Source organism: Somniosus microcephalus, chromosome 27 (genome assembly GCF_052327205.1).
Source record: "Somniosus microcephalus isolate GS21.2 chromosome 27, FLI_Smic_1.0, whole genome shotgun sequence".
Classification (NCBI taxonomy): Eukaryota; Metazoa; Chordata; class Chondrichthyes; order Squaliformes; family Somniosidae; genus Somniosus; species Somniosus microcephalus.
This window is the reverse complement of record NC_141013.1, coordinates 1,639,281-1,884,410: the sequence shown is the minus strand read 5'-3', so window position 1 is coordinate 1,884,410 and position 245,130 is coordinate 1,639,281. Positions and strand designations below refer to the sequence as shown.

The 245,130-nt window shown below is 46.6% G+C and overlaps 1 protein-coding gene across 2 annotated transcripts; it reads right to left on the bottom strand.

Annotated features, from left to right (window-relative positions):
* Positions 1 to 37,929: 37,929 nt before the first annotated feature.
* Positions 37,930 to 242,628, bottom strand: pde8a (phosphodiesterase 8A). 2 transcript variants are annotated; one of them, XM_085968311.1, is made up of 22 exons: positions 242,191 to 242,628; positions 146,850 to 146,906; positions 137,314 to 137,504; positions 130,893 to 130,952; positions 126,942 to 126,999; positions 115,502 to 115,590; positions 114,969 to 115,047; positions 95,591 to 95,731; positions 94,287 to 94,375; positions 89,750 to 89,798; positions 89,606 to 89,654; positions 79,397 to 79,471; positions 76,987 to 77,057; positions 76,485 to 76,649; positions 75,006 to 75,051; positions 68,347 to 68,482; positions 60,912 to 61,110; positions 60,111 to 60,328; positions 55,062 to 55,200; positions 42,553 to 42,720; positions 39,992 to 40,121; positions 37,930 to 38,815 (listed from the first exon to the last, which is right to left on the bottom strand). In XM_085968311.1, exons 1-22 carry the CDS (start codon positions 242,434 to 242,436, stop codon positions 38,706 to 38,708), a joined length of 2,565 nt encoding a protein of 854 aa, XP_085824437.1. In that variant the 5' UTR covers positions 242,437 to 242,628; the 3' UTR covers positions 37,930 to 38,705. The 2 variants fall into 2 exon arrangements, with proteins under 2 accessions (XP_085824437.1, XP_085824438.1); XM_085968312.1 differs by lacking the exons at positions 114,969 to 115,047; positions 115,502 to 115,590.
* Positions 242,629 to 245,130: the final 2,502 nt, after the last annotated feature.

The following is a 245,130-nucleotide window of genomic DNA, read 5'->3' as shown; positions in this document are numbered from 1 at the left end:
CGAGGGTGGTCAGTCCCGAGGGTGGTCAGTCCCGAGGGTGGTCAGTGCCGAGGGTGGTCAGTGCCGAGGGTGGTCAGTGCCGAGGATGGTCAGCGCCGAGGGTGGTCAGTCCAGAGGGTGGTCAGCCCAGAGGGTGGACAGTCCCGAGGATGGTCAGTCCCGAGGATGGTCAGTCCCGAGGGTGGCCAGTGCCGAGGGTGGTCAGTGCCGAGGGTGGACAGTCCCGAGGATGGTCAGCGCCGAGGGTGGTCAGTGCCGAGGGTGGACAGTCCCGAGGGTGGTCAGCGCCGAGGGCGAGGGTGGACAGTCCCGAGGATGGTCAGTCCCGAGAGTGGTCAGTCCCGAGGGTGGTCAGTCCCGAGGGTGGACAGACCCGAGGGTGGTCAGTGCCGAGGGTGGACAGTCCCGAGGATGGTCAGTCCCGAGGATGGTCAGTCCCGAGAGTGGTCAGCGCCGAGGGTGGTCAGTCCCGAGGGTGGTCAGTCCCGAGGGTGGTCAGTGCCGAGGGTGGTCAGTGCCGAGGGTGGTCAGTGCCGAGGGTGGTCAGTCCCGAGGGTGGTCAGTGCCGAGGGTGGACAGTCCCGAGGATGGTCAGCGCCAAGGGTGGTCAGCGTCGAGGGTGGACAGTCCCGAGGATGGTCAGTCCCGAGAGTGTTCAGTGCCGAGGGTGGTCAGTCCCGAGGATGGTCAGTCTTGAGGATGGTCAGTCTTGATGATCAGTGCCGAGGGTGGTCAGTGCCGAGGGTGGTCAGTCTTGAGGATGGTCAGTCCCGAGGGTGGTCAGTCCCGAGGGTGGTCAGTCCCGAGGGTGGTCAGTCCCGAGGGTGGTCAGTCTTGAGGGTGGTCAGTCTTGAGGGTGGTCAGTCTTGAGGGTGGTCAGTCTTGAGGGTGGTCAGTGCCGAGGGTGGTCAGTGCCGAGGGTGGTCAGTCTTGAGGGTGGTCAGTCTTGAGGGTGGTCAGTCTTGAGGGTGGTCAGTCTTGAGGGTGGTCAGTGCCGAGGGTGGTCAGTGCCGAGGGTGGTCAGTGCCGAGGGTGGTCAGTGCCGAGGATGGTCAGTGCCGAGGATGGTCAGTCTTCAGGATGGTCAGTCTTCAGGATGGTCAGTGCCGAGGGTGGTCAGTGCCGAGGGTGGTCAGTCCCGAGGGTGGTCAGTCCCGAGGGTGGTCAGTCCCGAGGGTGGTCAGTGCCGAGGGTGGTCAGTGCCGAGGGTGGTCAGTCTTGAGGGTGGTCAGTCTTGAGGGTGGTCAGTCTTGAGGGTGGTCAGTCTTGAGGGTGGTCAGCGCCGAGGGTGGTCAGCCCCGAGGGTGGTCAGCCCCGAGGGTGGTCAGCCCCGAGGGTGGTCAGTCTTGAGGGTGGTCAGCGCCGAAGATGGTCAGCGCCGAAGATGGTCAGCCCCGAGGCTGGTCAGCGCCGAGGCTGGTCAGCCCCGAGTGTGGTCAGTCCCCAGGATGGTCAGTCCCCAGGATGGTCAGTCCCCAGGATGGTCAGTCCCCAGGGTGGTCAGTGCCGAGGGTGTTCAGTGCCGAGGTCAGTGCCGAGGGTGTTCAGTGCCGAGGGTGTTCAGTGCCGAGGGTGTTCAGTGCCGAGGATGGTCAGTCCCCAGGATGGTCAGGTGTTCAGCGCCGAGGGTGTTCAGCGCCGAGGGTGTTCAGCCCCGAGGGTGGTCAGCCCCGAGGGTGGTCAGCGCCGAGGGTGGTCAGCGCCGAGGGTGGTCTGTCCCGGGGATGGTCAGCGCCGAGGGTGGTCAGCCCCGAGGGTGGTCAGCGCCGAGGGTGGTCAGCGCCGAGGGTGGTCAGCGCCGAGGGTGGTCTGTCCCGGGGATGGTCAGCGCCGAGGGTGGTCAGCGCCGAGGGTGGTCACTCCCGAGGGTGGTCAGTGCCGAGGATGTTCAGTGGTGAGGGTGATCAGTCCCGAGGATGGTCAGTCCCGAGAGTGGTCAGCGCCGAGGGTGGTCAGCGCCGAGGGTGGTCAGTGCCGAGGGTGGTCAGTGCCGAGGGTGGTCAGTCCCGAGGGTGGTCAGTGCCGAGGGTGGACAGTCCCGAGGATGGTCAGCGCCGAGGGTGGTCAGCGTCGAGGGTGGACAGTCCCGAGGATGGTCAGTCCCGAGAGTGGTCAGTGCCGAGGGTGGTCAGTCCCGAGGATGGTCAGTCTTGAGGATGGTCAGTCTTGATGATCAGTGCCGAGGGTGGTCAGTGCCGAGGGTGGTCAGTCTTGAGGATGGTCAGTCCCGAGGGTGGTCAGTCCCGAGGGTGGTCAGTCCCGAGGGTGGTCAGTCCCGAGGGTGGTCAGTCTTGAGGGTGGTCAGTCTTGAGGGTGGTCAGTCTTGAGGGTGGTCAGTGCCGAGGGTGGTCAGTGCCGAGGGTGGTCAGTGCCGAGGGTGGTCAGTCTTGAGGGTGGTCAGTCTTGAGGGTGGTCAGTCTTGAGGGTGGTCAGTCTTGAGGGTGGTCAGTCTTGAGGGTGGTCAGTGCCGAGGGTGGTCAGTGCCGAGGGTGGTCAGTGCCGAGGATGGTCAGTCTTCAGGATGGTCAGTCTTCAGGATGGTCAGTCTTCAGGGTGGTCAGTGCCGAGGGTGGTCAGTGCCGAGGGTGGTCAGTCCCGAGGGTGGTCAGTCCCGAGGGTGGTCAGTCCCGAGGGTGGTCAGTCCCGAGGGTGGTCAGTCTTGAGGATGGTCAGTCCCGAGGGTGGTCAGTCCCGAGGGTGGTCAGTCCCGAGGGTGGTCAGTCTTGAGGGTGGTCAGTCTTGAGGGTGGTCAGTCTTGAGGGTGGTCAGTGCCGAGTGTGGTCAGCGCCGAGGGTGGTCAGCCCCGAGGGTGGTCAGCCCCGAGGGTGGTCAGTCTTGAGGGTGGTCAGCGCCGAAGATGGTCAGCGCCGAAGATGGTCAGCCCCGAGGCTGGTCAGCGCCGAGGCTGGTCAGCCCCGAGGGTGGTCAGTCCCCAGGATGGTCTGTCCCCAGGATGGTCAGTCCCCAGGATGGTCAGTCCCCAGGGTGGTCAGTGCCGAGGGTGTTCAGTGCCGAGGTCAGTGCCGAGGGTGTTCAGTGCCGAGGGTGTTCAGTGCCGAGGGTGTTCAGTGCCGAGGGTGTTCAGTGCCGAGGATGGTCAGTCCCCAGGATGGTCAGGTGTTCAGCGCCGAGGGTGTTCAGCGCCGAGGGTGTTCAGCCCCGAGGGTGGTCAGCCCCGAGGGTGGTCAGCGCCGAGGGTGGTCAGCGCCGAGGGTGGTCAGCGCCGAGGGTGGTCAGCGCCGAGGGTGGTCTGTCCCGGGGATGGTCAGCGCCGAGGGTGGTCAGCCCCGAGGGTGGTCAGCCCCGAGGGTGGTCAGCGCCGAGGGTGGTCAGCGCCGAGGGTGGTCTGTCCCGGGGATGGTCAGCGCCGAGGGTGGTCAGCGCCGAGGGTGGTCAGCGCCGAGGGTGGTCAGTCCCGAGGGTGGTCAGTGCCGAGGATGTTCAGTGGTGAGGGTGATCAGTCCCGAGGATGGTCAGTGACGAGGATGGTCAGTCCCAAGGGTGAACATAAGAACATAAGAAATAGGAGCAGGAGTAGGCCAATCGGCCCCTCGAGCCTGCTCCGCCATTCAATAAGATCATGGCTGATCTGATCCTAACCTCAAATCTTCTATCACTCTGCATCCACCCGAACCCATGTGATCTCCCGGGAGAGGCGAAAAACCAGATAAAGACCCAATGGCCAATTTGGGAGAAAAAAATCTGGGAAATTCCTCTCCGACCCATCTAGGCGATCGAAATTCTTCCAGGAGATCACTCTGTCCCTATATTTTCTACAGTACTTACCTTCTGTAAAGGCGATCTCCACCCCAGCCAGGAACGGGAATAAAACCATCTCCTGAAATCCAACACAGAATTAGAACACAGTAGGAGCAGAACCAGGCTACACGGCCCCTGGGCCTACTCCACTACCCACAGGGCCATGACCATTCCGAACCTAGACTCGTGTCCAATTTCCTGCCCGCTCCCTGTAACCCTTAATTCCCTTCTAGGAAACTATCTATTTCTGTTTTAAATTTATTTAATGATGTAGCTTCCACAGCTTTCTGGGGCAGCAAATTCCACAAACCTACCACCCTCTGAGTGAAGAAGTTTCTCCTCATCTCAGTTTTGAAAGAGCAGCCCCTTATTCTAAGATTATGCCCCCTAGTTCTAGTTTCACCCTTCATTGGGAACATCCTCACCGCATCCACCCAATCAAGCCCCTTCACAATCTTATATGTTTCAATAAGATCGCCTCTCATTCTTCTGAACTCCAATGAGTAGAGTCCCAATCTACTCAACCTCTCCACATATGACCACCCCCTCATCCCCGGGATTAACCGAGTGAACCTTCTTTGTACTGACTCGAGAGCAAGTATGTCTTTTCTTAAGTATGGACAACAAAACTGTATGCAGTATTCCAGGTGCGGTCTCACCAATACCTTGTACAACTGCAGCAATACCTCCCTGTTTTTATATTCCATCCCCCTAGCAATAAAAGCCAACATTCCATTGGCCTTCTTGATCACTTGCTGCACCTGCATACTAACTTTTTGAGTTTCGTGCACCAGGACCCCCAGATCCCTTTGTACTACAGTACTTTCCAGTTTCTTGCCATTAAGATAATAACTTGCTCTACGATTTTTCCTGCCAAAGTGCATAACCTCACACTTTCCAGTATTGTATTCCATCTGCCAAATCTCTGCCCACTTACTTAGCCTGTCTATGTCTCTTTGCAGGTTTTTTATGTCCTCCTCACTCACTACTTTCCGTCCCATCTTTGTATCATCTGCAAACTTTGATATGTTACACTCGGTCCCCTCCTCCAAATCGTTAATATCGATTGTAAAGAGTTGGGGACCCAGCACTGACCCCTGCGGAACACCACTAGTTGCTGGTTGCCAATCTGAGAACGAACCATTTATCCCAACTCTCTGCTTTCTGTTAGAGAGCCAATCCTCCACCCACGCCAGAATATTACCCCCAATCCCGTGATTTTTTATCTTGAGCAATAAGCTTTTGTGTGGCACCTTGTCAAATGCCTTTTGGAAGTCTAAATACACTACGTCCACTGGTTCCCCTATATCCACCCTGTATGTTACTTCCTCAAAAAACTCAAGCAAATTTGTCAAACATGACTTCCCCTTCATGAAACCATGCTGAGTTTGTCCTATTAAATTATGTTTATCCAAATGTCCCGTTACTGTCTCCTTAATAATGGACTCTAATATTTTACCAACCACAGATGTTAGGCTAACAGGTCTATAGTTTCCAGCCTTCTGCCTACTACCCTTTTTAAATAAGGGTGTTACATTAGCAGTTTTCCAATCTGCCGGGACCTTTGCTGAGTCCAGTGAGTTTTGGAGAATTATTACCAATGCATCCACAATCCCTACCGCTACTTCCCTCAAGACCCTAGGATGCAAGCCATCAGGTCCAGGGGATTTATCCGCCTTGAGTCCCATTATTTTACCAAGTACCACTTCCTTAGTGATTTTAATCGTATTTAGTTCCGCCCCCCCTACAGCCCCCTGTTTGTCTAGTGTTGGGATATTCTTAGTGTCCTCTACTGTAAAGACTGATACAAAATAATTGTTCAGTGTTTTTGCCATCTCCATGTTTCCCACCATTAATTTCCCGGCCTCATCCTCTAAGGGACCAACATTTACTTTAGCCACCCTTTTTCTTTTTATATAACTATAGAAACTTTTACTGTCTGTTTTTATATTTTTTGCTAATTTACTTTCATAATCTATCTTCCCTTTCTTAATCAATCTTTTTGTTATTTTTTGCTGTCTTTTAAAGACTTCCCAATCTTCCATCCTCCCACTAGATTTGGCTACCTTATATGCCCTTGTTTTTAGTCGGATACTATCGTTAATTACTTTACTTAGCCACGGATGGCTATCTTTTCTTTTACACCCTTTTTTCCTCAGTGGAATATATTTTTTTTGGAAGTTGTAAAATAACTCCTTAAATGTACACCACTGATCATGTACCGTCTTACCCTTTAATCTATTTTCCCAGTCCACTCTAATCAATTCCGCTCTCATACCTTCATAGTCTCCTTTATTCAAGCTCAGCACGCTTGTTTGAGATCCAACCTTCTCACCCTCTAATTGAATATGGAACTCAACCATGTTATGGTCACTCATTCCAAGGGGATCCTTTACTAGGACATTTTTAATTAATCCTGTCTCATTACACAGGACCAAATCTAAGGTTGCTTGCCCCCTGGTCGGTTCAGTTACATACTGCTCAAGAAACCCATCCCTAATACACTCAATGAACTCATCCTCAAGGCTGCTCTGCCCAATTTGATTTGTGCAGTTAATATGATAATTAAAATCCCCCATAATTATAGCTGTTCCCTTATTACAAGCCTCAACTATTTCCTGATTAATACTCCGTCCAACAGAGTTGCAACTGTTCGGAGGCCTATAGACTACACCCACTAGTGTTTTTTTCCCCTTATTATTCCTTATCTCCACCCAAACTGTTTCACTATCCTGCTCCTTTGACCCAATATCATTTCTCTATTATAGTGATTCCTTCCTTTATTAACATAGCCACCCCACCTCCTCTCCCTTCCTGCCTGTCCTTCCTGATTGTTAAATAACCTGGTATGCTTAATTCCCAGTCATGGTCAGCCTGCAGCCATGTTTCTGTAATGGCCACAAGATCATACCCATATGTCGTTATTTGTGCTGTTAACTCATTCATTTTGTTACGAATGCTACGTGCATTCAGATAAAGAACTTTCAAATATGTTTTGTAACACTTAGTTCCTGTTGTTTCCCTTTTTAGTACTTTACTTTTTACTCCATACCTTCTGTCCCTTCCTGACACATTCTGTTTTTTAATTCCCCCACTGCTACCTAAGTCTATGACCTTCTCTGTTGTCATTTCTATTATTTGCTCTCTAGAAACCTCCCCCCCACTAATTAGTTTAAAGCCCTCTCTACAGCCCTAGTTATATGATTCGCCAGGACTCTAGTCCCAGCACTGGCCAAGTGGAGTCCATCCCAACGGAACAGCTCCCTCCTGTCCCAGTATTGGTGGTCAGTGCCGAGGATGTTCAGTGGTGAGGGTGATCAGTCCCGAGGATGGTCAGTGCCGAGGATGGTCAGTGGTGAGGGTGATCAGTCCCGAGGATGGTCAGTGCCGAGGGTGATCAGTCCCGAGGGTGGTCAGTGCTGAGGATGGTCAGCGCCGAGGGTGGTCAGCGCCGAGGGTGGTCAGCGCCGAGGGTGGTCAGCGCCGAGGGTGGTCAGCGCCGAGGGTGGTCAGCGCCGAGGGTGGTCAGCCCCGAGGGTGGTCAGCCCCGAGGGTGGTCAGCGCCGAGGGTGGTCAGACCCGAGGGTGGTCAGACCCGAGGGTGGTCAGTGCTGAGGATGGTCAGTGCTGAGGGTGGTCAGTGCTGAGGGTGGTCAGTGCCGAGGGTGGTCAGTGCCGAGGGTGGTCAGTGCCGAGGGTGGTCAGTGCCGAGGGTGATCAGTCCCGAGGGTGGTCAGTGCTGAGGATGGTCAGACCCAAGGATGAGACATGGTCCATTCTGGACACCACAGAATAAATTTTCATCTTCACCTCCTGGGTTGTAATTAGGCGGAATGGATATTCCGACCATTGTAGAACCTGCCTGACAGGCCCCGGGGCTCCAGGCCCCAGCCTGGGAATCCAGTTCTTTTTAGGTTTATATTTCTTACTAGCTGGTTTGCCCTGTTTGAATTTTGTGGGCCCAGAGGTTTGGAAAGGGATTTTCCTGAAACTGCTGCCTCAGTGGTGGAAATTTCCTAAATCAGAAGACTGAGATGTGTTAGTATCAGCAGCATGAGCTATCTAGGAATCATTGGGAGCCCAATTTTCTACATGATCCCGAGGATCCAGGGTACTGAGTATACAACCAGAGCCAAACGCTTGGATACCCCTGTTCTGGGAGTGTGTTAAATGCTTTAACATGGTATTCAGACAGCTTGGTTTGATCATCACTCCTGCAGTTTACAACGTTAACTGAGATCTCAACAGCGTATTACTGCCTTGTAATGTTTCAGACTCAGACTGGAAACGTCAGTATACTCTACACACCTATCTATATGGGCACTGCGACATGAGGGCGCTGCCACACAGGCAAGCTGTGACACAGAACTACTAAATCGCTCCCCTTCCCATGCAAGCGCAGGAGATGCAACACCTACCGTTTCATTTCCTCCCTTCCCGTCCAGGGCATCAAACACTCCTTCCAGGTGAAACAGCGATTTATTTGTACTTCTTGCAATTTAGTGTACTGTATTCATGGCTCACGATGTGGTCTCTTCTACATCAGGGAAACTAAATTCAGATTGGGTGATCGCTTTGCGGAACACCTCCGTTCAGTCTGCAAACGTGGCCCTGAGCTTCCGGTCGCTTGTCATTTTAATTCTTCGCCTCACTCCCACTCTGACCTCGGCCTCTTACACTGTTCCAATGAAGCTCAACGGACGCTCGAGGAACAGCATCTCATCTTTCGATTTGGTACTTTACAGCCTTCTGGACTCAACATTGAGTTCAACAATTTCAGATAATAACCACTGCTCCCAGTTTCTCGGACAGCAGTGCTGGTAATGATTCCGCCTATCTCACCTCCTCCAGACCCATCTTTTGTTTCTTTACTTGTCCCATTACCACCCCCTTTTGCCTTGCACCATCATCCCTTCTGTCATTTAATCTCTCCTGCCTTCCACCCTATCACAGACCTTCCCTTTGTTATTTCCTCCCCTCCCCCCTTTTCCTGCCTCTGTACTTGCTTAAAACCTGTTAGATCTCTAACATTTTCCAGTTATGATGAAAGGGCATCGACCTGAGACATTAACTCATTTTCTCTCTCCACAGATGCTGCCTGACCGGCTGAGTATTTCCACCATTTTGTTTATATTTCAGATTTCCAGTGTCCACAGCATTTTGCCATTTGTACTAAACCCCTCCTCTGTGTACTCAGGGCTCAGATTGCAGAGTTTATTTGTTCTTCTGTTTTCTTCCTCAGGAAGATGGATAATCTTTCAAAATATTGACATGATGAAGCAGTGTCTCGAACCCTCCAGTTCATATCACGATTAAAAAGTGCGGAGTTGTGGGTCTCTGGTCTCATGCTGGTGGTCCTCCTTCACCATCTCGCCCAAGGGCAATTTTTGCCATGGAGGGAGTGCAGCGAAGATTCACCAGGCTGATACCTGGGATGGCAGGAATGATGTATGAGGAGAGATTGGGACGATTGGGCTTGTACTCGCTGGAGTTTAGAAGAATGAGAGGGGATCTCATTGAAACTTATAAAATTCTGACAGGATTGGACAGACTAGATGCAGGAAGGATGTTCCCGATGGTCGGGGAGTCCAGAACCAGGGGTCACAGTCTAAGGATAAGGGGTAGGCCATTTAGGACAGAAATGAGGAGGAATTTCTTCACCCAGAGAGTGGTGAACCTGTGGAATTCTCTACCACAGAAGGCAGTAGAAGCCAATTCAGTAAATATATTCAAGAAGGAGTTGGATATATTTCTTAAGGCTAAAGGGATCCAGGGGTATGGGGAGAAAGCAGGGACCGGGTACTGAAATTGGATGATCAGCCATGATCGCATTGAATGGCGGAGCAGGCTCGAAGGGCCGAATGGCCTACTCCTGCTCCTATCTTCTATGTTTCTATGTAATTCTTTATGTATGAGTGTCAGCAGAGGAATAGACCGTGTGGAGAGGGGGATCCACAGCCAAATTTGATTCTTCCTCCAGCCATTGTCACACTCAGGATGGAAGTGCAGTCGTTACTGATCAAGACCAGGAAGCTGGCGAAATTCTCCCCTCCCTGACCCAGGACTGCAAACTGCAACTGCAAGACCTGTCTGACTGTAAAAGCTGACTCCGCACTGACCAGGCCTTGAACCTGGAGCCCAGTAACATCACTGAGCTTCCAACCTCCGCACCTCCATCTATTTCAGAAAAAATCAGAGAGTAAGCTGACACATTGGTCCCTCGCACATCCTCTTTCTATTTCACACTCAGTTCAAGTTTTTAAGTTCACTTTGTGCCACCAAATTTCATACAAAGGTTTAATATGTAATTCTATTAAGACTTAAAAAAAAAAAAAATCTCAACGTAATTGATACCAATTTTATAAAATCTGTTTGAAGAAACTCTTGCTGTTGGTCAGAGAATCATCTCAAATGCAACAGCTGGACCATGGAGAGAACTCATCCTGTATTTGTGTTGTGAGTTTGATTGGAGGGATATAGTGAAATTTACTCAATGGCACTCTGTTGCGAGCTGGCAGTTGTCCAGTGTCACTCAGCCTGTTACCCCAACAAAGTCCAACTCATAACCCCTCCCACATCGTCCTGCAAGAGGTGGAAAGACTCTACTCCCAAAACATTAAACACCCAGGCCCCCAACGCCTCAAATTTAAAATTCTTGTCCTTGTATTTCAATCCCATCACCTCGCCCCTCCATATCTCTGTATCCAGCTATACTATCTATCCCCCTCTGCACTCTTCATTCCTCTTCCCTTTGCCACATCATTGGCGGCCGTGCCTTCAGCCAGCTCGACCCCACGATCTGGAATTCCCTCCCTAAACTTCTCATTTTCTCCACCCTTCTCTTCTCCAGGCCTTCCTTATAACCCACCTCTTTGACTCAAGTGTGTGATCTCCTCCTTTGGTTCAGTGTCCATGCTTGTCTGATTATGTCTCTGTAAAGCACTTTAGGATTGAAGACGTTATATCAATGCAAATTGTTGCTGTTGCGGACTCTCACTATCCAATCACCCAAACGAGCAGGGCAAGATACCAGGGGGCTGCTAGAACCAGTGCCACTGAACCCCAGTGAGAGTCAGCACCTTCAGGGGAGGAGGGGACCCGTACCCCAGTGAGAGTCAGCACCTTCAGGAGAGGAGGGGACCCGTACCCCAGTGAGAGTCAGCACTTTCAGGAGAGGAGGGGACCCGTACCCCAGTGAGAGTCAGCACCTTCAGGAGAGGAGGGGACCTGAACCCCAGTGAGAGTCAGCACCTTCAGGAGAGGAGGGGACCCGTACCCCAGTGAGAGTCAGCACCTTCAGGAGAGGAGGGGACCCGTACCCCAGTGAGAGTCAGCACCTTCAGGAGAGGAGGGGGCCCGTACCCCAGTGAGAGTCAGCACCTTCAGGAGAGGAGGGGACCCGTACCCCAGTGAGAGTCAGCACCTTCAGGAGAGGAGGGGACCCGTACCCCAGTGAGAGTCAGCACTTTCAGGAGAGGAGGGGACCCGTACCCCAGTGAGAGTCAGCACCTTCAGGAGAGGAGGGGACCCGTACCCCAGTGAGAGTCAGCACCTTCAGGAGAGGAGGGGACCCGTACCCCAGTGAGAGTCAGCACCTTCAGGAGAGGAGGGGACCCGCACCCCAGTGAGAGTCAGCACTTTCAGGAGAGGAGGGGACCCGTACCCCAGTGAGAGTCAGCACCTTCAGGAGAGGAGGGGACCCGTACCCCAGTGACAGTCAGCACTTTCAGGAGAGGAGGGGACCCGTACCCCAGTGACAGTCAGCACTTTCAGGAGAGGAGGGGACCCGTACCCCAGTGAGAGTCAGCACCTTCAGGAGAGGAGGGGACCCGTACCCCAGTGAGAGTCAGCACCTTCAGGAGAGGAGGGGACCCGTACCCCAGTGAGAGTCAGCACCTTCAGGAGAGGAGGGGACCCGTACCCCAGTGAGAGTCAGCACCTTCAGGAGAGGAGGGGACCCGTACCCCAGTGAGAGTCAGCACCTTCAGGAGAGGAGGGGACCCGTACCCCAGTGAGAGTCAGCACTTTCAGGAGAGGAGGGGACCCGTACCCCAGTGAGAGGCAGCACCTTCAGGAGAGGAGGGGACCCGTACCCCAGTGAGAGGCAGCACCTTCAGGAGAGGAGGGGACCCGTACCCCAGTGAGAGTCAGCACCTTCAGGAGAGGGGGGGACCCGTACCCCAGTGAGAGGCAGCACCTTCAGGCGAGGAGGGGACCCGTACCCCAGTGAGAGTCAGCACCTTCAGGAGAGGAGGGGACCCGTACCCCAGTGACAGTCAGCACCTTCAGGAGAGGAGGGGACCCGTACCCCAGTGAGAGTCAGCACCTTCAGGAGAGGAGGGGACCTGAACCCCAGTGAGAGTCAGCACCTTCAGGAGAGGAGGGGACCCGTACCCCAGTGAGAGTCAGCACCTTCAGGAGAGGAGGGGACCTGAACCCCAGTGAGAGTCAGCACCTTCAGGAGAGGAGGGGACCTGAACCCCAGTGAGAGTCAGCACCTTCAGGAGAGGAGGGGACCCGTACCCCAGTGAGAGTCAGCACCTTCAGGAGAGGAGGGGACCTGAACCCCAGTGAGAGTCAGCACCTTCAGGAGAGGAGGGGACCTGAACCCCAGTGACAGTCAGCACTTTCAGGAGAGGAGGGGACCTGTACCCCAGTGAGAGTCAGCACTTTCAGGAGAGGAGGGGACCCGTACCCCAGTGAGAGTCAGCACTTTCAGGAGAGGAGGGGACCCGTACCCCAGTGAGAGTCAGCACCTTCAGGAGAGGAGGGGACCCGTACCCCAGTGAGAGTCAGCACCTTCAGGAGAGGAGGGGACCCGTACCCCAGTGAGAGTCAGCACCTTCAGGAGAGGAGGGGACCCGTACCCCAGTGAGAGTCAGCACCTTCAGGAGAGGAGGGGACCTGAACCCCAGTGAGAGTTAGCACCTTCAGGAAACAAAATGTCCTTGCTCTCCACATTAAGGTAAACACCTCAGCAATAAGAAATTAATTTAACCAAGCAAAGCACTGAAGCCAGTCACAGGCCCCTACAGACACTGGCCTGCTCAGCTCTGGCTGGACACTGTGTTCCTGGAATGCTACAACTGCTGGCATAAAGCTGATGCTATTACACAGAGAGGAACCCTAAATCAGGAGGCAATGCAACAGTCCCAGTGGAACTCGGCATCCTTGGAAGAATATTTCGGCAATGCTTTGTTTATATATAGAGGCAAAACCGAGATGTCATCAGAAGGTCAGATGGCGTGCTAATGAGTAATCACTGTCCCGACCCAGGAGGGACTCAAGCCGTCCTATGGATGACACCTGGGCACATATCAGACGGGTGTGCAGGCATTTTGTTTTTCTCTGTGATTACTGGTGAAGGTGTTGCAGAGAAATGCATTTGAGCACTCAGGTTGCTGGTGTTCCTAAGTTCTCAGATAGCTTAAAATTCTTCATAATTGATACTAACATCAGAGAGACAATAAGGACTGAGGGGTTGGGAACTAAATTAAATGGTGCAGAGAGAAAGGAAACTATAAAAATATGAAGGCTTGGGACAAGGCCACAGAGCCCTTCAGGCTCCTTTCAAAGTTAATGTATGACTCCACCACAACCAAAACCCTCTTCCTATGTCTCATGCAAATCATAGAATCATACTAACAGGAGGAGGCCTTTTAGCCCCTCGAGCCTTTTCTGTCATTCAGTTAGATCATGGCTGATCTGTACCTTAACTCCATTTACCCACCTTCGTTCCTTAATATCCTTGCCTAACAAAATCTATTAATCTCCTTTCAAAATTTTCAGTTGACTCCCAGCCTAACAGCTTTTTTGCGGAAGAGAGTTCCAGAAAAGGTGCTTCCTGACATCACCCCTGAACGGCCTGGCTCTAATTTTAAGGTTCTGCCCTCTTGTTCTGGACTTCCCCCACCAGAGGAAATAGTTTCTCTCTCTCTACCCTATCGAAGCCTTTAATCATCTTCAACACTCATCAAATGGACCATTCTCAGGTGGGGTTGGAACTCAGCCACGCGAGATAAAATAACCCTGCTGGTGGTGAATCATTTTTAAAAGTTACAAGGTAAATGTCTGCTTCCTCTCTCTGACCTCCTGCACTAAACGCTCATTGAGTGCTGCCCTTGCAGGCAACCTTGTGTGGGACCTTATTTGACTGGAGTTGCAAAGTGATATGATCCAGCTGGAGCATTGGCAGATAAAGCTGGCTCATTGCACTCCTTGTATCTGGGCAGTACAATTTATCATGTCCTACAGCATCCATATTATCTGTCTCCTTGTCAGATGGAAGGAAGAATGGTTTATGGTTGTATTGCTGCAAAGCCTCTCAATCTGCTTATAAATCTGATAAGCAGGCTGCAAAGGAGTTTAAAGAACATCTGAGGCGTGCTCTAGATCCAGTAGAAGCAGCAGACAGGATCATTTGGGGAGACACCAACAGCCATTAATCACAAGATGATCAATATATTAGATCTAGGATCCTTAACTCAGATTCCATTTCATTCCAATGGTGCTGACAGCTACAAGATCTAGAATTCTGAAACAAGGAACACACTCAGACTCATACTCAATTTCCTGAAATCCAGCAGGTGTTCAAAAAGTCAAGGTGGAGAATAAAATTAGGACACAAGAACAGGAGTAGGACATTCAGCCCCTCAAGCCTGCTCCACTATTCACTTAGATCATGGCTAATCGGTACCTGAACTCCATTTACCCACCTTCGCTCCATATCCCTTAATACACTTACCCAACAAAAATCAGCACAGGAAGGATTGTTCTCTCACAGGACCTCTTTATAAAAAGAAGACTTCACCCGTGTAGCACCTTATCGCATCTAAAGAACTTCACATAGAATGAATACTTTGATGTGCAGTGACTTTTATATAGACAGACACAAAAGCCAATGAGTGCACAGCGTATTTTTCAATCAGCGATGAGATAATGACCAGCTAATTGGTTTTTGGTGCTGTTTGTCGCGGAACGAAGATCGTCCAGGATGACTCTCTGGTCTCCAAATGGTGCCATAGAATCTTTTAACATCCATCTGAACTTGAAAACAGAGCTTTGGCTAATATCTCTGTGAAAGGATGGCCATATATGGAGTCAGGCCACAGATCAGCCATGATCTCATTGAATGGCGGAACAGGCTCGAGGGGCTGAATGGCCTACACCTGCTCCTATGTTCCAACAATATAGCACTCTGCCAGTGCCCCACACAAACATTAGCCTCGATTAGCTGTTCACAACCTTCACAGAGGCAAGGGTGCTACCAATAGGCAGGCTGACAGTAGAACAGGATACAGGTTTTGTCCCCTTATTACTTCTTCTCCTCCTTCTTCTTAGGCAGTCCCTCGGAACCGAGGATGACTTGCTTCCACATTAAAAATGAGTTTGCAGGTGACTGATGAGTCCAATGCGGGACCTACAGTCTCTGTCACAGGTGGGGCAGACAGTGGTTGAAGGGGCAGGTGGGTGGGGTGCTTGGGTTGATGTGAGCTCCTTCTGCTGCCTGCGCTTGGCTTCCGCTTGCTCCCGGCGAAGAGACTCGAGGTGTTCAGCGTCTTCCCAGATGCTTCTCCTCCACTTTGTGCGGTCTTAGGCCAGGAATTCTCAGGTGTCGGTGGGGATGTTACACTTTTTCAAGGAGGCTTTGAGGGTGTCCTTGAAGCGTTTCCTCTGCCCACCTGGGGCTCTCTTGCTGTGCCGGAGCTCCGAGTAGAGCGCTTGTTTTGGGAGTCTCGTATCGGGCATGCGGACAATGTGACCCGTCCATCGGAGCTGATCGAGCGTGGTCAAAGCTTCGATGCTGGGGATGTTGGCCTGAGCAAGAACACTGACGTTGGTGCGCCTATCCTGCCAATGGATTTGCAGGATCTTGCAGAGGCAGCGTTGGTGGTACCTCTCAATTCAATTCAATTTTTATTTGTGATATATGCAGCAGACGTGTGTACTGCACAATGAAATGTTGATTTTTACGAGTCCTCCCAACATTGGAATAAATATGGCATAACAATGATAAAAATACGAATAGAAATACAGTAATAATAAATAAAACAACAGTAATAAATAATAAATTATTCGTTCATGAGTCTTATGGCCTGGGGGTAGAAGCTGTTTTGAAACCTGCTGGTACGAGACCGTATGCTTCGGTATCTCTTACTGGACGGGAGCAGGGCGAAGAGGTTGTGGCTGGGGTGGCTCGCGTCTTTAATGATTCTCAGGGCCTTCCCCCGGCACCTCTCGGGGTAGATATCTTGGACAGCAGGTAGTTTAATTCCTATAGTGTGTTGTGCAGCTTTCACCATCATCTGTAGAGCCTTGTGGTCTGTGGCAGTGCAGTTGCCATACCAGGTAGTGATGCAGCCGGACAGGATACTCTCGATGGTGCACCGGTAGAAGTTGGTGAAAATCTGGGGGGCCATTCCAAATTTCTTCAGTCTCCTGAGGAAGAACAGGCGTTGGCATGCCTTCTTGGTTACGACGTCGATGTGATGGGACCACGTTAAGTCCTCCGTAATGAATACACCCAGGAATTTGAAGCTGCTGACCCTCTCCACCTCAGCCCCTTCGATGTAGATTGGGGTGTGTCCCTCCCCCTGCCGCTTCCTGTAGTCCACGATCATCTCCTTTGTTTTGCTGATGTTGAGGGAGAGGTTGTTGTACTTGCACCATTCTCCTAGGGCTCTTACCTCCTCCCTGTAGCCTGTCTTGTCGCCATCTGTGATCAGGCCTACAACGGTAGTGTCATCAGCAAACTTGATGATGGAGTTGGAGTTGTGCGTGGCCACGCAATCGTGAGTAAACAGGGAGTACAGAAGGGGGCTGATCACACAACCCTGGGGAGCTCCCGTGTTCAGGATCAGTGTGGAGGAGGTGTTACTGCCTATTTTCACCACCTGGGGTCTGCCCGTCAGGAAGTCCAGGATCCAGTTGCATAGGGAGGTGTTAAGTACTAGCTCACTGAGCTTGTTGACAAGCCTGGAGAGGATAATGGTATTGAATGCTGAACTATAATCAATGAACAACATTCTCACATAGGTGTTCCTCTTATCCAAGTGTGATAAGGCAGTGTGCAGTACAGTGGCGATGGCATCATCCCTAGATCTGTTTGGGCGGTAGGCAAATTGGAGTGGGTCCAGTGTGTCAGGTAGTAAGGAGTTGATGTGGGTTTTGACCAGCCTCTCAAAGCACTTCATGATGACAGAAGTGAGTGCTATGGGGCGGTAGTCGTTTAAACAGGTTACTTTTGTTTTTTTGGGGACTGGAATAACCAACGTCATCTTGAAGCGGGTGGGGACTACAGACTGGTACAGTGAACGGTTGAATATATCCGTAAACACGGCTGCCAGCTGGTCAGCGCATGCTCTAAGGACACGCCCAGGGATTCCATCTGGACCGGGTGCTTTGTGGGTGTTCACTCTCTTAAAAGTCTTGCTCACGTCAGCCACGGAGATTGAGAAGACCCGGTCGTCCTGAGCCGCGGGCGCCCTTGTAACAGGCCAGTTGTTGTTGGCCTCAAACCGGGCGTAAAAAGTGTTAAGCTCGTCCGGGAGAGAGGCATTGCTGGGCATGACACAGCTGGGTTTCCCTTTGTAGTCTGTAATAGATTGTAGTCCACTCCACATCCTTCGCGAATCTGAGCTATGATAGTGTGACTCCACTTTGTCCGTGTATTGTCTTTTTGCATTTTTGATGGTTTTTCTGAGGTCGTACCTTGATTTCTTGTACTCATCCATGACCCCAGAGTTGAATGCGATGGACCGTGCTTTTAGCATAGCATGGATATCGCCATTTACCCATGGTTTCTGGTTGGGAAATGTTCGTACAACAATCCTCGGAACAACGTCGTCTATGCACTTGTTTATGAAACTAATGACTGAATCTGTATATGTGTTGATGTCATTGTCCGAGGCATTCCGGAACATATCCCAGTCAATGGAATCAAAACAGTCTTGTAACATAGCGTCTGATTGATCCGACCAGCGTTGTAGAGATCTCATCACAGGCTTTTCCTGTTTCAATTTCTGCCTATAGGTGGGTAGCAGCAGGATGGAGTCATGATCTGATTTGCCGAAGGGAGGGCGGGGGAGGGCCTTGTATCCATCCCGGAACGGAGTGTAAACGTAATCTAGTGTGTTCTTGGCTCGCGTTGGGCAGGTGATATGCTGATGGTACTTAGGCAGTACTTTCTTCAGATTGGCTTTGTTGAAGTCGCCAGCCACGATGAATGCAGCCTCTGGATGGGAAGTTTCAAGCCTGCTAATGGTCCCATACAGCTCGTTTAGTGCCCTATTTGCGTTGGCCTGTGGTGGAATATACGCCGCTGTAATGATCACGGATGAGAACTCTCTCGGGAGGTAGAAGGGTCGGCATTTGATCATCAGGTGTTCGAGGTCGGGTGAACAAGAAGATGTAAGTAGTTCCACGTCGGAACACCAAGAATTGTTGATCATGAAGCATACTCCACCCCCTCTATTCTTCCCCAAGTCCTTTGTTCGGTCTAGCCGGTGAATGTTGAATCCCTCTGGTTGAATGGCTGAAGCCGGTATCGATGGATCAAGCCAGTGCTTTGAGGTGCCTGCTGTACATGGTCCATGTCTCTGAGGCATACAGCAGGGCGGGTATCACTGCTGCTCTGTAGACCATGAGCTTAGTGCCGGGTTTGAGGTCCTGGTCTTCAAACACTCTCTTCCTCAGGCGACCGAAGGCTGCACTGGCACACTGAAGGCGTTAATTATTAAATACGTTAATGACAGCTCATCATGTGGTATCTGTATTGCACCAATTTGGGGGTTGTCAATTGTCCCTTGCATGCTTACTGATCATGCCAGAACAACCATTTAAATTGTTCCCAAGTTCTAACGGTGCATGTGGATAACCCGACATGGCCTCTGGTTGCACAAAGCTTTTTTAAAAATATGTTGTTTCAAATAAATACAAGATAGCTCTAGATGCAGGACACTCTGAGGGGGGAAGGTGAACAGCCAGAGGTCATTGTCCATATCGGTACCAATGACATAGGCTGAAAGAGGGATGAGGTCCTGCAGGCAGAGTTTAGGGAGCTAGGAGAGAGATTAAAAAGCTGGACCTCAAAGGTAGTAATCTTCGGATTACTCCCGGTGCCACGTGCTAGTGAGTACAGGAATAGGAGAATAGAACAGATGAATGCATGGCTGGAGAGATGGTGCAGGAGGGAGGGCTTTAGATTCCTGAGGCATTGGGACCTTTTCTGGGGAAGGTGGGACCTGTACAAGCCGGACGGGTTACACCTCAACAGAGCCGGGACCAATATTCTCGCGGGAAGGTTTGTTAGTGCTGTTGGGGAGGGTTTAAACTAGCTTTGCAGGGGGATGGGCACCAGCATATAGGAGTAGAAAAGAGGAATAAGCTGCATAAAACAGTGAGTACGTTGGATAGTACTAGAGAAGATAGTACTAGAGGCAGTAATAGTACCATATTAGATAGGAGCAGACTAAGAAAGACTACGAAAAATTAAAAAATGGCTTTAGAATGCATGTACATAAACTCACAAAGTGTGGTGAATAAGGTTGGTAAGCTAAAAGCACAATTAGCCGTGTGGCAATATGATGTTGTGGCAATAACGTAAACGTGGCTTAAAAACGGTGAGGACTGGGCACTTAATATTCAAGGGTACAAGGTGTTCAGAAAAGATAGGGAAGGAAAAAAGGGAGGTGGGGTGGCAGTGCTGATTAAGGAAGACATTGTAGTGTTGGAAAGGGAGGATGTTCTTGAGGGGACAAGGACAGAATCCATTTGGTTAGAGTTGAGGAGCAAAAAGGGTATGATCACACTATTGGGGGTATTCTATAGGCCTCCAAATAGTGAGAGGGAGGTAGAGGAGCAAACCTGCAGGGAAATTGCAAAGATATGCAAGAACTATAGAGCGGTGATATTGGGGGATGTTAATTACCCAAATATCGATTGTGATAATGCTAGGGTAAAGGGAAAGGAGGGGGAGGAATTTCTAAAATGTGTTCAGGAGAATTTCCTTGACCAATATGTTCTTGGCCCAACTAGGAAGGAGGCATTGCTGGATCTGGTGCTGGGGAATGTGGTGGGCCAGGTCGACCAAGTGTCTGTGGCAGAACACTCGGGTACGAGTGACCATCGTATCATAAGATTTAGATGAGCAATGGAGAGGAGCAAGGAACAATCTAGAGTGGAACTTCTAAACTGGAATAAGCCTAACTTCAATGGGATGTGAAAGGATCTAGCCAGGGTAAAATGGAACCAAAGACTGACAGGAAAAACTGTAACAGAACAATGGGTGATCTTTAAGTAGGAGATGTTACAAGTACAGGCTAGGTACATTCCAACAAGAGGGAAGGGTAAGGGAACCAAAGCAAAGGCTCCTTGGATGACGAGGGAGATAGAGAAGATGATGAAACAAAAAAAGAGGGTGTATGATGCATGTCAGGTGAATTCTTCAAGGGAGAACCAGACCAAATACAATAAGTTGAGAGGGGAAGTGAAGATGAAAATAAGATTGGCAAAGAGAGAATATGAGAGCAGAATGGCGGTTAACATAAAAGGGAACCCAAAAATCTTCTACCAGCATGTAAACAGTAAGTGGGTAATAAGAGGTGTAGTGGGGCCTATTAGAGACAAAGAAGGTGATATATGCTTAGAAGCGCAGGGCAAGGCTAGAATACTCAATGAGTACTTTGTATCGGTGTTTACTAAGGAGGTGGATGCTGACAAAATATCGGTAGAAGTGGAAAAGGTAGAAGCAATGGAAGGGGTGAAAATTGATAGACAGGATGTACTAGAAAGACTGGGTATGCTTAGAGTGGATAAGTCGCCTGGTCCAGATGGCTTGCATCCCAGGTTGCTAAAGGAATTGGGGGAGGAGATAGCGGAAGGGTTTGCCATAATTTTCCAAACTTCCCTAGATGCGGGGGAGGTGCCCGAGGATTGGAAAGTGACAAATGTGACACCATTGTTCAAGAAAGGGTGTAAGGACAATCCTAGTAACTACAGGCCGGTCAGTTTAACATCAGTGCTGGGTAAAGTTTTAGAAACAATAATCAAGGAAAAAATTAAGGGGCACTTGGAGAGGTTTAAGCTAATTAAGGAGAGCCAACACGGATTTGTAAAAGGCAGATCATGTTTGACTAATCTAATTGAATTTTTTGATGAATTAACAGGGAGGATTGATGAAGGGAATGCAATGGATGTTGTCTACATGGATTTTCGGAAGGCATTTGACAAAGTACCACATAGAAGGCTGGTTAACAAAATTGAGGCTCACGGAATAGGTGGGTCAGTGGCAGCTTGGATAAGGAATTGGCTTAAGGACAGAAAACAGCGAGTTGTGGTAAATGGCTGTTTTTCAGACTGGAGGATGGTAGACAGTGGTGTTCCCCAAAGGTCAGTGCTGGGGCCACTGCGTTTTTTGATATATATAAATGACCTGGATATTGGAAGACAGTAGAATTTCTAAATTTGCCGATGACACCAAACTTGGGGGTGTGGCAAACAGGATGATTCCAATCGACTGCAACAGGACATAGAAAGGCTAGCAGAATGGGTGGCAGATGGAATTTAATACAGAGAAGTGTGAGGTGATGCATTTTGGCAGAAGGAACAGGGAGAGGCAATATACACTTAATGGCACAGTTTTAAAGAGTGTGCAGGGACAGAGGGACCTGGGAGTTAATGTGCATAGGTCCCTGAAGGTGGCAGGACATATTGAGAGAGTGGTTAACAAAGCATATGGGATCTTGGGCTTCATAAATAGAGGTATTGAGTACAAAAGTAGAGAAGTTATGCTGAACCTTTATAAAGCGCTGGTTAGGTCACAACTGGAGTATTGCGTCCAGTTCTGGTCACCACACTTTAGGAAGGATGTGAAGGCCCTTGAGAGGGTGCACAGGAGATTTGCCAGAATGGTTCCGAGGATGGGGGATCTTAGCTACAAGGCCAGGTTGGAGAAGCTGGATTTGTTTTCATTAGAGCAAAGGAGGTTGAGGGGTGATTTGATAGAGGTGTACAAGATTATGACGGGTTTGGATAGGCTAGACGGGAAAGGCTGTTCCCACTAGTTGATGGTACAAGGACTAGGGGACACAGATTTAAGGTTTTGGGCAAGAGATACAGGGGGGATGTGAAGAAAAACTTTTTTATGCAGCGAGTGGTGATAACCTGGAATTCGCTGCCGACGGAAGTGGTGGAAACGGAGACACTCAATGTTTTCAAGGTGAGACTGGATAGGTACTTGAGGGAAATAAACTTGCAGGGCTACGGGGATAGAGCGGGGGAATGGGACTGACAGGATTGGTCTACAGAGAGCTGGCACGGACTCGATGGGCCGAATGGCCTCCTTCTGCACCGTTATGACTCGATGTATACACAAAGAGCAATGTAATGTTACTTCAGCTGTGCAAGCTCACAGGTTTACTATGGGACAGTTTACATCTCCGCATCCTACAATGGTGAAGAGAGAGAAATGCAAGTAAAAAGGAAAAGACTGACAGGATTGCCTCCTCCCATCACATCATCTGGTGGAGGTACTGGGCCTTTGCTGTGTTATTAGTTATGTTGTCAACTTTCCAGCCTTGTTAAAGGATTACAATCAACAAACCACAGCAATATGGAGCTGTATAACCCGAGGATTGCTCTCAAAACCACTGCCACATTCAGCCACATTCCAGATTGGCCCAATTTCATTCATCCATTATTGGTGAAATAGTTCTGGGCATGTGATACATCTCATGGTTGGTTACATACTATTAAGTGACCTCATTAGACTCAGTACATGATGAGCTGGGGAAGAGGGAGGAAAGAAAGAGTAGTTTACATGTTTTAATCTACTCTCCAAAATTGTTGCGACAATCAGATCAAAATGTCATTGATGAAAAGAGAAAGATTTGTTATCATTTGAAGAAATCCTAGCTCGATTTGGTCGATATCTGCTCCAGAATCTGTCCCCTGGCTATAAACTTGCCTCCTGAGCTTTGAAACAGGCACCAATTGTTAGATAAATAAATGCTGTAAACCACACATTTGATACCCTTGAGTGAACAATAATAGCCTCATTAAACTAAAAATCAGCTGCTACTGAATGGATGTACTGTACTTACCACACCTCATGGGGACTTTACCTCTGAAGGTAAATATGAGAAGTCTCTTCACTGAGCACAGGTTGCAGGACCTCTTTAACCTGAATTAAGCCAGTAAATAACTCCCTTATATTTCAAAGGATTTACTGCTTAGCTGCAGCGTGTACTGACAGGGCCTTGACACTACACACCCAAACCTAAACCTAGGGCAGAATTACTTTCCCCTTGATGAATGAACTTGTGCTCATCTGTGCTGTGACAATAGAGGAACATAGCTGATGGGTGACGGTGGTTTTGAGAGCAATCCTAGGGTTATACATATTGTTGTTTGAAATCCTGTAACAAGGCTTGAAAGTTGACAACATAACTATTAACACAGCAAAGGCCCAGTACTTTCACCAGATGTGCTCCATTAGCCCGGCACTTCTCTTGAGTGCCGGACTCTTTTGCCAGTACTTCGATCCTTGGTGGCCCAGCTGGGCCCCGGGTCGCGCTGTGCTAGGCCACTTCCCTTTAATAAGTTAACATGCAGCTGCAGCAAGTAATTAGGAAAGCAAATGGAATGTTGGCTTTTATTTCAAGGGGGCTAGAGTATAAAAGTAGGGAAGTCTTGCTACAACTGTATAGGGCGTTGGTGAGACCACATCTAGAGTACGGCGTACAGTTTTGTTCCCCTTATTTAAGTAGAGATACACTTGCATTGGAGGCAGTTCAGAGAAGGTCCACTAGGTTGATTCCTGGGATGGAAGGGTTGTCTTATGAGGAAAGGTTGAGCAGGTTGGGCCTATACTCATTGGAGTTTAGAAGAATGAGAGGTGATCTTATTGAATCATATAAGATACTGAAGGGGTTGGACAGGGTAGATGCTGAAAGGATGTTTCCCCTTGTTAGGGAATCTAGAACTCGGGGGCATAGTCTCAGGATAATGGGTCGCCCATTTAAGATGGAGATGAGGAGGAATTTCTTCTCTCAGAGGGTCGTGACTCTTTGGAATTCTTTATCCCAGAGAGCTGTGGAAGCTGAGTCATTGAATATATTTAAGGCTGAGATAGACAGATTTTTGAGCAACAGGGAGTGAAGGGTTATGGGGAACAGGCAGGAAAGTGGAGTTGAGGCCAAAATCGGATCAGCTATGATCTCATTAAATGGCGGCGCAGGCTTGAGGGGCAGAATGGCTACCCACTGAGCCATGGCTGACACCTAATTTGAACCAATCAGGTGCAAATGTGATACACTTGGTGTGTGTGACACTCTCAAGGGTGATAGAAGCACTAGATTTAAATGCCAAAAACGTGGATATTGTAGATGGACAGAGTTTAATTTAAAAGCAAAATACTGCAGATGCTGGAAATCTGAAATAAAAACAGAAAATGCTGGAAATACTCAGCAGGTCAGGCAGCATCTGTGGAGAGAGAAACAGAGTTAATGTTTCAGATCAATGACCCTTTGTCAGAACTGGAAAAAGCTGGAGGTCGGTTTTTAAGCAAGTGCAGGGGCAGGGAAAGAGGGGAGGGGAGGAAAGAACAAAAGGGAAAGTCTGTGATAGGATGGAAGGTAGGAGAGATTCAGAGACATTAACAGATGGTGCAAGGCAAAAGGAGATGGTAATGGGACAAGTTAAGAAACAAAAGATGGCTCCAGATGAAGTGTAAAATAAATAAATAAATAAATAAAATGAATGGGGTAAAAAAAGGAATGGGGCAGAGGTTATGGTCTGAAATTGTTGAACTCTGTGTTGAGTCCAGAAGGCTGTAAAGTGCCTAATCGAAAGATGAGGTGCTGTTCCTCGAGCTTACGCTGAGCTTCATTGGAACAGTGTAAGAGGCCGAGGACGGTGAGGTCTGAGTGGGAGTGGAGCGGAGAATTAAAGTGACAGGCGACCGGAAGCTCGGGGTCACCCTTACGGACTGAATGGAGGTGTTCCTGACGTATGAGGAGAGATTGGGTTGATTAGGCTTATATTCGCTAGAATTTAGAAGAATGAGAGGGGATCTCATTGAAACTTATAAAATTCTAACAGGACTAGACAGACTAGATGCAGGAAGGATGTTCCTGATGGCGGGGGAGTCCAGACCAGGGGGTCACAGTCTAAGGATAAGGGGTAAGCCATTTAGGACTGAAACATAGAAACATAGAAGATAGGAGCAGGAGTAGGCCATTCGGCCCTTCGAGCCTGCTCCGCCATTCAATGAGATCATGGCTGATCATCCAAACTCAGTACCCTGTCCCTGCCTTCTCCCCATATCCCTTGATCCCTTTAGCCTTAAGAAATATATCCAACTCTTTTTTGAATATATTTAATGAACTGGCCTCCACCGCCCTCTGTGGTAGAGAATTCCACAGGTTCACCACTCTCTGGGTGAAGAAATTCCTCCTCATTTCAGTCCTAAATGGCTTACCCCTTATCCTTAGCCTATGACCCCTGGTTCTGGACTCCCCGGCCATCGGGAACATCCTTCCTGCATCTAGTCTGTCCAGGCCTGACAGAATTTTATAAGTTTCGATGAGATCCCCTCTCAATCTTCTAAACTCCAGTGAGTATAAGCCCAATCGACACAATCTCTCCTCATACGTCATTCCTGCCATCCCAGGTATCAGCCTGGTGAATCTTCGCTGAACTCCTTCCATGTCAAGAACGTCCTTCCTCAGGTAAGGCGACCAAAACTGCACACAATACTCAAGGTGCGGTCTCACCAAGGCCCTGTACAACTGTAGCAAGACATCCTTGTTCCTGTACTCGAACCCTCTTGCTACGAAGGCCAACATACCATTTGCCTTCTTAACCGCCTGCTGCACCTGCATGCTTACCTTCAGCGACTGGTGCACAAGGACACCCAGGTCTCTTTGCACTTCCCCTTCTCCCAATCTATTGCCATTCAAATAATAATCTGCCTTCCTGTTTTTGCCACCAAAGTGGATAACCTCACATTTATCCACATTATAGTGCATTTGCCATGTTTCTGCCCAATCACCCAATCTGTCCAAATCGTACTGGAGTTTCACGACATCCTCCTCACAGCTTACCCTCCCACCCAGCTTTGTGTCGTCTGCAAATTTGGAGATATTACATCCAATTCCCTCGTCCAGATCATTAATATATATTGTGAACAGCTGGGGTCCTAGGACCGATCCTTGCGGTACCCCACTAGTCACTGCCTGCCACTCGGAAAACGACCCGTTTATTCCAACTCTTTGCTTTCTGTCCGCCAACCAGTTCTCTATCCAAGTCAATACCTTGCCCCCAATCCCAAGTGCCTTAATTTTGCACGCTAATCTATTATGTGGGACCTTATCGAAAGCCTTCTGAAAGTCCAAATACACCACATCCACTGGTTCTCCCTTATCTATTTTACCAGTTACATCCTCAAATAATTCCAGTAGATTAGTCAAGCATGATTTACCTTTTGTAAATCCATGTTGACTTTGTCCGATCCTGTCACTGCTTACCAAATGCTCTGCTATTACATCTTTTATAATAGATTCTAGCATTTTCCCCACTACCGATGTCAGGCTTACCGGTCTATAATTCCCCGCTTTTTCTCGACCACCTTTTTTGAATAGTGAGGTAACATTAGCTACCCTCCAATCCATGGGTACTGTTCCAGAGTCTATCAAGTTCTGGAAGATGACCAGCAATGCATCTACTATTTCTCGGGCCACTTCCTTAAGTACCCTGGGATGTAGATTATCAGGCCCTGGGGATTTATCGGCCTTTAGTCCCATCAATTTTCCTAACACCATTTCCCTACAAATACTGATTTCTTTCAGTTCCACCCTTGCATCAGGCCCTATGTTCCCCGGCATCTCTGGGAGGTTATTTGTGTCCTCCTTTGTGAAGACAGGAGGAATTTCTTCACCCAGAGAGTGGTGAACCTGTGGAATTCTCTACCACAGAAGGCAGTGGAGGCCAATTCATTAAATATATTCAAGAAGGAGTTAGATATATTTCTTAAGGCTAAAGGGATCAAGGGATATGGGGAGAAAGCAGGGACAGGGTACTGAATTTGGATGATCAGCCATGATCTCATTGAATGGCGGAATAGGCTCGAGGGGCCGAATGGCCTACTCTTGCTCCTATCTTCTATGTTTCTATGTTCAGCAAAGCGGTCACCCAATCTGCGTTTGGTCTCCCCAATGTAGAGGAGACCGCATCGTTAGCAGCGAATACAGTGTACTAAATTGCAAGAAGTACAAGTAAATCGCTGTTTCATCTGGACGGAGTGTTTGGGGCCCTGGACAGTGGGACGGGTGGAGGTAAAAGGACATGTGTAGCATCTCCTGCGCTTGCACGGGAAGGTGCCGGGCGAAGGAGAAGGGGTGTGGGGGGTGATAGAGGAGTGGACCAGGGTGTCGCGGAGGGAGCGGTCTCTTCGGAATGCTGAAAGGGGAGGTGATAGGAAGATGTGTTTGGTGGTGGGATCACGCTGGAGATGGCGGAAATGGTGGAGGATGATCCATTGAATGTGGAGGCTGGTAGGGTGAAAGGTAAGGACAAGGGGAACCCTATCATGCTTCCGGGAGGGAGGGGAAGAGGTGAGAGCAGAAGTGCGGGAAATAGAACAGACATGGTCCAGGGCTGTGTCAACCACAGTAGAGTGGAATCCTCAGTTGAGGAAAAAGGGAGACATGTCGGAAGCACTGGTATGGAAGGTGGCATCGTCAGAACAGATGCGGCGGAGACGGAGAAACTGGGAGAATGGAATAGAATCCTTACAGGAAGCGGGGTGGGAGGAAGTGTAGTCCAGGTAGCTGTGGGAGTCAGTGGGCTTGTAGTGAATGTTTGTCAATAGCCTATCCCCAGAGATGGAGGCAGAGAAGTTGAGGAAGGGAAGGGAAGAGTCGGAGATGGACCATGTGAAGGTGAGGGAAGGGTGGAAATTGGAAGCAAAGTGAATGAAATTTTCTAGTTTATTTTAAACAGGACTTGGGTCACAGTTAGAAAAATAGCAGAGCTCAAACAAGGGAGACAATGAAAAGCTCCCCTTGGTGGATATGTAGAACCTATCCTCATCAGAAGTTCAGAGATCACTACTCCTATAAATAGGAAGGTGCTGGATGAATTAACAGTTAGAGCAAGATTGAGGATGCGGACAAGTTTTTAAACTGATGACCAAAGAGATTTGTGAGGCACTGACACTCATTACAAGAGAGTCAAATGGACACCGAGGAGGTACCAGTAGATTGGAGACGTACCAGTAGATTGGAGACAGGTTAATGTGTGGCTTTATTCAAAAACGGGGACAAAACAGACAATGACAGACTCATTAGACGTACTTCAATCCTGTGTAAAGTAATGGAGTCGATTATCGGAAGTAAACTTGAGGATTATCCATACAATAACAACTTAAGTACACGGCAGTCAACACAGTTTTAAGCAGGGAAATCCACTGACCAACTCTCCTTGATTTCTATGAAGTGACCCAAGTTGACTCGTAATCCTATGATGTTGTGTATCTAGATTCCAAAAGACAATTGATAGTTCCACAAGAAAGGCTACTAATTATGCTCAAAGCTGTGGGGATTCAGGGCAAACTAGTAAATTCAAACTAGCGAAAGGCAACTTTAGGACTAATATCAGGATGTTCTTTACACAGAGTACAATCAACACATGGAATGGACTCAGAGCAGAGTGGTGCAGGTACAATCCATGGATACAGCAGAAGGAGAGGAGGGGGAGAAAGTGTAGGGTGCAGACCTGTTAAGAATGGGAATGTCGGAAAGCTGGTACAAATGGTTAGGGTTGAATAATCTGGATTTTAATTTGAGTGAAATGCAATATTTTACAAAAGGTTATTTTCTTAGAATGGTTAGCTTTAATTATTCACTTCGCTCATCTTAACTTGAGCCTGCTGTAGACAGTTTACTATCTCAAGGCAGCACTGAACTCATGTCAGCAGCCTCCTTATGTTTGTCAGGGAACAGCAATGATTTACATGCACACAGCTGTGAGGAGGATGCAAGGAGGCTGCAAAAGGATTTAGACAGGTTAAGTGATTGGGCAAGAACGTGGTTGATGGAATATGATGTGGAGAAATGTGAAGTCCACTTTGGTAGGAAAAATAGCAAAGCAGAATATTTTTTAAATGAAGACTGAGAAATGTTGGTATTCAGAGGGACTTGGGTGTCCTTGTACATGGACAGAAAGTTAACATGCAGGTACAGAAGACAATTAGGAAAGCAAGTGGTATGTTAGCCTTTATTTCAAAGTGATTGGAGTATAAGGGCTGTGGATGCTGAGTCTTTGAGTGTATTCAAGGTTAAGATGGATAGATTTTTGGACTCTAGGGGAATCAAGGGGATCGGGCGGGAAAGTGGAGTTGAGGTTGAAGATCAGCCATGATCTTATTGAATGGCGGAGCAGGCTCGAAGGGCCGTATGGCCTACACCTGCTCCTAATTCTTATGTTCTTATAAGAGTAAAGAAGTCATGCTGCAATTATATAGGGCATTGGTGAGACCACACCTGGAGGTACTGTGTACAGTTTTGGTGTCCTTACCTGGGGAAGGATATACTTGCCTTAGAGGGAGTGCAATGTAGGTTTACTAGACTCCAGGGTTGAGCGGATTGTCCTATGAGGAGAGATTGAGTAGACTAGGCCTATATTCCCTATAGTTTAGAAGAATGAGAGGTGATCTCATTGAAACATATAAAATTCTTAAGGGGCTTGACAGGGTAGATGCTGGGAGGATTTTTCCCATGGCTGGGGAGTTTAGAACTAGGGTCACAGTTTCAGAATAAGGGAATGGCTATTTAGGACTGAGACAAGGAGAAATTTCTTTAAAGGGTTGTGAATCTTTGCAATTCTCTACCCCAGACAGCTGTGGATGCTCAGTCGTTGAGTATATTCAAGACAGAGATCGATAGATTTTTGGATACTAAGGGAATCAAAGAAGGTAGAGTTGAGGTAGAAGATCATCCATGATCTTACTGAATGGCGGAGCAGACTCGAAGGGCCGTATGGCCTACTCCTGCTCCAATTTCTTATGTTAAGAGAGGAGAATAGTGGGGCGAGGGAAGGGGAGAAAGAGGAACAAGGGGGAAAGTACAGGTGAAGTGTTAAAAGTGATCAACTAGTAAGGTTATTACAGTATATCCATAAAGCTATTCAGGTTTTAGCCACAATACAGTCATTATGTGTTTTCAGTGTCAGTCTCTGGCTGAAAGCCTGGAACTGGTCAGCCTAGGGAGTGGGTTCCCCAGACTCTGGCAGCAGTCAAGGGATTAACTCAGTTCACAATGCGAATTATACACAGTCTGTTGGAAGTCTTTTGCATTCCAGGATTTATTTGCTTAGAGTTCCAGTGAATAATCAGCTTGTTAACAAGTGGTTTATAGAATGAGATTGATTACTCTTCAATGGAAACTGGCAGAACACTTACCTTTCCAAGTTGAATTTGTACGTGCAATACTCCCATTGGTCCACCTAAGGAAACAAAATGGATGAGTGAAAAAATAAAGAATTCTCTCTAAAGAGACAGAGACACACAGATATTGAGACAGAAAGAGAGAGAGAGAGAGAAACAGAGAGAAAGAACATGCAAACAAACCTAGTCAAGAAGCAGTACAACATTAATAGGAGATAAACATTTAACTTTTTGAAAAACAGTTTCAACCTCCTTTAATCAGATAACCTATAGTTTGATTTTAGGATTAATTGATAATACAGGTTACTGATCACGGCATTCAAAAAGTGATTTGTTTTTCAGAAGCACTGTGAGATGAGAGGCATCCAGCAGGTTTAATTCACACCTCAGATTTGTCTATGAACTGCTGCTAATCAGCCAGGTTAGGGAGAGCAAAGCTGGTGCTGCAGATAGGTAGTGGGGCCACATGAAAGCATGAAGCTGGTAAAATATGGAGCTAGATTTCAGCAGTCAGCTCCAGGTACAAACCACCGAGAGAGATATTGATGGAAACATTGCTAATGTTAGTCCTTACCCAATTAAATAGTCAATGGGGCAGTGAGATAACTACTGTATAACCTGCCTCCTCTTCTAAGGGTGGTTTATGCTTCACAAACATCAGGACTACATTTCTGGAAGGGAATACATAACTTGGCACTCAGTCTGTGAGGTTTTTGATCACGCGAGCTTCGAGTCACATGATCTTCACCCCATTTATAATAATGCTTTGTGGAATGTGTGTTATTTAGAAGTTGCATATCTGAAAGTTACTAACAGAACTGTGGGGTTGTAGAAACCTTCAGCCCCACTCACAATATACAGAGTCTAAAGACAACGATTCAATATCTTCAGATTTACAAAATGCGATAGTAGAAAAAAACTGACCACATTCTCTTGGAAGAGAAAAAATTCTAAATCGGCCGTGAAAGGGTTGATCCAAGTGCTGAATACATAGAGTCATAACAGCACAGGAGGCCATTCAGCCCATCGAGTCCGTGCCGACACTCTGTAGAGCAATCCAGTCAGTCCCATTCCCCCGTTCTATCCCCGTAGCCCTGCAAGTTTATTTCCCTCAAGTGCCTATCCAGTCTCCCCTGAAAACATTGAGTGTCTCCGCTTCCACCACTTCCGTTGGCAGCGAAATCCATGTCCTCACCACTCGCTGCGTAAAAAAGTTTTTCCTCACATCCCCCCCTGTATCTCTTGCCCAAAACCTTAAATCTGTGTCCCCTAGTCCTTGTACCATCAACTAGTGGAAACAGCCTAACCCCGTCTAGCCTATCATAGAAACATAGAAAAATAGGAGCAGGAGTAAACCATTCGGCCCTTCGAGCCTGCTCCGCTATTCAATATGATCATGGCTGATCCTCTATCTCAATACCATATTCCCGCTCTCTCCCCATACCCCTTGATGCTTTTTGTGTCTAGAAATCTATCTATCTCCTTCTTAAATATATTCTGTGACTTGGCCTCCACAGCCTTCTGTGGTAGAGAATTCCACAGGTTCACCACCCTCTGAGTGAAGAAATTTCTCCTCATCTCAGTCCTAAATGTCCTACCCTGTATCCTGAGACTGTGACCCCTCATTCTAGACGCCCCCCAGCCATGGGAAACATCCTCCCTGCATCCAGTCTGTCTAGCCCTGTCAGAATTTTATACGTTTCAATGAGATCCCCTCTCGTTCTTCTAAACTCTAGTGAATACAGGCCTAGTCGACCCAATCTCTCCTCATACGACAGTCCTGCCATCCCAGGAATCAGTCTGGTGAACCTTCGCTGCACTCCCTCTATGGCAAGTATATCCTTTCTTAGGTAAGGAGACCAAAACTGCACACAATACTCCAGGTGTGGTCTCACCAAGGCCCTGTATAACTGTAGTAAGACATCTTTGCTCCTGTACTCAAATCCTCTTGCAATGAAGGCCAACATACCATTTGCCTTCCTAACTGCTTGCTGCACCTGCATGTTTGCTTTCAGTGACTGGTGTACAAGGACATCCAGGTCCCTTTGTACAGCAACATTCCCCAATCTATCACCATTTAAATAATACTCTGCCTTTCTGTTCTTCCTACCGAAGTGGATAACTTCACATTTATCCAACGTTCTACTGCATCTGCCATGTATTTGCCCACTCACTCAACTTGTTTAAATCGCCTTGAGTCCTCTTTGCATCCTCCTCAGAACTCACAATCCCACCTAGTTTCGTGTCATCAGCAAACTTGGAAATATTGCATTTGGTTCCCTCATCCAAATCATTGATCTATATTGTGAATAGCTGGGGCCCAAGCACTGATCCCTGCGGTACCCCACTAGTCACCGCCTGCCACCCCGAAAAAGACCCATTTATTCCTACTCTCTGTTTCTTGTCTGTTAACCAATTTTCAATCCATGCCAGTATATTACACCCAATCCCAAGCAAACCTCTTATGTGGGACTTTATCAAAGACCTTCTGAAAATCCAAATACACCACATCCACTGGTTCTCCCTCATCTATTCTACCAATTACATCCTCAAAAAACTCTAATAGGTTTGTCAAACACGATTTCCCTTTCATAAATCCATGTTGACTTTGTCTAATCCCATTGATATTTTCTAAGTGTCCTGTTATCACATCCTTTATAATAGACTCCAGCATTTTCTCTACTACTGATGTTAGGCTAACCGGTCTGTAGTTCCCTGTTTTCTCGCTCCCTCCTTTTTTAAATAGTGGGGTTACATTTGCCACCCTCCAATCTGCAGGAACTGTTCCATAATCTGTAAAATTTTGGAAGATGACAACCAATGCATCCACTATTTCCACAGCTACCTCTTTTAGTACTCTGGAATGCAGACTATCAGGCCTTGGGGATTAATCCAAACACGTCATAATCTTGTACACCTCAATCAAATCACCCCTCAACCTCCTTTGCTCTAATGAAAACAAATCCAGCTTCTCCAACCTGTCCTTGTAGCTAAGATCCCCCATCCCCGGAACCATTCTGGTAAATCTCCTCTGCACCCTCTCAAGGGTCTTCACATCCTTCCTAAAGTGTGGTGACCAGAACTGGACACAATACTCCAGTTGTGGCCTAACCAGCACTTTATAAAGGTTCAGCATAACTTCTCTACTTTTGTACATAATACCTCTATTTATGAAGCCCAAGATCCTACATACTTTGTTAACCACTCTCTCAATATGTCCTGCCACCTTCAGGGACCTATGCACATTAACTCCCAGGTCCCTCTGTCCCTGCACACTCTTTAAAACTGTGCCATTAAGTGTATATTGCCTCTACTTGTTCCTTCTGCCAAAATGCATCACCTCACACTTCTCTGTATTAAATTCCGTCAGCCACTTGTCTGCCCATTCTGCTAGCCTATGTCCTGTTGCAGTCGATTGGAATCATCATCACTGTTTGCCACACCCTCAAGTTTGGTGTCATCGGCAAATTTAGAAATTCTATTCTGTATTCCAATATCCAGGTCATTTATATGTATCAAAAAAAGCAGTGGCCCCAGCACTGACCCTTGGGGAACACCACTGTCTACCATCCTCCAGTCTGAAAAACAGCCATTTACCACAACTCGCTGTTTTCTGTCCTTAAGCCAATTCCTTATCCAAGCTGCCACTGACCCACCTATTCCAAGCCCCTCAATTTTGTTAACCAGTCTTCTATGTGGTACTTTTCAAACGCCTTCTGAAAATCCATGTAGACAACATCCATTGCATTCCCTTCATCAATCCTCTGTTACTTCATCAAAAATTCAATTAGTCAAACATGATCTGCCTTTTACAAATCCGTGTTGGCTCTCCTTACTTAGCTTAAACCTCTCCAAGTGCCCGTTAATTTTTTCCTTGATTATTGCTTCTAAAACTGTACCTACCACTGATGTTAAACTGACTGGCCTGTAGTTACTAGGATTGTCCTTATACCTTTATGTGAATAATGGTATCACATTTGCTACTTTCCAATCCTCAGGCACCTCCCCCGCATCTAGGGAAAATTGGAAAACATGGCCAATTCACTACAGCAGCTTTAAGTTCATTGAAAGGTAAAATATAAAAGCCAAGAATATTAGAAACCTAAGGTTATATAACAACACAGGCTCAGGCCAAAACTGTAGGAAGCATAATCAAGATCTTAAGCTGGTGTGAGGTGTCTAACGTGACAAGAACCCTTCATGAAGTGACACCAAGTGAGGCTTTTCTAAAGCCAAATGGCATCTGATGGAGCTGAGTGATCACTGAAGATCAAAATCATCAGGATATTGAAGAGTTAATGATTTTTATGATATCAACTATTCTCTTCTCAGCATTATATTCCTTTAAAACGGGATGTTTTCTAGACATCAAACTTAGTGCAGGGAACACGAAACTCCGAACTGACTCTTTTGAAAAAGAGTCAAACTCTCAAACTAGGGAAGAGAATTATGCCATTGCCAGCATCCAAAGACAACATTGGCCTGCTGGGTAGACCTAGAAGCAGATACTTCACTCCTACAACATCCGAAAAACCGACTTTCATTGCCTGGTATGTGTTTATCCTAGGAAAACAAGAGGTCAATAAAATAATCAGGAGTGGAATCCTTGCTCATGTGTCCTGAAGGGCTTGGACTAAAACTTTGGAGAAGAGTAAAATGCCTATATCCCCGAGGTCTCCTCAGGAATGGGACACTGTAGAAATTAACCCCCTTGAATTGGCATCCATGGATCCAACATTAGAAAGTCCCGGGAGTCCACAAGAATGGAGGCAGAATGACCAGCAATGGGCAAGCTTTTGCCTCATAACAGCAATTTGCTTTTTACAGCACTCCTCATGGGCAGAAAGATTTCCCAGAGGACGTTACAAGGACAAAAGGATATGGTGGAAGAAGGGAATGGAGATGATAGGATGGAAAACTGAAGGCAGGAAAACTGAAGGCAGGTTCAAAGAGGAGGGGTTGAGGAGGTTTTTGAAGAGGGATGGCAGAGCAGAGAGAATTGGAGAGATTTCCAGTGGGCAGAGCGTAACAATTGAATGAGCAGCCCGCCAATGGTAGAGCTGAGGGAATGAGGGATGAGGAAAAGTCTGGTATTAGAGGAGTGGAGGGAGGTATGTAAGGAAATAAATCACTGAGGTAGGATGGGATGAGACCATGGAGAGATCTGAAAACAAGGATGAGAATTGTTAAAAGACAATAAAGACTCTTTGCTTCATCGCCCATCAATCCTTCAGTTCGATAAGATTCCACAGATTCTAGAAACCTTTCAGCATGTCAATCGAAGGCCATGACTGTTGTGTAAATCTATAGTGTGTGTCAAAAGGCTCTTTGGTAACTAGGGGCATCATAACTGAGCTTAGTCACATCACCACCAGTCGTGCACTTTCCAGTTGGGAGCAGGGGATCAATGGATAGGGATCAGGTATGGGAGCTCTGGCTAACTTTTCCTGTTTACTAGTTCGGAGAAACGGAAGCCAATTGTTGCCCCCCCAGTTACTGGCACAGTTGAGATAACCCAACACAAACCTAGGATCCTCAGCATACCCACTGAGTCAATGGGGAGCACAGAGTGATCGTTGATGATCATCAGTTGCCAGAAAGACCAAAACGGAGGGTTCAGAAAGCAAAGCTTGAAATGGCCTGTGGCAACAAGCAGGGTGGGGAGGGGGGTGGTGAAAGCAATCCCAACGTCAATAACAACTGAATCAAGGAGGTACCAAGATTAGGAGTGATGGATACAATGTAAAAAGCAACAACCAATTTACAGAATAAAACACACATGTACAACAATGAGCTCCCACTCCCAGCAGCGAGAAGTGTTTTGACAGCAACTTTTGTACAAGGCAGGAGATCAAGTGGCTGACAAAGTCACATGATGAGCAAGAGCTTGTGGAATTATCAGAACCCTCTCATCAGATTAACCATGATCGCATTGAATGCCAGAACAGGCTCGAGGGGCTGAATGGCCTACTCCTGTTCCTAGGCTCCTATCTAAGTAACACAAGTGCAACTGGCATTAATGCTCATCTTGCATTTGTAGCGTATAATTTCCCATAATGGATCAGCATGTGCCCCCTACTGGGAAACCAAGGGTAGACTGATCAGTTAGGTCCATCTCAGCTCTCCAATACAGGTACTGCTATTTGGCCGCACCCTGAGAATATTGAAATGAAGTAGGAAAAGCCCAGATCCCGTGTGGCAACAAAACAACATCTCAATTTTGTTTCTGGTATCTCTTACAAATGTGAAAGTAGTGGTGGCACTCAATTTATTTACTGGAGGGAAAAACACTGCAACCAGTGCACTTTAATGTGTGATGGTTTTCATTCATTGTCTGAAACTGCTCACCTGTACCCACCAGTACTTCTCACTTGTATTCTACCGTTTCATGCTGCACCTCGGACCTGTATGACAGAATGCGTAATTGCGCTGCTAGATTTTCAAATGTTGATGTGAAAATGTTGCCTTCCCACAATTACACTTTTACTGAAATTCTAGTGACATCAGTGGAAAGGACAGCTGAGAGCCAATCAGCAAGCAGAAACACCCACAGGTAAGATCAGCAGGGTGAGTGATTTCTTATGATGCCAGCCATGGCTCAGCTGGTAGCACTTTCACCTCATTCACAAGGTTGCCTTTTAAATTCTCGCTCCAGAGACTTGAGCTCATAATCCAGGCTAACAGTCCAATGCAATACTGAGGGAGTGCTGCACTGTCGGAGGTGCCGACTTTTGGATGAGACGTTGAACCAAGGTCCCATCTGCCCTCTCAGGTGGACATAAAAGATCCCATGGCACTATTCAAAGAGCAGGGGAGTTCTCCCTGGTGTCCTGGGGCCAATATTTATCATTCAACCAACATAACAAAATCAGATGATCTGATCATTATCACATTGCTGTTTGTGGGAGCTTGCTGTGTGCAAATTGGCTGCTGTGTTTCCTACATTACAACAGTGACTACACTTAAAGTACTTCATTGGCTGTCCTGCATTCATGAAAGGCACTATATAAATGCAAGCTCTTTCTTTCTACTGCGAGTCTGCTCAGACTTGTGTGAAATTCTGGTACTCCGCAGCAAACTGTACACCTGGGAAGTGTAGAAATTTACACAATTTGTCGAGGGATGTTAGCTCCTAAATCACACGACCTAAAAATGAGATACAAGAAAAGCACATTACTGGTTATCAGATTTTACTGACTGGCCAAAGAATGGGGGAAGGAAAAAATGGGATGAACTGGTTTAAACAGCAACAAGGAACTAATGGATGGCAAGACATCCATAATGGTATGAATAATAAATAAATCTTTGTTATCTACAGAGTGAAAAATAATCAGATATTCTTTCCATTTGTAGACTGGAATGTATTATATAAATAGTGTATAAAATAAGGCAGAATCGGGAAACATTCCCAACAGGGAACGATACAGCTTCAAAATCGGTGGGAAAAAAGCCCGAGGAACTCTAGGCTATAACTCCTGCTGGTTTGAGTCTGGCAGGTTACAGGTCATCTTAGAAAAGTTTAGAGGGCAAAGGGTAACTTAGTGTTAGTGCTTGAAAAGATTTCAATTTCAGGATATCCTGTAGGTACCACTGCCTCCCAGTAACACAAACCCCCATTAACAGACAGCTAACCAGATATATCTATCCATATAGTGCAATAGAAAGGTTCATTCTAGAATATTCTGTATTTGCATTATGAAAAATAAAAAGGTCTGTACATCAACGTATCTGAATCATGTCAATTTATGTTATTATCTGAAAGTTGGCTTTGGCTTTTTTTAGTATTTATATAAATTTATAGAAAATATTAAACATCTAACAAAATAAATAAACAGATCATCTAAATCATAATAGTTAATGATCATGTTTGAAAAGCTTTTTTTTTAAACATTTGCTCCTAGATTCATATATATATATATATATATATATATTATATATATATTTATTTTCTTCCAACTATAAACCAGGATCAGTAGTGCTCAGGGAGGAGGAGGGAGTGTTTCTTCCTACAGATCTGAAAAATAAACAGGATACATTTCACTACACGCTGAGGTTTTCTTCATGACGTCTTGCATTTCTTGGTGGCACAGATTTGTTTTGTGGGTCTCTCTGTGCAGGTGATCAGACAACCTCTGACCCAAACTGTTCCGTGATAAAGGGCCGAGGCAAACACACAGATACCCAGTACATTCCCAACACTGGAAGGAAGCAGATACTTGTTGGACTGAATTTTTAAAAATGTGTAGCAGATTTCTGCAGCAGCTGGTTGTGAGGTTCACACATAAACCGTTCTTTTTCGTCAGTCTTGCTGGGCAACTTTACACTGGAGCAGGATTACACAGCGTCAATCCAGTGTAAAAACATTCCAAAAACACACAGCCAAGTAGGAGCAAGACGTCCCATTTGGCTTTGCCTCATTACGGAGAAATCCAACAGAAAGTAGTGCAAAACTTGTACAAATGGCGATGAGTCTGATAATGTATGTGGGCGGCTCATGGCCTGGTCACTGCTTAGGAGGAGGACGGAGAGAGCGCAGCTTCTGTTCATCCAGACTCTTCCAATATTTGAAGTTAGTCGCCAAGTGCTGGATCAAATTGGGGAGGTCAGCGAATGCTATAATCAGAAATAAAAAAAAGTAAAGACTCAAATCGAAGAATCAACTATCAAGAAAGACTGAACAGGCTGGGGCTGTTTTTTGAGAAAGAGAGAAGTCTGAGGGGTGATCCGACAAAGGTCTTTAATCAGAAGGGGTTCAATAGGGTAGATGTAGAGAGGCGGCTCCCATTTGTGGGGGAGTCCTAAACTAGGGGCCATAAATATAAGATAGTCACTAATAAATCCAATAGAAATTCAGGAGAAACTTTACACAGAGTGGTGAGAATGTGGAACTCGTTACCACAAGGAGTAGTTGAGGCGAATAGCATAGATGCATTCAAGGGGAAGCTAGATAAACACATGAGGGAGGAAAGAATAGAGGGATGTGCTGATAGAGCTAGATGAAGTAAATAAAGTGGGAGGAGGCTCGTGTGGAGCATAGACACCGGCATAGACTGGTTGGGCCAAATGGCCTGTTTCTGTGTTGTATAATCCTATGTAATGCAGCGAGCACTTTAACAACAGACAGAGGGAAAGAACAGTTGTGTGCAGGAGGTGACAGAGAGCGATTGCTGCCTTGAAACTGTGCACCAATGGAAACAGGGTGCAAATGGGTTTAAGTAAAGGTATGACTTCTGCCTCAGTACCGATTCCTGAACATACAGTGGACACCAGGTAAACAGTACTACTACTACAACCCTTGCCACGTTTGTTTGATTCAGCTGTACACCCGATGGGTAAATGCATCACCTGGTGTGGTACAGAGCCGTAAAGACCAGAGGTTTAATCTGTGGCCTGTGTGGAGTTAGCCGATCTGGCGCTCCCTCTAAGTGGAGCTGCAGGAGGCCCATGGACACCTTACAATGGGATCCCTGCAACAATCAGCACTTTCAGAAGAGGAACGAGAGGAATGAGAGACTGTTCCGTGATAAAGGGCTGAGGCAAACACACAGATACCCAGTACATTCCCAATACTAGAAGGAAGCAGAGACTGCAAAATAGGGGGAGTGAAATAAAATGGCAAAACAAGTTTGTGAAGGACTAAAAATATTGTAAAGAAGTAATGATCAATAAAGGAATGTCAGAGTGGTTTATTGTAATTTTAATGACAATGTCACATCGTTTGAACTATAGACCATATTTACAGTTTTTGATGGGAGGGGAAGGTCTGTTAGGGGAAAATGAAAGACTTACCATCCCAGGCATCAAACATATCTGTTATAAAGTAATCAGTGAAGGAGATTTGAGACTTCGGGATGCTGCAGGTGTTTCTATCAAACACAGGCATTACCACAGGTAACCCTTGTCGTTTCTCCTCATCAGTCTGTGAAAGAGACAAAGATTTAAAGACCAGACAACAGAATGAAAGAGCTCAACTAATCTCGATAACATCTTATATGTCAAATAATACAATATTATACAGGAACATGGCAGCCATCGAGTTCACAGCTCAGCCCACTTTGGTAGAATGTGGTTTCTCTGTCCCCAGTTTTCTACAGTGGAGCAGAGCTGAGGGCAGCTGTTTCGCTGAAGGGAGGGATAAAGTAAAAATGTGACATGCCAGGGTCAGAGCAGTCACCTGGGTTGACTATCCGAAACTATATTTAATGAATTGGCCTCAACTGCCTTCTGTGGTAGGGAATTCCACAGGTTCACCACTCTCTGGGTGAAGAAATTCCTCCTCATCTCAGTCCTAAATGGCTTACCCCTTATCCTTAGCCTGTGACCCCTGGTTCTGGACTCTCCTGGCATCGGGAACATCCTTCCTGCATCTAGTCTGTCTAGTCCTGTTAGAATTTTATAAGTTTCAATGAGATCTCCTCATTCTTCTAAACTCTAGCGAATATAAGCCCAATCGATCCAATCTCTCCTCGTACGTCATTCCTGCCATCCCAGGTATCAGTCTGGTGAATCTTTGCTGCACTCCCTCCATGGCAAGAACATCCTTCCTCAGATAAGGCGACCAAAACTGCACACAATACTCAGGGTGTGGTCTCACCAAGGCCCTGTACAACTGCAGCAAGACATCCTTGCTCCGGTACTCGAATCCTCTCGCTATGAAGGCCAACATACCATTTGCCTTCTTAACCGCCTGCTGCACCTGCATGCTTACCTTCAGCGACTGGTGCACAAGGACACCCAGGTCTCGTTGTACTTCCCCTTTTCCCAATCAGATAATAATCTGCCTTCCTGTTTTTGCCACCAAAGTGGATAACCTCGCATTTATCCACATTATACTGCATCTGCCATACATCTGCCCAATCGCCCAACCTGTCCAAATCATACTGGATTTTCTCTGCATCCTCCTCACAGCACACTCGCAAACCCAGCTTTGTGTCGTCTGCAAACTTGGAGATATTACATCTAGCTCCCTCGTCTAGATCATTAATATATATTGTGAATAGCTGGGGTCCTAGCACCGATCCTTGCGGTACCCCACTAGTCACTGCCTGCCACTCGGAAAAAGACCCGTTTATTCCAACTCTTTGCTTCCTGTCTGCCAACCAGTTCTCTATCCAAGTCAGTACCTTACCCCCAATCCCATGTGCTTTAACTTTGCACGCTAATCTCTTATGCGGGACCTTATCGAAAGCCTTCTGAAAGTCCAAATACATCACATCCACTGGTTCTCCCTTATCTATTCTGTCACATCTTCAAAAAATTCCAGTAGATTAGTCAAGCATGATTTACCTTTTGTAAATCGATGTTGACTTTGTCCGATCCTGTCACTGTTTTCCAAGTGCTCTGCTATTACATCTTTTATAATGGACTCTAGCATTTTCCCCACTACCGATGTCAGGCTTGCCGGTCTATAATTCCCCGTTTTCTCTCTACCACCTTTTTTAAATAGTGGGGTTACATTAGCTACCCTCCAATTCATAGGAACTGTTCCAGAGTCTATAGAATTTTGGAAGATGACCAGCAATGCATCTACTATTTCTAGGGCCACTTCCTTAAGTACCCTAGGATGTAGATTATCAGGCCCTGGGGATTTATCGGCCTTCAATCCCTAACACCATTTCCCTACAAATACTGATTTCATTCAGAGGAATTTCTCCAATAAGAGGAATTCCCTCCCCAAACAGAAAAACCCCAAAAGGCACTCTTTCAAAGGCACTGACGAGTTACTAACAGCCACAGATACTGGGAATAGGTTAACAGCTGATTGAAGAAATGTGCGAATCTGTGTGGGGAGTATCGTGATTTGTGTTGCTGCAATCAGACCTGAAATAAGATTCGAAGAGGCTGAGCAACTGGGCGGTCCTGTGATTTGGATAGTTTTGTTTACAGTGATACTCTTACAGTTTCAGATTTCTTTTAAAAGAACTGAGCGAAAAAGCATAGAGAGTAAACAATCTTTCGACTTGTATCTGTATATCGCCTTTAATTCAAGATTTCCCAAGGTATTTCAGGAAGTAAAAACATTTGCCAAGCAGTATGGGAACTAGGTGGTGACTGCAGGCAGGGTCAGATTATTGGGCTTTGAGGGGTGGGTTTGAAGGGCAAGAGGGAGGGGCTAAGAGAGTGTCCAGGAGTGGTGGGTGAGATATTTGAAGTCACTGCCAGTGAAGCTGGAAGGGGAGGGGTGGCCAGGCAGGGAGAGGAGATACAAAAGGAACCAGAGTCGTACTTTTTGTACTTAAGTTTGTATTTTGCAACAACTGCGGTTGCTATTCCCATTTTACTATATTTTAATATAAATCGACGTTTGTAAGGACCAGAGGAGAAAGTAAATAAAAAATTCAGCCTCTTACCTGAGCAAAGTACTCCTCTGAAATACGCCCAGCCCACTCAATACAGAGGTCCAGGGGTCGGCAGGGATTGGAGATATCCGCACATTTTATTAACATACGCTTGATCAGAATTCGGTTTTCAGGAGAGGTGAGGATGGTATTGGATGCATCTTCATCGCTGCTACCATTCTGCAATGAAAACAATGAGGGAGCGCTGCACAGTACTAAGCAAAACAGACACCACTCAAAGCACAAGAACTGGGCAGTTTGGAGATATACTATAGCTGAGCTTTGTATTCTAACATCTCCTTATTCACTGGTTACTGAAATAGTTTCTGAAACTGAGGGAAAGATACAAATCTGAATTCTTAGTGTTAATGCCAATCGAACAATTTGTTTCCTTGCATAAAATCCAAATTTACGCACTGCAGCCTCAATGCCCACCTCCCCGACAATGAGCGTAGAAGATTGCTGCACTGGGATCCTGCTCAGCACCTCTCCCCTCTTTGATGGAGATACCGTGCAATTTGGGAGGGAGGGATGCGAGTTTCTCAGCCTAAAAACAGGTTCTCTCTGGAAAGATAGAATCCGGCTGTCTAAATGGTTTCTGAAACTTGGGAGTTAGCTTCTGTATCTTTGGCTCTGCATGAAATATACTAGAATGAAGCCAGAACTGCTGATTAATAACAGACATACGCACTGGGAAAATAATCACTGAACACCCCATGTGGTAGAAGAAATTAATAAAGCAACATGACCTAATTAGGATAGTTTCAACAAAGGCAGCCCTTGACAGACACCACAGGTGGCCATCCGCATGCATTATGGAACTTTTGTTCATTGTTCAGTGAAGTGCCCTATTTTCTCAAGGGTGAGACGGCATTTCAAAGGGTTTTGTGGGTGTAAGAATCAGACACTTTGAATATATCAGTTATTTACGGCATTGACCTGGCTGTATCAAATACTAAGGCAAGACTTGACTCTATGGGTAGGAACACCTACATAATTCTGGGAAAGACCAACAGGTACAGATAAGATTAGGTGACTACTTTCCTTTCTGAGAACAGTTCATCTATTGTAAATCGTTTAAATAAGTAATAGACAAAGAAAATAAATTTAGCCTCTTCATGAGCTGGTTCAAAGCCCCTGTTATTTGAACATAAGAACATAAGAAATAACAGCAGGAGTCGGCCATATGGCCCCTCAAGCCTGCTCTGCCATTCAATGAGATCATGGCTGATCTTATACCTCAAATCCACCTTCCTGCACTAACCCCATAGCCACTGATTCACTTAATATCCAAAAATCTATCGATCTCTGTCTTGAATATACTCAACGACTGAGCCTCCACAGCCCTCTGGGGTGGAGAATTCCAAAGAGTCACCACCCTCTGAGTGGAGAAATTTCTCCTCATCTCAGTCCTAAATGGCCGACCCCTTATTCTGAGACTGTGACCCCTGGTTCTAGACTCCCCAGCCAGAGGAAACATCCTCCCTGCATCTACCCTGTCAAGTTCTGTAATAATTTTGTATGTTTCAATGAGATCACCTCTCATTCTTCTAAACTTTGGAGAATATAGGCCTAGTCCACTCAATCTCTCCTCATAGGACAATCCCTCCACCCCAGGAATCAGTCTGGTGAACCTTTGTTGCACTCCCTCTATGGCAAGTATATCCTTCCTTAGGTAAGGAGACCAAAACTGTACACAATACTCCAGGTGTGGTCTCACCAGGGCCCTATATAATTACAGTAAGACGTCTTTACTCTTATACTCAAATACTCTTGGAATAAAGGCCAACATACCATTTGCTTTCCTAATTGCTTGCTGTACCTGCATGTTAACTTTCAGTGATTCATGTACAAGGACACCCAGGTCCCTCTGAACTCCAGCATTTCCCAATCTCTCACCATTTAAAATATACTCTGATTTTCTATTTTTCCTACCAAAGTAGATAACTTCACATTTCTCCACATTATATTCCATTTGCCATGTTCTTGTCTACTCACTTAGCCTGTCTATATCCCCTTGAAGCTTCTTTGCATCCTCCTCACAACTTACATTCCCACCCAGCTTTGTATCATCAGCAAACTTGGATATATTACATTTGGTCCCCTCATCCAAATCATTGATGTAGATTGTGAATAGCTGAGGCCCAAGCACTGATCCTTGCGGTACCCCACTAGTTGCAGCCTGCCAACCTGAAAATGACCCGTTTATTCCTACTCTCTGTTTTCTGTCCTTCAACCAATCCTCAATCCATGCTAGTATATTACCCCCAATTCCACGAGCCCTAATTTTGTTTAATAACCTCTTGTGCGGCTCCTTATCAAATGCCTTCTGAAAATCCAAATACACCACACCCACTGGTTCCCCCTTATCTATTCTGCTAGTTACAACCTCAAAAAGCTCTAATAGATTCGTCAAACACGATTTCCCTTTCATAAATCCGTGTTGACTCTGCCCAATCCTATTATTATTTTCTAAGTGCCCTGTTACCACATCCTTAATACAGGAAACTTTGTGATATCCGGCACTGACGGGACCGAGCTGTTGCCGTCCCATCAAAACTGTCGGACAAACCAGCGGTAATGTTAAAACATACGGAGCTTTTGAGCTCCGTATCTAGCAACAAACCCTGTGCTTCTAAACAGTCGTCCGTAGCTTGCAAGCGTCTCTGTAGCTAAGCAACAGCTTTAGCTAGACCTTGCAGAGCCTGACTGGTGAAAAAAAGGCAACAAAAAGAAAAAAAACTTACTGAACCGACTCCTGAATTTTGCCGGTGGATCGAGCATTCCGGACAGTTAACCTCCGGATAAACCAAAGTTTCCTGTAATAGATTTGAGCATTTTCCCTACTACTGATGTCAGGCTAACTGGTCTGTAGTTCCCCATTTTCTCTCTCCCTCCTTTCTTAAATAGTGGGGTTACACTTGCTACCTTCCAATCTGCAGAAACTGTTCTAGAATCTATGGAATTTTGGAAGATGACAACCAATGCATCCACTATCTCTATAGCCACCTCTTTCAAAACCCTAGGATGTAATCCATCAGGTCCAGGGGATTTATTGGCTTTCAGTCCCATTAATTTCTCCAGTACTTTTTTTTACTAATACTAATTTCTAACAGTTCCTCATTCTCGCTAGACCCTTGGTTCTCCACTATTTCCGGGAGATTTTTTGCGTCTTCTTCCGTGAAGACAGACGTTATAAGCCTCTTCCTTTGATCTAATACTATCTTTAACTTCTCTTGTTAGCCACGGTTGGACCACTTTTCCTGTGGGGTTTTTGTGCCTTAAAGGAATGTATATTTATTGTAAATTATGTATTAATTCTTTAAATGCTAGCCATTGCTTCTCGGCCGTCATACCTTTTAATGTAGTTTCCCAATCTACCTTAGCCAACTCTGCCCCTCATACCTACGTATTTTGCTTTGTTTAGATTTAAGACCCTAGTTTCAGATTTAACTAAATCACTTTCAAACTTAATATAATATTCTATCATATTAAAGGCCCCTTTACTACAATGCTATTAATTAACACTTTCTCATTGCATAATACTAGATCTAAAATAGCCTGTTCCCTAGTTGGTTCCTCAACATACTGATCTGGAAAACTACCTTGAATACATTCCATGAATTAGTCCTCCACACTATTACTGCAAATATGGTTTGCCCAGTCTATGTAGATTAAAGTACCCCATGATTACTGAACGGACTTGAACAACTGGCTGTTAGTCATTCAGAACTGCTCCATTTCTGTGGACAAACTGGTTTAGCAGCTTAATTTCCCCCCGCTACAAGATATGTCCGATACTGATCGTCTGAAGCGACGGGAGCATGTAGTGGAAATCGTAAAATCAAATTCGATAAACAAGCTGGTCTATTGTTTTCCAAAGGCACGCTATCCCAGGTTGCTCTAGGCAGACGGTCTCACTGCTGTTTTTAGTGTCCCTCGCCTCTGTGTCAGAAGGTTGTGGGTTCAAGTCCTGCTCCAGAGACTAGAGCACAAAATCTAGGCTGACACTCCAGTGCAGTACTGAAGGTGTGCTGCACTGTCAGCAATGCTGTCTTTCAGATGAGACGTTAAACAGAAGCCCCATCTCTCCTCTCATGTGGACATAAAAGATCCCATGGCACTATTTCGAAGAAGAGCAGGGGAGTTCTTTCCAATATGTCCCGGCCAATATTTATTCCTCAATCAACATCACAAACAGATTATCTGGTCATTATCACATTGCTGTTTGTAGGAGCTTGCTGTGCGCAAATTAGCTGCCGCGTGTCCTACATAAGGCTTAGAGGGTGCGGAATTCTTAAAGTGCATCCAGGAGAGCTTTTTGAGCCAGCATGTAGAAAGTCCTACAAGAGAGGGGGCGGTACTGGACCTAATTCTAGGGAATGTAGCCAGGCAAGTGGTAGAAGTGTCAGTAGGAGAGCATTTTGGTGACAGTGACCATAATTCGGTGAGATTTAAGGTAGTCATGGAAAAGGACAAAGATGGACCTTAAATAATGGTTCTAAATTGGGGGAAGGCCGATTTTAATATGATAAGGCAAGATCTGGCCAAAGTGGACTGGGATCAGCTACTTGTAGGAAAATCCACATCGGAGCAGTGGGAGTCATTCAGAAAGGAAATAGAGAGAGTCATGGTAGCAAAAACAGGAAGGCAGATTATTATCTGAATGGCAATAGATTGGGAGAAGGGGAAGTGCAACGAGACCTGGGTGTCCTTGTGCACCAGTCGCTGAAGGTAAGCATGCAGGTGCAGCAGGCGGTTAAGAAGGTATGTTGGTCTTCGTAGCGAGAGGGTTTGAGTGCAGGAACAAGGATGTCTTGCTGCAGTTGTACAGGGCCTTGGTGAGACACATCTTGAGTATTGTGTGCAGTTTTGGTCGCCTTATCTGAGGAAGGATGTTCTTGCCATGGAAGGAGTTCAGCGAAGATTCACCAGGCTGATACCTGGGATGGCAGGAATGACGTATGAGGAAAGATTGGATCGATTGGGCTTGTACTCGCTGGAGTTTAGAAGAATGAGAGGGGATCTCATTGAAACTTATAAAATTCTGACAGGACTAGACAGACTAGATGCAGGAAGAATGTTCCCGATGGTCGGGGAGTCCAGAACCAGGGGTCACAGTCTAAGGATAAGGGGTAGGCCATTTAGGACAGAAATGAGGAGGAATTTCTTCACCCAGAGAGTGGTGAACCTGTGGAATTCTCTACCACAGAAGGCAGTAGAGGCCAATTCATTAAATATATTCAAGAAGGAGTTGGATATATTTCTCAAGGCTAAAGGGATCAAGGGGTATGGGGAGAAGGCAGGGACAGGGTACTGATTTTGGATGATCAGCCATGATCGCATTGAATGGCGGAGCAGGCTCGAGGGGCCGAATGGCCTACTCCTGCTCCTGTCTTCTATGTTTCTATGTAACATGTTCCCGTAAAGGTCAAGGGTGGGACCAACAAGCCCAGGGAAATCTGGATGTCAAGGGATATACAAGAATGGATTAGAAAAAAAAGTGAGGCTTTTGGCAGATACAAAAGACTAAAGCAGTGGAAGCCCTAGAGGAGTATAGAAAGTGCAGGGGGATACTTACAAAAGAAATTAGGAGAGCGAAGAGGGGGCATGAAAAAACACTGGCGGGCAAAATAAAGGAAAATCCCAAGGTGTTTTATAAGTATATTAAGGGCAAGAGGATAACCAGGGAAAGAGTAGGGCCCATTAGGGACCAAAGTGGGAATCTGTGTGTAGAGCCAGAAGATGTGGGTGAGGTTTTAAATGAATATTTTGCATCTGTGTTCACTATGGAGAAGGACGATGTGGGCATAGAAATCAGGCAGGGGGATTGTGATATACTTGAACAAATTAGTATTGAGAGGGAGGAGGTACTAGCGGTTTTAGCAGGCTTAAAAGTGGATAAATCCCCAGGCCCAGACGAGATGTATCCCAGGCTGCTGTGTGAGGCAAGAGAAGAGTTTGCAGGGGCTCTGACACAAATTTTCAGATCCTCTCTGGCCACAGGGAAGGTGTCAGAGGACTGGAGGACAGCTAACGTAGTACCATTATTCAAGAAGGGTAGTAGGGATAAACCAGGGAATTATAGGCCAGTGAGCCTAACATCAGTGGTAGGGAAATTATTGGAAAAAATTCTGAGGGACAGAATTAGTCTCCACTTGGAGAGGCAAGGCTTAATCAAGGATAGTCAGCATGGCTTTGTCAGGAGAGATCATGTCTCACCAATTTGATTGAATTTTTCGAGGGGGTGACTAGGTGCATGGATGTGTAAGAATTCGCAATAATTTACAGTTCTGAAGATTCATTTTTTTGATTAAAGAATCCCTGGGCGTTGTGCTTTTAAATTTCCAGGGATAAAAATGGCTGTCGCACCACATGGCCGAAGACAAAGGGGCTTGGAATGCAGCTTTGTGTGTCTGGAAGTAAGGTTCAATGAAGACAAAGGACAATGCTTTGTTTACAAAGCAATCGAATGCTATTAGCATTTGTTTGTATATCGAGTGGATACATCTAAACTGCAGAAGAGGCTTTTGTATCTTGAATGGGATCCGTTTAAGAATTGAACGGGTCTAAATCACCTAGCATGCTGGCCAATAGAGCAGTTGTATTTCCCTTTTGTTTTAGCCCAGGGAGCTCCGGAAGACACATTAATCCAGTCCAACCACTCTGAGTTAGCCAATCACAGCTTTCTCTTGTGTATTGGACCCTTTGGGCGGGGAATTTTGCACACAGCCCTGGCAAGGCAGAATGGCAGGGGCCTCACCAGGTATAAAGATAGCTGCTGAGAAGCTAGCTCTCTCTCTTACTTTGCTGGACCACAGGTGAGCAGGGTGTTCTGACTCCTCAACAAGGCAACCTAGCAGGAGTTTGGGGTGGTGATTTGAGGGTAATTGCTAAGATTGTTTAAATAACATTGTAGTCATTTTATTCCTCGTTTTCGCCGTCTGCAACCCCCCTGTTATATAGTTTTAATGTAATTACTGTGTTCGTGTGGGATAGTTTGATATTTTGATTATAGTTTCTTTTAGTTAATAAAACTTGATTTTTTTCTCTCATCCAAACCACGTGTCTGTTTTAATATCAATAATTATAAGCCCTGCAGTCAGAACTGGAAGGTGGGGTAGCGATTCGAAACCGCTGTTTTAAAATTGGTTTTATTGGAATTGGTCTGAGTGCAGGCAAAGGCTGCAAGACCAGGAAAATTACTTTAAACCAGTTTAAAGAAGCCCCAGCCCTACAGATGAGGGTAGTGCAGTTGATGTAGTCTACATGGACTTCAGTAAGGCTTTTGACAAAGTCCCACATGGGAGACTGATCAAGAAGGTAAGAGCCCATGGGATCCAGGGCAATTTGGCACATTGGATCCAAAATTGGCTTAGTGGCAGGAAGCAGAGGGTGATGGTCGAAGGTTGTTTTTGTGACTGGAAGCCTGTGTCCAGTGGTGTACCGCAGGGATCGGTGCTGGGTCCTTTGCTGTTTGTAGTGTACATTAATGATTTAGATATGAATGTAGGAGGTATGATCAGTAAGTTCGCAGATGACACGAAAATTGGTGGAGTGGTAAGTAGTGAGGAGGGAAGCCTCAGGCTACAGGACGATAGACAGGTTGGTCAGATGGGCAGAACAGTGGCAAATGGAATTTAACCCTGAAAAGTGTGAGGTGATGCATTTTGGGAGGACTAACAAGGCAAAGGAATACACAATGAATGGTAGGACCCTAGGAAGGACAGAGGATCAGAGGGACCTTGGTGTGCATGTACATAGATCCCTGAAGGCAACAGGACAGGTAGATAAGGTGGTTAAAAAGGCATATGGGATACTTGCCTTCATTAGCTGAGGCATAGAATATAATAGCAGGGAGGTTATGATGGAGCTGTACAAAACGCTAGTTAGGCCACAGCTTGAATACTGTGTGCAGTTCTGGTCGCCACACCATAGGAAGCATGTGATTGCATTGGAGAGGGTGCAGAGGAGATTCACCAGGATGTTACCTGGGCTGGAGCGCTTCAGCTATGAAGAGAGACTGGACAGGCTGGGGTTGTTTTCCTTAGAGCAGAGAAGGCTGAGGGGGGACCTGAGTGAGGTGTACAAAATTATGAGGGGCATAGATAGGGTAGATAGAAAGGAACTTTTCCCCTTAGTAGAGGGGTCAATAACCAGGGGGCATAGTTTCAAGGTAAAGGGCAGGAGGTTTAGAGGGGATTTGAGGAAAAACTTTATCACCCAGAGGGTGGTTGAAATCGGGAACTCACTGCCTGAAAGAGTGGTAGAGGCAGGAACCCTCACAACATTCAAGAAGCATTTAGATCAGCACTTGAAACGCCATAGCATACAAGGCTACGGACCAAGTGCTGGAAAATGGGATTAGAATAGGTAGGGCTTGATGGCCGGCGCAGACACAATAGGCCGAAGGGCCTCTTTCTGTGCTGTATAACTCTATGGGGGAGAAATTGGGTATAGCCCCGTTTGGGGCGCTAGTTCTGGCGAAGCGCAAAGCCTAGCGCCAGTTGCGATTTAGCGCCATCTGGCGCGATATTGGGTTGTAGCACCCCTAAAGGTGATTGCGGCGCTAAATGCTACAAGGCGCTAACCCGGCGGCGCAACCCAATTTCGCGGCAGCGGGGCGCAGCGAGGGTGCTGTCAATAATCACTTTCCCTGAGACACAGTGGCGCCGGCCAGCTCTTAAAGGGGCAGGTCAATTGGCATCACCAGACACACTCACTGCCTTGTAGGCCTTCAAAGCGGTGGGAGCCTACCTGTGGCGCACCAGCCTAGCAAGACATGGAAAGGGTGAGGCAGAGGGCGGAACGACTCACTGATGGGGCATTGGATGCTTTGGTTGGCGCAGTGGAATCAAGGCCAAGGAAGATGGTCGGAATGTGATTTATGTTTTGGACAGTCTCCCGGGTGTGAGGGTCAGTTATGTGTCAGTGTATTAGTTTTGCTTTCTGTTGTCATAGCTTTCTCATGTTTGAAGGAACCACATTTTGTTTAATGAAACACTTTCTTCATTTACAATGGCCATGCCTGCTATTTACATGCATCTTGCCCTTCACAGGCTTGGGGGTATCAGACCGGTTCCATTCCTGTTCTTGGAATGGCAGCAAGCATTCCGTGAGAGGGGCCTAGAAGCTACTTCTGATCAGCCTCTGACGCGCAGCCTGAGAAGAGCTGCTCGCGTAGAAGTTCAGGCCAGCAGGCATCTTCTCAGCCACCAACAGAGATGTCCTGCACCTTATCTGAGGCTGCAGATCTGGCTGAAGCAGCTGGCACAGCTCAGTCACCACCTCCTTTCTAAATGGCAGCCTTCTGACACACTGCTCCTCTGGCATGTTCATGTAGGAAAACTGCTGTCGGAAAACCCTGCCAGCGTATGGTCTGCTGTGGCGACGTCTGTTGGCCCTCCTCCGTCTGGCCATGCCCGCCCCCCTCTCCCAGCATCTCAGTGCCCTTTCCAGATGATTCAGCAGCAGGACGTTCCCCTCCAATGCAGCCTCCATAATAAGTGCCCACAGGAAGGTTCCCCATTGTCAAGGCTCACCAACAGCAAGGTGATGGTCAGAAGGCTGAAGATCGTCTGCCTGCGCTGGCTCAGTGGTCAAATGGCTCTCAGTGTGCAGCTCAGCAACTCTTTGTAGCTCTCGAGGAAGTTGTGCTCCAAAAATGGCTGCCGCTTTTAAACCACACCAGTCCCCTTTAAATAACGCTCCTCCAGCCCGAGAGCGACTTGGTAAGGTCCAGGTAAGCTGTCACTATTAGCGCCAGGCGCTACGGAGGGGGGTGCCACTGAATTTCCGGTCCAGGGCACCCAAAAGGCGTTGCACACTCAAATGACGTCATAATCAGCCTGCGCCCATGAGCGGGCGCTAAGATTTAGCGCCGGCGCTAAATGCATGCTCAATATGGGGCTCGGCGTCTTGCGCCCGCCCGGAAATTGGCTAGCGCCCCATTTCTCAGCCTCTTTAGGCGTTAATCGGTGGCGCTAACAACCGAATTTCTCCCCCTATGACACTATTACAACAGTGACTACACTTTTAAAAAAAAGTACTTCATTGGCTGTAAAGCGCTTTGGGACGCCTGGTGGTCGTGAAAGGTGCTATATAAATGCAAGTCTTTCTTTCTTTCTATAGGAGTTGCCTTTCATGTTGGGCCTGAGAAAGTATCTGGAAAAGTTCGATGCATAGCAAAGGATGTCCCCAACGTCTTTGGATGATGTCCTCTACGAAGAAGTGAATGTAGCCAGTCATTCAAAGCATGTGGGCGTCACTGGCCAGGCCAGCATTTAGTGCCCATCTCCAGTTGCCCTGAGAAGGTGGTGGCGGGCCTTCTTCTTAAACCGCTGCAGTCTGTGTGGTGAAGGTGTTATTCTTTGTCACGGTTTGATACAACTGAGAGGGGCGCTAGGCTACTTTAGAGGGCAGTTAAGAGTCAACCATATAGGCTAGACCAGGTAAGGATGGCAGGTTTCCTTCCCCAAAGGTTTTTACAATAATCCGACAACTAGTTACATGGTCCCCAATGTTGGCCGAGTCAGTTAAAATGTCTAACATTGTAATTTAGAAATTTAAAAATCTAGCCTTTTGGTAAATATTTAACATAATAAATTGCCTTTGATCACTGACATTGGGATTATGTGAAGTCCCCAAGCAGTGGATTCCTCACTGCGGTGTGAAAGCTGCAGGCTGCCTGTAACATTCTGCAGAGGGCGAAATCTTTTATGGGACCCCCTCTCACAGCGTTTAACCATCACTGGTCCAGTCTCAGCCACAAACTCTCAGCACAGCCAGAATCCGTACGATTGCAAAGTTTTTCCACTTGTGGAAATTCAGCCGCTGCATTTGTGTGACCCTGAGCTGTTGCCATTTTTGTTTAGACAAAGAAACCTATCCATGAAGCTCGGGGAGGGAGGTGGAGACGAGAGGGGAGAAACTAAAGACTAAAAAATTGAATTCTTATCACAGAATCACAGAAACCCCACAGTGCAGATAGAGGCCATTTCGGCCCATCGAGCCTGCACCGACACATATCCCACCCGATCCCCGTAACCCCTACACCAACACATATCCCACCCTATCCCCGTAACCCCACGTATTTAATCCCCCTAACACTAAGGGTCAATTTATCATAGCCAATCAACCTAACCCGCACATCTTTGGACTGTGGGAGGAAACCGGAGCACCCGGAGGAAACCCACGCAAACACGGGGAGAATGTGCAAACTCCACACAGACAGTCACCCGAGGCCGGATTCGAACCCGGGTCCCTGGCGCTGTGAGGCAACAGTGCTAACCACTATGCCACCGTGCTTATATTTTAGAAAGTTTACAGCCAGTCCATTGACATCTGGCCACCAGCTCCAGACAAACCTGACCCGGACCCCAACCCGGAGTGCAGCCGTTTAAAGCCCAACCGTGACGGGGTTAATCGTGTAGATTCTGCATCACCACACAGTGTTAACACAACCCAGAATCTGCTCAGGAAAACTGATGAATCACGACTGCCTAACTAGAGATGACTCTCTCCAGTGGCAGAGACATGGGGAACGTGCTCAGAAAATATCCTGTTCCCAAGTTAACGCAGATTTTTAGTTTTCCTATGCATTATTTCACAAAGCCCAACGGATGCATGGCTGATTAGCATGGGATGGTACAATCATTCATAACCGTCTAGGTATAAATTGTTAATTTGTTTTTCTCCAGGGGCAGAGTAGTTTGTTGTAAAATCCTCATTTGACAATTTGCTGCAGAAACAATTAACCTTTATTTATTTCCACATTCATTTCCATGCATCTCAACAACTCACAAAGGCACACAACTGCAGTCCTTGCTAACAGTCCCCCTACCAGAACTGACTGTCACAGTTCCAAACATTGAAAGTGTTGCAATTACACTGGGTTGTGAAGGCAAGTTTTCAGAGAGCGAGCGGGAGGGCAGGGGCTCCGAGGATTTCCCACATAAACAAATTGTTACTTTTCTCACTTCAATGTTACACAGGCAACTTGAGGGAAGGGAAGTCCAAGTAGGATCAGCATAACCCTCAGCTGCTGCTGACACCTTCCAGCTGCTGTTAGAAGCAACACCTGTTAGATACCTGGGAGCAGGTCATCTGCCTGCCACCTAATGTATACGGCTTCCTCTACCCGTTACCTCCACCTATGTCACGCACGTGCGTACGCATGCACACTACGCTCATCAGCCATTAAGCACTCAGAGGGGTTTAAACATTCCAGTAATTCAGTAAATTGAGAATTACTCAGCTGCAACTCATGACTGGAGCTCTGACCTGTAGTCCTGAAATCAAACAAAACAATCTTGATTTTTAGTTTTCCTATGCATTAACCCTTTAGATTCCAATAATTTAAGAAATGGCCTTTAGAGAGTGGAACACCACAGTATACAAAACATTGCTGCCATTTAATCCGCTCTGCGTCATTGTGACCCCATGATTTAATCGGGGGTTGAGCATCTAGCGCTGTCCTTGTGAGCAGTTCTGGATGTTGCAGAATGTCTCATCATACTTACCCCAGAGCTGTTCTCCTCCAGTCCAGCCAAAGGCTTGTTGATGCTGTTTACAAATTTGTTGACGTGTTCAAAGTGCTTTGTCATCTCTGTTGCCAGGACCATGTCGATAATAGCTTGTCGGAGTGTCCGGTACTCATTCCTGCCCAAAACAACATTCATTCTCAATTCAACAACAAACGTGCATTTATACAGCACTTTTAACATAGGAAAACGTCCCAAGATACTTCACAGGAGCCAAATCAGACACCGAGCCACATAAAGAGATATTGCGACAGGTGACCAAAAGGTAGGTTTTAAGCAGCATCTTGAAAGGAGAGGTGGAGAGGTTTAGAAAGGGAATTCCAGAGCTTAGGGCCTAGATGGCTGACGGCACAGCCGTCAATGATGGGGCGAAGTGAGTGGGGGATGCTCAAGAGGCCAGAATTGGAGGAACTCAGAGATCTCGGAGGGTTGTAGAGCTGGAGGAGATTATAGAGATAGGGAGGGACGAGGCCATGAACACATGGATGAGAATTTTAATATTGAGAGGTTGCTGGACTGAGAGCCAATGTAGGTCAGCGAACACAGGGCCGATGGGTGAGCAGGACTTGGTGCGAGTTAGGATAAGGGCAGCAGAGTTTTGGATAAGCTGAAGTTTACAGAGGGTGCAAGGTGGGAGGCTGGCCCGGAGAGCATTGGAATAGTCGAATCTGCAGCAACATCCAAAAGAAAAACTACAACAGATTCTAACTTGATCTTACCAATTAAAAAAAATACAGCACTGGTGAGTTCTACCCAATGCCCAAAAGCACATGGAAAAACCAAATCTAATTGCCATGAGAAGACAGAGCACGAGATTAACATAGAAACATAGAAGATAGGAACAGGAGTAGGCCATTCGGCCCCTCGAGCCTGCTCCGACATTCAATGCGATCATGGCTGATCATCCAAATTCAGTACCCTGTTCCTGCTTTCTCCCCATATCCCTTGATCCTTTTAACCTTAAGAAATATATCCAACTCCATCTTGAATATATTTAATGAATTGGCCTAAACTGCCTCCTGTGGTAGAGAATTACACAGGTTCACCACTCTCTGGGTGAAGAAATTCCTCCTCATCTCTGTCCTAAATGGCTTACCCCTTATCCTTAGACTGTGACCCCTGGTTCTGGACTCCCCGACCATCGGGAACATCCTTCCTGCATCTAGTCTGTCCAGTCCTGTCAGAATTTTATAAGTTTCAATGAGATCCCCTCTCATTCTTCTAAACTCCAGTGAGTACATGCCCAATCGACACAATCTCTCCTCATACGTCATTCCTGCCATCCCAGGTATCAGCCTGGTGAATCTTCGCTGAACTCCTTCCATGGCAAGAATGTCCTTCCTCAGATAAGGCGACCAAAACTGCACACAATACTCAAGATGTGGTCTCACCAAGGCCCTGTACAGCTGCAGCAAGACATCCTTGTTCCTGTACTCAAACCCTCTCACTACGAGGGCCAACATACCTTTTGCCTTCTTAACCACCTGCTGCACCTGCATGCTTACCTTCAGCGACTGGTGCACAAGGACACCCAGGTCTCATTGCACTTCCCCTTCTCCCAAGCTATTGCCGTTCAGATAATAATCTGCCTTCCTGTTTTTGACACCAAAGTGGATAACCTCACATTTATCCACGTTATATTGCATCTGCCATGTTTCTGCCCAATCACCCAACATGTCCAAATCATCCTGGAGTTTCTCGACATCCTCCTCACAGCACACATGCCCACCCAGCTTTGTGTCGTCTGCAAATTTGGAGATATTACATCTAGTTCTCTTGTCCAGATCATTTATATATATTGTGAATAGCTGGGGTCCAAGGACCAATCCCTGCGGTACCCCACTAATCACTGCCTGCCATTCGGAAAAAGACCCGTTTATTCCAACTCTTTGCTTTCTGTCCGCCAACCAGTTCTCTATCCAAGTCAATACCTTGCCCCCAATCCCATGTGCCTTAACTTTACACGCTAATCTCTTATGCGGGACCTTATCGAAGGCCTTCTGAAAGTCCAGATACACCACATCCACTGGTTCTCCCTTATCTGTTTTACCAGTTACATCCTCAAAAATTCCAGTAGATTAGTCAAGCACGATTTACCTTTTGTGAATCCATGTTGACTTTGTCCTATCCTGTCACTGTTTTCCAAGTGCTCTGCTATTACATCTTTTATAATGGACGCTAGCATTTTCCCCACTACCGATGTCAGGCTTACCGGTCTGTAATTCCCCGTTTTCTCTCCACCACCTTTTTTGAATAGTGGGATAACATTAGCTACCCTCCAATCCATGGGTACTGTTCCAGATTCCATCGAATGTTGGAAGATGATCAGCAATGCATCTACTATTTCTAGGGCCACTTCCTTAAGTACCCTAGGATGTAGATTATCAGGCCCTGGGGATTTATCGGCCTTCAATCCCATCAATTTCCCTAACACCATTTCCCTACAAATACTGATTTCGTTCAGTTCCACCCTTTCATCAGACCCTATGTTCCCCGGCAGCTCTGGGATGTTATTTGTGTCCTCCTTTGTGAAGACACAACCAAAATATGTATTTAGTTGGTCTGCCATTTCTTTGTTCCCCATTATAAATTCCCCTGATTCTGACTGCAAGGGACCTACACTTGACTTCACCAATCTTTTTCTCTTCACATATCTATAAAAGCTTTTACAGTCAGTTTTTATGTTCCCTGCAAGCTTACTCTCATATTCTATTTTCCCCTTCTTAATTAATCCCTTTGTCCTCCTTTGTTGAATCCTAAACTGCTCCCAATCCTCAGGATTATTGCTTTTTCTGGCCAATTTATATGTTCTCTCCTTGGATCTTATGCTATCCCTAATTTCCCTTGTTAGCCACGGTTGAGTCACCTTTTTTGTTTTATTTTTATGCCAAACTGGGATTAACAAATTCTGTAGTTCATCCATGCGGTCTTTGAATGTTTGCCATTGCCTATCCACCGTCAACCCTTTGAGTGACATTCCCCAATCAATCCTACCCAACTCACGCCTCAGACCATCGTAGTTTCCTTTATTTAAATTTAGGACCCTAGTCTCTGAGTCAACTACTTCATTCTCCATCTTAATGAAGAATTCGAGCATATTATGATCGCTCCAACCCAAGGGGCCTCGTACAACAAGATTGCTAAGTAATCCTTTCTCGTTACATAATACCCAGTCTAAGATGGCCTGATCTCTGGTTGGTTCCTCGACATATTGGTCCAGAAAACCATCCTGTAAACACTCCAGGAATTCCTCCTCCACAGTATTGTTACTAATTTGGTTAGCCCAATCTATATGTAGATTAAAGTCACCCATGATGACTGCTGTGCCCTTATTGCACGCTTCTTTAATTTCCCTTTTAATGCCATCCCCAACCTCCGCCTTACTGTTTGGAGGTCTATATACCACTCCCACTAACGTTTTCTGCCCCTTGGCATTTCTCAATTCTACAATTAAACGACTTTATTAGATCCATTATTTCAACTGATCGAGGAGGAGGCGGCAGAGGGGACTGGGTTAAAATGTGGAACTGACAGTGTAGGAGCTTGTTCCCCTATCAGGGCGTTCCAACTATTGCTCTTGCCAGATACGCTGCAAGTATTCATTAAACAGCCCTTATACTCTCCATGGCCAAGTTGCTTCTACAAATTAAAGTAATCCATTTCACAATGCAATTCTCCTGTACCCAGTTGTCAGTTATACATAGACCATTATCTCATCCAGCATTGTGGAGTCAGGTATACCATAGGTCGCATGCAGCGCGAAATCCCAACTGTAATGGCCATATCTTCGCACTACCCTATAAGGTGCACCCCTATTTCATTAGGCTAACAGTTCTATCTCCCATACAAGTCAGCCCCGTGACTTTTGAGTGAGATTGTGAAATTCAAACTGAATTATGAGCTTTGTGTTATAGACCCTTAACTAAAAACATCTCTCTTGCTCTTTACAGAATCCTTTCCGTTGCCAAAGCTTCTCTGTTTTCCCTCGTTACTCAGGCAGGATTCGTTCAGCCAGACTGCTAATGAAGCAAATTCTCATGACTAGCATGCTGTTGGCAGTTGGAATTAGCAGCATTACAATCACATGCTTCCTACACAAGACCCACTGAGCACATAAGTATTTTACTCTTCTCCAAGTATTCTATGCTAATATTTTTGCCATTTCCTCCTCTTGTCAAACTATTAAAAAAAAACCTGTACTTCCACACCCCCTGATTTTTTAAAATCAGTTGTCATAGGTCAGTGAAATGGACATGATAATATTTATCCCTCAACCAACATCACAAGAAAATGATCTGGTGATATCTCATTGCTGCTTTTGGGACCTTGCTGTGCACAATATGGCTGCCACGATTTCCCTACATTACAACAGTGACCACACTTCAAAAGTCCTTCATTGGCTGTAAAGTGCTTTGGGATGTCCTGGGGTTGTGAAAGGAGCTATAGAAATGTAAGTCTTTCTTTTCTTTCTATTGATCTTTCTCTGAGTGAGGGGTGGGAACTTTCTTTACGTTTCCCTATGTTACCAAGACAGACAAACAGCTCAAACACAAGTGATCTGGATATGAGGATGATGCTAGTGTTGGGCTACACCAGACCTGAGCATCAGGTACAGACTCAGCCGGTCAAAGAAAGAGCTTAACACTGGCCATGCACCATTGGTTCTCTAAATAGTTCTAAAAAAATGTATCAATTTATTAAAGATATGATTTTTAAAATACTTGGCAGCAGCCTAACTTGCAAATAATCAGTTAATCCACCTGGTGCTCGTGTTGGTCACATGATCAAGAATCAACAGTGCACTAAATCCAAGCAAACAGTGATCGTGGGTCAAAAAATGATTAATTATATTCTCCCTCTGCTCTCGGTTAGTTCCCCCTAACTTCTCTCATGGTCCTTCCTCCATTTAACCTGCAGCGTAAATGTTGAGAGCAATTTTCATCCCAAGGAGTTTTTCTACTAAAGACAGCAGAGCGAATCCAGCAGTGTAAGAACAGGACCCTTATCGAGTGGTTCTAGACCACTTACCTATCCATGTTCTTGAAGATGTTACACTTGTCGTCTCGTGTGGTCAGCTGGAATGCTAGTGCTGCATGGTGGCTCTCCAGCACGGCTGTGTCATTATAAAGGAGCGCCAGCTCGCTGCCCGCGTTGCACAAGAAAGAGTTTGTCCTGCCAGGGTGATCGACGTCATGTACTGTGGCTGCGATGAGAGCTGCCACCTCATCGGTCCGGTCCAAGCTTTGCTGCACAACAATGAATAGAAACAGCGTTAAAAAAAATCTGAAGATGCTCATAGCCGAACAGTGGATGCGGAATTTACCATAAAGCAGCAGATTTATTTCACAAAGTAGGTTTGAGACAGGGTGGGGGGAGGGCAGTTAAAGCACGGCCCTTGCATCAGTCTAAGCTGGATTGCAGTGCCACTGGTGAAACAGGGGGCGCAGCCGGGGACACGATCGGCAGATGGGGAGGGCGGGAAATCATTATCTGTATATTAAAGAACCCCTGCACTATTTTTGTCAAAAGCTAACAAATTTATTTTATACAGAATACCTCTGCAGTCAGTTTCTATTGTGGAATTCCCCAACACCATTATGGGAGCACCATCACCACAGGGACTGCAGCAGTTCAATGGGAAGGCCCAACATCAGCTGCTCAACTAGGAATGGACAATAAATGTCAGCCTTGCAAGCAACACCCAGATCCCGAGAACAAATTTAAAAAAAAATCAACATCTCTTCTGTAAGCTGAGGTGGAATACTGGGAGTAGAAGATCCTTTTAAAGGAAAGGGGATTCTCTTCTTTTTAGGAAGTGCCTCAACTCACCTTAACTCTTTCCTTACAAAGGAAATAAGCAGTTGCATGCAGCACATCTGCAGAGTGCGTGGAGTTGTGATAGGAATTTGAGGAGTGGTAATTTGCTTCAATAACTTGTAACCAGGACCGGAGCATCGATTCAGAACAGTTTAAAAATTCACAGACTCCAAAGCGTGAAAATGTTTTCAGCCCAAGGTAGACCAGAGGCCTAGAGCAAAAGATGACAGAGGTTTAGAGAATGTCTGGTGAAAGGTTTTATTTTGTTATGGACTAAGTGCTGGGCATGTCCTTCTGTATCATTTTTCAGATGAAGCCCTCTTCCTGTTCCTCCCCCCAAACACAAGCCACATTCATTATTTTAAATTGCTACAGAACAATATGGGTTAACCTTGCGGCATGAAGTCTTAGCATTTCTGCCAACCTTAGGGGAAAGACGAAGGGGTAAAAATTAGGTAGCGCCCCCCGCTACCTTCGCCGGGCACTAATTTTAGTGCCCCCGCATCGTTTTCCCAGGTAGCGCCGAGAGGGAGGAGGGGCGCTACTGGAAACGTCCTGCATCCCTCTTGGGGGGCTGCGAGCCAATATCGCAGTGCTACGTACCGCAGTACTGCAGGCCTTCCTCCCCTTATTAAAGGGGAGGAGCCTGGCGCAGTGCGTCCCAGCACCCAGCTGGGCCACCAGGGATTGGGAGTGCCGGCAAACGAGCCTGGCACTCAAGAGGAGTGCCGGGCTCACGGAGAACAGCCGGCACCCCGCGGGGGGACTTCATGGGGGCCGGTGACAACAACGGGGGTAGGTACTGGCAGGTGGCCAGCAACAAAAATGGCTGCCCGCCACCTCCCCTTTAGCTAGAACCGCCCCAGCCGCAGGTAGGCTCCCTGACCCGGGCGGATATAGCGTCCGGTGGTAAGTCGGGGGCGCCACCCAATGTTACAGCAGGGGCGCTGCACACGGCAATGATGTTAGCGCCGCCGCTAACCTCCCGCTGAATTTCACGGGAGGCGTTAGTGGCGCTGCGCCCAGGCGCTAGTTCATTTGCGCCCCGTTAGTGCCCTCTTAGGGCGCTAACGGGAGACGCAAATCAACCGAATTTAGCCCCGAGTCAATAATTTTAGTACAATTTTTTTTTAAAGTAAAGAAACATTTTAAAAGGCCTCAGCACTTATCGTGCTTCTGCTCCTGATAATGGGTATGGACCTTCACTGTGGCATTCCTTGTTGGTGCTCTGAATGCAGCTAGGGTAGGGTCGGTGGGGTTAACGGATCAAGACGTGGGATGGATTCCACTAATTTTCCCTCCTTCAGGTGATACATCTTGCTCTGTAAATCTCTGGCCAGCAACTCACCAGATGGGCGTTGGCCCCAAGCTAGAGGCCTATTGCTCAGTGATGCAGATCAGCTCACTAACCTGGTCGGTCAAACAACCAACACCGTACAACGTCATGCATTAATCAGCATCTCAAAAAACAAACAAGTGTTGTATTCAAAACTTCTTACAATAAATATGGTGTTTAAATATTACTGGCACTGTTCCTGCTACAGTGAGCCGCAGGCAGATATTTATCACATCCAACCAGCAAGCTTGTTGAAGTTGCAAGCTTTAAAGAGCCTCACAAGGGTAGATACTGACTACCTTGCATGTTTCGCCATATTCAACTTGTATGTCATAGAAACATAGAAGATAGGAGCAGGAGTAGGCCATTCGGCTCTTCGAGCCTGCTCCGTGTAATGAAATCTGTTTGTCTTGCCTGTATTCGTTTTGCACTCATGTATATTACCCTCCCCCACACGGTGTATAGTTTCACTTCCTCTTTCCTGACTAACCTGGAAGGTTCCAGGTCTTGGCTCTTGGCTCCGCCCCTGACTTCTCTTACTTAAAGATCCCAGGATCTGAATGACTCATTCCTGTGAGCCAGTCGGTGTGTTGAGATGTTAGCTCTGATCTTAGTGATTAAAAGCCAACTTGTTAAAGTCTATAACTTCTAGTTTTGTGGTTATTGAAGGCACATCACTCCGCCATTCAACGAGATCATGGCTGATCATCCAAATTCAGTACCCTGTCCCTGCCTTCTCCCCATATCCCTTGATCCCTTTAGCCTTAAGAAATATATCCAACTCCTCCTTGAATATATTTAATGAACTGGCCTCCACCGCCCTCTGTGGCAGAGAATTCCACAGGTTCACCACTCTCTGGGTGAAGAAATTCCTCCTCATTTCAGTCCTAAATGGCTTACCCCTTATCCTTAGACTATGACCCCTGGTTCTGGACTCCCCGGCCATCGGAAACATCCTTCCTGCATCTAGTCTGTCCAGGCCTGACAGAATTTTTATAGGTTTCGATGAGATCCCCTCTCAATCTTCTAAACTCCAGTGATTATAAGCCCAATCAACACAATCTCTCCTCATACGTCATTCCTGCCATCCCAGGTATCAGCCTGGTGAATCTTCGCTGCACTCCTTCCATGACAAGAACATCCTTCCTCAGATAAGGCGACCAAAACTGCACACAATACTCAAGGTGCGGTCTCACCAAGGCCCTGTACAACTGCAGCAAGACATCCTTGTTCCTGTACTCGAACCCTCTTGCTACGAAGACCAACATACCATTTGCCTTCTTAACCACCTGCTGCACCTGCATGCTTACCTTCAGCGACTGGTGCACAAGAACACCCAGGTCTCTTTGCACTTCCCCTTCTCCCAATCTATTGCCATTCAAATAATAATCTGCCTTCCTGTTTTTGCCACCAAAGTGGATAACCTCACATTTATCCACATTATAGTGCATTTGCCATGTTTCTGCCCAATCACCCAATCTGTCCAAATCGTACTGGAGTTTCACGACATCCTCCTCACAGCATACCCTCCCACCCAGCTTTGTGTCGTCTGCAAATTTGGAGATATTACATCCAATTCCCTTGTCCAGATCATTAATGTATTTTGTGAACAGCTGGGGTCCTAGGACCGATCCTTGCGGTACCCCACTAGTCACTGCCTGCCACTCGGAAAACGACCCGTTTATTCCAACTCTCTGCTTTCTATCCGCCAACCAGTTCTCTATCCAAGTCAATACCTTGCCCCCAATCCCATGTGCCTTAATTTTGCACGCTAATCTCTTATGCGGGACCTTATCGAAAGCCTTCTGAAAGTCCAAATATACCACATCCACTAGTTCTCCCTTATCTATTTTACCAGTTACATCCTCAAAAAATTCCAGTAGATTAGTCAAGCACGATTTACCTTTTGTAAATCCATGTTGACTTTGTCCTATCCTGTCGCTGCATTCCAAGTGCTCTGCTATTACATCTTTTATAATGGACTCTAGCATTTTCCCCACTACTGATGTCAGGCTTATCGGTCTATAATTCCCCACTTTTTCTCTACCACCTTTTTTGAATAGTGGGGTAACATTAGCTACCCTCCAATCCATGGGTACTGTTCCAGAGTCTATCGAGTTCTGGAAGATGATCAGCAATGCATCTACTATTTCTAGGGCCACTTCCTTAAGTACCCTAGGATGTAGATTATCAGGCCCTGGGGATTTATCGGCCTTCAGTCCCATCAATTTTCCTAACACCATTTCCCTACAAATACTGATTTCTTTCAGTTCCACCCTTTCATCAGACCCTATGTTCCCTGGCATCTCTGGGATGTTATTTGTGTCCTCCTTTGTGAAGACAGAACCAAAATATATATTTAGTTGGTCTGCCATTTCTTTGTTCCCCATTATAAATTTCCCTGATTCTGACTGCAAGGGACCTACGCTTGACTTCACCAATCTTTTTCTCTTCACATATCTATAAAAGCTTTTACAGTCAGTTTTTATGTTCCCTGAAAGCTTACTCTCATATTCTATTTTCCCCTTCTTAATTAATCCCTTTGTTGAATCTTAAACTGCTCCCAATCCTCAGGATTATTGCTTTTTCTGGCCAATTTATATGTTCTCTCCTTGGATCTTATGCTATCCCTAATTTCCCTTGTTAGCCACGGTTGAGTCACCTTTTTTGTTTTATTTTTATGCCAAACTGGGATGAACAAATTCTGTAGTTCATCCATTCGGTCTTTGAATGTTTGCCATTGCCTATCCACCGTCAACCCTTTGAGTGACATTCCCCAATCAATCCTACCCAACTCGCTCCTCAGACCATCGTAGTTTCCTTTATTTAAATTTAGAACCCTAGTCTCTGAGTCAACTACTTCATTCTCCATCTTAATGAAGAATTCGATCATATTATGATCGCTCCGACCCAAGGGGCCTCGTACAATAAGATTGCTAATTAATCCTTTCTCGTTACATAATACCCAGTCTAAGATGGCCTGATCTCTGGTTGGTTCCTCGACATGTTGGTCCAGGAAACCATCCCGTAAACACTCCAGGAATTCCTCCTCCACAGTATTGTTACTAATTTGGTTAGCCCAATCTATATGTAGATTAAAGTCACCCATGATGACTGCTGTGCCCTTATTGCACGCTTCTTTAATTTCCCTTTTAATGCCATCCCCAACCTCCGCCTTACTGTTTGGAGGTCTATATACCACACCCACTAACATTTTCTGCCCCTTAGTATTTCTCAATTCTACCCATACAGATTCCACATCATCAGAGCTAATATCCTTCCTTACAATTGTGTTAATCCCTTCTTTAACCAGTAATGCTACCCCACCTCCCTTTCCTTTTTACCTATCTTTCCTGAATATCGAATACCACTGGATGTTGAGTTCCCAGCCTTGTCCATCCTTGAGCCACATTTCTGTAATCCCAACCAAATCATATTCGTTTACCTCTATTTGCGCAGCCAATTCATCCACCTTATTATGAATGCTCCTCGCATTAAGACACAAAGCCTTCAGGCTTGTTTTTTTTATCACTCTTAGACCTATTAGAATTATTATTTACTGTGGCCACGTTTGATTTAAACCGGTGATTTCTCTGACTGCCACTTTTGTTTTTCTCCTTCCTATCTTTTGCTTTTATCCTTGTTTCCCTTTCCTCTGTCTCCCTGCTCAGGTTCCCAACCCCCTGCCATTTTAGTTTAAACCCTCCCCCAGAGCACTAGCAAACACTCCCCCTAGGACATCGGTTCCAGCCCTGCCCAGGTGCAAACCGTCCGGTTTGAACTGGTCCCACCTTCCCCAGAACCAGTTCCAATGTCCCAGGAACTTGAATCCCTCCCCCTTGCACCATTCCTCTAGCCACGTATTCATCTGAAATATCCTTCTATTTCTACTCTGACTAGCACGTGGCACTGGTAGCAATCCTGAGATTACTACCTTTGAGGTCCTATTTTTTAATTTACCTCCTAACTCCCTATATTCCGCTTTTAGGACCTCATCCCGCTTTTTACCTATATCGTTGGTGCCTATATGCACCACGACAACTGGCTGTTCACCCTCCCCTTCCAAGATGTTCTGCAGCCGCTCTGAGACATCCTTGACTCTTGCACCAGGGAGGCAACACACCATCCTGGAGTCTCGTTTGCAGCCGCAGAAACGCCTACCTATTCCCCTTACAATAGAATCCCCTATTACTATAGCTCTACCCCTCTTTTTTTCCTCCTGTGCTGTACAGCAGAGCCACCCCTGGTGCCAGGAAGTTGGCTGCTGCTGCTTTCCTCTGATAAGCCATCCCCCCCAGCAGCACTCAAAGTGGTGTATCTATTTGAGAGGGGGATGTCCACAGGGGACCGCTGCACTACTGTCGTTAATAAATAGTACCCAGGTTACAAGGCAGTAATACACTCATAAAAAGTTCCAACTCAGGCTAGAGTTTGCTCCAGGTTCAAGGTGCAGTGGGCATTTCTGCCTCAAGTTAGCATCTGATATCAGTGGACACCAACAGCTTCTGTGGCCTGCTGCTGATGAAGGAGGTGATGCAAGTGCTAAGTTTGAGTGAAAATAACCGCTGGTTATTGGGGAAAAATGTTCTGCACAGAACCATTTCACAAATGCATATGTATGGAAAGAGCTGGTCCCACATTACAGGAGCTGTATAAAGTTTGAGGTGCTTGGAAATAAGACAGACGTTACCCTGAAAGACACAAGAACTTGTATTTATGTAAAACGTCCCAAGGCACTTTGCAGAAACGTAACAAAACTAACTTCGACACCGAGCTTCACAAGGAGATATTAGGAGCGGTGACCAACTTGGTCAAAGAGGTAGGTTTTAAGGTGGAGAGAGAGATGGAGAGGTTTAGGGAGGGAATACCAAAGCTTGGGGCCCAGGCAGCTGAAAGCACGGCTGCCAATGGTGGAGCAATGAAAATTAGGGATGTGCAAGAGGCCAGAATTGGAGGAGCGCAGATATCTTGTAGGGTTGTAGAGCTGGAGGAGGTTACAGAGATAGGGAAAGGTGTGGATTGATGGATTAGAAATCGGACTGAAATAACAACATTCGAGCTGCTGTACATAGTTTTAAGATGTTCTTTGCATGTTTTAATTTGCACTATGGGTAGGTAGAGGTTTATAATCACCATTCTCACTGATGATGAGTTTTGAAAACAAGGATGAGAATTTTGAACTCAAGGTGTTGCTAGACCACGAGCCAATGTAGATCAGGGAGCACAGCGGTGATGGGTGAATGGGACAATGGGACTTGGTGTGAGATAGAATACGGGCTGAAGTTTACAGAGGGTGCAAGGTGGGAGGCCAGCTGGGATAGCATTGGAATAGTCGAGACTACAGATAACAAGGTAGAGGCGGAGCCAGGCGATAAGGCTGAGGCGGGGGAGGGCGGAAAGAGACGGGCGATGAAGCTGTGGTGGGGGTGGAGGGGGGGGGCAGGAAACGGGCGATGAAGCTGTGGTGGGGGTGGGGGGGGGCAGGAAACGGGCGATGAAGCTGTGGCGGGGGTGGGGGGCAGACTGAGATGTTAAAAACATTGGAGTCAGGGACGGTTCCACTGGTGTGCAGCAACATGACATGTGAAAGTATTTAGTAGGAATCCTGTCACAAGATGACGAGGTCATAGAGATAAACTCCTGTAAGAGTTTTCTTCTCCCAATGAAACAACAGGAACATCTGTGCAATCATCTGCCTCCCCAAGCCATGAAATACCTTCCTGTCCAAGTGCTTGTTTCCCAATGGTAGAAATTGAACCGATTTTGACTGAGATGCATTTTATTAAAACAGTTTCTGACAGATGTGTTTTATTACTGCGATCTGGCAAGTAGCTGATCTCCAGGATAATATCACTCATCCCTATTCCTACATATATACTTCCCAGTATATAAGTCTTGCAATATGACATTTACTCCTTAACCAATCACAATGGAACACTTTTTTCAAATCTTTCCAAAAATTAGCTGAACTGTGACATTCCAATTCTTCAAAGAGCCTCACCCTGTGCAGTTGTAGATGTCAGGTAATTTTGAGCATGTGTTTGACATCCACTTGTCATCTATCCCTTGTCCCCTCCAAACCTGCTTATTGTTCCCATACTTTAAATGTACCTTTTGTGTGTTGCAGCCTCCAATTCAAATATATCAAAGTCCCAGGAATCCTCATTTTCCATTGTTTGAGTTATTCTTGTTGGGATATCATGGAGCGAGACAGGAATATGCAAATGAGTGTGAATAGGGTGGGCATCTGAGAGGAAAAACCCACAAAGAAAATCAGTAATCAAAGGAACATTGTAATAAAGCCCACAGAGATCAGTAACCAAATGAATAGTTATATATCCAGGTTTGCAGATAACACTAAATTAGGAGAGACAGTAAGTTGTGTAGATGGGAGCAGGAAGTTACAAAGCGACATTGACAGACTAAGTGAGTGGGCAAAACTGTGGCAGATGGGAATTTAATGTGGGGAAGTGTGAGGTCATCCATTTTGGATCTGAGAAAGAGAATTCAGAATATTTTATTGATGATGAATAATGTGACTCCATTATTTAGGGATAGGAGCCATAAACTAGGAAATTATAGGCCTATTAGTCTAACGTCCGTTGTGGGGCAGTTACTAGTATCTGCTATTAGGGACAGAGTAACTGAGCAGCTGGACAAATATATGCTGATCAGAGAGAGCCAGCATGAATTTGTAAAGGGTAAGTAATGTCTAACAAACCGAGTTGAATTTTTTGAAGAGGTAACAAACGTGGTAGATAAGGGAGTGTCTATGGATGTTATTTATATGGACTTCCAGAAGGTATTCGACAAGGTTCCACATAAGAGACCGTTAACAAAAATGAGAGTGCTGGAATTGGTGGCAACCTATTGGCTTGGATAGGGAATTGATTAGGAGGTAGGATACAGAGGGTAGGGATAATGGGTATCTACTCAAATTGACAGGATGTGACTAGTGGATCTATACTGGAGCCTCTGCTTTTCACTCTATTTATAAATGACTTGGATGAAGGAATGGAGAGCTGTATATCTAAGTTTGCTGATGACACTTAAGTTAGGTGGCACAGTAAATAATGTAGATGGGAGTAGATAGTTACAAAGGGACATTGACAGATTAAGTGAGTGGGCAAAAATGTAGTAAAGTGTCAGGTTATCCACTTTGGACCTAAGCAAGATAGATCAGAGTATTTCCTAAATAGCGAGAAGCTTGGAACTGTGGATGAGGAGCAGAGATTTAAGGGTCCAAGTGCAGAAATCACTAAAAGCTAGTGGACAGGTACAAAAAAATAATTAAAGGCTAATGGAATTACATATTACACAGTATAGACGGCACAGAAACAGGCCATTCAGCCCAACCAGTCCATGCCGGTGTTTATGCTCCACACGAGCCTCCTCCCGTTTTGCCTCATCTAAATCTATCAGCATAACCCTCTATTCCCTTTTCCCTCGTATGCTTGTCTAGCCTCCCCTTAAATGCATCTATACTATTCACTTCAACCATTCTCTGTGGTAGCGAGTTCCACATTCTCACCACTCTCTGGGTAAAGAAGTTTCTTCTGAATTCCCTATTGGATTTCTTGGTGACTATCTTATATTGATGGCCTCTAGTTATGCTCTTCCCCACAAGTGGAAACATTCTCTCTGTATCCACTCTATCAAAATTTTCATAATTTTAAAGACCTCTATTAGGTCACCCCTCAGCCTTTTTTCAAGAGAAAAGAGACCCAGCCTGTTCATCCTTTCCTGATATGTATACCTTCGCATTTCTGCACCCTCTCCAGTGCCTCTATTTCCTTTTTATAATATGGCAACCAGAACTGTACGCAGTACTCTAAGTATGGCCTAACTAAGGTTCGATACAGGTTTAGCATAACTTCCCTACTTTCCAATTCTATACCTCTAGAAATAAACCCTAGTGCTTGGTTTGCTTTTTTTTTTTATGGCATTGCTAACCTGTGTCGCAACTTTTAGTGATTTGTGTATTTGTACTCCGAGATCTCTTTGTTCCTCTACACCACCTAGACCCGCACCCTCCAAGTGATAAGTGACCTCCCTATTCTTCCTACCAAAATGTAATACCTCACATTTATCTGTGTTGAACTTCATTTGCCAATTATATGCCCATTCTGCAAGTTTATTAATGTCCTCCTGTAATTTGTTGCAGTCCTCCTTGGTATTGACTATCCCCCCCAATTTGGTGTCATCCGCAAATTTAGAAATTGTGTTTTTGATTCCAAAGTCTAAATCGTTGATGTAAATTGTGAACAACAGTGGTCCCAGCACTGATCCTTGTGGAACACCACTACCCACCTTCTGCCACTGTGAATAGCTACCCTTTACTCCCACTCTCTGCTTTCTGTCCTGAAGCCAGCTAGCAATTCATTCTGCTGCTTGTCTCGACTCTGCATTCTCTGACCTTGTTCATCAGTCTATTGTGGGATACCTTATCGAAGGCCTTTAGAAAAATCCAGATAAATTACATCTACTGCATTACCATTGTCTACTCTCTCTGTTACCTCTTGAAAAAATTCAATAAGGTTGGTCAAGCAAAATTTCCATTTTGAAATTCATGCTGACTATTATTATATTTTTGGTTTCTAGATCTTCTTCTATTTTCTCCTTTAGTAGGGATTCCATTATTTTTCCTACCACCAATGTTAAGCTGACTGGTCTATAGTTGTAAGGAATGACCCAGACTCTGCCTCGCCTTGCCACCAGAGGGCTCCATGAACTCTCTTAATTGTGTCCTTCTTTATTCATTATTGTATTCACCTGTGCATTGTTAGATGCCTACTATTTAAGTGGTGTTCACTTTATGTTCTTTGCTCAGTCTTGAGTTGCACTGCCTGGAGATACCGCTTGCTGGTCTGCTTGCCTGTATTCTGTACTGTTGTTATTTTGTTTATGTCAAGTAAAGTCTACCTTTATTTTGCAACCTTACCTCTGCCTCAGTTTGCCTTACTGCAGTTGGGTCCACCGAGTTCCGGTCCTTACAATAGTTCCCTGGAAATGTTCTATCCCCCTTCTTAAATATTGGTATTATGTTAGCTATCTGCCAGTCCTCTGGCACTACGCCTTTTTCTAATGAACTATTAAATATGCGTAGTAATGCCTCTGCTATCTCTTCCCTAGATTCTTTTTAAATGCGTGGATGCAATCCATTCGGACCAGGGGTTTTATCCTCTTTGAGTTTCATTAGTTTATTTAATATATCCCTTTTTAAATTTTAATAATACTTATCTCATTACTAATCTCATCATCCAATGTCATGTCCACCTGTTCTATCTCCCTGGTAAATACAGAAGTGAAATAATTATTTAATATTTCTGCCATCTCTCTATCATTACCTGTGGTATTATCCTGTCTATCCCTTAATGGCCCTATTCCCATCCCAACCTTCCTTTTTTTATTGAAGTGCTTGTAAAATATGTTGCTATTTTGTTTTATGTTCCTTGATAATTTAATTTCATAGTTCCTCTTTGCCTCCCTAATTGTTTTTTTGACTTCTCTCCTAATCTTTTCAGATTCTCCCTTATCATGCACTCCCCTGCTGTCTATGTACTTAATGTATGCCTCTTTCCTTACCCTCAGTTGTTCCCTTATGGTTTTATTCATTCATGGAGTCTCATTATTGTTTAGTTTGTTCTTTCCTTTCAGCGTAATTTATTTTTCCTGGACTCTGTTGAACACCGTTTTAAATGTTTCCCATTGCTGTTCTACATCATTGTTTACCAATATTATTGCCCATTTTATTTTCCCAAGTTCTATTCTTAGCCCCTGAAAATCAGCTTTTCTCCAATCTATTAACCTGGTTTTGTCATACTTACGTCCTTCTCAATTATCATCTTAAAGCATATTATGTTATGGTCACTATTGCCTAGATGTTCCCCATCTTTTACTTTTACTTGCTCTGGTTCATTCCCCATTACTAGATCTAATAGCGAATCCTCCCTTGTTGGGCTTTTTACATATTGGGTTGGAAAGGAGTCCTGTACACATTGTAGGAACTCCATTCCCTTATCCCCTTTACCTACCTCTTCTGTCCAATTAATATCCGGGTAGTTGAAATCCCCCATGATTATTATTCTATGTTTTTTACTCATTTCCCTAATTTGTCTGCAGATTTCTTCCTCCACCTCCCTTCTACTATTAGGTGGTCTCTAGACTATGCCTATTCGTGTGATTGATCTTTTATTATCTTTTATCTCTATCCATATGGATTCTATTTTTGTCTTGCTGATATCTGCGTCACCTTTTTCTACTGCCATTATGTTATCCCTAATAAGTACAGCTACTCAACCTCCCCTTTGTCCCTCACTATCTTTTCTAAATATGTTATACCCTGCAATGTTTAATTCCCAGTCCTGATTTTTCTGTAGCCGTGTCTCAGTAATCCCTACTATGTCTGGTTCCTCGCAATGCATGATTGCCTCCAGCTCCCTTGTTTTATTACGGACAATGTGTGCTACATGTTGGTCTTTATCTCAAGAGGGCTTAAATACAAAGGGGTGGAAGCTATCTTACAGTAGTACATAGCTCTGGTTAGACCCCATCTGGAGTACTGCATTCAGTTCTGGGCACCTTAGGAAGGATATATTGGGCTTGGGTGCAGCGCAGATTCACCAGAATGATACAGAGGCTTAAAGGGTTAAATTATGATGACAGGTTACAGAGACAAGTCTTGTCTTCCTTTGAATATAGAGGATTAAGGCATGATCTAATAGGGGTGTTTAAGATGCTCAAAGGAGTTTGTACGGTAGATAGACAGAAACTATTTCCTCTGGTGAGAGAGTCCAGAACAAGAGGGCATAAGGTGGGTGAAATCTGGAACACTCGCCCCTAAAATGCCGTTGAGGCTTGATCAATTGAAAATTTCAAAACTGAGATTGATATTTTGTTAGGCAAGGGTTTTAGGATTATGGAACCAAGGCGGGTAGATGGAGGTAAATATACAGATCAGCCATGATCTAATTGAATGGCGGAACCAGCTCAAGGGGCTGAATCGCCTACTCCTGTTCCTATGTTAGCGACTAGAAGCTGTGGAGGAGCAAAGGGATTTAGGTGTCCAGGTAACAAATCATTAAAAGCTAATGGACAGGTATAAAAAATAATCAGAAGGGCTAATTGAATGTTGCCCTTTATCTCAAGGGGCCTGGAATACGAAACTGAGGAAGTGATGCATCAGTTGTACAAAGCATTGGTCACATCTGGAGTACTATGTTCAGTTTTTGGCCTCAGGAAGAATATATTGGTACATTGAGGGGTCGTAGTGTAGATTCACTGGAATGATACCGGGGCTTAAAGGGTTAAAATACGAAGACAGGTTGCATAAAGTTGTTTGTATTCCCTTGAGTTTAGAAGATTGATAGATGATCTAATCGAGGTGTTTAAGGGATTCGATAGGGTAGATGCAGAGAATCCATTTCCTTTGGCAGGAGAATTCAGAACAATGGACATAGGCCTAGAAATTCAGTATAGCCACGTTTGGGGCGCTACAGTCGGGCGGCCGCTAAAGTTTGCGCCCGGCGCAAGTTCGCGCCACCTTCGCCGATATTCAGTCGCATCGCCCCAAGAGGTTGCTGCTGCGCTAAAACAGGCGATTCACGACTATCATTAGGCGCTAAGCCGGCGGCCCGGGGCGATACCCCCGAGGGCGGGCGCAGCGCAGGTGTGGCGAGTTGCTGATTGACGGCAGACACTCTGGCGCCGGTGAGCTCTTAAAGGGGGAGGGTGGATTTGTTTGCCTGCCACACCCTGCACACTGCAGCCCTGAAGCAAGGCCTGACCACTGCTGCTTCATCTGTACAACGCCCAGGACTATGGAGAAGGCCAACGTTTGCACCCATTGCAGCCCCCATTATATGTTTCCAATCAATGCTATGGCTCTGAAGTTAAAGACAAGTGCAAAGCTGTGGCCTGAAGCCACAAGTACCTGTGCGAGTGTTGAGCCAAACCAGAAAGCTCTCTACCTTTGTCTCTCTGCAAAGATCCGTCTCTCACAAAGAAGGAGTGTTGCAAAAAGGCTGCCTTTTCTACTGCAGGAGGAGTGCCCTTTAATTTGCGCCCCCCGCGCCCCGCATCGACTGAGAACCGTTCCCCTCTACCAGTCGCTAGGGGCGCCAGGCGCACAATAGGGCGGCGCCACTGAATTTCCGGTTTGGGGCGAACAAAGGGCGTTGCACGATGAAATGACATCAGGATCTGCGCGCGCAGCTGAGCGCGCGCAAATGCTTTGCGCCGCCGCTAAATCTTTACTGAAGTTGGGGAGAGGCGCAGATCGTGCTGCGCCCGGCCGCTAGCCACCTAGCGCCCAACATCTCCTCCTCCTAAGGCGCTAGCGGCTGGCGCAAACAACTGAATTTCTAGGCCATAATCTTAAAATTAGAGCTAGGCCATTTAGGAGTGCGTACTTTTTCCACACAAAGGGTATTGGAAATCTTGAACTTTCTCCCAAAAGGCTGTGGATGCTGGGTCAATTGAAATTTTGAAGGCTGAGATTGATAAATTAGGTAAGGATATCAAGGGATTGGGAGCAAAGGTGGGTAAATGGAGTTAAGATACAGATCAGCCATGATCTCAGTGAATGGCAGAACAGGCTGGAGGGGCTGAATGGCCTCCTCCTGTCCCTATGTTCCTACATTGCAACAAACCCATACAAATTAGTAATTGAAGGGTCATGGCAATAAACCCTACTTATGAGAAACTGTGCTCCCAAAAATCAGATATGAAATCCCTAAGGTCAACCATAGCTGGAAACAAGACCAACTTACTTTTGGTGAAGATATATTCATTTCCAGACAGTCTCCGCAAGCCATCCTGCAGGCAGCAACAGAGGAGAGTTAGTGATTACGCTGTTACTAATAACTTGTTACAAGAGCCTCCGATAAAACTCCATTCCTGTTGAGATTGTTTTCTGCGTTAGACACATACCAGTCAGTGGGTCAGTTTGGGAGCCCAAATAACGGGATCATGAGCGGCAGATTCAGTAGTCCATTCCTGAGCATGTTAGTCACAGCAGTAGCTGCTTATTCAGCAGAGTAGGGGTTATACAATATGCAAAGGTGAAATATGTCACATCTTCCCCACCCATTCAGTAATGTCTCGGGTAGCCCTGAGTGAGGACTGCCCTTTTAACAGAGACCGCAACATCTGGGAACTTAAGGCCACTAAAGACCTGTCTAGAACACTTTCATCTCAAGTTATTCTTCTCAAAAGAATGGTTGATACAAATCAGTACATCCTCAGCACTCTGAAGGAAATGCTCTGGTGTTAGATTTTGGGTTTGACACACTGCTGTGTGATCATCAAATCTAAATAGAAACTGATTAATGAGAGCTGCCATCTGCCCCAGGGACTCTGCGCTTTAGCACCTGGTCGGTCAGAGATTGTAAACTTATGTGCTGAGGTAGTATCTATGGCGTTTCATCTCGTCCCCCTTTTTCCCCACCCCACCTTTGTTGAAGCACGGCTGCTTGCTGGGATATGGCCCTTGGCACCTCCAGCCCTCCGATACCTTACTGAAGTAACTTTTCACGTTTCAGCCTGGACAATGAGTGTCGGCAGACTATTCAACTGCAGAGGGCCAATGCTCTTCTCATCTGTTGTCTAGACATGTGCAGCAGGGGTCACCAGACAGCAGGCAGGATCAAGAAGCCTGGCCGCTTTTCTCTCTTTCCCTCCCACGACATACAACTCCTGCTTATGTCTAGCAGTGCAGTTAGTGCACCGCATTTAGAGGGCAATTCATGCTCCAGAAATAGAGCTGAGGGTCCACAAAAACAAAGGGATTGACAGCACACCTTAGCAGTAGTGACCTCACACTTGGGGGACACTCATTGCTGAGCAGCTTGCAGGGACGCTTTCTGGGAAATGGCAGAAGATGGCGGTCTGGGAGTCTGCACTGCACTGGAAGCCTGATCGGCAGTCGGGCCAAGTTTAAAAAAACTACTAAACACTGAACCCAGACTCGGTTAAAGCAAAATGGAAACTGAAAGATTGTGGATTTGGGAATTGATGTTTGAGTGAAGAGGAGAGGAAATCAAACGGGGTACAGGTAACAGAAAGGTTTGAATGGCTTCTTCTGATTCCCACATCTCCTACCAAGGTGCCTCTCCCGTGCATTACACACTTTTACACACGCATATTCCTCATGTGCGTAAACTCAGTCTAACAAAAGCACTGAAAAGTTACTAACATTCCACAGGGCTTTGTTAAATGCTTCTGAAGGATGTAGTTCAAGCTGAACTTACTGACATCAGCCCGTCGACCAGGTCGCTGGTGTGTGGGTCATCATCCTTGCTTCCGAGCTGTGGAGAATACAGCTCCGTGGTTCGGAGAATTTCCAGCACACGATCCAAAGCTTCGGCCACTGGCTCCGAGCTGCTCTCTTGTGCAATATTTATGATATTTATTACCTTCAAAATAAGGTTTAACAAAAGGAACCGATTAACAACATACAATAAGTGCTTCACGTTTGAGCTATTTACAATCAGCACCCCAGAAACAATTTGTGCCTCATTAGACTTGAGTGGGACTTGAACCCATGTCTTTCCGACTCATGAGGCGAGAGGACTACCACTGAGCCAAGGCTGGCACCGTAGTGTACATATTAAGGTATTCGCTATCACTGCTTTGCAGTTAGTTCATAAAATGCCATAAAAAAATTGTAAAATTTAATATAATGAAAGTACTTTAAAAAATACACTAGATTACATTGCTTTATTTCAGGATTGATTTCCAATTCAGTTCTACCTTGGTAATAGGAGCTTCAATGGTCATGGAATGTATCCTAGCAATAGAGGATCTCCTAGGCTGGGAGCTACCTGTGGATTGAACAAAATATGATAGACATATTAATAAAGATACTAAAGAGGCCAGAACTTGTGGAGATTGAATCTTTCACAATCTTTCTGCACCCCTTGTATCACTGGTTTTGACCTGTACTCTCTGGTTATGTATCTAAACAAAGCGTGTTGACTACCTATACAGCAGCTGAACAGGATTTAAAGATCTCAGAACATTCGTAAAGCAACATTACCAATAAATTGGGCATTACATGTAACACATTAATTACAGAGGAGTTTCCCTGCTGTCTGCCACAGGGAAAGTCATCGCAGGACTCCTCCTCAATCGCCTTCTCCCAGTGGCCGAAGAGCTCCTCCCAGAGTCACAATGCGGATTCCGCCCACTAAGGGGCACAATGGACATGATCTTCACCACACGTCAATTACAAGAGAAGTGCAGGGAACAGCACCAACCGCTGTACATGGCCTTCTTTGATCTCACAAAGGCCTTCGACACTGTTAACCGTGAGGGATTATGGAGTGTCCCCTCCTCAAAGTCGGCTGCCCTCAAAAGTTTGTCACCATCCTCCGCCTGCTTCACGACGACATGCAAGCCATGATCCTGACCAACGGATCCACCACAGACCCAATTCACGTATGGACCGGGGTCAAGCAAGGCTGTGTCATCGCACCAACACTCTTCTCGATCTTCCTTGCTGCAATGCTCCATCTCACCCTCAGTAAGCTCCCCGCTGGAGTGGAGCTAATTTACAGAACAAACGGGAAACTGTTCAAGCTCCGTCGCCTCCAGTTCAGATCCAAGGTCGTCCCATCCTCTGTCGTCGAATTACAGTATGCAGACGACACTTGCGTCTGTGCTCACTCGGAGGCCGAACTCCAAACCATCGTCAACACCTTCACCGAAGCGTACGAGAGCATAGGCCTTACACTAAACATCTGTAAGACAAAGATCCTCTACCAACCTGTCCCTGCCACACAGTACTGCCCCCCAATTATCAAAATCTACAACAAGGCCTTGGACAACGTGGACCACTTTCCATACTTTGGGAGCCTACTGTCAACAAGGGCAGACGTCGATGACAAAGTCCAACACCGCCTTCAGTGTGCCAGTGCAGCCTTCGGTCGCCTGAGGAAGAGAGTGTTTGAAGACCAGGACCTCAAACCCGGCACTAAGCTCATGGTCTATAGTGCAGCAGTGATACCCGCCCTGCTGTATGCCTCAGAGACATGGACCATGTACAGCAGGCACCTCAAAGCACTGGAGAGGTACCACCAACTCTGCCTCCGCAAGATCCTGCAAATCCATTGACAGGATAGGCGCACCAATGTCAGTGTTCTCGCTCAGGCCAACATCCCCAGCATCGAAGCTTTGACCACGCTCGATCAGCTCCGATGGACGGGTCACATCGTCTGCATGCCCGATACGAGACTCCCAAAACAAGCGCCCTATTCGTAGCTCCGGAACGGCAAGAGAGCCCCAGGTGGGCAGAGGAAACGCTTCAAGGACACCCTCAAAGCCTCCTTGAAAAAGTGTAACGTCCCCACCGACACCTGGGAATCCCTGGCCCAAGACCGCACAAAGTGGAGGAGAAGCATCCGGGAAGGTGCCGAACACCTCGAGTCTCTTCGCCGGGAGAAAGCAGAAGCCAAGCGCAGGCAGCGCAAGGAGCGCACGTCAATCCAAGCACCCCACCCACCCGCCCCTTCGACCACCGTCTGCCCCACCTGTGACAGAGACTGTAGGTCCCGCATTGGACTCATCAGTCACCTGAGAACTCATTTTTAGTGTGGAGGCAAGTCATCCTCGGTTCCGAGGGACTGCCTAAGAAGAAGAAGAAGAAGAAGCCATGTAACACATTAATCACACTAATTAGCCAGCCAGGTCACAGGTAGACTGCAATGCTATTCTATTCCAGCTCTTGAGGGGCCTCCCTGCAGTGCAACCCCATCAAGAACACTTGCTGGTTTGACACTGCTAATGTCAGTCAATAACCAGCCACTAGGAAGTGGCAAAGCATGGCTTAGGATGCCTTGCCCCCTGCTTGTCCTTCCTTCCATGTTATAATTTGATATACACAGAACTAGAAAATACTTAGCTCAAAGTATTGAAATGCACCAAAAAGCATAAAATTTGATGCTAAAATACAACTGGAGTCACAATGAATCCAGAATGTTAGGTTAACTATTACTTTTAGTAAGGCCTTAAAAAAGCATTTATGCCCTTTTTAACCAAGTGTCATACTTCAACTCCTAGAACATACTGTAGTTTTAACTGATGCTTTCCAAGGTCACTGTTTCACACTGCGAGAGATAAATCAACAGCAGAGGTTATTGTGACCTTGTAGCATTTAACATACCATCACTCCCCCGTGATGTGTTGGATCGGACATCGGAACTTTTCCTCCTGTCTTTGTGTTTGCAAGTATGGATGTCTGTAAAGGAAGCAATGAACCATTAAACCAAATAGGATAAAGGCTTCTCTCTCCTTCCCCTCTCAACACTCTCACCCTCTTCCTGACAACAGGATGCTGCAGTCTAGCCCACATATCTCCATGGATACCATCAACACGAATCCTTGACCTATCAGCCATTCTTCCCTCCCATCCACATGGCTCTAACAAAAGATTGAAAACCTATCTCCAGGGAAAGGATCAGAGTGGAGACCGGGGTTCAGACTGGGCACTGGAGCTCAGTGTTGGAGGCTTCAGTTGATATCAATAGGCAGGATTGTTAACTTTACATTAAGGAGGAATGGTGGCTGTGAAACCCATCCTAACAGTCCATTGGAGCTCCTCCATCGTGGCCAATGTGTTGCTTGCTCACTTACATTAGTGAACAAACTTGAAGGGTTTTGATAGAGTAAATAAGGAGAAACTTTCCAGTGGCAGAAGGGTTGGTAACCAGAGGACACAGATTTAAAGTAATTGCCAAAAGAACCAGGGGGAAGATATGGGGAATTTCTATTAAGCAGCGAGTTGGTGTAATCTGGAACGCACTACCTGAAAGGTTGGTGCTAAGGGAAATAGGTACTTACTATCCAGGCCCCTCATAATTTTATAAGAACATAAGAACATAAGAAATAGGAGCAGGAGTAGGCCAATCGGCCCCTCGAGCCTGCTCCGCCATTCAATAAGATCATGGCTGATCTGATCCTAACCGCCAATCCACTATCACAGAACCATCTCCTGAATCTAACAGAATTAGACACACGAAATAGGAGCAGGATCAGGCTACATGGTCCCTGGGCCCGCTCCGCTACCCACAGGGCCATGTCCGATCCGAACCTAGACTTATGTCCAAATTCCTGCCCGCTCCCCGTAACCCTTAGTTCCCTTTACTTCTAGGAAACTGTCTATTTCTGTTTTAAATTTATGTAATGATGTAGCTTCTACAGCTTTTTGGGGCAGCATATTCCATGGGCCTACCACCCTCTGAGTGAAGTAGTTCCTCCTCATCTCAGTTTTGAAAGAGCAGCCCCTTATTCTAAGACTATGCCCCCTAGTTCTAGTTTCACCCATCATCGGGAACATCCTCCCCGCATCCACCCGATCCAACCCCTTCACAATCTTATATGTTTCAATAAGATCGCCTCTCATTCTTCTGAACTCCAATGAGTAGAGTCCCAATCTACTCAACCTCTCCTCATATGTCCATCCCCTCATCCCCGGGATTAACCGAGTGAACCTTCTTTGTACTGACTCGAGAGCAAGTATGTCCTTTCTTAAGTATGGACACCAAAACTGTACGCAGTATTCCAGGTGCGGTCTCACCAATACCTTGTACAACTGAAGCAATACCTCCCTATTTTTATATTCCATCCCCCTAGCAATGAAAGCCAACATTCCATTGGCCTTCTTAATCACTTGCTGCACCTGCATACTAACCTTTTGAGTTTCGTGCACCAGGACCCCCAGATCCCTTTGTACTTCAGTACTTTCCAGTTTCTTGCCATTAAGATAATAACTTGCTCTACGCTTTTTCCTGCCAAAGTGCATAACCTCACACTTTCCAGTATTGTATTCCATCTGCCAAATCTCTGCCCACTTACTTAGCCTGTCTATGTCCCCTTGCAGGTTTTTTTTATGTCCTCCTCACTCACTACTTTCCCTCCCATCTTAGTATCATCTGCAAACTTTGATATGTTACACTCGGTCCCCTCCTCCAAATCGTTAATATAGATTGTAAAGAGTTGGGGACCCAGCACTGACCCCTGCGGAACACCACTAGTTACTGATTGCCAGTCTGAGAATGAACCATTTATCCCAACTCTCTGCCTTCTGTTAGATAGCCAATCCTCTATCCATGCCAGAATATTACCCCCAATCCCGTGATTTTTTATCTTAAGCAATAATCTTTTGTGTGGCACCTTGTCAAATGCCTTTTGGAAGTCTAAATACACTACGTCCACTGGTTCCCCTTTATCCACCCTATATGTTACTTCCTCAAAGAACTCCAGCAAATTTGTCAAACATGACTTCCCCTTCATAAAACCATGCTGACTTTGTCCTATTAAATTATGATTATCCAAATGTCCTGTTACTGTCTCCTTAATAATGGACTCCAAAATTTTACCTACCACAGATGTTAGGCTAACCGGTCTATAGTTTCCAGCCTTCTGTCTACTGCCCTTTTTAAATAAGGGTGTTACATTAGCAGTTTTCCAGTCTGCCGGGACCTTTGCCGAGTCCAGGGAGTTTTGGAAAATTATTACCAATGCATCCACAATCCCTACCGCCACTTCCCTCAAGACCCTAGGATGTAAGCCATCAGGTCCAGGCGATTTATCCGCCTTGAGTCCCATTATTTTACCGAGTACCACTTCCTTAGTGATTTTGATCATGTTTAGCTCCTCCCCCCCTTTAGCCCCCTGTTTGTCCAGTGTTGGGATGTTCTTAGTGTCTTCTACTGTAAAGACTGATATAAAATATTCATTCAGTGTTTTTGCCATCTCCATATTTCCCACCATTAATTTCCCGGTCTCATCCTCTAAGGGACCAACATTTACTTTAGCCACCCTTTTTCTTTTTATATAACTATAAAAACTCTTACTATCTGTTTTTATATTTTTTGCTAATTTACTTTCATAATCTATCTTCCCTTTCTTAATCAATCTTTTTGTTATTTTTTGCTGTCTTTTAAAGTTTTCCCAATCCTCGATCCTCCCACTAGATTTGGCTACCTTATATGCCCTTGTTTATAGTTGAATACTATCCTTAATTTCTTTACTTAGCCACGGATGGCTGTCTTTTCTTTTACACCCTTTTCTTCTCAGTGGAATATATATTTTTTGGAAGTTGTAAAATAACTCCTTAAATGTACATCACTGATCATGTATCGTCTTACCCTTTAATCTATTTTCCCAATCCACTCTACTCAATTCCGCTCTCATACCTCCATAGTCTCCTTTATTCAAGCTTAGCACGCTTTTTGAGATCCAACCTTCTCACCCTCTAATTGAATATGGAATTCAACCATGTTATGGTCACTCATTCCAAGGGGATCCTTTACTAGGACATTTTTAATTAATCCTGTCTCGTTACACAGGACCAGATCTAAGGTTGCTTGCCCCCTGGTCGGTTCAGTTACATACTGCTCAAGAAACCCATCCCTAATACACTCAATGAACTCATCCTCAAGGCAGCCCTGCCCAATTTGATTTGTCCAATTAATATGATCGTTAAAATCCTCCATAATTATAGATGTTCCCTTATTACAAGCCTCAACTATTTCCTGATTGATACTCCGTCCAACAGAGTTGCAACTGTTCGCAGGCCTATAGACTACGCCCACTAGTGTTTTTTCCCCTTATTATTCCTTACCTCCACCCAAACTGTTTCATTATCCTGATCTTTTGACCCAATATCATTTCTCTGTATTACAGTGATTCCTTCCTTTATTAACATAGCCACCCCACCTCCCCTTCCTTCCGGCCTGTCCTTCCTGATCGTTAAATAACCTGGTATGTTTAATTCCCAGGCATTGTCACCCTGCAGCCATGTTTCTGTAATGGCCACAAGATCATACCCATATGTAGTTATTTGTGCCATTAACTCGTCTATTTTGTTACGAATGCTACGTGCATTCAGATAGAGAACTTTCAAATATGTTTTGTGACACTTAGTTCCTGCTTTTGCCCTTTTTATTACTTTACCTTTTACTCCATACCTTCTGCCCCTTCCTGACACGCTCTGGTTTTTAATTTCCCCACTGCTACCTAAGTCTATGACCTTCTCTATTGTCATTTTTATTATTTGCTCTCTAGGAACACCTCAATTAAGTCTCATCTCAGCCTCCTCTATTCCAAAGAAAACAACCCCAGCCTATCCAAACATTCTTCATAGCTAAAATTTTCCAGTCCTGGCACCATCCTTGTAAATCTCCTCTCTACCCTCTCTAGTGCAATCACATCTTTCTTGTAATGTGGTAACCAGAACTGTATGCAGTACTCCAGCTGTGGCCTAACTAGTGTGAAAATAGTTCAAGCATAACCTCCCTGCTCTTATATTCTATGCCTTGGCTAATAAGAAAATAAGAAATAAGAGCAGGAGTAGGCCATACTGCCCCTTAAGCCTGCTCCGCCATTCAAAAAGATCATGGCTGATCATCGACCTCAACTCCACTTTCCCGCCCGATCTCCATATCCCTTGATTCCCCTAGAGTCCAAAAATCTATCTATCTCAGCCTTGAATATACTCAAAAGATTCAGCATGCACAGCCCTCTGGGGCAGAGAATTCCAAAGATTCACAACCCTCTGAGTGAAGAAATTCCTCCTCATCTCAGTCTTAAATGGCCCACCCCTTATCCTGAGACTATGCCCCCTAGTTCTAGACACTCCAAACAGGGGAAACAACCTCTCAGCATCTACCATGTCATCCCCTTCAGAATCTTGCATGTTTCAATGAGGTCACCTCTCATTCTTCTAAACTCGAGAGTATAGGCCCATTCTACACAATCTCTCATCATAGGACAGCCCGCTCATCCCAGGAATCAATCTAGTGAACCTTCGTTGCACCGTCTCCAAGGCAAGTATATCCTTCCTTAGATAAGGAGACCAAAACTGTGCACAGTACTCCAGGTGTGGTCTCACCAAGGCCCTGTACAATTGTAACAAGACTTCCTTACTCTTATACTCCAACCCCCTTGCAATAAAGGCCAACATGCCATTTGCCTTCCTTATTGTTTGCTGTACCTGCATGCTAGCTTTCTGTGTTTCTTGCACGAGGACACCCAAATCTCTCTGAACACCAACATTTGAAAGTTTCTCACCATTTAAAAAATATTCTGTTTTTCTATTCTTCCTACCAAAGTGAATAACTTCACATCTCCCTACATTATACTCCATCTGCCACCTTACTGCCCACTCACTCAGTCTATCTATATCCCTTTGCAGGCTCTGTGTTCTCCTCACAGCTTACTGTCCCACCTAGCTTTGTATCATCAGCAAACTTGGATACATTACACTCGGTCCCTTCATCTAGGTCATTAATATAGATTGTAAATAGCTGAGGCCCCAACACTGATCCTTGTGGCACCCCACTAGTTACAGCCTGCCAACCTGAAAAAGATCCGTTTATCCCTACTCTCTGTTTTCTGTCCGTTACCCAATCCTCTATCCATGCTACTCTATTACCCCCAACCCCATGAACCCTAATCTTGTGCAATAACCTTTTATGTGGCACCTTATCGAATGCCTTTTGGAAATCCAAATATACTACATCCACACGTTCCACATTATCTACCCTGCTAGTTACATCCTCAAAAAATTCTAATAAATTTGTCAAACACGATTTCCCTTTCATAAAACCATGTTGACTCTGCCTAATCATGTTATGATTTTCTAAGTGACTTGATACCACATCCTTAACAATGGGTTCCAGCATTTTCCCGACGACTGATGTCAGGCTAACTGGCCTGTAGTTCCCTGTTTTTCTCTCCCCCTTTTCTTGAATAGTGGTGTTACATTTGCGACCTTCCAATCCGCTGGGACCATTCCAGAATCTAGGGAATTTTGGAAGATCAAAACCAATGCATCCACTATCTCTTCAGCCACCTCCTTTAGAACCCTAGGATGTAGGCCGTCGGGTCCAGGGGATTCATCAGCTTTTAGTCCCATTAATTTCTCTATTACTTTTTCTCTACTTATATTAATTACGTTAAGTTCCTCACCCTCATTAGACCCTTGGTTCCCCACCATTTTTGGTATGCTTTTTGTGTCTTCTACTGTGAAGACAGATACAAAATATTTGTTTAACGTTTCTGCCATTTCCTTATTCCCCATAATAATTTCTCCTGTCTCAGCCTCTAAGGGACCAACATTTACGTTTGCTACTCGTTTCCTTTTTACATACTTGTAGAAACTCTTACAATCTGCTTTTATATTTCTTGCTAGTTTTCTCTCATTCTATTTTTTCCCTTTTTTGCACTTTTTTGGTCACCTTTTGCTGGTTTCTGAAACTCTCCTAATCCTCAGGCTTACTAATATTCTTTGCAACATTATAAGCTTCTTCTTTAAATCTATTGCTAACCTTAACTTCTTTAGTTAGCCACGGTTGGATTATTTTTCCCAAGGAGTTTTTGTTTCTCAATGGAATGTATTTTTGTTGAGAATTATGAAATATTTCTTTAAATGCTAGCCACTGCTGATATACCACCATACCTTTTAATCTATTTTCCAATCTAAGTTAGCCAACTCGCCCCTCATACCTATGTAATTGGCTTTATTTAAGTTTAAGACTCTAGTTTCGGACTTAGGCAAGTCACTCTCAAAATTAATGTGAAATTCTATCGTATTATGATCACTCTGCCCCAAAGGATCCTTTACTATGAGATTGCTAATTAACCCTGTCTCATTACACAATACAAGATCTAAAATAGCCTGTTCCCTGGTTGGTTCCATGATATATTGTTCTAGAAAACTGTCCCGAATGCATTCCATGAACTCATCCTCCAGGCTACCTTTGCCAATTTGATTTGTCCAGTCTATATGAAGATTAAAGTCCCTCAAGATTATTGCATTACCTTTGTTGCAATAATAATAAAGGAAAGTATCCAGTATGCCTTCTTAACCACCTTATCTACCTGTCCTGCTACCTTCAGGGATTTGTGGACATGCACTCCAAGGTCTTCTGTTCCTCTACAATTCTCAGTATCCTACCATTTATTGTGTATTCCCCTGCCTTGTTAGCCCTCCCCAAATGCATTACCTCACACTTCTCCAGATTGAATTCCATCTGCCACTTTTCTGTCCACCCACTTGACCAGTCCATTGATATCTTCCTGCAGTCTACAGCTTTCTTCCTCACTATCAACCACTTGGCCATTTTTTGTATCATTGGCAAACTTCTTAATCATGCATTGAAGTTATGGGGAAAGAGCAGGGGAATGGGACTAATTGGACGCTCTTTGAAAGAGCTGGCACAGGCACAATGGGCGAAATGACCTCCTTCTGTGCTGTACCATTCGATATTTCTATGAACAACACATTCGATTTCAGAAATAATGCATTATGTTGCCATGCATTATGTTGCCATTTAGTTAAAAAAAAACCTCAAATACCTAGTTTAGGATCTGAAATGAACATTCAATTTGCCTGCATCAGGGGATCTTTTTAAGAAACCTTTCATTGATATTAAACTGTACAGATTCCAATCAGTCTAGACCCCACTCAGGCCTTGGTTGGAGAGATGCACAATAAACCAGTGCTCAGATCTCAACATCTGAGACAGTTACAGCTACGTTCAACCAGTCCCTGTGGAGGAGGAATTCCTGGAGTGTTTACGGGATGGTTTCCTGGACCAATATGTCGAGGAACCAACCAGAGATCAGGCCATCTTAGACTGGGTATTATGTAACGAGAAAGGATTAATTAGCAATCTTGTTGTACGAGGCCCCTTGGGTCGGAGCGATCATAATATGATCGAATTCTTCATTAAGATGGAGAATGAAGTAGTTGACTCAGAAACTAGGGTCCTCAATTTAAATAAAGGAAACTACGATGGTCTGAGGAGCGAGTTGGGTAGGATTGATTGGGGAATGGCACTCAAAGGGTTGACGGTGGATAGGCAATGGCAAACATTCAAAGACCGAATGGATGAACTACAGAAGTTGTTCATCCCAGTTGGCATAAAAATAAAACAAAAAAGGTGACTCAACCGTGGCTAACAAGGGAAATTAGGGATAGCATAAGATCCAAGGAGAGCACATACAAATTGGCCAGAAAAAGCAATAATCCTGAGGATTGGGAGCAGCTTAGGATTCAACAAAGGAGGACAAAGGGATTAATTAAGAAAGGGAAAATAGAATATGAGAGTAAGCTTTCATGGAACATAAAAACTGACTGTAAAAGCTTTTATAGATATGTAAAGAGAAAAAGATTGGTGAAGTCAAGCGTAAGTCCCTTGCAGTCAGAATCGGGGGAATTTATAATGGGGAGCAAAGAAATGGCAGACCAACTAAATACATATTTTGGTTCTGTCTTCACAAAGGAGGACACAAATAACCTCCCAGAAATACCGCGGAACATAGGGTCTGATGAAAGGGTGGAACTGAAAGAAATCAGTATTTGTAGGGAAATGGTGTTAGGAAAATTGATGGGACTGGAGGCCGATAAATCCCCAGGGCCTGATAATCTACATCCCAGGGTACTTAAGGAAGTGGCCCTGGAAATAGTAGATGCATTGCTGGTCATCTTCCAGAACTCGATAGACTCTGGAACAGTACCCATGGATTGGAGGGTAGCTAATGTTACCCCACTATTCAAAAAAGGTGGCAGAGAAAAAGCGGGGAATTATAGACCGGTAAGCCTGACATCGGTAGTGGGGAAAATGCTAGAGTCCATTATAAAAGATGTAATAGCAGAGCACTTGGAAAGCAGTGACAGGATCGGACAAAGTCAACATGGATTTACAAAAGGTAAATCATGCTTGACTAATCTACTGGAATTTTTTGAGGATGTAACTGGTAAAATAGATAAGGGAGAACCAGTGGATGTGGTGTATTTAGACTTTCAGAAGGCTTTCGATAAGGTCCCGCATAAGAGGTTAGCGTGCAAAATTAAGGCACATGGGATTGGGGGCAAGGTATTGACTTGGATAGAGAACTGGTTGGCGGACAGAAAGCAAAGGGTTGGATAAAACGGGTCGTTTTCCGAGTGGCAGGCAGTGACTAGTGGGGTACTGCAAGGATCGGTCCTAGGACCCCAGCTGTTCACAATATATATTAATGATCTGGACGAGGGAATTGGATGTAATATCTCCAAATTTGCAGATGACACAAAGCTGGGTGGGAGGGTATGCTGTGAGGAGGATGTCATGAAACTCCAGTACGATTTGGACAGGTTGGGTGATTGGGCAGAAACATGGCAAATGCACTATAATGTGGATAAATGTGAGGTTATCCACTTTGGTGGCAAAAACAGGAAGGCAGATTATTATTTGAATGGCAATAGATTGGGAGAAGGGGAAGTGCAAAGAGACCTGGGTGTTCTTGTGCACCAGTCGCTGAAGGTAAGCATGCAGGTGCAACAGGCGGTTAAGAAGGCAAATGGTATGTTGGCCTTCGTAGCAAGAGGGTTCGAGTACAAGAACAAGGATGTCTTGCTGCAGTTGTACAGGGCCTTGGTGAGACCGCACCTTGAGTATTGTGTGCAGTTTTGGTCACCTTACCTGAGGAAGGACGTTCTTGCCATGGAGGGAGTGCAGCGAAGATTCACCAGGCTGATACCTGGGATGGCAGGAATGACGTACGAGGAGAGATTGTGTCAATTGGGCTTATACTCACTGGAGTTTAGAAGATTGAGAGGGGATCTCATCGAAACCTATAAAATTCTGTCAGGTCTGGACAGACTAGATGCAGAAAGGATGTTTCTGATGGCCGGGGAGTCCAGAACCAGGGGTCATAGTCTAATGATAAGGGGTAAGCCATTTAGGACTGAAATGAGGAGGAATATCTTCACCCGGAGAGTGGTGAACCTGTGGAATTCTCTGCCACAGAGGGCGGTGGAGGCCAGTTCATTAAATATATTCAAGAAAGAGTTGGATATATTTCTTGAGGCTAAAGGGATCAAGGAATATGGGGAGAAGGCAGGGACAGGGTACTGAATTTGGATGATCAGCCATGATCTCAATGAATGGCGGAGCAGGCTCGAAGGGCCGAATGGCCTACTCCTGCTCCTATCTTCTATGTTTCTATGTTTCTATGTCCCGTAACACATGCTTTCTTTTCTCATCCCTGCCCCACCAAACAGCAGATTTCCCATGACCTACATTGTGCGGTTTTGGTAGCAGCTGGCGAGATCTACAAAAGGCAAAAAGAAACCCTGCACATGCTCAGTAATAAAGACACTGACTGATCTGGGACCCAGGGCTAGAGAGCTCCCTTTAAAGAAACTGTTTCCTTCGCCATATGACCTTAGACTAATTGAAAGTGACCCTCGCCCGAGATTCCAATCGAGAGTGACCCTCGCACCAGTTACATATTATTCACTTATTTTCGGAAACACACAGCTGCCACTCAGTTTGCTGCTCGGAGGGGAAACGCATAAGAAACACATCAAATAATACAGTACCTGTTTGAGACTCTGCCTGAACCCGATCACATAACTGAGATTTATCAGCCTGTAGAAACACAAGAGGATTGTATGAAAAAAAATTGCTCTAGATAAGACTGAAAAGGAGAGAAAAGGAAGTAAGCACAGATCTCACACACTTACCTTGTTTTCATTACATGGCCTCTTAATAGACACATAGTGTCTGATTTTCCTATTGAAAAAAGAAGCTTTAATTAGAATATTTATAAATTCCTGCAGCACAGATCTCTAATGATAACACAGGCCCAGAATTTGTGATGGATAATAATGGCAAACTGTCAGTGTTCGCCGTCAATACTTCTCTGAAGCTGATCGCAATTTCAGGATAGGAACATAAGAAACAGGAGCAGGAGTCGGCCATTTGGCCCTTCGAGCCTGCTCCGCCATTCAATAAGATCATGGCTGATCTTCTACCTCAACTCCACCTTCCTACATTATTCCCATAGCCTTTAATTCCCTTAATATTCAAAAATCTATCGATCTCTGTCTTGAATATACTCAACCACTGAGCCCCCACAGCCCTCTGCGGTGGAGAATTCCAAAGATTCACCACCCTCTGAGTGAAGAAATTTCTCCTCATCTCAATTCTAAATGGCCAACCCCTTATTCTGAGACTGTGATCACTGGTTCTAGCCTCCCCAGCCAGGGGAAACATCCTCCCTGCAGCTACCCTGTCAAGCCTTTAAGAATTTTGTATGTTTCATTGCGATCACCTCTCATTCTTCTAAACTCTAGAGAATATAGGCCTAGTCTACTTAATCTCTCCTCATAGGACAATCCCCCCCATCCCAGGGACCAGTCTGGTGAACCTTTGTTGCACTCCCTGTATGGCAAGTATATCCTTCCTTAGGTAAGGAGACCAAAACTGTACACAATACTCCAGGTGTGGTCTCACCAGGGCCCTATATAATTACAGTAAGATGTCTTTGCTCTTATACTCAAATCCTCTTGTAATAAAGGCCAACATACCATTTACTTTCCTAATTGCTTGCTGTACCTGCATGTTAACTTTCAGTGATTCATGTACAAAGACACCCAGGTCTCTCTGAACACCAACATTTCCCAATGTCTCACCATTTAAAAAAAAAATTCTGCTTTTCTATTATCATCAGCAAACTTAGATATATTATGTTTGGTCCCCTCATCCAAATCATTGATGTAGATTGTGAATAGCTGAGGCCCAAGCACTGATCCTTGTGGTACCCCACTAGTTACAGCCTGCCAACCCAAAAATGACCCGTTTATTCCTACTCTGTTTTCTGTTCATTAACCAATCCTCAATCCATGCTAGTATATTACCCCCAATCTCATGAGCCCTAATTTTGTTTAATAACCTCTTGTGTGGCACCTTATTGAATGCCTTCTGAAAATCCAAATACACCACATCCATTGGTTCCCCCTTATCTATTCTGCTTGTTACAACCTCAAAAAACTCTAACAGATTTGTCAAACACGATTTCCCTTTCATAAATCCATGTTGATGTAGTGCATGTGCATCTAAACGCAGAAATCCTGGTGTCATTTCATGCTCTGACACAGGCTGCGCTGTGGACCTGCCACCCCCATAGCCAGCTATCAGTGAAACTGACAAAAACTTGGGCTTTTACGTGTTAATATCACTGTTAAATACCACATTAAATGTAAAGCCTTGTTGGAATAGGTATAACTGGGGCTTTAACTGCGTATTGCCTGCTAAACAAATGCTCTGGCCCATAAAAACTAATTTTTATATTTGTGGAGTGTCAAATTTCTATATTATGATAAAAACTACAAAACATTTTAAAGTTTGTTCATGAAATTTCAGCTTCTACCTTATCCCCATGTGAAAGTCCAGATCTTTATTTTGCTGTTTGTAACATTTTTTAAAAGTCTGGATAAAAGCAGCTCCTCATTTCCTGGTTTGCTGTTTGTGAGAATTCTTCAATGTGATTGGCTGCTTAGACAGCTTGTTGATATCACTTCAGCTCTTCGCTGGAAATCCACATGACAGAGCGCTGCAATCAGTTACACGTCGCTAAAGGCAAACTTCTCGTCACAGAGATTGCGAGATCTCTGTGGGCAGCTTTCTTCGGGGCCAGCGGCGAGTGCCTTTGCTTCGCCGCTGACCGCAAATTATGGGCCATAGAATTTAAAACCTGGGAGAACGGAGCAGATAAACTGAATAAAGCAAAAAGAGACAGCATGCAGTTACAGTCCTTCGGAAAATTTTGTCTCTGCAATTAACCAACATTAAACTCACCTGAATCAGAAGATCCTTTTTAGGAAACCATTAAAAAAAATTAAACTGCACAAATTACATCTGGTCCAGACCCAACTCTGACCTTGATTAGAGGCCTGTGCAACAAACAGGTTCAGGTCCCCACCCCACCACCAAGCCCCTCATTCTTCAATAAAACATCATGTGCCCCGTTCATTGTCTGTCCTAATTAGCTGGCGTGGGCCAACATTCAAATCCTGATTTGCCTTTAACTTTGTTCTGAACAAATATCAGTTTTACACTTTTTGCACAAAAATGAAGCAAAGAGCTGGTCAATGAAAATGGAGTTATGGGGGGAAAATTTCAGCTGATTTGCACCTCCCATTAGCGCCCTGAGAGGGCGCAAAGCAACTAGCGCCTGGGCACGGCGCCGCTAACGCCTCCCGCGAAATTCAGCGGGAGGTTAGCGGCGGCGGTAACTGTTAGCACCTCCGGCAATGACATCATCGCTGTGCGCAGCGCCCCGGCTGCGATCTTCAGTAGCGCCCCTGACTTACCACCGAACGCTATGTCCAACAGGGTCAAGGGGGCCTACCTGCGGCCGGGGCAGCGCAAATTAAAGGGGAGGTGCCAGGCGGCCATTTTTGTTGCTGGCTGCCTGCCACCTGCCCCTGTTCAGCTGTGCAGCACCCCCACAAGGTGCTGGCTGCGCTCCGTGAGCCCGGCTCTTCTCTCGAGTGCCGGGCTCTTTTGCCGGCACTCCGATCCCTGGTGGCCCAGCTGGGCCCCGGGTCGCGCTGCGCTAGGCCCCTCCCCTTTAATAAGGGGAGGAAGGCCTGCAGTACCGCGGCGCAACGTTCCGCAGAGCGTGGCGCTCCTGCACGTAGTGCCGCAATATTCACTTGCAGCGCCCCAAGAGGGAGGTGGGATGCGACACAATTTTGCCCCCATGAATCCTTAAAGGGGAGCAAAAATAGGAATTTTTGTTCATTACTTTTGCTTCCAATCAGCTGATGTACATAAACATACATGGTGTTCCTTCCCCACTACACCCCAAGTCTTGTAAAATAGACAGCGACCTAGAAATTCACTTTGGGGCGGCCAGCTCGCTCGCGCCCAAAAGTTAGCGCTGGGTGGGGAGCCATTAGCGATCGTCAGATATTCAGTGTTTGCGCCCCAATTCGGAACCGGGCGCTATACCAGGGTGTGCCCGCCTCCGCTTGGGGCGCTGACACTGAATTTCAGCGCTCTTGGCGCCGCTGCGCCAGCCGCTGCAGAGCGGCAGGCTGCGGTACTGCAGGCCTCCTCCTTCTCTTAAGGGGGAGCTGCCTGCAACGGGGAGATCGCCGCTGGAGAGTGCCGGCAAATGAGCCCGGCACCACGGAGAAGTGCCGGGTTCGCGGAAAGCAGCCGGCAATGCCGCGGGGGGGGGGGTGGTGGAGGAGGCCGGGGAAGGAGGTGCGGGCAGGCGGCCGCCGAAGAAGCGGCCGGCCGCACCTTCCCCTTTAAAGCGCCCCACTAAGGCTACAGCACGGCCCCGTTTTCTGGTCGCTGTTTGCGGCCGCTTCGGAGGAGGCGGCCGCTACTAAATATGGGGATCGGGCCGGTTTTGGGGCGGAACTGGGGCACTGCGCACACCGATGACGTCATCGGTGCCGGCGCAGCGCTAACGGCTACCGCCGCCAATACCGCTGCGCTGAATATCAGCGCAAACTCATTTTTGGCGCAGAAGCCCTCTTTAGGCGGTAACTGGCCGCAAAGCTGGCAGCGCCTTAATGAATTTCTAGGCCAGCGACTCCAGACAAAAGTACAAGCAAGAAGCGTAGATGAAATTTCTTCTCGTAACTTTTGGTAATCTAGGTTTGGATTTCCATCTCCTGATCCACCAAGTCTGCAGGTACCTTAACCATGTGCACCATTCAGTTCAGGTAAGAATTCATTCTCAACCCTTGACTGAGCATGCCAGGATGGAGTTGGTGGTGGCGAGGTATAGCTCTCCAAGTCGGAGCAGGGGACAAGGAACCAAATACAAGACATTGGCCTGCGTTATTTCCCTCCATCCAGCTCGACATTCACCAAGCAGCATTGGCAGAGACTTGGCAAACTCCCTCCAATAAATCGTGTTATGCTTCCAGCTTTTTGGGGGGCGGGAAGGGGAGAGAAGCAAGCGGGCCAAAGAGGTTAGAAACTTGAATAAGGGGAACACTGTAAAACAATGACCAAAAGTATAGACTAGGAAAGGGGACAGAAAGTGATTCACTCTGCAGTAAATTGTTTAGAAGCTTGGAGTGCAGGAAATAAGGGAGTATAATTAATCAGTTAAAAGAAAAATCACAAGAATTAGCTTGTATATAATATGGAACAGAAACACAGGATGCAGAGGTTAATGTTACAGCTCGTGTGCAAGGCTTAGATTTCAGTAATCTGCTCTTTTGGACCAGATAGCGAAGACACTACACTCACCCTCCCTGCCCTACGACAGGAGTTATCTTCACATTTTGCTGTACGCTGTCGCCATTTCTTTTTCTGCCGTAGTACATACCTTGCCACTCCTGAAAAACCATGAGCACAAATAGTTTAAAATAAGAATTCATCAAATTGAAATATAATTGTGTTCTGCCAGCAGAGAGATCAGGGCAGCTCATTTTTCTCCCACTGGTGTGTGAGAAATTCCTCAGATTAGGTAACTGGATTCCCTTGGTCAATCCTGCATTTGAGCAATAATTATTCATGATCCAGATCTAGGTATCTTCAGTTTGCCATATAACAATAACAACAACTTGTATTTATACCTTTAACGTAGTAAAATGTCCCAAGGTGCTTCACAGGAGCGTTATAAAACAAAATTTGACACTGAGCCACATAAGGAGATGTATAGGGCAGATAATCAAAAGTGTGGTCAAAGGGGTAGGTTTTAAGAAAGAAAGACTTGCATTTATATAGTGCCTTTCACAACCACCGGATGTCTCAAAGCACTTTACAGCCAATGAAGTACTTTTTGAAGTGGAGTCACTGTTGTAATGTGGGAGGAACGTCTTAAAGGAGCAGAGAGAGGTAGAGAGGCGGAGAGGTTTAGGGAGGGAATTCCAGAGCTTAGGGCCTAAGCAGCTGAAGGCACGGCCGCCAATGGTGGAGCGACTGAAATCGGGAATGTGCAAGAGGCCAGAATTAGAGGAGCGCAGATATCTCGGAGGGTTGTGGGGCTTAAGGAGATTACAGAGATGGGGAGGGGCGAGGCCATGGAGGAATTTGAAAACAAGGATGAGAATTTTAAAATCAAGGCGTTGCTTAACCGGGAGCCAATGTAGGTCAGTGAGCACAGGGGCAATGGGTGAATGAGACTTGGTGCGAATTAGGACATGGGCAGCCGAGTTTTGGATGACCCCAAGTTTATGGAAGGTAAAACGCGGGAGGCCGTTCAGGGGTGCATTGGAATAGTCAAGTTTAGAGATAACAAAGGCATGGATGAGGGTTTCAGCAGCAGATGAGCTGAGGCAAATCAGAGATGGGCGATGTTCCAGAGGTGGAAATAGGCAGTCTTAGTGACGGCGCGGACATGTGGTCGGAATAATGATGATTGAGTATTCACCAAAAGTGACCACCAGTCACAGCGAGTCCTTTATTATGACAGATTGTTTAAGTTAAACACTCTTCACAAGAGTGAAATAGAGAGGGGGGGTAAGAGAGAGAGGAGGAGGGAGGGAATGAGCGAGACAACGACAACCACCTCCCCCCGCCCCCCCGGGGTCACATCGCCAACCGCTCACCTTTCCTTTTTTAATACAGGAGTTGATCGTGTCTAGAAGATCAGCTTTATTTTTATCGCTCTTGGGCACTTCAATTAGCTCCTTCCCTACCAATTCCTCTCGCCGATAGCCCATCATCCCTTCAAATGTAGGATTCACGTACTGCATAACACAAGCAAAATTTGTTATAATTTAAGGCCTGATGTGTATGTTCCAAACAGAAGACTGTTATTAAATATTTACAGTTCAGCGATTATTAGTTAGGGTCTCTGTTGCCCAGATAAACTTTCTTCAGGGACATGATTGGAAGTTTAAGGTTCTTTAGTGGTGGTTCAGATTCTACATGGATGATAACTTCAAGACTTAGTGAGAACTGTGCTAGGAAGTGAACAAAATGGCACTCAACAGCCCTAGTCAGCTGAGGGAACAAACCTCTACACTGTTCCTGACTAATTATAGGAACGAGTACAATCTATGCAGAGACACATCCAGTCCTCATTAACCAACATGGCAAAACTGTCTTCTACCGGTAGGGTTAGATCTTTGAAGAGAAGTTTCGCCACTGTTTTGCATTACCACTGAAACTTTAGTTGGAGGCATTGGCCTTAGCATCTGGTTACATTTGCAAAGCTGTTCTACATGTGGTGTTAAGCCCAATTGATGCAAGATAGACTTCTCCATCCTTGTCGCTAGTATATCGCCAGGAAGCAGGAACCATATTACAGCATTATAAATGTATCCTCATTCTCCCAGATAGGAGAAAGTCTCACTCAAAACACAGATGAGCAGGTTCCTTCCATCAGCAACAGTACCAACCTACAGAACACCAACATTTTACTGGGGAGCGAGGGGAATGATTTAAGCGGCAGCATGGCTCAGTTGGTAGTACTCCTGCGTCTTAAGTCACAAGGTCATGAGTCCCTCATCTCACCGGCACAGAAAGCAGAATGGCCGCGATCTGTCAAAAATTGCAGCATTCAGCTTTCTGTTCTGGGGAGATCTCTAAATCATCCTGAGAGGAAGGAATTAACCTGGAGTACAGATTGTCAGTGTTTGACAGCTTCAAACAGCTGTCAAACACTGATATTTCATCTATCAAATGGTCTTGACAGATGAATTATCAATCTGTGATGTCACCTGTTGCCGGGTGGCCCTTAATTGGCCTGCTTGTCAATCAAGTCAAAATCGCGTGGGTTGGCTAGAACTCGATGGAGGCGTGACTACAACCCCGAAAGTTGTAGTCCCGCCTCCTGCCCGCCTCCTCAATGAAAATCCAGCCCATTGTCTTTTGGGTGAGTCGTTAAGCCAAGGCCCCATCCGCCTGTTGAAAGTGGAGCAGGAAGTTCTCCTAGTGTCCTGACCAACATTCATCCCTCAACCAACATCAAAACAGATTGACTGGCCATTTATTTCATTGCTTTTGTGGGACCTCGCTTACATAACAGTGACTGCACTTCAAATGTCATTTGTTGGCTGTGCTTATTGTAGACACAGGTGTTGAACTGTTGGGCTAAAAAATACCTGATGCTGCCCAGCTAATGCTTTTACTTGGCAATAGGATTTCTTCAGAAAAACACGATTTGATAGTTCTCTGCAACTACACTTCAATCCTGTAGAAAGTATATACAGACCCTTAATTTTAATATTTCTTGAAATGCTTTGCCAGGCAAAAAGGTTTTACAAAGTTAAATAAAATTGGTAAATGTAACAAGCAGTCTTTCACCGATAAGGCAGGAAACATGGCTGTGACTGCAGGGGGTAGTGACAGTCAACAGAGATAAACACCCCTCCCCCCCCCGCCCCCGAGTATTGTAGACATGGGGCTTGATTTTCATTGGGCCATTGAGGCGGGATTGGAGGCGTGTGGGGGTTTAAAATCGCGAAATCGGGGGGCACGAACCCATCTCGCTCCCAACCCGCCTCCATGCCAGTTTCAAAGGAGGCAGATACCCGACCTGTGCTGGGAAGGGGATTAGTGCCAATTAACTGCCTGTTAACAGGTAGTTAACAGGCAGTTTTTAGCCTAATCCCTATTTTTATCCCTGAAGTGTGGGATTCCCGACGGCTTCAAACCACGCCAAGTTAGCGAGGCAGACCGTCAGGCTGAAGGGCTTGGAGGGATCGAGATGTCCGGTGTTCAGGTGAGTGATGTGTGCATGAGTGCAGAGGTAAGTGTGTTTGGTGTGTGTAAAGTGTTTAAAGAAGTTTTACTTACCTTTACAGCCTTCCTTCCTTCAGGTCTCGGGTGTCCCTCATCTCACCGGCACAGAAAGCAGAATGGCCGCGAGCTGTCAAAAGTTGCAGTATTCAGCTTTCTGTTCTGGAGAGATCTCTAAATCAGCCTGAGTGGAAGGAATTAACTTAGTGTACAGATTGTCCGTGTTTGACAGCTTCAAAGTTGTAGTCCCGCCTCCTACACGCCTCCAGTATCAAAATCCAGCCCATGGTGTCTCTGGTGACCTTTCTGAGGTGAGAAGTCAAACCTTTGAAGTTTTGAAATGCAGAATACGACGTAACTCATGAACCGAACCAAGTGGTTTTCTGCCACCTTTGTAAACTTCAGGAGTGAATGAACAATATGGGGCTGTGGTAAGGACAATCTGAATAATAGCCACACAGGATGTGTGATTGTAAATGTTTGACAGCACAAAACAGCTCAGACCAACATTAAAGGAACATTTCACTATCTCTGAATGAATGATTTAATGCAAAAGACAAGGAAAGCTGTATAAAACACGGTGGCTAAAGAAAATCAGCACTGCAGTCCGAAGGTGGTGGCTTGGCCAGTCATCTCGCCTAGGAGGATCGAGCTGCAGTCGGGGGAAGGAGGGGCCTGGCCAGTTTTTTCGCTCACAAGGACCTACAATCAACGCTGGACGGATCATCGGCGGGTGGGTGTCTGTATGATTTCTTGTAATATTATTGGTGAACTGCTCGAATAGTGGTTGGGCTTTTGAATCTGTCTTAGGAACAATAAAAGGTTAAAGACAGAACCGTGTGTCTGGTGTAATTTCTCATAAGTCTCAAGTCCGAACTCTCTAACCTGTTGGACGGGGCGAGGGGTAATTCCACACGTCTTACAATCCTGAGGCAACGTTCACCTTCACGAACTACATGCTCGCCGCCCATTTCTTACTCCCACGAGCTCAGCGACTCTTCCTACACATGACTAACGCTTCACATCGAGCACTCACACAACAGCCCCGACTCCCTGCAGCTTCCTTCTTCTGTTTTTTATTAGCTAAGCAGGCAGAGAGCTGTCTGCAATCCACAGCTTACTGGTGATACATAACCTAATAGGATACAGCCGTAGCAACAGGCCTCAGTACAGGCTGCTGTGAAGCCATTGGAATACTTGGGAATTTTAAAACTTGAAAAATGTAAACATTGCTTAAAATGTGTCTACATTTAAGGTTTAATTCACAGTTGAAAGGATTTCATTCACTGACATTCTCCTAATTCAGAATCAATAAATTCCACAAGACAGAACACCAAGTTAATTTTCCTCTGAAATAAAACATTTTTGAACCATAACTTTTAGGCCCCTGTATATTAAAAATCTAATATCTGCACACGTCAATTTTTCCCATGACAAATTCCTATGTCTGCATTCACAGTAGAAATTGTCACATTGTATTTAAACCCTCCCCCTCCCACCACAGCAGCATCACCACTGGTGGAAAGCTGTAATTACAGTCTGACCAGTTTACATAGGTAATTTCCATTGTAAATGTGGACATAGGAACTTATGATGGAAATATAAAAGTAAAGACAGAATGTATGGCTTTATGTTGGGGACTAAATTATGTTTTTTTAAATTAGTTCCTGGGATGTGGGTGTTGCTGGCAAGGCCAGCATTTATTGCCCATCCCTAACTGCCCTTGAGAAGGTGGTGGTGAGCCGTCTTCTTGAACCGTTGCAGTGCGTGTGGTGAAGGTGCGCCCACAGTGCTGTTAGGGAGGGAGTTCCAGGTATTTGACCCAGCGATGATAAAGGAATGGCGATGTCATAAATCGCAACTTCTACAAGAAGTACTACTGAACGGCCAGCTGAGGGCGCCGCCCGAGGAGTATACTCGGGCGTGGGCCCACCTTGGCCAGAGACAGTCTGGAAACAGGAAGCTAGTGACTACTAACTAGACCTCCATGCTTTGTTACAAGTCGATTAAAGCCTTGCTTTATGTACAACCAAGTGCGTAGTGAGTCTTTATTATGTCAGGCGACATATTTCCAAGTCAGGATGGTGTGTGACTTGGAGGGAAACTTGGAGGTGATGGTGTTCCCATGCGCCCGCTGCCCTTGTCCTTCTAGGTGGTAGAGGTCGCAGGTTTGGGAGGTGCTGTCGAAGAAGCCTTGGTGAGTTGCTGCAGTGCACCTTGTAGATGGTACACACTGCAGCCACGGTGGGCCAGTGGTGGAGGGAGTGAATGTTTAAGGTGGTGGATTACATAGGATATACAGCACAGAAACAGGCCATTCGGCCCAACCAGTCTATGCCGGTGTTTATACTCCACACGAGCCTCCTCTTGTCTTTCCTCATCTAACCATATCAGCATAACCCTCTATTCCATTCTCCCTCATATGCTTATCTAACCACCCCTTAAATGCATCTATACTATTCGCTTCAACCACTCCCTGTGGTAGCGAGTTCCACATTCTCACCACTCTCTGGGTAAAGAAATTTCTTCTGAATTCCCTATTTGATTTTTTGGTGACTATCATATATTGATGGCCTCTAGTTTTGCTCTTCCCCACAAGTGGAAATACTCTCTCTGTATCTACTCTATCAAAACCTTTCATGATTTTGAAGACCTCTATTAGATCACCTCTCAGCCTTCTCTTTTCAAGAGAAAAAAGAGACCCAGCCTGTTCATCCTTTCCTGATAGGTGTACCCTTGCATTTCTGGTATCATCCTTGTAAATCTTCTCTGCACCCTCTCCAGTGCCTCTATATCCTTTTTATAAACAGGAAGGCAGATTATTATTTGAATGGCAATAGATTGGGAGAAGGGGAAGTGCAAAGAGACCTGGGTGTTCTTGTGCACCAGTCGCTGAAGGTAAGCATGCAGGTGCAGCAGGCGGTTAAGAAGGCAAATGGTATGTTGGCCTTCGTAGCAAGAGGGTTCGAGTACAAGAACAAGGATGTCTTGCTGCAGTTGTACAGGGCCTTGGTGAGACCGCACCTTGAGTATTGTGTGCAGTTTTGGTCACCTTACCTGAGGAAGGACGTTCTTGCCATGGAGGGAGTGCAGCGAAGATTCACCAGGCTGATACCTGGGATGGCAGGAATGACGTACGAGGAGAGATTGTGTCAATTGGGCTTATACTCACTGGAGTTTAGAAGATTGAGAGGGGATCTCATTGAAACCTATAAAATTCTGTCAGGTCTGGACAGACTAGATGCAGAAAGGATGTTTCTGATGGCCGGGGAGTCCAGAACCAGGAGTCATAGTCTAAGGATAAGGGGTAAGCCATTTAGGACTGAAATGAGGAGGAATTTCTTCACCCAGAGAGTGGTGAACCTGTGGAATTCTCTGCCACAGAGGGCGGTGGAAGCCAGTTCATTAAATATATTCAAGAAAGAGTTGGATATATTTCTTGAGGCTAAAGGGATCAAGGGATATGGGAAGAAGGCAGGGACAGGGTACTGAATTTGAATGATCAGCCATGATCTCATTGAATGGCGGAGCAGGCTCGAAGGGCCGAATGGTCTACTCCTGCTCCTATCTTCTATGTTTCTATGTTTCTATAATATGGCAACCAGAATTGCACACAGTACTCCAAGCGTGGTCTAGCCAAGGTTCGATACAAGTTTAGCATAACTTCACTACTTTTCAATTCTATCCCTCTAGCAATAAACCCTAGTGCTTGGTTTGCTTTTTTATGGCCCTGTTAACCTGTGTCGATACTTTAAGTGATTTGTGTATTTGTACTCCTGGATCCCTTTGTTCCTCTATTTAGATTCTTATTTTCCAAGTAATATGTGACCTCCCTATTTTTCTTACCAAAATATAATACCTAATTTTATCTGTGTTGAATTTCATTTGCCAATTATATGCCCATTCTGCAAGTTTATTAATGTCTTCTTGTAATTTGTTGCAGTCCTCCTCAGTATTGACTATCCCCCTCAATTTGGTGTCATCCGCAAATTTAGAAATTGTGTTTTTGATTCCAAGGTCTAAATCGTTAATATAAATTGCAAACAACATTGGTCCCAGCACTGATCCTTGTGGAACACCACTTTCCACCTTCTGCCATTCTGAATAGCTACCCTTTACCCCTACACTCTGCTTTCTGTCTTGAAGCCAGCTAGCTATCCATTCTGCTACTTGTCCCCTGACTCAGCATTCTCTGACCTTATTCATTAGTCTATTATGTGGTACCTTATCGAAGGCCTTTTGAAAATCTAGATAAACTACATCTACTACATTACCATTGTCTACTCTCTCTGTTACCTCTTCAAAAAATTCAATTAGGTTGGTCAAGCAAGACTTTCCCTTTTGAAATCTATGCTGACTATTTATTATATTTTTCATTTCTAGATGTTCTTCTATTTTCTCCTTTAGTAGGGATTCCATTATTTTTCCCACCACCGATGTTAAGCTGACTGGCCTATAGTTCCCTGGACATGTTCTATCTCCCTTCTTAAATATAGGTATTACGTTAGCTATCCGCCAGTCCTCTGGCACTACACCATTTTTTAACGAACTATTAAATATGTGTACTAATGCCTCTGCTATTTCTTCCCTAGATTCTTTTAAAATGCACGGATGTAATCCGTCCGGACCAGGGGTTTTATCCTCTTTGAGTTTCATTAGTTTATTTAGTATATCTCATTTTATCTTAAATGCAGTTAACTCATTACTAAACTCATCATCTGATGTCATCTCCACCTGTTCTATCTCCCTGGTAAATAATGAAGCAAAGTAATTATTTAATATAAAAATATTATTTAATATCTCTGCCATCTCTCTATTGCTGTCTATGGTATTATCCTCTCCATCCCTTAGTGGCCCTATTCCCATCCTGACCTTCCTTTTTTTATTTATGTGCCTGTAAAATATTTTACTATTTTGTTTTATGTTCCTTGATAATTTAATTTCATAGTTCCTCTCCCCTCCTGTCCATGTACTTAATGTATGCCTCGTTCCTTACCCTCAATTTTCCCCTTATGGCTTTATTCATCCACGGTGTCTCAGTAGTATTTAGCTTGTTCTTGTTTATTAGTGGAATATATTTTTACTGGATTCTGTTGAACACCGTTTTAAAAGTTTCCCATTGCTATTCTACATCATTGTTTGCCAATACTATTGTCCATTTTATTTTCCCAAGTTCTATTCTCAACTCCTCAAAATCAGCTTTTCTCCAATCTATTACGCTGGTTTTCGTCATACCCATGTCCTTCTCAATTATTATCTTAAAGCGTATTATATTATGGTCACTATTGCCCAGATGTTCCCCAACTTTTACTTCTCTTATCTGCTCTGGTTCATTCCCCATTACTAGATCCAATAGCGAATCCTCCCTTGTTGGGCTTTTTACATATTGGATTAGAAAGGAGTCCTGTACTCCATTCCCTTATCACCTTTACCTACCTCTTCTGTCCAATTAATATCTGGGTAGTTGAAATCCCCCATGATTATTATTCTATTTTTTTTACTCATTTCCCTAATTTGTCTGCATATTTCTTCCTCCACCTGCGACACTTTTTTTTACTGCCATTATGTTATCCCAAATAAGTACAGCTACTCCAGCTCCCCTTTTTCCCTCTCTATCTTTTCTAAATATATTATACCTTGCAATGTTTCATTCCCAGTCCTGATTTTTCTATAACCATGTCTCAGTAATCCCTACTATGACTGGTTCCTTGCAACGCATGATTGACTCCAGCTCCCCTTTTTTTATTACAGGCACTGTGTGCATTGGTGTACAGACAGATTAACTCATTTTTAATTGCAATTCCTCTCACTTTATTTTTAACCATCTTTTAAAACTCCTGTTCTATAACTATTTATTCCCTGGTCATCAATATCCTCCCTATGCTCTCCTTTCCTGTTTTGTTTATCCTTAGGCTGGTTTCATTTCTTGCAGATCACTCTCCCCGTCTTACTAGTTTAAAGCCTTTGCCACCTCCCTATTTACCCTTCCCGCTAGGACACAGGTCCCATCCCGGTGCAAGTGGAGCCCGTCCCATCGGTACAGCTCCTTCCAGTGCCAGTACTGGGACAGGAGGGGGTGCCAATCAAGCAGGCTGCTTTGTCCTGGATGGTATCCAACTTCTTGAGTATTGTTGAAGCTGTACTTATCCAGGCAAGTGAGAATATTCCATCACACTCCTGACATGTGCCTTGTAGATGGTGGAAAGGCTTTGGGGAGTCAGGTGGCGAGTCACTCACCACAGAATACCCAGCCTCTGACCTGCTCTTGTAGCCATAGTATTTATGTGGCTGGTCCAGTTGAGTTTCTGGTCAATGGTGACCCCCAGGATGTTGATTGTAGGGGATTCGCTGATGGTTATGCCGTTGAATGTCAAGGGGCGGTAGTTAGACTCTCGCTTGTTGAAGACAGTCATTGCCTGGCACTTGTGTGGCGTGAATGTTACTTGCCACTTATATTAAAAATATAATAGGGGAGGGGAGCCGGGAAGGTGGGGGTGTGAGGAACAGCAAACCCGTGCGTGCATGTGCGCTAAGCCTATGTAGCAGAACCTGGTCTCGAATTGTCCTGGGTTTCCTTGTCATTGGACCAAGACCTTGCTCTGTCAAGTTCGTGTGGTAGCTGGCCAACAGCTACCCCACATTAAAAGAATTCATGCACAGGCATCTTCCACCCCTTTAAAATGAAATTTGGGACCTGGAACGTCAGGATCCTCATAGATAACCCCAACCCCAGTGTCAGCTGTGGCTCAGTTGGTAGCACACTTGCCTCGGAGTCAGAAGATTGTGGGTTCAAGTTCCACTTCAGGGACTTGAGCACATAAAGCTAGGCTGACACTCCAGTACAGTGCTGGGGGAGTGCTGCACTGTCGGAGGTGCCGTCTTTCAGATGAGACGTTAAATCGAGGCCCCGTCTGCTCTCTGAGGTGGACGTAGAAGATCCCATGGCACTATTTTGAAGAAGAGCAGGGGAGTTATCCCCGGTGTCCTGGCTAATATTTATCCCTCAATCAACATAACAAAAAATACCAGATTATCTGGTCATTATCACATTGCTGTTTGTGGGAGCTTGCTGTGCGCAAATTGGCTGCTGCATTTCCCATATTACAACAGTGACTCCACTTCAAAAGTCTTCATTGGCTGTAAAGCGCTTTGAGACGTCCAGTGGTCGTGAAAGGTGCTATAGAAATGCAAGTCTTTCTTTTTTTAATTGCGACAGACCTGAACGTCGCACCGCTATCATAGCCCGGGAACTCAGACGCTTCGACATCGACATCGCCGGCCTGAGCGAGGCACGGCGGGCAGGGGAAGGCCAGTTCAAGGAACAAGGTCCTGTCATAACCAACACCTTGTTTCGTCAAAGAGATAAGTACAAGGCCTCAATGGCAACACCCTCGCTCCAGCCATGGGCATCTGTTGAGCTAAGTCATCACCCAAGCGAGGGACTGCAAGGATTTCCGCATCACCCGCGCCATGACAGGAGCTGACGACTGCTGGACTGACCACCGCCTAATCCATTCCGTTATCTCCATCAACCTAGCCTCAAAATGGCGGCGGAAACAGAAACACTGCCACAGAAAAATCAACGCTGAAGAACTCAAAGACCCTGCAATGAAAGCCCTATTCAGTCAACGTCTCATAGCTAACCTGAGGACTCCCAATGAACCGGAGCCGCAGAGTGTCCATAGTGCCTGGTCTGCCCTTAAGTCCACCATAATTAGCACCTGCGAAGAGATTCTTGGTTACTCTACCAGAAAACATCAAGACTGGTTTGATGAGAAAGACCAGGAGATCCAGGAGTTAATAAATCGTAAATGCAAGGCTTTCTTGAATTGGAAACATCATCACAACTCGAGGGAAAGAAGACAGATTTACAGACAACTGAAGGCCGAGGTCCAACAAAAAACTCGTGACCTAAAGAACAGTTGGTGGGTGGAAAGAGCGCAGGAGATCCAGCAACTAGAAGACAACCATGATGTGCGTGGATTCTTTAAGCGCAGTCAAGACCATCTATGGCCCAAGCACCCAAGGGCCTATCCCGTTGAGAGCCAAGAATGGTGAGGTGCTCATCAAGGACAGAAAGGCAGTCAGTGCCCGCTGGAAGGAGCACTTCGATGATCTCCTCAACCAAGACTCCGTCTTCAATGTAAGTGTCCTTGACTCCATCCCACAGCATGCTATCCGCCACTATCTCGACACAATCCCAGCCCGACGTGGTTGAAAAGGCCATCCGACAGCTGAAAAACAAGGCTTCCGGAGTAGATGAAATCCCTGCCGAAGTATTAAAGCATGGCGGAGAAGTACTCTTGGCAAGAATCCATGACCTTATCTCCCTTATCTGGAAGGAGGAGAGCAGGCCAGGGGATTTCAGAGATGCCATATTCATGACCATCTTCAAGAAAGGAGACAAGTCCGATTGCGGTAATTATAGAGGAGTCTCCCTGTTGTCTGCCACAGGGAAAGTAATTGCAAGAATCCTCCTCAATCAGCTCCTCCCAGAGTCACAATGCAGATTCCACCTACTAAGAGGCACAATGGACTTATTTTCACTGTGCGACAAATCCAAGAAAATGTATGGAGCAGCATCAACCTCTGTATATGGCCTTTTTTGACCTCACAAAGGCCTTCGACTCTGTCAACTGAGAGGGATTATGGAGTGTCCTACTCAAATTTGGCTGTACTCAAAAGTTCGTTACCATCCTCCATCTGCTCCACGATGACATGCAAGCCGCGATCCTTACTAACGGATCCATCACAGACCCAATACAAGTAAAGACTGGGGTCAAGCAAGGCTGTGTCACTGCACCAACGCTCTTCTCAATCTTTCTCGCTGCAATACTTCATCTCACTTCTAACAAACATCCCGCCGAAGTGGAGCTAATCTACAGGATGAACGGGAAATTGTTCAATCTCCGTCGCCTTCAGTCCAGAACAAAGATTGTCCCAACCTCTGTTACTGAATTACAGTTTGCAGATGATGCTTGTGTTTGTGCACACTCAGAGGTCGAACTCCAAACTATTGTTTAATCCTTCACTGAAGTGTACGAGAGACTGGGCCTTACATGAAACATTCGAAAGACAAAGGTTCTTTACTAACCTGCCCCCGCCGCACAACACTGCCCTCCGACTATCAAGATCCATGACGAGACCTCGGACAGCGTGGACAACCTTCCATACCTTGGGAGCCTTCCATCAGCGAGGGCAGACATCGATGACGAAATCCAATACTGCCTTCGGAGTGCCAGTGCAGCTTTCGGCCGCCTGAGGAAAAGAGTGTTTGAAGACCAAGACCTCAAACCCGGCACCAAGCTCATGGTCTACAGAGCAGCAGTGATATTTGCCCTCCTGTATACTTCAGAGACAAGGACAACGTACAGTAGGCACCTCAAAGCACTGGAGAAGTATGACCAATCCATTGGCAGGATAGGTGTACCAATGTCAGTGTTGTCGCTCAGGCCAACATCCCTGGCATTGAGGCATTGATTACGCCATATCGTCCGCATGCCTGATACAAGACTCCCGAAACAAGCACTCTACTCCGAGCTCTGTCGCGGCAAGCGATTTCCAGGAGGGCAGAGAAAAGCCTCCTTGAAAAAATGTAACATCCTCATCGACTCTTGGGAATCCCTGGCCCAAGACCGCTCAAATTGGAGGCGAAGCATTCGAGAAGGCGGCGAACACTAAGAGTTTCTTCGTTGGGAGCATGTGGAGGCCAAGTACAAACAGCGGAAGGAGCGTATGACAAATCAAGCACTCCACCCACTCGTCGCTTCAACCACTACCTGCCCCACCTGTGGCAGAGTTTGTAGATCCCACATAGGACTCATTAGTCACGTTAGAACCCACAATATTGGAGTGGAAGCAAGTCATCCTCGTTTCCGGGGGACTGCCTAAGAAGACTTGTCAACCGTGCCTGAATGTCGTCAAGGTCTTGCTGCACGCGGGCATGGACTACTTCATTATCTGAGGAGTTGCGAATGGAACTGAACACTGTGCAGTCATCAGCAAACATCCCCACTTCTGACCTTATGATGGAGGGAAGGTCATTGGTGAAGCAGCTGAAGATGGTTGGGCCTAGAACACTGCCATAAGGAACTCCTGTAGCGATGTCCTGGGGCTGAGATGATTGACCTCCAACAATCACAACCATCTTCCTTTGTGTTAGGTAGGACTCCAGCCAGTGGAGAGTTTTCCTCCCGATTAAGAACATAAGAAATAGGAGCAGGAGTAGGCCATTCGGCCCTTCGAGCCTGCTCCGCTATTCAATGAGATCATGGCTGATCTTCTGCTTCAACTCCATTCACCGGCCCTATCGCCATATCCCTTGACGCCTTTACTAGTCAGAAATCTATTGACTTCTGTTTTGAATATACCCAATGACTGAGCCTCCACAGCCTTCTGGGGTAGAGAATTCCAAAGATTCACCACCCTCTGTGAAGAAATTTCTTCTCATCTCAGTCCTGAATGGCCTACCCTTTATCCTAAGGCTGTGGCCCCTGGTACTAGACTCCCCAGCCAAGGGAAACATTCTCCCAGTATCCATCCCATCACGCCCTGTAATAATTTTGTATGCTTCAATGAGATCCCCTCTCATATTTCTGAATTCAAGAGAATACAGGCCTAGTTTACTCAATCTCTTCTCATACGACAGTCCCGCCATCCCAGGAACTAAAATGGGCAGGGGGTTGGGAATCTGTGCAGGGAGACAGAGGAAAGGGAAGCAAGGATAGAAGCAAAAGACAGGAAGGAGAAAAGCAAAAGTGGAAGGCAGAGAAATCAAGGGTGTAAATCAAACAGGGCCACAGTAAATAATAATTCTAAAAGGACTAAGAGTGTTAAAAAAACAAGCCTGAAGGCTTTGAGTCTTAATGCGAGGAGCATTCGCAATAAGGTGGATGAATCAGCTGTGCAAATAGATGTAAACGGATATGATATAATTGGGATTACGGAGACATGGCTCCAGGGTGACCAAGGCTTAGAATTCAACATCCAGGGGTATTCAATATTCAGGAAGGACAGGCAAAAAGGAAAAGGAGGTGGGGTAGCATTGCTGGTTAAAGAGATTAACACAATAGTAAGGAAGGATATTAGCTCTAATGATGTGGAATCTGTATGGGTAGAGCTGAGAAATACCAAGGGGCAGAAAACGTTAGTGGGAGTTGTATACAGATCCCCAAACAGTAATGCTGAGGTTGGGGATGGCATTAAATGGGAAATTAGAGACGCGTGCAATAAGGGCACAGCAGTTAGCATGGGTGACTTTAATCTACATATAGATTGGGCTAACCAAATTAGTAACAATACCGTGGAGGAGGAATTCCTAGAGTGTATACGGGATGGTTTCCTGGACCAATATGTCGAGGAACCAACTACAGATCAGGCCATCTTAGACTGGGTATTATGTCATGAGAAAGGATTCATTAGCAATCTTGTTCTGCAAGGCCCCTTGGGGAAGAGTGATCATAACATGATAGAATTCTTCATTAAGATGGAGAGTGAAGTAGTTGACTCAGAGACTAGGGTCCTGAATTTAAGTAAAGGAAACTACGATGGTATGAGGCGCGAGTTGGCTAGGATGGATTGGGGAATGTTACTTAAAGGGTTGATGGTGGATAGGCAATGGCAAACATTTAAAGATCGCATGGATGAACTACAGAATTTGTTCATCCCTGTCTGGCATAAAAATAAAACAAAAAAGGTGACTCAACCGTGGCTAACGAGGGAAATTAGGGATTTCGTAAGATCCAAGGAGAGGGCATATGAATTGGCCAGAAAAAGCAGCAAACCTGAGGATTGGGAGCAGTTTAGGATTCAGCAAAGGAGGACAAAGGGATTAATTAAGACGGGGGAAATAGAGTATGAGAGTAAGTTTGCAGGGAACATAAAAACTGACTGTAAAAGCTTCTATAGATATGTGAAGAGAAAAAGATTGGTGAAGTCAAGCGTAGGTCCCTTGCAGTCAGAATCAGGGGAATTTATAATGGGGAACAAAGAAATGGCAGACCAATTAAATACATACTTTGGTTCTGTCTTCACAAAGGAGGACACAAATAACCTCCCAGAGATGTCGGGGAACATAGGGTCTAATGAGAGGGAGAAACTGAATGAAATCAGTATTTATTGGGAAATGGTGTTAGGGAAATTGATGGGATCGAAGGCCGATAAATCTCCAGGGCCTGATAATCTACATCCTAGGGTACTTAAGGAAGTGGCCCTAGAAATAGTAGATGCATTGCTGGTCATCTTCCAAAATTCTATAGACTCTGGAACAGTTCCCATGGATTGGAGGATAGCTAATGTAACCCCACTATTTAAAAAAGGTGGTAGAGAGAAAATGGAGAATTATAGACCGGTAAGCCTGACATCGGTAGTGGGGAAAATGCTAGAGTCCATTATAAAAGATGTAATAGCAGAGCACTTGGAAAACAGTGACAGGATCAGACAAAGTCAACATGGATTTACAAAAGGTAAATCGTGCTTGACTAATCTACTGGAATTTTTTGAGGATGTAACTGGTGGAATAGATAAGGAAGAACCAGTGGATGTGGTGTATTTGGACTTTCAGAAGGCTTTCGATAAGGTCCCGCATAAGAGATTAGTGTGTAAAGTTAAAGCACATGGGATTGGGGGCAAGGTACTGACTTGGATAACTGGCTGGCAGACAGGAAGCAAAGAGTTGGAATAAACGGCTCTTTTTCCAAGTGGCAGGCAGTGACTAGTGGGGTACCGCAGGGATCGATGCTAGGACCCCAGCTATTCACAATATATATTAATGATCTAGATGAGGGAACTAGATGTAATATCTCCAAGTTTGCAGACGACACAAAGCTGGGTGGGCATGTGTGCTGTGAGGAGGATGCCGAGAAACTCCAGTATGATTTGGACAGGTTGGGTGATTGGGCAGATGTATGGCAGATGCAGTATATGGCAGATGCAGTATAATGTGGATAAATGCGAGGTTATCCACTTTGGGGGCAAAAACAGAAAGGCAGATTATTATCTGAACAGCAATAGATTGGGAAAAGGGGAAGTGCAATGAGACCTGGGTGTCCTTGTGCACCAGTCGCTGAAGGTAAGCATGCAGGTTCAGCAGGCGGTTAAGAAGGCAAATGGTATGTTGGCCTTCATAGCGAGAGGATTCGAGTACAGGAGCAAGGATGTCTTGCTGCAGTTGTACAGGGCCTTGGTGAGACCACACCTTGAGTATTGTGTGCAGTTTTGGTCGCCTTATCTGAGGAAGTATGTTCTTGCCATGGAGGGAGTTCAGCGAAGATTCACCAGACTGATACCTGGGATGGCAGTAATGACGTATGAAGAGAGATTGGGTCGATTAGGCTTATCTTCACTGGAGTTTAGAAGAATGAGAGGGGATCTCATTGAAACTTATAAAATTCTAACAGGACTAGACAGACTAGATGCAGAAAGGATGTTCTCGATGGCGGGAGAGTCCAGAACCAGGGGTCACAGGCTACGGATAGGGGATAAGCCATTTAGGACTGAGATGACGAGGAATTTCTTCACCCAGAGAGTGGTGAACCTGTGGAATTCTCTACTACAGAAGGCAGTTGAGGCCAATTCATTAAATATATTCAAGAAGGAGTTAGATATATTTCTTAAGGCTAAAGGGATCAAGGGATATGGGGAGAAAGCAGGGACGGGGTACTGAATTTGGATGATCAGCCATGATCGCATTAAATGGCGGAGCAGGCTCGAGGGGCCGAATGGCCTACTCCTGTTCCTATCTTCTATGTTTCTATGAATCAATCTTGTGAACCTTCGTTGCACTCCCTCTATGGCAAGTATATCCTTCCTTAGGTAAGGAGACCAACATTGTACACAGTACTCCAGGTGTGGTCTCACCAAGGCCCTATATAATTGGAGTAAGACTTCTTTACTCCTGCACTCAAATCCTCTTGTAATGAAGGCCAGCATACCATTTGCCTTCCTAATGGCTTGCTGCACCTGCACATTCACATTCAGTGACTCATGTACAAGGACACCCAGGTCCCTTTGAGCGTCTACATTCCCCAATCTTTCACCATTTAGGAAATACACTGCCTTTCTGTTTTTTCTACCAAAGTGGGTAACATCACATTTGTCCACATTATATTCCAGCTGCCATGTTCTCGCCCACTCACTGACCCTGTCGAGATCCCCTTGAAGCCTCTTCACATCTGACACTGCCACCTAGCTTTGTATCATCAGCAAATTTGGAAATGTTACATTTAGTCCCCTCATCCAAATCATTGATATAGATTGTGAATAGCTGGGGCCTAAGCACCGATCCTTGCAGTACCCCACTAGTCACATCCTGCCATCCTGAAAAAAACCCGTTTATTCCTACTCTTTGTTTTCTGTCTGTTAACCAATTCTCAATCCATGCTAGTATATTACCCCCAATTCCATGTGCCCTAATTTTGTTCACCAACCTCTTGTGTGGGACCTTATCGAAGGCCTTCTGAAAATCCAGTTACACCACATCTACTGGTTCCCCTTTGTCTACTCCACTAGTTACATCCTCAAAGAACTCCAATAGGTTTGTCAAACAGGATTTCCCTTTCATAAATCCATGTTGACTCTGCCCAATCTTACTATTAGTTTCTAAGTGCGCAGTTATTGCATCCTTTATAATAGATTCCAGCATTTTCCCAATTACTGATGTGAGGCGAACAGGTCTGTAGTTCCCCATTTTCTCTCTCCCTCATTTCTTAAATAGCAGGGTTACATTTGCTATCCTCCAATCTGCAGGAACTGTTCCAGAATGTATAGAATTTTGGAAGATGACAACCAAGATGTTCACTATCCCAATGGCCACCTCTTTCAAAACCCTAGGATGTAGGTCATCCGGTCCTTGGAATTTATCGACTTTTAGTCCCATTAATTTTGCTAGTATTGTTTTTTTACTAATAATAATTTCATTAAGTTCCTTATTCTTGCCACACCCTTGGTTTTCTCGTATTTCTGGGAGATTTTTTGTGTCTTACTCCGTGAAGACAGAAACAAAATATTTATTTAATTTCTCTGCCATTTCCTCATTCCCCATTATAAATTCTCCCGTCTCTGACTGTAAAGGACCTACATTTACCTTCGCCAGTCTTTTCCTTTTCACATACCTATAGAAGCTTTTACAATCCGTTTTTATATTTTTCGCTAATTTGTGCTCATATTCCATTTTCCCGTTATCAATTTCTTGGTCCCCCTTTGCTGATTTCTAAAAAGATCCCAATCCTCAGGCTGACAGCTTTTTCTGGCAAATTTATAAGCTTCCTCCCTTGACTTAATACTAGCTTTAATTTCTTTTGTTAGCCATGGTTGGATCACTTTTCCTTTTGGGTTTTTATGCCCTAGAGGAATATATGTTCCCATTCCCATTGACTTCAATTTTACTAGGGCTCCTTGATGCCACACTCAGTCAAATGCTGCCTTGATGTCAAGGGCAGTCACTCTCACGTCACCTCTGGAGTTCAGCTCTTTTGTCCATGTTTGGACCAAGGCTGTAATGAGGTCTGGAGCCAAGTGGTCCTGGCAGAACCCCTGGTCTAATTATCCTTTGACCTCCAACCCCATTTCACACTTGATTTTGATTGCCTGTGCGTACTGCCATAGGAGATCATCTAGTGTTCAGTAGTAATAAACTTTGTGCGTGCACATATAGACTATAAGCGGGGTAGAAGTGTACCCTTTCACCTCCAAGATCGATATCCGAATTCAGCCCAGACTGACCTCCATCTGACCAATTCATTAAATATATTCAAGAAGGAGTTAGATATATTTCTTAAAGCTAAAGGGATCAAAGAATATGGGGAGAAAGCAGGGACAGGGTACTGAATTTGGATGATCAGCCATGATCGCATTGAATGGCGGAGCAGGCTCGAAGGGGCCGAATGGCCTACTCCTGCTCCTATCTTCTATGTTTCTATGTTCTATGTAGCTAAAGGTCCTATTGATTGTGACTATAGCACAAGAAACTACAAGCTGGTTACCATTTACTGGCACTATACACTGCACTGGGTTATAATACATGTAGGGTGTGACATTGCCCTGCATTATGGAATTAATAACACCTGGTTTGAATGATGCAATGCAAGAGTTGGTCACAATTACAGGATTTGATTGTAAGAAATTTCCCCCACAACACCCACTAATATAAAAGCCCCAAACAATGCCCCTGGTACAGCAGTTTGGAGCAATGTTGCAGCTTGGAATCAGGCAACAGTAATAAATCAATCACACAGCTCGGGTGACTTCAAAACCTCTAACTTATCACGGCCTGGTCACGCATCCAGTCTCTGCTTTCCTCCAGAAACAAAATCAAGGGATAAACTAAGGCTTGCATTTATATAGCACCCTAGCAATTCTCTTGCAAACTACTAGAAGTAGTCCACACACAATTATTTATTCTGAAGTGACTGCTGTTATGTAGGCAAAGGCAGCAGCCATTTTGCACACAGTAGGATCTCTCAAACAGCAATAAGATGAATGACTAATTAATTTTGGTTTTGGTCGTTGAGGGAAGAATGTTGCACAGGACATGAAGAATTATGAACTCCTTTTTCAACAGTGCTGTGGGATCCTTAGCATCCACCTGAACCACTGGAATAGTCAGACAGTTGTGTGTGTTAACATCTGATCCAAAAAATGCCATCCACTCACTATGAGGCAGCTCTCCCTCAAAGCTGTACTGGAATGTCTGCTAGGTTGATTTAGTAGATCCTGGACTGTAGCTTAAAACTACAATTTTCCAATTCAGAGGGAAGAAGGCTGCCAACTTAGACAGGTTTACATTGGTCAGCTTAATTTCTGAAAATGTTATTACACAAGGAATCATTCAGCCCCCTCCATTTATACTGCAGGCACAGGATGAGAGAGGCAGCATCTTTTGCATGGCACTAATACAGCGAGGCCTTCTAACCTGCGAGAGTGCTTTAATCAGTAACCAGTTCTGATGAAAGGTCACTGACCTGAAACTCTTAATTCTGTTGCTCTCTCTACAGATGCTGCCTGACCTGCTAAGTATTATCTGTTTATATTTCATATTTTCAGCAACTGCAGTATTTTGCCTTTGTTTTTAATCAGTATCTTGATGGGTTAATTAGGTGCCATTTATACTTTTATATATTTTGCATTTAAAGCTTGAAAATAGAGCAAATTGATACGATAGTGAGTGAAAATATGAAGACATTTGCTGGTTGTTAACAAGTACAGGGGTGAGGCGGCTGAAAACATTCTTTATCAGCAACAAACCTGAATAATATTATCTTCACTTGTGATTTCTATTGATTCTTGACTTTGCTCCAAAGCTGTGAAGATTGCGCTACACGCCCTGAGAGAGAGAGAGAATGATACTATTAAGCCTGCACAGTAGCAAGCAGACATTTCATGTTTAGTGAATTTTATGCATGAAGCTAGTTGAACCCACAGAGTGTACAGAATTTCCAAAATAAAGGGACAAATATTTTTATTTGGAGTTATTTCTTTTAAAGATCTTTATTACTCTTTCCAATGTCACAGATGGACTCCATGCACCTTCTGATATCAAGAACATGCCCCAGTCATCCAATCAGGCATCATCTTCAGTGTTGGGGTTTGATGACCAATTATACATCTGAAGATTTGAATGAGATGGGCTAATGGGAATTGCAGAGATTTCCCCAGTAGAGGACAGAAGGCTGCTGTGACCTGAATCACTAATCTGCAGACAGTGAAACCGGTGCTGAATTAGGATAATACTTCTTGTACGTAAATCCACCCCGACCCAATGAAGCAGACTGAAGTACCTCAGTTTGAACTGTGCACGCACTTCTCCAAACTCCAACTGGATGAGTTCATTGTAACAGGCAACAATACTGGGATTTTCAACGTACCACTGTGGAGACAAGCACATCACACAACAACAGTGAAACCGCACAAGCAAACCCCAGCTGTTTCACGATATTAACAAGGCAAGTTAAACTAGCTCAACAGGTCTGCAATTGCCCTCAGCACCCTGATCACTATCCGTGCTCCAGAAGCTTCAGTTATGAGGAAAGACTAGAGAAACTAGGGCGCTCTTCATCAGAGATCAGGCAGCTAGGAGGAGATCTAATAGAGGTTCAAAATTAGAAAAAGTTTTGATTAGTTAAATTGGGGAAAAATGATTTCCATTGCTTTAGTGACTAGAGAGCGTAAATTTAAAGGTTATGAAAACAAAGAATTAAACAAACCTTCATTTTAATTTTATTTATACATTAAAAAAACGCAGAGGACTGTTATGACATGAAATGCCTGACTAGAAACAGTGGGGAAAGCAGAACCCATAACAGCTTTTAAGGGACGTGGATAAATAGTCAAAAAAATATATTAAAAGGGAATTGGAAAAATGGAGGGAAATAGGACTGAGTGAATAGCTGTTTCAGGGAGCCCAGACCCAGGAATTTGAGAACAGAAAAAGGGCATTCGGTGCAACAAGCCACACCTTTCTGATTGATCCCAATCCTACCTATCCACCTCCTCACCAAACCCCCGATTCTCTTCAGAGAAACATAGAAGATAGGAGCAGGAGTAGGCCATTCGGCCCCTCGAGCCTGCTCCGCCATTCAATGAGATCATGGCTGATCATCCAAATTCAGTAGCCCGTCCCTGCCTTCTCCCCATATCCCTTGATCCCTTTAGCCTTAAGAAATATATCTAACTCCTTCTTGAATATATTTAATGAACTGGCCTCCACCGCCCTCTGTGGCAGAGAATTCCACAGGTTCACCACTCTCTGGGTGAAGAAATTCCTCCTCATCTCAGTCCTAAATGGCTTACCCCTTATCCTTAGACTATGACCCCTAGTCTGGGCTCCCCGGCCATCGGGAACATCCTTTCTGCATCTAGTCTGTCCAGGCCTGACAGAATTTTATAGGTTTCGATGAGATCCCCTCTCAATCTTCTAAACTCCAGTGAGTACAAGCCCAATCGACACAATCTCTCCTCATACGTCATTCCTGCCATCCCAGGTATCAGCCTGGTGAATCTTCGCTGCACTCCTTCCATGGCAAGAACATACTTCCTCAGATAAGGCGACTAAAACTGCACACAATACTCAAGGTGCGGTCTCACCAAGGCCCTGTACAACTGCAGCAAGACATCCTTGTTCCTGTACTCAAACCCTCTTGCTACGAAGGCCAACATACCATTTGCCTTCTTAACCGCCTGCTGCACCTGCATGCTTACCTTCAGCGACTGGTGCACAAGAACACCCAGGTCTCTTTGCACTGCCCCTTCTCCCAATCTATTGCCATTCAAATAATAATCTGCCTTCCTGTTTTTGCCACCAAAGCGGATAACCTCACATTTATCCACATTATAGTGCATTTGCCATGTTTCTGCCCAATCACCCAATCTGTCTAAATTGTACTGGAGTTTCACGACATCCTCCTCACAGCATACCCTCCCACCCAGCTTTGTGTCGTCTGCAAATTTGGAGATACTACATCCAATTCCCTCGTCCAGATCATCATTAATATATATTGTGAACAGCTGGGGTCCTAGGACCGATCCTTGCGGTACCCCACTAGTCACTGCCTGCCACTCGGAAAACGACCCGTTTATTCCAACTCTTTGCTTTCTATCTGCCAACCAGTTCTCGATCCAAGTCAATACCTTGCCCCCAATCCCATGTGCCTTAATTTTGCAAGCTAATCTCTTATGCGGGACCTTATCGAAAGCCTTCTGTAAGTCCAAATACACCACATTCACTGGTTCTCCCTTATCTATTTTACCAGTTACATCCTCAAAAAATTCCAGTAGATTAGTCAAGCACGATTTACCCTTTGTAAATCCATGTTGACATTGTCCGATCCTGTCACTGCTCTCCCAGTGCTCTGCTATTACATCTTTTATAATGGACTCTAGCATTTTCCCCACTACCGATGTCAGGCTTACCGGTCTATAATTCCCCGCTTTTTCTCTACCACCTTTTTTGAATAGTGGGGTAACATTAGCTACCCTCCAATCCATGGCTCCCATTCCAGAGTCTATCGAGTTCTGGAAGATGACCAGCAGTGCATCTACTATCTCCAGGGCCACTTCCTTAAGTACCCTAGGATGTAGATTATGTACAACTGCAGCAAGACATCCTTGTTCCTGTACTCAAACCCTCTTGCTACGAAAGCCAACATACCATTTGGATGTAGGATGTTAATAAAACATTCTGCCCAATTTCCTTTCCTAAAAATGGATCATGAACCCTTTACCGCATGCCTGGATGAATCTGGTCAATCCGATGGCCAAACTATCCACAGTTCTCCAAATGGAGTCTGACCAACAATTTACACAGGAAAGTAACCTCTTCTGATTTGTACTCTATCCATCAACTACTGCAATCTTGTTCGTAATTCCAGTGCAGCCAGATTCTGTGCTGACGGCTTCATGGATTTATCGATATTAACCCCTAGATCTCTCTCCTACCAACATGCATTACAATTCTTCCAGTTAGCACATACTCCCCTCTTATGGCTCATTGCTCCCGAACCAGTTATTTTATACTTATCTAAAAACACACCTACTACCTACTAGGCCGCACAAAAAGCCATTTCATTTTTAAGAGCGAATACACGGGGTCTCCCCATCGATGCTGCTCAGGACTGTTTTGACGCTAATTTGTATTTTCTTACCTCCCTACCCTGCAACATTCCGAAAGGGAAAACTGAATAATAACAATCCTTTGTAATGCTAATTGTAAACAGCCGACACAGGCACGATGGGCCGAATGACCTCCTTCCGTGCTGTATCATTCTATAATTAATTTGTCTAATATAAATTGAACATGAAAGGAAGGCAAGCTGCTTTCATGTTCTGGATAAGAATATCTAAACCAGAATTAAAAGATACTTTTATTAAAAAGAAAGTCTAGTTCCATGAAGCAAGCCAGCATCAGCCATTGAGATGTTCAAAATCATAGAAACATAGAAGATAGGAGCAGGAGTAAGCCATTCGGCCCCTCGAGCCTGCTCCGCCATTCGATGAGATCACGGCTGATCATCCAAACTCAGTACCCCGTACCTGCCTTCTCCCCATATCCCTTGATACCTTTAGCTCTAAGAAATATATCTAACTCCTTCTTGAATATATTTAAAGACTTGGCCTCAACCGCCTTCTGTGGTAGAGAATTCCACAGGTTCAACACTCTCTGGGTGAAGAAATTCTTCCTCATCTCTGTCCTAAATGGCTTACCCCTTATCCTTAGACTATGACCCCTGGTTCTGGACTCTCCGACCATCGGGAACATTCTACCTGCATCTAGTTTGTCCAGACCTGTCAGAATTTTATAAGTTTCGATGAGATCCCCTCTCATTCTTCTAAACTCCAGCGAGTATAAGCCCAATCGACCCAATCTCTCCTCATACGTCATTCCTGCCATCCCAGGGATCAGCCTTGTGAATCTTTGCTGAACTCCTTCCATGGCAAGAACATCCTTCCTCAGATAAGGCGACCAAAACTGCACACAGTACTCAAGGTGTGGTCTCACCAAGGCCCTGTACAACTGCAGCAGGACATCCTTGCTCCTGTACTCAAACCCTTTCGCTATGAAGGCCAACATACCATTTGCCTTCTTCACCGCCTGCTGCACCTGCATGCTTACCTTCAGCGACTGGTGCACAAGGACACCCAGGTCTCGTTGCACTTCCCCTTCTCCCAATCTATTGCCATTCAGATAATAGTCTGCCTTTCTGTTTTTGACACCAAAGTGGATAACCTCGCATTTATCCACGTTATATTGCATCTGCCACACTACTGCCCAATCACCCAACCTGTCCAAATCATCCTGGAGTTTCTCGGTATCCTCCTCGCAGCACACACGCCCACCCAGCTTTGTGTCGTCTGCAAACTTGGAGATATTACATCTAGTTCCCTTATCTAGATCATTAATGTATATTGTGAATGGCTGGGGTCCAAGGACCGATCCCTGCGGTACCCCACTAGTCACTGCCTGCCACTCGGAAAAAGACCCGTTAATTCCTACTCTCTGCTTTCTGTCCGCCAACCAGTTCTCTATCCAAGTCAATACCTTGCCCCCAATCCCATGTGCCTTAACTTTACACGCTAATCTCATCTGACTATCACCAGGGAGACTCTTGGAACTTCACTTCTCTTTCATCTCTCCCATTTGGCAGGGACTTTGGTAATATTTACTCTGACGACAGAAACAAATTGATACAGGAACCTCAGTTCTTCACTACAATAGAAACATCTTTTGGCACAACACTGAGGCTGGGAGTGGAGCAAACTGGATGTGGAGAAGGCAGCTGGAAATGAGGTACAACAAACGTGACAGACACATCAGCACAGCGAGAGATTGAACAGGGAGCCAAAAGTACAAAGGAAATACAAGTTGTACAGAACAAAACAAGAACATGCAACACATACTAAACATATACACAGCAATCACGTTTATATATATTGCATCAATGATCCAACTGAAAGGCTTGGAAATTAAGTTTTGACACATGAGCATAGATCCCACCTGTCTATTGCACTCAAAGGTTTTTTAAAAATAATCTATTACCTGAATTAACAAATCCCCATCACTGCAGCTATTGCACCTCACAGAGCACAGAGCTCCTTGGAGAGTGAATTTCAAGAGGAATTTCCATTGTCCGCCGCCTTCTTCTTAGGCAGTCCCTCAGAACTGAGGATGACTGCTTCCACACTAAAAATGAGTTTTCAGATGACTGATGAGTCTAATGCGGGACCTACAGTCTCTGTCACAGGTGGTTGAAGGGGCGGGTGGGTGGGGTGCTTGGGTTGAGGTGCGCTCCTTCCGCTGTTTGCGCTTGGCTTCCGCTTGCTCCCGGCAAAGAGACTCGAAGTGCTTCTCCTCCACTTTGTGCAGTCTTAGGCCAGGGATTCCCAGGTGTCGGTGGGGATGTTGCACTTTCAAGGAGGCTTTGAGGGTGTCCTTGAAGCGTTTCCTCTGCCCACCTGGTGCTCTCTTGCCGTGTCGGAGCTCCGAGTAGAGCGCTTGTTTTGGGAGTCTCGTATCGGGCATGCGGATGATGTGGCCCGTCCATCGGAGCTGATTGAGCGTGGTCAAAGCTTCGATGCTGGAGATGTTGGCCTGAGCGAGAACACTGATGTTGGTGCGCCTATCCTGCCAATGGATTTGCAGGACCTTGTGGAGGTAGCGTTGGTGGTACCTCTCCAGTGTTTTGAGATGCCTGCTGTACATGGTCCATGTCTCTGAAGCATACAGGAGGGCAGGTATCACTACTGCTGCTCTAGACCATGAGCTTGGTGCTGGGTTTGAGGTCCTGGTCTTCAAACAATCTCTTCCTCAGGCAACCAAAGGCTGCACTGGCACACTGAAGGCGGTGTTGGACTTCATCATCGACGTCTGCCCTTGTTGACAGTAGGCTCCCGAGGTATGGAAAGTGGGCCACGTTGTCCAAGGCCTCGTCATGGATTTTGATAATCGGGGGGCAGTACTGTGTGGCGGGGGCAGGTTGGTAGTGTTGGATCCGTGATTCTTAGAGCATGATGCTTTCCAATAACTACACGGAGGCTGTAACTTAACAATCAACAGGTGTTTACTGGAGTAGGGTAGTCTCAAGACTGGCAGTACAGAGGCATGCTCAAGGCTTATATACAGGGGTGGTCACTGCCGGTACTACAGTATACAGGAGCTGTAAAAGTAGTTCTCTCTTAAAGGTACATACACTACAATTCCTCCCCTTTTAGATTAGCAGTACCCATAATATCGAAATAACAATTAACACTTTAACATGCACATTAAACAGAAATCGTCCATTTGTAGATTCAGTCTTTGGGGCGGCTTCCTGATCCTTTCTGGATAGCGCCTTTCCTGAGGTTCTTGTTCTTGGTGCGGAGGCGATTCTGGCCCCCTTTCGTCGATTAGTTCATCTGTTTCCACTGCTACTGTTTCTGAGGTAGATGCTACCGGTGTGTCGGGTTCATCCCCAGGTACGCGAGACATGGGGTTGACTCGTTCCTGTGACGCTAAGATCTGATCGACGTGGCATCTCACAATGTTCTTCCCAACATCAACTGTGTACATTAATGGCCCCTGCCGTGTGCATATCGTTCCGGGTTGCCATTTCTCTGTTCGGTAGTCACGGGCCAAGACTGGTTGTCCTACATTGAAGCTCCTTGTCGGCTTCTCATTGATGTGCTGGAATTGTTTATCCTCAACATTTCTTCGCACATTTGGTCTGAGCAAATCCAGACGAGATCTCAACCTTCGGTTAAAGAACATCATGGCCGGGGTCTGGTTGGTAACTGCATGTGTCGCATTTCTGTAGGCTAACAGGAAATTGTCCACCTTATGCTGCAGTGGAATTTCATCATCGCACATGGCCTTTATCCCCTTTTTAAAGGTTTGTACGAACCTCTCAGCCAATCCATTTGTGGCTGGATGATACGGGGCGGATGTGTAATGCCTTACCCCATTCCTTCTCATAAATTTCCGAAACTCTTCGGACACAAACTGTGGTCCATTATCAGAGCAAATCTGCTCTGGCAAGCCGTTCCTGGCAAATATGGTCCGTAGGACTGCAATCGTTTTCTCTGTAGTGGTTGAGGACATTTTTATCACCTCAGGCCATTTCGAGTGAGCATCCACTGCTATTAAGAACATTGAGTCCATGAATGGACCAGCAAAATCAATATGCGCCCGTTGCCACTCCCATGGGTGTAGAGGGGCATGTGGTGGTGCATTTTGGACCTTCTGGCATCCTGGGCAGCTCTTGGTTAGGTCCTCGATTTGTTGATCGATCCCCGGCCACCACACATAAGCCCTAGCAAGGCTTTTCATTATCACCCCTCCCAGATGAGTTTCGTGAAGCTCATTTAGCACTCTCTCCCTTAACTTGGGTGGAATTACCACTCGGGATCCACACATCACTGTCCCCTGGCATACTGACAGCTGTTCTCTTCTGGATGAGAATGCTGGCAACAGTGAGTCGCCATGTGTTGGCCATCCCCTCACCGTCAAATCATATACGTGAGACAGTGTCGGATCATTGCGGGTCTCCTTCTCTATATCCGCGTTAGTTACTGGCAAGCGTTCAATTATCGACGAATAAAATATCTCGATAGGGTCCACTGCTGGTGCTTCCTCCACAGTAGGCAGTGGCAGGCGTGATAGCCCATCAGCGTTTCCATGCTGTTTCGTGCCTTTATATTCTATTTCATATTGGTTCGCCCCTAGAAAAAGGGACCATCTTTGTAACCGTTGTGCAGTCATCACCGGAACGCCCTTCTTTGGATTAAAGATGGAGACAAGTGGTTGGTGGTCAGTCAGCAAGGTGAACATCTGCCCATGCAGATAGTGGTTGAATTTTTTTACTCCCCATACTAGGCTGAGGGCCTCCCTGTCAATCTGGGCGTAGTTGCACTCGGCTGAGGTTAGTGACCGAGACGCAAAGGCTACTGGCCTCTCCAACCCGTCTGGGAATTTGTGCGACAGCACCGCTCCAATACCATAGGGTGATGCATCACATGCCAAACGAATTGGTAGTGCTGGGTTGAAATGGGCCAACACCTCTTTTGATGTGATCAATTCTTTGCACTTCTGGAAAGCTCGTTTACGTTCGTCACTCCAGTTCCATAGTACCCCCGTTTGCAGTAGGGTGTTCAGTGGGTGTAATACTGTAGACAAATTTGGTAAGAACTTATGGTAGTAGTTCACCAGCCCGAGGAACGACCTCAGTTGTGACACATTTTCCGGTGCTGGAGCCTTGACTAACCCCTCTTCATCAATAACGTGGCCACAATACGAGATCTGCTTCTGGAAAAACTCGCACTTGTGGCGATTAGCTTGTAGCCCATATTCCTTTAATCTAGTGAGCACCTTCTCCAGGTTGGCGAGGTGATCACTGTCATTTTCGCCCGTGACCAGGATGTCGTCCAAATAACACTGGGTCCCTGGAATCCCTTGCAGGACTTGATCCATCGCCCTTTGCCAAATAGCCGGAGCCGATGCTACCCCGAACACCAGCCGGTTGTATTGGTAGAGACCTTTATGAGTGTTGATCGTGAGGTATTGTTTCGAGGCTTCTTCTACCTCCATTTGCAAGTACGCCTGGGCTAGATCAATTTTGGTGAAGCGTTTACCTCCAGATAGCGAGGCGAAAATATCCTCAATCCGTGGAAGCGGATATTTTACCGTGTGAAGGACTGGGTTCACTGTCACCTTAAAATCCCCACAGATGCGGACCTTCTTTGGTTCCCCAGGCATATTACTCAACGACCTCTTCATTACAGGAACGATGGGTGTAGCCCACTCGCTCCAGTCTACTTTGGACAGTACTCCTGAACGTTCCAACCCTTCCAGCTCTGCTTCGACGGCTGGTCGGATCGCATAAGGCACTGGTCTGGCCTTAAGAAACTTTGGGCTTGCATTTTCCTCTATTTTAATCGTCGCTGTTATGCCTTTTAGTGTTCCGAGTCCCTCCTGGAACACTTCTTTTGCGTCAGTTAGCATTTTTGACAGTCGTCCAGGTGTGACGTCGTCGTCCTTTTTGGCCTCAACTTTCAGTGCCTGTATGGAATGCCAATCTAATTGTATCTTCCGGATCCATTCACGTCCTAGTAGTGGTGGTCCTCCATCTGGCAATACATATAGGTCCATTTTAGGTATTTCCTGGCCTTTGTATATCACGTTCACCCTTATTTTTCCTTTGGGGTAGACTTTTTGCCCCGTGTACGTCTTCAAGACAATCTCTGTAGCTTTCAAGGGTATATGTGAAAATAGCCGCTTGTAGTCCCTTTGGTTTATGACTGTTAGGGCTGATCCTGTGTCCAATTCCATTTTCACTTGGACTCCGTCTATCTTGAGTGTGACCCAGATAGTCTGGTGATCCTCCATTTTGGTTACCTTATGTAGTTTCAGACAACCCAGCTCCTTGCTTCCGGAGTCTGTATCACTTTTCTGTTCATCTGAACTACTGTCCATCCTCTTATGTACCTTTTTGTACTTCTCCTGTGGAGATTTCTTGCTGTTGGTTTTCTTCCCTGACCTGCAGACTCTTGCTATGTGTCCTGCTTTTCCACACTGTCTGCACACTTGGTCCTTGAACCAACAATCCTTCTGGTCGTGTGTTGTTCTGCCGCAGCGATAACACTTCCCTGCTCCATATGACATTTCATTGGTGCCATATTCTTGCGGTCTCCGTTGTATCTCTGCAGCGCCCCTTGCGGCTGCTTCGTGTGATACTGCCATGCTGAAAGTCTTGTCCAGCGTAAGATCCTTTTCTGATAGAAGCCATTTCTGGGTTCCTTCACTTTGAAGCCCACACCCAAACTTGTCCCTTAACGTATCTGCTAGTCCCACTCCCAACTGGCAGTGTTTCGATAGCTTGCGCAGTTCCGTTAAGTACTCAGCATTACTTTCGTCTTTATGCTGGTTCCGTTTGTGGAACTTAAATCTTTCTGCTATCAGCAGTGGTGTGGGGTTTAAGTGGTCCTGTAGGATTTCTACTATGCTTCCGAAATTCTTATCCACGGGCTTCTCTGGGGTTATTAGGTTTCGCAGTAAGCCATAAGTTTTTGCACCCATGGAACTTAACAAAACCAGTGCTTTCCTAGCATCTGGCACTTCATTTGCCCTGCAGTACACCTCAATGCGTTCCACATATGTCGCCCAATCTTCGACTTCATTGTCGAACGCAGAGATACTGCCACTCTTCGGCATCTCTGGGTGTGATTTAACTGTCAAAAATGGCGTCTCCCGCGCTCTCCCTTCTTCTCCGCTGGCACAAAATGGAGTCTCCCGCGCTTTCCCTTCTTCTCCGCGGCTGAATGGTGTCTTCCGCGCTCTCCCTTCTTCTCCCCGCGGACGCGGTTCAGCCCTTGAGCCCTGGCTGTGCTCTGTGCGTTCTCCTGTGCGCCTTTCCCGTTTCCGCCACTCGCTCCTGAACCCGGCTGCTGCTTTACCCTCTCTCTGTTTTTGTTTTTCCTCGACGCCGCTCGGTTTTCAACCCCCGGCTGCGCCCTGTGCGCTTCACCCTCTCTCTTACCCCGTCGATGCTGCTCGGCTTTTTCTCCGCCGTCGGTCAGCTCCAGCCGCCACTGTCCGGGAAGTGTCTACGCTGTACCTGTTGCCAGTCTGTTGCTGGATCGTCGTGGCTGGGGAACCAAGCCCGGCTCTCAACAGCCTCCCCTGCGATGTTCACTCTCTGCCGGACGACTGGGCGGTTGCTCGTGGTCGACGCTCGTGCTTCTGGCCTCGACTTTCTTCCACCGCCCTCCCGGAGCGAATCCTTGAAGGGAAATGCAGAGTTGCAGGTAGATTCGAATCGACCTCGTCGCCACTGTTGGATCCGTGATTCTTAGAGCATGATGTTTTCCAATAACTACACGGAGGCTGTAACTTAACAATCAACAGGTGTTTACTGGAGTAGGGTAGTCTCAAGACTGGCAGTACAGAGGCATGCTCAAGGCTTATATACAGGGGTGGTCACTGCCGGTACTACAGTATACAGGAGCTGTAAAAGTAGTTCTCTCTTAAAGGTACATACACTACAGGTAGAGGACCTTTGTCTTACGGATGTTTAGTGCCAGGCCCATGCTCTCGTACGCTTCGGTGAAGGTGTTGACGATGGTTTGGAGTTCGACCTCAGAGTGTGCGCAGACGCAAGTGTCGTCTGCATACTGTAATACTATAATACACTATAGGCAACATTAAACCCTTTGTATTCCATTTGGGATTTCAGCTATTGAAAATTGTAATCTACAGATCAGAAGCACGAGTCCTGTTTAAAGCAATCACAATCCCCACAGCTGGGGTTACTAAACCCATCCCACTGTAACAGAGTAACTTCATTTTATCACAATAGCAAAATACTGCGGATGCTGGAAATCTGAAATAACAACAGAAAATGCTGGAAAAACTCAGCAGGCCAGGCAGCATCCGTGGAGAGAGAAACAGAGTTAACGTTTCAGGTCTGGGACCCTTCATCAGAACTGGAAAAAGCTGGAGATGTAACAGATATTAAGCAGGTGCAGAGACAGGAGGGGATTAAGGAACATACCATGCTTTTGTAAGAGGCAGGAAAGATAAAATGTTGCAAATGGGAATGGCAAAATCATACAGCATGAAAAATGGGGGCAGGGGTTATAGTTTGAAATTGTTGAACTCAATATTGAGGCCAGAAGGCTTTAAAGTGCCTTCATTTTATGTTCACAATCAGCAGCCCAAGGCTGAAGTGCAGAAACAAAGAATCAGCAACCTACCCGTGTGAAGCCTGCAGCAATCAGTGGCATAACAGAGCTCTCCTCCTGATCCCCTTGTCTAAGATGCAACACAATGCAATTGTGGGGTTAATAATGGTTTTGAAAATGTCAATATATAATCATCTGTTTTAAATATAAAGAGCCGTGTGGATTGGAAGGTTCAGAGTTATAAAAATCTGTTAAAAGACAAATGGACTTCTCATAACACATTAGGCCTCGGCTTACATAGTTACATTCAACACTTCAACTTACATTTACGTAGATCCTTTCACGTCTTCAGGACATCCCAAAGCATTTCAGCATCAATGAATTACTTCAAGATTTAGCTGTTGTTGTTGTATAGGCAAATGATGCAGCCAATTTGCACACAAGCAGCATTGAGATAAATGAGCAGTTAATATTTTTAGGTAGATGGGATTAGTTGAGGGAGGAATGTTGACCTAGATAGTGGGAGAGAACGGCTCTTCTACGAACAATACCATTTAATGTTTCAGCTGAAAGACGGCAGCTCTGACAGTTCAGCACAGCACTGCAGTGCCAAACTGGATTATGGGCTCAAGTCTCTGGAGTGGGGCTTGAACCCACAACCTTCTGACTCAGAGGCGAGAGTGCTGCCCAACTAACTAAGCTGGAATGTAACAGGAATTGACCGGTCTTTCATTTAACTTGGCCAGCTTCTCAGTTTGACTCAGATTTGCCATTTAATGACATCCCCACCCCCCAAAAGAGCGGCAGAAACAGTCATATTGGCACACCTACAGAACTAAATTATAGTTTTTCTCCCTTTTCATGTCTCCTGTTCCCAAGTCAAGAGAATAGGCAGAATACCCACCAGTCCCCTGACATAGTTGGGGTGATGTTCAAATGAAGTCCTGGGTAACTTTGTCAAGCCCTTGGTGCAGAGGGGATTTACCAGAATGGTACCAGGGATGAAAGACGTCACTTACATGGAGAGACTAGAGAAACTGGGGTTGTTCTCCTTAGAGCAGAGAAGGTTAACATAAGACATAAGAAATAGGACCAGGAGTAGGCCAAACGGCCCCTCAAGCCTGCTCCGTCATTGAACAAGATCATGGCTGAACTTTTACATCAACGCCACTTTCCTGCCTGAGCCCCATATCCCTTGATTCCCTTAGTGCCCAAAAATCTATCGATCTCAGCCTTGAATATACTCATCGACTGAGCCTCCACAGCCCTCTGGGGCAGAGAATTCCAAAGATTCACAACCCACTGAGTGAAAAAATTTCCCCTCATCTCAGTCCTAAATGGCCGACCCCTTATCCTGAGACTGTGACCCCGAGTTCTAGACACTCCAGCCAGGGGGAAACATCCTCCCTGCATCTACCCTGTCAAGCCCTCTCAGAATCTTATACGTTTCAACAAGATCACCTTTCATTCTTCTAAACGCGAGAGAATATAGGCCCATTCTACTCACTCTCTCCTCATAGGACAGCCCTGTCATCCCAGGAATTAATCTAGTGAACCTTTATTGCACCCCTCCAAAACAAGCATATCCTTCCTTGGGTAAGGTGACCAAAATTGTACATAGTACTCCAGGTGTGGTCTCACCAAAGCCCTATATAATTGCAGCAAGATTTCCTTACTCTTATACTGCAACCCCTTTGTAATAAAGACTAACATACTATTTGCCCTCATAATTGCTTGCTGTACCTGCAAGTTAATTTTGTGATTTGTGTACAAGGACACCCAAATCCCAACATTTATTAGTCTCCCACCTTTAAAAAAAATATTATGCTTTTCCATTCTTCCTACCAAAGTGGATAATTTTATACTTCCACGCATTATACTCCATCTGCTACCTTCTTGACTAATCAGTTAACCGGTCTGTATCCTCCTCACAGCTCACTTTCCCACCTAGCTTTGTATAGTCAACAAACTTGGATACATTACATTCAGTCCCCTCATTTAAGTCATTGATACAGATTGTAAATAGCTCAGGCCCCAGCACTGATCCTTGCAGCACCCCACTAATTACACCCTGCCATCCCGAAAATGACCTTTTTATTCCTACTCTGTTTTCTGTCCTTTATCCAATCCTCAACCCATGCTAATTTATTACCCCCAATTTTGTGTAACAACCTCTTATGTGGCGCCTTATCAAATACCTTCTGAAAATCCAGTTATACTATGTCCCCTTATCTACCCTGCTAGTTATACCCTCAAAAAACGAATAGATTTGTCAAACACGATTTCCCTTTCATAAAACCGTGTTGACTCTGCCTAATCATATTGTGATTTTCCAAGTGCCCTGTTACCACGTCCTTCTTAATAGATTCTAGCATTTTCCCGACTACTGATGTCAGGCTAACTGGCCTATAGTTCCCCGTTTTCTCTCTCTGACCTTTCTTGAACAGCGGGATTACATTTGTTACCTTCCAATCCATGAGGACAGCTCTAGAATCTAGGGACTTCTGGAAGATCAAAACCAATGCATCCACTATCTTTGCAGCCACCTCTTTTAAAACCCTAGGATGTAGGCCATCAGGTCCTGGGGATGTCAGCTTTTAATCCCATTAATTTCTCCACTTTTTCTTTAGACCCTTGGTTTCCCACTATTTCTGGTATTTTTTTGTGTCTTGTACTGTGAAGATAGACACAAAATATTTGTTTAACGTCACTGCCATTTCTTTATTCCCATTATAATTTCTCCTGTCTCAGCCTCCTAAGAGACCCACGGTTACTCCCACTAATCTCTTCGTTTTTAAATACATGTAAAAGCTCTTGCAATCTGTTTTTCTATTTCTTGCTAGTTTACTCTTGTATTCTATTTTCTCCCTCTTTACCAATTTCTTGGTCATCCTTTGCTGATTTTTAAAACCCTCCTCAGGTTTAGTACACTTTTTTGGCCACACTGTAAGCCTCTTCTTTTAATCTAATACTATTAACTTCTTTAGTTAGCCATGGTTGTACCACTTTTCCAGTGGAGTTTTTATGCCTCAAGGGAATATATATTCATTGAGAATTATGAATTATTTCTTTAAATATTTGCCATTGCTTATCTACCGTCATTTCCCAATCTACCTCAGCCAACTAGTCCCACATACTTTTGTGATTGGCTTTGTTTTAATTCAAGACCCTAATTTTGGACTTAACCACATCACTCTCAAACAGAATATGAAAATCTATCATATTATGATCACTCTTCACCAGAGGATCCTTTATTAGAAGATTACTAATTAACCCTGTCTCATTACACAATACTAGATCTAAAATAGCCTGTTCTCTAGTTGGTTCCTTGACATATCGTTCTAGAAAACTGTCTCGAATGCATTCCATGAACTCATCCTTCAACCTACTTTTGCCAATTTGGTTTGCGCAGTCTACATGAAGATTAAAGACCCCAGGATTATTGCGTTACCCTTGTTACATACTCCTCTAATTTCCTGATTTATACTCTGTCCAACACTATGATTACTGTTAAGGGGACTGTAACCTACTAAGATGAGATTTGATAGTGATGTTCAAAATCATGAAGGGTTTTGATAGAGTGAATAAGGAGAAACTGTTTCCAGTGGCAGAAGAGTCGGTAACCCGAGGACACGGATTGAAGGTAATTGATAAAAGAACCAGAGGTGACATCAGAAAACGGACTTTTTTTTTTTACGCAGCAAGTTATGAAGATCTGGAATGCATGACTTGAAAGGGTGGTGGAAGCAGATTCAATAATAACTTTCAAAAGGAACTGGATAAATACTTGAAGGGGAATGGGGAAAGAGCAGGGGACGGGAACTAATTGGACAGCTCTTTCAAAGAGCCGGCAGAGGTACAATGGGCGGAAAGGCCTCCTTCTGTGCTGTATCATTCTATGATTCTATGATATCATGGGGCATTAAAGCACGACATCATATCCTAGGCTTACCAAGTCTGAGCCAGTTACTTTAATGAAAAATGCTTTTCTTTCATTTCCTATTCAAAAAGTCAGGTACTTACAGTCGTTTTGCAACAGCAACAAGGACAGCATTTTCTGACGACTTTGTTGCTCTGATGGATCTACAAGTAATGGCCACAGTTACTTTACCATCACATACAATGCAGACAATGTACAGATAAATATCAACAATCACAGTTACACTGGGCCATGGAACAGGACATCCAGTGATCAATGGAGCAACAGCTTGATCACTCGAGTCTAGGAAAACCTACACAAGCTACAGAGCCTGAAAATTTGCTTTATCGAGCACCCCAACCTCTCCTTATGTCACCCCCCCACCCCCACACATACACAAGCAAGAGACCATCTACATCAATTAAAAAGCTTATGGGACAATGATCTGTAACGTCACGCACCAGGTGTAGTGTGGATGTTCTGCTGTATTCCAGAGGGTAAAGTGCCAGTTTTAGCCATTTCTGGAACATCAGTTCATCCTAACAACAGAGCAAGAGGTGCTAAAAACCAATAGGTTCTGTTAAATTACACCTTGTGTGTTCAAACAGCCATTAGATGAACAAATACTGTACATAGGCAAATTGAGATTTCAAAATAAAAGTACTTTCAAGCTGTAAAGTTCCAGTGTCAGGATGATGTGTTTAGCGTCAGAGAGAAGTAGAGTACAGAATGATTCAGAGTGAAGTAAAGAGTACAGAATGATTCAGAGTGAAGTAAAGAGTACAGAATGATTCAGAGTGAAGTAAAGAGTACAGAATGATTCAGAGTGAAGTAAAGGGTACAGAATGATTCAGAGTGAAGTAAAGAGTACAGAATGATTCAGAGTGAAGTAAAGAGTACAGAATGATTCAGAGTGAAGTAAAGGGTACAGAATGATTCAGAGTGAAGTAAAGAGTACAGAATGATTCAGAGTGAAGTAAAGAGTACAGAATGATTCAGAGTGAAGTAAAGAGTCCAGAATGATTCAGAGTGAAGTAAAGAGTGCAGAATGATTCAGAGTGAAGTAAAGAGTACAGAATGATTCAGAGTGAAGTAGAGTACAGAATGATTCAGAGTGAAGTAAAGAGTCCAGAATGATTCAGAGTGAAGTAAAGAGTGCAGAATGATTCAGAGTGAAGTAAAGAGTGCAGAATGATTCAGAGTGAAGTAAAGAGTGCAGAATGATTCAGAGTGAAGTAAAGGGTACAGAATGATTCAGAGTGAAGTAAAGGGTACAGAATGATTCAGAGTGAAGTAAAGAGTACAGAATGATTCAGAGTGAAGTAAAGAGTACAGAATGATTCAGAGTGACGTAAAGAGTACAGAATGATTCAGAGTGAAGTAAAGAGTGCAGAATGATTCAGAGTGAAGTAAAGGGTACAGAATGATTCAGAGTGAAGTAAAGAGTACAGAATGATTCAGAGTGAAGTAAAGAGTACAGAATGATTCAGAGTGAAGTAAAGAGTGCAGAATGATTCAGAGTGAAGTAAAGAGTGCAGAATGATTCAGAGTGAAGTAAAGAGTGCAGAATGATTCAGAGTGAAGTAAAGAGTACAGAATGATTCAGAGTGAAGTAGAGTACAGAATGATTCAGAGTGAAGTAAAGAGTCCAGAATGATTCAGAGTGAAGTAAAGAGTGCAGAATGATTCAGAGTGAAGTAAAGAGTCCAGAATGATTCAGAGTGAAGTAAAGAGTGCAGAATGATTCAGAGTGAAGTAAAGGGTACAGAATGATTCAGAGTGAAGTAAAGAGTACAGAATGATTCAGAGTGAAGTAAAGGGTACAGAATGATTCAGAGTGAAGTAAAGAGTACAGAATGATTCAGAGTGAAGTAAAGAGTGCAGAATGATTCAGAGTGAAGTAAAGAGTACAGAATGATTCAGAGTGAAGTAAAGAGTGCAGAATGATTCAGAGTGAAGTAAAGAGTGCAGAATGATTCAGAGTGAAGTAAAGAGTACAGAATGATTCAGAGTGAAGTAAAGAGTGCAGAATGATTCAGAGTGAAGTAAAGGGTACAGAATGATTCAGAGTGAAGTAAAGAGTACAGAATGATTCAGAGTGAAGTAAAGAGTGCAGAATGATTCAGAGTGAAGTAAAGGGTACAGAATGATTCAGAGTGAAGTAAAGAGTACAGAATGATTCAGAGTGAAGTAAAGAGTACAGAATGATTCAGAGTGAAGTAAAGAGTGCAGAATGATTCACAGTGAAGTAAAGGGTACAGAATGATTCAGAGTGAAGTAAAGAGTACAGAATGATTCAGAGTGAAGTAAAGAGTACAGAATGATTCAGAGTGAAGTAAAGAGTCCAGAATGATTCAGAGTGAAGTAAAGAGTGCAGAATGATTCAGAGTGAAGTAAAGAGTACAGAATGATTCAGAGTGAAGTAAAGAGTACAGAATGATTCAGAGTGAAGTAAAGAGTGCAGAATGATTCAGAGTGAAGTAAAGGGTACAGAATGATTCAGAGTGAAGTAAAGAGTACAGAATGATTCAGAGTGAAGTAAAGAGTACAGAATGATTCAGAGTGAAGTAAAGAGTCCAGAATGATTCAGAGTGAAGTAAAGGGTACAGAATGATTCAGAGTGAAGTAAAGAGTACAGAATGATTCAGAGTGAAGTAAAGAGTGCAGAATGATTCAGAGTGAAGTAAAGAGTACAGAATGATTCAGAGTGAAGTAAAGAGTGCAGAATGATTCGGAGTGAAGTAAAGAGTGCAGAATGATTCAGAGTGAAGTAAAGAGTACAGAATGATTCAGAGTGAAGTAAAGAGTGCAGAATGATTCGGAGTGAAGTAAAGAGTCCAGAATGATTCAGAGTGAAGTAAAGAGTACAGAATGATTCAGAGTGAAGTAAAGAGTGCAGAATGATTCGGAGTGAAGTAAACAGTACAGAATGATTCAGAGTGAAGTAAAGAGTCCAGAATGATTCAGAGTGAAGTAAAGAGTACAGAATGATTCGGAGTGAAGTAAAGAGTGCAGAATGATTCAGAGTGAAGTAAAGAGTGCAGAATGATTCGGCGTGAAGTAAAGAGTGCAGAATGATTCAGAGTGAAGTAAAGAGTACAGTGTAGGAATTCGAGTTGACCTCAGCAGGTATTGGACGAATGCCTACTAAATAATCGAGTTCGACTTCAGGAGAACAATAAATAAGTTCTTTAATGCAGGAAGCAGACGAAATACAGCAGGTAAGTGAGATGGTTGCAGGAGCGCCGTAGAGTAGGTCTTTCCCCAGCGGGGATGGCACAAGGACTGAGTCCGCAGTCCTGTGGATAGCGTGATGACGTCATCACGCTTGGCTGTTTTCCCGCGCTTCGGGCATCACGTGACCGCATCGTGACGTCAGCGCGTTCGCCCGCGCTTGGGGCGGTCATGTGACTGGTGCGTTTACCCGGCACTGAGGCTGGCCGTCGCGGCCGAAGTCGCAGGAGCGAGAGGCACCCAGCGCTGCCGCTGGCCGATGCGGCCTAAGTCGCGAGAGCGGGAGGCGCCGGCACCACAGCTGGCCGATGCGGCCGAAGTCGCGGGCGCGGTAGGCCGAGCTGTGCCGGCGGCCGTCGCGTGTGCGTCACGTGATGCGCGACGTGACGTCAGCGCATTAGGTCGTGTCTTAAAGGGGCAATGGCCCAAACAGGTAAGTTAAAGGGGCAACGGCCCAAACAGGTAAGTAATATACATACAGTTAGGTTAAAGTGAATTATGTACATTATATTATATATGTAAGGGACACCCGGTGGAACCGCCACACGCGTCCCCCACAGAATTCGCTTTAACGAAAGTCCAAAGATGAGATGGTCTGACGAGCTAGTGGTCTCGGCGGGCGTGCTGTCTCGACTTGGCTGGCCAGGTCTGAAGATGCTGGTTGTAAGTGGATCCTTACGCACGTCATGGCGAATAAAACGTATCCGTCAGGCGAAGGACCGTGGAGACGTGCGAAACAGCAGGCCTTGTCAGAGTGACGGGCAGGTTGGGCGGACGCGGGCGATGCCTCCGTTGATGTTGAAACAAGTCCTTGTTCTGACGAACTCTGCAGGAACGCCAAACGAGCGATCCAGAAGAACTCGCCGACAGGTGAGCGAAACCTTCGGGAGGCTGGAACGCACAGAATGGTGCGTGCCATAGTGCTACGACGATAACACAACAGAGGGTAAAAAGTTGCTGCGTTGATCAGTGATCGGTGAGGACAGCAACTTTCACGTGGCTGATCGCGGCTGCGAGATGCCCGTTGGACCCGTCCTCGATATTTGCAGCGTCAGTAGATGTTTGCGTTTGTTAAGGAGAAAACTGGAGAAAGGGCGGCAATGGTCCGGGTTGTTGTTAATTTAGGTAGGTGTAAACTCTGCCTGGAGGGCGGCAACACTTGTAGTTGTTCTTGCTATAGGAGAAAACAGCCGGGAGGGCGGCACGCTTCTTGTCTCGCCGAAAAGTGTGGTAGGTAACACAACCAGCAGGCTGACGGGCTGGTGCGTCGTCGGCAGGGCATGAGTCTTCGTGTTTCACGATGGATGGGTCCTCGTGGTTCGCGAGGGATGGGCCCTCGTGGGTCGTGAGGAGCGAGTCCTCGTAGCTCGCGGGGGTGAGTCCTCGTGGTATCCCCACAGGGCGCGCTCCGATCTTGTGGGCCCGAACATGCTGTACCCCGCGCTTGGAGAGATTTATACTTGCTGTTGCGTTGGACGTAGAGGCGGACGACCCGCGTGGCGGTAGAAAAGTCGAATACGGAGACCGTAAGCAAGTGCGTGGTCTGCGACGCATCGATGTTCTCGGCGAACAGGGCTTCTACCTTTACAAAGCACGAGGGCGGTTGTTTCTCCCTGAATTGCGGTAGTGACAGCGGAACGGCTGCTGCTTCCATGGCGTGCTTCTTTTGTGAAAATTGTTCACAAAAATTGGGGTCCGGCTGCGTTTTGTCCGTGAAAAACAGGATCACCTCCAGGCTGCGCTTCCTTTGCGAATACGTTCGCAAAGGCGGGGTCGCCAATGTAGGAACTGGTGTTCATCGGTTGCTGTTCGTCGGTTGTTCGTCGGCCGTCTTCTGTGAAGACGAGGTTCAGGCTGCGCGTTGCTTCCGTGAAAATCGTTCACGGATACGGGGTCACCAATTGTAGTGTAGGAATTGATGAGCTCCCGTACTCACGTCGTTAGGTCACCAATTGCAGGAATTCGAGTTGACCTCGGCAGGTATTGGACGAATGCCTACTAAATAATCGAGTTCGACTTCAGGAGAACAATAAATAAGTTCTTTAATGCAGGAAGCAGACGAAATACAGCAGGTAAGTGAGATGGTTGCAGGAGCGCCGTAGAGTAGGTCTTTCCCCAGCGGGGATGCCACGAGGACTGAGTCCGCAGTCCTGTGGATAGCGTGATGGCGTCATCACGCTTGGCTGTGTTTTCCCGCGCTTCGGGCATCACGTGACCGCGTCGTGCCGTCAGCGCTTTCGCCCGCGCTTGGGGCGGTCATGTGACCCGCGCCGATACGTCGGCGCGTTTACCTGGCACTGAGGCTGGCCGTTGCGGCCGAAGTCGCGGAAGCGAGAGGCACCCGGCGTTGCCGCTGGCCGATGCGGCCGAAGTCGCGAGAGCGGGAGGCGCCGTCACTGCAGCTGGCCGATGCGGCCGAAGTCACGGGCGCGGTAGGCCGAGCTGTGCCGGCAGCCGTCGCGCGTGCGTCACGTGATGCGCGACGTGACGTCTGCGCGTTAGGTCGCGTCTTAAAAGGGCAATGGCCCAAACAGGTAAGTTAAAGGGGCAACGGCCCAAACAGGTAAGTAATATACATACAGTTAGGTTAAAGTGAATTATGTACATTATATATGTAAGGGACACCCGGTGGAACTGCCACAACAGAATGATTCAGAGTGAAGTAAAGCGTGCAGAATGATTCAGAGTGAAGTAAAGCGTGCAGAATGATTCAGAGTGAAGTAAAGAGTACGGTGATGATGTTCAATACCATGAATAGGGTTTGTAAATATGTATTTGTCATGTGCTAGTGACACCTAACTGCAGGCCTCCAATGTTGTGTCATTAAAAATAAAAACAGAAAATACTGGAAACATGTTCCATCAGCATCTGAATAGAAATGGGGCAGGTTAACCTCTGGGTAGAGACCCAATGTCACTTCAAAGGGCAGTTGTCTAAAGCTATGAACGGTCTTCTCTCTTGTCACTTGCCAAAGGACTGATGTACATATCTGACATTTGCTGCATTTTCCTTTTATCTCTTGCATTATTTAAATCGACAGGCGTGTCTCATAACAAAGACCTGTAATTATTTCCGTAGCTTCCAGTTGGGGTCTCACATGATACGGAGTGGGCAGAAACACCACATTTGGACTAAACACAAATACTCAAAAGGAACATGTAGGAAACCTAATACTGTACAAGTGTTAGAAGCAGAATCTGACAGCTGGCACCAACATCTGTACACATGAAACTGACCAGAATCAGTGATGAGTTAATGGTCTGTACACTGCAGTCAAGGGCAGCAACTCACCGACATAGTGCTTCTGCATCAAAGTATGTGGAATGTCTATGATCTATGATGATGATCTCGTGATTGTTGTCTAAGAAACATTCCAGTGCGGCCTCTGGTGTCTGTGCTACGTTGCACTTGTACCCTGCCCTGTCACAGGCCCACCAGAATCCCGTACTCTGGCTATCTTCCTTGGCAAACACTAGAAGTACCTGCGGGAAAAAAAGACAGATTCACATTGAAGCACTTTGACTGATCTGAAGTCACTGGCAGCTCCACTGAGATGGAGAGTGGGTTTGCTGCAAGTATTTCAACATTAAAAAAATACACTTAGCAGAGGAAAGGAAATCTAATGGGACAGGTTTACAGGATGAACTGCCCGAATCAGACCCATGAGAAATATTCCCCTTACAGCTTTAGAAACTTCACATTTTTGTGCCAACTCCAAACAATTTCCAATCAGGGTCTTCTAACAGCCGGGATCAGTGAAGCGGCGAATTTACTGAGGTTTCCGCTCACTGTGCCATGCTGTTGCCACCAAGACCCCACGAAACCCAATATAAATGCAGCAGAATGAACCTGTGTAAAAGGGCAGAAACTTCATGAGTTTGACTATGGCAGTTTCCCAACACACAGAAGGATTTAGAAAAATTACACTGTACAGATCCCCTGCATCTGACTGTACAAAGCACCCAAACAGCCCTTCTCCTTTGCCTGGCACCTTCCCGTGCAAGCGGAGGAGATGTAACACCTGCCCCTATACCTCCCCCCTTCCCACTGTCCAGGGCCCCAAACACCCCTTCCAGGTGAAACAGTGATTTACTTGTACTTCTCGCAATCTAGTATACTGTATTCGCTGCTCACGATGTGGTCTCCTCTACATTGGGGAGACCAAACGCAGATTGGGTGACCACTTTGCGGAACACCTCCGTTCAGTCCGTAAGGGTGACCCCGAGCTTCCGGTCACCTGTCATTTTAATTCACCACTCCATTCCCACTCGGACCTCACCGTCCTTGGCCTCTTGTATTGTTCCACGGAAGCTCAACGTAAACTCAAGGAACAGCACCTCATCTTCCGATTAGGCACTCTGCAGCCTTCCGGACTCAATATCGAGTTCAACAATTTCAGATCATAACCTCGGCCCCTATTACATTTTTACTTGTAATTTTTCCACTCCTTCCCCCCCCCTTTCCTTTTGTTTCTCTCACACCTGGCAGCTATCTCTTGCCCTGCCAGTACACTTTACACCTAATCTCAGCCTATTACCATCTCGTCTAGCTTCGAATACCTTTTATTGTCTCTTTTACTTCTTTTGTTTCTTTTACTTCTTTTGTTCGATCGCAGCCCTGCCTTCGATCTATTTTCTTTTCTTTCCAGTTTTGAAGAAGGGTTCGACCCGAAACGTCAACTCAAATTTCTCTCCACGGATGTTGCCTGACCTGCTGAGTTTTTCCAGCATTTTCTGTTGTTATAACAATTCTCACTCCTGAATTCTCACCTGAAAATTATTGAACAGCTGGACACACCCAGGCTCAATGTGAATGCTAGTTTAACGAAGACCCCTTGCTCAAAGCCTGATCAACACAGCAGAAAACCCTCTGGCTCGTTCCAGACACAAAGCATTTAAGTTGTTAGCTGTTCTCAGTTTCAAAAGTTTCACATGATAAGAGTTCAAATTGTGCAACTCATCTTTTTATGTGAATTACAACCACAACCTGAACGAAGTGTTGTTTGTAGCCTGTCCTGATAAATCAACCAAGTGGGTAAGTTTTCACCCAGGTACAGTGATCTGATCTTGAACACTTGTATAAAAATAAGGCCATGACCAGACAAAGGGGCACTACCAATTCCTGAAAAAAGCAGAACTAGTTTATCAAGAACGGTTATGCTCAGATCAAATTCTGTATGACCCACAGATAATGCCCACGGGTAATCCTGTGCCCCATAGCCCATTTATTTAATCTAAGCAATGTTAAATATTTTACACAAAAGTGGTTCAACTTCTAAAATGTGCTGCTAAACATCAGTCAGAAGCAACAGCTTTTAGTTGTTAAATATTTTACAAAAAATTTATTAAAGAGCTTTGAGACATTTAGATAGAATTGCTGAATAAATGGGGCACAATACAGAGATTTACTAGTTGCACAACTTGCCTGCAGTTCTGGGTGCATCATTATTTACAATACTGAACATTGACTATTGTACATACAGCAGGAGGAAGATTTAATACCCAGATCATTAATTCCCGGCAGTGGTGATGACTGAGAGGCCATCGGACAATGTTCAAAGCGAGTTGTGCCTGCAGCAATAAATTTTCTGTTTATCAGCAACAAATAGCAATCACATTACTGCAACATTTCTGTGAAGTTAGAGGGGCCGAGAATCTGCGGCATTGGTTGTGTACCTCCGCTGGAGCTCCGGGGGGGGGGGGGGGGCTCGTGTACCCCCACTGGAGCTCCGGGTGGGGGGGGGGGGGGGGGACTCGTGTACCCCCGCTGGAGCTCTGGGGGAGAAGTGCATTGCACACCCTCGGGAGCTTCGGGGGACCACGCTGGGATCTGGAAGGTTCAGGAAGTCTTCACTCGTCCCAAACAAAGTCATTAGTGCAAGAGGAGCCGCGGGCTCCCTAGGTTTAGAGTTCCCGTGCCCCGAGCCCTCAGAGGAACTTGATTTAGGTGCATCTGGTGAGACCAGGAATACCGGAGGAAGTTGGGCCTACCTGGAGAATTGTGACATGGACCTTAGCCCAGCAGAGAAATTGTGTTGCCTTATAAGGAGCAGTACCAGGGAGCAATTTCCTTTTGTTTCTAAGGGTGGGGTCTGGGGGGGTATCCAGACTTTTCCCCCCACCCCTCCCCCCTCTGCATCCAGGCAACCCAAGCCAGATTTTCTGGCCTCTCTCTTATGGCAGGGTCCTTAGATGGGCCTCTTGTGGCAATAGGTGCCAACATTGGCTGGTAAAACATAGGACCCCCTCTGACTCCATGTACTGTAGTGGGGTCAGCAACAGAGAGGTCTCAGGCAAGCACATCGCCACGCTTACACTCTGATCAACCAGAACCCCTCCCGTTGTATTTCCGGTCCCAGTCTATATAATGCTGCAATTTATGTTGGGTTGGACACAAAACTATTCCCTGGCATTCATTACTAATTTAGTTCTTCCCAATATTTGCATTTAAGGTGGTGGAATCTCCTGTTGCAGGTTTATCAAACATTCCCAGACATACTGTTGCTGTCTACTTTGGCTACACTCCCACCTTCATCTCTCCTCAGGTCTTTGGGACGTATGAGGAGAGATTGGGTCGATTGGGTTTATATTCGCTAGAGTTTAGAAGAATGAGAGGGGATCTCATTGAAACTTATAAAATTCTAACAGGACTAGACAGGCTAGATGCAGGAAGGATGTTCCCGATGGTGGGGGAGTCCAGAACCAGGGGTCACAGGCTAAGGATAAGGGGTAAGCCATTTAGGACAGAGATGAGGAGGAATTTCTTCACCCAAAGAGTGGTGAACCTGTGGAATTCTCTACCACAAAAGGCAGTGGAGGCTAATTCATTAAATATATTCAAGAAGGAGTTAGATATATTTCTTAAGGCTAAAGGGATCAAGGGATATGGGGAGAAAGCAGGGACAGGGTACTGAATTTGGATGATCAGCCATGATCTCATTAAATGGCGGAGCAGGCTCGAGGGGCCGAATGGCCTACTCCTGCTCCTATCTTCTATGTTTCTTACTTGTACCCTCCCGAGACTCCAGCTAAAACAAGAGCAAAACTTCCAACTCCTCCAAAAGATGTTGATTCATGGATTTCACAGACAAGACATTTAGGGAGAACTCGGGCACACACTACAGAAAGGTCAACGCTCAGTAGGATGCCTCGACTGACAAATACCAGCCGAGAAGTCAGGCAAAACAACAAGGGCATCCACTGCCCCCAACACAACCACCCTGCTCTCCGATCTTTCAAAGTGAAGCTCAACTCAACCACAATAAACTTACTGAGTATTAAATCCGTGAATCTTAAGGTATGGTGTTCTTCAATAAATAGATGGAGACTGCAGATCAACAATCAACAGGTGTTTACTGGATGAGGGTAGTCTAATAACTAACAGTACAGATGCCTGCTCAGGGATTATATACAGGTGTGGTCACTGCCGGTACTACAGTATATAGGAGCTGTAAAAGTAGTTCTCTCTTAAAGGTACATACACTACAATTCCTCCCCTTTTAGATTAACAGTACCATAACATTCAAATAACAGTTAACACTTTTAACATGCACAGTAACTGAAATAGTCCATTTATAGATTCAGTCTTTGGGGCGGCTTCCTGATCCTTTCTGGGTAGCGCCTTTCCTGAGTGTCTTGTTCTTGGTGCGGAGGCAATTCTGGCCCCCTGTCGTCGGTTAGTTCATCCGCTTCCGATGCTACTGTTTCTGGGGTAGATGCTGCCGGTATGTCGGGTTCATCACCAGGTACGCCAAACATGGGGTTGACTCGTTCCTGTGATGCTAGGATCTGGTCGACATGGCATCTCACAATGTTCTCCCCGACATCCACTGTGTACATTAGTGGCCCCTGCCGTGTGCATATCGTTCCGGGTTGCCATTTCTCTGGTTGGTAGTCGCGGGCCAAGACTGGTTGTCCTACATTGAAGCTCCTTGTCGGCTTCTCATTGATGTGCTGGAATTGCTTATTCTCAACATTCCTTCGCACATTTGGTCTGAGCAAATCCAGACGAGATCTCAACCTTCGGTTAAAGAACATCATGGCCGGGGTCTGGTTGGTAACTGCATGTGTCGCATTTCTGTAGGCTAACAGGAAATTGTCCACCTTATGCTGCAGTGGAATGTCGTCATCGCACATGGCCCTTACTGCCTTTTTAAAGGTTTGTACGAACCTCTCAGCCAATCCATTTGTGGCTGGATGATACGGGGCGGATGTGTAATGCCTTACCCCATTCCTTCTCATAAATTTCCGAAACTCTTCGGACACAAACTGTGGTCCGTTATCAGAGCAAATCTGCTCTGGCAAGCCGTTCCTGGCAAATATGGTCCGTAGGACTGCAATCGTTTTCTCCGTAGTGGTGGAGGACATTTTGATCACCTCAGGCCATTTCAAGTGCACATCCACTGCTATTAAGAACATTGAGTCCATGAATGGACCAGCAAAATCAATATGCACCCGTTGCCATGGAGAGGAGGGCCACTCCCATGGGTGTAGAGGGGCATGTGGTGGTGTATTTTGGACCTTCTGGCATCCTGAGCAGCTCTTTGTTAGGTCCTCGATTTGTTGATCGATTCCCGGCCATCACACATAAGCCCTAGCAAGGCTTTTCACTTTCACCCCTCCCAGATGGCCTTCGTGAAGCTCATTGAGCACTCTCTCCCATAACTTGGGTGGAATTACCACTCGGGATCCACACATCACTGTCCCCTGGCATACTGACAGCTGTTCTCTTCTGGATGAGAATGCTGGCAACAGTGAGTCGCCATGTGTTGGCCATCCCTTCACCGTCAAATCATATACCCGAGACAGTGTCGGATCATTTCGGGTCTCCATCTCTATATCCGCGTTAGTTACTGGCAAGCGTTCAATTATCGACGAATAAAATATTTCGATAGAGTCCACTGCTGGTGCTTCCTCCACAGTAGGCAGTGGCAGGCGTGATAGCCCATCAGCGTTTCCATGCTGTTTCGTGCCCTTATACTCTATTTCATATTGGTTCGCCCCTAGAAAAAAGGACCATCTTTGTAGCCGTTGTGCAGTCATCACCGGAACGCCCTTCTTTGGATTAAAGATGGAGACAAGTGGTTGGTGGTGAGTCAGCAAGGTGAACTTCTGCCCGTGCAGATACTGTTGAACTTTTTTACTCCCCATACTAGGCTGAGGGCTTCCCTGTCAATCTGGGCGTAGTTGCGCCCGGCTGAGGTTAGTGACCGAGACGCAAAGGCTACTGGCCTCTCCAACCCGTCTGGAAATTTGTGCGACAGCACCGCTCCAATACCATAGGGTGATGCATCACACGCCAACCGAATTGGTAGTGCTGGGTTGAAATGGGCCAACACCTCTTTTGATGTGATCAATTCTTTGCCCTTCTGGAAAGCTCGTTTACATTCGTCATTCCACTTCCATGGTACCCCCGTCTGCAGTAGGGTGTTCAGTGGGTGTAATACTGTAGACAAATTTGGCAAGAACTTATGGTAGTAGTTCACCAGCCCGAGGAACGACCTCAGTTGTGACACATTTTCCGGTGCTGGAGCCTTGACTACTGCCTCAATCTTCTCAGGGGACTTATGTAACCCCTCTTCATCAATAATGTGGCCACAATACGAGATCTGCTTCTGGAAAAACTCGCATTTGTGGCGATTAGCTCGTAGCCCATATTCCTTCAATCTCGTGAGCACCTGCTCCAGGTTGGCGAGGTGATCACTGTCATTTTCGCCCGTGACCAGGATGTCGTCCAAATAACACTGGGTCCCTGGAATCCCTTGCAGGACTTGATCCATTGCCCTTTCCCAAATAGCCGGAGCCGATGCTACCCCGAACACCAGCCGGTTGTATTGGTAGAGACCTTTGTGAGTGTTGATCGTGAGGTATTGTTTCGAGGCTTCTTCTACCTCCATTTGCAGGTACGCCTGGGCCAGATCAATCTTAGTGAAGCGTTTTCCTCCAGATAGCGAGGCGAAAATATCTTCAATCCGCGGAAGCGGATATTATACCGTGTGAAGGACTGGGTTGACTGTCACCTTAAAGTCCCCACAGATGCGAACCTTCTTTGGTTCCCCAGGCATATTACTCAACGACCTCTTCATTACAGGAATGATGGGTGTAGCCCACTCGCTCCAGTCCACTTCGGACAGTACTCCTGAACGTTCCAAACCTTCCAGCTCTGCTTCGACGGCTGGGCGGATCGCATAAGGCACCGGTCTGGCCTTAAAAAACTTTGGGCTTGCATTTTCCTCTATTTTAATCGTCGCTGTTATGCCTTTTAGTGTTCCGAGTCCCTCCTGGAACACTTCTTGTGCGTCAGTTAGCATTTTTGACAGTCGTCCAGGTGTGATGTCGTCATCCATTTTGGCCTCTACCGTCAGTGCCTGTATGGAATGCCAATCTAATTGTATCTTCCGGATCCATTCACGTCCTAGTAGTGGTGGTCCTCCATCTGGCAATACATATAGGTCCATTTTTGGTATTTCCTGGCCGTTGTATATCACGTTCACCCTTATTTTTCCTTTGGGGTAGACTTTTTGCCCCGTGTACGTCTTCAAGACAATCTCTGTAGCTCTCAAGGGTATATGTGAGAATAGCCGCTTGTAGTCCCTTCGGTTTATGACTGTTAGGGCTGATCCTGTGCCCAATTCCATTTTCACTTGGACTCCGTCTATCTTGAGCGTGACCCAGATAGTCTGGTGATCCTCCATTTTGATTACATTATGTAGTTTCAGACAACCCAGCTCCTTGCTTCCGGAGTCTGTATCACTTTTCTGTTCGTCTGAACTACTCTCCGTCACCTTATGTACCTTTTTGTACTTCTCTTGTGGAGATTTCTTGCTGCTGGTTTTCTTCCCCGACCTGCAGACTCTTGCTATGTGTCCTGCTTTTCCACACTGTCTGCACACTTGGTCCTTGAACCAACAATCCTTCTGGTCGTGTGTTGTTCTGCTGCAGCGATAACACTTCCTGCTCCATATGACATTTCATTGGTGCCATATTCTTGTGGTCTCCGTTGTATCTCTGCAGCGCCCCGTGCGGCTGCTTCGTGTGATACTGCCATGCTGAAAGCCTTGTCCAGCGTAAGATCCTTTTCTGATAGAAGCCGTTTCTGGGTTCCTTCACTTTGAAGCCCACACACAAACTTGTCCCTGAACGTATCTGCTAGTCCCATTCCAAACTGGCAGTGTTTCGATAGCTTGCGCAGTTCCTTTAAATATTCAGCATTACTTTTGTCTTTATGCTGGTTCCTTTTGTGAAACTTAAATCTTTCTGCTATCAGCAGCAGTGTGGGGTTTAAGTGGTCCTGTAGGATTTCCACTATGTTTTCGAAATCCTTATCCACTGGCTTCTCTGGGGTTATTAGGTTTCGCAGTAAGCCATACGTTTTTGCACCCATGGAATTCAACAAAACCAGTGCTTTCCTGGCATCTGGCACTTTATTCGCCTTGCAGTACACCTCAATGCGTTCCACATATGTCGCCCAATCTTCGACTTCATTGTCAAACGCTGTGACACTGCCACTCTTCGGCATCCCTGGGTGTGGTTAGACTGGCTAAAATGGCGTCTCCCGCGCTCTCCCTTCTTCTCTGCTGCGGCTCAAAATGGCGTCTCCCGCGCTTCCCTTTCTTCCCGCACTCGCCCTTCTTCTCCGCTGCGGCTTCAAAAATGGCGTCTCCCGCGCTCTCCCTTCTTCTCCGCGGACGCTGCTCAGCCTTTGAGCCCTGGCTGCGCGCTGCGCATTTTCCTGTGCGCCTCTCTCGTTGCCACCGCTCGGTCCTGAACCCCGGCTGTGCTTTACCCTCTCTCTCTTTTTGTTTTCCGTCGACGCCACTCAGTCTTCAACCCCCGGCTGCGCCCTGTGCGCTTTACCCTCTCTCTTACCCCGTCGACGCTGCTCGGCCTTTTCTGTGCCGTCGGTCGGCTCCAGCCGTCGCTGTCCGGGAAAGGTCTGCGCTGTACCTGTTGCCAGCCTGTTGCTGGATCGTCGTGGCTGGAGAACCAAGCCCAGCTCTCAACAGCCTCCCCTGCGATGCTCACTCTCTGCCGGATGACTGGGCGGTTGCTCGTGGTCGACGCCCGCGCTTCTGGCCTCGACTTTCTTCCACTGTCCTCCAGGAGCGAATCCTTGGGAGGAAATGCAGAGTTGCAGGTAGGTTCGAATCGACCTCATCGCCAGTATTAAATCCGTGAATCTTAAGGTATGGTGTTCTTCAATAAATAGACGGAGACTGCAGATCAACAATCAACAGGTGTTTACTGGATGAGGGTAGTCTAATAACTAACAGTACAGATGCCTGCTCAGGGCTTATATACAGGTGTGGTCACTGCCGGTACTACAGTATACAGGAGCTGTAAAAGTAGTTCTCTCTTAAAGGTACATACACTACACTGAGGCTCTGCAATAAACACAAAAACAAAGCCACTTTGTCCAGTATGCTTCAACACAAAAGGGATGAATCTAATCAAATACTCCTCACTTTAAAAAAAAGGGGTGAATGTTACAATATATTCCTTTACCTCAAAAACAATTTTAGCTGCAGTGTGTTGATCACAGTAACCAACTTGTATCATTCTTACAGATACAGACTAGAAGAAATTTCTGAATGCTTCTTGTGCACACTATACAGTGATCAGTTATCTCAAACTAATTTGCCTCAGTAGACAGTTAAATGTAACCTTGCACTCAAAGCTGAGGTTGTTGTACATGCCAAAGTTATTCTGAAAATTATAACCCACAATATTTCAGGCTTCCTTGCTCCAAATAAAGCTTTGGGATTGATCGAGATCTCCACTTCAGAGCCATACTTCATTTCTCAGCGTCTCGGGTTAAATCATTCGTACCTGAATGGGATCCTGATGGATCTTCATTGGTCCAAACTGAACCTCGGTCACTGCCCCCTGCAGAGAAAAGAGAAAATAGGCAAAAATTCACAAAACAGCTCTTCATGTTACAAAACCTGCAAAAATTAAACAGATGTTGGTCCCTCATCTTTCTATTTTGGGACCAGACTTCAAAACCTAGGCAATAGGGAGGGTAATTAAGTTATTTTTGGAGAGGGTAGGGACAGGACAGAATCCTGTCACTGTGTTTTACACTACTACACAGTCAAACAGGATAATGTTCCACTAACTGAAAGGATCTTAAAGGGAATTGGCTGAGCCTGGGAGGGGAGTGCAGCAATGGCATCTCAACCTGGTTTCAATACCACCTATAATTAGGCAAGTACCCTTTTATTTTGGATCAATTTCCTAGATGTTTGCACAAATCCACCCCCCACCCCACCCACAAGGGACCCTGTTCAGGGAAGGAGTGTACACTGATCCTAGGCACAAAATGGAAGCCCACAGTGACTCAAACCAATACCACTGAAAAAGTAAGACATCCCATTTGCCCATGCAAGCTTATTCCCTCTCTGACCCTGGAGAATATAAAGCTACAGCAGAAATATACAGAACTCTGCCAATATACTCAACTGTAAATACTAGGTTAAAACATTGCCCATATATAAACTAATGTACAATTTTCAAGACATCGGTTTACACCAAGACTAAATTATTGAATACAAAAAGAAAATACTACAGATGCTGGAAATCTGAAATAAAAACAGAAAATGCTGGAGATACTCAGCAGGTCAGGCAGCATCTGTGAAGAGAGAAACAGAGTTAATGTTTCAGGTCAATGACCTTTCGTCAGAACTGTTCTGACGAAAGGTCATCGACCTGAAACCTTAACTCTGTTTCTCTCTTCACAGATGCTGCCTGACCTGCTGAGTATCTCCAGCATTTTCTGTAAATTATTAAATATTTGTCTTTCATGGAAAGAAGTCTTTTTAAATCTGTAAACAGATTTATTTCAATCTTTAATGGTCTTTGTCAGTGACCATTGAGAGTTACAGATTAACTTCCAGCCAAAAGATTACAAAAAGCAGACATGATCTCAGTGAATGATTGACCCAATTTAAAAAAAATCAGAATTTGACTTGAAGTGCAGCAAGCTCAGGGTGTAAATGAATAAAGTTATCAGCACTCCTCAATAAACTAACTCAACGTACTCAAACGGAACTAAACTCAGATTAAAGCCACAATCTGTGCTTTAGCCCAGTAAGAAATTGTTTAGTGGTTGCAGTTGTTAATTTCATCATACCCACAATCACCCAAAACAGTCAGAAGACATTGTGCTTTGAAAGATCCACAAAGTGACTAGCAACAAGTTACATTTATACAAGGCTTTGCACGTTAACAGAAGGTCACATAACTTTAACAAGGAGAGGCCAAGGAGGGACGTAGGGGAGATTAGAGAGAAGAGAAGACAGCTGAAGGCATGACTGGACAGAGGGGTTTTCTGCAGGTTGTTGACGGGAGATAAGGAGGGTAGCCTGGCAATTCTGTTTTGGGAAGAGAAATCCAGAAGGTTGAGCATACTGAAAGCTCAGAAGGAGAAGGGAACAAGCAGCAATCCTGTTGAAGAGTGGGCAGAGTGGAGGGGTTCACTGGGCACAGGGACCCAGTGTAGCTTGGCAAGGATGGGGGCGATGGGTGTGCAGGCCTGTGTGTGCGAGGTGAATAGAGTTCTGGATTAGCTGAAGTGTAGGAAAGGTGGAGGTGGGCCGAGTATTTGAAAAATCAATCCCTAGTGAGGGAATGTATTAAGGTTTTAACAGTGCAGGGGAGATGGGGATGCCCATGACAACAAACCTGATATAGGGTCAAAATGCTGAGCTCAAGGTCAAAACAGAACACAGGGATTTGCACCACCAGAGCTAGCCGGAGCAGGAAGCCTCCTGGTACTGGACGGGAAAACAGAGCTAGCCTGAGCAGGAAGCCTGGGAGTCTGACGGAGTTGGACCCAGAAACCCACAGGTGTTGGCTCACAATAAACTCAAGTGGTCCTAAATTAAGCTGAATACCTGACCATTAACTGCCAAAAACAAATGATTGCACCCATAACATGTGCCACTGAATACAGAATTTATTCCACCCACTAACAAAGTTTGCAAGAATCACTCATCCCTGCAGATCTGAGGAGATATTCAGCGTTGCCCCCGTTCTCAGCCTGCCCCTCCCCACCAAATCACAGGAGAAATCTTCCATTCAGTCCCTCGCTTACCTTTGCTAGCCCAGATATTCAGAGAAAACTCAATTTACTGTAACACTGGAACTTGGTATCTTGGCAATGGGTGGGCGGCTAGAAAGCACCTTTGTACTTCAAGTACATTATTCAATCTATGGCAATGCCCATCACTAAATGACTTGCACAGGACCAGATATCTGCCCATAATCCAGGCTGACACGCCAGTGCAGTACTTTTGGATGTGCATTATAGGATGTGCTGTCCTTCAGATGAGACGTTAAACCATCTGCCTGTAGAGGTGAATGCAAAAGATCTCATGGCATTATAGAAACATAGAAAAATAGGAGCAGGAGTTGGCCATTCGGCCCTTCGAGCCTGCTCCGCCATTCAATATGATCATGGCTGATCCTCTATCTCAATACCATATTCCCGCTCTCTCCCCATACCCCTTGATGCCTTTTGTGTCTAGAAATCTATCTATCTCCTTCTTAAATATATTCAATGACTGAGCCTCCACAGCCTTCTGTGGTAGAGAATTCCACAGGTTCACCACCCTCTGAGTGAAGAAATTTCTCCTCATCTGAGTCCTAAATGTCCTACCCCGTATCCTGAGACTGTGACCCCTCGTTCTAGACCCCCCCAGCCTGGGGAAACATCCTCCCTGCATCCAGTCTGTCTAGCCCTGACAGAATTTTATACGTTTCAATGAGATCCCCTCTCATTCTTCTAAACTCTGGTGAATACAGGCCTAGTTGACCCAATCTCTCCTCATACGACAGTCCTGCCATCCCATTATTTAAAAAAACAACAAGGGAGGTCTCCTGGTGCCCCAGGCAACATTTATCCATCAATACAATTAACAACAGATTAACTGGTCATTTATCTCTCTGCGGTTTGTGGGACCTTGCCGTGCATAAACTGGTTACCAGGTTTACCTATAAAACAACAGTGACTACATTTCAAAAGCAATTCATTGACTGTGAAGAGCTTTGGGATTTCCCGAGGACATGAAAGGTGCTATATAAATAAGAGTTCTCTCTCTTGTATATAGACATGTATGTGACAATGTCCAGTCTGTAAACTACAAAGCTGAGGCTCAGGAACAAAACAGAACTGGAGAAACCAAGCCAGCCCAGGTCCAGGGTGATAAGGGAGAGGGGGAAGGGGGAGTCAGGCAGGTGAAGCGTCAGGCGGGGGGAGAGTCCGAACAGGGATCGTCAGGCGGGGGGAGCGGGGTTGGGGCGGGGGGGGGGGGGGAAAGAGTCAGTCAGGGGAAAGAGTCAGTCAGGGGGAGGTCAGGCGGGGGAACCGGTGGGGGCTTCAGGCAGGTTTCTGCTACACGAAGCCCGTTCCATTTTTTGTGAAGCAATCCAAATCTGTATAAAGAAAAGTCAACCAGAAAGCAGAGTGTCACTCACTCCATCAGATAAATACTGTAGGCCATGGTCTCTGCGACATGCACTTTCCATGCACCTGGCTGTACGTTGAGATTACTGAGATTTGGAGTGCTTCAAATCTCATTCTTGGAGAGGAGAGCAGTAACTGCAGCTCAGCCCTGTCCACCGACTGTATTTACTTAGCCAGGCTGCATTTAAGCCCAACTTCCTGCCCACTGGGTGCATCCGGTTTTTGAGGACCTGCACCAGGCAAACTCTGCAACAGGGAGAGCTGCTTCCACCACAACCGGCAAAACAGGATGTTCAGTGGTATTGTCAAGTGAACAGATGTCAGCACAGACAGACACCGAGAATGAATCTGCTGAATTCAAGCAGTAGTGGACAATGTCCAACACTCCTGCAATCCTAGGAGGCCCGATGCATTTTTCTTCAATCATGGGGAGGCCATTCAGCTCCTCAAGCCTTTTCCACCATTCAATTAGATCATGGCTGATCTGTATCTTAACTCCATTTACCCACCTTCACCTAATACACATGCCTAACAAAAATCTATCAATCTCAGTTTTGAAATTTTCAATTGACTCCCAGCCTCTCAGCTTTTGGGAGACAGTGTTCAAGATTTCCACTACCCTGTGTGTGAAGAAGTGTTTCCTGACATCACCCCTGAACGACCTAGCTCTAATTTTAAGGTTATACCCCCTTGTTCTGGACTCCTCTACCAGAGGAAATAGTTTCACTCCATCTAACCTTATCAACTCCTTTCCTTAAACACCACAATTAGATCACCCCTTAATCTTCTATATTCAAGGGAATACACGCCTAGTCAATGCAACCTTTCCTCGTAATTTAACCCCCTTAACCCCATTATTTTTTCAATTCAATTTTTTTTATTTGTCATATATGCAGCAGACGTGTGTACTGCACAATGAAATGTTGATTTTTACGAGTCCTCCCAACATTATTCTGGTGAATCTACGCTGCACCCCCTCGAAGGCCATTATTTCCTTCCTGAGGTGCGGGGCCCAGAACTGACCAGTTACTCCAGATGTGGTCTGACCAGAGCTAGTTACAGCTGAAGCATAACCTCCAATCCCACAGTGTAGATATTATCCACATATCCCTGCACCCACCTAGCTGTGGGGAGGGGAGGAGAGGGAGATAGGGGGGGCGGGGAGGAGGAGGGCGGGGGGGGGAAGAGGAGAAAGACTTGCATTTATACAGCGCCTTTCACCGGACGTCTCAAAGCACTTTACAGCCAATGAACTACTTTTGAAGTGGAGTCACTGTTGCAATGTGGGAAATGCAGCAGCCAATTTGCACACAGCAAAGTCCCACAAACAGCAATGTGATAATGACCAGATAATCTGTTTTTGTTATGTTGGTTGACTCCCCTGCTCTTCTTTGAAATAGTGCCATGGGATCTTTTACGTCCACCTGAGAGAGCAGACGGGGCCTCTGTTTAACGTCTCATTCTAAAGCACTGCACTGGAGTGTCAGCCTGGAGTGGGACTTGGACCCACAACCTTCTGACTTAGAGGCGAGTGTGATACCCACTGAGCCACAGCCGACACTGGCACTGAGTGAGTGTGAATAAGCCTTTGTGCTGCTCATCTGTGCTTCATTTCCAGTTGTGAAGTGTCTACACTTTAAACATTAACTGGTCTGATGACTCCACAGATGCTTCCAGCATTTCAGTTTCCAACATTGTCCTCTCCCAATACCCACACCAGCACATCACCACAGCTAGAGAGCAAACAGAAGCAGTAACCTCCCTAACTCAGGTTACTGAGTCCAACATAATACTCCACCTGAGACAGCTAGCACAGCACAGACTGGGAATCAGCTACTCACTGTCTGAACCAGCTGAGCCATTGAGGGAGCCTCCATATTCAGTGCAATTCTCACTGTCCATCAGGATCAGTACTAGCAGCAGTCAAACCTTTGTCTATTAGCAGCTTTAAACATACGCACACACTGCACGTGGAATTTACTCCCAACCAACTAGGCAGTGATAAACTTACAGACTGTGATAAACCTACACTAACGTCACAGTCATTAATCATCTTGTGCAAACACCTCACACGAAGCAGTCGAGCAGCAAGTCTCCATCTGCACTGACAACAACTGAAAGTGATCAAACAACACTCAAAAACCAAAGCCACGTGCAACTGTGCCCTGGCTGTGATCACACGGCACCGATTAAGCGAATCACATATAGTAGTTGTCGCCAGACATCATTTGCTTCACTGGCATCAATCAGTTTTAGGGGGAAATTTCACTCAGGGCAATTACACTGAGTGGTTGTGCCATGTGCTTCTGTAATACTCAACTCATCACGAGATTACTCTCACCACAACCACCAACATATGTCTCAGATATCTGGCAGTGGTGTACGTAGAGAATTACAGACACGAGTGTGGATATGTAGAGAATAATGGATCAGAGCGGAGAAAAAATAAAGAACTCACATTAAAAAAAGGGCACTTTTTACAGCCTCAGGAAGTCCCAAAGCTCTTCACAACCAATTAAGGACTTTTGAAGTGTAATCACTGTTGAAATGTAGGAAACGCAACAGCCAATTTGCACACAGCAAGGTCTCACAAACAGCAATGAGATATTGACCAGATAATCTGTTTTAGCGATGTTGGTTGAGAGAGAAATATTGGCCAGGACACCGGAGAGAACTCTCCTGCTCATCTTCAAATAGTTCCATGTCCACCTATTAGGGCGCCTCAGTTTAACATCTCATTCAAAAGACAGCAGCCCCCCTTCCCCTCCTCACACAGTGCTGTAGCCCCCCCTTCCCCTCCTCAGGCAGTGCTGTAGCCCCCCTTCCCCTCCTCACACAGTGCTGTAGCCCCCCTTCCCCTCCTCACACAGTGCTGTAGCCCCCCCTTCCCCTCCTCACACAGTGCTGTAGCCCCCCCTTCCCCTCCTCAGGCAGTGCTGTAGCACCCCCTTCCCCTCCTCACACAGTGCTGTAGCCCCCCCTTCCCCTCCTCAGACAGTGCTGTAGCCCCCCCTTCCCCTCCTCACACAGTGCTGTAGCACCCCCTTCCCCTCCTCACACAGTGCTGTAGCCCCCCTCCCCCTCCTCACACAGTGCTGTAGCCCCCCTTCCCCTCCTCACACAGTGCTGTAGCCCCCCCTTCCCCTCCTCACACAGTGCTGTAGCCCCCCCTTCCCCTCCTCACACAGTGCTGTAGCCCCCCCCTTCCCCTCCTCAGGCAGTGCTGTAGCCCCCCCCTTCCCCTCCTCACACAGTGCTGTAGCCCCCCCCTTCCCCTCCTCACACAGTGCTGTAGCCCCCCTCCCCCTCCTCACACAGTGCTGTAGCCCCCTCCCCCTCCTCACACAGTGCTGTAGCACCCCCTTCCCCTCCTCACACAGTGCTGTAGCCCCCCTTCCCCTCCTCACACAGTGCTGTAGCCCCCCCTTCCCCTCCTCACACAGTGCTGTAGCTCCCCCTTCCCCTCCTCACACAGTGCTGTAGCACCCCCTTCCCCTCCTCACACAGTGCTGTAGCCCCCCCTTCCCCTCCTCACACAGTGCTGTAGCCCCCCCTTCCCCTCCTTGTGATGAAATATGCCATTCATCACTCACAGTATTCTCTGCCTGTGACTGTGGTTTAGTTTCAGTTTCATTTCCCTTACCTCAGTTCCGTTTCCTCACCATTGTATTGTATTGTAATGTATTGTGTGTAGGGCTCCGCCCATACCTGGCCCCTATGTAAGCTGGCTCAGCCTGCCTCGCATCCAGTACAGCAGACCTCTGGCTGGAAGATACCTCTCCACTGTGTGTTACCTTCTAAGTTAATAAAAGCCTTGTTTTGTTCCGCTAACATTGAGTCTCGGATATATTGAGGCACATCACTCCTCACAGAGTGCTGTAGCCCCCCCTTTCCCCTCCTCAGACAGTGCTGTAGCCCCCCTTCCCCTCCTCACACAGTGCTGTAGCCCCCCACCCCCTCCTCACACAGTGCTGTAGCCCCCCCTTCCCCTCCTCAGACAGTGCTGTAGCCCCCCCTTCCCCTCCTCACACAGTGCTTTGGCCCCCCCTCCCCCTCCTCACACAGTGCTGTAGCCCCCCCTTCCCCTCCTCACAGTGCTGTAGCCCCCCTTCCCCTCCTCAGACAGTGCTGTAGCCCCCCTTCCCCTCCTCAGACAGTGCTGTAGCCTCCCCTTCCCCTCCTCACAGTGCTGTAGCCCCCCTTCCCCTCCTCAGACAGTGCTGTAGCCCCCCCTTCCCCTCCTCACAGTGCTGTAGCCCCCCTTCCCCTCCTCAGACAGTGCTGTAGCCCCCCTTCCCCTCCTCACACAGTGCTGTAGCCCCCTCCCCCTCCTCACAGTGCTGCAGCCCCCCTTCCCCTCCTCACAGTGCTGTAGCCCCCCTTCCCCTCCTCACACAGTGCTGCAGCCCCCCCTTCCCCTCCTCACAGTGTTGTAGCCCCCCTTCCCCTCCTCACACAGTGCTGTAGCCCCCCCTTCCCCTCCTCAGTGCTGTAGCCCCCCCTTCCCCTCCTCACACAGTGCTGTAGCCCCCCTTCCCCTCCTCACAGTGCTGTAGCCCCCCCTTTCCCTCCTCACACAGTGCTGTAGCCCCCCCTTCCCCTCCTCACAGTGCTGTAGCCCCCCCTTCCCCTCCTCACACAGTGCTGTAGCCCCCCCTTCCCCTCCTCACAGTGCTGTAGCCCCCCTTCCCCTCCTCACACAGTGCTGCAGCCCCCCTTCCCCTCCTCACACAGTGCTGTAGCCCCCCCTTCCCCTCCTCACAGTGCTGTAGCCCCCCTTCCCCTCCTCACACAGTGCTGTAGCCCCCCCTTCCCCTCCTCACACAGTGCTGTAGCCCCCCCTTCCCCTCCTCACACAGTGCTGTAGCCCCCCTTTCCCCTCCTCACACAGTGCTGTAGCCCCCCCTTCCCCTCCTCACACAGTGCTGTAGCCCCCCCTTCCCCTCCTCACACAGTGCTGTAGCCCCCCCTTCCCCTCCTCACACAGTGCTGCAGCCCCCCCTTCCCCTCCTCACACTGTGTTGCACTCTGATGTGGGGGTCTCACACTGGCACTAGCAGTGGTAGGCACATCACCTTAAAAGTAGTAAAATAGCTAAAAACAACCAACTGAGCAACCAGAACAGGCGCAGTGTATGGTTCTCTATTACTGGAACCCGTGAATGATGTGAGCTGTATATACAGGCTGGAAACGACAAGTTGTTCAAATACACAACTTAGTGTAAACTTGGTGGCATTCACCAAGGCCAACAAGTTTACTTTTGGGCAGCACCAGAGCTGACACCATCACCACGGGTTTCATACAACATGAAAGCAGAGATGGCACTACTCGAGAAAGATAGGAAGCTCTCTCTGTGACCTGGGCGACGTTTATCCTTCAACTGCTCATTCATTTTATTGCTGCTTGTGGGATCTTGGTGTGTACAAACTGCTGCCACATTTGCCTACACAACAAGCGTTGCACTGCAAAGCAATTCATTGTAAAGGAAATTTTCGATTTACCGGCACCTAACTAACCGGAAATCTCGGTTAACCGGCAAAATTCAGGAGTAGGTTCAGGTAAGTTTTACTTGCCTTCCTCGATCTGTTGCTGTGCAAGGGTGTGGCTGCAGCTGTTGCTAAGCTACAGAGACGCTTGGAACTTGTGGCCATTGTTCTGAACCTGTTGCTAAGCAACAGGGAGAGCTCCGTATCTTTTACTATAGCTTTCGGTTATCCGGAATTGTTGATGAACCGGCACCACGTCGGTCCCGTCGGTGCCGGATAAAAAAAAGTTTCCTGTATGTGAAACACTGAAAATGTTTGTGTGATGCAAGATACCACATAAAAGTAAGTCTTTGTGGTGCAGCATCCCTACATCCATCCTAGTCAACAGTATGGAATTAAAGGCCATAGTAAGTCAAACGATGCATTGTTTTATAGGGACAGTTATACTGCCACTGACATGAAGTGGTTTTATGTGTACACTGACCTGGGTGTGACTATATAACTTGAGAGTTGAGTGGAGTTCTGTACACACCAAAGCCAAGCGGTGAAGAGATCTTTACTAGGAGGCTGTCTCATATTGCTCATTGTGGAATACAACTCAGTTGAGTGCGTGAATCAGAGTATCAAACATATTGCTCACCCTTCACACCGAGCGGAGTACACCTCAGCTCAAACGCACTGCTCACCCTTCACACCGAGCGGAGTACACCTCAGCTCAAACGCACTGCTCATCCTTCACACTGAGCGGAGTACACCTCAGTTCAAACACACTGCTCACCCTTCACACCGAGCGGAGTACACCTCAGCTCAAACGCACTGCTCACCCTTCACACCGAGCGGAGTACACCTCAGTTCAAACACACTGCTCACCCTTCACACCGAGCGGAGTACACCTCAGCTCAAACGCACTGCTCACCCTTCACACCGAGCGGAGTACACCTCAGCTCAAACACACTGCTCACCCTTCACACCGAGCGGAGTACACCTCAGCTCAAACGCACTGCTCACCCTTCACACCGAGCGGAGTACACCTCAGCTCAAACGCACTGCTCATCCTTCACACTGAGCGGAGTACACCTCAGTTCAAACACACTGCTCACCCTTCACACCGAGCGGAGTACACCTCAGCTCAAACGCACTGCTCACCCTTCACACCGAGCGGAGTACACCTCAGTTCAAACACACTGCTCACCCTTCACACCGAGCGGAGTACACCTCAGCTCAAACGCACTGCTCACCCTTCACACCGAGTGGAGTACACCTCAGCTCAAACACACTGCTCACCCTTCACACCGAGCGGAGTACACCTCAGCTCAAACGCACTGCTCACCCTTCACACCGAGCGGAGTACACCTCAGTTGAGTGTGAAAGGTGCTCATGTGGTCACTGGATCACCTGACACTTTATAAACCTAGTAATGAATCTTCAATATTGAGAAAGCAGAGGTTGCTGTTTGTTGTCTCTCAACATTAAGAAGCCCACGATGTACAGAGCTGTGTAAGCAGACTGGTGTTTGTTAATGGGCAGAGTCACAGCTCACAAGCTACCCTGGTTGTGCCAGCTGCCCTTACTGCTCTACAGTGCCCAATATCTCTATAACTGCACCGCAGATCATTGCTAAGTGTATTTAAGGTTTCACAGCTCAGGACAGTTGTAGTATTTGAGTCCATGTACTGAGACATCCCTCACCTTGAGTCAGAATCTGGGGGAGAGCAGCATGTACAGAAAATGCACATGAAATCTGGGATATCATCCTAGAGTTAAATTATTAAACTAGATCAGAGGTAAACACTGCACACCCTTGCAGAAGCATTTTATGTTAAAGACTTGGTGAGTTTAGAAAGGGTGACAGGTCTGCAAAAAACAAAGGCTCATACTCCCGATACACTGGGGACAACCTTGGCGAATGCTGCTCTAAATGAAACACTCGAGGGGTTCAAACAATGTAAACAGAGAATAGAAAGGGACCAGTTCATACATATCAGAGTGTGAAACACATTGTTCACACATATCTCTGTTACAAGAGTGAACATCTTGGTAGACTATTTTTCTTTTTTAAAAAGTGCAAATATGCTGAATGCGAGTGTACAAACGGGCCATTATAGACCGAGACAATGCATTACGTATTGGTAGTGGCACCAGCATCGTATCAGGATTCAAAATAAAAACACTTCAGAATTAAACTTTTCTCTGGTTTTTAGCAGTTTTCAATCACCTCTAGAGTTTTCTCTTCTCCAGTCCCATCTCGTGGCCAAATGTCACCATTTGAAATAAAACTACTTTATTTGTAAAAAGCTTTCTTTCTCCCCCAGCCTCTCTCTGCTAACTTGTCGTGATCCTCAATTGAGTGTGGCATTCAACCACGGCTGGGGACAACAGCAGACAGAGCCCAGGTCTGTCCCTGGGTACAACACACAGAGCCCAGGTCTGTCCCTGGGGACATCAGACAGACAGATCTCCGGTCTGTCCCTGAGCAACTTCCACACACAATTCCAGCAGAGGTTGCGAACAGCAATCAGAGGCAGGAACCGTGACTAATTTTCCTCTCCCTAATACCAGAACAATACAAGTAATCCAATAACACTTGTGATGCTCTTAACTCATTACCTCACACTGCAACTTTCAGTAACCGTACTGGTGGTTACAAGTCTGCATCCTGGTGCAGTACAGCTCAAATCATTCACCAGACAACCCAAGTTGGGAGGACAAAAATCTATAACTAACACCAGCAGTTTATATTTTTCATGGGAGGACAAAAAAAAGGATGGAATCATGGAATACAATCCTCAAAATATTGGTTACAATCCTGGAATCTAATGTGGAACAGCCGAATGCCAATATCCTGGGCAAAGCTACTTGCTTTCCATTTTGCGGAAAAGCAACCTATCAGAGAATGCAATCTCCAAAACACAAAGAAAAATCTCATGCAATAAAAGTTAAAATGTGTCTTATTTAGTCACATTAAACCAATGCTACAGTTGTACTACTGGGTGTTTTTCCACAGTTCAGGTAGATAGTTCCTCCAATTCTGGCCTCTTGTACATCCCCAATTTTCTTTGCTCCACCAATGGTGGCCATGCCTTTGGCTGCCTAGGCCCGAAGCTCTGGAGTTCCCTCGCTAAACCTCTCTGCTTCTCTCTCCTCCTTTAGGATGCTCCTTAAAAAACTTCCCTCTGACCAAACTTTTGGTCACCTGTCCTAATATCTCATGTGGCTCAGTGTCAAATTTTGTTTGATTACACTCCTGTGAAGCGTCTTGGGCGCTTTACTACATTAATGGCGTTATATAAATACAAGTTGTTGTTGTTTGTTGTAGATATGATGCAAACGTTACTCACCCACCACACTGCATCCAATTTTAGACGACACTAGGAGGGTTAAGAAGCTACCAGACTAATATGCAATGAACAAGCCTCTGAGTTATGTAGGTTTTCTTCAAAAATGTATTAATTTTACATTTTAAGAAGCTCTGTTTATGTTGCCATATTCCACATTGGACGTGCACTAAGCTGTTTCACTGCAGCACTCACAACTGTGACAGCAACACAGCTAGTTTATCAAGTGTTATCTATACTTGATTACTGGGAAATTAAGCCCGGTGCATAATGTACACATTAATATCTGTTTAGTACAAAACTATTTGTAATAAAAAATTTAAACCGAATCCTGGGTGCCTGCTTAAAGAAGCTCAACAGTAATGGGTTACATCAACCGCAGGCCTGTAAGCAGCACTGCATCAAGTGCGATAAATCATTCCCACCGGAAACGATTCGATATGCTCAAAATCTAACGCATGACCAATTATGAGCAGATACATGATCAAAGCATAGCGCAAATGCAGGTCATCCTAGACTTATGAGGATTGTAGTAAATCTGCAACAGGGTCAGTTGGACAATCCCTCGGGCCAATGGTAAAATTCAGTGTAGAAACCACACTTGCATTCTGTGGTTTTAAATCTTCCAAATAAGGACAAGATCTCTCTATGATCTATGGAATTTACAGTCTCAATTACATGGTAGCTTTTATTATATTTATAGTGTTTTAGGATTCCTAATAACCCCATGAGATATTAAAGGAATAACTAGATTTACTAGGCTGAAAAGAACTTCACCACCAGCATTCGCAAATTCTGCTTACAACCTCCGACTTACAAACTGATTCATTCAGTTGACCTTCTTTGAGGTACTGGCAACCGGAAAAATTCCATCTATTTGGAGGGAGACTAAAATAATTGCCCTCCTGAAACAGGGGAAGAATGCTGTGGGGCCTCCAGCTACTGCATAATCTACTTACTTTGCATTTGTTATAAAGTGTGGGAAAGACTACTACTCCACAGACTAGCCCCCCATCATCGAGCCAACCATCCCTAAGGAGCAAGCGGGCTTCTGGAGTGGCTGCAACTGCTGCGACCAAGTGGTAGCTTTAACAATGCATATTGAAGCATGTTGAATCCGTGATTCTTAAAGTATGATGTTTTCCAATAACTAGACGGAGGCTGTAACTTAACAATCAACAGGTGTTTACTGGAGGAGGGTAGTTTAAAGACTAACAGTACAGAGGCATGCTCAAGGCTTATATACAGGTGTGGTCACTGCCGGTACTACAGTATACAGGAGCTGTAAAAGTAGTTCTCTCTTAAAGGTACATACACTACAATTCCTCCCCTTTTAGATTAACAGTACCCATAACATTCAAATAACAGTTAACACTTTAACATGCACATTAAACTGAAATAGTCCATTTATAGATTCAGTCTTTGGGGCGGCTTCCTGATCCTTTCTGGATAGCGCCTTTCCTGAGGTTCTTGCTCTTGGTGCGGAGGCGATTCTAGCCCCCTTTCGTCGGTTAGTTCATCAGTTTCCGCTGCTACTGTTTCTGAGGTAGATGCTACCGGTATGTCGGGTTCATCCCCAGGTACGCGAGACATGGGGTTGACTCGTTCTTGTGACGCTAGGATCTGGTCGACGTGGCATCTCACAATGTTCTCCCCGACATCCACTGTGTACATTAATGGCCCCTGCCATGTGCATATCGTTCCGGGTTGCCATTTCTCTGTTCGGTAGTCGCGGACCAAGACTGGTTGTCCTACATTGAAGCTCCTTGTCGGCTTCTCATTGATGTGCTGGAATTGCTTATTCTCAACATTTCTTCGCACATTTGGTCTGAGCCAATCCAGACGAGATCTCAACCTTCGGTTAAAGAACATCATGGCCGGGGTCTGGTTGGTAACTGCATGTGTCGCATTTCTGTAGGCTAACAGGAAATTGTCCACCTTATGCTGTAGTAGAATTTCATCATCGCACATGGCCCTTATCGCCTTTTTAAAGGTTTGTACGAACCTCTCAGCCAATCCATTTGTGGCTGGATGATACGGGGCGGATGTGTAATGCCTTACCCCATTCCTTCTCATAAATTTCCGAAACTCTTCGGACACAAACTGTGGTCCGTTATCAGAGCAAATCTGTTCTGGCAAGCCGTTCCTGGCAAATATGGTCCGTAGGACTGCAATCGTTTTCTCCGTAGTGGTTGAGGACATTTTGATCACCTCAGGCCATTTTGAGTGCACATCCACTGCTATTAAGAACATTGAGTCCATGAATGGACCAGCAAAATCAATATGCACCCGTTGCCATGGAGAGGAGGGCCACTCCCATGGGTGTAGAGGGGCATGTGGTGGTGCATTTTGGACCTTCTGGCATCCTGAGCAGCTCTTGGTTAGGTCCTCGATTTGTTGATCGATCCCCGGAACATCGAATACTGCAACACCGCCGCCGCTGCTGCGACGATCGGAAAGGCTTACGAGGCCTCCGGACAGACTGACATACCCGAACTGGTAATACACTTCACCCCGCCGGACTCAAATCTAAACAAGGGGTGAATGTGGTAAACCACTTTTATCGTTCACTATCGTTACACTATGTTTTCCACTGTTATATCGTTACACTATGGTTATCACTGTTACACTGTTGTATCACTACATGAGGTTGCCTCTTGTCACGCTGTTATACCTGGGCTGACCACTGCTGACTCTGCCCATGGCTCCACCTACCTGCCCAGGTATAAAGGTGGTCAACTGGCTGGTATTCCTCCTTGTTGGATCCGATCACCCACGAGGGTGGGCTCTGTTATTTAGCCAATAAAAACCTATAGTTACTTTCTTAACTCGTCGCTTTTCATTGGATGAATTGATAGGTATATCACCCGGCCACCACACATAAGCCCTAGCAAGGCTTTTCATTTTCACCCCTCCCAGATGGCCTTCGTGAAGCTCATTGAGCACTCTCTCCCTTAACTTGGGTGGAATTACCACTCGGGATCCACACATCACTGTCCCCTGGCATACTGACAGCTGTTCTCTTCTGGATGAGAATGCTGGCAACAGTGAGTCGCCATGTGTTGGCCATCCCTTCACCGTCAAATCATATACCCGAGACAGTGTCGGATCATTGAGGGTCTCCTCTATATCCGCGTTAGTTACTGGCAATCGTTCAATTATCGACGAATAAAATATTTCGATAGGGTCCACTGCTGGTGCTTCCTCCACAGTAGGCAGTGGCAGGCGTGATAGCCCATCAGCGTTTCCATGCTGTTTCGTGCCCTTATACTCTATCTCATATTGGTTCGCCCCTAGAAAAAGGGACCATCTTTGTAGCCGTTGTGCAGTCATCACCGGAACGCCCTTCTTTGGATTAAAGATGGAGACAAGTGGTTGGTGGTCAGTCAGCAAGGTGGACTTCTGCCCATGCAGATAGTGGTTGAATTTTTTTACTCCCCATACTAGGCTGAGGGCCTCCCTGTCGATCTGGGCGTAGTTGCGCTCGGCTGAGTTTAGTGACCGAGACGCAAAGGCTACTGGCCTCTCCAACCCGTCTGGGAATTTGTGCGACAGCACCGCTCCAATACCATAGGGTGATGCGTCACATGCCAACCTAATTGGTAGTGCTGGTTTGAAATGGGCCAACACCTCTTTTGATGTGGTCAATTCTTTGCACTTCTGGAAAGCTCGTTTACATTCGTCATTCCACTTCCATGGTACCCCCGTTTGCAGTAGGGTGTTCAGTGGGTGTAATACTGTAGACAAATTTGGTAAGAACTTATGGTAGTAGTTCACCAGCCCGAGGAACGACCTCAGTTGTGACACATTTTCCGGTGCTGGAGCCTTGACTACTGCCTCAATCTTTTCAGGGGACTTATGTAACCCCTCTTCATCAATAATGTGGCCACAATATGAAATCTGCTTCTGGAAAAACTCGCACTTGTGGCGATTAGCTCGTAGCCCATATTCCTTTAATCTAGTGAGCACCTTCTCCAGGTTGGCGAGGTGATCACTGTCATTTTCGCCCGTGACCAGGATGTCGTCCAAATAACACTGGGTCCCTGGAATCCCTTGCAGGACTTGATCCATCGCCCTTTGCCAAATAGCCGGAGCCGATGCTACCCCGAACACCAGCCGGTTGTATTGGTAGAGACCTTTATGAGTGTTGATCGTGAGGTATTGTTTCGAGGCTTCTTCTACCTCCATTTGCAAGTACGCCTGGGCTAGATCAATTTTGGTAAAGCGTTTACCTCCAGATAGCGAGGGCGAAAATATCCTCAATCCGTGGAAGCGGATATTGTACCGTGTGAAGGACTGGGTTCACTGTCACCTTAAAATCCCCACAGATGCGGACCTTCTTTGGTTCCCCAGGCGTATTACTCAACGACCTCTTCATTACAGGAACGATGGGTGTAGCCCACTCGCTCCAGTCTACTTTGGACAGTACTCCTGAACGTTCCAACCCTTCCAGCTCTGCTTCGGCAGCTGGTCGGATCGCATAAGGCACTGGTCTGGCCTTAAGAAACTTTGGGCTTGCATTTTCCTCTATTTTAATCATTGCTGTTATGCCTTTTAGTGTTCCGAGTCCCTCCTGGAACACTTCTTTTGCGTCAGTTAGCATTTTTGACAGTCGTCCAGGTGTGACGTCGTCATCCTTTTTGGCCTCAACCTTCAGTGCCTGTATGGAATGCCAATCTAATTGTATCTTCCGGATCCATTCACGTCCTAGTAGTGGTGGTCCTCCATCTGGCAATACATATAGGTCCATTTTATGTATTTCCTGGCCTTTGTATATCACGTTCACCCTTATTTTTCCTTTGGGGTAGACTTTTTGCCCCGTGTACGTCTTCAAGACAATCTCTGTAGCTTTCAAGGGTATATGTGAAAATAGCCGCTTGTAGTTCCTGTGGTTTATGACTGTTAGGGCTGATCCTGTGTCCAATTCCATTTTCACTTGGACTCCGTCTATCTTGAGCGTGACCCAGATAGTCTGGTGATCCTCCATTTTGATTACCTTATGTAGTTTCAGACAACCCAGCTCCTTGCTTCCGGAGTCTGTATCACTTTTCTGTTCGTCTGAACTACTGTCCATCACCTTATGTACCTTTTTGTACTTCTCCTGTGGAGATTTCGTGCTGCTGGTTTTCTTCCCTGACCTGCAAACTCTTGCTATGTGTCCTGCTTTTCCACACTGTCTGCACACTTGGTCCTTGAGCCAACAATCCTTCTGGTCGTGTGTTGTTCTGCCGCAGCGATGACACTTCCCTGCTCCATATGACATTTCATTGGTGCCATATTCTTGTGGTCTCCGTTGTATCTCTGCAGCGCCCCGTGTGGCTGCTTCGTGTGATACTGCCATGCTGAAAGCCTTGTCCAGCGTAAGATCCTTTTCTGATAGAAGCCGTTTCTGGGTTCCTTCACTTTGAAGCCCACACACAAACTTGTCCCTTAACGTATCTGCTAGTCCCAATCCAAACTGGCAGTGTTTCGATAGCTTGCGCAGTTCCGTTAAGTACTCAGCATTACTTTCGTCTTTATGCTGGTTCCTTTTGTGGAACTTAAATCTTTCTGCTATCAGCAGCGGTGTGGGGTTTAAGTGGTCCTGTAGTATTTCCACTATGCTTTCAAAATTCTTATCCACTGGCTTCTCTGGGGTTATTAGGTTTCGCAGTAAGCCATAAGTTTTTGCACCCATGGAATTCAACAAAACCAGTGCTTTCCTAGCATCTGGCACTTCATTTGCCCTGCAGTACACCTCAATGCGTTCCACATATGTCGCCCAATCTTCAACTTCATTGTTGAACGCAGTGATACTGCCACTCTTCGGCATCCCTGGGTGTGATTAAAGTGTCTAAAATGGCGTCTCCCACGCTCTCCCTTCTTCTCCGCTGGCACAAAATGGCGTCTCCCGCGCTTTCCTTTCTTCCCACGCTCGCCCTTCTGCTCCGCTGCGGCTTCTAAAATGGCGTCTCCCGCGCTCTCCCTTCTTCTCCGCGGCTCAATGGCATCTCCCGCGCTTCCTTTCTTTCCCCCGCGGACGCTGTTCAGCCCTTGAGCCCTGGCTGTGCTCTGCGCGTTCTCCTGTGCGCCTCTCTCGTTGCCGCCGCTCGGTCCTGAACCCGGCTGCTGCTTTACCCTCTCTCTTTTTTTTTTCCCCTCGACGCCGCTCGGTTTTCAACCCCCGGCTGCGCCCTGTGCGCTTCACCCTCTCTCTTACCCCGTCAACGCTGCTCGGCCTTTTCTGTGCCGTCGGTCAGCTCCAGCCGCCGCTGTCCGGGAAGGGTCTGCGCTGTACCTGTTGCCAGTCTGTTGCTGGATCGTCGTGGCTGGAGAACCAAGCCCAGTTCTCAACAGCCTCCCCTGCGATGTTCACTCTCTGCCGGATGACTGGGCGGTTGCTCGTGGTCGACGCCCGTGCTTCTGGCCTCGACTTTCTTCCACCGTCCTCCCGGAGTGAATCCTTGAAAGGAAATGCAGAGTTGCAGGTAGATTCGAATCGACCTCGTCGTCACTGTTGAATCCGTGATTCTTAAAGTATGATGTTTTCCAATAACTAGACGGAGGCTGTAACTTAACAATCAACAGGTGTTTACTGGAGGAGGGTAGTCTAAAGACTAACAGTACAGAGGCATGCTCAAGGCTTATATACAGGTGTGGTCACTGCCGGTACTACAGTATACAGGAGCTGTAAAAGTAGTTCTCTCTTAAAGGTACATACACTACAAAGCAGGCTTCCAGCGCCAGCTCAAGACCGCCGTAGCACTCATGGATGAGTCAGCGGCGTATGACACAGTATGGAAGCATGGGCTGCTTTTCAAGCTCTCCACCATTTTATCCTGCAGAACAATGATCCAGCTTCTCAACTCCATGCTTCAGTGTGTACACTGGCACCCAGAAGAGCGGGTATAGGACACTGAACAACAGACTCCCACAGGGTTCTTTCCTGACACCCATGTTATTCAACATTTACACCAGTGACCTGCCCGAAACAGAGTCCCGAAAGTTCGTGTACGCTGATGACATTGCCTCGGCCATGCAAAACATGAATCTGTTCATCACCGAGGAGACCCTGACCAGTGATTTACACAGGAGGCCTACTTCTGCCGATGGCGACTTCAGCCAAGCCCGCAAAAGATCGTCACCTCGACATTCCACCTCAATATCCATCAAGCAACCCAAGCTTTGAAAGTCTCCTTGTGCGGCGCAGGGGTAAACCATGCCAAACACCCTCCTATTTAGATCGCACCCAGTCGTATAGGCAGCATCTCCAGAACCTTGGGGAAAAAACTAAAGAGCAGGGTCAACATGATCCAGAAACTCAGTGGATCCACATGGGGAGCAGACGTTCAAACCATCCGTATGGCAGCACTCACCCTGGTGTACTCTACAACAGAGTACTGCTCTCCGGCATGGCTATCAAGTCCACATGTCAAATCCATTGATGTCCAGCTGAACTCTATTATAAGAATTATCACCAATATGCTTTTATCAACACCATCACCTTGGCTGCCCGTGCTTGCAAACATCGCCCCACCACACCTACGCCACGAATATGCAGTTTCCAGAGAATACAACCGCTACACCAGCAAAGACACGATCCAGGCCGACTTGAACAACCTACCACCAACCCCTCTCAAATCTAGAAGGCCATTTTGGACTGTTGCCGAAGCCCTTCAGCGATCTCCCCTCAGCCTTGATGACCGATGGCGAAATGCTTGGAAGAACTGTGACATATGGAATGGATTCCTTATAGAGGACCCTAAAGTGCAACCTGAAAGATCAAACCTTCCTCGCAAACAGTGGACAACCATCAACCGCCTCAGAACTGGTCATGGTAGATGCTGCCTCCTTCTCCATAGATGAAAGATTAAAGCATTCCCATCATGCGAGTGTAGAGCTCCTAATCAGACCCTGGGCACATCCCCGAGGTCAATCATCACAGCCCCAGGACATCGCTGCAGGAGTTCCTCAGATCAGTGTCCTAGGCCCAACCATCTTCAGCTGCTTCATCAATGACCTTCCCTCCAACATAAGGGCAGAAATGGGGATGTTCGCCGATGACTGCAGTGTTCAGCGCCATTCACAACTCCTCAGAAAATGAAGCAGTCCATGCCGGCACGCAACAAGACCTGGACGACGTTCAGGCTTGGGCTGATAAGTGGCAGGTAACATTCGCGCCACAGAAATTCCAGGCAACGACTATCTCCAACCAGCGAGAATCTAACCACCGCCCCTTGACATTCAATGGCATTACCATCGCTGAATCCCCCACCATCAACATCCTGGGGGGTCACCATTGACCAGAAACTTAACTGGACCAGCCACACAAATACTGTGGCTACAAGAGCAGGTCAGAGGCTAGTTATTCTGTGGCAAGTGTCTCACCTCCTGACTCCCCAAAGCCTTTCTACCATCTACAAGCCACAAGTAAGGAGTGTGATGGAATACTCTCCACTTGGCTGGATGAGTGCAGCTCCAACAACACTCAAGAAGCTCGACACCATCCAGGACAAAGCAGCCCGCTTGATTGGCACCCCATCTACCACCTTAAACATTCACTCCCTCCACCACCGGCGTACCGTGGCTGCAGTATGTACCATCTACAAGATGCACTGCAGCAACTCGCCAAGGCTTCTTCAGCAGCACCTCCCAAATCCGCGACCTCTTCCACCTAGAAGGACGAGGGCAGCAGGTGCATGGGAACACCATCACCTCCAAGTTCCCCTCCAAGTCACACACCATCCTGACTTAGAAGTATATCGCTGATCCTTCATCGTCACTGGGTCAAAATCTTGAAACTCCCTCTCTAACAGCACTGTGGGACTACCTACACCACACGGACTGCAGCGGTTCAAGGCGGCGGCTCACCACCACCTTCTCAAGGGCAATTAGGGATGGGCAATAAATGTTGGCCTTGCCAGCGACACCCACATCCCATAAAGTAATAAAAATAAAATCATTGAGCACTGCCCTCAGAGGAAATGTGCAGGCACCCTACAAGATATCCACGCTGTTACACCGGAAGCTTTGGCCTGGATATGTGACTTAGATATTGACATTTGATTTGCTTTACTACTACCATACGAAAGAAGAACTCATTCAGTCGGGTTCTAACTTACTTAATTGAAACTTGAGGGAACTTATACAAACTGAAACATCAATGCTAAGTGATATAATATCGATAAATTCCTATACTTATGCAAATACATCATTGCTATAATGGTATACAATGACCAGCTCATGTCTCTGCAAACACACTACTTCAAACAGGAAAAAAAAGTGATATGTAGCCCAACAGCATAGTAATTAAGATGGCAGAATCACCCAAGTCTGCAGGATTAAGTGGTCGTATTACTGCACCCTCGGCTTTGCCAGGGCACTTTGCATTTCCACATCAGTTGAATGTCAATGTTTTTTGACCAGAAAGGAAGACTTTTGCCCTCCATCATACCCAATGGTTCAGGCTCTCACTTAGGATTCACACTGACTATTTGACTATTCAGGTGTCAGCCTTGGCTCAGTGGTAACCCAACCCTCCACTCCCGGGAATTTTACCATATGATTTATGAATACTTTGATCAGTTTAACATCAGTGGTGAGTAAAGTTTTAGAAACAATAATCAAGGAAAAAATTAACAGGCAGTTGGAGAGGTTTAAGCTAATTAAGGAGAGCCAACAGGGGTTTGTAAAAGGCAGATCATGTATGACTAATCTAATTGAATTTTTTGATGAAGTAACAGAGAGGATTGATGAAGGGAATGCAATGGATGTTGTCTACATGGATTTTCGGAAGGCGTTTGACAAAGTACCACATAGAGGCTGGTTAACAAAATTGAGGCTCATGGAATAGGTGGGTCAGTGGCAGCTTGGATAAGGAATTGGCTTAAGGACAGAAAACAGCGAGTTGTGGTAAATGGCTGTTTTGCAGACTGGAGGATGGTAGACAGTGGTGTTCCCCAAGGGTCAGTGCTGGGGACACTGCTTTTTTTGATATATATATATATATACTAGCTGGAGTGCCCGGCGGTGCCGAGGCTTTTTCGAGGGCATGTTGTTGTTGGAAGAGAGAGAGAGAGCGACTGGGGGGAAGAGAGAGAGCGACTGGGGGGGAAGAGAGAGAGCGACTGGGGGGAAGAGAGAGAGCGACTGGGGGGAAGAGAGGGCGGGGAGGGAGAGGGCGGGGAGGGGGAGGGCGGGGGAGGGGAGGGGGGAGGGGAGGGCAGGGGGGAGGGCGGGGGGGAGGTGGGAGGGAGGGCGGGGAGGGAGGGGAGGAGGGCGGGGAGCGGAGGGCGGGGAGAGGGGAGGGCGGGGAGGGGGGAGGGGAGGAGGGGGAGAGGAGGGGGGTGAGGAGGGGGGGAGAGAGACAGAGGGAAGGAGAGAGAGAGGGCGAGTGGCCCGCGGCCGCAAATGGAGCCAAGCCCCGAGAACAGGCGTGAGCCGGCTTGAGGCTGAGAGCCGGCCACGCCCGGTTGCCGGGGTAACCCTTCCCCCCCTTCCGAGCCCCCGTCCTCCCGAGCACCGGCCGCGTCGCCCCGCCCCGCACTCCACTCCCGAGAGCCCTGCTCTCCGAGCCGCGCCCGCCCCGCAGTCCCGAGAGCCCCGCTCTCCGAGCCCCACCCCGCCCCGCCCCGCACTCCCAAGAGCCCCGCTCTCCGAGCCCCGCCCCCCCGGCTGAGCCGGCTTGAAGTCCGCCGATTGCGGCTGTGCGAGACGGCCGGCGGGCCCGGTTGCCGCGGTAACCCTTCCCGCTCACCAAGCCCCGGCCGAGATCCGCACTCCCGAGAGCCCCGCCCCCCCCGAGCGTGGAACAGAGAGAGACGCCGCGTCTCAGCTGCTCCTGCTGCGCGCGCACCCTGACCCTCGTGGCTGACGCCGTTGCCCCGGGTAACGTGACATGGGGGGGGGGGTGAGGAGCTTAGCAGAAGCCGTGGGAGAATTACCTAGGTCGGGCCTGGCTGGGCAAGAAACACCCAGGCTTTCAGGCCTAACAAAAATGGGGAAAGGTAGGAAAAAGATTCTTCAGGTTAGAGAAAATATTTACAAATGAATGAAGTTTTTTTTAAAACAATTTAATAAATTCAATTTTATTTTGCTGGAAATGTATATTTGAAAAGAAAGACGCAGAAAGCAGGAAAAAGAATGGAAGCAAGATGGCGGCTACTCACCTCGGTTCAGAACGATAAGGCCCGCCCACACACGCACCAATTGGTCGACCGTCAGGTGACCAAAGCGTAGGATTGGTCAATCGTCCCGTCACTCGACCATAGGAGGGCCCGGCCGCACGCGGCAGCAACCCGGCGTACGATTGGTCGACCTCGAGGTCACTCTGTCGCTAATGAGCGGATAATGAGATGCTAATGAGCGGAATGTTGAAGGTTTTTCGGATACCGCGGGCGCGATTTTAGCCCGGCCGAAACGTAAATACGCTTAAGACCGTTTTGGAAAGGCAAGCTTTCTTTCGACGTAACGCACGCGTAGGTACACTCTGTAACTTTCGAGCGCATAGCCCGACAGACGCACACGTGAGGACAGACAGACAGAAGGACAGACAGAAGGACAGGCAGACAGACAGAAGGACAGACAGGTCGACCGATTTATATAGATAGATAAAAATGACCTGGATATTGGAATACAGAGTAGAATTTCTAAATTTGTTGATGACACCAAACTTGGGGGTGTGGCAAACAGTGATGATGATATCAATTGACTGCAACAGGACATAGAAAGGCTAGCAGAATGGGCAGACAAGTGGCAGATGGAATTTAATACAGAGAAGTGTGAGGTGATGCATTTTGGCAGAAGCAACAGGGAGAGGCAATATACACTTAACGGCACAGTTTTAAAGAGTGTGCAGGGACAGAGGGACGTGGGAGTTAATGTGCATAGGTCCCTGAAGGCGGCAGGACATATTGAGAGAGTGGTTAGCAAAGCATATGGGATCTTGGGCTTCATAAATAGAGGTATTGAGTACAAAAGTAGAGAAGTTATGCTGAATCTTTATAAAGTGCTGGTTAGGCCACAACTGGAGTACTGCATCCAGTTCTGGTCACCACACATTAGGAAGGATGTGAAGGCCCTTGAGAGGGTGCAGAGGAGATTTACCAGAATGGTTCCGGAGATGAGGGATCCTAGCTACAAGGACAGGTTGGAGAAGCTGGATTTATTTTCATTAGAGTAGAGGAGGTTGAGGGGTGATTTGATAAAGGTGTACAAGATTATGACGGGTTTGAATAGGCTAGACGGGGAAAGGCTGTTCCCACTACAGGAAACTTTGGTTTATCCGGAGGTTGTATGTCCGGAAACCTCGATCTACCGGCAGAAATCAGAAGCCGTTTTGTTAGGTTTTTTTCTTCTCGTGGCTTTGTTTTCAACAGTCAGGCTCTGGAAAGTCTCTCTGAAGCTGTTGCTAAGCTACAGAGACGCTTCCAAGGTGCGGGCCGACTGTTTACAAGCTGTTGCTAAGCAACAGTATTTGTTGTCAGATACGGAGATGAAAACCTCCGTATGCTTCAACATTAACTTTGTATGTCCGGCAGTTTTGATAGATCGGCAACAGCTCAGTCCCGTTGGTGCCGGATATAACAAAGTTTCCTGCAGTTGATGGTACAAGGACTAAGGGACACAGATTTAAGGTTTTGAGCAAGAGATACAGGGGGGATGTGAGGAAAATCGTTTTTACACAGCGAGTGATGACCACCTGGAATTCACTGCCGACAGATGTGGTGGAAGTGGAGACACTCAATGTTATCAAGGGGAGACTGAATAGACACTTGAGGGAAATAAACTTGCAGGGCTACGGGGATAGAGCGGGGGAATGGGACTGACTGGATTGCTCTACAGAAAGCCGGCACAGACTTGATGGGCCGAATGGCCGTCTTCTGTGCCGTTATGACTCTAGGGGGGAAAAATTGATTCGAGCACCCTTTGGGGCGCTAACTTCACCGGGGTGCTACTTTAAGTGCCCCGAAAAAATTAGCACCCCCGCAGCCGATTTTCGCAGGTAGCGCCCCAAAAGGAGGGGCGCTACTGGAAGCACCCCCACGTCCCTCTTGGGGTGCTGTGAGGCAATACCGCGGCGCTGCGGCATGTCGCGCCGTGGTACTGCAGGCCTTCCTCCCCTTAATAAAGGGGATGGGCCTGGCGCAGCGCATCCCAGCGCCCAGCTGGGCCACCAGAGATCGGGAGTGTCGGCAAACGAGCCCGGCACTCAAGAGGAGTGCCGGGCTCACGGAGGCAGCCGGCACCCCGCGGGAGGTGGGGGGGGGGGCTTCCCGGAGGCCGGGGACAGCAATGTGGGCAGGTGCTGGCAGGCGGCCAGCAACAAAAATGGCCACCCACCACCTCCCCTTTAACTGGTGCCGCCCTGGCCACACGTAGGCCCCCCTGACCCCGTCGGACATAGCGTCCGGCGGTAAGTCAGGGGGTGCTACTGAAGCTCACGGCCGGGGCGCGAGCGGGGCACTGCGCGTGGTGATGACGACGACGTACCACTGCCGCTAACCTCCCGCTGAATTTCACGGGAGGCGTTGACGGCAGCGCGCCCTAGTTGCACCCCGTTAGCGCCCTCTTAGGAGGCAAAGCAACTAGGAGGCGCAAAGGAAAGCAACTGAATTTTTCCCCCTATGACTCTATGAATGATTGCGCCGAATAGTATAGATGAATTTAAGGAGCGGCTAGATAAGCATGAGGAAGAAGGGAATAAAGGTTACAAACGCTGGTATGGACTGGTTGCGTCGAATGGTCTGTTTCTGTGCTGTATATTCTATATAATCCTATGTAAGTCTGCATTCACAGTATTATGTGGAAGGTTAACAATTCAGGAAGTGTGGAACCTCGAATATCTACCAAACTTTGTGGCTCAGGAAGCCAATGGGAGCCATAATTTATTTAAAAACTTCCAATTTAAAATTAACCCAGGACATTAATTTAAAATACTTGGTGAAAAGGAGAAGATTTGGGGACTTTCAATCATCCAATACCTTGGATAATCAAAGTATCACTGGAGTTACTGCAGACATTCCAGCTTATGATTCTGGCCCAGACATTGCACAAAAATAACTACACTCACCTGCACTCCTGATTTAAGTGTCAGCTTGGCTCATTTGGTAACTTCACAGTCAGAAGATAGTGGGTTCAAGCCCCTGTCCAGGATCTCAGCACATAATCTAGGCTGTAAATTTAGTGCAGTATCAAGGATGCAGTATCGAGGAAGCACTATATTATCAGGACATCTTTTGGATGAGACATTAAACCAAGGCCTTGTCTCCCTGCTCAGGTAATGAAATGACCCTACACACTATTCTGTGAGAAGCATTTATCCCCTAACCAATGTATTGATTTCTTTGTGGGTTCAATGACGAGACATTTATGAAAGAGAATGTCTTTTAATCTAATGTTTGTTCAACTCTGGTTAACAGCCTTACAGGAGACACCATGCTAGAAATCCATCTAAAACGAAAACCAAAACTAAACTGCTTGTCTCTGTCACATGCCCTCTGCTGGTCAGGCATAAGTAATCAATCAGGCAACTATGCTGGTAAGGCATCATAATCAAACAGGCAAATACCATCACTATTTGCTGATATCATTACATCTCCCTTTCTTAAAACAAAAGTATTTTACTTTTAACTAACAACATATTTTCTTTGTATTAATCTGCATTTTAACTGTAACACTTAATGAACTTACATTATCATTATCATGATCAAGGTTTTTTAACCTTGTTTTGTGTGTTCACATGAAATATGTAATTACACTAGAACTTGAAGAAAGAATAAGATAACTTTACTTCCTTCTATAACAATAGTCCTTAAACTTGCTCAATAAGTCTCTCAGGAGGCTTCACGTGTCTTGAGGATTTTCTGATTGATTGTCCTTGAATCTGAGTTGTTGCCTCAGATGATGGTTTCTCAGCTGTGTGATCAGGTTGTTCAACAGTATCAGTCTTTTGACCTGCTGTGTGATCAGGTTGTTCAACAGTATCAGTCTTTTGACTTGCTGTGGCTGGTCCCATGAGAAGATCTCGACGATTTCTTCGCAGAACAGCACCCTCATCTGTCTGAATGGTGTATGATCTTGGTTGAACTTCACTCAGGACAGTTCCCTTCTGAGTCCATATGTTTGTTTTGTCTTTGAACCTTACTTGGTCACCAGTGTGGAGTTCAGGTAGGTTTTGTGTTCCTCTGTCATAGTAGTACTTTTGCTTTTCTTTCTGTTGTTCTTTGAACTTCCTCACTTTCTCCCCCTCTTTTGTTTTCAGGAGGTTCTCCGGGATGGGTAGGTTTGACCTTAGCAGATGTCCCATAAGGAGTTGGGCTGGTGACATACCACACTCGAGTGGCGTTGTGCGGTATACAAGCATGCTCTGGTAGAAGTCAGTTCCACTGTCTTTTGCCTTGTACATCAGTCTTTTCACTGTCTGGACCGATTTTTCCACTAGACCATTGGACTGTGGAAAGTGAGGACTTGACGTTGTGTGGACAAAGTCCCACTCTTTGGCAAAGTGTCGGAAACTTGCATTGTAAAACTGGGGTCCGTTGTCTGTGAAGACCTCGCTTGCCACGCCATGTCTGGAGAATATGGCTTTCATACATCTTATCACAGCATCTGCAGTGGTGGTGTACAGTCTACAAACCTCTGGATACAGGGAGTAATAGTCTGTGACTATAAGATAGTCCTTCCCTTGACATACGAATAGGTCAGTGCCCACCTTCTGGTAAGGTCTGTCTGGCGCTGGATGTGGCTTTAGTGGTTCTACCGGATTGCTTGCTCGATATTTCAGGCATATTGTGCAGTTTGACACCTCATTTGTCACATCTTGGTTGATTCGTGGCCAGTACATCACCTCTCGTGCTCTTTTCTTACACTTTTCGATTCCCAGATGTCCTCCAGGGATCCTTTTTAGCATCTCTTTTCTCAGACTCTTTGGGATAACTATTTTACTTCCTTTGTAGATGATGTCTTTGACCACCGATAGTTCCGCCCTGCAGTTCCAGTACTCTGCTATGTCAGGTGAGCAGTCTTGCTTCATGTTGGGCCATCCATCCAAGATGCTTTTCCTCAGTCGTCTCATTGTTTCATCTTTGTTTGTCTCAGTCGTTATGAGCTCCATTTTTGCATCTGCTATGGGCAGTGCACTTGTGATCATGTTCACGTAGGCGTTCACTTTTTCATCCATTTTGGTGTTTGCGGGCTCACTTGGGTCAACAGCTCTGGACAACGTGTCTGCTGTATACATCAGCTTACCCGGTGTGTACGCAACATTCAGTGCATAGCGTTGCAGCCTGATCATCATTCTTTGTATTCTAAGCGGACAGCTATTTAGTGGCTTTTGGAACAATGCAATCAAGAGCTTATGGTCAGTCTCTACACTGATTGCTTGTCCTGACACAAACTGGTGAAATCTTTCACAGGCGTATGTGATGCTGAGCAGCTCCTTTTCTATTTGAGCATATCGCGTCTCCGCGTCTGTCATTGAGCGCGATGCATATGCAATAGGTTGCCAGTAGTCATATTTTTGCAGAAGAACGGCACCGAGCCCACTCTGTGATGCATCTGATATCTTGATGGGTCTCGCTGGGTCATAAAACCTCAGAACTGGTTCCTCTGTGAGCAGTTTCTTTAGATCGCTCCATGACTTCTCATGCTCATGATTCCATTCCCATTCTATGTTCTTTTCAGTTAGTCTTCTCAGTGGCGCCATCTTTTCTGAGAGGTTGGATATGAATTTACCCATGTAGTTGATCATTCCATTAAACCTCTGCACGTCCTTTTTGCATTGTGGCTTTGGCATATTCTCAATGGCGGACACCTTTCTGGGATCTGGTCTGATGCCCTCACTGCTAAGGATATCTCCCACGAATGTCAGTTCTGTCATTTCTCTCTATTCAGCTTCAGGTTTGTTTTCCTTGTTGCTTCCAGCACTTTTTTCAGTCTCTCGTCATGCTCAGTTCTCGTGGTTCCCCATACTATGATGTCATCCATTGATGTATCAACTCCCTCCAGGTGCTCATAGATCATATGGATAGTTTTGTGATACACTTCAGGAGCTGAGGCAATGCCAAATGGTAACCTTAGGAATCTGTATCTGCCAAATGGACTGTTGAACGTGCACAGTCTTGAACTTGCTTCGTCCAGTTTCATCTGCCAAAATCCTGATGATGCATCTAACTTGCTGAAATACTTTGCATTTGCAAACTGTGACATGATTTCCTCACGTGTAGGAAGCTTGAAGTGCTCTCTCTTTATTGCTCTGTTTAGATCTCTTGGATCCAGGCAAATTCTGAGCTTTCCATTCTTTTTGTCTACAATGACGAGGGAACTCACCCACTCAGTTGGCTCATCTATCTTCTGAATCACGTTCAGGCTTTCCATCCTGTCCAACTCTGCCTTCAGTTGCTTTTGAAGAGCAAACGGAACTTTTCTGCATGGATGTATGACCGTTGGTATACTTTTATCTACTCTGATCGTGTGTTCTCCTGGAAGGCAGCCTAGACCCTGAAATAGGTCGTTGTACTCTTTCATGAGTTCATCATAGACTGTCTCTCCTTCGCTTTCCACAACGAGGACTCTCTTTACCAGGTTCAGTCTCTCACAGGCTTTTAAACCTAGTATGGCCTGCACATCCTTTGGCACCACGATTAATGCTAGCGTGTGCTCTCTGTCCTTGTGTGTTACTTTGACAATGCATCTTCCTTTCACTGGTATATCAGTACCTGAGTATCCTGTCACTTTCACTTTTATTCCATGTATCTTTGGTCTGGGTCTAATTTTCTTAAAATCAGTCTCTGATATCACATTAACTTGTGCTCCAGTATCCAATTTAAATGGAATGTGTATGTCATTCACTTTTAGTGTCAACATCCAGTCTCTTTTTTCTTCTTTGTTTTCAGACACAACATCTACATAGAACTCCTCTATCTCGCTTTCATCTACTGCATGGACCTTGCTTTGTTGCGCTTGGTTCTTGCAGCAACGGGCATAATGGTTGTTTTTGTTGCAACTATTGCATGTTTTACCATATGCTGGACACTTTTTTGGTGGATGCTGTGTACCGCATCGACTACATGACTTTCGATTGCCCCTTTCATTTTTGTTCGCTGGCCATGCCTCTTTTTTCACATTGGCGCTCTTTTTGTTAAACGGTTTGTGTCCGTTCTTACTCACTGCATCCACGTTGCAGCTACTGTCACTGAACAGCTCCTTTGCCTGCGACTTCACAGTCTCTGTAGCCCTACACAGTGCTATGGCTTTTCCCAGGTCTAGATCTTGCTCTCTTAGCAGTCTTTCCCTTAGACCATTATCTGGAATACCACACACCAGTCTGTCTTTTATCAGCGAGTCTGTCAGTCCCCCAAATTCACATGTTTTGCTTCGGTTTCTCAGTTCAGTCACATACTGATCAATAGTCTCTCCCGTTTTCTGTACACATGTGAAAAATCTGTGCTTCTCAAACGTCACGTTACGTTTAGGTATGTAGTAGGCCTCAAACTGTTCCATTATTTTATCTAGCTTCATTTTGTCTCCATCAGCAGCGAATGTGAAGTTATTATACACCTCCAGCGCTTCATCACCCACGACATGTAAGAACACTGACGATTTCTTATTATCACTTTTCTCGTCAGCTCCGATTGCCGCTAAATACAACTCTACACGTTGTTTGAATCTCCTCCAATTTTTAGCCACATTACCTGTCAACTGAAGCTTCGCCGGTGGGTGTAAACCTTCCATTTTTTCACTTCATTAGCTATTCTTCAATGGTAAGTAACGATGTTCTCTTTTGGTTTGCTAATATGTGGAGAGCTGATTTAACTTCAGATTTTTCCTCTTCATCTCTTTCAATCACTTCTGACTTCTGACACCATGTATTGATTTCTTTGTGGGATCAATGACGAGACATTTATGAAAGAGAATGTCTTTTAATCTAAAGTTTGTTCAACTCTGGTTAACAGCCTTACAGGAGACACCATGCTAGAAATCCATCTAAAACGAAACCCAAAACTAAACTGCTTGTCTCTGTCACATGCCCTCTGCTGGTCAGGCATAAGTAATCAATCAGGCAACTATGCTGGTAAGGCATCATAATCAAACAGGCAAATACCATCACTATTTGCTGATATCATTACAACCAACACATCCAAAAACAGGCCAGTATCTCATTGCTGTTTGTGGGACTTTACTGTGAAAAAATTGGAAACCAAATTTGCTTACAGACTACTTCAAAAGTAATTCACTGGCTGTGTAGCATTTTGGGACAAACCTATGATGTAAAGGTCACTACACAAATGCAAGTTGGCTCTTTCAATATCTTGGGCCACATCTTCTCCCTTTTCCTCCATTCCCTCCCCAGACTATGTAGGAGGTTCACAAGCTAACAGTACAGACTACTGAATACCAGATACAGCAGAAGCAGATGTTTTCATTCACAACTGATGCAGAGAATAGATAATGTATCCAATGGAAGTAAAACATCCTTTAGCTCCCCCCTAGGAGGGTCCCATGATGTCACTAACAGGTCAGTTTCTTAATTCTAATCTGCAAGTTTGGTAAAAAGGAAATTTGATGAATCAGAAGGCTTGAACTCTGACCTCATGCTACATGAGCATTTCCCACGATCTGTATTTTTCACAATGTTGATAATGTTCCCAAAACACTGGAACGTAGCCAATGTGACCCTTCAAATCCATGTGTCATACACACCCCATTCCACGCGTGGGTCAGACACATCCTCATCCTTCAAACATGCAATGGTCAGACACACTCGCACCATACAAATATGTTTGGCTCAGATTCAATGTTATTGCCACACTCAAGTATTTCCAGGAGATTTATCTCCCTATTCTCTCACTGCCTCAACAGGTGGAACTTGTTCCTTACCGGCTAACAGGAGGTAGAAACGTGAGTGTGGCACAGATGCTTGATAATTATAGTGCAGTAATTGCACCATGCAGCAATACCCAATCAATAGAATATTCCTGACTTGAGCACCTCAATCGGCATCCAGGTACAGTACCCTCAAAACTTCAATGAAGTGCAGCTACAATACAAGAATCAGGTTTTTTAAATTCTGCTTTCTTACCCACTTTATGGATCTCCTTCATTGTTTAATAGCCTGGACATATCCTTCCCCTCTTTCCCCCCCTCTTCTCCCCAGTGATGATACATCACTCTCATACACTTTTCATAAATCAATGATCTAAAATCTTTAAAGAGGTAAGAGAGAGAGTAGACAAGGGAAATGCAGTAGATATAATTTTAGATTTCCAAAAAGCCACATAATAGACTAATGAATAAGATCAGAGCATGCGGAGTCAGGGGACATGGAGCAGAATGGATAGCTAGCTGGCTGCAAGACAGAAAGCAGCAAGTAGGGGTACAGGATAGCTATTCACAGTGGCAGAAAGTGGAAAGTGGGGTCCCACAAGGATCAGTGCTGGGACCACTGCTGGTCACAATTTATATTAACGATTTAGACTTTGGAATCAAATTCACATTTCTAAATTTGCGGCTGACACCAAATTGGGAGGGACAGTCAATACTGAGGAGGACTGCTACAAATTACAAGAATGGGCATATAATTGGCAAATGAATTTCAACACAAATAAGTGTGAGGCATTACATTTTGGTAAGAAAAATAAGGATGTCACATATTACTTGGAAAATAAGAATCTAAATAGGGTAGAGGAGCAAAGGGATCTGGGAGTTCAAATACACAAATTACTAAAAGATGCCACACAGATTAATAAGGCCATAAAAAAGCAAACCAACCACTAGGGTTTATTTCTAGAGATAGAATTGAAAAGTAGAGAAGTTATGCTAAACTTGTATCGAACCTTGGTTAGACCACACTTGGAGTACTGTGTGCTGTTTTGGTCGCCATATTATAAAAAGGATATAGAGTGATTGGAGAGGGTGCAAAAAAAGATTTACAAGACTAATACCAGAAATGCGAGGTTATACCCATCAGGAAAGGATGAGCAGGCTCGGTCTCTTTTCTCTTGAAAAGGGGTGACCTAATAGACATCTTTAAGATTTTGGTAGAGTAAACACAGAGGCCTAGAAATTGGGTATAGCCCCGCTTGGGGCGTTAGAATTGGCGCAGTGCAAAGTTTATAGCCAGACGCAACTTATCGCCACCTGGTGCGATATTGGGTTGCATCGCCCCTAAAGGTGATTGAGGCGCGAATTCAGGCGTTACACGGGACTCCTAAGGCGCTAAACTTCCGGCGCAACCCAATATCGGAGCGGACGGGCGCAGCACAGGTGCTCTCAATTACTGCTGACCACGAGACTTCCAGGCGCCGGCCAGCTCTTAAAGGGATGGGTCAGTCAGCTTCAGCATCCACACTCTGCGCCTTGCAGACCTCAGAATCGGCGCAGGCCCTTCTTTGGCGCTAAAAAATTAGACCAGATGGAGAAGGTGAGACAGAGAGCAGAGCGCTTCACCAATGAGGCTCTGGAGCAATTGGTGGCCGCAGTGGAGCGCCGGCGAGATGTTCCCTACCCAGACAATGGCAGGAGGCCGAATCATAAGGACTACCGACGAGCTTGGAGGGATGTATGCCAGAGGGTCAACTCCAGCAGCATGGTGACCAGGAGCCCTGTCCAATGCAGAAAGAAATTCAACGAGCTCACTCGGGTCGTGAGGGTGAGTGTTGTTTCTGCAAACTTCTGCATCCCTTCATTTGCACCTGACTTTATGGCTACAGGGTGGGCTGTGCCCCATTGGCCATCTGCCAGCAAGCACCCATGGCCCTTTCTGGGCACACACATGCACATTTGGCTCAAGGCGTCATGTAAGGGCTCCTGCACCATGGGGGACATGAGATGATCACTCAGGGCATCATGTAACATAACTTCCCCTCCTTTCCCCTGCAGTCCAAGCTGGCGAGGATTGGCAAAGACCAGCTTTGCACCGGTGGAGGACCTCCACAAGTGGTCACTCTCACGGATCTCGAGGAGAGAGTCCACCAGATTCTTGGAGGACGTCTGAGTGGTCCTGTAACCACTGCAGCTGCCGACCCCATTGTCGACAGCGATGGTAAGGTTCTCACCTTTTACAACTGTCTCCTTCCACTTGTTCCCCCCGCCAGCATGCTTTCTCACTGTGGACCCATGTCATAGCCTTGCCGCAATCTGGCATCCCTTGCTGCCAAGCTGTCCTTTTGCTAAAGCCACTCTTCCACCTCCCTGCTTTCAGATGCTGCATCACCAGCTCGGGAGCCGGGCCCTCAAGCTGCCAGTGCCAGTGCCTCCGAAGGCTCAATGAGAAAATTACTGTCCAACAGAAGGTCAGCAACTCTCTCCAGCAACGATCAGAATGGCCAGCCCAAATGGCTGCAGCTTTTATACTAGTGCCGTCCCCTTTAAATAGCGCCCCCCGAGTCCGAGATGGGCCTGGGAACGCTCCATCCAACTGTCACTAATAGCACCAGGCGGAAAGGTTGCGGGCGCCACCGAATATCCGGTCTGGGGCGCCAAAAAGGCGTTGCACGCTGAAATGACGTCATGATCTGCCTGCGCCCGCGGGCGAGTGCAAAGAGTTAGCGCCAGCGCTAAAAGGATACTCAATATGGGAGATGGCGCTATATTCACTGCGCCCGCCCGAAAATTGGGTAACGCCCCAATTCTCGGGCTCTTCTGGCGCTAATCGCTGGCGCTACCAACCGAATTTCTAGGCCAGAGAGTGTTTCCACTTGTGGGGATGAGCAAAACTAGAGGTCATCAATATAAGACAGTTACCAAGAAATCCAATAGGGAATTCAGAAGAAACTTCTTTACCCAGAGAGTGGTGAGAATCTGGAACTCGCTACCACAAGGAATGGTTGAGACGAATAGTATAGATGCATTTAAGGGGAGGCTAGATATACAAGGGAGAAGGGAATAGAGGGTTATGCTGATAGAGTTATATGAGGAAGGATGGGAGGAGGCTCGAGTGGAGCATAAACACCAACAAGGACTGGTCGGGCCGAATGGCCTGTTTCTGTGCTGTATATTCTATGTAAATCTGGAATGCTCCCGATTATTCTTCTGAACCATTCGACAATCTTTTATTGTTCTAAGCACAGTTAATCCAGCCACAGTGTTCCACACAGGGCCTCACTACTGTATCACTGCCACTATGTTGACATGGACTCTATGAATCTGATAAGTTTGTCTTTGAAAATGCTTCCAAGCAGTGACGGCAGTGACAATGGGTTTATTCAGTTAACGCACTCTGAATGGCCTTATTCTCCAGTTAATGCACTCTGATCTTTTCCTCACTCATTAAACAGATCATTGTGGTATTTGTTGCTTGTAAGCACAGGCCTGCATTGTCTTGTATTATGCAGTATTAAATCCCATCAGCGCATAGAATGGCATTCTACCCATTCCCCAAACATCCTGCTTCCCCTGACGCTGCATCACCTGCAGATCCAGACATTCTACTCGAATGGAAGGATCCCAGACTGATCTAGCGGGGGTAAATTACTGGTCACAGCTCTCCAATCACAAATCTATTTTTGAAGCCAAATGATCTAATTAACAGTTTCTGTGTCCCACAAACTTTCATTTCGACAACTCTGACAAAGCACTTTTACCTACTGCCTTTGAAAAGTCAAGATACAATATCCACCAATTCAGACCCATGGGAGATAGAGTTCAGAGACTGAAGTGAAATCCCAAATAAGGAAGTCACAACCTCAGAAGGTGACAAAAGTTGTAAGTGACTTTATGTCAGCCTTAGGAATGGGGTTAAAAAATTATTGCACCGATTGTCATAAAACATTGTTTGTAAAAATAAATAATACGGTTTTGTTGTTTGAGAGATGGGAATAAGTCATAAAGTAACCGTTTCAGTGATGACACCACCACAATTCTGGGAAATGAACATTTATAATGGATGTTACCAGAACTTCTCGTATCTCAATCCTACTATATTGATGATTTTTCTTGATCATACTTCTCAGCAAGTGGAGGAGCCAGCAAAAACACTCTCAACACAGCTATAAGACCTATTCCGAAGTGTCAGATGTGTCAGGTTGGTTCAAGGCAAAAGATTGTGGGTTCAAGGCACATTCCAAGATGTGAACATGTCCCAAAGTGCTTCACAGCAAATTAATTCCTTTGAAGTGCAGTCACTGATCCTGTGTGACAAACACATCAGACAATTTGGTCTCAGTTACAGCAATGTGATAATGACAAGAGAATCTGTTTTACTGTACTGGTGCTTCCTGCTGTGCCGCTCGTCCTGCTTTTCACTTATTCTGTAATCACAGGCACTCGCCAGAATTTCACTGTATAAAATTACCAGACACTCACATCCTCATTGTTCCCTGAATAACAAACCAGTATTAGTCATTTAGAAACTAGAAAGAAAGGAGTGTCCATTAACACAACCCTTTTAAAACCATCTCAGACTCACACACTTACAGGGTACACTGTGCACATTGACGATACAACACCCCTTATTTGTGTACATGCAAAATTGTGAAGCAGAAGTAGATGGAAAATTGGCAGAAACTCTCCTGAAGATGTAAAAACAGGATGGAGCACCCACTGCCAAACATGTTTCCATGAGCTGGCTGGACTGCAAGAAGATAACCTGCGCCCCCCACATTCAAAGTACTTTCTGCACTAAAACAAAACTTGAATTATCCAGATATCTGAATTAACCAACTGGAATACAGCACCACTCAAGGCTTTGGGGGCGATTTTGCCAGCCCTGGGGAGGCGGGTTTGGAGGCGGGATTGCCGGGAAAATGGCAGAATCTGGGGGCGAGTACCCATCCCGTCTCCCAGGCGGGAAGGGGATTACAGCCACTTAACTGCCTGTTAAGTGTGGAGAGGTAAGTATGTGAGGTGAGTGAAAAGTGTAAGAAAAAGTTTACTTACTTTTGTTTCTTCCTGCAGGCTTCAATCGTTGGGGATCCAGGGGCTCCAGCATCTCCACAGCAGAGATGACAGAATGGCTGCTGCATTCTCCGATGCAACAGCCATCTGATTTCGGCTCAGGAAAAGGTTTGGTGAACCTTGAGTACAAGAACTCACCAAACAACAGAGAATGCCGCTGGGCAGACTTAACAAGGTCAATCAAGGAAAAATGGCATGGTTTGGCCAGACGTTGATGGAGGCAGGACTCAAACCCGACAACGCGCCCCCATTGGCAAAATCACCCCCTTTGTTTTAAAAGGTGCAATTCAAATTATCCAATAATTATAATTAAGTGACTGAATTATTAGTAGACATTCCTTAAGACTTACCCTCCTACCCCCACAATGTGCTGCAATTAGCACAGAAATAAAAAGCAATTATTTTATACTTCAGCTTCAGAGAAACAACTTCAAGATGGATGCATTTCCCCTCCCTCACTCACACAAAGGCTTCAGTTATACAGAAGGATACAGAGTTCCTTCTCTGAATTTTATATGAGTCACTGTAATCCAATCAAGGAACTGTCACCCTCTCCTAATCTGCCGACATCACCCCTCTCCTCAAAAAAAACAACACCTGACCCCTCCGTCCTTGCAAACTACCGCCCATCTTCAACCTCCCTTTCCTCTCCCAAGTCCTTGAATGTGTTATCGCCTCCAAAATCCATGCTCTTCTTTCCCGGAACTCCATGTTTGAATCCCTCCAATCAGGTTTCCGCCCCGCCACAGTACCAAAACTGCTCTCAAAGTTATGACATCCTATGTGACTGTGACAAAGATAAACTATCCCTCCTTTCCCTTTCTGCAGCCTTTGGCACATTTGATCACACCATCCTCCTCCAACGCCTCTCCACCATCGTCCAGCTGGGTGGGACTGCACTCGCCTGGTTCCATTCTTATCTAATCATAGCCAGAGAATCACCCGCAATGGTTTCTCTTCCCACTCCCGCACCGTTACCTCCGGTATCCCCCAAGGATCTATCTTTGGCCCCCTCCCATTTTTCATCTACATGCTGCCCCTTGGCTACATCATCTGAAAACACAGCGTCAGTTTCTACATGTATGTTGACAACACCCAGCTCTACCTCACCACCACCCCCCAACCCCTCCACTGTATCTAAATTGTCAGGCTGCTTGTCCGATATCCAGTACCGGATGAGCAGAAATTTCCTCCAACTAAACTTTGGGACGACCGAAGCCATTGTCTTCAGTTCCCACCACAAACTCCATTCCCACCGACATCATCCCTCTCCCTGGCAACTGTCTGAGGCGGAACCAGACTGTTCGCAACCATGGTGTCATATTTGACCCCGAGATGAGCTTCCAACCACATATCCGAGCCATCACTAATACCGTCTATTTCCACCAACTCGTCCCTGCCTCAGCTCATCTGCTGCTGAAACCCTCATCCTTGTCTTTGTCACCTCTAGACTTGACTTTTCCAATGCACTCCTGGCCGGCCTCCTACGTTCTACCCTCCATAAACTTGAGGTCATCCAAAATTCTGCTACCCGTAACCTAACTTGCACCAATTCCCATTCACCTACCACCCCTGTGCTCGCTGACCTACATTGGCTTCCGGTTAAGCAATGCCTTAATTTTAAAATTCTCATCCTTGTTTTCAAATCCCTCCATGGCCTCGCCCCTCCCCATCTCTAATATCTTCCAGCCCCACAACCCTCAGATATCAGCGCTCCTCTAATTATAGCCTTTAGAGCATCCCCGATTTCTATTGCTCCACCATTGGTGGCCGTGCCTTCAGCTGCCAAGGCCCTAAGCTCTGGAATTCCCTCCCTAAACCCCTCTTTCCTCCTTTAAGACGCTCCTTGAAACCTACCTCTTTGACCAAGCTTTTGGTAATCTGTCCTAATATCTCCTTATGTGGCTCGGTGTCAAATTTTGTTTTATAATGCTCCTGTGAAGTGCCTTGGGATGCTTTACTGTGTTAAAAGTGCTAAATAAATGAAATTTGTTGTTGTTGAAATGACATCATAGACCACTGGAAAAACACAAACTATTAGATTGGAGAGGTAGAATCTGAAGGGTGGATTTGTGAGGTAGGATCTGAAGGGATATTGGGTTGATGACTAGGGACCTGCAGCATTACCAGGTTATTTGACAAATTAATACTTTTAAATAGAAAAAAAGTATGGTTGTTGGACAAGACGTTTTATGGAGGACACGCAGAGTTGAGCTGCAATGTCAGCCTTCAATTAAGCCAATCAAGGGGACACACACACACTCATATTTTAGTTCAGATTCAGCTGTCACTGAGAACCTAAACATGTTCTCATTACAAGGTTTCAGGACATACATCCCACACTCAAACCTCGAGTGTAGGTGAGGAACTAGATGCAGTTTCCATATACTGTACAAGTTAGAAAATTGGCATTTTCCTTTGGATTTACAGTCTTTAACTTAGAAAACTCCTTAATTGACAAAACTCCCTCCCTAACAGCACTGTGGGAGTACCTTCACCACAAAGATTGCAGCGGTTCAAGAAGGCGGCTCACCACCACCTTCTCAAGGGCAATTAAGGATGGGCAATAAATGCTGGCCTTGCCAGCGACGCCCACATCCCAGGAACGAATATTAAAAAAAATGGAAGTAACAAGACCAAAATAGGGGTGCAGAGGAAGCTACCTACCACTCATGTATAACATGTTCTCCCTGCTGTTGCAAGCACCCACTTATACATGAAGAACCACCATGACTCACCCTCCAGGCTCAGCCTCCTCCCCCCTCCCATTTGCCAAGCTCAGAGACACTCCCACCCACTTCACATCGCGCCCCCCCCAGCATCATATATTTTACCCTCCTCACCACACACATCACCTGTGAGCAGCAGAACTACAATGTTCCCACCTAGCAAGAGGAAGAACCATACAACAAGCTAAGCTAATGCTCAGCAAAACTGCCAACTAACCTATAGCAGCCATGTGCAGCTAGCGGAAGGGAGAAGCTGCAGATTAAGCAGCTAGGCGAACTGTATTTTGAATTATGAATCTAGATCATACTAGTTTAAAGACAGCATAATTCAAGTGGAATATGGTTCACCTCAGCATGCTATCCTTTTGAAAAAACATTGGTTTCAATATAGTGGCATGGAGTTTACAAACACTGACACGCTCCCAGGTGACCGCCTCCCCCCACCCCCGGAAACACGGACACGCACCCAGGGGAGCGCCCCCCCCACCCCACAAGCATGGACATGCTCCCAGAGCAGCTGACACAGAGAGTCTAGTAACGAGTGTGGATTTGCAATCCTCTCAGATATCAATCAGGAGGCGGCAGCAATTTTGGATTTCCGTACCGGCCGACATTCAGGAGTACCTGGGGGGGCACAGAATTTATTTACATTGCTGACATCTCCCGATCAGAATCCAAGTCCATGGGGGGGTGCCAGCCCACAGCATTATGAGCTGAGCTGCATCTGTTGACAGTCCCAGCACTTGCGTCAGCAGAATGGATTTATTCCAAGTTCGACAGCCAATATGGCGGCTCTCCAGGACCTGTGGGTGAAGGGGAATAAAACAACAAGACTTTTTCTGGCACATCGAAGACACTTCTTCATTTGTTAGGAGAACAAATCTTTAATTGAAAATGCTGCATGGGGGAATAATGTCCCCCTTTAAATTTCTTTTTAAAACCATTCTTGTGCCCTTTTTAAAAGCCAATTCGTGTCAATTTGCTAAGAATTTTAGATAGTTTTGTACTTGGGAAGACACAGAACTGGGTCGAGACCATCGCAAACTTTTACAGCTGGCAGAGATTTGGGGTTAATGACTATTAGTTTATCAAAAATTCTGGAGCATTTTTAAAAGGCAGGTAGCACATTTTGTTTGTACTTATAGCACTGTGCCAGGGTAGAATCTCGAACGCATCCATCAGCCCAGCTCTCCTTGACTTCCGGTACACTGCTTCAAACACCTGCTGTTTGCCAAGGGCTAAATGAATAAGCAGTTTCCCAGACAGAAAGCTGCATCTAGGCCAAGTCCTCAGCAACCCAACAAATTGAAATAATTATATACACTAGTTCACCTCCTGTGGCGTTACACACAAGGAGGCCGAGGCCAAGTGTAGGCTTCAGGGATTAAAAGGCCAGGGGGAAATGGACCAGGGTGTACAGATGTCTTCAGTCCCCATTTTCAAGTAATACCGTACTATTTTATATAACATTTTCATACTATATTATAGTTAGAAAGATAAACTTACAGCAATTTGGGAAGTAGAAATGTAGGATTGGTTTGAGCACTGAAACTTCTCTGCAGTGCAGGCTGAGGAGAGACCCAAAATTGAAGTACTACAGAACCACCATTGGGGGGAGGGTGAAATTACAATGCGACCACTACAGACGGAGCACTCATTTTAAATGTGGATGTAGGAATCTGTAGTGGAAAAGTTGAAAGAAATGCATGTAGACACAAGATTTTTAATTTAAAACTAGTTGATTTCCTGTAATGTAGAATACGGTTTCTCTCTTGCCCGTCTCAGTTGCCTTTGTATTGCTACTTCTCTCTGACTCTCGTCTTCTACTTCTATTTCATTCTTCCTCTTCAGATTCTCCCCAATCCATTTTGCTTCTGTCTCTGTCCTCTTCCTTTCTGGTGGGAGGTGGTGGCTGCTATGGAAGGGAAAGGAGCCGCCAATGGCTGCAAGCTTCATATCAAGTGGGGTGTATGAGGAATCATGTCCTTCAGTAACTCTTCCGCTCCTCCAATCATTCACCCCACCCTTCACTCCCATTGGTCCCTGGCTCTTCGCCTTCCCACTAATTTTCCCATCACCTCTTCACTCATCACTATCCCCACATCTTTCCCTTTGGCCTATCCACTCAACCCCTTTAACCCCTCTCCCTTGTTTCATTATACCCTCCATTGAGGCCCCCCCTTCACATGCTTCCCCCAGGTATGGGATGTGAGAGAGAGGTCTCCTCAACCTCAATGTGGCTCCCTCCTCCCCTCCTTTCCTAACTACTTCCCTCAGAGGCCTTACTTGCTTTCAAAATTCAAAAGTCTTTTCTAAAAAATTCAAAGTAAAACCAAGGAAAGACACCATCACAGCTGTTAGCAATTAAGATAGTTACACTTTTAACGGTCAACAACACAGGCGAGGTAATTCGTTGGCTTCACAATTCAATGGGCCAGAATTTGCTGCCAAAATAATGGCAAGTTTAACGGGCATACCGTTATTAATGTGTAAACTGTCCAGAAACTTGTGGCAAGGAAGAAATACCCCATCAGTTGCGTATCACCACAAGTTGCTGGATGATTTGTTCTCTCAAAGCGCTTTGGTTTTAGAAGGAACATTCAACATAAACTTCACTGGAAACAACATTTTGAAATATGTCCTCTAGCTGTTGTCAAATAATTTTGAAAAATAATGGAACAAAAACTGCTAGGAGCCAAAGGAAAATACGCCATCACTACAGCTGACTAAATGGTACTGATGCACCCTGGGTAATTAGGTACACTGCACAATCCAAATTCTCAAATCACAGCAACATATTAAGGCCAAGCACAGGCTTTTGGGAGCGGGTAAGGCCTTCCAAGTTAAAATTATAATGAAGGCATTAAAAGTCACAGAAGATGGCAGCAGTTTAAAAGCGGCGGCAGCGAACGAGGCCCGACCAGAGCGGCTGGAGCAGACCTGGGAGTGGATTGAGGAGCACGGTGGCAGTTTAAAAGCGGCGGCAGCGAACGAGGCATAACAATTCAGCAGTGGGGGAAGAGAGGTAAAAAGTAATCAAAGTGTGACGTCACCAAGAAGCAGGTAAGTGATTAGTTGGTGAGTATTTCTCTCTTTTTTAAACTTTAACTCTGGTTTATAGTTACTAAGGTCTCTCTGGTGTAGCGGGGACTATTGGTAAACCATTTAACTGCAGTGTAATTAGTGGGATTGATTGATTTAATTCAAATTCAATTAAAGGGTAAGTCATGGCAGGACAGCCCGGCCATGTGGTATGCTCCTCCTGCGATATGTGGGAACTCAGGGACACTTCCTGTGTCCCTGACAACTACGTGTGCAGGAAGTGCATCCAGCTGCAGCTACTGACAGACCGCATTGCGGCACTGGAGCTGTGATTGGATGCATGCTGGAGCGTTCACGATACTCGGGACGTCGTGAATAGCACATTTACGGAGTTGGACACACCGCAGGTAGAGGCTGGACAGCAAGAAAGGGAATGGGTGACCAACAGGCAGAGTACTAGGCACAGGCAGGGAGTGCAGGGGTCCGCTGTGGACATCCCCCTCTCAAACAGATATACCACTTTGAGTGCTGTTGGGGGGGATGGCTTATCAGAGGAAAGCAGCAGCAGCCAACTTCCTGGCACCAGGGGTGGCTCTGCTGCACAGCACGGGAGGAAAAAGAGGGGTAGAGCTATAGTAATAGGGGATTCTATTGTAAGGGGAATAGATAGGTGTTTCTGCGGCTGCAAACGAGACTCCAGGATGGTGTGTTGCCTCCCTGATGCAAGGGTCAAGGATGTCTCAGAGCGGCTGCAGAACATCTTGGAAGGGGAGGGTGAACAGCCAGTTGTCGTGGTGCATATAGGCACCAACGATATAGGTAAAAAGCGGGATGAGGCCCTAAAAGCGGAATATAGGGAGTTAGGAGGTAAATTTAAAAATAGGACCTCAAAGGTAGTAATCTCAGGATTGCTACCAGTGCTAGTCAGAGTAGAAATAGAAGGATATTTCAGATGAATACGTGGCTAGAGGAATGGTGCAAGGGGGAGGGATTCAAGTTCCTGGGACATTGGAACCGGTTCTGGGGGAGGTGGGACCAGTTCAAACCGGACGGTTTGCACCTGGGCAAGGCTGGAACTGATGTCCTCGGGGAGTGTTTGCTAGTGCTCTGGGGGAGGGTTTAAACTAAAATGGCAGGGGGTTGGGAACCTGAGCAGGGAGACAGAGGAAAGGGAAACAAGGATAAAAGCAAAAGATAGGAAGGAGAAAAACAAAAGAGGCAGTCAGAGAAATCAATGGTTTAAATCAAACGTGGCCACAGTAAATAATAATTCTAATAGGTCTAAGAGCATTAAAAAAACAAGCCTGAAGGCTTTGTGTCATAATGCGAGGAGCATTCGTAATAAGGTGGATGAATTGGCTGCGCAAATAGAGGTAAACGAATATGATTTGGTTGGGATTACGGAAACGTGGCTCAAGGATGGCCAAGGCTGGGAACTCAACATCCAGGGGTATTTGATATTCAGGAAATATAGGCAAAAAGGAAAGGGAGGTGGGGTAGCATTACTGGTTAAAGAAGGGATTAACACAATTGTAAGGAAGGATATTAGCTCTGATGATGTGGAATCTGTATGGGTAGCATTGAGAAATACTAAGGGGCAGAAAACATTAGTGGGAGTGGTATATAGACCTCCAAACAGTAAGGCAGAGGTTGGGGATGGCATTAAAAGGGAAATTAAAGAAGCGTGCAATAAGGGCACAGCAGTCATCATGGGTGACTTTGATCTACATATAGATTGGGCTAACCAAATTAGTAACAATACTGTGGAGGAGGAATTCCTGGAGTGTTTACGGGATGGTTTCCTGGACCAACATGTCGAGGAACCAACCAGAGATCAGGCCATCTTAGACTGGGTATTATGTAAAGAGAAAGGATTAATTAGCAATCTTGTTGTACGAGGCCCCTTGGGTCGGAGCAATCATAATATGATAGAATTCTTCATTAAGATGGAGAATGAAGTAGTTGACTCAGAGACTAGGGTCCTAAATTTAAATAAAGGAAACTACGATGGTCTGAGGAGCGAGTTGGGTAGGATTGATTGGAGAATGTCACTCAAAGGGTTGACGGTGGATAGGCAATGGCAAACATTCAAAGACCGAATGGATGAACTACAGAATTTGTTCATCCCAGTTTGGCATAAAAATAAAACAAAAAAGTGACTCAACCGTGGCTAACAAGGGAAATTAGGGATAGCATAAGATCCAAGGAGAGGACATATAAATTGGCCAGAAAAAGCAATAATCCTGAGGATTGGGAGCAGTTTAGGATTCAACAAAGGAGGACAAAGGGATTAATTAAGAAGGGGAAAATAGAATATGAGAGTAAGCTTGCAGGGAACATAAAAACTGACTGTAAAAGCTTTTATAGATATGTGAAGAGAAAAAGATTGGTGAAGTCAAGCGTAGGCCCCTTGCAGTCAGAATTAGGGGAATTTATAATGGGGAACAAAGAAATGGCCGACCAACTAAATACATATTTTGGTTCTGTCTTCACAAAGGAGGTCACAAATAACCTCCCAGAGATGCCGGGGAACATAGGGTCTGATGAAAGGGTGGAACTGAAAGAAATCAGTATTTGTAGGGAAATGTGTTAGGAAAATTGATGGGACTGAAGGCCGATAAATCCCCAGGGCCTGATAATCTACATCCTAGGGTACTTAAGGAAGTGGCCCTAGAAATAGTAGATGCATTGCTGATCATCTTCCAGAACTCGATAGACTCTGGAACAGTACCCATGGATTGGAGGGTAGCTAATGTTACCCCACTATTCAAAAAAGGTGGTAGAGAAAAAGCGGGGAATTATAGACCGGTAAACCTGACATCAGTAGTGGGGAAAATGCTAGAGTCCATTATAAAAGATGTAATAGCAGAGCACTTGGAAAGCAGCGACAGGATCGGACAAAGTCAACATGGATTTACAAAAGGTAAATCGTGCTTGACTAATCTACTGGAATTTTTTGAGGATGTAACTGGTAAAATAGATAAGGGAGAACCAGTGGATGTGGTGTATTTGGACTTTCAGAAGGCTTTCGATAAGGTCCGCATAAGAGATTAGCGTGCAAAATTAAGGCACATGGGATTGGGGGCAAGGTATTGACTTGGATAGAGAACTGGTTGGCAGATAGAAAGCAGAGAGTTGGAATAAACGGGTCATTTTCCGAGTGGCAGGCAGTGGCTAGTGGGGTATCGCAAGGGTCGGTCCTAGGACCCCAGCTGTTCACAATATCCATTAATGATCTGGACGAGGGAATTGGATGTAATATCTCCAAATTTGCAGATGACACAAAGCTGGGTGGGAGGGTATGCTGTGTGGAGGATGTCGTGAAACTCCAGTACGATTTGGATAGGTTGGGTGATTGGGCAGAAACATGGCAAATGCACTATAATGTGGATAAATGTGAGGTTATCCACTTTGGTGGCAAAAACAGGAAGGCAGATTATTATTTGAATGGCAATAGATTGGGAGAAGGGGAAGTGCAAAGAGGCCTGGGTGTTCTTGTGCACCAGTCGCTGAAGGTAAGCATGCAGGTGCAACAGGCGGTTAAGAAGGCAAATGGTATGTTGGCCTTCGTAGCAAGAGGGTTCAAGTACAGGAACAAGGATGTCTTGCTGCAGTTGTACAGGGCCTTGGTGAGACCGCACCTTGAGTATTGTGTGCAGTTTTGGTCACCTTATCTGAGGAAGGACATTCTTGCCATGGAAGGAGTGCAGCAAAGATTCACCAGGCTGATACCTGGGATGGCAGGAATGACGTATGAGGAGAGATTGTGTTGATTGGGCTTATACTCACTGGAGTTTAGAAGATTGAGAGGGGATCTCATCAAAACCTATAAAATTCTGTCAGGCCTGGACAGACTAGATGCAGGAAGGATGTTTCCGATGGCCGGGGAGTCCAGAACCAGGGGTCATAGTCTAAGGATAAGGGGTAAGCCAGTTAGGACTGAAATGAGGAGGAATTTCTTCACCCAGAGAGTGGTGAACCTGTGGAATTCTCTGCCACAGAGGGCGGTGGAGGCCAGTTCATTAAATATATTCAAGAAGGAGTTGGATATATTTCTTAAGGCTAAAGGGATCAAGGGATATGGGGAGAAGGCAGGGACAGGGTACTGAATTTGGATGATCAGCCATGATCTCATTGAATGGCGGAGCAGGCTCGAAGGGCTGAATGGCCTACTCCTGCTCCTATCTTCTATGTTTCTATGTTCCTAATAAGTTACGAATGCTTGCTAATTATGTATCCCCTCATGTGTTTGATTATATCGAAGACTGTGTAGACGATGACGGCGCTATCCAAATACTACAGCAGCTATATGTCAAGTCCCCAAACGAAATTTTTGCTCGGCTTCTACTGGCCACAACTCGACAACAACCCGGGGAATCACTTGACGAATTCCTTCAGAAACTTCACAGGCTCAGCAAGGATTGTAATCTTAAAGCTGTTACAGCTGAGCAGTACCAGGAGGAGTTAATTTGTGATTCCTTTATTAATGGGATTGCGTTTCCCTTCATACGTCAGCGTCTGTTGGAGAATAAAACCCTCAAGTTACAGGCTGCCTATGACCAGGCATGTTCTCTGGACTTAGCAAAGAGGAATGCAGATACCTATCTTTCACCACGTGCACGGGCTGCTGCTATCACTTTTAGTGACTCCTTCAATAGGCCTCGGGCGGAAGCCCTCACGGATGATGACTCCAACCTGGTTGATGACAACCCTACCCTAGAAACCTTCACTGATGACGACCCTGCCCTAGCGGCATCTTGGCAATCTGGAAGGAAGTGTTTCTTCTGTGGAGGTGTGTTCCATTATAGGAAATTTTCTCCTGCTCGTAACGCAACCTGCAATCATTGCAGCAAGAAAGGCCACTTTTCTAAGGTATACCGGTCGAGAGCTCCTTTAGTTTTGCAGCTACTATCTATAAAACTGCTCCTCCCCCAAGAGCCACTGATAAGGTTACAGCTGCTATCTATGAAACTTTTCCTCCCCCAAGAACCACTACTAAGGTTGCAGCTGTCAAGGGTAAAACTGCACCTCCTCCCATCACAGCTGTTTTCCCCCAAACTCTGTCCCATGCAGCCACGAAGGTTTCGGTAAATGGACACATTTTGAGCGCACTAATCGACTCATGCAGCTCTGACAGCTTCATTAGTGAACGGGCTGTCAATAAGTTAAAACTGCGTGTGATAATAATAATAACTTCCGGGAAGTTATGTCATCACTTCCTGTGAACTGTGAACTATGAACTGTGTACATACCTCACTTCCTGTCATATGTCACTTCCTGTTGGACTGGTATAAATACTGGTCTGTTCAGTATTGTAAGAGGCTTCTACCAGAGGCATGGTAAAGACCTCTCTTGTATATAGTGTGTTTATAAGTTACTTAAAGCTTACTTTAAAGTTACTTGATGGTAAGACTCCTTTTTCTTACATCAATTTAAGTAACTTAGTATTTACACTCACAAATACTAGACCTTCGGACAAACTCGGAGTTAAGGATCCAGGGAACCACCCATCATGGAGAGAATCCTTAGACCTATTCATCTGGACTTGGACCCGAATACACCAGCAGCTGGCAGGGTATGGAAGCATTGGTACCGTACTTTTGAGAATTTTCTGGATGAATGTAAAGCGGATGCTCCTGCTAGATTGAGGATACTTATCAATTATGTGACCCCAAAAGTGTTCGAATATGTTGATGAATGAGATAATTACGATGAGGTGATTCGGGCACTTAAGAAACTGTATGCCAAGACCCCAAATGAGGTCTATGCTAGACATCTACTGGCCACAGCCCAACAAGGGCCAGGGGAATCAATTGACGAATTCCTGCAAGAACTTCGCAGGCTCAGCATAGATTGTAACTTTCAGGCAGCCTCAGCTGAGCTGTACCACAAAGAAATGATTCGTGATGCTTTCATCTGCGGGATTGCCTCTCCATTTATACGCCAGCGTCTACTAGAAAGTAAAACACTTGAGCTACAAAAAGCTTTTGACCTAGCTTGTTCTCTGGATTTGGCAAAGAGAAATGCAGACCTCTATCAGCTGCCCAGATCTCGATCTGCTGCTGTAGCTGCAACCAGACAATTCAAGCGGTCTCAGGTGAACCCTATCATGGGGGAATCTAATTCTGATGAAGAAGAGGAGGATGACCCCACTTTAGCAGCCTCTTGGCAATCTAGGAAGGAGTGCTTCTTTTGTGGAGATGCTTTTCACCCTAGGAAAACCTGCCCTGCTCGCAATGCAATCTGCAGTTATTGCAAAAAAAAAGGACACTTTGCTAAAGTTTGCCTATCAAGGGCCTCTACGAGGGCCAATCCAGCTAAGGCCTACCGAACTGCCCCAATTAGGGCCTATCAAGATGCTCCAGCTAGGACCTATCAAGCTTCCTCTCGAGCTCTCTCCCGAAGAAGCACACCGAGAGTTTTAGCCACTCTCTGTGCAACGACACCAATTACAGCTGCTTGCCCACAGAACCTGTCTCATGCAGCCACAAAAATTTCAATTAAAGGGCATACCTTATGTGATAAAAATAATAACTTCCGGGAAGTTATGTCATCACTTCCTGTGAACTGTGAACTATGAACTGTGTACATACCTCACTTCCTGTCATATGTCACTTCCTGTTGGACTGGTATAAATACTGGTCTGTTCAGTATTGTAAGAGGCTTCTACCAGAGGCATGGTAAAGACCTCTCTTGTATATAGTGTGTTTATAAGTTACTTAAAGCTTACTTTAAAGTTACTTGATGGTAAGTCTCCTTTTTCTTACATCACCTTAGATGCCTTAATTGACTCAGGAAGTACTGATAGTTTCATTAAGGAACAGATTGTTGCGAAATTGAAACTACATGTCTTCCCATCGGACCAGGCAATTGCGATGGCTCAGTCATCACTTAATACCAGAATCTCCAGCTTTTGTGTTGTTGATATGACACTTCATGGTCGTATGTATCCCTCCACCCGACTTTCGGTGCTCAAGGACTTATGTAGTGATCTCCTCTTAGGGCTGGACTTCCAAAAACAGCATAAGAAACTCACCATTGAGTTTGGTGGATCCAAACCCGGACTTACTATTTCTAATATACCGTCTAAATTACCGTTTTGTGCATTGTCAGCAGCTTCACTTGATGAACCCTCATTATTTGCCAGTATTCTGCCTCGATGCAAACCAATAATAACGAAATCGCGGCGCTTTAATCAGGAAGACCAATCTTTTATTGCGGCTGAAATCTCTCGACTTCTAGCAGAGGATATCATCGAACCATGTTCGTCGCCCTGGCGGGCTCAAGTCGTCATTGTCAAGAACCCTCTAAAACCTCACAAACAGCGACTATGCATCGATTATTCGCAAACCATCAATCAATATACCAACTTGGACGCCTACCCATTGCCACGCATTGATGATATGGTTAATAAACTGGCCGAATACAAAGTGTTCTCAACTTACGATTTGAAAAGTGCCTATCATCAGGTACCCTTGAAGGTCTCAGATAAGCAGTACACGGCCTTTGAGGCTAATGGACGGCTGTACCAATTTCGTCGCCTCCCATTCGGGGTTACTAATGGAGTGGCTGTCTTCCAACGGGCAATGGATGGCCTGGTTAAGCAGGAAAACCTAAGGGACACTTTTCCCTATCTTGATAACATTACCATTGCAGGTCACGATCAACAGGAACACGACGCCAACCTCCAAAAATTTCGGGATGCCCTCCATCGCCGTAATTTGACCCTGAATGAATCCAAATCTGTTGAGTCGCAACCGACCATCAACATCCTTGGCTACTGTGTAGGCAATGGTATCATTAAGCCAGACCCAGAAAGACTTCGCCCGCTCCAAGAGCTCCCGTCACCTAAGAATCCGGCTTCTTTACGTCGGGCTCTCGGTCTGTTTGCATACTACGCTAAATGGATTCCTCATTTTTCGGACAAAATCCAACCCTTGCTGCATGCTAGATCATTTCCACTGGGAACAGCGGCTGTTGCAGCCTTTAACCTTCTCAAAAAACAGTTGGAGAAAGCGGCTCTTCACTCCATCGATGAGAATCTCCCTTTCGTGGTTGAATGTGATGCCTCGGAGGTGGCGATCTCGGCTACTCTGAATCAGGAAGGTCGTCCTGTATCATTTATGTCCAGGACCTTACAAGGTGCCGAGCTACATTATCCTCCGGTTGAGAAAGAAGCCACAGCCATCATAGAGGCAGTACGGAAGTGGAACCATTTTCTAGCTCGCCAGCACTTTACATTGATCACGGACCAACGATCAGTCGCCTTCATGCTCGATAATCGAAAACGAACCAAAATTAAGAATAAAATACAACTTTGGAGGATGGAACTGGCCTCTTTTGGTTATAGCATTCTCTATCGGCCTGGCAAGGAGAATGTGGCCCCGGACACCCTCACACGGGCATTCTGCTCCACTATATCATCCTCTACTCTCATGGATGTCAATGGATTGTGTCATCCTGGCGTTACGCGCATGCTACATTTCGTACGATCACGGAATCTCCCTTTTTCCACTGGAGATGTAAAGAAAATATGCTCAGAATGCCGGCTTTGTGTGGAATTAAAACCTCAGTTCTTCCGCCCCTCAGATGGTATACTCATACATGCAACCCAACCGATGCAACGACTTAGCATCGATTTTAAGGGCCCAGTGCCCTCTTCAACTCGGAACACATATTTGCTCACCATGATCGACGAATATTCACGTTTTCCGTTTGCCTTCCCCTGCTCCAGTATGCTGGCGTCCACAGTAATCTGCTGCCTTGAGCAGGTATTTTCTCTCTGTGGCATGCCGGCTTATATTCACTCAGATCGGGGTCCATCCTTTATGTCAAGGGAACTCAAGGACTACCTCTCAGAACGGGGAATTGCTACAAGCAAAACAACACCATACCATCCCATCGGAAATGGGCAGGTAGAGAGGTATAACGGTATCATCTGGAATTCCGTACGTCTCGCTTTAAGATCTCGGGGCCTACCAGACCAGCAATGGGAAACAGTGCTTCCGGATGCATTGCACTCTATACGGTCCCTGCTTTCTACAGCCACAAATACTACACCTCATGAGCGGTTCTTTGGATTCCAGCGTCGCTCATCTCATGGGACATCACTCCCATCATGGCTGACTACTCCTGGACCTGTATTACTCCGAAGATACGTTTGAACGTCTAAAAATGACCCCCTCATAGACGAGGTCGAACTAACCGATGCCAACCCCACCTATGCAAACATACAATATTCCGACGGCCGAGAATCTACCGTATCATTATGGGATCTGGCTCCCTGCCCACCAGGACCTAGTGGGACATCGGGTGATGGCATTTCACCAGGAAACTCTTGGGACCTATCGGGTACCCCTCTCCAGGATCCTGATCGGACACCAACTAGCTTGGTGCCGGTAGAACCCCGTACTCAAGGTTGCGACCCTCCCAGTACCGCGCATGAAAGTACTGATCCGCCACAGACCAGCTCTGCACCTCCCTCTGAACAGAGGCAGTCCGACTTTGAACCTATTGGGGCTCGTACTCGAAACCATGATCTCCCCGACCTTTCACAGGGCAATCCAGGCCACACAGACTCTGACCAATGGCCAACCGCATGTAAGCGGACCAGCGACCCTCTATGACGGGAATCCAAACGGGTGCGACTCTTCCTTGTTCGGCGGCTGCGGACCAAAAGGTAGACCACAGCCTCCTAATCCTGCAGGAGGGAAGAATGTGATAATAATAACTTCCGGGAAGTTATGTCATCACTTCCTGTGAACTGTGAACTATGAACTGCGTACATACCTCACTTCCTGTCATATGTCACTTCCTGTTGGACTGGTATAAATACTGGTCTGTTCAGTATTGTAAGAGGCTTCTACCAGAGGCATGGTAAAGACCTCTCTTGTATATAGTGTGTTTATAAGTTACTTAAAGCTTACTTTAAAGTTACTTGATGGTAAGGCTCCTTTTTCTTACATCACTGCGTATTTACCCCTCGGACAGGGAAATTGCAATGGCTCTGACGGCACTGACCACCAATTCTTCCGGCTTTTGTCTTGTCGACCTTATTCTCAATGGCCACACTTATTTCTCCACCCGGCTCGGGGTGCTGAAAAGCCTATGCAGTGATGAGCTCCTGGAACAGGATTTCCAGAAACAACACAAAAGACTCACTTTCGAGTTTGGAGGGTCAAAGCCGGAGCTTACTATTTCCAAAGTACCGTTTTGTGCGCTTTCGGCAGCTTCGCTCGACGAGCCCTCCTTGTTTGCCAATCTTTCCCCCCGATGTAAGCCCATGGTCACTAAATCACGACGTTTCAGCCAAGATGATCGATCCTTTATCGAGGCAGAAATCTCTCGCCTTCTAGCTGACGGTATCATTGAGTCATGTTCATCTTCCTGGCGGGCTCAAGTCGTCGTTGTTAAAAATCCTCTGAAGCAACACAAGAAACGTCTTTGCATCGATTACTCGCAAACTATTAACCAGTATACTGACCTGGATGCCTACCCACTACCACGCATCGATGACATGGTCAATAACCTTGCCAACTACAAGGTATTTTCAACTTTTGATTTAAAGAGCGCATATCATCAATTACCGTTAAAGGACTCTGACAAAAAGTATATGGCCTCTGAGGCCAATGGTCGGCTTTACCAGTTTTGTCGCCTTCCATTTGGGGTCACCAATTTAGTGGCTGTCTTTCAACGGGCAATGGATAGCCTAGTCAAACAGGAGAACTTAACGGACACTTTTCCATATCTAGATAATATCACCATTGCTGGTCATGACCAGAAGGAGCATGATGCCAATCTCCAGAAAGTTTTTGACGTTCTCCGTCGTCATAACTTAACCTTAAATGAGTCCAAATCTGTGAAATCAGCACCATCAGTCAACATCCTTGGCTACTGGGTGGGCAATGGTGTCATCAAACCGGATCCGGAGCGACTTCGTCCGCTTCAGGAGCTCCCTCCCCCTACGAATCTCGGCTCTCTTCGTCGGGCACTCGGCATGTTCGCCTATTATGCAAAATGGATACCCGACTTCTCCGACAAGATCCAGCCCCTGCTTCACACAAGGTCATTTCTATTGGAGGCAACGGCTATTTCAGCTTTCAACCTCCTCAAGCAACAACTGGAAAAAGCCACGCTTTGTTTCATTGATGAAAATCTTCCTTTCGTGGTCGAGTGCGATGCATCGGATGTGGCGATCTCTGCTACCTTGAATCAAGGTGGTCGACCCGTTGCATTTCTGTCCAGAACTTTGCAGGGTAGCGAGCTCCATTATCCTCCTGTCGAGAAGGAGGCTATGGCCATCATCGAAGCTGTACGTAAATGGAGTCATTTTCTCGCTCGTCGCCATTTCACACTTATAACCGATCAGCGCGCCATGGCCTTTATGCTGGATAACCGGAAACGCACTAAGGTCAAGAATAACAAAATACAACTCTGGAGGATGGAATTGGCCGCCTTTGGATACACCATGCATTATCGACACGGCAAACAGAATGTGGCCCCGGATACCCTCACGCGGGCATTCTGCTCTTCTATGTCAACTTCGACTCTTGCAGAGCTTCATACTGACTTATGCCATCCTGGCGTTACCCCTATGTTGCACTTTGTGCGATCTAAAAATCTCCCATTTTCTACAGAAGATGTGAAAAGAACATGCTCCTCCTGTAGAATTTGTGTGGAATTAAAACCGCAATTCTTCCGTCCATCGGATGGCTCGCTCATACACGCTATGCAGCGACTCAGCATTGACTTTAAAGGGCCATTGCCTTCCTCAACACAAAACACCTACTTACTTACTATGGTGGACGAATATTCACGCTTTCCCTTTGCTTTCCCCTGTCCCAATATGCTTACTTCCACAGTGATCAAATGCCTTGATCAAGTCTTTTCCCTTTGCGGTACGACCAATTTCATCCACTCTGATCGGGGTCCCTCCTTCATGACAAGCGAACTCAAAAGTTATCTTTCCCAATGGGGAATCGCCACAAGTAAAACGACACCGTACCATCCCATCGGTAACGGACAGGTTGAGAGATACAATTCTATCATTTGGAACGCTGTTCGTCTTGCACTGAGGTCATGCAACCTACCAGACCAGCAGTGGGAAACTATGCTCCCTGACGTGTTGCATTCCATCGGGTCTCTTCTTTCTACGTCCACCAATGTCATGCCTCACGAGCGATTCTTCAGGTTCCAGCGTCGCTCCACTCATGGGACGTCCCTACTGTCATGGTTGGCAGCTCCCGGCCCCGGGCTGCTCCAAAGATTCGTCCGATCTTCTAAAAACGATCCTGTCATCGACAAGGTAGAACTCACGGACGTCAATCCCACGTATGCGCATGTGCGGTACCCTGATGGTCCACTGTTTTGCTCTGAGATCTGGCTCCATGTCCAGCCGGTCCCACGGACCCAACTGATAGAGGGACCCACGGTAATGATGCCAACACTCTGCGCTCCCTTGAAGATGACGCCCTACCTGGGACATCGAGAGGTCTGCCGGCTACCCCACCGGATCCACTCAGGGAGCCGAGCGCTCCCCGTGGGATGGCCACCCGAAGCCAGGACGCCGGTCAGTCCCCGGCTATCAAACAAGATGAAGCCAGCTCTGCGCCTGTGGGGACCCGCACCCGGAGTCACGATCTCCCCAGCCTCCCTCAGGTCGATCATGGCAACACGGGCCCTGTCGATCCACCGGTATGGATCAAGCAGCCCAGGGACCAAGACACGGTCCGGGGAGACGTGCCTTCCAGCCATAAACAAAGATCTAAAAGACTGCGGCTATTCGTGGTCCGCCTAATCCGTTAGGAGGAAGTCGTCGGACTTCCAAATCTTTTAGGCAGGAAGAATGTTATAAATCTCATCATCATAAAAAAACTACTCATGAAATAACACTGGACGGCCAGCTGGTGGCACCGCCCAAGGAGTATAAATACTCGGGCGTGGGCCCAGCTTGTCCAGGGACATTTTGTAAGACAGGAACTAGTGAAGTACAACTAGACCTCATGTTCTGAAACAGGTTAATTAAAGCCTTGCTTTATGCTCAAACCAAGTGCGTAGTGAGTTTTATTACGTCACTCCCCTCACACCAACACACACCTGTATCACTGCTCCCCTCACACCAACACACACCTGTATCACTGTTCCCCTCACACCAACACACTCACCTGTATCACTGTTCCCCTCACACCAACACTCACCTGTATCACTGTTCCCCTCACACCAACGCACTCACCTATATCACTGCTCCCCTCACACCAAAACACTCACCTGTATCACTGCTCCCCTCACACCAACACTCACCTGTATCACAGCTCCCCTCACACCAACACTCACCTGTATCACTGCTCCCCTCACACCAACACACTCACCTGTATCACTGCTCCCCTCACACCAACACTCACCTGTATCACAGCTCCCCTCACAACTGTATCACTGTTCCCATCACACCAATGCACCTCTATCACAGCTCCCGTCACACAAACACACCTGTATGGCTTGCCCGTCCCATCAGGTAATGGGACCTGTTGGGACTCTTGGGGGGTTGGCGGGGGGGGAAGTTAACTGGTGTCTCCATTTCACTCCCATTCACCAAAACCACTGCCATTCAACCCTCCAACCAGCTGCATTCACATAAAACCACCAGCTGTGCTGAAGGTAGTTCAGAGTAAAAGAATCTCGGGGGTCAAAAGACACTCAAATTCTCAGCTTCATGCTCCCGATTTGTCACTGTAACCCCTCAACTAGAGAGGCAAAGTGCACATGCATTCAGAAACCAGCTTAAACTTACACTCCATAGATTCTGGAGATATATACACATCCTCCAAACAACATTGCTATTTGCTCCAACACCGAGATACAGCAGAGTCTGCAGAGGTTAGGGAGGGACAGACTCAGGAAACAGAGCAAGTAACTATAAAACAAAAAGAAAATGGCATACATGGAAATCGCCAGATCCATTATCAGCACTGTGAGTCGCTCCCATTAACAGGGGTCCCTTCTGTAATGCCGGGTGCAGCTCCTGGTGCTGAACAAACCACCACTTTATACAGTGAGGCACTTTCCACAGGAACATTTTAGTCAGTATGTGTGACTTTTTGCGCAATAGTTGGAGAAGATACAATGTGGGGCGGAGAGAGTGAAGCAGACTCACTGACCTGTACAAGGCTTCGTAGTAAACGCTAGCTCTAACAACACTGCATGGACCAGCCACCGCTCCCGCTCACTCATTTCTCTCTCAAAATAAATTTGAATGATCCAGCAAATCGAATCAAACAATTTAAATAAAACTACACAAGGATTTTTTTTGTTGCAGAATTTCAACTCAATTTAATTTGAACTAAACAACTTTGAATTGAGTAGACTGTAAATATTTATGTTCCACTACATGTACCATTACGCATTTTGTACTTTTGTAACACTAAATCCTTACTGCTTGTTGATTTTTGTAAAATGCTTAAGCTATTAAATGATGGCCAAAAAAGGGCAAAGATAAATTAAAGCTGAACATTTTGCAAAGTACAACTTCCCATAGCTCCCTGATGCTCCATTGAGAGATTACACAAACCATTGAACATACTAAAATATACAGGGCACCCTGACTTCAGAGCATTTTGTAAGGGTCCAGCACAAGATGGCCCATTTGATCTAGAACACTGATGCACTCCTCCCATTGCAACTGTTTAAAACTTCCTGGGAGAAAAAGCCTCGATTTAACTACATTGCCATCAGCACTGAGCTAGGCTGAGCCTCAAGTCCTGGACTGTGGTTCGAATGCACATTCAACTGACCCGGAGACAAATGTGCTATTAACTGAGCCAAGCTCAGGCTTAAAGAACTTTGCAAAAATAAACAGGTTCATTCGATGCAAACAGCCGGAACCATCGCTTTGTTTGCATGTTCATATTTTTGTCACCCTCAAAATCTAAGGCTAAAATTTTCTGATATTAGTGGACAAACCTCTTAATTTATGCCTCAGAAATTCCTCTCTTCACTAGTTTAATGGAAGTTAGTAGTTGTTAGATCCGTGTATTTTTGATGTGTGTCCTTCAATAACTAGACACGAGTCTGCAGGAACAATCAACAGGTATTTACTGGATGAGGGTTACTCTAAAACTAAAAGTACAGATCCCTACTCAGGGTTTATATACAGGTGTGGTCATTGCCGGTACTACAGTATACAGGAGCTGTAAAAAGTAGTTCTCCCCTTAAAGGTACATACACTACAATTCCTCCCCTTTTAGATTGACAGTACCATAACATTCATTTAACAATTAACACTTTTAACATGCACATTAACCGAAAATAGTCCATTTATAAATTCAGTCTTTGGGGCGGCTTCCTGATCCTTTCTGGATAGCGCCTTTCCTGAGTGTCTTGTTCTTGGTGCGGAGGCCTCTTGTCGTCAGTTGGTTCATCAGCTTCCGATGCTACTGTTTCTGGGGTAGATGCTACCTGTATGTCGGGTTCCTCACCAGGTGCGCGAGACATGGGGTTGACTCGTTCCTGTGACTCTAGGATCTGGTCAGCATGGCGTCTCACAATGTTCTCCCCAACATCCACTGTGTACATTAGTGGCCCCTGCCGTGTGCATATCGTTCCTGGTTGCCATTTCTCTGTTCGGTAGTCGCGGGCCAAGACTGGTTGCCCTACATTGAAGCTCCTTGTCGGCTTCTCATTGATGTGCTGGAATTGCTTATTCTCAACATCCCTTCGTACATTTGGTCTGAGCAAATCCAGACGAGATCTCAACCTTCGGTTAAAGAACATCATGGCCGGGGTCTGGTTGGTGACTGCACGTGTCGCATTTCTGTAGGCTAACAGGAAATTGTCCACCTTATGCTGCAGTGGAATGTCGTCATCGCACATGGCCCTTACTGCTTTCTTAAAGGTTTGTACGAACCTCTCAGCCAATCCATTTGTGGCTGGATGATACGGGGCAGATGTGTAATGCCTTACCCCATTCCTTTTCATGAATCTTCGAAACTCTTCGGACACAAACTGTGGTCCGTTATCAGAGCAAATCTGCTCTGGCAAGCCGTTCCTGGCAAATATGGTCCGTAGGACTGCAATAGTTTTCTCCGTGGTGGTGGACGACATTTTGATCACCTCAGGTCATTTCGAGTGCGCATCCACGGCTATTAGAAACATTGAGTCCATGAATGGACCAGCAAAATCAATATGCACCCATTGCCATGGAGATGAGGGCCACTCCCATGGGTGTAGAGGGGCATGTGGTGGTGCATTTTGGACCTTCTGGCATCCTGAGCAGCTCTTTGTCAGGTCCTCGATTTGCTGATCGATCCCCGGCCACCACACATAAGCCCTAGCAAGGCTTTTCATTTTCACCCCTCCCAGATGGCCTTCGTGAAGCTCATTGAGCACTCTCTCCCTTAACTTGGGTGGAATTACCACTCGGGATCCACACATCAAGGTCCCCTGGCATACTGACAGCTGTTCTCTTCTGGATGAGAATGCTGGCAACAGTGAGTCGCCATATGTTGGCCATCCCTTCACCGTCAAGTCATATACCCGAGACAGTGTCGGGTCATTTTGGGTCTCCTTCTCTATATCAGCGTTAGTTACTGGCAAGCGTTCAATTATAGTCGAATGAAATATTTCGACAGGGTCCACTGCTGGTGCTTCCTCCGCAGTAGGCAGAGGCAGGCGTGATAGCCCATCAGCGTTTCCATGCTGTTTCGTGCCCTTATACTCGATTTCATATTGGTTCGCCCCTAGAAAAAGCGACCATCTTTGTAGCCGTTGCGCAGTCATCACCGGCACGCCCTTCTTTGGATTAAAGATGGAGACAAGTGGTTGGTGGTCCGTCAGCAAGGTGAACTTCTGTCCGTGTAGATAGTGGTTGAACTTTTTCACTCCCCACACTAGGCCGAGGGCTTCCCTGTCAATCTGGGCGTAGTTACGCTCGGCTGAGGTTAGTCTCCGAGCTGTCCGGGAACTTGTGCGACAGCACCGCTCCAATGCCATAGGGTGATGCATCACACGCCAACCGAATGGGTAGTGCTGGGTTGAAATGAGCCAACACCTCTTTTGATGTGATCAATTCTTTGCACTTCTGGAAAGCTCGTTTACATTCGTCATTCCACTTCCATGGTACCCCCGTTTGCAGTAGGGTATTCAGTGGGTGTAGTACTGTAGACAAATTCGGCAAGAACTTATGGTAGTAGTTCACCAGCCCGAGGAACGACCTCAGTTGTGACACATTTTCCGGTGCTGGAGCCTTGGCTACTGCCTCAATCTTTTCAGGGGACTTATGTAACCCCTCTTCATCAATAACGTGGCCACAATACGAGATCTGTTTCTGGAAAAACTCACATTTGTGGTGATTTGCTCGGAGCCCATATTCCTTCAATCTAGTGAGCACCTGCTCCAGGTTGGCAAGGTGAGCACTGTCATTTTCGCCCGTGACCAGGATGTCGTCCAAATAACACTGGGTCCCTGGAATCCCTTGCAGGACTTGATCCATTGCCCTTTGCCAAATAGCCGGAGCTGATGCTACCCCGAACACCAGCCAGTTGTATTGGTAGAGACCTTTATGAGTGTTGATCGTGAGGTACTGTTTCGAGGCTTCTTCTACCTCCATTTCCAGGTACGCCTGGGCCAGATCAATCTTAGTGAAGCATTTCCCTCCAGATAGCGAGGCGAAAATATCTTCAATCCGCAGAAGCGGATATTGTACCATGTGAAGGACTGGGTTCACTGTCGCCTTAAAGTCCCCACAGATGCGAACTTTCTTTGGTTCCCCAGGCGTATTACTCAACGACCTCTTCATTACAGGAACGATGGGTGTGACCCACTCGCTCCAGTCCACTTTGGACAGTACTCCTGAACGTTCCAAACCTTCCAGCTCTGCTTCGACGGCTGGGCGGATCGCATAAGGCCTTTGGGCTTGCATTTTCCTCTATTTTGATCGTCGCTGTTATGCCTTTTAGTGTTCCAAGTCCCTCCTGGAACACTTCTTGTGCGTCAGTTAGCATTTTTGACAGTCGTCCAGGTGTGGCGTCGTCATCCTTTTTGGCATCTACAGTCAGTGCTTGTATGGAATGCCAATCTAGCTGTATCTTCCGGATCCATTCACGTCCTAGTAGTGGTGGTCCTCCATCTGGCAATACATATAGGTCCATTTTTGGTGTTTCCTTACCGTTATATACAACGTTCACCCTTATTCTTCCTTTGGGGTAGACTTTTTGCCCCGTGTACGTCTTCAAGACAATCTCTGTATCTCTCAAGGGTATATGTGAGAATAGCCGCTTATAGTCCCTTCGGTTTATGACTGTTAGGGCTGATCCTGTGTCCAATTCCATTTTCACTTGGACTCCAGCTATCTTGAGCGTGACCCAGATAGTTTGATGATCCTCCGTTTGGATCACCTTATGTAGTTTCAGACAACCCAGCTCTTTGCTTCCGGAGTCTGTATCACTTTTCTGTTCGTCTGAACTACTCTCCGTCACCTTATGTACCTTCTTGTACTTCTCCTGTGGAGATTTCTTGCTGCTGGTTTTCTTTCCTGACCTGCAGACTCTTGCTATGTGTCCTACTTTTCCACACTGTCTGCACACTTTGTCCTTAAACCAGCAATCATTATGGTCGTGTGTTGTTCTGCCGCAGCGATAACACTTCACTGTTCCGTATGACATTTCATTTGTGCCATATTCTTGCGGTGTCCATTGTATCTCTGCAGTGCCCCGTGCGGCTGCTTCGTGTGATACTGCCATGCTGAAAGCCTTTTCCAGCGTAAGGTCCTTTTCAGATAAAAGCCATTTCTGGGTTCCTTCACTTTGAAGCCCACACACAAACTTAAGGTATCTGCTAGTCCCGCTCCAAACTGGCAGTGTTTTGATAGCTTGCGCAGTTCCATTAAATACTCAGCATTACTTTCATCTTTATGCTGGTTCCTTTTGTGAAACTTAAATCTTTCTGCTATCAGCAGCGGTGTGGGGTTTAAGTGGTTCTGTAGGATTGACACTATGTTTCCAAAATCCTTGTCCACTGGCTTCTCTGGGGTTACTAGGTTTCGCAGTAAGCCATACGTTTTTGCACCCATGGAATTCAACAATACCAGCGCTTTCCTCTCATCTGGCACTTCATTCGCCTTGCAGTACACTTCTATGCGTTCGACATATGTCGTCCAATCTTCGACTTCATTGTCGAACGCTGTGATACTGCCACTCTTCGGCATCCCTGGGTGTGGTTAGACTGGCTCAAAATGGCGTTTTCCCGCGCTCTCCCTTCTTCTCCGCTGCAGCTCAAAATGGCGTTTTCCCGTGCTCTCCCTTCTTCTCCGCTGCAGCTCAAAATGGCGTTTTCCCGTGCTCTCCCTTCTTCTCCGCTGCGGCTCAAAATGGCGTTTCCCGCGCTCTCCCTTCTTCTCCGCTGCGGCTGCTCGGCCCTTGAACACCGGCTGCGCTCTGCGCGTTTCCCTTTCTTCCCCGCTGACGCTGCTCGTCCCTTGAACACCGGCTGCGCTCTGCGCATTTTCTTTCGCGCCTCTCTCTCTCTTCTCCCGTCGACGCCGTTCGGTCCTGAACACCGGCTGTGCCCTGTGCGCTCTACCCTCTCTCTTCTCCCGTCGACGCCGCTCGGTCCTGAACACCGGCTGCGCCCTGTGCGCTCTACCCTCTCTCTTCTCCCGTCGATGCTGCTCGGCCTTTTCTGTGCCGTCGGTCGGCTCTAGCCGCCGCTGTCCGGGAAGGGTCTGCGCCGTACCTGTTGCCAGCCCGTTTCGCTGGGCCACCGTGACTGGAGAACCAAGCCCAGCTCTCAACAGCCTCCCCTGCGATGCTCAATCTCTGCTGGATGACTGGGCGGTTGCTCGTGGTTGACGCCCGTGCTTCTGGCCTCAACTTTCTTCCACTGTTCTCCAGGAGCGAATCCCTGGGAGGTAATGCAGAGTTGCAGGTAGGTTCGAATCTGCCTCGTCGCCACTGTTAGATCCGTGTATTTTTGATGTTGTGTGTCCTTCAATAACTAGACACGAGACTGCAGGAACAATCAACAGGTATTTACTGGATGAGGGTTACTCTAAAACTAAACGTACAGATCCCTACTCAGGGTTTATATACAGGTGTGGTCATTGCCGGTACTACAGTATACAGGAGCTGTAAAAAGTAGTTCTCCCCTTAAAGGTACATACACTACAGTAGTCCCACTAAAAAAATGCAGAGGAATTTAGGTTGAATTTAATGCTTGTCGACTGATAGCACCAACTGAAGTTTCAAGTTCCAGTCTCTTTCATCAATTTCTTTCTAGTTCTACTGTCTCCTCTGGTATCTCTTCAAAGATCCAAAGTTTGCTCTTCTCAAATCTGATACATGGGCACTATTCTGTGACCTTAGCCTTAAACTTGATCTAAAACTAAACTCGTTAATGATCAGGTGAGCTCGAGTTGTTTAGTAATCTGAAGCCAGGCCGAATGCTCAGCACAAAGATTTAACAGTGTCTGTCCTTGTACCGCAATACCATGGATATTGCTCGTGCTTTCACTCCTCCCTCATGGTTGTCCCCACAATTGCCCACTTCACCTCTGGGATACTGAAATTCCCCAGGATTACTACAAATCATTGCTGCCGCAGATTCCTTTTGCACTGCTAACATCCAGAAACGCCTAGAAGTATTTGTAGTAAAACAAGGGAGTTCTGATCAGGACTCTTAATGCCTCAGAATCACTAGCTTATGGTAAACACATACAAATTTACTCATGGACACTGAGGGAGGGATTCTCATTCTTTTATTTGTAGAAAAACTGCAAACAAATATAAAAGAGCTTGATTACAATTTACCTTCAAACAGAAAACACAGATTTGTTGGAAAGAGTTTGAAAAAAGTGGAAGCGGAATCTTGCTGTGGGTGAGACCAGGGTACAGACAGTTGGCACTGATTCAAGCGCTCCCACCATCACTCATTGCTGTTATATGTACAGGCCTCACTCACAAACTAATGTTAGTTTCAAGCTTCGCATAATGCTTTTGAAGAAACAAAAAGAGACAAGTGAAAGGAAAAGTAAATGGATTTTACAAACTGTAAAATAAAGTCACTACCCTACCTGATTCTACAGTCAAGGAGCGACCCTAAGCATGCTTAGATGTAGTGCCAATTGTGTACAACCATGTACCCAGCTCTGTGACCCTACTTACAAAGTGATTTTCAGTTATGCATTACATACATATATCCAATGCTGTGTGATTATAACTTACCTAAATATGTACATCTTGCAGATAACAAAATAAAATGCTTAAATGATCTGAGTTACTTGTCAAGTAGCTGTGCACAATCACTAACAGCACTTGTGCTCACAAGAGTAGCTGCGAATGTTAGAACACAGCTTGTAGCTCACCGTTTCTCTCCCCATATCCAAATTCAACAGTGCTATTTTACTTGAGTACATAATCTGAAAAAATGACCGGCTTCTATATCAGCTCCAACTGTTGAATAACCCCAACACATCTCAAAAACTACATAAAAGTCCATAATTTCTCAATTATACATTAAAGAACGTGCTGATAACATAGAGGGAAAGTGGGCTTGGAGAGAAGAGTTAGCTAGAAGAGAGTACAGCACAAAGGAGCTGAATGACCAAATACTAACCATGGTACTTCAGTGATCTGGTTATTTCAACTCTCTCACACAATTCAGCTCACTATCTCCTCTCTACCATTTGCCACATGGGCTATAAAACAGGGTTTTGATGGTTCATAGGTAAAGTCACTGGGGGATAAATTTGGTTGATTTGCGCCTCCTGTTAGCACCCTCTTAGGCGCGGCGCCGCTAACGCCTCCCGCGAAATTCAGCGGGAGGTTAGCAGCAGTGGTAACCGTTATCACCCCGTGGCGCTGCGTCACCGGCGATGACATCATTGCCGTGTGCAGTGCCCTGTTCGCGCCCCGGCTGCGATCTTCGGTAGCGCCCCTGACTTACCACCGGACGCTATATCCGACAGGGTCAGGGGGGCCTACCTGCGGCTGGGGCAGCGCAGAGGGATGGTGCCGGGTGGCCATTTTTGTTGCTGGCCGCCTGCCAGCACCTGCCCGCTTTGTTGTCCCCGGCCTTCTGTGCAGCCCCCCCGCGGGGTGCCGGCTGCACTCTGTGAGCCCGGCACTTCTCTTGAGTGCCGGGCTCTTTTGCCGGCACTCCTATCCCTGGTGGCCCAGCTGGGCCCCGGGTTGCGCTGCGCTAGGTCCCTCCCCTTTAATAAGGGGAGGAAGGCCTGCAGTACCGCGGCGCGCTGCGGCGCTTAGTGCTGCAGTATTCACTTGAGGCACCCCAAGAGGGAGGTGGGGCACTTCCAGTAGCACCCCGCCTCTCTCTTGGGGCGCTACCACCGAATTTCAGGTGCGGGGGCACGACCCAATTTTTCCCTGACTGTTTCTGACCCAGAGTAGAGGAAGGTGCCAGGTTCCAACCATAACCCATGCCGTTGGTCCATCTCAGCTGCCGCAGTGCGGTGGCAGTACCCTGGTTTAGGGTTTGTATGTCTAGGTCACTGTAGGGTGACCCCTGTGGGAGTGTGGATGCTCAGTGGGGACTGGCTCTGATATCCTCCATAGTCAGATGAACCTGTCCACACTCAGCTGTTTAGGCCAACAGACAATAGGCACTCGGTGAGGTACCCGAGGATGTTAATCATCGCAACAAGAGAATCAGAGCCTTCAGGAGGGGTGGGGAGGAAAACTGGAGGAAGAAAAAAGGGACAATGCAGGTTGGGGAGAAAGGGTCATCAATTAGGAGTGCAAACTGCAAGATGTAATCTGCGATGTACTCTCCTGACAGTGTGAATGACTTGCATCACATCTCAGCGCGACACGAATTAGCGCTGATTTACGTCACTCACTCGTCACTTGGCCCAGTTTATCAGGTGTCACCAGAAGTCACCCTCCCCTTTCTTGCCTCCCACACATTCCATCCCAGCTGCTCCTTCAGTGTGGATTAATCAACTCTCGACTGCAAACAAATCAGCCTCACGTGGGTTTGCTTTGACACAGTAGCCATATATTGCTCAACGACTGTCTGAGTCTGTGACGTCCGCAAGCTCCCAGTAATTTACACTGAACAGCTTATTACACAAGCACAACAGCAACACTCCAGATAAAAGCTTGCTCCCAGCGTCTGTTCTTGGCGGGTAAATATTGACCAGGCCCCTAATCCAGCAATTGATTGAAGTGTGGATCACGTCGGGTTAGAAATAGTCAGCCTGAAGGACACAGAGTTTTATGCTTGGCTGTGATATAAAATCCCTCAAACATACCCCCAACTCACAACAGAATAGATGCCAGAGCCTTCAGATGGCAGTATGATGAGTAAAGTTACTCATTGGTGTCAACAGATGTGGTCTTTTCCTCTTATGTTTCCCTCACCTGACCTAATTTCTTCCCTTCTCGGGTAATTTAAACATCGAAATCCACTTTCTATTCAGGTTATTACTGGGCAAATAGGACTGTAGCTTCCTGGGAACTTGAATGACAGACACACATGGTCAGAGTGCCAAGCAAACATTCATTGCCCAACGTAATGCCTGTTAGAGTCCCAAAGAGATCTAGTGACATTTACCTCTTAAAAACAGCCACGACAAGCCAGTGGCCTAAATAAGTGAGCACAGTGTGCGCAGAAACAGTTGGGGAAATAATTGGAGGCAAGTAATGAAAGGGAAGACTTCAGCAGTTAGGAATTACTGTAATGTAAAACAACAAACTGCTAGAAATGAACAACAGGTCAGTTAGAATCTAAAAGAGAAAGAGACACAGGATATCCAGGTGTGACACACCATCAGAACGTGCAGCAGGCGCCCATAAAAAACCATGTCCCAGGACAGACCCTCCTTTCCCCCCCCCCCGACCCCGTGTCCCCGGACAGACCCTCCTTCCCCACATCCCCCACCCCGTGACCACGGATCTTCCTTCCGCGCCCCCTCCCCCCCACCCGATCCCGTGTCCCGGACAGACCCTCCATTCCCCCATGTCCCAGACAGACCCTCCATCTCCTCCATGTCCCAGTATCAGCCCTTGGGATCGATTTTAACTCAGGTGCAGGGAATTGTCAGGTTCCCCGAATTTAGTGTTTCCCACACGAATCTAAATGGGTCTGTGAGATTGATGCAATTTTAACTCAATTGGCCAATTGATTTCCAACGTGTGGGAACCCTTGGCAATTGAGTATTTCCAGTCAGAAAGTCGCAGAATATGATGTCATCATTGCTGCTGCTTTTAAGGTCCACAGCAAGCCTTGCTTCTTCTGCAGGCTTCCAAACTTCACCATTAAGATGGCACAGGAGCCTGCAGGAGCAACGGCCAGTGGGAGGGCAAGAGCTGCCCCCAAATTTGATGAGGCTTCACTCCAGGCATTGCTGGATGGTGCTAGGGCCCACAGGGAGGTCCTGTTCCCTTCTTCAGGGAGGAAGAGGCCTCCCAGTCAGACCAAGGCTGTGTGGCTACAGGTGGCTGGTGAAGTCAACTCCTTGGGGCTCACACGGCGCACCTGGATGCAGTGCAGGAAAAGATTCCATGACCTTCATCGCATTGGAAAAATAAGTATGAAGTTTGCATCACCCTCAATCTGATCCCCATTGCCTTTCCTCACCAGCACTCAGCTTTAGCAATCTCTTCCTCCACATCGCACTTACATCCATGCACCCTTACCCATTCCCTCTCTCTCTATGCTCACATTCACATAACTATTCCACCATGCAGCCCTCACATTCCCTCTCACTCTGATGCTTTGAACACAACTGACAACACACAGGGAGGGCCATTGGTCTTGCAACCTCACTCCATCTTTGTCTCCTTCTAAGTATCTATGCTATGCAATCTCTGCACTCACTCCTTCATTCTCACTCAACCTCCACTTGTCTCCCTCATTGCAGGAAAAGAGAGCTCACAAGAGAGAGCGAGTCAGGACAGGAGGAGGGCCGCCCTCATTAGCCCAGCTCACCCCCTGGGAGGAAGCCGTCCTGGAGATTGTCGGGGCTGAGAGAGATGCGGAAGTTGGGGAAGGACAGACAGGTGCATCCCCGCAAGCTGGTGACAGAATAGTTTTCCATCTCTCTCATTGGCATTGCATGAGTCGCTGATAATGATTCTGAAGCTACATCATATGGACTTATGATCATCTGCAAAATGCAATGTGCATGTAACCTTGGCATCACATCTCTAACTTTATCCTTCACTCCCCCACAGGACCATCGAGAGCCCCCGTCCCCACTGTGCAGGAGGAAGAGCCTGAGATGCCAGACTCCTCAGAGGAATCTGCAACGTCTGAGGGCGCAGCATCAGCAGAAATAAGCGCACCCAGCACCAGCGCAGACACTCACACCTCGGTGGGACCTTCGGGACATAGAGTTGTCACCTGGTGTATCACAGCTCACAAGTGAGCATCAGCAGATTGTGGAGACAGGGACAGCAGTGGAGAGTCCTCGTCGGAGGGCGCAGGACTCTGCCAGCTCGGCTCAGCTGCATGTCGACCCTCTGCCTCTGGGTCCATCTGTAAGATCAGAGGTGATGGAACTCCATGCACAGATGCAGGAGTCTCTGGCAGGTTTTGTCTCCAGGGTCGCTGTGAGTGTGGAGCGAATGGAGGAGTCCATAGCGAACAAGAGCAGAGCCCTTGTGGAATCAGTGGCGCATGAACGCATCAACACGGAAAGGATGGCTACGTACGTGGAAATGATTGCTGCCTCCGTGGTAAGGCTGGCTACCGTAGAGGAGAGGATGGCTACGGTAGAGGAGAGGAGGGCTACGGCCATGGAGGAGGTTAGTCGCCAGGGTATGGAAAACATGGTGAGTGTTCAGAATAGAATGACATCTCTTGAGGAGCGATGGGCATCTATTGAACAGAGAAACCAGACCTTCATGGAAGTCCTTCTGAGTAGGACTGCCATTGCAGATACGGGTCCCCATGGCCCCCTCTGATGTGCAGCAAGGTGCTCTCAAGCCACTTGCAGGCACTGAGGGGGACCTGACCCATGAGAGGGAGGTTGGTGGCAGACCTCAAGGAAGTGGGGGCTCCTCTCCAAGCGCTCACACTTCCATGCCACTGCAGAGCCCTCGGTCAGAGCCCCCGCCGGAGTCCACACCCAACTGAGATAGACGTCTCAACTCCTGTACAGCCGCAGGAGCAGCAGACTGCTGACGAGCCCTCACAGGCTTGCCACCAAAGGTGTCGAGACATGAGCAGCAGGAAAGTGAGCAAGGGGCCTCCACATCTGCTGAAGCCACAGGGGAGAACCACTATGTAGGAGCACGCATAAGAGGAAAATAAAGCACAAATAGTCACAAGGGTAGTCACTTGGGTGAAATGTTGTATATTTTGTAAAAATGCCATCAGTTGTTTGTTTTGCATAAAAATTCTGATGGCAACTGCTGCAGTTGTGGCATGTGTCATTTCGCGACTGGGGCTGGAGGTCCTCTGATGCCAAGAAGGGAAGGAAAAAAAGGCCTCCCATGCTTCTGGTAGATGCCTCAGTTGAGGAAGCGCTGAGTGAGGGTGGCGAGAGGGGTTTCACAGGAGGTCACACTGGAGAAGTGCATGAGGCTCCAACCTTCCAAAGGTGTGGTTAAGCCTGGTAAAAGTTGTCCCAGGCCTGAGACACCTGCAAATGATGACTGATCAAATATCCTCTTTAATGGTTGACCTGCAGCTGATAGTCAGCAAGCCAATAGTGCTCACGCCAGGTTTCACAGGCGTGATCCCCACCAGGCGTGTTTTACGTGGGAAAAGGGTTAAACAGACAAGGGCCTGTTAAAATGGGATTATAAAGGCCAATGAGTGCTGTTTAAGGGCCCTAAAGACCAGTCCCGCCTGTTGCAGGCGGGACTGATTCAGGACCATCAGACACACCTGAGTTAAAATGGCTAGGTGTCGGGAACCAGGCCGGGGGGGTCCCGACCCCCAGGTTTTGCGATTTTAACCCCCCATACACCTCAAAGCCCGCCTGATGGCTGAGTTAAAATTGAGCCCCTTGTGTCAGCTGTGGCTCAGTGGGTCGCACTCTCTCTCGCCTCTGAGTCAGAAGGTTGTGGGTCAAGTCCCATTCCAGAGACTTGAGCACAAAAATCTAGGTTGACACTCCAGTGCAGTGCTGAATGAGTGCTAAACTGTCGGAGGTGCCGTCTTTCTGATGAAACGTTAAACCGAGGCCCTGTCTGCCCTCTCAGGTGGACGCAATAGTTCCTGTGGCACTATTTGAAGAATAGCAGGGGAATTATCCCCGGTGTCCTGGGGCCAATATTTATCCCTCAATCAACATCACAAAAACAGATTATCTGGTCATTATCACATTGCTGTTTGTGAGAGCTTGTTGTGCACAATTTAGATGTCGCATTTCCTAAATTACAACAGTGACTACACTTAATTGGCTGAAAACGCTTGGGACATCCTGAGGTCATGAAAGGTGCTGTATAAATGCAACTCTTTCTTTTTTTATATAGACAGGCACTCACTTTCTACCCGGACATCCAGCTGTTAAATAAGCACATGTTAATGCAGCACATTGTAAATAAGGGACAACCATTAAATATTCATTACAAGAAGAACAAAGTCTGTTTGTTTTGACAGCAAAGAGCCTCACTCTGCTGGCCAGGTTGAGGCCTCTCAGTGAGCCCCTCACTCACTAGGTCAAAATTACGGACAGCTGTGCCATTAGGAAAGGGGCTAAGACTCCCCATCCCCATTTCATTAGGATCCTTGCAGCCAACAGAGACTTTCTTCCCAATCTCAGCTAGATTTGAACCCAGGTGGCAGAGGTGAAGGGATGATGCTTATCCCACCACACCCACTCACTGTGCATTTATATGACTTTATACGGCACACATGTAACGCGCATATTAAAAAAAAATCTAGCTTCTGCAGAGAGCAGGAGGGGAGGAACAGGAGCGACAAAGCATCAGTTGTGCGAGAACAGCTCATTGCTGCAGTTATTTAACCTCACAGTCATTAGCAGCATCAGTAGTACTGTACATGGTTCTCCCTGGTTTGGTGGGCCCCCTCTCTGGATTAACAATAACTTTAGCGTCAGTATGAAGGCTTTGCCCCAGTGCTAACGTAGTGTAAATGCTGCTGAAATTAACCAGGGCCTCTCAATTCTACTGTCGCACTCACACATTCATTGCCATTAGACTGGTTTGACCCTCGTGATTTAAAACTTGCTGCTCCTGTTACCCAACACAGGCTGTAAGCAGCTAGGACGACACAAGCTGCAGCAGCCGTGCCTTTGATCTACCAAAGCGAGTTTGCAAAAGCAGGCTTCTGTCACAGATTAGTAACTGTTGCTCAGGCAACTGGATTGCTTTATTGGAATATAATCTGCCTGTTAATATTCGTTAGTACACAGCTCACAGCTTTGGACTGACAGGATCAGCAGACACACACATTGATAATGAACAGCATGGCTCGCTACAATAAAAGAACATAATCTGATTTTATTCCAGACTGTGCAGTTTTCAAATCATATTTAGCCCCCGGCTCGGCCCCCCGCCCCACCCTGACACAGCTACAATACAAATTCTAACTTTTCTCTATCTAAAATAATCAAAGAAGATTCATTTTCTTTATAAAAGGAGCAACTAACTGTCCCTTGAAGAGAACATGGTGCTCTAAATCTTGGGACTTCTCTTTAAATATAATCAAGGCTGAGATTGCCTTGAACTTCAAAAAGGTTGTAAATATTACTGCACGTTTTTCTACAGAACCCTTCCTTCTCGGGTTCAAAGCTCCATCAAGACCCCAAATGTAAGTCTCCATTAACAAACATTTTATTTTTGTTAGGCACTTCTGAGTGTTCATAATATGGACAAGAACTCAGATCTCTGATGAACATCACAGTCTTCAAACATTCCACATGCGCAAAGGCTCAGAACAGACAGCTACATCCAGCAGAGAGGTCCCATGAAGTCAGACCCGGTTATACATACAAACTATATAAAAATGAATCGAAGAAATTACAGCCTAATGTAACTGAGGGGTTTGATGGGTTATAGTGACTAAAATGTATACCTGGGAGTGATTACAATGCAATACTCCAGTCAAGGGGCTGGTTGTAAACAACTATAATATTGCTCCTGCATGTCACAATAAAATCTGAATCCTTGGGTTCAATTACTGGTTGTAACTCACTCCCAAATCTCCATTAATCTATACAATCGGAGCCCCTTGATGACACCCTTAGAAATCACAATTATCTACCCAATACACAATAGAAGATATTGACCAGATCTTTATATCCACTAGTAAAAGCCACAAGTTGCAAAATCTCCCTCAATCGATGGTAATATAAGTACTGTAGTGTTTTTGTGCTCTCCATCAAGTATACAAGTCATACTACAGGCAGGGATCCTGCAAACATCAGAGTGCAGCTCATTACACCCGACATTACGATGTTCAAACACATAAAACAACACTTTTCAGCATTTCAAAAGTTGCTACTTATAGAAACGATGAAACACCAGGAGATAAAGCTGCAACTCATAATTTTGGTAACAGAGTTAAGATGTCAACAAAGGTAAAGATTCCTGACCAAGCGCAGCCGCTCCCTGTGGAATAACTCATTCTTCCCATAAAAAGTTCAGTCGTAATTTAAACTTTTCCAAAGCACAGATTATGAATTAAAGTTGTACAACACAAAGGTCAAGAGGGTTAAATGGCCACATCACACAGCAGGTGCAGAAATAGCACGTTGTCTAGTGTAGGGACGGAACTGTTCTAACACCAGTGCGAAATATAGTTGGAAACTGGTGTTAAAATGCATTAATGAGGCAGGAAGATCCTTTGCCCTGACTCTCATTATGCTGTACCTAACCGCAGTGCTTAAGGGAGCTCAGCACAGGCCATTACCCTGCATCTAACACTAAGGACATAGCGTGAATTAGAGGAGGGTATTACTTTCATTGCACTGCCCTATAAAGCACTCCCAGATCAGGCATATCATAGTGCAGTACAATAGTGAAACCTCACCTCTGGACTCACAAAGTATGCCTGATCCAGGAATGTTTCACAGGACATGAGTTTTACCTGCGCTCTAACCTGCACTACAAAAGCAAACTACTGCGGATGCCGGAAATCTGAAATAAAAACAGAAAATTCTGCAAATACTCAGGTCAGGCAGCATCTCTGGAAAGGGAAACAGAATTAATGTTTCAGTTCGATGACCTTTCATCAGAACTGGAAAAAGTTAGAGATGCAACAGGTTTTAAGCAAGTACAGAGGCAGGGAAAACGGGGGAACGGGAGGAGAGGAAAGAACAAAACAAAAGGAGGAAGGTCTGTGATAGGGTGGAAGGCAGGAGTGATTAAATGATCCACAAACAGGACTGCCCTGGTAGACCCATCGTTTCAGCCTGTTCTTGCTCCACGGAACTTATTTCTTCCTATCTCGACTCCTTTTTTCCTCCTCTTGTCCAGTCTCTTCTCACCTACATCCACGACTTTTCTGACACCCTCCACCACTTCAACAGTTTCCAGTTTCCTGGCCCTAGCTGTCTCCTTTTCACCATGGGTGTGCAGTCCCTCTACACCTCCATCCCCCACCAGGGCCCCCTCTGCTTCTTCCTTGACCAGAGGCCCAATCAGTCCCCATCCACCACCACCTGGCTGAACTTGTTCTTGCATTGAACAACTTCTGCTTTGACTCCGCTCACTTACTCCAAATAAAAGGTGCTGCTATGGGAACCGATATGGGTCCTAGCTATGCCTGCCTTTTTGTGGGATACGTGGAACGTTCCTTGTTCCAGTGATACTCAGGTCATCTCCCTCACATCTTTTTCCGGTACACTGATGACTGTATCAGCGCCGCTTCCTGCTCTCGCCCCGAACTGGAAAATTTCAACATCTTTGTTTCCAATTTCCACCCCTCTCTCGCCTTCACATGGTCCATCTCTGACTCTTCCCTTCATTGACTTCTCTATCTCCATTCCTGGAGATAGGCTGTTGACCAATATCTGCTATAAGCCACAGTTAACTTGATTACACTTCCTGTAAGAACTCTATTCTATTCTCCTAGTTTCTCCATCGCCGTCGCATCTGTTCTGACGATGCCACCTTTTATACCAGTGCTTCCAATATGTATGTTTTTCCTCAACCGAGCATTCCGCTCCACCGTGGTTGACAGGGCCCTCTACCGTGTCCATCCCATTTCTCGCACTTCTGCTCTCACCCTTTCCCTCCCTCCCAGAACCACGAAAGGGTTCCCACTTGCCTCACCCTCCACCCCATCAGCCTCCACATTCAACGGGTCATCCTCCACCATTTTCACCACCTCCGGTGTGATGCCACCACCAAACACATCTTCCCCTCCTTTCAGCATTCCGAAGGGACTGTTCCTCCCGCGACACCCTGGTCCACTTTTCAATCACTCCCAACAACCCCTCCCCTTCCCACGGCTCCTTCCTTTGCAAGCGCAGGAGATGCAACACCTGCTCTTCCCACCGTCCAGGGCCCCAAACACTCCTTCCAGGCGAAACAGCGATTTACATGTACTTCTTTCATTTTAAGTATACTGTATTCGCTGCTCATGATGCAGTCTCCTCTACATTGGGGAGACCAAATGCAGATTGGGTGCCTGTTTTGCGGAACACCTCCATTCAGTCTGCAAGTGTGACCCTGAGCTTCCGGTTGCTTATCATTTTAATTCTCCGCCCTACTCCCACTCTGACCGCGGCCTCCTACACTGTTCTAATGAAGCACAATGGAAGCTCTTTCGACTAGGTACTTTACAGCCTTCCTACTCAACAGTGGTAATGATCTGAAATTGTTGAATTAACAATTTCAGATCATAACCACCGCTCCCATTTTTTCGGGCAGCTGTGCTGGTAATGATTCTGCTTTGTCATTTTCTGCTCTTCCAGACCCATCTTTTGTTTCTTTACTTGTCCCATTACCATCCTCTTTTGCTTTGCACCATTATCCCTTTTGTCATTTAATCATTCCTGCCTTCCACCCTACAGACGTTCCCTTTTGTCCCCTCCCCCCCCCCAACACGCACTTTCCTTGCCTCTGTACTTGCTTAAAACCTGTTACACCTCTAACTTTTTCCAGTTCTGATGAAAGGTCATCGACCTGAAACATTAACTCTGTTTCTCTCCCCACAGATGCTGCCTCACCTACTGAGTATTTCCACCATTTTCTGTTTTTATTGCACTATCATCTCAGCCCCAGGACATCGTTGCAGGAGTTCCTCAGGGCAGTGTCCTAGGCCCAACCATTTTCAGCTGCTTCATCAATGACCTTCCCTCCATCATAAGGTCAGAAGTTGGTATGTTCCCTGATGACTGCAGTGTTCAGTTCCATTTGCAACTCCTCAGATAATGAAGCAGTCCATGCCCCCATGCAGCAAGACCTGGATGACATTCAGGCTTGGGCTGATAAATGGCAACAACAACATCTTGTATTTATATAACGCTTTTAACGCTGCACAGGAGTATTTTAAGAAAAAAAATTTGACACCGATCCAAATAAGGATAAATTAGGGCAGGTGGCCAAAAGCTTAGTCAAAGAGGTAGGTTTTAAGGAGCGTCTTAAAGGAGGAAAGAGAGGTAGCAAGGCGGACAGATTTAGGCAGGGAATTCCAGAGCTTAGGGCCTAGGCAACAGAAGGCACGGCCACCAAAGATTGAGCGATTATAATCAGGGATCCTCAAGAGGGCAGAATTAAAGGAGCACAGATATCTTGGGGGTTGTGATGCTGAAGGAGATTACAGAGATAGGAAGGGGCGAGGCCATGGAGGGATTTGAAATCGAGGCGCTGCTTAACCGGGAGCCGATGTAGGTCAGCGAGCACAGGGGTGATGGGCGAACGGGACTTGGTGCGAGTTAGGACATGGGCAGCCGAGTTTTGGATGACCTCAAGTTTACGTAGGGTGGAATGTGGGAGGCCAGCCAGGAGTGCGTTGGAATAGTCAAGTCTAGAGGTAACAAAGGCATGGATGAGGGTTTCAGCAGCGGATGAGCTGACGCAAGGGCGGAAATGGGCGATGTTATGGAGGTGGAAGTAGGCGGTCTTAGTTATGCTGCGGATATGTGGTCGGAAGCTCATTTCAGGGTCAAATATGACACCAAGGTTGCGAACAGTGTGGTTCAGCCTCAGACAGATGTTAGGGAGAGGGATGGAGTCAGTGGCTAGGGAACGGAGTTTGTGGCGGGGACCGAAAACAATGGCTTCGGTTTTCCCAATATTTAATTGGAGAACATTTTTGCTCATCCAGAACTGTATGTCAGACAAGCAGTCTGACAATTTAGAGACTGTGGAGGGGTCGAGAAAAGAAGTAATGAGGTAGAGCTGAGTGTCGTCAGCATACATGTGGAAACTGATGCTGTGTTTTCAGATGATGTCGCCAAGGGGCAACATGTAGATGAGAAATAGGAGGGGGCCAAGGATAGATCCTTGGGGGACACCAGAGGTAACGATGCGGGAGCGGGAAAAGAAGCCGTTGCAGGTGATTCTCTGGTTACGATTAGATAGATAAGAATGGAACCAGGCGAGTGCAAGTAACATTCGCGCCACACATGTGCCAGGCAATGACTGTCTCCAACAAACGAGAGTCTAACCACTGCCCCATGACATTCAACGGCATTACCATCGCCAAATCCCCCACCATCAACATCCTGGGGGGGTCACCATTGACCAGAAACTTAACTGGACCAGCCACATAAATACTGTGTCAACAAGAGCAGGTCAGAGACTGGGTATTCTGTGGCGAGTGTCTCGACCCCTGACTCCCCAAAGCCTTTCCACCATCTACAAGGCACAAGCCAGGAGTGTGATGGAATATGCCCCACATGCCTGGATGAGTGCAGCTCCAATAACACTCAGGAAGCTCGACACCATCCAGGACAAAGCAGCCCACTTGACTAGCAACCCATCCACCCTCTTAAACATTCACTCTCTCCACCAGCGGCGCACCATGGCTGCAGTGTGTACCATCTACAAGATGCACTGCAGCAACTCACCAAGGCTTCTTCGGCAGCACCTCCCAAACCCGTGACCTCTACCACCTAGAAGGACAAGGGCAGCAGGTGCACGGGAACACCACCACCTGCAAGTTCCCCTCCAAGTTACACACCATCCTGACTTGGAAATATATCACCGTTTCTTCATCATCACTGGGTCAAAATCCTGGAACTCCCTCCCCAACAGCACTGTGGGAGTACCTTCAGCACAAGTACTGCAGCGGTTCAAGGAGGCGGCTCACCACCACCTTCTCAAGTGCAATTAGGAATGGACAATAAATACTGGCTTTGCCAGCAACGCCCACATCCCAGGAACTAATAAAAAAACTATACCTTACCTGGGACAACTTGATGCTGACTTTGCAAAATGTAAAGAAATACAATTCCATTCCTCAGCTCTGCTACCCTCTCCCAATAGAGCACATGTTTAAAGACCATGTGTAACACATAAAAACAAAGTGAAATTTAAAAAAAATCTTTTGGTTTTCTTTCTCCACTTCTACAAAAATGTTTTAAAAAGTGAACACTGAAGTCACCTTTGGTTTGCTCATTTATCACAAGCTGGTTCAGTTATTACAAGAGCCGTCTTTATTTAAATGGAGAGAAAGGTCAGCCTGTTCCTGCAGTGAGGTGTTTAGGATTTATTAACACGAAAGTTAATTTGAAATGATTGAATGTTGCAAAATGATGGCAGCCCTAAAACATTTTAAAAATTAAACCACTTTTATTCTAAACAAAGATGAACTTTAATTCTAACCAGTGGATGCTGGTGCTAAAGGGGAACAAACTGATCTTTTGGTTCAAAGGGCTGGTCAGTGGAGTGGTTGAGCTGGAACAAGCCACAAAACACCAGCCACAAGCATGAAATAGAGAAGGGGATGAGAGAAAGCAAGAGGGAGGTAAACGACTCTGATCTACTATGCTTCTCCAACTTTAAACCTGAAAATCTGCTCACACTCCCTTTCAACCTCACCAAGACAGGGAGGATGTTTTGGTCCTAACAAGGAAGAGAAGTAATGCTGATCATTCCGATCATTGAAAGGTTGCCCATTATAGCTCGAGCTTTTGGGTGAATCAAACCAGATTGTAGACACAGTGGGGGTGAAATTCAGTATCGCCCCATTTGGGACACAATTATCGGCTGGGCGCAAAGATTAGCGCCTGGCACTAATTATCGCCTCCGACTGCAAACTTGGCTTCTATCGCCCCTGGAGCTGATTGGAGCGCTAAATCAGGCTCTTCTAAATCGATGCAAGGAAGGTCAAATCAGAAAGCACCTGAGGTGCTGCTCAGTACCCAAAACTCCTCAACACAGCTTTGAATATCTCCTGCAGTCTCTCTCTCTCACTCAGAATGTGTGGTGCAAAACTTTCGCCGACAAAAAAAGGCAGGAAGCGGTCGCCTTTAAATAGCGCTCTCCCAGTCCCTTCCCGACTGCAAAAAGCTCCCCTCAACCTGTCGTTGCTAGCAGCAGGCGGTAAGACAGGGGGCACCACTCAATATCCGGTCCGGGGCGTTACACTCTCGACTGACGTCATGATCTGCCGACGCAGGAGATCGTGGCGGTAGTGTTTAGCGCCACCGCAAAATATCTAGTTAATTTCGTGAGTGGCGCAAACATCGCCGCGCATGGGCGCTAGTTGCTTTGTGCCCCATTAGCGCCCTCTTAAGGCGCTAACGGGAGGCGCAAAGCAACCGAATTTTTCCCCCAGTCTACCTGAGAAACGCCCTAGTCACCAAACCGAAGCGAATGCCAACCAAAGGAGAATTTCTCAATTACCATTCCTGGCAAAGCTCTTCCTCCTTACAGTGGGAAATATTCTTCTCCATTTAAAATAGTAATTGCTACAATATTGGGATCACAATTACATACAAAGAACATTTTTTAAAGATTTTCTTCAACTTAAAATAACTCATTAAATGTTCTTTAAGTTGTAAACAGAGGGTTAAAAATAGAATGTCACGGTTCTGATAAATATGAGGGAATGACTCGAGTTATCCGGTCAGCCTCACTTGTGGAGAGATTCATCATATCTCACTGCTACCCATGACACGTCTATTTATAGCAAAACAATCCCAACATCTCAATCCACTGACCATACAACTACACCGAACATCTCACACAAGCAAGCCGCAAGTCAATGCCTTGCAAGCAAATCATCCAAACCCACTTATTGGACGGTGAAATAAGATGAGGATTGATGGTTGCGTAATATCACATTTCTCTCAATATAGTGGGAGCTTACCAAATTAACACTAACACCAACACCGTCTGCAATTACTGACTAGTAGTAAGAGCAGCAGTAATCATATGACACACTCCGCACTAGGTGACTGTATATTCTGCGCCATAAACAGAAGAGAATTTCATCAGGACATCTACCCATCAGAAGACAGCAGCTGAATATGTAGATACCAATTAAATTACATTCAAAATTGCTCCTTTACACAAATGCACTGACACATCTCACACTGAGAATCTGACGCACTGACCCATCTCAGTGAGAAACTGACGCACTGACCCATCTCACAGTGAGAATCTGACGCACTGACCCATCTCACAGTGAGAATCTGACGCACTGACCCATCTCACAGTGAGAATCTGACGCACTGACCCATCTCCCTATAGTGAGAATTATGCACTAGTTAGGCCTCAGTTGAGCCACAACTTTAGTGACTGATGTAGAGTTGGACTGAAGAATTCTTAACCTGTTGGCTTGGCTTAAGAACATAAGAAATAAGAGCAGGAGTCGGCCATACCACCCCTCGAGCCTGCTCCGCCATTCAATAAGATCATGGCTGATCATCGACCTCAACTCCACTTTCCTGCCCGATCCCCATATCCCTTGATTCCCCGAGCGTCCAAAAATCTATCTATTTCAGCCTTGAATATACTCACTCAGCATTCATAGCCTTCTGGGGCAGAGAATTCCAAAAATTCACAACCCTTCTGAGTGAAGAAATTCCTCCTCATCTCAGTCTTAAATAGCCTACCTCTTATCCTGAGACTATGCCCCCTAGTTCTAGACACTCCAGCCAGGAGAAACAACCTCTCAGCATCTACCCTATCAATCCTCTTCAGAATCTTGTATGTTTCAATGTGATCACCTTTCATTCTTCTAAACTCCAGAGTATCGGCCCATTCTACACAATCTCTCCTCATAGGACAGCCCTCTCATCCCAGGAATCAATCTAGTGAACCTTCGTTGCACCGCCTCCAAGGCAAGTATATCCTTCCTTAGATAAGGAGGCCAAAACTGTGCACAGTACTCCAGGTGTGGTCTCACCAAGGCCCTGTACAATTGTACCAAGACTTCCTTACTCTTATACTCCAACCCCCTTGCAATAAAGGCCAACATGCCATTTGCCTTCCTTATTGCTTGCTGTACCTGCATGCTAGCTTTCTGTGTTTCTTGCACGAGGACACCCAAATCTCTCTGAACACCAACATTTGAAAGTTTCTCACCATTTAAAAAATATTGTTTTTCTATTCTTCCTACCAAAGTGAATAACCTCACATTTCCCTACATTATACTCCATCTGCCACCTTACTGCCCACTCACTTAGTCTATCTATATCCCTTTGCAGACTCTTTGGCCCCGATTTTCTCCCAGCCGTCGGGCGGGTTTTCAGGCGGGCGGGGGCTGAAAATCGCAAAAACCCCCCCGCCTGATTCCCCGCCCCATCCGACTTTCAGACCGCCGTTTCTCTCCGACCCGAATCAGTCCCGCCCGCCGCTGGCGGGACTGGCCATCGGGACCCTAATCAGCAATTATTGGCATGTTTAATGCCATTTTAAGGGGCCCTTGCTATTTTCAAGGGTTTCCCACGCTAAACACGCCTGCGGGGAACCCCGCTGATGAAACCTGACGTGAAGCATCCCGGCTTGCTTGCTCTCAGCTGCAGGTCATTCGGGAAAGCTGAGATTTAATCGGAGAGCATTTGTATGTTGAAGGACCTTGTTGTTGCAGGCTTGGGGCTACTTGTTCAAGGCTTAGGCACAGCTGTGGAAGGTTGGAGCCTCACACACTTCTCCAATGTGAGCTCCTGGGAAGCCCCTCTCGCCATCCTCACTCAGCGCTTCCTCAGCGGAGGCATCTGCCATTAGAGGATCTCCAGCAGCAGAGGCGGCAGCAGCAGCACCAGGAACAGCAGGATCAGCAACAGGAGCACCAGGCTGCTGCTCACTCACCTGAAGCTGCACAGGCCAGAAGGGGCCAGCGCTTGGAAGTGGCTTGAGAGCACCTTGCTGCGCATTAGGGGGCCATGGGGACCCATATCTGCACTGGCAGTCCTACTCAGAAGGACTTCCATGAAGGTTTGGTTTCTCTGTTCAATAGATGGCCATCGCTCCTCAAGTGATGCCATTCTCTTATGAGCACTCACCATGTTTTCCATACCCTGGCGACTTATCTCCTCCATGGAGGTTGCCAACCTTTCCATGGTGATGCGTTCATGCGCCAATGACTCCACAAAGGCTCTGCTCATGGTCGCCATGGACTCCTCCATTCGCTCCACACTCGCAGCGACCCTGGAGACAAAACCTGCCAGAGACTCCTGCATCTGTGCATGGAGATCCATCACCTCTTCTCTTGCGGATGGACCCAGAGGCAGAGGGTCGACATGCAGCGCAGCTGAGCTAAGCTGGCAGAGTCCTGCGCCCTCCGACGAGGACTCTCCACTGCTGTCCCTGTCTCCAGAATCTGCTGAGGCTCATTTGTGAGCTGTGAAACACCAGGTGACAACACTACTCTATGTCCCGAAGGTCCCCCCGAGGTGTGTGTCTGCGCTGGTGCTGGGTGCGCTTACTTCTGCTGATGCTGCGCCCTCAAGAGGTTGGAGCTTCCTCTGAGGAGTCTGGCTGCACAGCCTCTTCCTCCTCCACAGTGGGGACGGGGGCTCTGGATGGTCCTGTGGGGGAGTAGAGGAAGGAGTTAGAGATGTGATGCCAAGGTTACATTGGCAGATGTTCATAAGTCCAAATGATGTAGCTTCAGAATCATAACAGCGACTCATGCTATGTCAATGAGAAAGATGGCAAACTATTCTGTCACCAGCTTGCGGGACTGCCCCCGTCTCTCCTTCCCCAACTTCTGCGGCCACATCAACCCCAGCAATTTCCAGCACTCCTTCCTCCCAGGGGGTCAGGTGGGCTACTGAGGGTGGGCCTCCTCCAGTCCTGGCTCGCTCTCTGTTGTTGTGAGTTCTCTTTTCCTGCAATGAGGGAGACAAGTGGAGTTTGAGTGAGAAGGAAGGAGTGAGTGTAGAGATTGCATAGCATAGATACTTAGAGGGAGACAAAGATGGTGTGAGGCTGCAAGACCAAGGGCCCTCCCTGTGTGTTGTCAGCTGTGTTTCAAAGCATCAGAGTGAGAGGGAATATGAGGGCTGCATGGTGGAATAGTTATGTGAATGTGAGCATAGAGAGAGATGAAGTGGATAAGGGTGCATGGATGTGACTGTGAAGTGGGATGTGGAGGAAGAGAGTGCTAAAGCTGAGTGCTGGTGGGGAAAGGCAATGGGGATCAGGCTGAGGGTGTTGGAAACTTCATTCTTACTTTTCCTGTACGGTGAAGGTCATGGAATCATTTCCGACACCGTATCCAGGTTCTTCTGGTGACTCCCAGCGAGTTGACATCTGCTGACACCTGCATCCATGCAGCCTTGGTCTCAGTGGGAGGCCTCTTCCTGCCTGACCTAGGGAAGAGGACCTCCCTGATGGCCCTAACCCCATCCAATAATGCCTGCAGTGAAGCTTTGTCGAATTTGGAGGCAGCTCGGGGTCTGGCACTGGCCATAGCTGCTGCAGGCTCCTCTGCCATCCTGTATGGTTCGTTTGGAAGCCAACAGAGGAAGCAATGCTTGCTGTGGACCTTGAAAGCACCACGAATGATGACATCATACTGTGGGGCTTTCTGACTGGAAATGGACAATTAGCAAGGCTGTCCACACGCTGGAACTTAATTGGCCACTTGAGGGAAAATTGTGTGCAGCTGGCTGACCCATTTTTTTTCGGGTCGGAACCCGACAGTCGGGGAACCCGAAAATTTCCCGCACGATCCAGAAAATCGGGCCCTTTGTGTTCTCCTCACAGCTTACTGTCCCACCTAGCTTTGTATCATCAGCAAACTTGGATACATTACACTCGGTCCCTTCATCTAGGTCATTAATATAGATTGTAAATAGCTGAGGCCCCAACACTGATCCTTGCGGCACCCCATTAGTTACAGCCTGCCAACCTGAAAAAGATCAGTTTATCCATACTCTCTTTTTTCTGTCCGTGAACGAATCCTCTATCTTTGCTACTATATTACCCCTAACCCCATGAGCCCTAATCCTGTGTAATAACCTTTTATGTGGCACCTTATCGAATGCCTTTTGGAAATCCAAATATACTACATCCACTGGTTCCCCTTTATCTACCCTGCTAGTTACATCCTCAAAAAACTCTAATAAATTTGTCAAACATGATTTCCCTTTCATAAAACCATGTTGACTCTGCCTAATCATGTTATGATTTTCTAAGTGACTTGATACCACTTCCTTAACAATGGATTCCAGCATTTTCCCGACGATTGATGTCAGGCTAACTGGGCTGTAGTTCCCTGTTTTTCTCTCCCCCTTTTCTTGAATAGTGGTGTTACATTTGCGACCTTCCAATCCGCTGGGACCATTCCAGAATCTAGGGAATTTTGGAAGATCAAAACCAATGCATCCACTATCTCTGCAGCCACCTCCTTTAGAACCCTAGGATGTAGGCCGTCAGGTCCAGGGGATTTGTCGGCTTTTAGTCCCATTAGTTTCTCTAGTACTTTTTCTCTACTTATATTAATTATGTTAAGTTCCTCACCCTCATTAGACCCTTGGTTCTCCACCATTTTTGGTATGCTTTTTGTGTCTTCTACTGTGAAGACAGATACAAAATATTTGTTTAACATTTCTGCCATTTCCTTATTCCCCATAGTAATGTCTCCTGCCTCAGCCTCTAAGGTACCAACGTTTACTTATTTGCCTTCAGTAACCTGCGAGGCCCCCTTTTAGGGTATACAAAGCTATATGATTCTCCTCCATTTCTTTCAGGCTCCTGCGCATTATGCACCATTTCTTGATGGAAGAAATTGCCTGGTCGTCTGCTCCGTCTCTGCCAATCCTACTCTAAAACTGTCTGCCAGTAAATGAACCAGGGGGCCAATGGACTCCTGGTCCAATTGTTTTCCTCCTGCAACACCTAGTCTCAAATTCATCCCCAAAAAAAGGAAGATCAAAAGGTCATTCTGTACAACGCCACATACTTATCTTGGGGTGTAATGCCTTGGACCCAAAATATGCGAACCACTTTACCGTACAATCTTTGATTAAATGCACAGTACACAGGAAACAGCTCCAAATAGACAGACAGGTGAAATGGCAGATGAAATTTAACGCAGCAAACTGTTAAGTGGTACATTTTGATAGGGAAAATGAGATGAGGCAATATAAACTAAATGGTTCAAATTTAAAAGGGTGCAGGAACAGAGAGGCCTAGGGTTTTATGTGCACAAATCTTTGAAGGTGGCAGGACAAGTTGAGAAAGCTGTTAAAAAAGCAGACGGGATCCTTGGCTTTATCAACAGAGGCATAGTGTTCAGTGGCAAGGAAGTTATGCTAAACCTTTATAAAACACTGGTTAAGCCTCAGCTGGAGTATTGTGTTCAATTCTGGGCACTACAATTTAGGAAGGATGTCAATGCCTTAGAGAGTGTGCAGAAGAGAATGGTATCAGGGATGAGGAACTTCAGTTATGTGGAGAGATTGGAGAAGCTGGGGTTGTTTTCCTTAGAGCGGAAAAGGTTAAGAGGAGATTTGATAGAGGTGTTCAAAATCATGAAGGGTTTTGATAGAGTAAATATTGAGAAACTTTTTCCAGTGGCAGAAGGGTCGGTAACCAGAGGACACAGATTTAAGGTGATTGGCAAAAGAGCCAGAGTCTACTTGAGGAAACATTTTTTTACACAGCGAGTTATGATGACCTGGAATGCACTGGCTGAAAGGGTGGTGTGCCTCAGAGACATGGACCATGTACAGCAGACACCTCAAAGCACTGGAGAGGTACCACCAACACTGCCTCCACAAGATCCTGCAAATCCATTGGCAGGATAGGCGCACCAACGTCAGTGTTCTTGCTCAGGCCAACATCCCCAGCATCGAAGCTTTGACCACGCTCAATCAGCTCCGATGGACGGGTCACATTGTCTGCATGCCCGATACGAGACTCCCAAAACAAGCGCTCTACTCAGAGCTCTGGCACGGCAAGAGAGCCCCAGGTGGGCAGAGGAAATGCTTCAAGGACACCCTCAAAGCCTCCTTGAAGTGTAACATCCCCACCGACACCTGGGAATCCCTGGCCCAAGACTGTACAAAGTGGAGGAGAAGCATCCGGGAAGGCGCCGAACACCTCGAATCTCTTCGTCAGGAGCAAGCGGAAGCCAAGCGCAAGGAGCGCATGTCAACCCAAGCACCCCACCCACCCGCCCCTTCAACCACCGTCTGCCCCACCTGTGACAGAGACTGCAGGTCCCGCATTGGACTCATCAGTCACCTGCGAACTCATTTTTAATGTGGAAGCAAGTCATCCTCGGTTCCGAGGGACTGCCTAAGAGAGGAGAGCACAGAAATAGGCCATTCAGCCCAACCAATCAGTGTTTCACAAGTTGAATGGGAACTGTTGGTAAAAGGTCTTTAGCTTCACGTTATATTTCACAGTGGTTACAAGTGAAAACCAACGCAACCCTAGAATAAACCTGAATCAATCAGTCTGTTGAGATTAATTTGAAAAGATCCCATGGCATTGTTCAAAGAGCAGCGAGTTCATCTCATCTTCCAACCCCTCTCAACCAAAACCACCTCCAGAAAAATAATGTCCATCAACCATGGCTGTCTGCGGATCAGTGCTGGCACTGATGAGTGACTGTGTTTATCTACTAATAGTTACTGCATGCAAAAGATAATTTGTTTTATGAAGGACTCAAAAATGTTGCAAATATATCAAAAGGGTCCATATAAAAAAAGGATTTGCCATTTAATCCCACAGCCCAGTCTGAATGTAGAGTGAAGACCAATAATTGCATCAAGGAAATTCATACTTTAAAATTAAACCTATTTCAATAAACACACAATTGTGTAAAAAATGGAAAAGGCTTTTTAAAAGTTGACTAGATCGACCCTGCTCTTCTGCCAGGTATGCAGACAATATCCAAAATCAACCCCAGTCAGACCCAGCTCCTAATATCAACACTTGAATTTATATTAAACTAATGGAACAAACTTTAATCCCTGAAATTAATTGGAACCGAGTCCTAGTTGACATGGCCTCCTTGGGGGATATTTTTGATTAATGTAGGGGATTTGCTGCAGATTCTGGATGGTCTCTGCCCCAGGGGACTTTCCAAGGGACAGCAGTTTGGGTGAGAGGGTTTCTGAAGGTCCTGGTTAAGTTCCTATCATCCATCTGATTGTATCAGGGAGATGCAGGGAAAGAAACCCTCTTTGGCCTTTATTACAAGAGGATTTGAGTATAAGAGTAAAGACGTCTTACTGCAATTATATAGGGCCCTGGTGAGACCACACCTGGAGTATTGTGGACAGTTTTGGTCTCTTTACCTAAGGAAGGATATACTTGCCATAGAGGGAGTGCAACAAAGGTTCACCAGACTGGTCCCTGGGATGGAGGGATTGTCCTATGAGGAGAGATTGAGTAGACTAGGCCTATATTCTCTAGAGTTTAGAAGAATGAGAGGTGATCTCACTGAAACATACAAAATTCTTACAGGGCTTGACAGGGTAGATGCAGGGAGGATGTTTCCCCTGGCTGGGGAGTCTAGAATCAGGGGTCACAGTCTCAGAATAAGGGGTCGGCCATTTAGGACTGAGATGAGGAGAAATTTCTTCACTCAGAGGGTGGTGAATCTTTGGAATTCTCTACCCCAGAGGGTAGACTTATAAACTTCCTTGAGGAGCACAATGTCTTGAGTAAAAGCCAAATTGGATTCCTGCCAAACTATAGAACATCAGATCATATCTTCACCCTACAGACCCTAATTGACAAACATGTTCATCAAAACAAAAGCAAAATCTACGCATGCTTTATAGATTTCCAGAAGGCTTTCGATTCCATCTGGCACGATGGTCTATTCCTGAAACTTATCGAAAGCGGGGTAGGGGGAAAAACATATGATGTAATTAAATCAATGTATACAAACAACAAATGTGCAGTTAAAATTGGAGACAAACAAACAAAATACTTCCCACAGGGGCGGGGGGTGACGCAGGGCTCGCCAATCTCACCGACACTCTTTAATATTTACATAAATGAATTGGCAAAACTACTTGAACAATCTACAGCACCCGGCCTCACCCTATATGAATCCAAGGTTAAATTCCTCCTCTATGCAGATGACCTGGTTCTGCTGTCACCAGCTAAGGAGGGTCTACAGCAGAACCTGGATCTGCTGGAGTCGTTCTGCCAGACCTGGGCCCTGACAATAAATCCCCAAAAAACCAAAGTCCTTGTGTTCCAGCAAAGATCCAGACATCAGGGACCCAAAATAAATTTCACACTAGGAACAACCAAAATTGAACAAACCACTAACTACACATACTTGGGCTTAAAAATCAGTTCTACGGGAAATTTTCATCTGGCTGTTAATGAACTGAAAGAGAAAGCAAGAAGGGCTTTCTATGCCATTAAAAAATCAATCCAAATAGAAATCCCAATTAGCATTTGGCTCAAAATTTTTAAATCAGTAATTGAACCAATTGCACTCTATGGCAGTGAGGTGTGGGGACCGCTAACACAACAAGAATTTGCAAAATGGGACAAACACCCAATTGAGATCCTACATGCAGAATTCTGTAAAAGTATCCTCCGGACTCAAAGGAAAACCGTAAACAATGCATGCAGGGCAGAACTAGGCCAATATCCATTAATAATGTCTCTGAACTCGGAGGGAAGGAGAGAGGTAAAAAGTAATCCAAGTGTGACGTCACCAAAAAGCGGGTAAGTGATTGGTTGGTAAGTATTTCTCCCTTTTAAGCTTAAATCTCTTTGGTTTATAGTTCTAAGGTGTGATATTCACCATCTAGAATCGGGGCAGAGGATATTTAAGAATAATATTAATAAATTTAATTAATTACATAGAATGGGAGATCAGGCGATGTGTTGCTGCTGCAATATGTGGGAGCTGGTGAACACCATTGATGCTCACGGTGATCACATTTGCAGTAAGTGTTGGCTGCTTGAGGAATTCCGGCTCCGTGTTGAAGAGCTGGAGTCCGAGCTTCAAATACTGAGACACATCAGGGAGGGGGAGAGTTACCTGGACTCTGTGTATCATGAGGTAGTCACACCAATTAGATTAATTAATGCAGATGTAGTCTGTGGCCAGGGTCAGGATGGTGTGACTAGAAGTGAGGCAGGTACGGGGATCCAGGAGGTAGTGTTGGAGGAGCCGCAGCCCTTGCACTTGTCCAACAGGTTCGAGGCGCTTACTCCCTGTGGGGACAGGAGCAGGGACTGCAGGGAGGATGAGCAACCTGGCCACAGCACTGTGGAGCAGGGGGCCATTCAAGTGGGGGGAGTTAAAAGAAATGTTGTAGTGGTAGGGGATAGTATCGTTAGGGGGATAGATAGAGTTCTTTGCAGCCGAGAGCGAGAGTCCCGAAGGCTGTGTTGCCTACCCGGTGCCAGGGTTAAGGACATCTCCTCTGGGCTGGAGAGAAACTTGGAGTGGGAGGGGGAGGATCCAGTTGTCGTGGTCCATGTTGGTACCAACGACATAGATAGGACAAGGAAGGAGGTTCTGCTGAGGGAGTTTGAGCAGCTAGGGGCCAAATTAAAAAGCAGAACCACAAGGGTAATAATCTCTGGATTATTACCTGAGCCACGAGCGAATTTGGCTAGGACAAAAAAAATTAGAGAGTTAAATGTGTGGCTCAAAGACGGGTGTGGGAGAAATGGGTTTTGCTTCCTGGGACACTGGCACCAGTACTGGGGCAGGAGGGAGCTGTTCCGTTGGGACGGGCTTCACTTGGCCAGTGCTGGGACTAGAGTCCTGGCGGATCATATAACTAGGGCTGTAGAGAGGGCTTTAAACTAACTAGTGGGGGGGAGGTTCCTAGAGAGCAAATAATAAAAATGACAACAGAGAAGGTCATAGACTTAGGTAGCAGTGGGGAAATTAAAAACCAGAGCGTGTCAGGAAGGGGCAGAAGGTATGGAGTAAAAGGTAAAGTAATAAAAAGGGCAAAAGCAGGAACTAAGTGTCACAAAACATCTTTGAAACTTCTCTATCTGAATGCATGTAGCATTCGTAACAAAATAGACGAGTTAATGGCACAAATAACTACATATGGGTATGATCTTGTGGCCATTACAGAAACATGGCTGCAGGGTGACAATGCCTGGGAATTAAACATACCAGGTTATTTAACGATCAGGAAGGACAGGCAGGAAGGAAGGGGAGGTGGGGTGGCTATGTTAATAAAGGAAGGAATCACTGTAATACAGAGAAATGATATTGGGTCAAAAGATCTGGATAATGAAACAGTTTGGGTGGAGGTAAGGAATAATAAGGGGAAAAAAACACTAGTGGGCGTAGTCTATAGGCCTCCGAACAGTGGCAACTCTGTTGGACTGAGTATCAATCAGGAAATAGTTGAGGCTTGTAATAAGGGAACATCTATAATTATGGGGGATTTTAACTATCATATTAATTGGACAAATCAAATTGGGCAGGGCTGCCTTGAGGATGAGTTCACTGAGTGTATTAGGGATGGGTTTCTTGAGCAGTATGTAACTGAACCGACCAGGGGGCAAGCAACCTTAGATCTGGTCCTGTGTAACGAGACGGGATTAATTAAAAATGTCCTAGTAAAGGATCCCCTTGGAATGAGTGACCATAACATGGTTGAATTCCATATTCAATTAGAGGGTGAGAAGGTTGGATCTCAAACAAGCGTGCTAAGCTTGAATAAAGGAGACTATGAAGGTATGAGAGCGGAATTGAGTAGAGTGGATTGGGAAAATAGATTAAAGGGTAAGACGATACATGATCAGTGGTGTACATTTAAGGAGTTATTTTACAACTTCCAAAAAAAAATATTCCACTGAGAAGAAAAGGGTGTAAAAGAAAAGACAGCCACCCGTGGCTAAGTAAAGAAATTAAGGATAGTATTCGACTAAAAACAAGGGCATATAAGGTAGCCAAATCGAGTGGGAGGATAGAGGATTGGGAAAACTTTAAAAGACAGCAAAAAATAACAAAAAGATTGATTAAGAAAGGGAAGATAGATTATGAAAGTAAATTAGCAAAAAATATAAAAACAGATAGTAAGAGTTTTTATAGTTATATAAAAAGAAAAAGGGTGGCTAAAGTAAATGTTGGTCCCTTAGAGGATGAGACCGGGAAATTAATGGTGGGAAATATGGAGATGGCAAAAACACTGAATGAATATTTTACAGCAGTCTTTACAGTAGAAGACACTAAGAATATCCCAACACTGGACAAACCGGGGGCTAAAGGGGGGGAGGAGCTAAACACGATCAAAATCACTAAGGAAGTGGTACTCGGTAAAATAATGGAACTCAAGGCGGATAAATCACCTGGACCTGATGGCTTACATCCTAGGGTCTTGAGGGAAGTGGCGGTAGGGATTGTGGATGCATTGGTAATAATTTTCCAAAACTCCCTGGACTCGGCAAAGGTCCCGGCAGACTGGAAAACTGCTAATGTAACACCCTTATTTAAAAAAGGGCAGTAGACAGAAGGCTGGAAACTATAGACCGGTTAGCCTAACATCTGTGGTAGGTAAAATTTTGGAGTCCATTATTAAGGAGACAGTAACAGGACATTTGGATAATCATAATTTAATAGGACAAAGTCAGCATGGTTTTATGAAGGGGAAGTCATGTTTGACAAATTTGCTGGAGTTCTTTGAGGAAGTAACGTATAGGGTGGATAAAGGGGAACCAGTGGACGTAGTGTATTTAGACTTCCAAAAGGCATTTGACAAGGTGCCACACAAAAGATTATTGCTTAAGATAAAAAATCACGGGATTGGGGGTAATATTCTGGCATGGATAGAGGATTGGCTATCTAACAGGAGGCAGAGAGTTGGGATAAATGGTTCATTCTCAGACTGGCAATCAGTAACTAGTGGTGTTCCGCAGGGGTCAGTGCTGGGTCCCCAACTCTTTACAATCTATATTAACGATTTGGAGGAGGGGACCAAGTGTAACATATCAAAGTTTGCAGATGATACTAAGATGGGAGGGAAAGTAGTGAGTGAGGAGGACATAAAAAACCTGCAAGGGGACATAGACAGGCTAAGTAAGTGGGCTGAGATTTGGCAGATGGAATACAATACTGGAAAGTGTGAGGTTATGCACTTTGGCAGGAAAAATCATAGAGCAAGTTATTATCTTAATGGCAAGAAACTGGAAAGTACTGAAGTACAAAGGGATCTGGGGGTCCTGGTGCACGAAACTCAAAAGGTTAGTATGCAGGTGCAGCAAGTGATTAAGGAGGCCAATGGAATGTTGGCTTTCATTGCTAGGGGGATAGAATATAAAAATAGGGAGGTATTGCTTCAGTTGTACAAGGTATTGGTGAGACCGCACCTGGAATACTGCGTACAGTTTTGGTGTCCATACTTAAGAAAGGACATACTTGCTCTCGAGTCAGTACAAAGAAGGTTCACTCGGTTAATCCCGGGGATGAGGGGATGGACATATGAGAAAAGGTTGAGTAGATTGGGACTCTACTCATTGGAGTTCAGAAGAATGAGAGGCGATCTTATTGAAACATATAAGATTGTGAAGGGGTTGGATCGGGTGGATGCGGGGAAGATGTTCCCGATGATGGGTGAAACTAGAACTAGGGGGCATAGTCTTAGAATAAGGGGCTGCTCTTTCAAAACTGAGATGAGGAGGAACTACTTCACTCAGAGGGTGGTAGGTCCATGGAATATGCTGCCCTAAAAAGCTGTAGAAGCTACATCATTACATAAATTTAAAACAGAAATAGACAGTTTCCTAGAAGTAAAGGGAATTAAAGGTTACGGGGAGCGGGCAGGAATTTGGACATGGGTCTAGGTTCGGATCGGTCATGGCCCTGTGGGTAGCGGAGCGGGCCCAGGGGCCGTGTAGCCTGATCCTGCTCCTATTTCGTGTGTCTAATTCTGTTAGATTCAGGAGGTGGTTCTGTGATAGTGGATTGGCGGTTAGGATCAGATCAGCCATGATCTTATTGAATGGCGGAGCAGGCTCGAGGGGCCGATTGGCCTACTCCTGCTCCTATTTCTTATGTTCTTATGTAATAATCACTATCCAAAAAAGAGCCACCAAATTTTGGAAACACCTAGAAATGAGCAGCCCCCACTGCTATCATTACGAAGCCCTGAAATGCCAAGAGAGGACCATAAAGAAGAATACCCTCAGTCAACTAGTCCTGGGACTCAGTGAAGTAACTACTAACACCACTAACAATAACCAGCCCCAGGACAGTGACAGCGTAACGCAAAGAATTCGACCCAACACAATCGTCACTAAGCAAAAGGAAAAATATCTGTCATATTGGGCAGAAACAACAAAAACCCAAAACAAACTCAATTGCTACTTGGCCCTAAACAGACAATACAGCATGGCTGATTACCTGACCATGGTAAAGGATAGCAAACTGAGAAAAACCTTGACAATGTACAGACTTAGTGAACATAGCCTGGCGATCGAAAAAGGTAGACACAGGCAACCCGGCTACCAAGAGAGGACAGGATATGCTCTCACTGCAGTCAGGGAGTGGTGGAGACAGAGATGCACTTCCTCACAGCTTGTAGAAAATATCAGGGCATAAGGGAGAATTTCTACCCAAAATTCACAAAAATATGCCCGGAATTCAGAAATTTGAATGATGACCAAAAACTCCCATACCTACTAGGGGAAGAGAGAAATTGTGTAACCTTAGCGGCACACTATGTTACAGCTTGCCATAAACAGAGGGACAACCACTAAATATAAAAAAAGAGTATATACAAATTATATGAATGTATATTTATACACTCAGGGATATATCTGTTTATACACTGTATGGATAGATCTGTATTTTTTGTGTTCAACCATGAATGTTTTTCGATGCTTTGGCAACATAAGATGTACCTTGTCATCATGCCAATAAAGCGATTTGAATTTGAATTTGAATATATTCAAGACAGAGATTGATAGATTTTTGAATATTAAGGAAATCAAGGGATATGGGGATAGTGCAGGAAAGTGGAGATGAGGTAGAATATCAGCCATGATCTTACTGAATGGCGGAGCAGGCTCGAAGGGCCAAATGGCCAACTCCTATTTCTTATGTTCTTCTTATGTTAAACCCAACACTGTACTGGACCACTTACTGGGACATGGTGAGGCATTGGTGCAGGATGCGACACTGGGACAAAGACTGTGGAATGGAGAGGGGCCAGGATAAAGGCAGCCCTCGGCACAGGGGAATCCCAGGCTGCAGAGGGGCTCTGTGTACAGGGATTCCTCACAGGTTTGAGGAGAGGGGGTACCCCAGATTGAAGATGATCCTAGGTACAGGTATCTTTCCCTGGTTTGGGGAGAGGGGCTGGCAGAGGTATTCCAGAAAAAGGGGCTGGTTAAAAGGGTCACTCGGAGTCTTGGGGTGGGGCAGAAAACTAACATCTCCCGGACGGGCAATTCCCTCCCCTGCCCCAATTTGAGTCCACATATTAATACTCTAGCTCTGCTCCAATGACAGTCCTGCATTAGTACTCTAACCCCTCTCCCCTGCCCCAATGACAGTCCTGCATTAATACTCTAACCCCTCTCCACTGCCCCAATGACTGTCCTACGTTAATACTCTAGCCCCTCCCCCCTGCTCCAATGACTGTCCTACGTTAATACTCTAGCCTTCCCCTGCCCAATGAGTCCTACATTAATACGCTAGCCCCCCCACACTGCCCCAATGACAGTCCTACATTAATAGACTAGCCCCTCCTCTGCCCCATGACACTCCTACATCAATACTCCAGCCCCGCCCTCGCGACAGACCTACATTAATACTCTAGCCCCCTCCCCTGCCCAATGACTGTTCTACATTAATACTCTAGCCCCCTCCCCTGCCCAATGACTGTCCTACATTAATACTCTAGCCCCCTCCCCTGCCCAATGACAGTCCTACATTAATACTCTAAGCCCCCTCCCCTATGACAGTCCTACATTAATACTCTAAGCCCCCTCCCCTGTCCCAATGACAGTCCTACATTAATACTCGAAGCCCCCTCCCCTGCCCAATGACAGTCCTACATTAATACTCTAGCCCCCTCCCCTGTCCCAATGACAGTCCTACATTAATACTCTAAGCCCCCTCCCCTGTCCCAATGACAGTCCTACATTAATACTCTAAGCCCCCTCCCCTGCCCAATGACAGTCCTGCATTAATACTCTAGCCCCCTCCCCTGCCCAATGACAGTCCTACATTAATACTCTAAGCCCCCTCCCCTGTCCCAATGACAGTCCTACATTAATACTCTAGCCCCCTCCCCTGTCCCAATGACAGTCCTACATTAATACTCGAAGCCCCCTCCCTGTCCCAATGACAGTCCTACATTAATACTCTAGCCCCCTCCCCTGTCCCAATGACAGTCCTACATTAATACTCGAAGCCCCCTCCCCTGCCCAATGACAGTCCTACATTAATACTCTAAGCCCCCTCCCCTGCCCCAATGACAGTCCTGCATTAGTACTCTAACCCCTCTCCCCTGCCCCAATGACAGTCCTACATTAATACGCTAGCCCCCTCCCCTGCCCCATGACAGTCCTGCATTAGTACTCTAACCCCTCTCCCCTGCCCCAATGACAGTCCTGCATTAATACTCTAACCCCTCCCCCCTGCTCCAATGACTGTCCTACGTTAATACTCTAGCCTTCCCCTGCCCAATGAGTCCTACATTAATACGCTAGCCCCCCCCCCCCACACTGCCCCAATGGCAGTCCTACATTAATAGACTAGCCCCTCCTCTGCCCCATGACACCCCTACATCAATACTCCAGCCCCGCCCTCGCGACAGACCTACATTAATACTCTAAGCCCCCTCCCCTGCCCAATGACTGTCCTACATTAATACTCTAGCCCCCTCCCGCCCCAATGACAGTCCTACATTAATACTCTAAGCCCCCTCCCCTGTCCCATGACAGTCCTACATTAATACTCTAGCCCCCTCCTCCGTTCCGTTGCCCCGGCCTCCGCCCTCCTCACCTTGACACTGGTCCGGCTGGTCTGGGTCTCCGCCTCGATGCTCTGACCCGGTTCCCGGTGCTCCCTGCTGGCCGGCGGCCGGCAGCCGGTGCTGGAGTCCGAGTGCTCGCTCCTGATGAAGAAGCCGGGCAGGACGCCGCTCTGCTGGGAGGCCGCGGCGGTTTGATGCGGCGAGTTGGAGCCCTCTGACTCCCGGCAGTAGACCACCCCGCTCTGGGAGACGTGGATACTCGGGGCACAGCCCATGGTGGGCGGCAGGCGCCAGCCTTCCCGCGGCCCCGCACCACCCCAGGAACCGGCTCGCTTCACTCCTCACACCCGGGACTAGCGGCCGTCAACAGGCGCCACCCGACCATAGTAACCTGTCCCGGCCGGGCGTGGGGGTGAGCCCGAGGGAGGGGGAGAGAGTGGGCAAGGAGGGAGGAGGGAGAGAGAGGGGGCAAGGAGGGAGGAGGGGAGAGGGGGGCAAGGAGGGGAGAGGGGGGCAAGGAGGGAGGAGGGGAGAGGGGGGCAAGGAGGGGGGCAAGGAGGGAGAGGGGGGGCAAGGAGGGAGGAGGGGGGCAAGGACAGAGGAGGGGGGCAAGGACGGAGGAGGGGGGTGCAAGGAGGGAGGAGAGGGGGGCAAGGAGGGAGGAGGGGGGCAAGGAGGGAGGGGGGCGAGGAGGGAGGAGGGGAGGGGAGGGGGGTCAAGGAGGGAGGAGGAGAGGGAGGCAAGGAGGGGAGAGGGGGGCAAGGAGGGGAGAGGGGGCAAGGAGGGAGGAGGGGAGGGGGCAAGGAGGGAGGAGGAGGGGAAGGAGGGAGAGGGGCGAGGGGGGAAGGAGGGAGAGAGGGGAGAGGGGGGCAAGGAGGGGAGAGGGGGCAAGGAGGGAGGAGGGGAGGGGGCAAGGAGGGAGGAGGAGGGGAAGGAGGGAGAGGGGCGAGGGGGGAAGGAGGGAGAGAGGGGAGAGGGCGGGAGGAGGGGAGAGGGGGCAAGGAGGGGAGAGGGGGGCAAGGAGGGGGGGCAAGGAGGGAGGAGGGGGGAAGGAGGGAGGGTGGAAGGAGGGAGAGAGGGGCGAGGGGAGCAGGGAGGGGAGGGGGGGGGAGAGGAGGGGAGAGAGGGGGCGCAGGGAGGGGAGAGAGGGGGCAGGGAGGGGAGAGGGGGGGGAGAGAGGGGCAAGGAGGGGAGAGGGGAGGCAAGGAGGGGGGAGGGGGGAGGGGGGCAAGGAGGGGGGAGGGGAGCAAGGAGGGGGGAGGGGAGGGGAGAGGGGGGGCAAGGAGGGGGGAGGGGAGAGGGGGGCAAGGAGGGGGGAAGGGGGGAGAGAGGGGGGGCAAGGAGGGGAGGGGGGGGGCAAGGAGGGGGGGGGCAAGGAGGGGAGGGGGAGAGGGGGGCAGGGGGGGAGAGAGGAGAGGGGAGGCAAGGAGGGGAGAGGGGAGAGGGGGGGCAAGGAGGGAGGAGGGGAGAGAGGGGGCAAGGAGGGGAGAGAGGGGGCGAGGAGGGGAGAGGGGGGGCAAGGAGGGGAGGGGGGGCGGGGAGAGGGGGGCAGGGGGGGAGAGAGGAGAGGGGAGGCAAGGAGGGGAGAGGGGAGAGGGGGGGCAAGGAGGGAGGAGGGGAGAGAGGGGGCAAGGAGGGGAGAGAGGGGGCGAGGAGGGGAGAGGGGGGGCAAGGAGGGAGGAGGGGAGAGGGGGCAAGGAGGGAGGAGGGGAGGGGAGAGGTGGGCTAGGAGGGAGGAGGGGAGAGGGGGCAAGGAGGGGAGAGGGGGCAAGGAGGGAGGAGGGGAGAGAGGGGGCAAGGAGGGGAGAGAGGGGGCAAGGAGGGGAGAGGGGGCAAGGAGGGGAGAGGTGGGCAAGGAGGGAGGAGGGGAGAGGTGGGCAAGGAGGGAGGAGGGGAGAGAGGGGGGCAAGGAGGGGAGAGGGGAGAGAGGGGGCAAGGAGGGGAGAGAGGGGGCAAGGAGGGAGGAGGGGAGAGGGGGGCAAGGAGGGAGGGAGGAGGGGAGGGGGGCAAGGAGGGAGGAGGGGAGGGAGGGGCAAGGTGGGAGGAGGGGAGAGAGGGGGCAAGGAAGGAGGCGGGGAGAGGGGGGGCAAGGAAGGAGGAAGGGAGAGGGGGGGCAAGGAAGGAGGAGGGGAGGGGGGGCAAGGAAGGGGGAGGGGGGGGGCAAGGAAGGAGTAGGGGAGAGGGGGGCAAGGAAGGAGGAGGGGAGAGGGGGGCAAGGAGGGAGGAGGGGAGAGGGGGGCAAGGGGGAGAGGTGGGCAAGGAGGGAGGAGGGGGAGAGAGGGGGAAAGGAGGGAGAGAGAGGGGGCAAGGAGGGAGGAGGGAGAGAGAGGGAGGAGTGGAAAGGGGGGAGAGGGGGGCAAGGTGTTTGGAGGGGGAGGGGGGGAGGAGGGAGGGAGAGGGGGGAGGAGGGAGAGAGGGGGCAAGGAGAGAGGAGGGGGAGGAGGGGGAGAGAGGGGGCAAGGAGGGAGGGAGGAGGGGGAGAGAGGGGGCAAGGAGGGGGGGAGAGGGGTCAAGGAGGGAGGTGGGGGAGAGAGGGGGCAAGGAGGGAGGAGAGGGGGCAAGGAGGGAGGAGGGAGAGAGAGGGGGCAAGGAGGGAGGAGGGAGAGAGAGGGCGCAAGGAGGGAGAGAGAGGGGGCAAGGAGGGAGGAGGGAGAGAGGGGGAGGAGGGAGAGAGAGGGGGCAAGGAGGGAGGAGGGAGTGAGAGGGGGCAAGGAGGGGAGAGGGGGGCAAGGAGGGAGGAGGGAGAGGGGGGCAAGGAGGGAGGAGCGGAGAGGGGGGCAAGGAGGGAGGAGGGGGGCAAGGAGGGGAGAGGGGGGCAAGGAGGGGAAGAGGGGGGCAAGGAGGGGGAGAGGGGGCAAGGAGGGAGGAGGGGAGAGGGGGGCAAGGAGGGAGGAGGGGAGAGGGGGGCAAGGAGGGAGGAGGGGAGAGGGGGGCAAGGAGGGGAGAGGGGGGCAAGGAGGGAGGAGGGG

Excerpts from the sequence above, each read along its gene's own strand:
- pde8a (XM_085968311.1), bottom strand. The coding sequence starts at position 242,436 with ATGGGCTGTGCCCCGAGTATCCACGTCTCCCAGAGCGGGGTGGTCTAC. Across the intron at positions 76,650-76,986 it reads TTGAAGCTCCTATTACCAAG|GTAATAAATATCATAAATAT; the intron begins GTAGAACTGAAT and ends CTTATTTTGAAG. Across the intron at positions 68,483-75,005 it reads TGAATATATCTTCACCAAAA|ATGCCCACCCTATTCACACT; the intron begins GTAAGTTGGTCT and ends TTTTCCTCTCAG.